The sequence below is a fragment of the Spermophilus citellus genome (assembly GCF_964194105.1).
Source record: "Spermophilus citellus genome assembly, chromosome: 14".
Taxonomy (NCBI): Eukaryota; Metazoa; Chordata; class Mammalia; order Rodentia; family Sciuridae; genus Spermophilus; species Spermophilus citellus.
This window is the reverse complement of record NC_138194.1, coordinates 39,849,950-40,119,716: the sequence shown is the minus strand read 5'-3', so window position 1 is coordinate 40,119,716 and position 269,767 is coordinate 39,849,950. Positions and strand designations below refer to the sequence as shown.

At 40.2% G+C, this 269,767-nt stretch overlaps 2 protein-coding genes across 5 annotated transcripts; one reads left to right on the top strand and one right to left on the bottom strand.

Annotated features, from left to right (window-relative positions):
• Positions 1-39,068: 39,068 nt before the first annotated feature.
• Positions 39,069-52,817, bottom strand: LOC308633487 (uncharacterized protein; the record flags this gene model as incomplete). The annotated part of the gene is made up of 3 exons (XM_081266356.1): positions 39,069-39,165; positions 49,539-49,614; positions 52,437-52,817. 2 exons carry the CDS (start codon positions 52,815-52,817, stop codon positions 49,561-49,563), a joined length of 435 nt encoding a protein of 144 aa, XP_081122482.1. The 3' UTR covers positions 39,069-39,165; positions 49,539-49,560.
• A 125-nt stretch (positions 52,818-52,942) lies between these two features.
• Positions 52,943-238,023, top strand: CHD7 (chromodomain helicase DNA binding protein 7). Of its 4 annotated transcripts, none has more exons than XM_081266458.1 (38): positions 52,943-53,288; positions 113,797-115,635; positions 155,383-155,813; positions 169,606-169,747; positions 175,154-175,291; positions 176,337-176,402; positions 182,219-182,274; positions 188,818-188,932; positions 192,254-192,337; positions 193,776-193,913; positions 194,010-194,131; positions 194,518-194,761; positions 195,937-196,113; positions 200,351-200,494; positions 201,643-201,898; positions 207,692-207,902; positions 208,406-208,601; positions 209,342-209,509; positions 209,625-209,804; positions 212,676-212,786; positions 212,876-213,081; positions 215,496-215,695; positions 215,881-216,040; positions 220,181-220,270; positions 220,740-220,843; positions 222,181-222,310; positions 222,700-222,772; positions 222,928-222,985; positions 223,677-223,905; positions 224,127-224,335; positions 224,457-225,128; positions 226,051-226,208; positions 227,579-227,806; positions 228,572-229,015; positions 232,497-232,718; positions 233,909-234,049; positions 234,275-234,379; positions 236,020-238,023. In XM_081266458.1, the coding sequence occupies exons 2-38, from the start codon at positions 113,971-113,973 to the stop codon at positions 236,935-236,937; spliced, it is 8,991 nt and encodes a 2,996-aa protein (XP_081122584.1). In that variant the 5' UTR covers positions 52,943-53,288; positions 113,797-113,970; the 3' UTR covers positions 236,938-238,023. The 4 variants fall into 4 exon arrangements, with proteins under 4 accessions (XP_081122584.1, XP_081122585.1, XP_081122582.1 ...); XM_081266459.1 differs by having other exon boundaries at positions 226,048-226,208; positions 233,942-234,049; XM_081266456.1 differs by having other exon boundaries at positions 226,048-226,208.
• The last annotated feature ends 31,744 nt before the right edge of the window (positions 238,024-269,767 follow it).

Here is a 269,767-nt window from a genome sequence, read left to right as displayed (position 1 = left end):
TATTCAAAACAAGATGATGGAATATATATATTTAAAAAACAAGGGTTGGAGATATAGCTTAGTGGTAAAAGAAGTAGGATTCAAAATATGTATATTTTTAAATTCTCACTAACAAATGAGTAATGGACTTGAATTATCACATCACAAAAAGGGAAATCCAAATCACCAATACATGAACCAGGTGTTCAACCTCAATAGTAATCAGGGAAATGTACATTCAATGACACAGCATCTGCGGGTTGGCAAAAAAGTAAAAGTGTGACAATATCAAGTGAAGGAATGTTGGCAAGGTTGTGAAGCAACAGAAATCCTCACCCACTACTAGAAGAACAAATAGTTGTAACCACTAGTTAGTAATTCCCGGCCTTGGGACATGCTCTAGAGAAACTTGTTCACACACGCATCAGGATACTGCTAACAGAATATTCACTGTCATATGTATCATAATGTGTTTCCATATGGGATGACACACAGCAATGAAATGAACTGCCCCACTCAGCAATATGGAGGAATTCTGCAAACAGTGAAAACATAACATGGAAAAGAAGACAGACCATATCATTTCATTAACCCTAAATAAGGAAATGATTATCACAGAAATCAGGAGACTGGTTACCCCTAGCAGGTAGGCGTTTTGTTTTGGAAGGGCATACAGAAGGCTTTTCTGGTACTAGCAATGGTGTTTCTTGACCTGAATGGGGGTTACATGGATTTTTGCTTTATATTGCTTTAAATTATACCTATGTGTTTTATGAACATTTTTCTTTTTTCTTTTTTTTTTTTTTTTTGTACTGGGGATTGAAAACAGGGATACTTTACCACTGAGCCACATGCCAGCCCCTTTTTAAATTATTGGTTTGGACAGGGTCTCACTAAGTTGCTGAGATCGGCCTTGAACTTGTAATTTTTCTGCCTCATCCTCTCAAGTCACTGGGAACGTGAGCATGCACAACCACCCCAGCTAAGATTTTATCTCCATTTGACAAAAACACTGACTTGTGAGTTGCCCCCAAACTGAAAGACAGAAGTTGGTCTCATCCCCTTGTTTTGAATTGAATTGTGTTCACCACCTCCTGCCAAAATCTATGTTGAAATCCTAACTTCTGAGTACCTCAGAATTTGATCATAGAAATAGAAATAGGATTGGGAGTGTGATGCACACCTATAATCCTACTGGCTCAGGAGGCTGAGACAGGAGGATCCTGAGTTCAAAGCCAGCCTCAGCAAAAGCAAGGCACTAAGCAACTCAGTGAGACCCTGTCTCTAAATAAGATACAAAATAGGGCTGGGATGTGGTTCAATCCCCAGTAGAAAGAAAGAAAGAAAGGGGGGGGAGTGAAGGAAGGAAGGAAGGAAAGAAGGAAGGAAGGAAGGAAGGAAGGAAGGAAGGAAGGAAGGAAGGAAGGAAGGAAGGGAAAGAAAGAGAAATAGAAATGGGATCACTATAGATACTGTTAAGAGGAGATCATACAGAATGAAGTAGGTAAGTCCCAGAACAAAGTGACTGATGTCTTTATAAGAAGATAATTAAGTGAAAACACAGAGACACAGGAGACGCCACATGAGACCAAGGCCAGGCTGATGTTCCTCATCTGTAAGACAAGGAGTACTGAAGATCACTGACCATGAGGAAAAGCTAGAATGAGTCAAGAAATGGTTTTCCTTCAGGTTTCAGAGGGAAAATGACCCTCCAACACCTTGACCTCTGCTTAGTGATCTCCAGAAGGATAAAAGAATAAATTTATGTTGTTTTTGGCCACACTGTTGTACTTAGTTATGGCAGGGGTAGCAAAGTCATACACCCCTTAGGCTCCACGAACAAAGCCATTTTTCTGATGGACTTTCTAGGCACCTTCCATGAAGGGCCATGTCAAAGCCAGTGGTTTATAGTTCAGTAATAGCTGCTTCGCTGCTTGGTGTATATAGAGCTTGTTCTGACGGAAGCAAAATTAATCTCTAGGGATATTATTTTTACATCTTCCTGCCTCATCAGAATTCAATTTACATACCAAAATGTCACTCCGATTATTAGTACATAAGAGATTTCATGAAAATCATAGTTACAACCCTTAGGACTTTTGTGATACAACATTAGAGACAGTTTTTGATGTTACTTGTGGCTGGAATTTGGTTTAAGTTAGAAGCAGGTGTCAGATGCACATGAATGTGATCTTAGGATGGTGATGATGACGATAATGAAAATGGGGAAATGACACAAATTCTAGAAATGATTTCAATCCTGTGGTGGAAATAAGTGAGTGACGACAAAGGACAGGGAGGCGTAAGCTGACTCAGAGGGGTGGTGCTTTGTGTTTGAGTACTAACCAGGTAGAGGAGTGGAGATGACTAGCCAGAGGGCCATGCAATCACTCAGGAGAAGGCCACTGCAGTCTTACATTTGACAATTAATTTGGCATTAAAATAGTCACATTAGAGTCCCCCGAAGGTAATGCTACTGCAGATGTCTCACATTTACAGAGGTGTGGTGAATGACCATAAGGCCAGGCTTGCTGTGTCTTTGCATGAGTGTGTGTGGATGAGTAGGGAGCTACACAGGTTTGCATCCTTCATTTTCTCTCTTTCCCTCCAGCATGTGGTGATTTATGTTAAAGCACTGATATTCAACATCCTCTGCAATTAGTATAATAAAAGCATTTATTAAGGATCGTGATCATAGATGTCAGGGGCTGTATTCAAAAACTTATCCATTCCTAGGATGTGCCCTGTGAAAATTTACAATCTAAGAGCAGCGTGAGTTGCTTTTGGAAGGACCGGCCCATACCAGTTGGGCGAGGTAGACAGGTGACTTGCACTGGAAGGTGAAAACACAGACGTTATTATGCAATGTAGGGCTGCATGTACATTTTCTAGAACTTCCAAAGTACCACACATTGGGTGGCCTAAATGGGGAAATTTATTATCTCATAGTTCTGGAGGCTGGAAGTCCAAGATTAAGGTTTTGATAAGACTGGTTCCTTCTAAATCCTCTTTCCTTGGCCTGTAGATGGCCACCTTGTCTATTATCTCTTCACATCATCATCCCCTTATATAGGTCTCGGTATCCAAATCTTCCCTGACTCCAGGACACCAGTCATATGGGACTAGGGCTCACCCTAATGATCCTATTTGAATTTGATTATGTTCCCAAAACTCTGTCTCCATCTGTTTGGCTAAGATCAAGTGTAGAACCCTGTCCAAAGGTCATCACAATCTCAGGACTTCAACAAATTTTTTGTGGGTGGGTGCATGCAATTCAGCCCACAGCAAATGTGGTTATGGGTTGTGGATTTTATAGCAAAAGAAAGGGAAACGTTGAGCTCTTTAATCAGCCCAATATATCTTTATAATAAAGTTGGGATCTGGGGAACATCTGATGACATGAGCAAGGTAGGTGTATAGATTTCTAAGGAACACTTCCTGAATGTTCCTTAGTTTCACCTAGTGAGACTAGAAAAAGCATGTGGAATAAACCCCCTTCCTAATTTTGCATATCTCACTATCTGATCAAGACTCATTTAAAAACCTGGGTCCTATGGGTGTCTCCTCTGGATTCCCTGATCTGAGAGCCACAAGTCATATGTCAGGCAGCATCACCCACGTGCTCAATGAAATTCCTGAAAGCACAGCATGTGCTGTAGTACCGAGGGTTCCTAATTCTTCCTGCCTCCCACGCCTTTCTCGACCTGAATGCTGCTTTCTTTCTTTCTTTTCAAACGGAGGTGAAATTCACATAACTTGAAATTAACTATTTAAAAGTGACAATCCGTGGCATGAGTACACTCATAATGCATGCAGCCACCACCTCTGTCTAGTTTGAAATTTCTTTCTTTACCCTCATAGGAGAGCTCAGTCCCTCACTTATTCTGCTCTACCCCTTCCACCCAGTTCCTAACCACCACTGTGCGTGTTCTCTCTTTGTGGATCGAATTGTTCTGAATGTTTCATATAAATGGATTCATGAGATGTGGGATCTTTTGTGTCTGGCTTCTTTCATTTCTTTTTTTTTTTCCTAAATTCAACACATAATAGTACATATTTATGGGATACATTGTGAGATTCAATACATGTGAACAACATGTAACCATCAGGTCAGAGAAATTGGTGGCTTCTTTCATTTCAAATGTTTTCAAGGTTCAACCAAATTGTGGCCTTTATGAGGACTTCAGTCCTTCTTGTGGCTGAATAATAGTCAATTTTATGGACAAACCACACCTTGCTTATCCATCCACAAGTGGATGGACTTGGATTCATGTTGGTAAGTACCATTGGCTAATGAGATAGATTTACATCTATCTCATTAGTCAATGGTACTTACAAACCTAGTTCCCATTTTTCTAAATTTAAATAACAAAAATGTTCCTTTAATATTTTATTTAAAATTAATTAAAGCAATATAAGCACATATTTTTTAAGAGGTGGATAGTATCGTGTGGCTTATAATAAAAAATAATTTTAAAAACCCAGCAGTACCTCTTGTCCCATCCCTCCCCACCTCATGATTCACTTCCCAGAGCTCTCAGTCCTGTTTCTTGCCTCCTCCTTTCCCAGTTTCTATAACACCTGGTCCAACACCAATGACCCTAAGACTCAACTTCCAGCTTCAGAGCAAGAAGTGACAGGTGGAACCCCGGCTGTGTAGGGCCATTGAAGGCCAGTCTCATGCTTCAGTTCACCTTCCCAGACTTCCCGAACAGCACTCCACTCTGCTAAAGTCATTACTGCTGGTGTTTCTCACACACTGCTATCTGCTATTCTCTTTGCCCTTACGAATTCGCACACTTCATTCCTTTGATGGCATTTATTGAGGTCTTAGAAAGGAGATAAATACATGTGTTCAATTCACCTTGTTTAACTGGAAATCCAGAAAAGTCCTTTTTAATAATAACCCGTCTTTCTTTTAACTTATTAAAATGCAATATTTTGTTGCAAAAAAAACAAACAAAAGGAGAAAGATTTAAAAACCACTCTCCAAGTTGGAGTTCCTCACAAAGTTGACACTTAGATGATTTAGGTGCAAGTGATTCTGGAGGAGAGAGAATCCCAGGAAGAACCGTGGGGTAGGGGATGAGAAAGAGGAGAAAGGAAATCTAAGGAAGGTGCTTTTACTATGATAAGAGTTACTGCCATAGCTACCTACGCTGATTCCACTGGGGACCATGTGATACCCTGGAATGACATGCCCCAGAGCATGGGCACCCTGGAACTCGGGTCTACTCTGTATACTGGTCAGAGATGCCCTTGAGCAGAGTGACCAGGAAACCATTGGTCTCATAAAGAAACTTTAGGTGGTGTCAGCATTTCTTCAAGGCTCATAATCCTACCACCCAGAGAAAATGGCTTCACATCTTGCTATACTATCATCTGTCAGTACTGGAGACTGGCTCCAGGCCTCCACAGATGTCAAGATAATTTGTAGATGCTCAAGTCTTTACATAAAATTGTGTCATATTTACATATAACCTATTTGTAGCCTCCTGTATACTTTAACTATCTCTAGGTTACTCATAATACCTGATACAATGTAAATGTTACATAAATTTAGTTGTTATATTTTATTGTTTAGGGAACAATGACAAGAAAAAGTCTGTAAACATTTAGTACAGACGCAATTTAATTTTTTTGTTTGTTTGTTTTGCAGTGCTGAAGATTAAACCTAGGACTTCATAAATGCTATGAAAGCACTCTACTAAGGAACCTCATCTCCAGCCATTTAAAGTATTTTTGATTCACAGTTAGTAGATTGACTCCAAAGGTGATTTTGCACATATATATATATATATATATATATATATATATATATATATACTTTTACCCAAATGAGAGGACATCTGAGCATCATTTTTATTTATTATATTGTAAAATCTACTAACATTGTTACATAATCCCCTTAGTTGTAAGACTGTGGAGTTGAGTCAAGGTTCTGGTTCAAATACCAGTTCTACCACTTATTAGCAAGAGATTGAACACCTCATCAGAATCCTCAGCTACAGAATGGAAGAAATAATTACCCTACCATGTAAGGATATTTGGAGAGTGAAGCGTGTTATTACAAATCAAATTCTTAGAAAATTGCTTGGCACAGTAAGTGCTGAATAAATGCTAGCTCTCTGTTATTTTGTAATTTTGATGACTGTACAGTATTTCATTTTGTGAGTGTGCCATATTTTAATCATTCCTTTCTATAGACTACATATGATTTGGGCAAAATAACCAATGCTTAGTTAACATGCTAACTCTTTAAACACATCAACAATTATTTCTTAGAAATATTTCCATTCTTAGAAATACAATATAAAGACTCAAAAAACTGAACACCAAAAAAAAAAAAAAATCAATTAATGGGCAAAGGAAGAAATGTTGAGAGCCACAGAAGAAATGTTGAGAGCCACAGCCAAGTTGGAATGGTCCCTGGCATTTTGCCAGAAGTAATGGTTGGGAGGCGAGCCATTAAGATGATGCTGGATTGATTCAATTGTATATTAGACCTTTACACCAGTAATAGGGTGGCTCTTGCTGCCTCAGGTGCCCGCTACTTTGGAGTTCCCGTTGAGTTCTCGCGGGGTTCTGAGAGTGAATGAGCTTGCAGCCCAGTGGAAGGAGTTCCGGTTGGTGTGTGGTGTTCCGGGGGCCATGTGGGTGGTGGTCGGGAGAGTTCCCGGGGAGTGTGCGTGAAATGCTGTTGGAGTTCAGGCAATAAAGTTTCCTGTTTGAAGATACAAGTACTTTGTGGCGGCTCGGTGATTTGTGCCCAGCCAGACTGCGGCAAAGAAATATGATTGGTCAACAAATATATAAAAAAGTGTTCAACATCTCTAGCAATTAGAGATTCCATCTCACTTCAGTCAGAATGGCAATTATTAAGGATACAAGTAACAAAATATTGATGAGGATGTGGAGAGAAAGGTACACTCATACGTTTCTAGTGGGACTGCAAATTGGTGCAACCACTCTGAAAAGCAGTAAGGAGATTCCTCAGAAAACTTGGAATGGAACCACCATTTGACCCAGTTATCCCATTCCTCGGCATATACCCAGAGGACTTAAAATCAGCATTCTACAGTGATGCAACCACATCAATGTTTATAGCAGCTCAATTCACAATAGCTAAGCTATGGAACCAAACTAGACCCTTCACCAGACGGATGTGTACAGAAAATATGGTATATATACACAATGGCATATTACTCAGCCTAAAGAAGAATGAAATTATGGCATGTGCCAGTACATGGATGGAACTAGAGACTATCATGCTAAGTGAAATGAGCCAATCCCAAAAACACAAAGACCAAATGTTCTCTCTGATATGTGGTTGCTAACACACAACAAAGGAAAAGGAGAATAGAAGTTCACTGGATTAGACAAAGGGGAATGAAGGGAGGGGAAAAGGGATGGGAATAGAAAGACAGTGGGAATAAATTGAATGTAACTCGACATCATGTACAACCACAGGAATGGAAGTTATACTCCATGTACATATAATATGTCAAAATACATTCTACTATCAGTATAACTAAAAAGAACAAATTAAAAAAAGAAAAAGAAATGGAACTCCAGCCTCATCAAGTATAGACATTGTTAAAAATTTTAAGTCTAATTTCCCTCCAGAAATGTGCCAAAATATAGTCCAATCAGACCTTGAGAGTGTTCCATTTCCCACCTCTGTTAGCTACTGTGGGGTTTTTATTTGAAAAAACATGTATTTGGCAACTTAATGAGCCCCCAAACTTGATAGGTTCACCTTTTGTTTCAATATTATTTAAAAAGCAGTTCATCCTTTCTTCACTACATTTAAATGCTTTAATTTCAGACTATTTCTAGGCATATTTAGACATGTTTGTGAAATTTTATATTTCTAAGCTACCATCACCTCTTGAGACCCTCAAAATTCTACTGGAATTTCTAAAAAATATTAAATATATAATTTAATTTTGGGAAAAGTTTTATTGTTGTAACATTAAATGTTCTTATCCAGGAACATGATATGCCTATCTATGCAGAAAGAACTTTGAAAAACTATTTAGAGATAATGACATTCATTCCAGAAACACTTCTGAGATTTTGTGGATTGGTTGGTTGTTTCTGTGTTGTGTGTGTGTGTGTGTGTGTGTGTATGCATGTGTGTGCACGTGTACGGGCGCATGAGCGCATGCATATTTGTGTGTGGTGCTGGGGACTGAATCCAGGGCCTCATGCATGCTAGGTAAGTGCTCTACCCCTGAGCTACCTCCCCAGTCCTTTTATATTTTTTATTTAGAGACAGGGTCTCACTAAGTTGCCCAGGCTGGCCTTGAACTTTTGATCCTCCTGCATCAGCCTCCTGAGAAGGTGTGTGACACCACACCCTGTGAACACTTCTGTTTTGAGGAACTCTCTTCAGTTTTCATAATCTAAAATTAGTTTTGATTCTAGTGTTTCATATTCAGTGCCTTTGAGGGAGGAAATGTCTGCCTTGTTTACTTTTTGTTTGACTAAATCTAAGACATTGTATAATTTCTGCAAACTTTCATTTTTGTCAGTTCTTACTGATTTTTATTTTTCAATTGCTTGTTTTCTCTGCATCTCTTAGTTCATTACTCTAAAAAATAGCCTTGCTCTTATTTAACTATTAAATGTCATCCAAAATAAACAGCAAGTATTCAATTCAGCATGCCTTTGATTCAATTCAATATAAATGAAATTCAGCAAATACTGAGCATTTTCCAGGTAAGTACAGTAAATCATACTAATGTGCTCTTTGATAATATGTGATATTCTTTCATATTCAGAATCAAAGCTTTGTAAAAGAATGACTGTCAGAGCCATTGTTTGTGGCTTAAGAAGCAAGTTTCCCACACTGAAATCTCCCCAACAGGCCAGCTCTTATTGACTTCTTTTAACCTTGTCCTCCAGACAAATTGCACTTGATTGATTCAATGGTGTGTTCTCTTGGCTCCTCAGATGCTGTGAAGATGTGTCCTTTGTGTAGGCTGCTCCGTGACACACCCAGGCAGGTACCTGCACCCTTCCTTCTACCTGTTTAGGTACTTCCACCCCCTCAGTCATTCGTCTGTCTGGGTGAGATTTCCTGTCCCCCTCTCTTCTAAGGGTTTCTAGCTGTGCCTATGGACTGTTTACTATACCATCATCTGAAACAAACAAAAAATTGGAAATAATTGAAGCCTACAAATAAGGACTTTTGAAAATAAATTTTTAATTGGTTCTGTAATTGACTAGCTATGTGATCTTGAACAAGTTACTGAACCTGTTTGTACATCCGTTTTCTTAATAAAGTGGTGATTCTTGTAGTACCTATTCAGTGGGGGTAGCTAGATGATTAAAGGGGGGTTAATATTTATAATGCATTAGAAGAGTAACTTCTCTACTGTAAGCAGTGTATGTCTCAATTAAGTAGAAACAGTAAAAAAAGGGGGGATAAATGATCTCATGATCTCTTGGTCAGTGCAGGCTGTTATATCAAAAATGTATCTTTTGGGGGAGGTACCAATGATTGAACTCAGGGGCACTCAACCACTGAGCCATATCCCCAGCCCTAGTTTGTATTTGTCCGCCAAAAAATGAATATTAAATAAGCCAGCAAGACAGGGTCTCATTGAGATGCTTAGCACCTCCCTTTTGCTGAGGCTGGCTTTGAACTCATGATCCTCCTGCCTCAGCCTCCCAAGCTGCTGGGATTACAGGTGTGCATCACCAGCCTGGTCAAAAATACATCTTAACAACAGACATTTCTTTCATCTGGGGACTGGGAAGTCCAAAATCAAGGTACCAATTGACTTGGTGTCTGGATATGGCTGCTTTCTCATCTGATTTTCATGGAGCCAAGAAAGAGATCTCTAATCTCCTTTTCTTCCAATAAGGACACCAGTCCCTTATTTGAGACTCCGTCCTCAAGACCTCACCTAAGCCTGATTATACCAAAGGCCCCACCTTCTAATACCATCCCAATGTGGGGAAGGGTTTCAACATGTGGATTTGGTGGGCAGAGGGCTGTTAAAGTAGATGTGAGTGTAAGGGGTCTATGGGAACCCTCTGTGTTGAGAATATTTTCAACACAATTTTGTTATAAACTCAAAACTTTAAAAACTAAAGTCTAGTTTTAAAAAACTAAGTGGTGATGAAACTTAACGGTTTTAGTTTTGTATTACAAGGTCAAATATGGATTGTCAAACTGACTAATTCATATCAAGAAAAAAATGCATATGACAAAATATTTTAAGACAAAATATGCTGCATTCAAAATTTGCACTAAGGGAAGAATATACTGGAAGAAAAATGTAAAGATTCAAAATATTATCATATGATCTTACTTTGATTTATCTATAGGAGTTGAAAACACAGAAGCTTGCTCTCAAAGCTATGTTTTGGCTATATCATAATTGACAAAACTTAGAATCAAACAAACATCTTCCAGTGGTGAATGGATAGACAAACTGTGGTACATCCATACTGTAAAATATTATTTAGCAATAAAATAAATGAGCCAGCAATCAAAAAGACATGGAGGAACCATAAATGTGTATTGTTAAGTGAAACAAGACGGTCTAAAAGGCTCCACACTGTGTGACTCTAACTGTAGGACATTCTAGAAAAGACAAAACTATCAAGATCAAAAAAGCAATGGTTACCAAGGGTTTAGGGGAGAAAGGGAAGGACCAACAGGTGGAGCACAGTGGATTTTTAGGGCAGTAAAACTATTCTGTATGGTACTAGAATTGGGAAAAATGTTATTTATGCATTTGTCAAAACCCACAGATGGGGAGCTGGGGATGTAGCTCAGTGGTAGAGCCCTTCCCTGGATGTATGAAGCCCTGGGTTCAATCTAAGCGCTATAAAAACAAGAAAACCCCACAGAACTACAACACCAAGAGTGAACCCTAAAGTCAATCATTAACTTGAGTTTATAATAATATATCAAGGGCTGGGGATGAGGCTCAAGCGGTAGCGCGCTCGCCTGGCATGCGTACGGCCCAGGTTCGATCCTCAGCACCACATACAAAATAAAGACGTTTTGTCCGCCAAAAAGTGAATATTAAAACTCTCTCTTTAAAAAAAATAATATATCAATATGTATTTATTATTTATAACAAATTATCACACTAATACAAGATATCCCCTATTATTGTAGGGTACAGAGGTAAAGAAGATAGGATATGGAAACTTTTCTATAAACCTGAAACTACTAAAAATAATAAAGCCTATCAATTTAAGAAATAATTTTAAAATAGTCTATTTTGGGGATGTACCGGGGATTGAACTCAGGGGCACTCAACCACTGAGCCACATCCCCAGCTCTTTGTTTTCTTTTATTTAGAGACAGTGTCTCAGTGAGTTGTTTAGCACCTTGCAGTTGTTTAGCCTTTGAACTGGCTTTGAACTCCTACCTCAGGGAGGTTACAGGCATGCGCCACTGCGCCTGGGAGTAGTCTACTTTTTCAAGTGAAAAGTTGAGGCTTATGCTTACCAACAGGTCTCTTGATAAGCGAGCTATGGGCATAGCCTCAGAAATTTATTGCAGCTCAATTGCTATTTTGGTTCAGAGGTACACCCAGATGCTTGAAAGATGGCAAGGAAAGATGGGAATTGTGCCAGTTCCTTTGCATAAAGAGAAACCCCATAAAAATATTAAATCAGGCTAGGGGTGTAGCTCAGTGCTAGAACATTTATCTAACGTGTGAAATCCTAAGTTCAAGCCCCAGCACCACACACACACACACACACACACACACACACACACATACATACACTTAAAACTGACTCAACTTTCTTTTTTTGGGGAGTGGGGTACTGGGGACTGAAGCCCCCAGGGGCACTTTAATCACTGAGCCACATCCCCAGTCCTTTTTATTTTTATTTTTATTTATTTTATTTTTATTTAGAGACTTATTAACACTAAGTTGCTTAGGGCCTTGTAAATTTGCTGAGGCTAGGGCTGGGGATGTGGCTCAAGCGATAGCGCGCTCGCCTGGCATGCGTGCGACCTGGGTTCAATCCTCAGCACCACATACCAACAAAGATGTTGTGTCCGCCGAGAACTAAAAAATAAATATTAACAATTCTCTCTCTCCTCTCTCACTCTTTCTTTAAAAAAAAAAAAAAAAGTTTAAAAAAAATTTGCTGAGGCTGACCTGGAATTTTTAAATTCTCCTGCCTCAGCCACCTGAGTTGCTGGGAACTCATACCTGGCTGTTGGCTTCTTAATAATTATCACCCTTTGCATTTTTACTCATGTTTGGACCAATTCTATTTTTGAACTGTTTCTGGAATACTGTTCAGACTCATTCAGGAAGACCTTTGACTGTCCCACCTCCATCATCTCTGACCAGTCCTGAACCAGGCAGGTAGACTGTTCTCAACTCATGTTCATCTTTGTATCTCACGTGCTTAAAGCAAACTCAGATAACTCTCGGTTCACTGAAGTGTCTTCTTCTTTCAGCTTGTGAGATTCTCCAGTTTGCTTAGCTGCCCTTTCAAGAAGGTATCCCAGGTTCAGATTTGGCCCTCACAGGATGTCAACTCCAGAGGGCAGGCTATGGGATTTTTGGTTTTGTTCTTCGGCACCTGAAACAATATCTCACTCATAGATGAAGCATTAAAAAAAAAAGACTCAGTAAATGAATAAATGGATGAACAAAGAAAGAAAAATATTTACATAAGTTTTTCCAACTGTATTTTTAATTTTTTTTCCAAGTTTTTTTTCCCCCAGACTGAGGATGTGGCTTAGTGGTAGACTGCTTGCTACCATATGTGAGGCCCCAGGTTCAATCCCCAGTACTGAAAGAAAAAAGTTATTTTTTTCCTAAGATTATGTCCTCCTACTTTTTAAAAACAGCTTTTCTCTAATAATAGTGATTGTCTTAGTGGGAAGAATATTTACTTACTTACTTCACTGTCATCCTTTGTACATTTTGGTATTAGCTATTCAACAAGGAATAAATAAAAATTAAAAATAAAATTTAAATAAAGTGATTCAATTATTTTATGGCATTTTTAAAATGTCTATAGCAAAATAAAAGCTAGAAGTTCTCAATCCTCTGTTAATATCCCTAAATTTATTGAATTTAGGGGTATTTCAACCAATAGCAAAATTTCCAAGTCCCAAAGCTCTGAATAGAGTACCTCACACATATTTGGCACACAAATATTTGATGAAAGAATGAACCACCTAATTAGTATGAAGGGCCTAGGGACTTTGAAACAATAAAAGCATCCCTCACACTGGGTGTGGTGGCACACACCTATGATCCCAGTGGCTTGGGAGGCTGAGGCAAGAGGATATTGAGTACAAAGCCAGCCTCAGCAACTTAGTGAGGCCTAAGCAACTCAGTGAGGCCCTGTCTCTAAATAAAATTCAAAAAAAGGGTAGGAATGTGGCTTAGTGGTTAAGTGCCCCTGAGTTCAATCCCCGGTCCAAAAAAAAAAAAAAAAAAAAAAAAAGTGCCCCTCACAACATTGTTGAGGACTCTTGTCATTTGTCATAGTATTCTAACCTCTCAATTGTTTTGCACTGCAACTGGGCTCCCCTTGCTATAATATTTTCTCTGGCCTACTCCCAGCACTGGGGATAGAACTTGGGGACATTTTACACCTGAGTTTTATCCCCTTCCCTTTTCTTATTTTTGTTTTGAGGCAAGGTCTCACTAAATTGCCCAGATTAGACTTAAACTTGGAATGCTCCTAAGGCAGCCTCCAGAGTGGCTGGGATTATAGACATGCACCCACATGAGGCTATTGTGATCTCATACTTCACCTGACTGTTGGCCTGGGTGCACACTTGGGGAGCACTTGGGCAGGTGTGGGTACAGACAGGAGAGGGTTGGAGAAACCTCCCCCACATCCTGGTGCCCATGGTGGTGAGTTACAAGTGGAGTTGTGTCTCCCTGGGTCAGTCTCTCAGGACTTATTCCAAACAGGTTCTAGGGCATAGAAACTGAACGGAAGTGGCTTTCCCCTGGAGTCATGAAGAGAGGGAGGGACTGTCCTAAATTGCAAGGGTTCTCTATGCTTCTGTGTCCTCCCTTTCTTCCCAACCTGGACCTCCTGGAGACCAGAAGTCGGGTATTTCTCTCCTCTGGGTCCCCAGATCTCACATGAGGCACAGCAGAGGACAAAATCTTGGGAGAATTTTGTATGAACAAGTACATTTGAGTTTTCACTAGTTTACTCAATTTTCCCAGAATTGGTCCAAACAAATGAGGGTTTACTATAAGGACATGAATGGGATTTTTGTTATGGACTGAATTGTGTCCTCCAAAAAGATTTGTTGAAGTCCCAGTCTCAAGTACCTCAGAATGTTACCTTACATGGAAACAAGGGCCTTGCAAGTGAGATCACATAGCAGGTGGGGGGGATGGGTATTGAGTGCTACTGACTTCCCCTTAAGAAGACAGCACGTGAAGAGGGACACAGTAAGAAATTATGGGACGATGGAGGCAGAGATTGAAGTGCCATCCTCACCAAGGATGGCCAGAAACTACAGTAGCTAAAACAAGGACAGCATCTCAGAGGGATCCACACTCTGTCTGTAACTGGATTTCAAATTCTAGCCTGCAGAACTGTGAGAGAACTAATTTCTGTGGTTGTGAGTCTCCATGTCTGTGGTACTTGATTATGGCAACTCTAGAAACTAACACAGATCCAAAATGGAACACCGACTGCATGATAATCTCCCATCTCAATTTTTTGTGTTTACTCTGAAGGTGATAATAAGTGTCAACTACACATATGGATGAAGTGGGTAAGGTACATGCTCCCACTCCCACCCTCCCAATCTTTCCACTGGAAACCTGCTAAAATGACATACATGATATACAAGGGAGTTCCCACTGCACCAGCTGTGGGGACCTCTGCTTGATCTTCAGTTTGGAGTCCAGGCTTCTCACACGGTGACGTGCATACCAGCCACAACCCTTGGTGCATACCAATCACCCCCATTAAGATAAGAGATTCAACATGTATGAATATTTAATAATGAATAACACTATTATATATAATTATAATGCACCAATTAAACAAAAGAATGGGGAAAAAATAGATTTGGATTCAGAGACTCCAGGTGCAGCCTGAGACTCCAGTCATGTGGTACTGTGGACATACCTGTCACAGAAAATCTTTTAGTTAATGCCACATCTAGTCCTGGGAAAACAGTGGGTTAATATAGAGGTGAATCTAGAGAAAGGACAAAGATTTCCCAGCAGAGTGTGGTGGTGCATGCCTGTAATCCCAGTGGCTGGGGAGGCTGAGGCAGGAAGATCACAAATTTGAAAGCAACCCCAGCGATTTAGCAAGGTCTTCAGCAACTTAGTGAAACCCTGTCTCAAGTAAAAAGTAAACTAAAACAACAACAACACAAAAACAAAAACAAAAAACAAAACTGGAGATATAGTTCAGTGGTAAAGCACCCCTGGGTTCAATTCCTAGTTAAAAAAAAAAAAAAAAGGTTTCCCAAGCATAGTATGAATCAGCGGATAGAATACTGTTAGCTTTAACAGTAGGAAAGAAGACCATGTCCCTTCACCAGGATTACTTGTTTACTTTTATTGGGAGAAAGGACAAGGATTTCCCAGCAGTTTACTGATGAAGAAGTGGTTAAAATACCCTGCACTACACAAAATTATAAGGATTTTGTTGTTAGTTCCACAGTTAATTACCTGCTCTGATCTCTCTCACTGGGATTATTTTCCCCCCTGTACTGGAGATTGAACCCAGGGGCACTTCACCACTGAGCTATATCCTCAGTCATTTCTATTTCATTTTGAGACAGAGTTTCACTAAATTGCTGAGTCTGGCCTGGTACTTGGACTCCTCCTGACTCTGCCTCCCAAGTTGTTGTTGGGTTGCTCTATGATTTTAGAGCTCTTCCTAAATCTAGATGATTTAGACATTCTGAACACTTAAGTATACTTCAATAAACTGAATGCTGTGGCACACACGTTTAATCACAGCAATTCAGGAGACCAAGGAAGGAGGATCAAAAGTTCAAGGCCTACCTCAGCAATTTAGCAAGATTCTGTTTCAAAATCAAGGGGCTGGGTTATAACTATTGGGAGCACACCCCTGGGTCCAATCCCCAGTGTCACTGTTTTAGTTAGTGTTTGCATCACTGTGACCAATTCACCTAACAAGCAAAATTAGAGGAGGAAAAGTTTATTTAGCCTCACAGTTTCAGAGATTCAGTCCATGGACAGTCAGCTTCATAACTCTGGGCCCAAAGTGAGGTAGAACATCATGGCAAAAGGTGTAGCAGAGGAAAGTACCTCAGGATTCACCAACAAGAAAGCATAGATAGTGTTCTGCCCAACAGGGACAAAATAGAAACCCCCAAAACAAACCCCCAGGGACCTACTTCCTTCGGGCCACACCCTACCTGTCTACAGTTACTACCTAGTTAAACCATATCAGTGGATTAATCCACTGATTAGGTTACAGCTTTCATCACCTAATCTTTTCACCTCTAAAAAGTCTTGCATTCCGTCTTACACGTGAGCTTTTAATAGGATACTTCAGATCTAAACCATAACAACCACAAAAAATAAATGCTATAATAATAATATTAAAATTAAATAATATTTTTAAAGAAAGCCCAACTTTTTAATTTGTCAAACATCTAATTATTAAAGCACAAAAAATTATTTTTGAAACATTTTAACCATCTTATTAGAGATGATGGTGGGGTGGAGTAAAATACAAACCAATGTTGCTTTTTTATATTAATATCTGAAAATGTGAAAAAATGGATTTCATCTGATTTACAGCAGCCCTGAGAATAGATGCATCAGATGCAGCAGCTCCTGCTGCTTTTAGGATACAGCATTCAGGTAACATAACCTTCCATCTACATCACCACAAGAAGTGACAGACACTGACATGGCTCCACACACTGGGAGTGTCTTTAACAGGGTCCTATAGTCCCCTCTGTGCTGACAACTCACTCCACACCCACACAAGTCATTGACTGCATCTCTGTGAATAAAACATTTTTATTTCTACCACATGATTTGACACTAAAAATTATTAAAAAGAACTTAAAACCAAAGCCATGACCAAAAAAAAGCTAATGTGTTGTGTGTGTATCATTTTATTCTTGGGACTAGTTTTATTATTTTTGGAACTGTTACAAGACTTCTGTTAAACATGTTGAATGTTAAGAGGAAACAGACTCTTGGCAAATATGGAAAGCCAATTACAGAAAACGCCCTGTTAGAGCTAGAGAGACATGAGAGAGGGACTGGGGGAAGCCGGTCCACCTCCCCTACCCCCACTTCCCAAAACACAGATAGTAGAATCACTGAGTAGAAAAATTCTACCATTCTTCCTTGTCTTTATTTTTCTATTTATAGAAAAAACAGTAAAATGATACTTCTCAACAAAATCTTATTATACAGTAGAGGACAGCATGGAATTACTTTTTTTCCCTCCTTTTTGGGGTACTGAAGAGTGGATCCTCGGCCTCAAACAATGCTAGGCAAGTGCTCTACCACTGAGCTACATCTCCAGCCCCGGAGTTTCTTGCCCAAAGGTAAGTCTGACATAGGGAGAAGTAATATTTCCAAAATAAATATATCAGACAATGATTATTTGATATACCAGAAAGAAAAATCCTTATCACTAATACAAAAATAAAAATAGCTGGGTGTGGTGGTGCATACATACAATCCCAGTGGCTTTGGAGGCTGAGGCAAGAGGATCACAAGTTCAAAGCCAGCCTCAGCTAAAGCAAGGCATTAAGCAACTCAGTGAGACCCTGTCTCTAAATAAAATACAAAATAGGGCTGGGGATGTGGCTCAGTGGTAAGTGCCCCTGAGTTTAATCCCCAGTTCAAGGGGTGGGGAGAAGGAAAAGGAGAAGAAAAAGAAGAAAGAAAATTACATTTTTAAGTGCTTGAATTATAAATACTAATTTATTGAACTCTTAGAAGCATATCTACTTATACAGTGTGGTAAAAGCATGCTGTCGTGTAAATACTTATTAGAGGATTGGAACAGAAGAAACTTTAATTTTCTATTGATTTTTGTAAAACTAGAAAGTGGATCTAGAAAAAGAATCAACAGAAGAAGCAAATCTGATTTATCTTTCAGCTATTCCTTCATGATGTTCTCCCATGAATGGGGCATCGTGCTCAGTACCAAAAATGTACATACATGTTAAGACAGGATTTCTGGCCTCAAGAAACTTCCCACTTTATCTTATTTTTCTTATTTATTTATAGAGTTATTTATTCATTTTGGTACTAGGAATTGAACCCAGGACACTTTCTCACTAAGCTACATCCCCAGACCATTTTTATTTTTGAGACAGGGTCTCACTAAAATGCTGATACTACTGGCCTGCCTGGTTGGAACTTTTAGTTTTACAGTGTGAAGTGCAATCAAATACAATATGGTAAAAGCAGAAAAGAGAACAAAATAATAACAATAACAAAATACAGTAACCCATGTGAAAGGTGCATTAGGAAGTCTACATGGAGCATTCTTGTTAGAAAGAGCCACATACGTGAGGTTCAGAGTGTGTTGGGGGATTCAAGAGAGCCACATGATGTATTAGGTAATGGGATGCCAAAGGGAAAGCCTGCATATTAATTTGGAGATATAGGCAGGAGACAGACCATGATAGATATCTGATCTGAGCACCATCTGAAGAGGAAAGAAAAGGTACAATCATTGTAAAAGATTTTTAAAATGTAGATTTTTAAAAGGCAAGGTACCCCAGGACCATGAACAATAGGGAGCCATCCCCACCCTTAGTTTGAGGGGCTAAAGACAAGACAGTATAATTGGTTGTGGGCTAGATCTAAGGGGACTGGACAACATGTTGGGCACCAAGAAATAAATATTTGTTAAGTATTGATACTTGGTAAGTAAAGCTATGTGACTGTGATTTTAAATATTTTTATACATTTGTAAGATGTTTGATAGCCACAAACTTACTGTGATTTGACTTACGATTTTTTCTTATTTTGTACTGGGGGATTGAACCCAGGGGTGCTGAACCACTGAGCCACATCCCAGCCCCATGTTTATTTTTTATTAGAGATAGGGTCTTGCTGATTTGCAAAGTGTCCCACTAGGTTACTGAGACCAGTTTTGAACTCTGGATCCTCTTGCCCCAGCTTCCGGGCCTCTGGGATTATTGACTTACATTTTTTTGACTTGACAGGGTAAAGATGTATTCCTATAAACAGTCTGTTTTTCAGTTTCACTACAATATTCAATCAATTGCATGAGATTTTTAACACTTTATTATAAAACAGGCTTTGTGTTAGATGATTTTGCCCAACTGTAGGCTGATGTAAGTTTCCTGAGCACGTTCAAGGAAGTCTACGCTAAGAATAGATTATGTGTATTCAAAGCAAATTCAACTTAACAATATTTTCATCTTACCACAGGGTTATGGGGACATGACCCCATCATGAGTCAAAGACCATCAGTAACTATATATCAAATGGAAAAAGCTTAATTTGGGGGGGATTTTTTGTTTTTGTTTTTTTGAGACATAACCATTAGCTAATGAGACCAGGTGGTTATATTTGGGCCTGGCACTTGGGGCACTTGGGGCACGTGGGGAGCTTAAACACTGAGCACAGCTGTGCCAATCACTCAGTAACAGTGTGACTTGGTGGATCAGGCTTGGCAGCTGCTGTCCTTTGCTCCATGCTGCATCAGGGGATTCCCTGCCAGTGTTTCAAGGGAGATGGAGTACCATTTGCTGGCCAAGAAGAGAGAGGTAAGTGCTAGCTATGGGTGTAAGGGGAGGGGAGAGGGGTGGAGACACTCCTTTTGTTTCTTTCAGGTCCCAGAACATCAAATCCTGTTAAGACAGGATTTCTGGCCTCAAGAAACTTCCCACTTTATCTTATTTTTCTTATTTATTTATAGAGTTATTTATTCATTTTGATACTGGGAATTGAACCAGATCTTTAATCACAAAAGTTAAACAGACTTAGCCAACTTGATTTCCAGTGATATTGAGCCTCAGAAATCACATGGATTGAGTTGCTAATGATTCCCTTCAGAATAATTTTATTTCTAACTTTTTAACTCTCCTTATGCCCTGTGAACATGCAACAACTTAGATTGATTTGAAAATGACTACTCTCTTTTTCTTCATCTTTCTCAGAGCTACAGATGGGCAGTATAATAGACACACACTATGGGAAAATGCCTTAAAAGATGGAGGGAAGCACCAGGGGCAGCGACTTGTTAGCCTTGATGGTCACTAGGGGTATGCCACTTAGCCAGAGGTATGAACTGAAGAAAGGAAGAAACAGGAACATCTCAAAGCGCAATTCTTTTTCTCAGCTTATGCTACTGAACTCCCCAAATTCCTGTCTTGAATCCTTTATCCTCCTCCTTTCTTCATCTGCTGAAGGACTGGATGACTCATAAGCACTCATCCAACAACTGAATGATGGAAGGAGTAAGTCAGATCCTCTTCTGGGGCTGACTCTTTAGGGTCGGTCACAAGCATGGCCAGTAGGTACAGCGATTCTATGAAGCAGCACATCCAAAAGAAGAGAAAAGAAAGGAAAGGAAACAGGTTAAACAGAGGGTGAGAATACTTACCATATGCCACTTTTGTGCCAAAGGTTTGTGTGCAAGAGGACAGGGAATGCCAATTTGAAGGGGTATTTTTATTAAAAATTGTAGGGATGCCAGATGTAGTGATACACTCAGGAGGCTGAATCAGGAGGACTGCAAGTTTGGAACCTATCTCAGCAATTCTGCACTCAGGAACTTAGTGAGACCCTGTCTCAAAAAAAAAAAAAAACAAAAAAAAACCCACAAAGAACTGGGAACATAGCTCAGTGGTAGAGTCCTTGCCTAGGATGTATATAACTCTGGGTTCAATAACCAGTATTTGTCACCTAAAACATAAATAAATGAAAGAGCTAACACCAAAAAATGCTTAAATAAGTAAATTGTCCAAAAGTTCCAATCAAAAATGTATTAACTGGTAGGTAGTATGGCTCAATGTTAAATTACATGCTAAGTAAATGCTAGGCCCTAAGTTTAGCCCCAGCACCAAAAAGAATAAGGAAAAAAAATAATCTCTAAATTGAAAAATAAGCCTCATACCTATAGGAATAAGACTGGATAGTGTTATTAAAATTACATATCGGGACTGGGGATATGGCTCAAGCGGTAACTCGATCGCCTGGCATGCGTGGGGCGCTGGGTTCTATCCTCAGCACCACATAAAAATAAAGATGCTGTGTCCACCGAAAACTGAAAAATAAATATTAAAAAATTCTCTTTCTTCTTCTTCTCTCTCTCTCTTTAAAAAAAAAAAAATCCACGTTTCTGAGCAGTCAGTATCTGTTATAGTTTAGATATTTGTCCCCCAAAAGCTCAGGTGTGAGACAATGCAAGAAAGCTTAGAGATGAAATGATTGGGTTATGAGAGCCTAAACCTAATCCACGCATTAATCCACTGATAGGGATTAACTGGGTGGTAACTGCAGGCAAGTAGAGTGTGGCTGAAGGAGGTGGGTCATTGGAGGCATGCCTTTGGGTGTATATTTTGTCAGTGGTGAGGGGAGTCCCTCCCTACCCTCATTGGTTGTCTATGGTCTGAGACCTCTGAAACCATGAGCCTTCAAATACACTTTTCTTTCTCTAATTGTTCTTGTCAGGTCTTTTGGTCACAGAAGTGAAAAACTGACTAAAACAGTATCTTAAGCCAGAATCACAACTGTATGTCCACCAACTTAAGGCCTTGGCAAGACACCTGACTAGAGTTGCAATTTCCACATCTTTAAGATGGGGTAATAATTATACCTGACTCCTAGAATTTTTGTGAAGATTAAAATTGGAAGAGCACTGGGCATAATCCAAGTGTTCCATAAACAGTATTCTGTATATAGATTTATTTATAGTTATATATGAATACCAAAGCAAAAATTCTAATTTGAGAAAGACTTGCTGGAAGTCTCATACTTACTCTGCAAGGTATTGTTATAGTGTGCATCACATTACCTAATGCTTGTATTTATTATAAACATCTTACTTTGATTTCACTCAGTTTAACCTTTAAATTTTAATCATTTATTCAATAACTTAAAAATAAAATCAGTTTAATCATAAAAAATTAACACTTTAAATGCTAGAAATTTAAATAAAATTAAATTTGCCTCACTTACACAACTATTTATGTTTCAATTCCAGGGAGATCTATAATATTTATGTCAATGATTTCTGCTTTTTAATTCCTATGTTGTGATTGGTGAGGGCAAAGAGCCCACAAAAATTGTCATTTGAGGAAGCTGTGATAATGTTTTACATCTTTCCTTGCATTTCTTCCCTTTCCCATACCTTAAAAAAGAGAGAAAGAGATCACACTGGTATAAATTTGAGGAAAGTCTGTAAGAAAAATTATTTAACACTAAATCTGGTTTAGTGGAAATCCCTCTAATAAGAAATGAGATCATGTCTCTTGCAATGAATCATGTCATTACATTTATTTTCTTTTCTGGATGCCTTCCTTCCTTCATTTGTTTGTCATTTCCAAGTCTTTATTCTTGTTGATTATTCAATTAAATGAAATCACTGAGGTTTTTTTTGAAGGCATAAAACTGAAGCTAATACAATAATGGTTTCCTATCCAGTTTTTAAAAAGCAAATATCAAGTTTGTTTTATTCCAAGTTCTCCATTTTCTATTTGTGCTTTGATTTCATGTGCATCTTCTCTCCTTTACCAGGGCTCCTCTTTCTCCCCCTCTCCCCCCCCCCCTTTTTTTTAGTACTGGGGAATGAACCCAAGGGCCCTTTACCACTGAGCCACATCCCCAGTCCTTTTTATTTTATTTTTTTATTTGTTCTAATCAGTTATACATGACAGCAGAATGCTCTTCAATTCATTGTACACAAATGGAGCACAATTTTTCTCTTCTCTGGCTGTACACGAATAGAGGCACACCATTCATGAAATCATACCTGTACCTAGGGTAATGATGTCAGTCTCCTTCCAACATCTGTCCTACACCCATGCTCCCTTCTGTCCCCACTCTTTGCCCAATCCAAAGTTCCTCCACTTATCCCATTCCCCCCACCATTATGGATTAGCATGTGCTTATCAGAGAAAACATTTGGCCTTTGGTTTTTTGGGATTGGCTTACTTCAATTAGCATGATATTCTCCAACTCCATTCATTTCAGTCCTTTTTTATTTTGAGACAGTGTCTGGCCAAGTTGCTGAGGCTGTCCTCAAACTTTTAATCCTCCAAATTCTCCTGTCTCAGCCTCCAGAATCGCTGCAATTAGAGTTGTGTGAGTTAAAAAAGCCTGGTGTGAGCTTTGATGCTGAAAACAAAAGAGAAAAAATTTATTCTTTATTATAATGTTCCCCTACCTAGAAAACTTTAGGATGAAAGAAAATCCTCTGCCCCACTAGTTTGATTGATCTTCACACATTTCTTTACTGTTTTAATTTTCCTTTACTCCAAAATTACACTCCAAAACATTTTATACAACCACACTTAAATAACTCCCATATATTTTCAAAAATAATTTGAGAACTGCAATCACCTCAAGGGCTCTTTAAAGCATCTCTCCCTTCCAAGACCTTGAGATATGATCCAATACATAGGATATATTACTATTTCAATCCTAGAATTAGAATGAGTATCTTAACAGTGGAAACAAACTTGGAAAGCTATTTAGCCTAGCGTCTTCATTTTACACTAAGACCCTGAAAGGCTGTGATGGATATTGACATAATTTTTTAATATGTAGTTACTCTTACCCAAATTTTACAAAAGACAGATGGATTATCCGTAGGTTCTAATTAAAGGACTCTTGAAGAAGCCATTTTTCTAAGTTGGTCCTTATCAATTCCCTTAATATCATTCATTTTAATTTAAAGGAAACCTTTCTAAAGTCAATGTCAAGTATAATGATTTCATTTCCTTGAAGACGATTTTGTTTGTAAATAGCACTTTATACTGTTCTTCAAATCTGTGATCTCCAAAGTTAACATTATCCCACTACGATGTTCCAACCATGGAAAGGACCGCGGGCTGAAGGACGGGACCGCGCAGGCCCCGCGCCCGGCACCCGTTTAGATCCGGGGAAGGGCGACCGCAGGGACAGAGGCGGCCGCGACCAGACAATGTCCTGCATTCACCAAGGCCTCGGCCAATCACAGGCCGGCACCTCCCGGCCCCGCGCGGCGCCACCGGCCACGGCCTGGCCAAGGAGAGCTTGGCCTTCGGCGGCCATCTGCGACCATCCCGGACAGGGGCGCCACGCGGGGAGGGCTTGGGCGGCGGGCGCCACGGCGTCCCCTCGGGGCAGGGGTCGCGCACCGAGGGCAGGACACATTGTCCCCTCCAGCTTGAACTCGGCGCTGTCCCTTTAAGACTATCCTCCTCCCGGGGCTGAGCAGAGCGTTGGCGGCCTCGCCGCAGGGGGCCGCGACATCCGGGCTACCAGGCTAGGGACAGTGATGGCCCTACGGTCAGCGCCTAGCGCCCGCGAAACACCCGGCTCGCCGCAGTTGAAGGGGCGCCTCCAGCCTAAAGAGGCCCTTCAGGGCACACGAGTCCCCAGCGTGGGGCTGGCCAGCTGCCGTCCCCACCCACCCGGGTTTCGCGGACGCTTATGCCCGGTGGCCAGAACCGGCACGCGGGTCACGGACCTCAGCCCGCGGCGCTGCGCAGCGCGCGCCCGCTTCAGGGCCGCCCCTCCTCCTGCGCGTGCCCAGGGGGGCGGGACGCCGTGGAGACAGCCAATCAGAAAAGGGCATCCAGGGACCGCCCCTAAAGTCCTCGCGGGGGGCGGTGCGGGAGGGAGAACTTCGTGGGGGGCAAAGCGGCAGGAGGCCGGTGGGAGAAGCCGGAGCGCTGTGGAGTTGTGCAGTTAGGCGCAGAGCCGGCCAGCTCCGACTCGGAAGCTGTGCGAGAGTGAAAGGGACGTGAACCGCGGGGAGGGTGACTGGCCGCGCGTGAGAACCCGCGCGGGCGGGCGGGCGGGAGGAGGCGGGAGTCGCCGGGAGCAGGTGGTGCGGCCGGAGGGGGCGGGGAGAGGGCGAGAAGTGGGGGGCGCTGGCACGTCCTGGAGATAGGAAAACCGGGAGTGGATGTACTGAGTTAATAAGCGAACCGCCAGAAGCTGTCAAAGCTTATTTATGCAGGACAGAGAATTTAGAGAAGTTGTGTGGAGTAAGATTTTCCTCCTTTCAGTGTTTTTTTTTTTTTAATGGCTGCATATTTTTAATAAGATATTTATTAAAGTTGCAAGTTGGTCACTTAACATTTTGTAATAAGGGTTAGAAGAAAGGAACAAAGGGCATTTTAAAAACAAATTTCTGTGATCCACTTTACTAAAAATGTACGAAATGATGTTTCCAGACATTTAGGTACATTGAGTTAATTTGTAGGTACCATAGCGGGTGTATTGGCTGGAAGATTACTGCCTACCCCTCTTCCAAAGTCTCATTTCCCCCACCTGCAGAATAAAAGCCATGAAATCCCCTACCTATCCCACAGCGCATTTTGAGACTCCGTGTATATTTAAAGAAAAAAAAATATAAGCACTGCCCCGCTGTATGGGGTAGTGATCCCAGGGGAGCTATCTGACACCCCCCCCCCCCACACACACACACACCTTTTCCTCTGTGCATGCTCGGGGTGGTCTCGTCCATTTCCAGAGAGTCATCTTGCTTCAGCACCTCTGTCCTGAAGTCCAGGCATATTTAACTTGGATGCCACAGAAATTTCAAAATCTACACGTTCTAAACGGAGTTCCGCACCTTCCCTCCAAACCTGGCGTTTTTCCCATCTCAGCAATGGCATCACTATAGCCCGGTCATCAGCCCCTCTCCCATCTCTTTACGCCCACAGATCCATTTTATGTTCGCACTTCTTGTCTGGTTGTCGCTCCTGCCAAGCTCTGACTACGCTAGTGCTAGCCACCTGTCTCCCACCTGGATTACCACAGTTACCTGCTCATTGCTCTCTCCGCCTTCACATTTCCCCTCCCCCAACCCGAAAGAGCAACTAGATAGATGCCTTATTTAATTTTAATCCATCGTGTTGCATTAGTTTCAGATCTTTTAAGGGCTCCCTTTTGCTCTCAGGAAAAGACCTTTCTCTTAAGGCCCCTCTAATGCTGTTTCCGCTTTCGTCTTTGGCTGTATCTTTTACCTTGGCCACTCCTCTCTCCTGTCCCCGTGTTCCAGTCAACCTGAACTGCTTTCAGTTCTCTCTACGTGAGAGTTCTCAAGCTGCTACCACTTCCCTGTCGCCTTAACCGATGTGCTGGCTCCCTTTCTTTCTCGAACCTCCTTCCCCACCCTGAGGGTTTATGCGCCCAAAGCAACCCTCCTCTACTGTGCACCCATATGTCTGTACCGCGGTGGCCTGTGGTCCTGCCTGGTGGCTATGTCCCATGTCAGCCTGTGGGGCAGGAGCTGCATCGAGCTCACCATTGTTACCATTCCTAGGATGGTTCAGGCAATACTTGATGGGAAACCAGCAACCCTTGTAGAATAATAGTGATGGAGACCAAATATAAGGAGTAGCCTTAGACATCTGATAGATACATTTTATTAATGTTGTTTTGTTTTTGTTTTGAATGTCTCCTCTCTTAGTTACAAGTTTCTTTGTGTGTTTTTTTTAAGATAAAAGTTTTGAATTAATTTGAAGTGTTTGTCACAATCAAGTGTTAATTTCTTAGCATTAATAGCATATGTTTTGTGAAATGAAATTCTGGAACGGTTGCTGACTGTTCAATGCACATAGGCAGAAATCTACATTTTAAGCTTGTACTCTGGAACTCTAACACTGAGTTGAAACTAATGCCCCAATAATGACTGAAGAAAGGAGTGGAAGAGAACAGTGCTAAGCTGAGAATTCTGGTTCCTTGTTGATTATATTCATTTTATAGACAATATGTTAAGAAATTGCCCTGGCTCTGGGGGATTGGGGGGCTCCCTCTCCCCCCCTCCCTCCCCCCCCTCTCATTTAAATCCTGGTACTCTTAGTATTTTTCCTTTGTTTATATGAGACGTCATTGTAAACAGTTGAAATTCTCATTTTTCTGTGCTCACTCCCAGCTAGCCATGCTGACATATGTACCTTTCGATCTCTAATATTTTTAAACTTGGCCCTACTATACACTTTCCAATAAAGTTAAACAAGTATTCTTTGTTAAGCAATGTAATATTTAGAAGGGAGGATAAGGGAATAAATCTTAACTACTGCAAATTGTTTCCCATCAGCCTTACTCTGAAGGAGATCCTTGTTTGTTTCCTCAGGGCTGTACAACTAGTTTGTTGATTTTGTTACACTTTGGTGGGAGGGAATAGAAATTAGTTTAAAAAAAAAAAAGGGAGGAGAGTTTGTTTATTAAGCACAGAATAAATGAGATACAAAAATCAAGCAACAATGTACTTTGAGCTAGAAAAAGATAAAGATAAATTAATTTGTTTCTATGCTTTTGTGCTATAATTAATATGATTTATATGTCCCCATTTGTTTAATGAAAACAATATTTAAAGCAGAAAAACTGTTCATTATGCTGTTCACTGTTTCTACAGAAAAATATTCCCTAAGTATGTATCTTATCTGTTTACAGGACATGCCAAGTGACTTATAAACAAACAATAAGACAAAAATAAATGCAGGAGAAATGGCTTCTCTTTTGGATGTAGGATTATATGATTTTGAGTTTAGAAAACGTTTTAGATATTCTAATTTGGTAAAAGTTCTACAAGTACAGTTTACTTACATTGTAGGTAACTGCATTTTCAACTCTTTAAAACCTCTTTTAAAATGTTATTTTCGGGGTGGGGTGTATTGGTTAGGGTTACTGGCCAAATTATATTTGTATGCATATATGAATATGTAACAACAAATCCTGTCAACTGTATTTTTAAAAATGGAAAGAAAAAAATGAAAAAAAGAAAATGTTATTTCCAAACTTGACAGGATGGTTAAGGATTTTTAAAAATGTTTGCAGTCAGACTTTTTAAAAGATACCTAACTTTAACAATGCAAGTACACTGGAAATACATTTTAGCTTTATTGAAACATACCATACCTTATTAGCTGACTACTTGAAAGAAATGTATATTTGAGAAAGGTCTAAGATGATGATTTTTAACAGAGATTTCAAGTTAATTGGGCATTGAAAATAATAGTAGAGATATGCAGAGTAATAACTAGAGCATAAGAGAGTGCGAAGAAAGAGGGAAGTGGAACTAAAAGACTCAGGTGTAAATCAGCTTTATACTTTCTACATGCTATGTCTGAGACGTAGTTTCCACATGTATAAATAGGGCAACTTTTGCAATCTCCACTGCCTCACAGTGCTGATGTTAGCATCTAATGAAGATAACATACCTTGTAAACCTTAAAACTCTGGACAAATAGTTACTGATAGTGTTATATACATTCCCTTTTGGACTGGGAGACATTTGGTTTTCATGGAAACAATAAAAATTATGTGTGTGTGTCTATCTATCTATATATATATAGATAATCATTGTATAATGATGTTTCAGTCAACAACAGACCACATACACAATGGTGGCCCCATAAGAGTATATTACAAGTGATGTTCTAGCCACCTTAGTTCATGTGAGCACTCACTATGAAGTTTGAACACTGACAAACTCATCTAACAATGTATTTTTCAGAATGTATCCATCATCAAGTGATTTATGAATGTATGTGTCACATTTAATACAAGCAGTATGAAAAATATTCAAAGGAGGAAATTAATTACCTTTTCACAAACTCCAGTTCTCTAAAGGGGACTCATGTGTTCTTGCATTTGCTTATGGATGATAACTGATACTAGAAACAATTCAGGTGCTCCGTTAAAAAAAAAATCATTGCAGTAATTTTTGTTATAAAATCTACAGTCTAAATTTTGTTGTGCTTTAAGTATTGTACAAGAGCAAGGGAATATTTGAGTGGGGGGAGGAAACTAATTGAATAAACAAAAATAAAGCAAATATTAAATGAATATTTAATAAATAGTTATTTGCTGCTATTGGCCCACAGTAAACTTAAAAGATAGATGTGTAGCAAAATGGCAATAAAAGTAATTCTTCTATTTTCCTTGACATCTTCCTACAAGTTGGAAATATTTGGCCAGCAGTTAATTATCCTAAGAGGTTTGGCTGAGAACTTATGTGCAGAATGCTATGGTGTGCTCTGTATGGGTGGTAAAATAAATATGTTTTTTTCTCAAGGAATCTACTCTCAATTTGTGGAAAACAAAACCTAAGCCCAAACACATTTGTAAGTGATCTTTGATTCTTTGCAGTTGCTTTTTTTTTTTTTCCTAGTTGCTTCTCTTTGCAGTGTTCTGACAAACCCTACCAGCAAGCAGTGAAGAGAAGCTTACACCCAAGCCCATCACTCTTACCTTCTGGCATTCCACCATTACAGTCTCATTCTTTTGGATCTTTAGTTTTCCATTTTCTAAAGTTGTCCCTTAAATGCAAATCTCTATAGGAAGGGTATAGAAGCTGACACCTAAATTCTTTTACCTGCTCAGCAGAGATTGTTATTACCCCATGCTGAGAGCAAGAAAAGGACCAAGATGGAGCAAAGGTGGAGATGCAGAAAACTCAATGAAGAAGTGAGGTGGCCTGAAGATGCTAACAACAAATCCTGTCAATTATGTGCAACTGTGGCCTGAAGATGCTAACAACAAATCCTGTCAATTATGTGTTTCTTAAAAATAGAAAGAAAAAAAAGAAAATGTTATTTCTCTCTTGGGAATAGTATCTCTAGCCAGTTTCTGTGCCATGTGCCCCTATGGCATTATGCCGAAGGGCTTCTGCTGTCTGTGGATTGACAGCATAGTAAATAATGGTTAAGTTGTTGCCTTCCAGGGTCTGTTCCGCCAATCCTGCCCATATTCCTAGCCTGTGGTAGAGTTCAGGTGAATTCAGAACTAATTTGTTGATAAATATGGGTATTAGAAGGAAAAGTAGCCTGAAAATCAGAAGACTTTAGTCCTCTGTGACCTCGAGTCATTCACACCTTCAACAGACTTCAATTTCCATGTTTGTACAAGGAGGAGGTGGATGACACTCTTCTCTGGGTTTCTTCCTTTCTTCTAACTCCCTGCCCTCCACAAGTGTGACTCTTGTTCACTGTAATTAAGTCTTTACCACAGGTGGCCAAAAACCTCATGGCCTTCAAACATGGAAAATAACCCAAATGTTCATCAATAGATGAATGGATAAACAAAATGTACTGTGCTCATACAATGAAATAGTATTCAGCCTTTAAAAGGATTGAGGTTCTGACATATGCTACAACATGGATGAACCTTGAGGGCATTACGTTAAGTGAAGCATGCCAGACACAAAAAGACAGACACTGTATTATCCTACTTGTATGAAGTACCTGAATGGGCAAAACCTAGAGAATGGAGATAGAATAAAGATTACCAGGAGTGGAGGAAGAGAGAATAGGGATTTGGTATTGAATGAATAGAGGGGTTTTATTTGAAGACAATGAAGTTCTGGAAATGGATAGGGGTGACAGTTGCACAACAATGTAAATATAATATTAAAGTCACCGACCTGGAAACTTAACAGAGCTAATGTGTCAAATGTTGTATTATGCATACTTTATTGCAGTAAAAATGTAAATAAGCCAGGTGCAGTGGCACATGCCTGTGATCCCAGCAATTCAGGAGCCTGAGGCAGGAGGATTGTAAGTTCAAAGCCATCATCAGCAACTCAGTGAGGCCCTAAGCAACTTAGCAAGACCCTGTCTCAAAATAAAAATTAAAAAAATAAATAAATAAAGGCCAGGAGCTGAGAATGTGGCTCAGTTGTTAAGACACCCTGGGTTTAGTCCCTGGTACAGAAAAGAAAAGAGAAGATGTTAAACAAACAAAGCTGGAAGCCCACAGTGGGATTCCTGCCATTTTGTGTGATCTGCATAATGCTTTCCATCTGATTTTCTGGGGAGCTGTTTGAAATTCACCTGGCCCCAGACTCTACCTGTAAGATAGGACCCCTCCATAGTGCTCTCCAGGGAAAGCTCCTCATTTTCCCTCCAATACACATTCCTGGCCCTGGTCCCCCAGCTCTCCTCAAGCAAAGCTCTGCTATGGCCCTCTGTCACCATCCAGGAGCTGTCATTCCAGTGCCAAGGAGCCTCTTCTCCCACTTTATTGGGGACATCACCTGGAACTGCCCCATTGCTGAAGAATATCTATGTGCAGTGTGTAACCACAGTTTCCCAGCCTTCTCACAATACCAATTTTATTATACCTGCTCTTGAACTTTATGGAGGCCCCATTCTCTCAGCATCTTCCCTTGTCCCTGCTCCATTCTGATACTTCGCCATTTGCCTTCCCCTTCTCCATCCAGCTGTCCTCTCTTGTGCATAAGCTCCTGAATGTTATCAGGGGGATCATACTATTGTGTGCACTGGACCAACTGCCCATTGCTTCATTGCCTGCCACCTAAAGTGAGGTTTATCAATCTTTCTACAAGTCACTTGGTGATTTTCACTCTCTTTAAGCCTCATCCTACAACATTTTAGGAGGCTACCAATGTCATTTAAGAAAGCACTATTTTGTCATTCTGCAGCATGTTTCTGCATGAACAGAAGAGCTATGCTCCCTCTGTTTCAAGTTTCTGCACCAGAAGATCCCATTGCCTGGAATGCTGATTCTCTCCTCTTTTTGATCTAGCAAACTTCTATGTGTTTTTCAGGTCTCAGCTGTGACCTGGTCCCCACCTCATGCTACAGGAAGGAGGAGGTATATACATTTGTAGCACATTCTGCTTATTCTATCAGAACGGTATTATAGTTTCCCCAGATGTGAGTCTCACAGGAGCAGGGACTGTGACTTATTCATTATGGAATCTTCAAAGTCTGACACAGCACCTGACACAGTAAATACTGGTTAAATAAGCCACTGAATATGCTTTTGAGAGGACATTGTACTGGGTGAAGTGGTGCAGGCCTGAAATCGCAGCAACTTGAGAGGCTGAGGCAGAAGGATCACAAGTCACGGCCAGCCTGGGAAATGAGGTAGGACCAGGTTTCATTATGAACGTGTTTGTGTGTGTGTGTGTATGTGTGTGTGAGAGAGAATATGTGTGTGAGCATATATGTGTATGTATATAAGTATACGTATATGTCTGGGGATATATAGCTCAGAGGTAGAATGCTCCTGGATTCAATTCCCAGTACCACACCTACACAAAAATAATAGCTCATTGGTACAACACTTACCCAGTATGGGCAAGGCCTTGGGTTCAGTCCTCAGGACTGGGTGAAGGGAAAAGATTATCATAGGTTGGTCTAACTGTTGATAATTTGATTTGTAATTCTTATTCTGAGACTTTATTGTATTCTTGCAAACATCAAGTCATTAACTTTTACGTTCTTTCCCTCCAATGAATAGCTGATTTTAATACTTAGTATATCAATGAGAATAAGATTTGTCTACATGTGACATAAAATCCTCAAATAATGTTAGTATAAGTAAGATAGAAGTTTTATCACAATCCTTTACAAGTTCAAGGACAGACAGTACAAGGATAGCCAGTGTGCTGATCTGGTATGTGTCTGCACTCAAATCTTACCCAATTCTCTTCCACTTTCATTTTCCCATCCTAAGGGTATGGCTTTGTGATCCAAGATGGAAGCTGGACTTGAATTCCAGGCAGGAGAATAAAGAAGGAGTGATAAGAGAAAGCTCCCCAAAAGCTTGCAACTAATGTCCTGCTTACATCCCACTGGACCTGCTTAACCACACCTTGCTGTGAAAGATACTTAGATATACAATTCTTATTTTGGGGTGACATGTACCCAGCTGAGAATTCTCTTCTATGAAAGAAGAGAAGCCATGGATATCGGGGGACAAAAAAAGAGGGACAGGCCATACTAGCATTTAAAAGGAGATATTTCTAAATAAGACAAAAATATAATCCAGATAAATCTATAATCTAGGTTTCTTCCCTTTTTTTTTTTTTCCTTTTTGTACAGGAGATTGAACCTAGGGGATCTCTATCACTGAGTTACATCCCAGTCCTTTTTAGTTTTTATTTGGGACACAGTCTTGCTAAGTTACCCAGGCTTTCCTCAAATCTGTGATCCTCCTGACTCAGCCTACTGAGTTGCTGGGATTAAAGGTGTGTGCAACCGTGCCTGGCTTGAATCTAGATCTCATTGTATTCTTCCTGACTCTTAATCTCCTTTTCCAGAGGTTTTGTCACTTAGACTCAGTAGTTTTTACAGCAACCTAGTTAATAAGTTTCCAGCCACACTCCCTACCCACCCAGCAGGTAATGTAAGAAACCAGCACTATGGCTTTGTCATTTGGGTGAGATTTGGAAGTGGAATGAAGGGGAATGGAGGTTAAGGGAATAAGTAGAAAGAAAGACTTAGTAATTACAAAAAGATTTTATATTTTAACACTTTTTATTATGACCCTGAGTCTCACTGGTTGGATTTTTCTTGTCTCGAGTTTTTCTCTTAACTTTCTAGGCAGTGTTGTTATCTCTGCAACTTTATCATGCATCTGCAGTTCCACCCCGGGCAGCTGGAGGGCTCTATGTCACCACCGGCCACAGGGTGCAGATTTCTTCACAGGTATTAGTTGATGCCAATCACCCAATCTCCTATCACCAAAGAGGAGGTGTCTTCAAAGGCCACAGAACAATCTCCACAACAGTACAGAGTGCAGACTGCCACCTACTCAGTTCTCTGACACTCCTGGGAGTCCAGCCTGTGCTCCGTAGACTTCTCTGCCTTACAACCAGCCTCTTTGTCCTTGTCATACTCAGTCACTAGCCCAAACATCAGCTCTGTGCTCACCTATTCTTTTACTCTCATTCCCATACTTCGTGCTTTTCCCTTCCCCATCTAATCATGGCTACCTCTAGGGTTGTACTTCCCTCCCAGTATCCCCACAGCATTCTCTTCCACAGTATCCCCAGAAATCCCAGTTCCTCTCTTGGCTTTGTTCTGTTTTGATTTGGCCAACCTCTTCCACTGTAAATTAACTTCTCTTAATTGTGTGCTCACTGCAAGTCCAGCCCCTGTCTCTTTCCCTTGGCTGAGGTTCCAATGCTCCTACCCCAGCATCATCCATTCCTCCTGCAGACTTACAAGAGCTTCTTTACTTTGAAAAAGGCTCCCTTGTCTTTGCTGCCTTATTCCTTTCATCACCAAATAAGGAAATCCACAATGTCTGCTGCTCCCATTGCTCCACCACCACTGCTAGCTTCACTCTTTGTCATCTGGTTGCATTCACCACATCTTTATGAAACTAACATGATGATGTCATCATTGACCTCCAAACGACCTAATCTGATGAAGGCATCAGATTCTGTGATTCTAACACTACACCATTGCCATTGCCCTTTTCTCCAAGTTTTCTCTTGCCTTCTGTCACACTGCTTACCCTGGTTCTGTACTTATCTCTTATGACCACTCTATTCAGTAATAAAACAACAATACTAATCATGAATGTTTAAGGAACACTTCTGTAATATCAGACAGAATATAAGGTGACTCATGTGCCTGATTTCATTTTACTCTCAGCATGAGAGTTATTTCTACAAGGGAGATGAAATTATTATCCCCCACTTTACAGATAAGGAAACTAAGACTTGGAGGTTTACACTTAGGTGATGTGCTCAAGATAAATAAAGCTGTTGCAGTCACAGCTATACTCAAACCCAAGGTTATTGAATTCCAAAGTAGTGATTTTTTTTTTTTGCCAATAAAGTGTATTGTTTCTAATCTGGGGGAACAAAAACCAACTCTTTACCACCCCCACCCCAATTTCACCTTAAATGTGAGACTTTCTCAGAACTCACTTCTGGTATTCCTAATCAGCTGTCTATAGGCATTTACTTTTACAGAGAAGAATTTGACATTCATGATGTGAACTCTCTCTCCTTTACTTTCCTTCACTTATTATAAAACATTTCAAACACACATGGAGCTGGCCATGTTAACGCACCCCTGTAATCCCAGTGACTGGGGAGGCTAAGGAAGGAGGATTACAGGTTCCAAGTGAGACCCTGTTTCAAAATAACAAAAATAAACAGGGATACAGGTATATCTCAGTTATAGACCTTAGGCTCTATATTCCTAGTGCCTCCAAAAAAGAAGGAAGTAAGGAAGGAAAGAAAGAAGTAGAAAAAATTGTGTGATGGCAACACCCCTCTCTGGTTACTGTTACACAGCACTGTAATCACCAATCTATGGCTGCTTTTGTCTATTTATACCCCCACCATTTTTCTTCACCCCTGCTAAATTATTTTGAAGCAAATCCCATCTGTTTATCTATAAATGTAGCCATGTGCAGCATAACAATGGGTCATTCAATGATGGTGGTCCTATAATATTTTAGTCAGCCTTTTTACTGCTGTGACCAAAAGAACTGACAAGAACAATTAGAGGAGCAAAGTTTATTTGGGGGACTCATGGTTTCAAATGTCGCAGTACATGGAGAGCCTGCTCAATTCCCTGGGGCTCTAGATGAAGCAAAACATCATGGTGGAAGAGTGTGGTGAAGGAAAGTGGTTCAGGCCATCACATCAGGAGAGAGAAAGGGGGAGAGAGAGAGAGAGAGAGAGAGAGAGAGAGAGAGAGAGAGAGAGAGAGAGCGCTCTTTCTTCAACAAGGGCAAAATATATTTCCCAAAGGCATACCCCGAGGGACCCAGCTTCTCCAGCCATACTCTACCCACCTACAGTTACCATCCAGTTAATCCCTATCAGTGAATTAATGTACTGCTAAGTTAAGGCTCTCATAACCCAATCATTTCACCTCTAAGCTTTCTTGCATTGTCTCAAACGTGAGATTTTTGGGGACCCATCGTATCTAAACTGCAACATCTGGATCTCTTGTCCGTATACTATCTCACATTCTGGATTATAACAGGCTGGGCATGATGGTGCATGCCTGTAATCCTAGTGGCTTGGGAGGCTGAGGCAGGAGAATTGCAAGTTAAAAGCCAGTCCTCAGCAAAAGTAAGGTGCTAAGCAACTTGGTGAGACCCTGTCTCTAAACAAAATACAAAATAGGGCTGGGTATGTGGCTCAGTGGCCGAGTGCCACTGATTTCAATTCCTGGTACCCACCCCCCAACAAAAAAGAGATTATAATGGAGCTGGAAAGCCCCTATTGCTTATTGATGTTGTAGCCATTCTAATGTCATGTCACAATGCATTACTTACATGTTTGTAGTGATACTGGTGGAAACAAATCTACTATGCTGCCTGTTGTATAAAAATAAAGCACCTACAATTACATATAGTACATAGTACTTGATAACAGATACCTGTTATTGGTTTACTTTTTTTTTTTTTTGTCATACTGGGGATTGAACCCAAGTTCATGAGTTACATCCTCAGTCCTTATTTTTAATTTTGAGACAAGATCTTGCTAAATTGTCCAGGCTGGCCTTGTACTTCCAATCCTCTTACCTCAGCCTACCAAGGAGCTGGGATTATGGGCACAGACCACTGCACCCTGCTTGTATTTACTTTTTTTATTGCTATTATAGAGTGTACCCTTCTTCTTACATATATTTACAAAGTTTACTGCAAAATAGTGTGCTTTGTGACACCACCAGAAGTCTCTTACATCTCTTGCTTATCCTGTCTTTTGATCCCACTAGAGGCTGTGTTGGGTGATTGAACTGAATGGTCTACCTCTGTGTAAGTGCCCACTGTGACAATCACATGATGAAAAAATTGCCTAATGGTGCACTTCTCTGAATGTATCCTCATGGACTTGATTGTATTTCGGTACATATCTTAAAATAAAAGGACTTCATTTAAAAACCTTCAACCCAAAACATTAATATGCCTAAAATTTAAAAATAATTTCTAATCTCAGCAAATATTCAATCAGATCAAATTTCCTGAATTGTCTTATAAATCTTTTTTTGAGCTGGTTATTCAGATTAAGATCCAAAGAGGGTCCATAAATCACTTTTGGTTAATATAGCTTTTTAAGTCTCATTTAATCTCTAGATTCTCTTTTTCATTTTTTCCTTTTTTTCTTGTTTTTGACTTGTTGAAAACACCAAATCTCTTGTCCTGTATACTATCTCACATTCTGGATTTTGCTGATTGAGTCCCCACAGTGTTTGTCATTAAGTAAGTTCATCTCCCCCTAGTATCCAGTAAACTGGTAGTTAAGTTCTAGGAACCTGATCTGATTTGAATTCATTTTTTTTGACAAGACAACTTCATAGGTAGTACCTATGGAAATAAAATAGGTCATTTCCATTAGAAATTTAATTTACACAGTTGGTATTCAGCTTGATCCTTTTATCTTTGGTTGACTTCTAGATTATTTTACTTATTTACTGCCATCATCTCAAAGACAACGTGTGTAAAAATAAGCTGTCCTCCTCTACCCCAAGACAAGTGACACCTCTATATCTGCTATCATTTATGTTGTATTTTTTAAATCACTTGGAAATCACATGGAAATCTCAGTTCTCAGAGTCATCTTCCATTCTTCCTCACTCACGCCCCCACCCCCACCCTGACAAACTCAGGCTCTGGCTATGTTTGCCAGGCTGGTGTTGAACTCACAGGCTCAAGTGATACTCCTTCCTCAGCCTCCTGAGTAGCTGGGACTATAGGGTGGTACCCCCAGGCCCAGCACTCCAATATTCAATCATGAAGACTGTCAGTTCTTCCTCTATAGAGTTTTAGCATCCTCTCCTTTAGATTCTCACATCCACTACCTTAGTATGGGCTCTAAAAGTCTTGTAGTAACCTCCCACTAGTCTGTCTTTCCTCAATTCCACTCCACAAACTGCCACTTGACAAATCATCTATGACATCCTGTGTCTTTTTTTATGTTACTTCCTTACCAAACTTTAATGGCTCCCTGTTACCCTGGAAGAAACTGTAAACTACTGAGAATAATTCAACACAATCTGGTCCCAATCTATGTTTCCAACTTGCATTTCCAGGGTTCTTGTTGCTCAGCATTAGATTTTTTTTTCCCCACAGTTAAAGAAATCAGTTTGAACGTGTTTGGACCAGTGTCATATCTGACACCCTATCTTAGTATTTAACATTGGAGAGTCAAATGAACCTTTCTATTCAAGTGTTGGAATAAGGCAAAGCTTCTCTCTGAGGATAATGCCGGATTTGTCTCAGGGACACTAGCGGGGAGGGAAAGTTGCCTGTCACCATGACAAAACTCTGGTTGCTAGCTTTCTTGACTTTCATGATAGGATGTTCACACTTCTACCCATTTGGTTCCTAAGTCATGTGAATTGCCACAAACCAGCAATGCAGAATGACAGCTACCTAGGCTATGCCCTCTTATCACCTGCTCTCTATCTCTCATTACAAACCAAATACACAAGCACACACAAAAAATCCCAGCTAAGAAATTTCTCTAATTGATATGATACTTACTCATGCTTCCAAGGACTTTGTTAAGATACCAGTGGGCATCCTGGAAAGACCTTCAACCAAGATGCCCTTGAGCATTACTGTTTGAGTCAGCTTTCTTGCTGCTGTGACTAAAAGGACCTGACCAGAACAACTGTAGAAGAGGAAAGGTCTATTTTAAGGCTCATAGTTTCAGGTCTTATACACAGAAGGGTGGCTCCATCCCTTGAGGCTCAATGGGAGGCTGAATATCATGGCAGAAGAGTGTGGCAGAGGGAAGTAGCTCACATTATGATCAGGAAGTGGAGAGAAAGGTCTCCATTTGCCAGATACAAATATATACCCAAAACTATGTCCCCAATTCCCATTTCTGCCAGCCACACCTCACCACTTCAATTACCACTCAATCCCTATCAGGGCATTAATTCACCGATTGGGTTAGAACTCTCACAATCCAATCATTTCTTCTCTGAACCTTCTTGCATTGTCTCTCGTGTGAGCTTTTGGGTGACACATCCAAACCATAACAATTATCCTGGCTTACACTGATACTGTCCTGTGCCACAAATCACTGTTTTCCATGTAAATTCCCACTGGGCACTTCCTTATGCAATTTGGTGATAGAAAGGTACTGAAGGTTCTAAAAAAGCTGGCATATAATCTTTCTTTCCATAGTAAAAGCTATGTACTTACAGTTTTCCTTTTCACTCTGGCTGTCAAGAAACTCAAATATGGGGCTGGGGCTGTGGTTCAGCAGTAGAGTGCTCGCCTAGCACATGTGAGGCCCTGGGTTCGATCCTCAGCACCACTTAAAAGTAAATAAATAAAATAAAAGTGTTGTGTCCAACTATAGCTAGAAAATAAAGTATTAAAGAGAACCTAACTTAAAAAAAAAAGAAACTCAAATATGATTGTGAGGCTCAATAACTGTCTAATTCTTTTGGTTAGAAGTTTATATTTTTCCCTAGGTTCAGTTTCTGTCTTTAATAAATATGTGTTTCTATCCCCCTTATATACTTTTTAATAGTCATTTGGGGATGAGTTGTATGTGCATTAAGTAAATAAAATACCATCACATTCCTCCACCCAGGCAAATGTCAGTTGATTACCTCATAAGACTCCTAGTTTGCATATTATGTATCTTCTAATTGGACTGGTGGCCTGCCCTGTGGGTGTTTTTTGTTTGTTTGCTTTTTGCTTTGTTTTGTTTTTGTACTAGAGATTGTCCCAAGTGTTCTTAACCACTGAGCTATGTCCCAAGCCCTTTTTACTTTTTATTTGTAGACAGGGTCTCACTGGGCTGCTTACAGCCTCACTAAGTTACTGAGGCCATCTTTGAACCTGTGATCCTCCTACCTCAGCCTCCTGAGCTGCTGGGGTTACAGGTGTGTGCCACTGTGCCTGATTTAATCTATGCTCTTGCTACTGCTCCCTGTCCTCCAAATCCTGCAATCCTCTAAAACTCATTCAAAGACCCTCTTTTTCTCCATGAACACCTTGCCTGCCCCTCTTTAGAGCAAACCTTGCATCCTTTGAGACTTTTGCATGCAGTTTGTCCACTATTCATTTGTCACTTATGAAACATTGTCTTTCATTGCTAGTTTTGTAGACATCTTTTTTTTTTAATTTGAAATTAATGGGCTGGGGATGTAACTAGCATTTGCAAGGACCTGAGTTCAATCTCCAACACACACACACACACACACACACACACACACACACACAGAAAAAGAAAAAGAAAGAAAAATTGAAAGTAATATGTGCACACAAAAAATTTAAACCGTACACAAGGGGATTCCTGGAAAAAACATTCTCTCATCCATGATCCCCTGCCCTTGAGGCAAATATTATTGTCAACTCATCATACATCCTTTTCAGACACAACCTGTGCATTTACAAATATGCAGCATACACGCATATATATGTAACAAATATGCATGCATATGTGTATGTACCTGTGAATTCTTTCTTTTTTTTGGATGACTATGAGCACACTGTTTACATTTGGTACAGTTTAGAGATTACAGAACATTAGCTCATAAATATCTCTTTCTTTCTAATACCTAAACAGTTTTTATTGAAAAGGTAAACCCACAATTTACTTGATTAGTTATACCACCATGGTCCACATCTCTGATTAAATACATTCTTTATGAAGAAATAGAGATAATATGTTAACATTTAGTATATTCCCCACAAATCCAGTAAAATGTCTTTTGCCTAGGAAAATATCAATAAATAACTGCTGGTAGATTGTTATCAGTAAATAACCAAGCATCAAGCACTTCTCCTTTATACTAACATTTAGTAATAGCTTGAGAAAGTCTTAAGGCATTCTCCAAGCAACCATGTGTGTGTTTTACTGAAATTCGCCATGTAAGAACAAATCTTTCTTATTATCTATAGCATGTTCTGGAAGCTTAATCTTGAGGCATTCAGCTCATGAAGAACAAGGACCAGGCCGAGGGCCCTAATGATAGTAGTGGCTTCTCCCTGAGGAGCATTAAGTCTCTCTGAGGTCCCAGGTCCAGAGACACAGAAAATTTAAACTGTACACAGGGAAGCTGGAGCACCCAGAGGACCTCTCCAAAGGCACAGCTCAGCAAGGCACGAGGAAGCTACCTCAGTTCTGCTTCCAAAAAGTGAGCCCTTCATCATACAGTGGGTAAAGGCACAAGGGGAGCTAATGTTGCAGGGAGAAGCTACAGCGCACCAGGACCTGGTTGGATGAGTCCTATTTTAAAAAGGCACGAGGCTGTACCCATGTTCATAGCAGCATTATGAACAAAACTTAAAAGGTGGAAACATTCCAAGTGTCCATGGACAGATGAATGAATAAACAAAGTGTGCTATATCCATACAATGGGATATGACCTAGCCTTAAAAGGGAAGGAAATTTTGACACATGCTACAACATGGATGGACCCTCACAGCATTATGCTGAGTCAAATAAACCAAGCACCAAAGGTCACATATTGCATGAATCCACTTCCATGAGGTACCTCTTACTCATACTCAAATGCATAGAGACAGGAGAACAGTGGCTGCCAGGGGGTGGGAAGAAGGGAAATGAGTAGTACTTTTAGTGGGTACAGTTTCTGTTTAGGATGATAATAAAGTTCTAGAGCTGAATGGTAGTGATGGTTGCACAATAATCTGAATGTACTTATGGTTTTGGAGTGAGGTGTCCCCCAAAATCTCAGGTTAGAAAATGCAGGAGTATTCTGAGGTAAAATGATTAGAGTTCTGTAACCTAATCAGTGGATTAATCCATTTGATGGATTAATGGTTTGAAAAGAATACTATACTGGATGATAATTGTAGACAGGTAGGTATGGCTGGAGGAAGTAGATCACTGGGAGCATGTCCTTTGGGATTATATATTTCGTTCCCAGCTTCTCTCTTCTCTCCTTTCCTCCCTCCCTCTTCTTCTTCCACCTTGGCCTCTCTCTCCTTCTCTTTCTGCCTCTCTCTTTCCTTCCTGGCTGCCCTGAGCTGAGTAGCTTTCCTCTTCCATGCCCTCCCACCATGATGTTCTGCTTCATCTCAGGCTCAGAGCAATGGAGTCAATGACCATGAACTGAACCTCTGAAACCATAGCCCAAAACAAACTTTTCCTCCTCTAAGTTGTTTTTGTTAGGTCTTTGGTCACAGCAACAAAAATCTGATTTACACAACCACTGACCTGTACACTTAAAAATGGTGCAAATGATTTATTTTATATTATATGTATTTTACAACAATAAAAATAGGCATGAGGCAAGGGAGACATACACCATAGAGTATGGTATTGTTTCCCTGAATTCAGTCAGTCCTGTTCTACTGCCTTGATTTTTTCCCATGTCTGAGTCCATATGTACTCTTTTATCCTCAGTGAGTCATGTCTGGCAATATTATATTTTCTTTTCCTGAGAGAGGTAATAAACCAAAAGGCTGTCAGTGAAACATGTGATACCGGACTTAATCAACTTTAGACCCAGGTGACTTAGGAGTGGCCCAAGGGCAATGGCTTGGGAGGGACCCACAACAATGGCTATGAAGATGGGAAGGGGCTGGAGGGAGGCTGGTTTGCAGCTCAGCATCAGGTCAGCTTCTGCCTTTTTGACCTCACGAAACACTACCACGTGAGCTGAGGTCACCAGCAGCATTATATACCGGGGAGGATCTCCAGAGAGGAGCTTAGAAAATGCTCTACTAAGATGTCTTGCTAGCTTTCTAAATGAAAAACCCCAGTATAGCAGCTCAGTCATATTATAAACACATTATAAACATATTAAAAAGTAATTACTTTTGGAGGAAGTTAACTATGTCAAAATACAAATTAAGATAAAATTAGGAATGTTTCCATTTTCAGATTCAAATGCACAGAATATTTTTCAACAAGATCGTTGCCTTTCTGTAGCTAACCATCCTGGCAGTGTGGCTGCCACATAAGTTCCCTGAGCATTTGTTGAGTGCCTGTGTATGCCAGGCATTGTGCTGGGTGCTGACACTAACCTGACCTCTCCAAAATCCATGTGGGTGTATATGACTGCCATATTTCAACATGAAGCAGTTAGATGGGGGAGCAGTCAGTGTTTCTACCAAGAGAAGGGATTCATCATAATTCCTTGCATAATTCTATAGTCAGTCTTATCCAGAGCTGCAACCTAAGGCAAGATCTGTGAGAATTGAGCTGCAGACTTGTCCATCAAGTGTGAGTTTTTCTCCTTTAAAGCAGCGGAACGTGTGAACAACTGGCTTCACAGTGGATCATTTGAAAGGCAAGCAGCCTTCTGGCAACTGTTAGATTCTAGCACTGATCAGAGGTTAGAAGTCCTGAGTTTGGATCTTTGTTATTCACGGCAGGGTGACTTTGGGCACCTCTCTGAGCCTCATCTTTCTCTCCTGTAAAATTAGGGTATGTGATCTGCAAAACCCAAATTGAATATTCTATCTACTGTGAATACTTTGACAAAGGAGGAAGAGGACTGGCACATGCTAGCAAAAATTATTGGCAAATATTGAAAGCAGAGGTAAATGTAGGAGTATCCTGAAGTCTGCCACATGAAATAAAGCAACCTTAAATTATGATCTATTCTCATTTTACATATCAAAGTACAACTTTGAGTTTGACATAGTTTGACATAGTTTGACCTAGAATTATCCAAGAGCTTGCAGTAATAACACTATGTTCCACTATATGACATTGGCATTACTGAGATCACCAGAGATAAAACAGCACCAAATCCTTGACCTGGAAAATATGGGGTATTGGGTATAATCTAACCAAATGAGCCAACAGGGAAGCTAAGTTATTTATTTGTCGTGGCCAACATAGCTGTTTTAAATTTTATTAAAAAAGGATTAGAGATGACTAGGCATATATGCATATATCATATGCATATTCACATATAATTTATGATCTATATTTAAATAAAGCACCCATGACTTGTGGGTGCTTCAAGATCACCCAAACTGATCTTGCCTGGCTCCTGGAGACTTCGCCTTGTCACTGGCTATGAATTCAGTGATCCTTCTGTGTCTCCAAAGAAGGGAATGAATTTCTTGCGTGGCTCTGGCAGTTTATAATGTGTACTACTTCTTCCAACGGGTCACCTCACTTTAGAAAGTTGTGTGTCAACCTGGTTCCACTCACAGTCTCAGCGCAGAATTTCAGGAGAATCTTTTCACTTTTTTTTTTTTTTGCAGTGTCTTTCCTCCCTATAGTGGCTACTCCAAAACTTAAAACATCTCCCTCATGTCTCCTGACCATGCATAAGCAATCCAGTCTCAGCAGGTGATTAACCATTGAATTGATAAGAAAAGGCAAAGCATTATCAGCAAATTTTCTTAATGTCTGCAATCTCTTTCTATTTCCACCTATAAACTTAATGCTATTTCATCTACCTTTTTCATTTGTTTTTCCTTTTTTTGCAGTACTGGGGATGGAACCCAAGGCCTTGAGCACATTAGGTAAATGCTCTACCACTGAGCTACATGTCCATCCTCCTCACCTCTTTTATTTTTGGTTTCTGAAAACCAAGTATCACTGCTTCCATCATCCCTGGTCTTGATCCCCTCACCCTCCTCTAAGCCTTATTTCCCTATCTAGTTGTCCCCTCACTAACACTCGTCCCTGTCTTTTACTCTTAAAGAATGCTTATCACCCTGTCTGATATTAAAATGACAATAACAGCAACCATCCCTTCTTCTATATGAGTTCTTTCTAGATACTACCCCATCTCTTTTCATTTCATAATCAAGCTTCTAGTAAGAGTCTGGAGTCTACACCGACTGCCCACAGATTTTCAACTCCATAAACTTCTCACCCTCCTCAATGTAGTTTGTACCTCAACACTTGAAAATGAAAAAGTTAAGAGTGACCAAATTCAGTGAGGACTTTTATACCATCCCTTTTTGATCTCTCTGTGACCTTGGACACAGTTGCACCTTCCCTTCTAGAGATTCTTCTGCCTTGAGGTCACATTTTTCCTTTCAGATGGATTTATGTGATTTTTCTTCAATGGCTTCTCTTTTGGTTTCCCTTTATTATTTTTCCCCACAGATTCCTTAGCATATATTTTCATGGATAAGTAATGCTCCTCAATGAATCAGTTTTTTGAGTGTGTGCTGTTCATTCTTTCTTTCTCTCTCCTTTTCTTTTTTCCTTCCTTTCTTTACCAGGGATTAAACCCAGAGGTGCTTAACCTCTGAGCCACATCCCCAGACATTTTTACTTTTATATTTTTTTATTAATTTTTTTTGTAGTTGTAGATGGACAGAATCCCTTTATTTTATTTGTTTATATTTATGTAGTGCTGGGATTGAACCCAGTGCCTCATGCATCCTGGGCAAGCGCTCTTAGACTCAACAGAGTCTAAGTTGCTTAGGGCTTTGCTAAGTTGCTGAGGCTAGCTTTGAACTTGCAATCATCCTGCCTCAGCCTCCCAAGTCACTGGGATTACAGGTGGGTGCCACCACATCCAGCTTCCCTGTTTTATTGATTGTAGGCTTGACCATGGAACTTTGGTCAATGGAAAACCAGTCTATCTGAAGAAAGCAGGTGCCTGCTAAGGGCTTGTGCATTGGGGTTTGCCTTTTTAGAGCACTTGCCAGAGGCTGGTATGTCATGAGGAAGATCAAAATATAGAACCAAATGGAAATAGAGAGAGAGAGAATTAAAGGTAGAGAAGAGAGAGATTCAACTACTTGGCTTTCCTAACTAAGCTCAACCTCCAACCAACCATCAGATGCATTTGTTGTTTTAAGCCACTAAATTTTGGGATGGTTCTATGAAATACAGTAATAAATAAATGAAAAATATTTTGCTTATCTTTTGGATTTCTTCTATTGCATGTTTCCCCAAGCAACCTCATCCATTCTAGTCATACTTCTTAATTCTTATACCCACATCTCAAGACCAGATCAATCTTTTACATTCACACCTCTTATTTAATGGGCACCCCCAGCTGAATGTTACATAACTGACCTCAATTCCCACAACAAGACCCTATGTTCTTTTGTAAATTGTTCCCATCTTTTTCTTTATCTTGGTAAGTGATGTAGCTAGCTACTCAGTCACTCACCACAGAAACTCAGAAGTGAATCTTCACCTCTCCCTGTCATTTACTTCCCAACATTAATATGCCACATCTTAAATATATGTCAGCTAAATATCTCTAACATCTTTTTAAAATCTCTATCATCTCATCATGCCAAATATAGACAATCATTGACGCCAACAGCTCTGATGTTTGGGCCACATACCCAATACATTTACATTTGCCCTGATCATTTTCCTGCTGAGTGTCTTTGCAAGGTTTTTCACAATGTACACAATAAGGTTAAAGTTCCTTAAATACTACAAACCTTTTCTGACCTGGCTCTATTATTCATTTCCCTCCCTTCCTTCCTTCCTTCCTTCCATGTGCTAGTCTAACTGAGTGAAATTACTTGCAGTGCTGACATTAGCCATTGGTTCCAGGCATATTTTAGCTGATTTTCTTGCCTGGTGATTGTCCTCATCCCTGGCCATCAAATACCAGCAAAGCTAGGTTTAAATGTTATATCCTCTGTGAAGACCCCCCTACCTATCTGAGCAGAAACAGAATTAGTTGTCCCTTCTTCTGAGCTATTACTAAACCACTATTGTGCACCTTTTGATTGCAATGACATGCTTAAACATTTGTCCTCTACTGTCCGATAGATTCATGGAGCTCCTCCAGGGCAGAATTTGCATTATTTTCATATTTGCAATGCCAGGCACAGTGTGTGATGCAGAATAAGTGTCCAATAACTATAGAATGAAGATTCCACTGTATTTTTTCCAGTTTAAATATTTTATCAAAGTATCTTATTATTACTTAAGTTAGCACTGCAGACTTCCATGTATTAGACTAGAAATGGATATGCTTAAGGGATTGCCCAATATTACATAGGATATGTTTGGTGACACCACGCCTGGAATACTGGATCTGGTAACTGAGTGTAAGGAGATGAAGATGTAATGTAAAATGGCTGAGTCCTTGTTGGTGGCAGTGCCACTTTGGACCCACTGCTCCCTGCACTCCTCAACTGCTCCTTCCAGACAATGTACTGCCCTCCTCTACCACAGGGAGGGGCACTTCTTCACTTCTGCCTACTCTTCCTCATCTGAGGACCAACCCCATGATAAGCATTTAGTGATGTTTGAGTCTGGGCAGCATAAAGAAGTTGGCAGTTGCTTTATATCTTCCCTTTTCTTGTCTTCAGAGATCTTCCTCACTTTTCTCCTTTTTTGGAGAGATCTGTATAAGTGCAGATCTGACTTGCTCTTGTCTTGCTAAACACTCTTCAGTGACTGTCCCTGACTTGTGGGATGAAGTTGAGAGCTCCCCTTAGCCCTTTCTATTCTCTAGTCTAATCTCCCCCCACCTCCCCAGTCCTGCCACTTGTACAGGTATTCATTGAGCACATTCTAAAGGGGAGGCTCTACAGTAACTAGTGGTGTTAAAAGTCCTTGCTCCAAGTAGCTCACAACCCAATGAGAAGATAGGACAACAATTCATTTTAGTCCAACATAAGCATGTAGTGATGGAGGATGGGCATCTCTGGGAGAACAAAGGAAGAATAGCCAACTCATCCTGGAAGTGGGGGCTGTTAGAGAACACTGGAGGAAAAGTGACTCAACTGCCATGTTCCATTCACAAGGGAACCACCTACAGTAACCTGAACTCATTAGGTTCTAGGACCACTGAACCACTTTGTTCTCTCTTGTGAGTCGTTCTCCCTATCCATGCTTTTCTCATGACCCTCCTTATTGTGATGAAGTTCTTTGCTTACTCAACACTGAGTCCAAGTCTTCTGCATTCTAGGAAGCCTGCTTTGCTATCCCAAGCAGCAAGAACCACTCTTTGATGGTTCTGGGGATTGAACCCAGGGCCTGTGCATGCTAGGCAATCACTGTACCAACTGAGCTATATCCCCAGCCCAGAATCACTCCTTTTTTCTTTCTTCTTCTTCTTTTCGTAAATGCTGCATGCACTATGAACTTCGTGAAGATAAGGAGCTTACCATGTCCCCAGTGGTAACAGAGAGTAGGGCACTTGCATTTTTCATAGCTGAGACAGCAGTGCACACCTGTAATACCAGAGACTTGGGAGGCTTAGGCAGGAGGATTGCAATTTCTAGACAAGTTTGGGCATCTTAGTGAGACCCTGTCTCGAAAATAAAATGAAAAAGGAGCTGGGGATGTAGCTCAGTGGTAGAGCATCCCTGGGTTCAATCTCACATAACTAACACACACACACTCTCTCTCTCTCCTCTCTCTCTCTCTCTCTCTCTCTCTCACACACACACACACACACACACATACAAGTTTGCTGGAAAAATGACTCAAACAGCTAAACTGGCTATCTTTGGGAGCCAACAATGGCTTAATTCTAGTCCTAATGGCTTTTGTTTACTGATATCTTGACCTTATCATCCTTGACAGTTGCCATCAAAGGCAACAGTATTCTGGGCTAATGGAGATGAAATGGGAATTTTATCTAACGATTTCAAACCAATATACTATCTGCTTACTTAACAGATACTGTGGACTTACTGCTAAACACTTCATACCACATATACCTGATAAATGAAAAAACACAGGAATGTACCTCAAGAAAAATTTCAGAAAAGAATCTTCAGAAAAATAATTGAACCAATTCATATTCATATGCTATCCACATTAAAAACCCAGGAGAGGGTTGGGGATGTAGTTCAATGGCAGAGTGCACAGCACATGCTTAACATGCTTAAAGCCCTAGGTTCAATTCCCAGTACTGCCAAAAACAAAGACATAAACAGCACCCTCCAAACAAAACAAAAACAAACCCAACAAAGAAATGAGTCTTTTCAGGGCCCTGTGCATGTGAGGCAAGAGCTCTAGCAGCTGAGCTATATCCCCAGCCCAAGAAATGAGTCTAAATACAGAGGAACAAAAGCCAGGTGCACTTGCATTGGTATAAGAGTGACTAAACAGTAACTTCAAAGCAGTATATCTAACAGAAAAAGGCTGTCATGTGGGAAGGCTGTAGTTTTAGATTATGTAATATAATGTATCTTTTTAAAAAAGAGTTTGACCAATTTTCTAACAAATACACCAGCACTTCCATTTCCAACTGGATGAGTCAGTTTCCTTCCTTCCTTCTTCCTCCCTCGCTTGCTCCCTCACTCCCTCCCTCCCTTCCTCCCTCAATCCCTTCAGGGGAAGAACCCAGGGCCTTGCACTTGCTCAGTTAAGTGCTCCATCACCGAGCAACACTCTGAGCTTATTTTATTGTATTTTGAAACAAGGTCTTGCTGAGTTGCCTAGGCTGGTCTCAAACTTGGCCACCCTCCTGCCTCAGCTTCCCAAGTTGCTGGGATTACATGAGTGCACCAGTGCACCTTGCTGTGTTCTTTCTTTTAGGGGGGAAAAATAAGCCATTATTGCAGTGATGTACCTTCAGATAATCCCAGCAAGTTGAGAGGCTGAGGCAGATAATTGAAAGTTCCAAGCCAGCCTCAGCAACTTAACGAGGCCCTGAGTAACTTAATATAAAAAGAGCTGTGGATGTGGTTCAGTAGTTAAGTGTTCAATTCTGTGTATGTGTGTTTTGAAAATTTGTTTCTGGTGTTTTCTTCAGCATTTATAACCCTCTACATATCTATATGTTTATTTTTGTTTCTACATACCTTCAATGGCAGTAGATCTTCATCATTTAAAGGCAAAATGTATTGTTTGGAGAGAGTCAAAGGCATTTGGCAAATTCTGAAGTAGAATAACAGTTTTTAGTGGAAAAAAAGAGATATGGCCTTAAAGAGTTATTTTCTATGACTTGCAAATGGATTTTGAGCACAATTTCAACAATGAGTTTCAAAATTGCATTCAAGTATGTCCTCAACACTGGAATTAGTGTAATTTATATTGTATTTTAAAGTTCAAAACACTTGGAAGAAGAGACAAATAGGACTTAAGTTTTAATAAACATCCTAGAAGTTAGGGTGTCTTTCAGTATGTGCAAATTATCTGCCTCCTTGTCCTATGCACCCCCCTCACCTGCCCAAGTATTACACTTTGATACATTATGGACAATTTTCCCAAGCAGAGACAAACATTTGTTTGTCTAAGCAGTAACACAGTGGAACAATAGGTCAGTTAGCATTACTCTGAGTTCTTAGAAGAGACTGCTTTCATTCATTTCATGGGGCCTAGATCTTTTTGTAATAGATCTCTGCTATTTTTCTTAACAGCTTTCTGTTGGTGCCCACTTCATCTATTAGCATTCCTCCTCCCAGGTCTCTAGTGCCTTCCTATTGACCTCTGGTTACTAATTCAGACCTGTCCTATCTTCCAGGGACTCAGACTCCAAAACTGCCTTTCCTTCTTATCAACAAATTGAAACTACCAATCCCTCCTAGACTGCACACTCTATGAGGGCAGGAAGTTTTTTGTTTTGTTCACAAGCACTTAAGACCATGCCTGGAACCTCTTAGGCAATCAATGTTGAATGAATGACTAAATCTTTAAAACTGTTAGTTTCAGTTAGGAGAAAAAGCAACCCAATGAGTGAATTTACACTCATCTGTGAATGACCCTTATCTGGCCCAAAGCTTGAGAATTCAAATTAGTCTCCTTGGGAAAACTTCAACAGTGAAGCAAAAGGAGAGAAAATGGTTCAGTTTCAAGAATGGGGGGATGGGGGAATGGGGTGGTGGGGTGGTGGGAGGTGGGACACTTCTGCCTAGGAGTTTGCCCCAGAGGGTTTTTTTTTTCTTTCTTTTTAAGCTTTTAAAGTGCTGCACCAGTACAAATTCTAAAAGCATAGACTTCATCCTGGCTCAGAACAAGGATCAGGAAAAGAAGAGAAAGTTAGAGATGAGCTGCAGGGGCTATTTTTTAACTTTGTATACTGGTTGTACTATTTTAGTATTTCTAGTCAAAAGGAAGTTTCCTAACATTCTAGTGACAACTACAAAGGGCAAAGAGACCTCCTCAGAGTCACTTAGTTCTATTTGTTGATCAGAAGTTAATTGAAATATAGCTTCACCATAGGCAGACGCCATGTTTCTTAGCTTGTAAATTGCCTTGAAATAGATGTATATCTGATATTGGGCTGGGATGTATTACAAAAGATAAGAAATACTTTCCTTTATGTCACACCATTTAAAAAAATGTACTTTAATATAATCAGGCATGAGTGATTTCTTTCTAAGCATTCTGTTCTTATTTCTCCCCCCCCCCACACACACACACTCCAAAGTACTCCCCATATGCTTTCATCAAGAGACAGAGACTTAATGGAAATGAAGAACTATGAATTGTGATTCTTGGTTTATAATATGAGGCTATAAAAAAGGTTGATTTTATTATCTTCAATTTTTTTGATGTCAGAATTCATTTTGTGGTGTTACTCTTCTTGTCTGTTAATTCCTGGATTAAAATGTTTATTTCTTGGGGCCAAGGTTGTGGCTCAGTGGTAGAGCACTTGCCTAGCATGTATGAGACATTGGGTTCAATCCGGGCACCACATAAAAATGAAAACAAATAAAATAAAGGTATTGTGTCCATATAAAACTAAAAAAAAATTTAAATGTTTCTTTTAAAACACAACTCAATTATATGGTCAAATAAAGCTAAAAGCAGTGCATCTTAGTAAACCACAATATAATGTAACGAATATTTATAAAATTGTTAACTACTATTAGGAAACAAATGTTTTAGTAATAAAGTTTAAGATAATCAAACTTAGTTAATCAAACTTAGTTAATGAATACTTGTAGTAGCCACACAACGAAATAGTTTTGATAAGTCTTTTGTCCAAACAGAAATACTATGAATCTAGGCTTAGCAATACAAGCAGTGTAACCAGCAAATACTGAATGAGATAAGTATATTTTACATAGTTTTGCATTTTCTCAGTTTATTTTGGACTCCAATAATAGCAACTTGCTTTATTCTATCATAGGATAATCAGTGGTTAATATAAATTCTTTCCTTAATTTCAAAATAAGTGTCATCTTTAACCTAATAAAATCATCTCAAAGTTTACAATTGTTGAGTTTATTAATTATTCTTGCTCAGTATTTTGCACATTGAAAGTGGTTAATATATGTTTGAAGATGTATTTCCTAAAAGGAAAATTAGTAAAACAAAAATTTCTCTAAGGTTAATATTCATTTTGTACTAGGAACAACAACAACAACAACAAACAGAACAAGAAGGTAGGATATTTAAGACTAGAAGATCATTTACAATTGCCAAATTGGCCACAGAATGATTAAAACATTCTAGTCCTGACACGTTTAATGATGGGCACACATCCTATTTCTTTGTTTCCTAACCATTGCGCTCTGTATCTTCTTTCTTTCTTTTTTGGTTTGGCATGGTAACAAAGTCAACAAAATCAACGGTATCTAGTTAAACTTTTTGATTTAGTAGTGGATTCGGCTGTCCTATCACCAAGGTGGTAGGAAAGCAATGTGGAGAAGCAGGAATGAATTATTTGAAATGGAATGTGTCCATTCCAAATAATTTCATGTGGGAAAATAATTTCAAGTTGAAGGATAATTACAGAAGAGACATCCAAACACCTTCAGCCGCCGCCGTCCGCGCAGCGTTGGAAACCTTTCGCTGTGGCCAAGAGGATCGCTGTCGGCTCGGAGCCTCCGCTTCCTGCCCCGGGGCGGCGCACCCTGACTCCGCGAAGGTGCTGCGCGGGGAAACGTGGCACCCTCTCCAGCCCGCGCCCGGGGCGCCGCCGCGGCCGTGCGCTCCAAGGAGCCCAGCGAGAAAGGCAGCGCGGAGACCGCGCACCCGCCAGTGGGGAGAACCGCCCGCAGCGCCGGCGCCCGCCCGGGGACGGGAAGTGGCGCCCAGCCCGCCCTTCGCAGCCCGCGGCCCCGCAGCCCCGCGCCGCCCCCTTTCTTTCGGCCTCTCCCTCGGCCTCCGCCACCCCGGCCGAATTCTTGCATAAATTATACCAGGCGCGCCTGACGTCAGGTGGCGGCGCGCGGGCGCGGGCGCGGCGCGGAGGGAGCCAGCGGCGGGCGCGCGCGGCCCCGCGGTCCCGAGCGCGCGCGGCGTGCGGGGCGCGCGCAGGCGCTGGCGTGCTGGGGCCGCGGCGGCGGCGGCGGCGGCGGCGGCAGCGGTGGCGGCGGCGGCGGCGGCGCGGGGGTTGAGCCGTGGTGGTGCGGACGCGCTCGTGCTCGGGAACTATCGGATTAAACTTGAATCGAGTGAAATTACACAAAGGAGCGCCGCGGAGGAGGCGGCCCGGGGACCCGGAGACCCTGAAACTCGCCAGAGCCCCGTTCGCCCCTGGTCAACTCCGCGCCCGTGGATTCAGCCCCCTGGCCGTGGCCGCCGAGCCAACTCCTGAGCCCGCTCTGCGTTTTGTTTTCCCCTCGGCACAGGGCAGCGGAGGAGCCCGACCGACCGACCCGGTGAGCGCGAGAGTTCGCCCGGCGCCCCCGGGAGGGGCGGCGGCGGCAGGAAATCGCTCCGGGCCGTGGCCGGGGCCGCGCGAGGAGTTGGGAGCGAGGAGTTGGGCGTGTGCGGGGCGAGGGGCGAGGGCGGGCGGGGGCCGGGGCCGGCGCAGGAGCGCAGCGCCGCCCGCTCCGTGTCGCCGGCGTCGCCGCCCGCGGGGCCCGAACTCGCGCCCGGAGCGCCGCCCGGCGCCCCAACTTTTGCCTGCGTCCGCAGGACTGGCGGCGGCGGGGGCGCGCGGTGCGGCCGAGGGTCACTTCCTCGCATGTAAATGGCTTTTTGTTGTGCTGCCGGCGTTGGGGGGGGACGGGGGACAGGAGGGAGCGTGTCTGCGCGCGGGGGAGCGCGAGCGCGTTTCCTCCCGCCGGCGCCGAGCACGAGTTGCCGGCTCCATTGGAGAGAAAAGGGAAGGAGGAAAAGTTGGGCTTCAACTCAAGTGCGAGCGAGCTATGGGCGCGCGGGCGCGGGGCGGCTGAGCGGCGGCGGCGGTGGCTCGGGGACGGCGGCGACCCCCGCCTCCCGCCCCCGCCCCCCGCTCCGGACCGACCACGCCGCGCTCGCCGGGAGCAGCGGCCGCACGGGCGCGAACAAAGTGCGTCCCTCCCGGCGCTGCGGCGCCAGCCCGCGAGGGGACGGCCACCGGGCGAGGTGGGTTGGCGGCGGGGAAAGTGCGCGGGGCGCCGCGTGGGGCGGGGGCGGCGCGAACACGCGGTGCGGGGGGCGTCCCGAGCCCAGTCGGTGCCAGCCGCGGGCGCGGAGTTGCGAGCCTGCAGCTCGGGGCTCCTAGGGCTACCCGTTGGCTCCCAAGTGCGCGAGGAGGAGAAGAAAGGGAGTCGGGCCGGGACCAGCGCGGGGAGGCGCGGCAAGGAGGGGACCCCACCTTGCCGAGCTGGCCGGGCCGGTGGTGGCGGCGGCGGCGACTGCATAATAGCGACTTTAACCCCCTAACGCAACTCGGGTCCTCCGCCCCCACCAACCCCCCAGCCTGCCGTGGATCAGCGCCGGGGTGGGGGTCACCAGGTGGCCCCCGAGTTGGCCCGGGTGCGCTCTGCCCCGCAGAGAGCCGCGGCTCGGAGCGTGAACGGGTGAGGTGGCTGGAGGCCAAGCGGTCAGCGGGGAGAGGAAGGAGGGCGGCGGGGGACGCGTTGTTTGTTTGGTTCGCACCAGGGACTGGGCTCGCCGGAGACGCGGGGCTCGGGCGGGGGCGCGGACACCGGGTGGGCTGCGGTGCGGGGCGGGCGCAGCGGCGCGGGGTAAGCGCGGCCGGGGTGGGGGGAGGTCGGTGGACACGGGGCGGGGGTTGGGGGGGTTGGTCAGGAGGCTCCGGGGAAGGAGCCGCCGGCCCCGAGCAGCCATCATTACCGAGCCGCCTTTCTCCGGATGGCACTGCCTCGAGTAGCCCCGCGCCGTGGGAGCGCACCCCAAACTCCCGGCCGGTCGCCCGCTTTGTGAGCGCCCCCATGGAGCGGACGGTGCGGGGAGTGCTCGGGCTAGGGTAGGACGGTTTTCCTGGAGGTCACTTTTAGAGACTGTTCACGCCTTGGTTTTAAACTAGTTTTTTTTCCCCCTCTTCTGAACAGACAATGGACAAAAGAAAAGTAGCAACCCACATGGAGAGTTTCCTTTTGAATTGCTAGAATTAGATACACTATCCAGCTTTCCACTTGCTAAGTATACTTTTTAGTTTCCCATTGTATATTATCTAGCAATCGATTTAAATAACTTATCTTAAAATTTACCTATCCTCTGGGCTTGATTTCTGGAATACATTATATATCTTAATTTAGTTTTAAAGGATTATATGAAGGCCCTGATTTTTATTTTCTAAAAAATTTAATTTAAGCTGTCTTTGCAGTGGACGACACCTTATTAAGGGGTTGAGTGTTATTTTCCCCCAATTCTTTCAGTAAGTGTGTGTGTGTGTGGGGGGGGAAGTACTCATCGTACATAATAATCAGTAGGGAAAAATACATCTCTTTATTTCCTCACAGATCTATTCTAACGGGGACAAAAAATCTTAGTGACTATGACCTTAGCAGCATGAGTACCTGATTTATCCTAGTTATAATTACATTTAGATTGCTGTAATGTCCAAGTACTGGGTAATTCCTATTTCAGAAATAACTTGAGCAGTGATTTTATGAAGTTGAATCCTTCCCCCAGCCCCCAGAGTACATCTGTCGCGCAGTGTTTTTGTCTTGCTGTTGCACAACAGAAGCCCTCCAGTCTTTACCCTAAAATGGCAGCTTTCATTTGACTGGGGCCCATTCATTGACAATGATAATAAAGAGGCTGAAAGCTAGATGCTTGGGGCACGGAGTAGGACTCGGGTTGCCTTTCTAGGTGATAAGGAGGAGACATTTTACGTCTTCCAGTTTTCTCGTGAAAAGTTTATTTTCCCTGAACAACTACTGCAGAAAAAAAGTTATAAAGTAAAATCGGAATTTGGAATTGGAAAAGGACCGGAGCAGCAAATTTCAGCAGCTATTTTTTTTTTTTTTAATGTTGTCCAGTAGTGGAAATACAGCATCCCCCCATTTTTAAAAAAATAATCTGATTAAGGAACATAATGGATTTTTGTCAGTCTTGTAACAGGTGAATTTCCTTAGCCCAACTCTCAGGAATTGGAATTCTTTTCTGGTGCTCTGTGCTTTATTATTTATAGTCTCAATATTTCCTATTTTTCTCACTGTACAAATTCTAAGTTGAAGTTTGATAAATTCTGCTGTAGGTTTATGGTTTCAATTTCGAATGAATTTCTAGATAAGGAAGGAATTATAACAAAACACTGCCATGGGAATCTAAACTCTAAATGAATTTATTCTTAAACTAGCTTTTTAAAAAAATTGCTTCCTTTTCTGTGTCTTGACATGGAAGGCAGAATAGAGAAACGATAAAGAGTGGTTGTATAGGTGGTGGTTAAAATCTCAAACACTTTTCTTTCTAGGAAACTAGCACTCTTCTTCCAAGTTGAAAATATGGAAGTCAAATTTAAAATAACATATGTAGTAACTTAGTTTTAAACAGTACCTGCATAGGTTTACCTGGACTTGGTCTAGTTTTTAATCATTTTTCAAAAACTTTTCCATAATAAGAATTTTCTAGGCTACCCATACCTTTATTCAGTTAAAACGAACCTCTGAGAAGTACATTAATAATACCGTGTATCAAGGAAATGTTACAATCTTTTCCTATTACAGATGCAAATTCAATAATTACATACTTTGAGTTTTTAAACAGGCCTAAAGAAAAAGATTATTTTCATCTGTGTACCTGCTGTGTAACCCATAAAAGCCATGTAAGTGCCAAATTTAGGGTGGTTTTTTCAAACCTAGGATTACAGCATTTTACTCCCTGTGCATGAGAAAGTTTGCTTGTCTCCAGTTACCAAGCATTTGGTTTATTTCCATTAGGCAAATATTGGCAAGCCTTCCATGTGTAAAACAAGGGATAAGAGCAGTACTTTCTCTCAGGGAGTTTATCATCTACTAAGAGAGAGATTTCTTTCTATGAGTAACTAAATACTTGTCTTTGACTTTTTAAGATTAACTTTAGAGGTACTAGTTACCGTTCATATCCTTCGTTATCCAAATACAGCCTTTGGGTTTGATAGCAAGCACCATGGCCTAGCAAACAGCATGAACATCTTATAACCATGTTCTATAAATAAGGCATTGCAAGAATAAAAATGTTTAGGGCTGAGCAAAGTGTTTGACTACAAAAAATGGCTCTTAAAACTTCATGTTTAGAAAGTGATTCGTTTTCAAAATTCAAGTAATTTTTATGTGCAAAACACATAGGCATATAAATGTATGTAGGTTGCTTAGCTAAATTCACTAGAAAGAATGGAGAAGGAATATTTTGGGTGATTTTTGAGATGATGTCAGGACCATATTGGCACTGTGTGACTCTAAATTGTCTTATTCAAATATGGACACATGAGTAGAAAAAGAGCTCTTCTTTTTATGTCATTCAAAAGTCAGAATTTAGCATTCTCCAATCTTAACAGTTTTCTAAAATCATCATAGCTTTGTTAGTTTGGGAGATAAATAATTCCTCTTTCTTGTGAAAACTTTGTGCTTCATTTTTTATTTTTTGTTTTTGGTACTGGGGCCTGAAATCAGGGGCCCTTTACCCCTCAGTTACATCCCCTTTTGAGTTTTTATTTTGAGACAGGGTCTTCTAAAATTGCTGAGGGTCTTGCCAAGTTGTTAAGGCTGGCCTGAAACTTGTCATCCTCCTGTCTCAGCCTCAGGACTCACTGGCATTACAGGTGTGCACCACTATGCTGGACTATTATTTAGTCTTGTAAAAAAAATCTTTTGACATTTAAAGAAATCATCAGTTTGATGATGTAAAAATATAAAAGAAATTGGGAGTAAACGATCACTTGGTTTTCTGCAAATATAAAATTGGAATGATTTGTTGCAGTTTGGGTCTCAGGTTGCAGTTATGGCTTAAGTTCAAAGCTGATTATGTAGTGGTTAAGAGAAGAAAAGTAATTAAAAACACTTCTTGCTCCTCTGTTTTACTTTTATCAATGTATTAGGAATTTTAAATGAAATCACATCTGTGTGGTAAAAAGGGTAAATAGAAATAGGAAATCATAATGATATTATCAAATAGAAATTCATTTTATAATTATTAGAGTCGTTGGATATTTAGAGCATGAGGACCTTAGAGAGCTAGTTGAACTTTCTCATTTTACAAATTAAGAAACTAGAGTCCAGAGAGATTAATTAAACAAACTGCCTCTGGCTGGTCACCCAGTTACTACAGAACCTGTCTTAGTCACAGTTGTCCTCTGGTGCCTAGCAAAGTGTCTTGTAGGAGAGCTGCTGGGTGTGTGTTTGTTGGAGACTGAGCTGGCTCTGGAAAAGACTCTGTCTTCATGTAAGAGTCAAAAGTACCTTCTGGCTTCTACAGCATATAAAAACATAGCTCTTAAAGGTGTTCTTAAAGCCAATAATAATTTACCTCTACTGGGTTTGAAGTTTTCTTTCTTTTCTTTTTTAAAACTATGATTATCCATCTAGAAAAATGCAATGATAATTATTTCAAGATTTGATTACTGTTTTCACTTTAGACGCATGTATTCATTACCATAACTAGATTTCTGTACATTTTTACCAGTGTCAGGCAACTTCAAACATAATTGTTTTCTCAGAGAAGCATTTCTTTGGGAGGGTCTGTCTTGCTTTTACTTTGAAAATTAAAAACATCTTTTTAAAAATTTTTTTTTTAAATAAAAAAGAGTAGTCAATTAATGAAGAAACATTAAACTTGGTAAAAGTCTGGTTGGTTCTCAGTCTCATTTGCTTATGCTAATGTGAAGTTGGAGATATTTTTTAAGTGGACCATTGAGCCTCACACTACCTGCATAGGCATCAGTCTTGGTTTTTGTGGCAAGTGATTCTGGACTTTGATTAGGTTTCCTGTTTAATCTATTTTCTTATTTATTGAGTCAACTATTGGGTACCTGCTACTTGGAAGATAGACTGTAATGAATTGGGAACGCAGTGGTGACATAAGAAAATATGGTAGACCTACCAAAAATAAATAAATAACTAAATAAAGCTGCTGCTGTGCAGTGGGTAATGGAAAGAGTGAAAGCTTTTGACTTTGGGATGCAACCGCATGCATGTGGTCTTAGCCCCAAGGAAGTGGCTTTAGCACTGCCACCCACGCAGCCGTGGAAGAAAGGGCAAGGGCATTCCAGGCAGTGCCAACTGACTTGAAGGAGGCTGCATGTTTGAGGCCTTCACAGAATTTCGAGATGAGTCCCGAGAGGCAGGCAGTATCCAGCTTGCACAGGGTTTACAGGGTATGGAATTTGGGATTTTTGAAGAACGCAGTTGGAGCTACTGGTATGTGTTAAGCAGATTTGACATGAGCAGAATGGTGTTTTGAAGAAGATTGAGTTGGTAGGCCGGTGGAGGAAGGAGAATAGGTTGTGGGTGGTATATTACCTGCTTTTGTTTTGATTCAAGGGATGGGGAAATAGCAAGAATTTGGACTAGATTGATGGCCATAGTGATGGAGAAAAATAGATTTGAGAAATATTTAGGAGTTTAAATCAATCTGGCTTGAGAATAGATGTGCTCTCGGGGAGAGACCACTCTTGGAGGTGTATGTTTTTTAGCATATTGCCTGCTTGTCTAGCTGGTGATACTATTTCAGGGAGGCAGGGAACACCTGACTGGGATCAGATTTGAAGAAGAAGAATCATGCATTCTTGATCTCTTGACTGAGCGCGCTGATAACTGATCATGATAACAGTTGTTTTAGTCATCTTTGCATTGTTAGTCCCATTCTGAAACTTTCCAGAAATAATCTGCTAGCTTCCCCCCAAAAGTTGTTAGTGTTTGGTGAGCCCACTAGGGATTGCTGGTGGGTTAGGGAAATGGGAGGGGGAGGAAGCCAGTGTTGCTTGCCTAATGTGTAGCACTTTGTAGGAGTTTGCTCATTGTAGGCTGAGCCTGGAATCCTGCATTAACCAGATCTTGACACATTACATTTTGTTCTCCTGTATCTTCTTTTCTGGAGGATGCTTTCTGTTGCTAGTTACATAGTGAGACAAGGCCCTTGGGCTTCTGGAGAGAGCTGGTGGGTACTGTGCTCTCAGGACTGAGCTGCTCTCTTGGAGTATGTTGTGTTTTATAAGTCAGTTACAGTCTATAAGTGCAGTAGAAATGAATATGTTATTTAAAAAATTGTGGAGAAAAAATAAAAGCCCTCTACACACCTGGTTTTTAGGTGAGAGTGTATAAACCAGTTTAATACGTAAATTATCTTCAAAGCCATTTTGTTGTTATAAAAAGTGGATTATACTGCATGATTTTTGGTGGATGAATAAATCCAGAAAAGCTTTTGAATATCAGACTTTAATATTACATGAGATAACAAATAATGAAAATTCTGAACACTAACCTTGAAACAAAAAAAAAAAGGTTCTTAGAATAAATGTTTGTATTTTTGTTCTGGCTAGCATAAAGGTAATCCTTTGTTGTTGTTGTTGTTATAAGTGAGATTTTGTTCTTGGTGTGCATACAGATGTTCTCCCTGAGACTCTGTCTTTGATTAGGGGTTGGTTTCAAAGGTGCTCTTGTTGCTACTGTGTATTCCTCCTAGGCCTTTCTGGTGGCCATTGACTTGTCTGGTCCACCAGAGTAACATCCTGTCTCCTTCAGATGGGCAAGATTGTGTGGCTTCATAGACTAATGTAGGGTTTAATTGGTTGTGGGGACATGACTCATGACTCTTGCCTTCACCTCTAGTGGTTTATTTATTTATTTATTTTTCTGAGGGTTGAACCCAGGAGTGCTTTAGCACTGAGCTACATCCCGGTTCTTTTTGTTTGAGACCGGGTCTCTCTCTGTTGCTGCGGCTGGCCTTGAGCTCACAGTCTTCCTTCCTCAGCCTCTTGAGTTGCTGGGATTACAGGTATATGCTGTGGTGATGGGCTCTACCTCTAGTGGTTTTGAATGATTTGAATAAATTTAAATTCAAGGTAAGTAAGCTTCCTGAGTGAAGAATAGCACAGAACCTTGGTGTGCTGATCTTGGCTTGAGATGGTCTTGTGCCACCTACTTATCCATAGTTTATTTCTAATTGTCTTTAACTTGTTGGCTTTAAATTTTCTATTTTCTGTTTGGTCCAGTCAGTGGTATGTTCTTGTAGTTTGAGAGAGCATTTTTATCTGAGGGGTGCAGGCTCTAAGTGGAAAAGTGCATACAGGTTCTTGTGATGTGGCTTTTATTGGAGGCATACAGGATACGTTTAGGGGGGCCTCCTCGCCTCCTGACTTCTGAACTGGCTGAGGCGGCAGCATAGGTCATGTAGCAGATTTGGATTTGAGTTTTCTACCACCTATTTCATCAGTGTGCAGGTGGGGCAAAGAACCACTGCTTTTGAGCAGGGACTGCAGGCAGCCAGGGTTTCCACACCCAGCATTTGCGTAGGGAATTAGACACATGTTAGTATTGATATGTCGCCTACTCTCCCTAGTCTCCTCAACTTGAAACAAATTTCCACACCGTGTTTGCAGTGTGTCTAATAAAGGGTATGTGATACTCTTCCTTGGTAATTAATTTTCCTCCTAGTTCTGCAGCAGGTTTGGGAGATTACCTTGACCTTTTAAAGAGTGCACTTTGTCCCCTTTTTATCCTTTTGAGAAGAAACCATAAACATTTTGAAATCTATTATTGATAGTTAAGACATAATTATAGATGTGCATATTATTTCAACACACCTAAAAACTATTAAACGTCTTTAATATTATACTAAGGAGGTAAATAGTGAGAAGTCCCTCGAAGAATTATAAGCATACTTTTAGTTTCCAATGCAAGCCTGCTGGTGAACTAAGTGAATAATAAAATCAGTTTGAGCACAGAAATACAATAAAAAGTAGTTCTTTGTTTGTGTTGTGATTTAAAGTGTAATGAAACTTAAATCTGGATCCTTAAAGTGAACTTTTGAAAAAGTCTCCGTTGCAGTATTTTATATTCTTGTGTACTTGACCTTGTTTGTGCTTGAAATTTTGCTTTGACCAATTGCAGGTGTATTGATCTTGTCAGAAAAATCATGCAGACTCATCCTGAGAATTTCAAAATCTTGATTAAATTCAGAAGCATACTTTTCCTCATGTGTTGGGGCAATGAAGTAAAATTATGTGGAAACAGTGAACTTTAAAATAACTGTTAATAACCATAATCACTAGTTGACAATTATTGAGCATTTTGAGTTGGTTAGGTATTACACTGAGTGGGTTTTTTTTTTTTTTGTAGTTGTAGATGGACAGAATGCCTTTATTTTATTTGTTTATTTTTATGTGGTGCTGAGGATCGAACCCAGTGCCTCACGCATGCTAGGCAAGCACTCTGCCTCTGAGCCACAACCCTGCTCCCTCCCAACTGGTGTTTTAATGGATCATTTATTTTATTCATCAGAACAACTCCAAGTACTAAGTAGAATTGTTATTCCCATTTTATAGATAAGGAGACTGAGAGGGCTGACGGGTTACATTGCCCAGGACTCTGCAACACTTGTAAGATGGGGAGGAGTGATTTGAATCCACATTGACCAGATTGTAGAATCTGTATGGGATAACCTTCATGATAACGTTGCCACCTAACCAACTCTGAAGCTTGCTTCAAATAAGCAAAAATACCAGCAACACACTGTAGTCATATATCATGCCCCTTTGCTCTCTCTGTCTTATCAAGCCAGATTGTTTTTGTTCATATTTCCTCTATGCCTTCTGCATTTGTGGGGCATCTTGGAACATCTTGGTACCTAAGATTGACCAAGATGTACATTTTTTCACCCTTAAGACTCTTCTTGGCCCGTGGAGATGTTCTTCTAGGGGACATATTTTGTGATAGCTGAGAACTTGAATTCTTACTTTAGACAAATCAGGGTATGAAAAATAAAAAAAAAACAGATATAAAGATACAGCTAGGTAGTTAGGGTCTGGTGAAGATGGGTGAGATACTCTTGAAGAAGCACTGGGCAGAGTATGTTTATGGAGCAGTTACTGTGTTTACTAGCTGATTTTAATCATTGAACCTTTCAAACTATGTGTCTTGCTTTTGTTTTTAATTTAAAAGTTCACCAAACCATAATTCCAAACTATGGTCACAAGAATTAGTAACCTGAAATAGCAATTAGTGACAATTTTCACTTTTCCTCAGGAGTAGACTTTTTAAAAAAAAATTTAATTAAAAACATTTTTTTTTTTTTTTTTTTTGTAGATGGACACAATACCTTTATTTTATTTGTTTTTATATGGTGCTGAGGATTGAACTCAGCCTAGGCAAGCACTCTACCACTGAGCCACAACCCCAGCCCAGGAGTAGACTTTTGAAAATTAATATTTACATGTACCTTTGTCCAGCAGAGCAACCAGGTGTTATTTACACAATCCTCTTGTTGATTACACAGACATGATTCAGGTATCTCTGGTCCTAAAACCTACAACTTTGAGGGAGCAGTTGTTCTTCTCTGCATTATGGCTGACTTTCCAATCACTCCTTCTTTCCTCTGAACATGGTGGGTAAGGTTATCCTGATCAATGAGTGGCATGGTATATTCATTCTATTTTGGAATATTAGAACTTTCTGATTCTCACCAGAGTCCGTACCCGCAGGGTGTTCTCAAAATCTGTAGGAGCTCCAGGTCCTTAGATCTCGGAATGCTTGGCTTAGTCCTTATTTCCCAACTTCCATTTACTGTGTAAGGAGGAGACAAGATGGGATCTAAACCCAGAGTAGGTTTGGGAATGGAGTCTGGGATATGAGTGGCAGTTAGAATGCGAGAAGGTTCCTGTCCTCAGGAAAGGGAAAAAGCTGGGATAACTTCCTGAGAATTACACTGTTAACCAGGCTGACACAGAAATGTAAGATGGCGTGTAGACAGTTCTCATTCTATTTTATTTTCACTTAAGAGTGACTCCAAGGGAATCATAAAGTAAATGGGATAAAATATAAATTATTGGTAAATGTGAATTTATGGGAGATCCTTGTACACTATTCCTCCAACTTTGAAATTGTATCAAAGTAAAAATAATTTTTTTTTTTAAAAAGAATTAGCTACAAGGAATTGATCTGAATAGCTGACATTTATGGAGAATGGACTTTGTGCAAGTTAGCATTTTGCTAAGCTATTTACATAAACTGTTTTCACTGAATCCTGGAGGAGGATTAGTCAAAACAGGGAGGTAGTAGGAGCAATAATTGCTATTTTACAGTTGATGAAATAGAATTTTAGAAATTGTTTAACAAATTTGCCCAAGATCACAAATTTTAATAGGTGGCAGTTGACTCAAATGAGGACAGGCCCATTTAACAACCTGTAGCATTAACTGCTCTGTAGAAATTGCTTTGAGTGGTCCCATCAAAATAACCTAGATCTAGAAGGGTAGGAAAAACATAGATCAAGATCGTACACACCTGTGCTTTTTAGGACAGCTCCTGGAGAGAAATTGAGAGGCTATTAACGGACTATAGTTAGTGAGGCCTCTTTTCCTCAGATGCCGTATCTTATCAGTTGAAAACATTTTCCACCTAAAAGACATATGCTCATTGCAAAACTTACAGTATTTTAGCTCTGCCTGCCTGCCTGCCTTCCTTCCTTCCTTCCTTCCTTCCTTCCTCTCTACCTCCTTCTTTTCTTTTCCTTCCTTCTGGGGATTGAACCCAGGGGCTCTTTACTGCTGAGCTACATTCCCAGGTCTTTTTATTTTTAGACAGAGTCTCACTAAGTTGGTGAAGTTGGCCTTGATCTTGTGATCCTTCTGCCTCAGCTTCCAGAATCTCTGGGATTATACACATCTGCCACTGCACCTGGCTCCCAACTCTGTTTTCATTGATCAATTCAAGACACAGCCAACATTCAAGTATTTAATTTATTACAGAATTGGTTTTCTCAAAGTTTCTCCCCAGTGTTTATCTAAGATTTAATTCACTTGGCCTTTTTTTTTCTCACTGCACAGGAGTAGAGTTGCCTACGTAGAAACCTGGGATGTGGCTTAGGTTCCCAATTACAGTTCTTGTTCCTTGTTTACACATTAACTTGTGTGAATATGCAGCCCCCATAAAATACAAACTGCTCTGCTAACCTTCAGAAAAAAGGCCATTTTTGACAATCACATGACTGTCAGTGAAGAACTGCATATGCAGTGGCCCCCGTAGATTTTATTGCCTAAGGGCTGGGGGTGTAGCTCTTGGTAGAGCACTTGCCTAACAGGTATGAGACCCTGGGTTCCATCCCTAGCACAACACACATGCCGAAATGTGTCCCTGTTGTTAGATGATCTGTTACTCTATTCATGTAGGTATAGAATTCAAACGTATAAATCAGTTAGATTCATTATATGTTCTGGGGGTTGATGTTCCTTTGCCAGGAAATTGGGGGGGAAAAAAAAAGAGATAGTCCCAAGTCCTAATGGTACTTTGCCTCATAGAAATAGTCTATGATGATGCATTTCTGTATTTTGTACATTTGTAGCTTTTTCCTTCATAATTAAATAAAGAGTTTAGCTTGAATACAATGAACTTGTATTTAAAATGTAAGTTTTGTTATTTTTGGTGCACTTGAAATTTCAGTGTTTGTTTCAGTTATGTTTTCAGATTTATATTTGTCACCAAAATTATCATTTTGAGCTTTCCAGTTTTCCTCCTTATTAAAACCACCACCACCACCACCAATCTGGGCTGCTGTATGAATCAGTTTATACAGAACCCCTTGCTAGTCTGGGCTTCCAAGAACCATTTCATTTAACTGCTAGGGTCCAGCAGGAAAAGGAAAGCTCTGTTTTATATGCTATCAGATGCATTAATAAGGACAGAATTGAACGAAATAGGTAATTTCTGACACCATTGAGAACACAGGTGGTGACACTGCTAGAGCTGAATTTGCTGTCTCGCAGGCCATGCTACCGTGTTCTAGCTGAAAAATTTGCATCTTAGCTGTTGTTTGACTGTCATCTTGGCATGGTAAAAGAAAGGTGATGGACAGTCTGCAGGATCCTCACAGAAACTCAGGCTGTCCAAGCAGAATGGTTGACAGTTAAGGACTCCCTGTCATTCTCCACAGCCAAGGATTTTCAGAACTCAGGAAAAAGCCAATATTTTTGGAATTATTCTTTATGGATCACTACCATGACAGTAACACTAACACCCTTATTGGGCATACCTGTAAAGTGACTTAAAAAAAATTTTTTTTTTAAAGTTTTTTTTAAGCTATAGATGGACACAATACCTTTATTTCATTTTTTATTTTTATGTGGTACTGAGGATCGAACCCAGTGCCTCATACAGGCTCTACCACTGAGTCACAACTGCAGCCCCTGTAAAGTGACTCTTAACCTGCTCTTTAAAAGACTGTTTGGAAGGGCTAGGAATGTGGCTCAGTGTTAAAGTGCTTGCCTGACTTGTAAGGCCCTGCATTTGATTACCAGCACTGAAAAAAAGAGACTACTTGGGTCAGCTATTGAGTATATTTAATGATTTGACTTGTTTCACTAACACTAGGTGAGGGGTGAGAAAATAGATCTTATTCAAGGCACTAAAGCAGTAATTCATACCTTTATAAAATTTACCTTTGTATCTCTTACTAAAAATGCAGTCTCCTCAACTGCACATCAGATTTGTTGAATTAAAATTTTATAGTTCATCCATCATCTGAATTTTTATCCAGGTGCTTTTTAGAGTGTATTTGGAATGTTGCAGGTAATGTTATTGTCATACATGTGAATGAGTGAAATGTAGCTATTTGGCAACAGTTATACAAGGTGAAGACTGACAATTGATTAAGGATTTTGAGAGTATTATCTTTAAAAATGACACTAAGGAGCTGGCACAGTGGCAGATGCCTATAATCCCAGAGACTTGTGAGGCTGAGGAAGGAGGATCATAGGTTTGAGGCCCAGCCTCAGGAACTTAATGAGACCCTGCTTCTAGGTTTGATCCCGAATGTCCCACCCTCCCTGCCCCCCTTCCCCCCAAAAAAAGGTGATATTAAGGGGATGAAGGATCACTTGCTTTGTATTTATTAAATTTTATTTTCATGTCTTCCATGGAGTGATTAGATCAGATCTTGCCACAGGTTAAGGCTAGGGGGAAGATCTGACTACAAAGGGAGGTTTTTCGGGGGTGGCAGCACTGTGCTATATCCTAATCATGGTTTTAGTTATATGAATGTATCTATTACGTGTTAAGGTCCATAAAACTATACACCCAGACCACACAATTTTGTTGCGTGCTGATTTTTAAAATATGAAACATTTAAAAACTGGAAAAAGGAAAAAACCCTGTTTCATGGGTAGTTATGGTTTGTGTGGTAGATGTATGTAAGGCTGATAGATTTGATAAGCAGCAGTGACTGTTGTGGGGCAACCCATATCAAGCTGGTGTTATTTCCAAGGGCATGTAATAACACTGAGGAGGAGAGTCATCTCAAAAGGTAGTTCAATGAGTGGGTTTGTTTGTCTTGTAGGACTTGTTAGCATAATTCTGTGTAAGACAGGATGCTAGTGGAGAAGGAACGCGCGCGCGTGCACACACACACACACACACACACACACACACAGCTCTTCTGGGAGGTCGTCCTCCCCTCTGCCAGTTAAGTTCTTACAAGTATCCAGCCTTCAAACTTGTGGTTCTGGATCTTGACCGGAGGCCTTCCTCTGATGCTGCCTGTATTCTCATTCCTGCTTTCTGAATACAGTCCAAAATTGGGGTTCTGCTCTTGGCCTTCTCTAGGGACTAATTTATGCCTGTAACTTCAGCTCTTGTTTCCATGTGAACAACTCCTAAAACTGTATTGTTTTGGGCATCACCCCCCAAATGCCTGTCCTTCCCAATCTGTCTAAAACTAAAGTCATCATAAGTCCCCTAATGAAAGCGAGAGACTGCACACCCAGCTCTTTCTCTTGAACCTGGACTCTGTATTCTGGCTGCCAGCACAAGCAGCTGCTGGGCTGGTGCAGACTCCGTCACTTCAGGGCATGCACGTCTCGCATCCTGTGTCCTTGTGCTCTCCCTGACACCTGTGGCTGTTAGATCATAGTCCCAGGCCTCCTTGCTCAGGCAGGAACAAGGCAGTGAACAGTATTTGGGAGAATATCCTCTTGTTTCCTTCCTGCTCCTCTGTGGAGAGGGTCCCCTGGACTGGTGTCTGTATCCTGGAGACTTTCCCCACCCCAGAAGGGTTGAAGCTCTTGCCATCAGCCCTCCTCAGGGTGCCTGCAGAGTAGTGGGGGTGGGGTGAGGGGTTGTTTCTGGCTCTGCCCCTCTGCAGGGTTTGTGGGGTGGCCTCCATGAGCTCCGATGTAAGTGCAGGCTTTCCATCTTAGTGTAAGGTGGCCCTGGTATTGTCAGTGACCTAGGTGCCAGCTCCTGCTTGTCCCCTCCCAGCTGGTTCAGAATGTGGGTGAAGGAGTGGAGTTGAATTACTGTGGCCCTGTTACCACATTCTGGGCATATCATGGGAGCATTGTTATCATTAGGTACTTAGGGAACACCAGGGGTTAATCCAGGGCTATTCTAGGTTATCATGTTAATGTCCAATATTATAATATTGTGTCAGAGAGAAAATTACTAAACTAGCATTGAAGACCTTCTGGGGAGGAGCAACTTGCTGAACTGAGCTGACTTAAGGACCCTCTGCAGAGTGAGATGTCAGCACCATGGACCTTTTTGGTGATACCCACATTTAGACATTTACTTGCCTTGCAAGCAGGATTTCAGGAATGTGTTTCAGAATACTGGGCTTCTCCAGGCCAATTCTAAGGACTTCAGTGAATACAAGGGTGTGGCCATTAAAGACAAGGAAAGAATTCAATAGTGTTTTCAGATTTCTATCTCTAAAGAACAAATGGCAGTTGTGAGGTTTCTAAAAATATCTTTTTGGCTTTTGGAAACATGGATGTGCCTGTTGAAAACTCATTAACCCCTTTCAAAGATAGATAAGAATTATGACTGCAAATCTTTGGGATGTCCCACTAATTTTTGTTATGACTTTACTGTTGGTGATGGTATGCTGGTGTAAAACCAAAGCCATGTTAATCTCTGTGGGAGATAATAAAAATGTTACCTCTAGTTAGGAAGTACCGGTTAACCCATATGACCACATGGATGGTAACAGTGCTGTAGGTAATTAAGTGCTAAAAGATGTGATGTGTGGTTAGTGTAGTCATAGTGGAGAAAAATCAGGAAGGTGTAGCTTGTCCTCTCCTTTGAGAGGATGGAGAAACTGAATGATAGTATGAACAGAATCCTAGAACATCAGCCAAAGACCCTGTAGGAAACAGACATCCAGCCCAGGACCACCTGCAGGAGCCAGGACTGTAACCTTCTGTCCCCCATGCCCTCATAGGGAGGGTGTCTTATCAGGAGCTGTGGCCCTCTGGAAGGGAACACAGCCACTGATACACCTCTGCCCACTCCTTCTTTCAACCTTCAGTGCAAGGGGCCTGCTGCCCAGGGCTCAGGGAGGATTGGAGTGGACCAGGGTTGGCCTACTGAAGGGCAGCAGGTTGGATAGGTAGGGAGGGTTGAGCTGTGGTGAAATTGGGAGTTCAGACTGGGTGAGACCCTGACTTGGGTTATGTGGAAGAAATGGAGATGAAAGGTTAGTTTGGCAACATGTGATGGATTGCAGTTGAAGAGAGACTAGAGGCAAAAAGTCAGAGGCTGTTGAAATAGCCCGGCCAGGAGGCAGTGAGCTCTGGTGAGGAGAGGGAAAATTGAGTGGGAAAGGAAGAGACACAGCCTTGTACCCTGGGGGGAAAGGACCCAGTCTATTCCAAGGTGTAGTCTGGAGTGGAGAATGGCTTAGAAAGCCTCTTTTCAGGAGAACTCAAGTTTGATATTCGAAACTTAAAATTTCATCCCCAAATGGAAAACATTTAAGTAGAACAAGAAATATAAAAACATTACATTAGAAAGGTTCTGAAATAATGCTACCTCACTGTTGAGATTCTGCAACTTGTAGGTAAAAAATAGGCAAAAATTTAACTTTTTGGTTTTTGTGATGCTGAGAGTTGAAGCAGGGCCTCATGCATGCTTGGCAAGCATGCTACCACTAAGCTATATAAAACCTCAACTTTAAAAGAAATTAAGTTAGGGTCTTAAAAAATGATGTTAAAACTATCCTCATGTAATCTTTGTTTTTATAAATATTCTCACAGCATGAGAAACAATGGCAGAATTCTATAGATTATTAATATTAGATTTTCAGAATTAAAATAGCACAGCGGTAATTTTTGGGACTATGTAAGAGTGCTGTACATATACACTTACAGATTAAAAGTTTCTCAGTCTATGGTAGCTTACCTTTCTTTTTGGTGTATATGCTCTAGCATTAGGATTAGCTGTCACCTAGGTTTTCTGCTCTGAATGACTAGTTTTTGTATATGTGAATCAATACAATTGCAGCCCACTAGAAAACCAGCAATGGATAGAAGTAGTGGATATAAGTGATGAATATAAGTAATGAATAGAAAGAAAACTTAATTGTCAGTAAACACAAAAATTTTCAAATTATGGGAGTACTAAAATAATGCAAATTAAAATGAGATAACTTTTTTTTTCTTCAAGTTGCAAAGCCTTAAAAAAGATTCTTCATGCTGTCAGACCTGCACCTTCATTGTTGTCCAAAGTTCAAAAAGTACAAACAGTTTGGAACAAAATGAAGATTGTATGCATAGAGATCTGGCCATCTAAGTTGTAGCAGTCATCTGTCCTAGAGAACAATCTGAAAGCTTAGCAACTGTTATGAGTAAGAACAGCAGTTTGAGACAATGAAAAATTGAGAATGGTTAAATTTATGCTCTGTTCTTATGTTAGACTATTATGCAGGCATTACATATCATGCTTTTGAAAAAAATATAAGCTTACAAGAGTAGAGAATCTAACAATATATTAACTATGGTCCTGATTTTGTATAAGTTAATTATAAGCATAGAAAAAGACTAGGAGAAATGCATCAATTTAAAAAGTGGTTAGTTTCAGGGATTGTCAGTTTCACTTAATTAAAAGCTGTGAGTTAACCAGATTTGTTTTGAATTCCTGCTCAACTACTAGCTCTATGTCTTGGACAAGTGACTTTTTAATGCTGTGATCATAGGCAAATTACTTAATTTATTGTAAGCTTCAGTTTCTTCACCTGTGCCATGGGAATGGTGATAACTTCGGTGCTTATGTGGGTTGATGCAATAATGCATCTAAAATATTGCACATACTGTTAATTGTATTATCAGACCTCAATATGTGTTCATTATTTGCATAATGAACATTTTTATTCAGTTTTAGTTTTTATTTTAGTGCTTCAACTTTTAATATTTTTTACTTTTTTTGGTACTAGGGATTGAACTCAAGGGTGCTTAACCACTGAGCCACATCCTCAGCCCTTTTTATGTTTTACTTTGAGACAGGGTCTTGATAAGTTGCTTAGGGCCTTGCTAAGTTGCTGAGGCTGGCCTTGAACCTGGGATCTTCCTGCTTTAGCCTCCCGAGTCACTGGAATTACAGGTGTGCACCATTGCACCTGGCTATATTTTTCAAATTTTAAGCTGAAGGGGGCTAATAAAATATGAGAAGCTATCTGACCATTGTGTCTTGAAGGACTCTGTTTTTCAGTATTTTTATACTGAAATTATTAAATTGCCCGTGTAGACGGGCAATTTTTTTAAACCCATTTTAATCCGTTGATACATCCGAAACAAATATTTGCAACTTTTGCCTGTTGGGGCTTTCTTTTTTGCTGGGTTGCTTGGCAATGTTTTTCCTATCCTAGAGAAATTTTATTCTGCAGTAAACTATATTTAAAAGAAACTGCCCTCCCTCCTCACCTCCTTTTTTTTTTTCTTTTCTGAAGTGAAATAAAACAATCATCTTTTAAAAATTTTCTATGGATGAAATCTGAATTTGGCTAGTTTGACTGCACATTCAGCACTCAGATTTCAGACCTATTTAGTGCTAGCTTCTGTACATCTCGCCTAATTGTTTAAATATGTGAGCATGATTTTGATATTTGGGAGGTGGAGGAGAAACCCCCTGAGACTTCTGCGCTTGAGTTAAAAGGCTTATTGTGTCTTGGCATGAGTTTATGTAGGTTAGTAGGAAGGCTTTGGCATCTGGAACTCTTTCACCTTGGAATTGTGTCTTTTTCGCAGAAGAAATACATTTGGGCGGCTTTCAGCCTGGAGTCTTTGAGGCCATGTTTTCTTCACAGGAGGGCAACAGCTTTGCACTCCTAATAAAATAGCTTCAAAGTTTTTCTCTCCAAGTTACTTTACGTTTAATTTATTCTCATTCTTTTTCGTATCATCTGTGGCAAACAGAGGAGGGTAAGAAAAGGAAAAACAGTGGCAAGTTGTTAGCATTGTCCCCTAAGTTAATTATCAATAAGTGGGTTAATAGTAACATAAAACTTAAAAGCCATAGAATCTAGAATATAAGCAACTGTATTTTATTATTGTTTGATTAAATGTAAGAGGGCATCAACTATAAGCCGTATCATATTCCTAATATATCAAAATGTGAGAAAAAATTATCTTAGAATTGCTATAGAAGTGAGTGGAAAGAAAGAAACACATACCCACCTGGGTATGTGGCTCAGGAAAGAGCGCTTGCCTAGCATGCGTACAAGGCTCTAGGTTTGATCCCCATTACCAACCAAACAAAACAACCTTGCTTACAATCACTTGCTTTGCAGTTTTCTTCACAGAACAAAAAGGAAACTCATTGGAATGTATCTAAAACTGGAGCTTAGGCCTCTAATCTTTAGTGAAAAGATGTCCCCCACTGTACGTCATACTGGATACCACCTCTTACCTTCTTCCTGACGTCATGCTCAGCACAGAGAGTACAGCACAGATGGATTCGTGAGTCAGGCATTTCGACATTACCCTGCTCGGATACTGGACTAATGTGAGCAGACAGTGGGCAACTTTTTATAGTGTTAATCTGCCAGACTGCTGTCAACACATTGACTACCATAAAACAGTGTCACCAAGACTGTTCCAGAAGAGTGATGCCAAAATCTATTAAAACTCACAGTAAAACGAGAAATGTAAAGCTAAGCTTGACAACAATCAAGTATTTCGGTATAGATTCTGAGTATTAGCACTAGGATCATATTGTATGTATGCAAAAGTAGAAAAAGGAATGGTTTCTGTTTGTAAGATGTTTAAAATCTAGTTAGTGATACAAAGCTAGGAATGGTCCTCTTCAGTTTTTTTATATCTTGCATAATTTTGAGAGCAGTTTGCATCAGTGTGAGGTGAATACAAAAAAGAATACAGGCTTAGTTTTCTGCAAACTCAGATGTAGACCCACTTAATGACTTCAGAGAGTCCTTGTCCACCAGTGATAAAGAATGCATTTTCAGATAAAATAATAGGAATTTAAATTTAAATTTCTTAAATAGAGGCTGGAAAAGGCAGTTTGGCATAAGCCTTAGAGATAGACTAACTAACTCTGGAGTTAGACTGCCTGGGTTAAAAGTTAGTTCCAACAGTTTGTACCCTTGGGACCTTGATCAAGTAGCCTGTGTTTCAGTTTCCTTGTCATAGACAGGATCACTAATAGTACCTTCCTCCATGCCTGGCAAAATGTCACACATTCATTAAACTGAGCTGTATTGATATTGTTATAGTCTACTTTCTTTCTTAGTGAAGAGAACATGCAACTGAGGTGTAAAGGTTTGCAAAACCTTGGTGTCTGTTGTTATGACTGTGGAGCTTTCAAATAAAGGTGGCAGATAGTACCTTTTAGACATTATAATGAGCACTGTGCACCTTGAGAGCAATAAGATAAAAACATCTTTGAAAGAAAAGTTTGAAAGTATGTTAACAGTTACTACCTATGGGATATTTTGCTGGCAGACTCTTCTAGATTTCCCCTTATGTCATGTGGTTAAATAGGGAGTGATTTCAGTGTGGCAATCTGGATTTAGGTTATAACAAAGTGTAGAAGCTGGGCTTTGCCCAACATAAGAAGGGCTTCTCTGCTTTAGTGCATGGATTTTTATATCTTAGATGATATAACCAAATATATTAATGTCACCAAAAATTATATGACCACCCAGAATAACTAAGACGATTTCAAAATTGCCAGACTTGGTATATTTTAACTGTTGTTTCTAGTCATCTAGGGTGAGTCCTGTTTTATTGCTTTTCACTTTTTGTTGTTGTTGTTGTTGTTGTTTTAGAGAGAGAGAATTTTTAACTTTTAGTTTTCGGCCGACACACATCTTTGTTGGTATGTGGTGCTGAGGATTGAACCCGGGCAGCACGCATGCCAGGGGAGCGCACTACCGCTTGAGCCACATCCCCAGCCCTGTTGTTGTTTTGAAAGCCTTGTGTGTCTTGTTTTGATGTAACCAGCTCTGTGCCTCCCCACTTGCTTTTCTATTCCTTCCCCGGAGCCTCTTTCTACTGGTGGATGGGAATGGGAAGGCACTAGAAATTAGAATAAGAAATGAAACAGGGTGGGGTTAAGGATCTTGCAGTTCAACTCCTCTTTCTACTCCTCCCTCCACTTACTTCAAGAGTTATCATTCTACTCTCTCAGTTTCATAATGGGTTAGATAAAACGTTTTTTTCCCCATTGATTATTGTTCTTGTTGTGGTAGCTTATTTCTATGGAAATACTTCAAATTCTAAACAGCTAAATTTCAAAAGATTAAAAGTAGAAATGAAACTAAATACTAAATTAATACTTGATGATTGCTTGCCCTAGACTCTTTATAGCCATATTGACAGCTTTTCACCTTCATTAAATTGTGTCTGGGACATTTGCAGAGGGCTTACTATCTTAGAGTAATTATAACTGCCAGTGACTGTTCTGGAGTAGGTACATGTTACCTAACTGGTTGTGGAGCTTGTCAGTTGACGCTCTGCAGAGGCTTGTACTGACCTTATGAAAACCAGGGTTCCATTTATATCTCAGTCCAAACTAGATAAAGACCCCATCAAACCCGGAGGAATCAGTACCACAGAATTAGGAGATTACTGCATATGGCCTGACATGATGATATGACGCCACATCAAGTGACTGCATAGCTGTAGAAACTTAAAAGGATTGCCAGCTTGGGCTCTGGCCAGGAGCCGGTTCAACCAATCCCGTGGAGTGTGAGTGGGAAGGTTTCAAAGGCTCCCTGTGCTGTTGCCATTGCTGTGGCCATTGCTGTAGCCACGGGAGGCAGTGTAACCCAACAGTTCAGAGCACAGGTTCTGGACTCAGAGCCTGGTTCTAATTTAGACTCCTCACTTCCCACGTGACCTTGGGAAAGCCACTTACATTCGGAAGAGGAGACCAGTGCCTGACGCATGCTTTCTAAGTGGAGTGACGGAGAAGATGACATGAGGACAGTGGCATCGCAGGTTTGGCAACTCTTGCAGTACTTTTCAGAAGTGGTGGGCTGATGTCACAGGTTAGAGCAGTCTGTTCATTTGGATTACGTCTTAGTTTTTGAGCTGAGCAGAGTTTTGTGAATAATGTCTGTTTCGGCTGGAAAATAATCTGATAGAAAATGAACACAGGATGTACCCCAATGTGAACTTTAGGCTATTCAGAATTTCTTGATAATCTAGTAACATATATGTAGCAGCATTTTGACCAAATCATCAGAATTTAGTTAAAATGGGAAAAAAGTCCTGATTAATACATCTTTACATAAACAACAGAAAAAGGTTAATCACTGCCCATGTGAGAGAACACATATAAAATGCCCATAAGTTCTATAGTCCTGAGTACTCAGGCAAGTACTAGGCAGTGGTCATTGGGATAGAAGAGGTTATACAGCTCAGGGCATCTGTCTTTTTCAGCCAGGAATTCATCTGTTGGAACAAAGTTTTAAAATTTCAGTATCTTTTTTATTTTTGAGGTACTGAGGATTGACCAAGGGATGCTTTAACCCACTGAGCTATATCTCCAGTCTTTTTGATTTTTTTTAAATTTTAAGACTGGGGTCTCACTGAGTTGCCCAGGCTGGCCTTGAACTTGTGGTCCTCCTGCCTCAGCCTCCCAAGTAACTAGGATTGTAGATGAGAACCACTGGACCCCGGGAACATCTCAGAATCTTATATTTGAGGACCATCACTTTTATTTCCCTTTAAAGTAGGTATAAGTCCCTTAAAGTTAAGTAGATTATTTTTCCCTCTTTTTGCCTTTTTTTTCTGTCATACTAGATGTTTACTTGGGAATGGTTGGATCTTCTTAAATTTGGTGGGGAGAGCTTTTCTCACCCAAAGATTTTATTGTGCCTTCTCCCCATGTAATCATTACAGTGTGGATTATTGTTGTATCATAGTTCTTTCTCTTGTGTTGCCGTCTAAGTAATGAGAATATTTTTTAATTTAATGATTCTCTCTTGGAGCAACTTTTTATCAGGCAATTACAAATTTTCTAAGTTTTATTTAGAAAGATGAGTTTGGGTGAGAAAAAAACTCTGCCGGTTTGATAGGTGATTGGCTTAGTAGCGACTCCATGTGCACTGAGGGAATATGTTAACCTTCCTGGAGAGTTGAAGAAGCCTATGCCCCCTCTTTCTTGGGGCCCATCACCATTGTTTCATGCTCAGGTTCTCTGTGGAGCATGTGTGTTTTTTTTTTTTTATATTTAATTTTTAGTTTTAGGTGGACATAATATCTTTATGTGGTGCTGAGGATCGAATCCAGTGCCTCACACATGCTACTACCACTTGAGCCACAATCCTAGCCCTGCATGTATGTCTTGATGAAGGGTGATTTTTCTGCCTGTGCCAGTCCTCATCTCTGGGTGTCATGCTCCCTGTGGAGTTGTTAGGGAGTGCAGGCTTGTGCTTTCTTCCCTGCAGGGAAAAATCTGGGCTATGAAATTAGTGACATCTAATACTGAATACCAGCTCCTCCACTCATGAGTATTATGGTTGGAGGAGATTTGCTTAGTTTGTTTGATTTCAATTTCCTCATTTACATTGTTTGGGCAGAAAATACATTAGGGTTAGTTGTGAGGATTGTCTGAGTAGTTGGGGTGTCCAGCGACAAGCTTGTGAGAAGGTGGAGATTGTGATTTTGATTGTAAAGGTAAAATCTTACACCAATCCTTTCCCTGTCAAAGCTTTTCAGTTGAGGAATATGCTCATGTTCCCAGGTATCTACAGCTTCATTCCCCTAGTGAATTTTGTCAGTTATCTGTTGCTGTGTAACAGACCATTCTGAAACCTAATGGCTTTAAACATCAGCCATCTACTTAGCTCACAGATTTGTGGGTCGGCAATTTGAACTGGTCTCCTTTGGACTACCTGCATTTTTAGGTTCAGCTGGTGGTTGATTAGCTAGGGGTGTGTGTGTGTGTGTGTGTGTGTGTGTGTGTGTGACCTACACACAGACACAAAGACACTGAACTGTTTGTTCCAATGGGTTGACCTAGGTTTGTTGACATGGTAGCAGGTGGGAGGGCAAACCCAGTGTTCACGCACTTTTTAATTCTGTTAGCCTGAAGTTGGCTGCTGTTTCTCTGTCCAGAGTAGGTCACATGGCCAGGCAGTGTGGCAGGGACTACTCCAGGGAGTTGTGAACATGTCAAGACCCTCATGGCAGCCATCTTTTATGGTGAATGTTCGTATCTCTCTGTCTCTGCCCCCATTTCTTTTGATTCTGACAAAATTTATATAACATAAAATTTACTGTCTTAACTGTTTTTAAGTATTTATCTCAGTAGTATTAAATACATTCATGGCATTCATCCATCACCACCATCTATCTCTATAATTCTTTTCAACTTGTAAAACTGACACTCTACCCGTTAAGTTATAGCACCCTTTCCCCTCCCATTGGTGTGCATGTCTTAATTCTTCCATAAAATGCCTTTGACCAGGGTTGACCTACAGGGGAACATGGTAGAATTCATTGCATTGTCTTCGTCTCATTGTTCCAGGTAGGTTTCATGGGTAGGAATCAAGAAGACAAGGACAGAAGGCTCCCCATTAACTTTTAGAGACCATTTTAAGGAAAATCCTTAATCCTATTTTAATAAAACATTTGTCAACTTAAAATAATCTGTACTCCACTCCTCACCAAGAAGGGGAGGAACACAAACTCATGATCCTTTGGTAACCGGGACCACAGAGCTCTCATTTTGTTTAGCTATATTCCTGTCTGTGATGATAAACCTTTACAATCAAAATCACAATCTCCACCTTCTTGATCCACCACCCTTTTCTGGAAGGGCCATCACACCAACAAACCGCTTTCCATGTGGTGTGGGCTAGGGCAGCTGCTTGTTCAGCCTGCCCTCTGTTCTTCTTCCCCATATTCAGCCAGTAGTCAGACCCAGGCTGCTGATCTGGGCGTCTCTGAAGTAGCTCACCGCTCCTGTCCCTTCCTGTGTCTGACTTTATTTGTCAGATTAATCTCAATTTGCCCATGTTTCAGCTCCTGGATATCATAAACTTTTACTTCATCTCTCAAGACCCTCTGCCCACATCCTGTCTCTGCTGTCCCAGTTCTCTGTCTCTTTCAGCATGGCCCAGCCCCACTTGTGCTGTTCTCAGACTTGTGCCCTGTCTTAGGATGCCCTGCCTTCCCACATACTCACCTTTTATTTTATTAAAGATTTTTTTCTTTTAAACCTGCTCATAGGAGAATTTATCTTTTTCAAACATTTCTTCAGTACAGATGTACTTGATCATGTGTTTTGATTTCATCCTTCCTAAGGTGTTGATAATAAAATGGTTTCATGTTTATTAATTGATCTAAGGAATAATTAGGAGTATTTGTGGGCTGGGTATTATGCTGAGTGCTAGGGGTGCAGAGGTGAATGAAAGTATGCCAGGCACCCAAGACAAGTGGGTCAGACGAATGTCAGCTAGGTAATCATGATCTCTGAAAAAGGACCACTGTAATATTTGTGTATGTGGGGGAAAAAGGAGCTGCATATAATGTGATGGAATATAGAGGCATTTGACTGTACTCTCGAGGATGGTGAGCTTGAGCTGCAGTGGCTACACTGGAGAGAATTGGTCTGTTTCCCAAGAGCACTGGGAAGCAGGCACCTTGGTTGAACCATGGGAGAGGGTGGGGAAATACTATTGTATAGTTCACTGAAAGGTGAGGGTGATTCCTTTCAGTGTGGTGGTTGTGGATATGGATGAAAGCAGGTGGGTCTGAGAAAGCTTAGCAGATAAAAATCAATAATTTTGTTGATGGATTGGATGTGTGAGCTGTGTGAGGAAGAAGGAATCCTGGTGACTCTTGGATTACTTGTAGCTGGGTGGCTGATGTTCATGGGGACACCCCTAGCCCTACAGTGCTTCTGCAAATTAACAGGAGGTGCCCTTTCTCCAGAACATGTGGCTTGTCTAGTGGAGTATTGGGTGGACATTGACATCTACTTCCTTACCCTAGTGGGTTGTGCAGCAAAGGGACTGTCTAGTCACACACCTACTGGAGCAGCCCTTGGTCAGCCACCAAGATGCAGGAGCTCACCAGCTTTCTTTCTCTCTTTTCCTTGAAGATATGTCTCCTTATAAAGAATCAAATTGCAGACACTTGAGTGTGTAAAAGCAAGTGGGAAGGATTCCATTGAAAGGTGAGCTGTAAAGGACCGTATAGGAAGAGGAGTGAGTGGCAATTGTGGCATAAAAGTCCTGAAAGGGAGAGAAGTGTGGAGTCCAGAAGTGGGCCTTAGCCTGGAAGATACAGCTGCTCTATGGTCACAGGAGGGCTGGAGGAATCGACGAGTGCATGTTATCCAACTGCAGAATAGAAAGTGAGATTACTTATTTGCTTTGTCCCTTCAATGAGAGTACACATTGATTGAGGACAAAGAGACATGTATGTATAAATATTCTTGTTTGTTTTTTTCACAGCACTAGTCTGGAAGTTACTAATTTATTGGGTTTCATTGAAAAATTGAAATTCCAATTAAAATTTCATTTTGATGAAAAATTTATTGAAAAGTTTGACTAGTTACTTGGCTGATAATGAAACTGCATTTAAAAGATAACTTACTCTTTATCAAGTTTGCAAAAATATTAAATGCTATAAACACGTGCCATACAAAATTATTTCTAACTTCTTGAATGTTACTGATTCAATTCATAATAAAGTAGCAAAAAACAAAAGTTATAGAGTAAAAATGGCAAACTTGTGCTAATTTTTGGTGCCTAGGCTTTTGGGAAATGCACACTACCCACTCATTGAGATTTTGAGATGAAGTGCAAAGATAATGGAAGAAGAAGCAGAAAAGGAGCCAAGCTGCATGGGAGAACAGCTCTTTACTTCACCCCTGTCCTCCTCAACAATATGTGCATTGCTGTTTCTTACCAGGCACTTTTAACACATGTTGGCAGCGTAATCCACATAGGAAAGGTGGTGTTTCACAGAAGGAGAAATATAGGCTTTCTCCAAGGTCACACATGCAGTTGAAGGAGGAGTATGCAGGCTCTAGGTCTCAGGGGGCTGAAGCAGTCAAGTGCTGTTCCACTTTGAGCATCCTGAGAGGAGGGAGTCTTTTTTATTTTTAAATTTCCTTCCTTCCTTCCTTCCTTCCTTCCTTCCTTCCTTCCTTCCTTCCTTCCTTCCACATGCACCCTCGTAATGCAGTTCTAAGTAACACAGACACACAGATGCTTTCACACTTATGATTGTGCGCATTTGATGCAAGTATTGTTGAGTGGTGCAGTAAGTTTCCTGATTAATATTTGGTGTATTGTACCAATACAAAAATATTTTAAAATGCTTAAAATTTAAATTTGGGGTTAAGATGGTAGAACCATTATGAATTGCTTAAGTTGGTAACATTCAGAAGTCTGTAGGAATAATTTCATTTGCACATTTTTCTAGTATTCTGTATTTTTGCATACTTGGTGAAACAGTGAGTTTTATGATACCAGGGAACACTTGTGTTTTATTACAAATTTGCACACATTAATAAAAATATTTTAAAGAATATGTTAAAATACTGACCAGTGATGAGGAAAGATGAAGGGAAGACCACTGGTTATGTAACTGCCTGTTACAGAACTTCTTGTTCTAGAGGATCTTTTTCTTGAATAGTCATAATGCCTATTAAGAGTCGTAGCAGATAAAATGATAAATTACTCAATAGCACAGCTATCTTCAGATTGCCAAGACAAAATTCTTGTGCTTTATCTGCAGTTTGGTGCTTTAACAAGTTTTAAATCCTTAAAGGAAAATATTTTGCCAGTTTTGTAAAGTCAATATGCTGAAAGTTAATTTTCCACATATGAAGAAAAGGGAAGTTCTTTGAAAATTCTAATCTACAGAGATCTTTAAATATATATATGAAGATTCTGTGTAGTTCTGAATTTGTGATATAAAATCTGATCAATGTTAGTATGATGCACCTTTTGATGCTGCCTGTGTGATTTTGGAACTTGTTTATTTCTGCATCCACAGAGGCTGGAATATGCAAATAGTAACAACACTGTATGTATTGATAGAGACTTTGAAAATATTGTGAGTTTGTACATCAGCAGCTTCCCCTGACTGGCAGCTCTGCTTTTCCCTGGGTGACTATTTGCTATTCCTGCTAGATTTGAAGATTATCGCTTACTGTCTTACCATTGACTTGTTCCCTATAAAACACCTTAGTATGTCTTTTAATGTGACAGATTTCTCACCTACCTGTTAATGGGTTGGATTAATGAAAAGAGTTTACAAGTTACCCTTCTATAAGAATCCGCTTTGAGGGATTTAATCGTAATTAGGAAGAATTGATTATCAGAATTGGATAGCTATTTTAGTAGTAATCACCAGCACGTACAGTGCATACAGATTTGAACCAGACATTGAGTGTAGCCCATCAGAACATCAGACTAGTTAAACGTTCATCACATCCAACCAGTTACAGTGTTGGGAGGGTTGGTGGAGGAGTTAGTTTTTGTGGGGGTTGGGTGTGGCGATGAGGTGCAGGGAGTACCTGTGCGGAAAGGAGTATAGTTTTGTGTTTAAGAAAAGGGAAGAATTGGGGTGAAGTTAGAAATGAGAGCGTTTTGAGTGAACCATACAGGGACGATGACTGCTGTGCACTGAGCGCTAGGTGTCCATAGTCAAAGCTTTCTCTGCAGCCGTGCCCCCAGCCTTCCAGGAACACAATATCCACTCCATCCCCGACTCTCTCTCCTTTGGCAGTCATCCATATCCAGAACCTTGACGAAGTTTGTAAATTGTTTCTCTCCAGCCTGTCCACCCTTCAGTGTCGACTGGACTATTGCAAAGGTGTCTTAGCTGCTCCAATTAGTGTCTCTCCTGCTCACATCTCAACGCACCACACTTCTGGACTTCAGCTCTGTGTTTTCCATGGAAAACCAAATGGACGGCTTCCGCCCGGCATGTAGGCCTTCTGTTTTTCCTGCTGACCTAGCTTTCTATCTGTGGTATCCCCTCTCTTTTAGCCATATTCCACAATCAGGCCTAACAGGGTTACCCTGGCTTCTGAGCACACTGGCTTTCCTCATCCATGCGCTGCTATTGTCTTGTTCTTTTCCAGGCCATTTTGCCCACCCACACCAGCATTGCTGGCTGAGATTCCGCTCATCTCAGGTTCTGTTTCAAATGCTCCCCTTTCTGCAGAATGATTTCTGATGCTTTTCAACTTTCACATCATCTTCCCTTTCGAGCTCTTTGTGGCACATGCCCCCTGCCCTTTGGGGGAGACTCATCACTCTGCCCTTGGGACTTCCTTCTGACCATAGCTTTTTTTTTTTTTTTTGCAGAGTCTCTATGATTTATCATATTTCATTATCCATAATCTGTTTTATTCTTTTAGGTTATAAGCTTTTTGATGGCAACCTAGGGCTATTTTAGTATTTTTTTATATTTATATTTTAGTTGTAGATGGACACGATACCTTTATTTTTATTTATTTATTTATTTTTATGTGGTGCTGAGGAATCCAACCCAGGGCCTTGCATGTGCTAGGTGAGCGCTCAACCACTGAGTAGTCACAGCCTCAACCCGTATTTTAGTATTTTTTTTAAATTCGAATTCTCCTGTTAAGAGTTAAAGTCAGAACTCTAAAATGGGTAGTTACATTGTAACATTTCCTAATAGTAAGCAAGGTGCTTTGTAGAGCTTGTTACATTTCTACTAATTTGATAAAATGGTGGATTCCTTAAGGAGGGAATCCTGTGTGTACAAGACTAGAACTCAGTGGAGGGCAGAAGTAGTTGGCGGAGATAAATATAGTGTAAAAAATCAACCAAAGCTTATTCATTTTATTTTTGTATCTGTAGCAGACAGCAAACCCAGGTTTTGGTTGAATTGAAAATTAAATAACAAAACTTTCACCTGAGAGTTTTTTATCTTGAAACTAAATTATAACATTGAATATGTCATTGTTACTTTGTTTCTTTATTTTTCTGACTACCTTGAATTCATCAAGAATTTCTTGTTCACTTTTTATGCCTAGCACCTAGCCCAGTGTCTGACACATCCTATGTACATTTACATTTTAAAATAGAAATTGAAAACTGTATTTAAGGGTGAAAGGAAACCTTAATTATACTTTACTTTTTATCTCAAAAAGAAAAGGTAACTATGAAAGATGATAGGGGGCTGGGGTTGTGTGGCTCAGTGGTAGAGCGTTCGCCTAGGGGCACTGGATTCGATCCTCAGCACCACATTAACAATAAAAAATAAATAAAGATATTGTGTCTACCTATAACTAAAAAATAAATATTAAAAAAGATGATACATATGTAAATTTGCTTGACCTCAGTAACTTTTTCACTATGAATATCCAAATAACATCTTGTATTTCTGAAATACATGCAATAAAAACTCCAGTTTATTCTTACCTCTACTAGCAGTAACAACAGAAAATGATATCTCTTCTCCCCTCAGCTCCCTTCCCTTCCTCTCCATTTTTCTGAAATTGGGATCTTGCTGTGTTTCCTAGGCTAGCCTTGAACTCCTTGGCTCAAAGCATCCTCCTGCCTCAGACTCTTGAGCAGCTGGGACTACAGGTGGGCATGACCACATCTGGCCATGAAAATTACATTCAAAGAGTGATTTTAGCTGGGCGCACACCTGTAATTCCACTGGCTCTGGAGGCTGAGGCAGGAGGATTGCAAGTTCAAAGCCAGTCTCAACAACTTAACAAGGCCCTATGCAACTCAATGAGACCCTGTCTCTAAATAAAACACAAAAAAGGACTGGGCATGTGGCTCAGTGATTCAGTGCACCTGGGTTCAATCCCTTTGTGGGGGTGGGGGAGACAATTTCACAGAAGATTTAAGAATGTTTTATAATACTTTCCATAAATCAGTGTATTTTTGATTTGTTATTAGTAATGTGATATTCATAAGTATGGGTTGCTGTGAATAATTTTGATTATTTTATAAATTTTAGATCTTGTTAACCTTGATAGTGTTGTTCATGATAGCTGTTCTTGGACTGATTACAAAATTCACTGCACTTTTTGGAAATGATGTTCCCAGTACTAGTTAGTTTCCCCTCCTCTTTTGTTACTGGCAATTGAGGCCACAGTACTTTACCACTGAGCTACATCCTTAGCCCTTTTTTTATTTTGAGACTTAGCTCTTGTTAAATTGCCCAGGCTGTCCTTGATTCTTCTGCCTCAGCCTCCTGAGTAGTTGGGATTACAGGAGTGCACCACAGAAGAGTCTTCTATGTATAACTTGCCTAGAGAAAAAGTTCTTTTCTATTCATAAAAAGGGAAGAGGTTCTTAAAGGAATTTAGATGTCAAAATACACTCTCAATTCATTATACTTCTTGTGTAGACTTTGCCTTGTAGAAATCTTTCTTTGTCTTGCTAATGGAGTTAGTCCCAGCAGTAGTATTCTTTTCCAGTCTCAAAACAGCACTCACCTTGGGCTTAGTAATGGCAGAGGACAGACACTGTGGCTGCTATGTGTACAGAGGAAGTGATTCATTCCAAATGTGCCTTTAGCTCTGTCTCTTTACCTTGTGGAAGATGAAGAGCTTTTCTTTCTTCTCTCTAGCAACGCTATTGAAGTTGGTAAATTACCTTCTGGTATACACTTAGTTGATTTTGTAATTTTTTAAAAAAATCAAGTTCTAATTTAGAAACTTGGTGTCTTTTGTGTTCTTTAGGACACAGATCCATTTTTATCTGCTTTCCGTGGCCTTTAGACATCACTTTAGAGATCATTTGCCATACCTAAATTCTTAACCTTTTGATAAGTTAAATGTGAATATTTATGTCATGAACAGTTAGCCTGAAATCTTTTGGATTTAAAAATGTTGCATTTTAAAAATATATATATATTAGTTGTAGTAGGACATAACTTTATTTATTTATTTTTCTATGTGGTGCTGAGAATCTAACCCAGTGCATCACACATGCTAAGCAAGTGTTCTGCCATTGAGCCACAAGCCCAGACCAAAATATTGCATTTTGAAGAGACTAGAACTCAATGTATACTTCAGAGAGTGGTGTGGTTGGAAGAGGTCAGCATCTAAACTTTATGGAGGAACACTCCAGCTGAGATGCTGATAGAGGGCTGTGATGTCCACTTCCAAGATTCCTGTTTAAAGTACATGTTGTATCCAGGCATGTGTCTGCATGAGCTCATGTGGGCAGGAAAGGATGCACAGGAAATTGTCAAGTTGTTTATCTTTGGAGAGTGGGGCTTGGCAGAAGAGGGGGGGAACACCCCCACAATCTCCCCCCACCCCAGTTTTTAGTCTTCTCTACTGTTGGAATTTTTTCCTTTGTCATATCATAGGCTACTTTTACATTGGGTGAAATAGACCAGTTGACATTTGGTGAACATGGGTGGTGATATCCCCAGGTTCCTTTCAATTCTGTTCCACTTATGAGCACCTCCAAAGTCTTGTGGCGCTCTTTAAAAAAACAAAAGGACAACAATACAGACAGACTGTCCAGCTTGGAGGAAAATGTAGACAGTGTAACCATTTTGAGTAATTGTATTTAGGGACTTTTACTAATACAGTTATGTAGAGTCCCACGTTGCAACTTTAAAGGAGGAGGTGTGGGGGAGAGTTAACTCTGGGGAAAGACTCCCTGGGGTCTGTGAGCTCCATTTCCTCAGGGACAAAATGAAGGGCTTATAATGGAGTCCAGAACAGTTCCAAGGCAAAGTATAGCAGCCTCATCAGGTACAGCTTGGCGGCCTAGTGACTTATAATGAGGGTGGCGTGTAATTAGAAATTGTCCCTGTCTTTTCTGAGTACTGATGAAAACCATGGCTCAGAGGTTAATTCAAATAATAATTAATATTGGTCTCTGTCAGTACAGGGTGGTAATGAAATCTTTCGTTATTTGATGACTTTGACTTTAAATGTTGAGCAAGGAGTGGAAATGGTGTTATTCCTCACACTAATTGTGGCGAAGCCCCGACCACTGAATGCAGTATGGTGAAGCATGCTATTTGGAAGGTGTCGAGTACAAAATTTCTTTAGCCTATAATTGCCTATGATAGAAACTATGACATCATTTAGAAATATTAGCATTCTTTTATTTCCTAAAGTGATAGCTTTTCAGAGTGAGATTAGGAAGCCCTGGTAACTGATCCTACTGTTGTGGCTGAGGAAGTGGTCGATAGTCCCTCACATGCCCCAGTTTGTGTGGTATATGTAGTATGCAGCATTAAATCTTCACAGATTACATATGTATATTAATCTAAAAACAAAAACCTTAAGTTACTGGTGGTCAGAGAACCAAGAATGTCCTTTTCAGCCTTGGAATTCAATGATTCTGTCAGTTGATGTACCACATTCGATGAACATTTTTTCATACATGGGCGTTACAAATGATGTAGAGGATACTACTTGATATAAGAGGGTTATTTGAAAACGCCTAGGTGTCTATTAACACAAATCAACTTCAGGTTTAGAAAGGCTACAAATGCCAAGTTTCAGTGTTTAACTAAAACAATTTTGGTGAAAGAAAGATATTTACACAGGACTAGTAAAAAATTACAAATGTTCTATGGAGTTACTTGCTTTAAAATTAGTTTTCTTTTCTGAATTGTTTGCTGATAGAATTACTACAACTTAATCTCCAAGGATGATGGTTGGTTTTATTCCAAGCAGTGTCATCTTTTATAAGAAAAGTAATAGCAAAAGAAGAGGAATTTATGCCTTCGAGGACTCTTAAGATGCTTGAGAAGCCTGACTAGTGGAACTTTGTGGCACACAAGTCACAGGATGTCAGGAGCAGCCCCTCACCAAGCCTGTCAGCCCAAGATGCCTCCTTTCACTCATGCTCTCCACCTGCTGCCCCCATGTTCTGTGTCATCTGGAGGCGAATCCCAGACAGCGTATTTTATTTTGAAATACTTCAGTAATTATCACTGAAAAAGGGAAAACATTCTTTCCCAATTAAATTGTTTGTGTAGACATTTTAAAGATTTTTTTTTTTTTAAAAATTGAAAGATGGTACTGTATTTGTGGAGAGATTTGTAAGCACGTTATCTTAGCTAGAATATCGGGGTTGGTGGGCAGCCTGTAAGGTGGTTAGAGTCAGTAGGTTGAATTTGGGTTCAGGAATAATCACAGAATGATGGGGTCAGACCGTGATTTCATTGACAGAAACAGTGTTCTAAGAAGTTGATGTCATGACACTTGGAGGCCACAGTCTTTGGGGAGGTGGGCAGAGTTGTGGAGCTGCTCTTCTGTGCTGTGGCCGAGTGGAGTAAACCAACGTAGATTCTAGGAGAAGTCAGTTGGGAAATGCATCACACTGTAATCAAAGTGACCTTCCCAAAAATCCATATCTTGTCACTTTGCTGCTTAGGGACTTTATGTGGGCTTTTCATTGCTCTCATTTAAATCAGTTGTGGCCTGGGTGGATCTGGTGCTTTTAGCTCCCAGGCACTCCTGGGGTAGGAGACAAAGCCCAGAGACTGCACAGGAGAGTGAACAGGGAATGAAGACCAGGAGCAGCTCAAGAGGAGGGTCTCTACAGTTAGATATGACCACAGGAATGGAGTGGGGGCTGTCCTCCCCAGACCTCCAGTAGCCCTCATTATCATGACACTCACCATGAACCACCAATTGCTGCCCACACCTGGGCCTCCCTGCCCTGGAATTGCCTGGTCTTATCAGCCCAGGAATCCCCTGGGGCTTATAAGCCACTTTCCAACAAGGTAGACACAGCCTGAAAACATGGTGGGGGTAGAAAGGAGAAGGAGAACAAGGACTTCCCACTGCCCCCAAACAGGACTTGGGCAGGTGAGGGACACATTGAGGTTAGGCCAACAGGAAGAAGTGTCACACCTCGTGTCACAGAGAGGAGGTGATTTCTGATGTTCTGCACCACCCGGCTCGTCCCAAGGGCGACACTGCTGTGCTTTGGAGGCCTTCTCATCTTTGGCCTCAGGCACTTTGCTAGCCAGTTCACTGTCTTGAGCCCTCCCCACCTGCCTTCCCTCCCTATCTGGTTCCTGCTCCTCCTCTGCTTCTGGTCATATAGCCTAACATGCCATAGCCTTAGTTAGGCCCTGGTCACCTGCCTCAGCAGGAAGTTCTGCTTTTGTAGCCCTCAGCCCACTTGTAATTAATTAGCATTCTGTGTCTGCCTGCAGGGAGATGGGATGGCATGGACAGAGAGGGTCTAGAGTGGCTTAGCGCTCCTCTGAGTGGTGCTCCACAAATGAATGGAAGACAGCAGGCTGGGAAGGGCAGTGGTGGAGCACTCAGGGTGCAGGTGGCTTGGTGGGGAGGGGCCGGAGGGAAGATTCTGCTGGCAGCCAGTCAGAAAGAGAAATATTCCATCCGAAACATTTGTTTTTTAAGTGGGTAGGATAGCTAATGCATGTCTCCTTTGATCAGTGAGAAATGTAACTGGAGAAAAAACTAGAGTTTTACAGGTCACATTAAAAAACAACAGCAGCAACATTGACATGATTTGCTTCCTGAGAGAGATCAGAGTGAAGAGCTGACAGCTTTGGGCTAAACTTTGGAGTGCATTTTTGATTAATAGGGATGGATGAACCATTGCTGTTTTTCCACTTGTATGTATCCCTCATGGAATCAGACGCCAGCTCAGCGAGGGAACATTCCAGCATACAGAGGGCCCTGCTATGTCTGGCTTCCATTTGGTCAAAGGAGCTTCCCCGCCTGGGGCAGCAGCTGAGCCCGTGTTAACAAGCTGGCTGGTATAAGCCAGCCTTCTGGAACACCCCAGGCCAGGATTTCTCCTTTTTCTGTATATGCTAACACTGTGCCTTAAAGTATAAAAAGAAAACAAACGCAGCCAGGTTATATAGGGGAAGAAGCCCTAGCCTTGAATTGGAAATCTGGGCTCCTCTTGTTTACAATGCCGCTGGACATATGGGCAAAACACCTATTACCTTCAGAGCCTACCTCGCAGAGCTTTGCGGTGTCAGTTGAGGTAGCTGGGATCAAAGGGCTTTCCAACACCATTGCCTTTCAGAGCCTTTGTGACACCAAGGTACCTGGAGCCTCGGAATCCTCCTTGACTCCTCTTTTTCTCGTGCGCTAAGTGGTTTGTTGTTGGTCCTGTTGACTGCCTCCAGAGTGTCTGCAGAGTCCAGCAACCCCTGTCTTCTACTGCCAATGGCCTTCTGGCTTCTTGTCTTGCCAGTCCTCTTTCAGTAGCTCCCCAACTGGTCTCTGTCTTTAGTCTCCTTCTGACCCAGCCGTGTAAGTTATCTGTCAGATCACGTCCTTCCTCTGCTGAAAACGTGTCCGTGGCCTACTTACTTCAGGTAAAACCTCAGTCATCACGGAAAAACTTTCTGCCCCAGCCTCCCTTCCAGGACTCTCTTGAAAAACCCTGCTTTTGGTCCTTGCTGGCCTTAGGATGCTCAGATGCAGGCCCACTTCTCTATCCTGCTGTTGCTTTGTCCTCCTTGAACACTGTCCTCTTATGGTTGGTCCTACTCCTCAGTGCCTCTTTCCTATGAGGCATCCCCTCACCACCCAGTTGAAGATCACACCCCTTCTTCCAAATTTCCAGACCTGCCTCCTGTTTTGAAGTTTTTTCTAGTGTACTGATCTTTTAATTATTTCCTTATATTTTCCTTATTTATTTGATTTGATTCTCTCCACCCTAGACTATAATTAAGCTTTATGAAAGATTTACTGTCTCTCATGTTTGCTGATTCATGCCCTGTGCCTAGAACAGTGTTTTACAGATGGGAGGTACCCAGTAAATATCGGTTGCTTAAAATATTGTAGAAGCTAATCATGGTAGTTGGAGGGGAAAAATGTCTTCAGTTCTGTTTTCTGTGGGACAAACCTTTTAGCATTACAGCTGGTGAAATTTTGTAAGTAAGATAGCAAATGTTATACTATAGAGGCTTTCAGGAATTGAAGACAGTTTTTCTTTTTGAGCTAGTCCTAATTACCAAATCAGAATCCCTCTTCCCCTTGTTTAGATTTAAATTTTTTTTTTTTTGGTCAGAGTAAAGCTTGAGTGATGATACCTTTTCCCTTAGGGCATGGCGTCAGGGCAGTGATATCAGTTCCTCCTGTTTACTGGTGAGCTAAGTTTGCTTGTTTGGTGAGGATGATTTCATTCTGTCTTGAAAAGAATTATTAGAATTCTGTTTATTAGTTTACTGTCAAGGTAGGTTTGCTAGCTTGAAAATTAAGGTAAGTGTGGTGTTGTGGTATTTTCATTTAGTTACCTGTTGACTGAACATTCATTAGTTGTTAGACTTGGCAATACCTTTATATAAGTCTTTCTGAGAGCCCAGTTATTATTTCAGAGTAGTTCCAGCGCTGCATGCTTTGCTTATGTAAAGAGAAGGCTAATATAATCTTGATATAGATGGGTCATGGTGGTGGCCACAGTACATAAAACCGCAGTCTCTTCACAGTTACTTTGCATTTGGTCAGCAGGTAGTTATGTAGTTAAATCTTATTGATGTAGATATTGGCAGGTGGGATAAGTTGAAACGTGTAATGTAACAAAAATCGATAGATTTAAGTTGGTGATAGGCTCATGGATGACTTGTCGCATCCTGGACTGACGTGTGAAGGATGAGTAGCACTGGTTGGTATTTACACGTCACTTGGCTTTGGTGATGACAGCCTTCTTCTTCTTTTTTTTTTTTTTTTTAAATTCCAATAAATCTGAATTATGATTTCAGATGAGTGAACTGAACATATTTTGTGAAGTTCCAAAACAGGAATATAGAAAATTTGGACACAGTTGATTTTGAATTTCTACAATTGTTGAGAAGTTCAGATAGGTCAGTTTTGTATCTTTAAGATATTTGGAGCTATATCACCAGTTGTAATGCTAATAGTTTGTCCCACAGAAATTTATTTAAAAAATTCATAATTTTTTTTTCCTAAAATTTCTCTGAAGGTGAAATATGTATTAATCTTGGACTGACACATTCTTATATTATTTAATATTGATTAAATATTCAAGGAGTTAGTCTGTTTTGCCAGTAAATTAATAGATCACCTCTTTGTACCTGGCACTTTGGGGGCTCTAGGAGAATAAAGGTTCACAAGCACATTACGTGCCCATCCTCAGGGGGCTCTTGCTTCTGCAGACTCTCCTCACAGCACATGGAGTGTGGATGTGTATGCATGAGTGGCAGAGGATGTATTCTGCGATTAGTCTACCGGCTGCCTCGTCCCCACAGGTGTTCCTGTTGCCTACCAGGAAACAAGCTTTGGAGATAACCATAGCTTAGCCAGAGTGACCAGCTAGCAGAACTTGGATGGAAGCCACATCTATTTGACATAGGACATCGATCTGATTATAAGTATGCTTATTTCAAAATGCTCAAGCCATGAAATGTGTGGAGTAGACACTGAAAGGTCCCACCCTTGATAAACTTACGTACATTATTCTTATACATATGCAACCTCTGCCCTGAATCTTATAGCTGATTTTTTTTTTCACACTGAGGCATAGCAAGTCTAGTTTCTTTTTAACTTGCTCAGTGACACCCTGTTCCATGTGATTTCATTTACCTGTCCACTTAAATGTTTATTTAGATCATTTTAGTCTTTTACACTTTAAAATAATCCAGCAGTTCATGATCAGCCTTTTAAACTCCTTTCTATGCACCTTGGGATAAATTCATAGAAAAACTCTATTACAGGGTCCCACATAATGTTCATCATGGCACATGTTCTGGACTGGCCCTAGAAAGGACTTCATGTTCCTTGGGTGGTATTGGGGTTGCCCATTGTTTCTGTACCCACTAACTCTGGATGTTAGCACCCTTTGCTAGTTTTGTAGGTACAATTATTTCATAACCTGTGAAGTTGAGTGTTGATCCACATGTGTTTCTGGCCTCTTGTGTTTTCTTAAAGCCTTTCTTCCACCACTGTGCCACACAGCCCCTAGCTCCTGTAATCAATCATTCTCTGTGACTGAATATCAGATATTCTAGTGGAGAGAAGTGGAGGTTTAAGATGCTGCCTTAAGGCAGTCTTGGGGACTGTTCCCTTGGCTGCCACTTGCTGGCGGTGGCTCTTGACAGGCTACTTAACCTTCAGGCTCTCATTTTCCATTTCTGTAATGGGAATAACAAGAGCTTAATGAACAAGTGTACCCAGGGCCTTAGCATAGGACCTAGCACACACATCAGTGTGTGGAAATGCCCAGTAACTGTCAGCCACTGTCATGTCAGTACCAGTGTGGGAAACTGCTTTCTCTCCTTCCTCTCTTCACTGTGAGTCCACCCAACTACTTTGGATCCTTCTCAGTGCTGGGATTCCTGCTGCTTTCCCAGGAGTATTTTTCTTCAGGTTGGTGTTAGGGACTTATGTGCAGCTGCCCTTCTTCTAGGTCAGATGTTGAAACCCTGAGGAATCCCCAATGTGACTGTATTTGGAGACATGGCCCTTAGGGAGGTTATTAAAGTTAGAGACGTAAGGATGGGTCCTCTTGCAGTAGAATTGGTGGCCTTAAAAGGTGAGGAAAAGAGTGCTTGCTAGCTTACAAAGAAGGCCATGTGGGCTCACAGTGAGATGTCTGCCTGTAAGCCAAGAGCAGAGGCCTCAGAATGAAACCTACTTTGCCCACACCTTGGCCTTAGTCAAGATCAAGTTTTTTTGATCTTCCTGCAAAGTGGTTGGGGTGGAGTGGGGGGACATTGCATTATTCTTGTACAAAAAGAAGAAAAAGTGATTCCTTAAGTATCCTAGTGGTAAACTACAAAGCAAAAGTAAGGTATCCCCTGTCTTTTTTTTCCTTCAGTGAATATAGCTTGGTCATCTGCTCTACTGGCCGCTGGGATTTTCTCTTTATTCATTTTTCTTTATTCCCTATTTTTAACTTCTCTTGGAAGCAAGTATTTTGGCTAAGAAGCCTGTCTCTGACTGGTTAATTGGGCTTTCCCTTTTTAATCATGTCTTAACTTTTTTGATTATTGTGGCAGTAGAAATCACTTGAGTTTTTTGCTGGGCATGGTGGTGCATGCCTGTAATCGCAGTGACTCAGGAGGCTGAAGAAGGAGGATCTCAAGTTCAAGGCCATGCTCAGCAACTTAATGAGACCCTAAGCATCAGCAAGACCCTGCCTCAAAATAAAAAAAGGGCTCCGGATGTAGTGCTGTGGCAAAGTACCCTTGGGTTTGATCCCCTGTACCAGACACATAACAGAAAGAAATTACTGATTTGATAGTTCTACTTCCAGATGTAAGCATGGCCATGCCGTTTATATTCAGAGTATTGGATTTTTAAAAAATCCCTGTTTTTGGTTTTGTTTTGCCATGCTTAAAATATTTTGTTGTAAAAATTACACATATGTATTTAAAATAAATTTATGTCATTTCCATATTTATGCATATAAAACTTAGGCATATTGCATTTTCTGCCAAAATGATGCTCTTCATTAGAATTATAGGTCTTAAATATGAAAGTCCAAGATGAGTTTATATTCTTATTGAGAACTCCAAAGAGCTCTTCTGTGTGGGGATTCTATTTACTGATATTTATTATGTTAGAAATTAAATCTGAGTTTAAAAATGTTTATTTCATTTATTCAAAAGTGACATTAAATCCATTACATGTTAACATAGACAGCTTTTTTCAAAACAATTTTTATATTAATATTTTTAATATTTTGATATTAATAACAATTTTAATATGAACAACATTTTAATATGAATTTTATCCATTTATAATTTTAAATATAAATTATTTAAATATTTTTATATTTAAATCAACTTGTTTTAAATAAAGTAACCATAAATACTTTTTGTAATAAATAGTTATTATTTTTCAAAATACAAGTTAAGTGAGAATAGATGACATTGCTTTATATTCTTGTATATCTCTTTAATACCTGGCTTGAGAAAACAGATTCTCATAGCTGCTTCTATATTCAGTCTATTGCAGTTTATTGTTTTGGTTAAAGAGCATGAAGCAAATCTGGCTTATGTGAACATATAATTGAAAAGAAAGTTGGCTTTTTTTTTTTTTTTTTTTTTTAATGCAGGGTCTTTCTATATTGCCCAGGTTAGTCTTGAAGTCCTAGGCTCAAGCAGTCTTCCTGTTTCAACCTTCCAGGTAGCTAGGACTATAAGTGTGCACCACCATGCCCAGCAGAAAAGAGTATTTGAATAGCTTTTTCAGATAATTTGATACTATGTTAAAACTCTACAAGATGCCTGGGCACAGTGGCGCATGCCTGTAATCCCAGCGACTTTAGAGGCTGAGGTAGGGGGATTGCAAATTCAAGGCCAGCTTCAGCAACACAGTGAGGCCCTAAGCAATTTACGGAGATCCTGTCTCAAAAACTAAAAAAGGGCTGTGGATGTAGCTCAGTGGTAAAGTGCCCCTGGATTAAATCCCCAGTACCAAAAAGCAAAAACAAAAACAAACCCCCAAACAAACAATCAAAAAAACTTAAAGAAGGAGTAGATTCTTAGAGGTTAGTTGCAATATGGAATCTGAAATCTCAGTATAATTTTTTTTTAAAAAATATTTTATTTACATTTTAGTTTTCGGCAGAGACAACATCTTTGTTTGTATGTGGTGCTGAGGATCGAACCCGGGCCACACCCATGCCAGGGGAGCATGCTACCGCTTGAGCCACATCCCCAGCCCCTCTCAGTGTAATTTTTGTGCTGGTTTCATTAAAATTCATTGGTTGATCTTGTACTTTGGATCTTTTATCCATTCATAGTTTAGTAATACCATCATTAGTTGTTTGGAAAATATAGGTTCAGTAAATTGTATAAATCTTTATTGACAGATTTCATTATACAATATTTAAAAAATTTGGAGAAGTCTTTAAGGAAGCATTAGAAAACTGTCAGGTTCATGATAGTAGATGTAGTTTTTCCAAAATTCTAATTTTCACTTGAATGCTCAGATTTTATCATTGGCAAACAAAACTGTCAATTGTTTTCCTTGAAGTGACAGATTATTTTGTTCATTTTTGAAATGCCTGCCAAATACTCAAGTCTGCATAACCATAGTTTGTCAGTCATTTTTCTTCCAAGTGAAAATGGTGTTCTTTGAAAAGAGGTTGTACCTCAGTCACGCAATCCACTTCTCAATCTGCTTTGAATCAAATGGTTTCTGACATTTAACCACCATCTAGACGGCTGCAAGCTTATAGGAGGGCAGAGCTCTTTGTGTCTAGAAGGGCTACTCAGGGGGAAGCAAGTACTCTACAGATACATAAAAGAAAGAATTCTCATAGCATAGTTGACTCAGTACACCAGAAATTATGTAAATGAATGTTATTTCTTCCAACACAGTGACCTTGGAGACAGGACACCACATTCAGTGATAACACCAATAGTTAGAACGTTGTTAGAATGCTACCTTATTTGGAATCACTTCAAGTTATGACTCTAAGCTTAGTCCAGAGGTTGTGTTTGGACGTTCCGTTTTAAAATTATTTGGCTTCAAATGCCTTTTTTTTTTTTTGTTAGCCTTTTTCCAATTGCATATAGATATAGTTATCTAGTCTGAGAGGACCCTGTTGCCTAACCAAACCATGTGGATACATTCTTTGCCAATTTAGGGTTTGTATTGCAGTTAGATCCGGCATGGTGTGGAGCAAGCACCGTTCTCAGAATTGGAATGGGCTCCTGTCCTTTGCTCTTCCTCTGGCTGGCTGGGTGACTTAACCTTGCCACTGTTTCTCTGTGAGGGCAAGTGTTGGTGTAGGTGTTGAGTCTTTTAACTCCCGTGTTCTGAGATTCACAGATTCTGGAGGCATGAAATCAGGATTCCCTTCACAATCTGGGAAGGTGGTCTGTTGGGGGCTTACCCTGTAGCTTTGTTCTTTCTGGCCAACCCTGGCTCTGGCCTAGCAAGGCAGTAGGTGTCCTGTGGTTGTGATTTTTCTTTTCTTTTTTCTTTTTTAAAATTCCTTTCCCCCAATCCTGGGAATTTATACCCAGGGCTCCATGCACGCTAGGTAAGCACTTTACCACTGAGCTGCACCTACAACCCCTGTGGTAGATTTTTTTTTTTTTTTAAATATATACTGGGGATTGAACTCAGAGGCACTTGACCACTAAGCCACATCCCCAACCCTGTTTTGGATTTTATTTAGAGACAGGGTTTCACTGAATTGCATAGGGCCTCACTAATTTGCTGAGGCTGGCTTTGAACTTGCCATCCTCCTGCCTCAGTTTCCCAAGCCCCTGGGATTACAGGTGTGTGCACCCAGCTGTGATTATGATTTTTAAAAGAAACGTTTGATTTCATTCTTTTTTCCTTGGTGCTGGGAGTTGAACCTGGGGTCTTGTGCATGCCTGTCAAGCACTTTACCACTGAGTTATGTCCCCAATCCTAGTGTTTGACTTAATACAGCACAAGAGTTCTGAACATGGCATTTGAGTTTCATAAATTGTCAACTCCTGTGGAGATACTTGCTGTGTTTGGGGTATGAAACTGGGAGCAAGGAAAGTTGGGTGACTAGGGTAAGGTTGGTGCAGAACAGGGAAAAGAACAACTGACGTTTTCTGACTGCTGTGTGCGAGGCATTCTGTTAACGGCTGCTTGTGGCAGTTGCATGAAGTCACTTTCCAAGCAGCCCTTCGAGGGAGGGGATGGAATGCTAGTTCTCATAGAGGAGACAGCTGCTTTAAGCTGCCTGAGGTGGAGTGTTTGCAGCTCCACAGCTGGTCTTCTCCAGGCTCTTCTAGGTGCTGCTCTTTTCTCCATTCCTCTCTAGCCATGAGACTTCGTTTTTCATTTTTCTCAATGACTATTTTAATCTCTTCTAAAGTGCTGAAGGGGTAGTACCATTGGACAATGTTATATCTTTGAGAAGTGGTGATTTCATGAATAAATTTTAACACTTATAAACTTTTGGTAACAGTCAATAAAATCTAAAGATGATAAAAAGCTGGTGTTAAATCATAGATTTGTGCTGAAATGGGGCTGGCCTAGTTCTCTTAGCTATGAAGACTGAGGGCCAATAAGCCTGGGACAAGTTCACAAAAAGGACAGGGCATTGCCAACCTGGCATTGATGTGCTTCCACTTTGCCTTTCCATATGGAGAGTTAAAAATTCAAATTTTGGTGGACTACTTACTGAAAACTTCAACAAGGTTGTTTGGGATCCTGCTTTAACACATGATAAGTACTGAGCATAAAAACCATCAGGAGCACCCATGGCCTGGGGACTTCTGAGAGCCACACTCTAGGGAGAGCCACACTCTAGGGAGAGCCACACTCTAGGGAGAGCCACACTCTAGGGAGAGCCACACTCTAGGGAGAGCCACACTCTAGGGAGCGGTTGAGAGCCTTGGTTCCCAAATCTTGCAACGAAAACTGCAGATTCCAGGAAACTGGAAACAAGCTGGATCCCAGACGTGGAGAAACACGCTGATGCTGGGTTGTCAGAGACAGAGATACTTTATAGGAATGTTCCGTGGATCTGTCCTGAGAGTTTGTGAAATTATAGAGATCGATATCTAGGATAGCTTAAGGATGGGATTTCTTTTTCTTTTTAAAAATTTTTTTAGACGTTGATGGACCTTTATTTTATTCACTTATTTATATGTGATGCTGCAAATCGAATCCAGTGCCTCACACATGCTAGGCAAGTGCTCTACCATTCAGCCACAACCCCAGCCCCTGGATGGAATTTCTTATAATTTCTCAATGAGAGTGTCTCTTCCATCTGTGTAGTCAGGAATTCTGAGAAAAATGTCTTAAGGTAAGCTGTCAGGACTAATCATTGTAGAGAAGAGAATTTTTGTGTATTTTTTGTATTATTAAGCGTATTTTGTTGGTAGGAATTTGAAGTAGTTAACTCATCCCTACAGCATCCCTGGTGATGACAGTTGACATTAAACTATTTGGTTATCAGAAAAGGAAAGTATGGAGGTTGCTTCTCATGCAAATATGTTCAGCAAATAAATGGGAAGTGGGAAAAAAATAGAATTCAGTTCTTTCATCAGTGTTACAGGATGTCCTGCACTTCCATTGTGAGCCCTTGACTTGGTTTTTTTTTTTTTTTTTTTTTTTTGTAGTTGTAGATGGACAGTGTGCCTTTATTTTATTTTATTATTTTTATGTGATGCTGAGGATCAAACCCAGTGCCTCACACATGCAGGCCTGCAGCCCCAGCTCTAGACTTGGTATTTTAATGGGAGAGTTGCTGTTGATGGCAGAGCTTGTGTTGTTGGTGACTGTGAGAGACTGTGTGCTGCCAGATCTGCTTAGCTTTCCCTCTTCTGAGAAAATGCTTCTACCTTAAGATCAACACTCTAAGGGCACCTCTGAGGCCTTGTTCCCAGAGGTGGTGCCAGCAGGTGGCCCAGTGCTGACTTCCTTTCTTGTAGGTGGGCTGGGGCAGAGGGGTTTTCTCTGATGCTTCTTCAAGGGATAAGAGGTAAAAGTGTTTTAGGGAATGAAAGTTTACTCGACATCAGAACTACACAATTTCTCTGTGAAAACCAGGTGCATTTACTTTTAGGGGAGGAGCAGTTCTTTAGAACTGCTGGTAGTTTTTTGGTAATTTTACATTTAAAATTGAAGCTTTGCTGAATTATTTATACAACATGTGCATTCAATGTATCTGTACAATCACTTTATCAATTATCTGTACTTTTTATCACTTAGAAGTGTACTGGGGAGTGAGATTAATCAAATTGTTTTATGTACATGTACAAATATGGCATATAATGAGTCCCCATATTATGTATCATTATTGTGCACCAGTATCCCATTCCTTGGTTTATACCAAAGGACTTAAAGTCAGCATGCTATAGTGATGCAGCCACATCAATGTTTATAGCAGCTCAATTCACAATAGCTAGACTATGGAACCAATCTAGGTGTCCTTCAATAGATGAATGGATAAAGAAAATGTTATATATGTATATATTTTTCCCCCCAATGGAATATTACTCAGTTTTAAAGAAGAGTGAAATTCTGACATTTGCCAGTAAATGATTGGATTTGGAGAATATCATGCTAAGCAAAATAAGCCAATCCCACAAAACCAAAGGCTGAATGTTTTCTGTAATATGTGGATGCTAATTCACAAGAAGGTGGGGGGCACTAGGGAAGAATAGCGCTACCTTAGATTACGTAGAGGAAAGTGATGGGAGGGAAGGAGAGGGGATTTGGGCATAGGAAAGATAGTAGTATGAAACAGACATTATTACTGTATGTATGTATATATGTGATTATATGACCAATATTTATTCTGCAACATGTACACTCAGAAAAATGAGAAATGATATCTCATCTATGTATCAAAGTGCATAAATTCATTCTACTGTCATGTATAACTAAAACAAAACAAAAAAAATTAAAAAAAATGTGAATTTCAGAAGAGGATAGCTATCATTAACACATATTTAATGGCGTAGCTAGTTAGCTTAGCATCTTAGAGTGGAGAGACTTTTCCTTTTCCCTTTAGCTGTCTTTCTACCTCTTTACTCTGCGGGTGGGAAACCAAGAGTCAGAAACTAAGTATCTGGGTCAAGGACATCTAGCTTGGTTGACTTATTTTGCATATTTAAAATCCTCAGGTTGAAGCAGAAACTGTTTGATCATCTGCACTGAGTGCTAATTATATACCAGGTACTATGTTAAGTGCTTTATATACACAATCTGATTTAGTTCTCAGAAATTAGAGGTATCTCTGCACACTACAGAAGAGCAGGTTGAGTTCCTTCATAGTCAGTCCCAGACCATCAGTGGGTTGACAGTGTTCTATGTCATTTTGTTGTTTATTTTCTCCTTAAAACAAATTCCCATGACTGCCACCTCCTTCCAACCTCACCAGACCTACAGTCCATACCCATCTTCCTGCTTTTCCCAGGGAAGAGACAGATTCTGCTGTTTCCGTCCTCCCTCTTCTAGCTCCTCCCTCTTCTGGGTCCACCTCTTCACAGACTCATTCCTTGTTTGGCCCCCTTCACTCTGTGCCCTTCTCACTCCTCTCCCTCTCTCTGCCTGTTTCATTAATATATTTTTGTATATCTTAATGAATGTGTTTTTAGTGCTTACTAAGTGTCAGGCAGTGTTTTGAGTGCTTTACAAATATTAATGCCCTTAATTATCCTAATACCTTCTGAAGTAAATATTGTCCTCATTTTAAACTGAGGAACAGAGGTCAAGAAACTTGCCCAGGACTGCATGGCTTGGGTTTGAGCCCAATCCCATTTCTTCACATTTGAGTAGGTGGATACTTGATCAGCTTTCTCTGCAGTCTTCACTGCTCCTCTTCACCCCTCACCATAGCATGAACTTCTGTTACCACAACTTTTTTGTAAATATTCTCTCTCTCTCTCTCTCTCTCTCTTTTGGTGGTAGTACTGGGGATTGAACCTAGGGCTCATACATGCTGGGCAAGTGCTCTACCTCTAAGCGATATCCCCAGCCCTTTAATGGAAAAAATATTTACATATATATAAAAATATAAGAGTGTGTGTGTGTGTGTGTATGTGTGTGTGTGTGTGTATACACATACACACACACACACACACACACACATACACACACACACACACACACACACACATATATTTTTTTTTTCCTAGACAGAATATAAGTTACCCAGACTGGCCTTGGACTTGCTATCCTCCTGCCCCGCCCCCTCCCCCCCACCCCCCATGGTTGGGATCACAGTCTGATGGATACTTGCCTATTTCTTCCTCTGTAACATTCAAACTTACTGAGAACTTCCATGTTAAGACTTTTCCTTGGAGTTTGTTTCTGTATTGCTGACTACTCTGCCTGCCTTGTAAGTGACGGAGTTCTTCAGAATCCTGTCCTTTTCTTTTGTCCTTCTAAACATGTTCTCAGGCTGATCTGTTCCACTCCCAGACTCTGCCTGCCTCCTGCGAATGGAGCAGAAAGAAGCAGCTGTATTTCCAGCTCAGTTTTCTCTCTTGAGCTCTTCACTTTATATTGTGGTGGCTGTGGGAGAGCCTTGTGTGGATTTTCTCTACACCTCTTTCCTATCCCAGGTGAATCCTGTGTCTTCTGTTTTCTTCACATTTCAGTGGCTGGTGTTACCATCTGCTCAGTTACCCACATCAGGGTCCTGGTTATCATCCTAGGTCCCCTTCATTCAGAAACCAGGCCAGAGGGTTGGTGGTTCTCTCTCAAGCATGTCCGTGGCTCCATCTTCTCTGGCCTGGCTCCCTGGGAGAGCCCTCTAATGGTCTTCCTGGCCCCAGCCTTGCACCACTCAGACCTCTCTCAGTCTGTGCTCCACATTTTGGTAATGGCAGTTCCTTCTGAAATGTGCATTCTAAAAACCTACCTTAAATTATTGGGAATGACTTTTCCATGAATTCAGGATGAATTATAGGGCCTTCATGGTCTGGCATCTGTTGAAGCCACACTGAGTCATTTGCAGACATCTGAGTATGTTTTATTTCTGTCGCCCTCAGGGAAGGGCTTTTATCCATCTGCTCGGCTCCTCTACCTGGCAATCTCCTACTTGCTCTTTGGGCTTAGCTTAGGTAGAGTCTTCTAGACCAGCACTGTCTGTGAATCATCATCATCATCATCATCTTTTTTGGTGCTGGGTATTAAACCCTGGGCCTCACAGATGCTCAGCATGAGCTCTAAACTGAACTCCGTTTCTATGAATTTTCTGTCCTGATGAAAATGTTCTGTGTTTGCTTTGCCCAGTTTGGTGGCACTGGCCACATATGACTGTTAATCACTTGACTGTAGCTAGTGTGACAAAGGAACTGAAGTTTTCAAATTTAATTTTAGTTGATTTGAATTTAACCAACCACAAGGGGATAATAGCTATTGTACTGGCCAGCACTGGACAGTTGAGGGACGCCTCTATGCTTGTTGGCATTCTGCTCTTTCTTTGACCAAATCTTACTTTCCTTATCACAAGAACAACAAAATAATTTATATTGCAGGGTTCAGAAAATCAATCTCTTTTTCTTTCTCTCTCAAACACACACACACACACACACCTTTCAAATTCAAGAACTCACAGTATATTTACAGGAAAATATAAAGATATTAAAGTGCATAATTTTTTTTGCTAAAAGAATTATTTTCATTGATCAAGAACCAGTTATTTTTAGCATTATTTATATGGTTCCTTGTTTTATGTGGGATTGTATCTGAAATGTTTAAACTGTAAACTGAAAACAATAATAATATAGTTTATGATATTTGATGTTGGATTATTAACAAAGATTGGTGGAACTTAAAATAGGTGAGAAAGCAGTTGTAGAGAACTTTAGACTTTTTGGAGAAAATGTGTTCAAATGTTATAAGCAATAAATAGCATTTAAGCATTAGTTTCTTGGGTGCATCAGAGTGTAGGTACAGGTAAAGCAGGGACAACAGATTTCTGGGCTCTTTGGCCCTGTTGGTGGGAAACACTCCAGGCCATGTTGCCCTGGAAGGCTTCTCTGAAGGCTAGAGCAAGTCATTGCATAGGCAGTGGGCCCCAAAGCGAGAAAGGTGAGAGGGTGTGCTGTTCTTTTGAATGGCACAGTATTAACTTAGAGATGGAAGATGTTTCAGTTCTGAGTCCCAATCCAAGTCCCCCTTCTCTCTTGTGTGAATAAGTCTTGAGCCAGAGCAGCTACTGTCTCTTCCATGTTTTTGTGGCTGAAATCTAACATTGAGATGTGCCAAGATGGCACATCGGTTCTGGCATTAGGAGTATAAAGTGATGCACATAAGGTCTTCTCGGTGTGCCCATGTTTCTGGGTACACTGGGCATGTTTATAGAAGTACAACAAGGGCATTGAAGTGGTTTGCAATGAAAAATATCAAAATATAGTCCATATTTACAGGTTAACTTTTCAAAAGTACATTGCTTATTCAAAGTAAAATAGGAAAATGGAAAGGAGTCTTCATAAGTAATAGAAAATTTTATATTCATTCTGTAAAAAAGAACATGATTCAGATAGGTCAGAATCTACTTACTACCCAGTTTGTATGCAGCCAGTTAACGTTATTCAGACACTGATGATTCAAGCAATCCCAAGTGTAGTACTTAGGAACTTTTACTGTAAGCAGTCTTGCTGCTGCAGGGTGGCAGAGGTCTAGTGCCTTGGGACCTTGGCAGCCAAAGTCATGCAGCTCCAGACAGGTGCCCACGCAGCTCGGGCTGCCTGTGAGTATGTATTTAAAGTAGGAAATTGAGATATGTGGTATGTCAGAATGGTTTTTGCTCCTTCTAGGTACAAGATACATAGTAGGTAATATTTTGTTTTCTGGAACAATTGAATTTATACATAGAATCTTTAAGACTTTTAGAAAATTTAGATATGTTAGTCATAGACACTGGTCTCTCAGTAGAGAGTGGTAAACTCTTATTTATGTTTTCCAGGAAAAATAGTGACTATTTTCAAGCTATCCCTGAGAAATGGGCATTAAGTAGAGGATGTAGTGTGTTTAGGGAAGCAATAGATAAGGGGGAGAAAACTTGAAAATAGGTAGGTATAATATGATGTAAATACTATGACCCATAAACTTATTTAGTTTCTAATCTGGATCATAATTTTATTAGCAAATGATAAATAGTAGTTCTATTTGTTAAAGTCGTAAAAATGGTGGGTGCAGTGGTCTGAGGCCTCAGTAAGCTCCATGTTTTAGTGTCTACGTGGTGTCTGGTTCTCTCTGTAATCTTTGATTAAACCAAGTACAAAATTCAATTATAAAGCTTCCTAGGTAGCCTTAAATTATTTTAATCATCCTCATTATGTGAAACAAATGTCACGACTGGTAGTAGCTCATTTCCTCACTTTACTTACCTTTTCTTATTGTAGTCTCTCTTACTTGCCAGCTTGAGGTATACTTAAAAATTAATCTATGATCAAAATGGACACAATGTAGAAATTTGTGATTTAGGTAGGGATTCTTTTAAAACCAATATAATATTAACCTGCAAGTCAGAACAACATCCTAATACCAAGACTCTTGTTCAAAATTCTGTATGAACTGTTAAAATTGGCTAGTCAAATGATTTTTTAGGGAAAATATGGGAGGCAGAATCCTGTCATTACAGTCAGCTTTCAGTGATATAGAACAGCATGGTTGTGCAGAAAATATTAAGAGACTTTGTTACAGAATGTATGTTTTTTTAAAAAATGAGATTTAGTTTATGAATTAATATACTTAGAATATTAAAAAAGATGTTTCACACAGTGAGTTTTCCCTGTAGTACCCTGCTTTTTGGGGAAAAGAAACCTGGAAGGTTGCTGTGGAACGAGGAGAGCAGCCTGTTTAAGGTTGAGCTTTGCTGTAAATGTAGGAAAATGGGGTGGGGATATAGCTCAGTTGGTAGACTGCTTGTCTTGCATGCACAAGGTCCTGGGTTCAAACCCCAGCACCACAAAAAAAAAAAAAAAAAAAGGAAAATGTAAAGTTAGATACAGAGTTTCTGGGTAAATCTTTTATGTTTACCATCTGCTACTGTGAATGAAAACATTTAATTTGGCCAAAAGATGGCCAAAAGATGTTATCAGGTGTGTTTCGTGTCAGGTGTGTGTTCAGCTGCATGAGATTGAGAGTTTTGATTATGGTGGCATCATAGAAACTATTGCATTTATGGTAAATGTGGATATGTAAAAAATGTTTTCTAATTATGTAAAATGTCAATGACATGAATAGTGGGTGTGAAACTGTTTACTATATACACTAGCCTCAATTCTATTGCTTTTGTCAGGTATAATTTATTTGAAACAGGAATTTAATATTGTCGTCACCGAATACATTTACTTTCTGAGATTTTGTGAATTTTCTAAAATATTTTCTCTAATATTCTTCCAAAGATCTTGTCAGCATTTCTTTACGGTTTGGTTTCCCTGTTACATTGCTTCCTTCTCTGATGTCAGTCTTGACTTTTCACAGTGACCGTGTTTTTCTCCTTTGTACTAGGTATGGAGCCTACCTGGCATTAGTCCTATGGGGCCTCCATCTTGCCCTTTGGCCCCTGCCCTTGGAGTCCTGTGACACTTGCCTGTCACTGTGCCCAAGTTTATTCTTAATGAATACAAATCCCTTCCTGTTACATAGACTTCACTCTTGCAGAGAATTAACGGATTCTTCAAAGTGTTGCTCCAGGATTTTTTTTTTTTCTTCCTACAAGGAGAAGAATGTTGGTAGTGTGTTTTGGAAATGGCTGTTTAACAGCACCCTTTCTATTCTTGCCTTACAAATCAGGCAGAGTTGAGTACATTTAAAAGTGGACTCAGCTCCCCCTGGAATATGAAAAAGATCCCTTTTCAGCTCTCTAGAACCTTTTTCAGTGTAAAAGAATCTAGGAAATTGCCAAATCAGGTAGTTAGTGACAATTGCAGAAAGTACAAAAAGCACACAAAGCCTGGTTCCTGCAAGAGCTGCTGGCTGTTTCTCAGCCCCTCAGTGTTCCTTGGTGTCCTCCAGTGGTTTATGTCAGCTTTCTAGGCTTCACAGGCCTGGACCCCTGGGCAGAGGGTGAGCATGGGGCAGCTCCTGCCTTCTCGTCCTTCCATTCCTCTCTCACTTGTTAGGCTTGACGTCACTCAGGTGTGTGTATCAAGTCAGTAGCTGGACGTCTAAACTGAGTAGGAAAACATTTTCTAATCCCAATTTTTAAAAATTAGGCTAACAGGCATGTGGTGTTATTGGTCTTTACATTCCAGCCAAGCTTTGTTTGTTTAAAATATTCTAGGATATTTTACAATATTAAGCAAGATACATAATAGCAATCTGCAAATTTTGTAAAGCTTACATTACTCTTCCATTAACTTGTATTATAAACATATTTGGTAGGTGAAATATACCTTTGAAAATTTTAATTTTTCCTGGTCCCAAGTAAATTACTCCAAAATTTTCATTTACTGATTTTTGGACCTGTCTCTTCATTTGCTTTCCCCTATCATCTCTATTAAAGTTAAAATTACTTAGGATAGCATTAAAAAGTTATGGGATGGATAATACTTAAAATGTGTCTAGATTTTATAGATAAAATGTGTCTATCTATATGCTTAGACATAGGGTGTGTGTGTGTGTGTGTGTGTGTGTGTGTGCGTGCACATGTGTATATGTGTATAGATATGTATTTGTCCTTATTTCTCTTCTGCCATAAAGTATTGAGGGTTTCTGGTGTTACTTCAGTATGTGCTGGTCTACTGTGTGGTCATATTAAGTTGTGTGTGGAATGAAGACCACGCTGGATGTATTTTCTAGGGTCTCTTTCTGGGCAGCAGGTCAGCTGTCACTGGGCTGGCTGCCTTCTCAGTGGGTTTAGTCTTTGAATTGCAAGGTGTAAAGGCCCTTTTCTGTAGTACATAATTTCTATGATTCTTGTGCTTTAGTGGCACAAGTTGGGTATGGCAATATGCATTTTTGACCATTTAAAAAAGAAGTTAAGGGGGCTGGGGATGTGGCTCAAGCGGTAGCGCGCTCGCCTGGTATGCGTGTGGCCCGGGTTCGATCCTCAGCGCCACATACAAACAAAGATGTTGTGTCCGCCGAGAACTAAAAAATAAAAAATATTAAAAAAATTCTCTCTCTCTCTCTCTCTCTCTCTCTCCCTCCCCTCTCTCACTCTCTCTTTAAAAAAAAAAAAAAAAAAGAAGTTAGGGCTGTGGGCATTTCAATATAAATTGTTAGCCTAGTGCTGTTTCCTAAGTTGCTTTGAAAGGAAACGTTAACCCCAGCACTATATGTAGAGGAAAAAAATCTTTATCTGAAAGGCAGTTTAGACTATCCAGACTCCTGAAAGTTATTTAGAAATAACTGAAAGATTTCTGCAAGAAACCTGTGAAATAGTATGTTATGTAACAGTATTAGATATTAATGTTAACTGCATTTTTTTTTTGTCTTGCAGAAATGATTGACAAACAGATGGGCATATCTTAAATGTAAACTGCCTTTAGGTATCCATTCTTTGTAAACCATGAGATTAAAATTTGTGTCTGAGGGTTATTGGTAATTCTTTGGATGAAGTTATTATTGTTTCTTTGTGAGGCACAAATGTCAAAACTACCTTTCTTTCTTTACATGTTATACTTTGTATTGCTTGCTTTGTAACGCGTGGGGGAGAGGTGTCCATTGTTGTTGATTATTCATTCTTGAGTGATCAGTCCACTGTGATGGTGGAGGAGCTCTGAGTCTGAGAGCAGATTTCCCAGACGTTCACATCCACAGATGTCACCTTGCATCCGTGTTAAGAAATGGCAGATCCTGGGGCAGGTGGTCTAAGATTCTCCAACTCTCATAGCTCCCAGGGATGCCAGTGGTGCTTCCAGGACTCGACCGCAAATGGCAAGGCTCTGTTCTCCTGGGAGAGAGGCAGGGAGACAAGTGAATGTGGCAGTGTGCCTGGTGCTTTTGTGTCTGGTGCCCCTGGTAGTGTGATAGTAATACCAGGGTGTGCTTCAGAACCACCCTGAGGAGAGAGGGTGAAGACAGGAGGCACCCCAGACAGGTGGAAGGGAGGGATCTGAGATGAAAGAGACCAAGCGCACAGTGGGGGGTGTAAGGAGACCAGAGACTGACTGTAGGGTGGAGGCAAGGAAGGCCCAAGAAAGCAAAGGGACAGGTGGTGAACTTCCAAGGTTGGCTGCAACCCATGGGGGCATTTCTGAATGTTTTGTGAGACAGACGGAAGGGAGTTTGGGAAATCTGAGAGTGAAAGTGTCCATTGGGACCTGGATGACAAAGTGCAGCCATGCTGGAGCATTTGGGCTGGATCCTGAAAGTTATGGGGTGTCCTTTAAGGGTTTTATTCCGGGCGAGGCCTGCTATAGTCTGTGTTTTGGAGGATCCTTCAGTCAGCACCAGTGTTGAGCCTGGACTTGGGAGAACCAGTTGGACTTACATTTTTTGGTCCTTCACTAAGCAATGAAGGCCTGACTCCACCACAGGTAGTGTGAGAGGGGAGGGTAAGGTAGACTCATGAGGTGTTTAGGAGAAAGAATCAGCAGGTTGGACAACAAGTTGAAAATGCAGAATGTCTGAAGGGCGTTTGCTAGAAGAGCAAGCTGCATGAGCATCGGCCACGGCCGGTCTGTTCAGTGTTGGACACCCAGCATGTTTAATGTTTTACCCAAAGGAGGCGCTCATTAAATACTTTGTAAGTGACCGATGACAGGAGGGATCTAGGACTATTTCCCATTGTTTGGCTAAGTCGAAAGGTGGATGGAGATCGAAAGGTGGATGGAGATACTGTGAACTGCTGTGTGGCGTGGACTGCTGACACAATGCACGGCACTCTGTACAACAGCAGTTCAGGGCGTATTTTTCCCTTCTAGAAATAGTGTTTGTTCAGTCCCCAGCACTATTTCTACCACCACCACCACAACAAAAATAATGTTCCTTTTCAACAAAATTAGCAAAATCAGAGGTTCCCCAGCGGTATAAATGAAAACCACCAATGCAATCATTATTACTTTTAATGGTTTTTAATAAAATTATTGTTTTTGTGGTACCTCATGATTGCTAAGCAAACACTTTTCCACTGGGCTGCATCCCGGCACCAGTTTTATTTTTAATATGGTGCTTGGCCTAACAGAGACCTTCTGAAGGACTTTACATCCTTCTAAATCTTATTTACTTTGTACAGTTAAGAATTATTCCTACCATAGTGAAAATTATTTATTAAGAAATAGAAATATATGTTGAGAGGTAGAGAAAGAGGAGTTTTTATCGGCTAAGAAGTGTACTTGACACAAAATACGACCCACGGGGAAAAAAACCCACACATTTCATCACAGGTGATGGGTAGGGACGTTTAAAAGAATACTGATCTGAACAGGAGAAAATATTTTTTTGTAAAAGAGGATTGCTACTCTTTGATATGGTCTTTGTCTAAAAATTTGACTTCTAGGAAGTATCGGGTTTTTCACAGGATTTTCTGCAATGATGGAAATGTTCCATATATGTGCTAACAAATAGGCGCCAACCACATGTGACTGTTGAGCACTTGAAATGTGGCTTGTGAGACTAAGAAACTGAATTTTAAACTTTATTTAGTTTAAATTAAATTAAATGACAACATGTGGCTTGTAGCTGCTGGCAGAGACAGCATGATTATAGTTTATGGGCAGTGCCCAGGCATATTTCTGAGGAGGAAAATGTGGTCTTGGTTAGAGGGTTCAGGAAGGGCATTGTGTGGTCCAGGAGGCCAATGGGGAATGGACTAGTGAGGAATTGATGTTCTCATGTTGGTAGCTTGGGAGAAACTTCCTGATTGTTTAACTGGGTGCTTGTCAGCTGGACAGTTGCATTCTTCCTGCTGGACTTTGCTTTTTCCTAAGTGACTTTCAGAGCCTGGGTGGAGGTGAGGCTGTCCACAGACGTCTTGATCCTCCAGGAAGAGCTTTCAGTTGGAACGGAAGCTCAGCAGCATGTGAGCCCTTTATCTTCCCTATGTCCACTGAATCGGCGTGTAGGTCCTTTCCCTCTCTCAAGGTGATTTGTCACCTTGATGGTAGAGAAGCACCCTCATGGTTGTGGTGACGGTGGTCATGTGTTGTTTTGCCAGCAGCTAGACACTCCCTTGAAAATTCTGGTACATGCTGCACCCCCATTCCCCCAGAATCACTGCCACACTTATGTTCTATACCTTAGGCTCTGGGGGTGGAGGGGAGAGATACAAAGAGGACAATTGAAAATCAAACTATGCACCGGCAAAATAATCTTCAGCATTTAATAGGCAGACATCTTATGACACCACACTTGCCAAATGTATTGGATTTTTTTTTTTAACGTTTCCTTGGGTTGACTTTTTGCATACACAATTAGATGAAAAGTGGTTGAGCTGTATGAAATATTTTGTAGTGAAAGGTGTTTTGTTTTCACCTGTTTCCTTGCTAGGTTTCCAGTTCACAGCTGTGATGTGAAAAGTTCTGTTTCACCGTGGTACTAAATTAAAACATCAGCTGTACAGATACCTTTGGACTGTGAGAATCTCAGAGTAGTTAGGAATTGTTTACATTTTGTTTAGGTCAAAAATTCACTTTATCAAATATATATTTATATCTAAGTTTACATATCAAATATATAAGCTGTTTAATAATAATAAATAGAATTAAACTTATATGCGAATAACAAATATATAGAATTTTTTTTTTTTTAATAACAAATCTTTCATTTGATCTCTTGTGTGCCGTTTGTTGATTTGGCTCTCCCTGTTTTTAATCCTGCTTATTCCTACTAATACTTACTTACCAGTAGCTTCAACTCAGTTCTAATATATGTAGTCATCATATCAGTGGAGTGTATTTGCCATATTTTATTTTCATAAAGGTTACATTTCTTTGAAAGGAAGCACTTGTGTTCAGTGATGGCAGCAAGTTGTTTTAGCTCATCTCTGTATAAAGGGGATTCAGGGTAGGCCCTTGCTATTTTATCCTACTAGTAAGCTTCCATTTCATCCATTTACTGCTTTTGTTCTGGGGAGTTGTTGGTCACTAAGGTATTTTGTACAAGATGTTTGGTCTTCTCAGTCTGTAAAAGTGCTTGGTGGTCTTTAGGTGAAGAGAGGTTTGGATCAGAAGGTCTCCAAGTGTTTGCCAGCTCTGAAGTGGCTGGGATTGGTGTCACCATGCACCTCTGCCGCATCAGTGATGCTCTTAGCCACGTTGCCTCATTGTGCCTCTTCCTCACCCCCAAACCTGTTCCCCGGTGACCTATCCTATAGTTCAGACGTCACGTTTCACAAGTGGAGTTAAGTGAAAACCATTAAATTTATTCTGCTCCTTTTGCGGGGGCAACTTTTAAAAGGTGGCTACTGGAAAATTAAAAATTACAGATAATAGCTGTTATTTTTGGTCCGTTGAACAGTGCTAATCTAGGCATAGAAAACACATCGAATGCAGAGAAGGGAGGAGCCTTCAAAAAGGAGTTTTAAGTATCTTTTATAGAAACACAGAATTATACATTGCAGCTGTGACTTGGGGAAGTGGTCATTCAAATGAAATCAAATAAAAAGAGGAGCAAAATAATTTAATTAGATTAGCTCAAATCAGAAATACGAACTGCAGCTACCAGATGGATTTCCTGGTTTAGCCGCCAGCTGGGTCTGGAGGTCAGAAAAGAGGCAGAAAGACACTGGTGGTGTCCAAAGTGTGAGTGATTCCTGACAACACTAGTCGCAAAACCACAGGTTTTGAACTTCTCTGCGGGGTCTCACCTGAGCGTGGTTGCAGTTGTGGGCGACATGTTTACTTGGTACCATGTGATGCTGGCCTATTTCAAGTCTTCACAGAGATGGTCTCTTAATGAGAGGAGTAAAGCTAAGTGAGGTCCAGTTGCTCTCAGACTCTGTCTTGATCCTCCCCACATCTGTAGGCAACTTCTTTACCACGTTCTGTTGAGCCTTAACTTGATAAAAAGTAAGCAGCAATTCTACCATGGCTTCTCTGAGCTGATTCTGCCTCTGCTACCTGCTCATTGGGCCTACAAGAGCTTGGCACTATAGAGCCAGGCCACCTAACTCCCTCTATCCCCCTACTGGAGTTGGTGGCTCCATCCAGTCACTGGCATTTCCTCCTGTGACACTTGATGGATCCCTTGTTTATCCCATGAAACAAGGCTTTCCAGGACATTTAAAAGTAGATGTTACTACTTTCCCTAAGCGAACGCGAAAGGTTGTTTTGATAAGTGGTTCGTCTCTGTGGCTGTGTTAAGCTATTATCAAGTCTATTCCAGGGTTTATTTTCATAAAAGTTAGAATGAACCTTGAATAAATGAAGGCTGACTACTCAAGCCTTTTAGGAGTAAATTCAATTTGTAAACATTTGTTGCATTTGGCATGGGATATTTTTATTGCTCTTGATTTTTGGAACCTGAGTAGCTGCACAGGAAAGCGGCCTGTTTCCAGCAACACTGCTTTCATGCACACCTGATTCTCGCCCGTTTGACCTCTGTATTTGGAGAAAGTAGATCAGAAAATTCATGGCAGTTAGCGGTGGAGTGACGAGACCTTTGACTTTAGTTGACAGCTGTCACCTGAAAACTGCAGACCTGGAGACCTACTCAGGTGTTCTGTCTGTAGTCCTGACAGTGAGCAGAAATGTTGTTTACATTGTCTGTAAGCAGAATTCTCCCCTTGTTAGGAATATGTTAGAATAAGATGGGCAGAGGTGGAATTTTTATCTGTCTCACTGGTAAGTCTGCAGTGGAGTTGGTCCGCCATTGTTCATTGCCCTACTCCTGTGGAAGCCTGTCAGTGGAGGTTATGACCGAGCCTGTTTTATAGCATCACTTTGGAAATTCTTCAACAACATACTGTTTTCCTCCTAAGTGGACCAATATCGCACAATGCTTAATGTGCTTAAAAGAGAAAAAAAAAATGAGTTGAATTCCAAAGATGTCTAAGATTTTAGGCATTTTTCTTACATGAATTAGTTCTTTCTTAGGTTTAGTTCTATTAACCCTCAACAAAAACATTTTCCTGTTTTGATTGTTGAAGTATTCTTTAAATTGGTTATTTTAATCTGACAGTAAATCTGTGAAGAGTTTGGATAAAATGCAGAGCATTTGGTAGTATGCACTGTGTGTTGGAAGCACATAGAATGCTGACGGATGTGCCTGTCCACTTTCCCACATGCCTGCCTTGTCCGAAAAGGGTTTAAGGGAGTGGTGAGGTTCTCATGGATATTTTGAACCTTGTTCTATTAAAATAAGTTTCAGTATTGACTAGTTTGGGGAGAGGGTCTTTGTTTCTACTAACAAGAGTAATCATCCTCTACAATGTGTCCATCCAGTTAAGAGTTTCCTTGAGTGGGCACATGGGGTCCTGGTCCATTACCAGAGCGTCGTGTGCCTGTGGGTGAAAAATGAGCCTGGTGATTGGATCCTTCTGCCATCAGCACAGATTGGGAACATGGTGGGCCCAGAGCCATGAGTGAAATTGGTCCTCTTGGAGAATGAAAGCTTTTCTTGTAGTCTCTTTCTGAATCTTGTGTATTCCTGCCATTAAACATAATGAAATTATGAATTTATTAATACTGTTCTCAAGCTTGCTTTTCAACATCGTTATGGGTACTTTCTTGTTCAGTGCCTCTGCTGCTGTTATATAGTTTTATATAGGCTGTAAATATCTAATTTGTGCAAAATGACTGATTTTGGTATTTGTATAATCCGCTAGTCAATTTAACTAAGTTGGGCTTTTCACAGCCCTCGGTGCTGCGGCCGCTCATCTGATTACACCGCTCAGGGGAATAAGGTTAAGGGCGGGCTGTTGGTAACCAGAGCATTTCCAGGGCTTTAGTTCAGCAGATGGGCTGCTTGGCTATATTCATACATCTGCTTGCCTGCTGTGGCAGCTGCTGCTGCTTCATGTTGTGTTCTTTTGTTCTGTTCCATCCAAGAATGGAACGCTAGGAAGTGTAGTGAATGGATTAATTTAAGGTTAAGGTTAGTGTTTTGCTTGCTTTCTAAGTAACCGATCATAATAATGCTTCTGGTAGAAGCTAATGAGTTTCTCTTAAAGTGAACTAGATTTATAAAATACAGCTCAGCGAGGGGGCTAGAATAGTATTGTTGATGGAAACCAAATTCAAATGTGTAAAATACTGTCAGTTTTTATTATTTGTTCCTAATTCTTTGTTTTCTTCCTTCTTCCTCCCCATCTCCCACTCCCTTCTAGGACCTATATCCAGACTTTGCCTGACACTGCAGGGTCCAAGAGAATTAAAGAAATATGGAATGACATGAAGAAGATTAGTTAAGGATTATAGGCTTTGAGGACAAACACCTCAGTGAAGTGAAGCACAGACAAGCTCCTGAGCTGTAGTTTGGAGGAGCCGTGTGTTGGAAGAAGATGGCGGATCCAGGAATGATGAGTCTTTTTGGCGAGGATGGGAATATCTTCAGCGAAGGCCTTGAAGGCCTTGGAGAATGTGGATACCCTGAAAATCCAGTAAATCCCATGGGTCAGCAAATGCCGATAGACCAAGGCTTTGCCTCTTTGCAGCCATCCCTTCATCATCCCTCCACTAATCAAAATCAAACAAAGTTGACCCATTTCGATCACTATAATCAGTACGAACAACAGAAGATGCATCTGATGGATCAGCCTAACAGAATGATGAGCAATGCCCCTGGGAACGGACTGGCCTCTCCGCACTCGCAGTATCACGCCCCTCCCGTTCCCCAGGTGCCCCATGGGGGCAGTGGCGGGGGTCAAATGGGAGTCTACCCTGGCATGCAGAACGAAAGGCACGGGCAATCTTTTGTGGACAGTGGCTCTATGTGGGGGCCCCGGGCTGTTCAGGTACCAGACCAGATACGAGCCCCCTACCAGCAGCAGCAGCCACAGCCACAGCCACCGCAGCCGGCTCCATCGGGGCCACCAGCGCAGGGCCACCCTCAGCACATGCAGCAGATGGGCAGCTATATGGCACGTGGGGATTTTTCCATGCAGCAGCATGGTCAGCCACAGCAGAGGATGAGCCAGTTTTCCCAAGGTCAAGAGGGCCTCAATCAGGGAAATCCTTTTATTGCCACCTCAGGACCTGGCCACTTGTCCCACGTGCCCCAACAGAGTCCCAGCATGGCACCTTCCTTGCGTCACTCGGTGCAGCAGTTCCATCACCACCCCCCTACTGCTCTCCATGGAGAATCCGTTGCCCACAGTCCCCGATTCTCCCCGAATCCTCCTCAACAAGGGGCTGTTAGACCACAAACCCTTAACTTTAGTTCTCGGAGCCAGACAGTCCCCTCTCCTACTATAAACAACTCAGGGCAGTATTCTCGATATCCTTACAGTAACCTAAATCAGGGATTAGTTAACAATACAGGGATGAATCAAAATTTAGGCCTTACAAATAATACTCCAATGAATCAGTCCGTACCAAGATACCCCAATGCTGTAGGATTCCCATCAAACAGTGGTCAAGGACTAATGCACCAGCAGCCCATCCACCCCAGTGGCTCACTTAACCAAATGAACACACAAACTATGCATCCTTCACAGCCTCAGGGAACTTATGCCTCTCCACCTCCCATGTCACCCATGAAAGCAATGAGTAACCCAGCAGGTACTCCTCCTCCGCAAGTCAGGCCTGGAAGTGCTGGGATACCAATGGAAGTTGGCAGTTATCCAAATATGCCCCACCCTCAACCGTCTCACCAGCCCCCTGGTGCCATGGGAATTGGACAGAGGAATATGGGCCCCAGAAACATGCAGCAGTCTCGTCCGTTTATGGGCATGTCCTCGGCACCGAGGGAGTTGACCGGGCACATGAGACCAAATGGTTGTCCTGGTGTTGGCCTTGCAGATCCACAAGCAATCCAGGAACGACTGATACCTGGCCAACAACATCCTGGTCAGCAGCCGTCTTTTCAGCAGTTGCCAACCTGTCCTCCTCTGCAGCCCCACCCGGGCTTGCACCACCAGTCTTCACCCCCACACCCTCATCACCAGCCTTGGGCACAGCTCCACCCATCACCCCAGAACACCCCGCAGAAAGTGCCTGTGCATCAGGTAAGGGGACGCAGAGGCCGCCTGCACTGCAGTGTAAAATTCAGCACGGTTAACTTGTCTAATAGAATTTCCTTTAAACTTCGTGAAAGGTTTTTCATTATGAGCTCCTTACTTTTTAATCTTGTAAGTTGCCTCAGAATCTCTCTTTTTTTCCCGTTGCTCTCTTTATTTACTCACTGTTTTGGCTTATGCACCTATTCATCTATTCAAGAATCCTCAGAACACCCCCATCTCAGGAATTGTGTCAGGATGCAGATGTGTAGGTATCAGACGAGTCCCTGCCTGTAAGGAGCTGAGTCCTTGCTAGCAGGGAGTTGGACAGTGCACCCAAGACAACTCTGAGACAAATGTTTTTGTCTTCCTTCTTTCTCTATTCTTTCTTGTTTTCTCTTCCTCTCCTTTTAAAAAATACCCTGAAACTTGGTTTCCAGCAAAATAGAAACTCGGTATCCAGCAAAATAGTTTCCCTCTTCTCTCCTTTCATACGATATTTTTCTTGGGAAGCTGCAAAATATGTACTTCTGTAATACTTATTTTACCAACTGTTGAATGTTGATATGAATTTAAATTTCAAACTGTAGGAAACCGCAGTAAACCATAATCCACAGAATTTGGCGTTAAAGAGATTTGGGTACCCAACACCGATGTAGGAGTTTTCTTTTTTTTTGTAAGCTGAGAATTTTGTTATCCTTCAGCATTCATGAGAGAGCACATTTAAATTTTAAGCTCTATTGTTAACAAAGACATCTTTCCATTATAATGTTTGGTGTTTGTGTCCTTGATTTATGTGAAAACAATATCTGTGTGTACAGGTTATTCTGAGTGCTATAAAAAAATATGTATTGGTTATCTAGAGATGCAACTGGTTTTTTGGTTACAGTAGTTGGTTTTAGAGCTGTAAAGGAATAGTGCTTGTTCTTCCTGATCTTAAAATAATTTGGGGGAAACAAAACCTGAATGTGAAAATATGAAACAGTAGAAGACCAAGCACGTTTATGTGACAAGTGTCCAGACAGAGGAAATGCCTGTGGATGAGGGTGCTTGGAATTTGGCTAGGATTTACTCTGAGAAAGTGGTCCTGGGGAAGACATTTTGGGTGGTTTTCCTAAGCCAGGCAATGGCAAGGCAAGCTTGCTGAATAGGCATGGGAAACAAACCTGGGCTTTAGGTCGAAAAGTGCAGGTCAGGGCCAGACTGTTGGGTTTTTGTGTTGTTTTAAGGAATTTGGACTAAATGGAGAGTCAGTGACAGTGATGAGACGCAGGGAAGATGGGGAAGCAACAGATGAAGTGTGAACTACTTGTCCAGGCTTGCAAGGACAGTTTGGATCAGATAGTGGGAGCAGAGGGGTTGAAGCAATGTGGAAGTAAAAGGGTTTGGTCAAGAAAGGAAGCCACTCAGGCATCAGGTGGAATTCACTCCAGGGACTCTGAAGCTTGGGCCTGGGCCGGACTATGGGAGTGGTGGTCTGGAAAGCTCCTGGGACCTCAGAATGTAGAGGCCTTCAGGGAAGTGGTCTACAGTGCTGGGCACCCTCTGTGAGTCCCAGGAGAGGTGTGAAGTCAGAAGGTTCTGTGCCCACACAGCTGACCTGGAGTGATGAGTGGTGTTCCCCTGTAGAACAGGATTCTGGGACCTGTTCTCCCAGTCTTGCCGACAAAGGAGGTGGGAAGGGGTGGGGCCCAAAGTGCAGAGTGAGGCCAGGGCGTGGGGGCCTCTAGGGCAGGAATGACTGTGACTTAGTGTCCAGTAATATTCTTTTTTTGCATTCTTTGGAAAGTGTCTTAATAAAGAAGGGATCTTTTTAGAGTACTGGTTTCTCAGTCTTTGTTCCAGCAGCTGGAGGAAGAGCCCAATTTGCAGGAGATGCCCTGTGATTGATTGTGGTCAAATCCCTGGATGGGCATTGTTGCTTTCCCCCATATTTCCTTTTAAGATACCTCTGTGTACACTTCAAAGGACATTAGTGACTGTGGCAATTGGGCGTCTGAGTGCCAGAGGCTTCATGCCTTGAGCTAGAGATTGGGAGACCTCAAGTGTGGCTACTCCTTCTGGTTGGTGTCTTTATTGACAAATTTTGGAACTTTTTTTTTTTTAAATATTTTTAGTTTAGTAGATGGACGCAATACCTTTATTTTATTTATTTATTTTTATGTGGTGCTGAGGATCCAACCCAGTGCCTCACACATGCTAGACAAGTACTCTACCACTCAGCCACAACCCCAGCCCCACATTTTGGGACTTTTGAAGGAATGTATGTAGTTTTCTTATAAGTACAGTTACATATTTGCTTTCTTATTTGTGCTTAACTTTGTATCCGCCTAAGATTTTGACACACCCAGTTTTGAAAACAACACTAGCGGGGGGCACAAAGTCTTGGGAAGAGCATAAAGTGAGCAAGGTATTTGAATCCCTCTTTCACCATGTAGTAGTAGCTTGGCAATCTTGGGCAAGTGATCTAATCTCTCTGAACCTCAGATTTTCATCAGTAAAACAGGAAAAATAGTGTCTATCCCAAAAGCACTTTGACATCAAGTGGGTCGATAGATATCAAGTGCCTTGTATAATGTCCATGATACCCTGTGGAGGTTTTAGTTACTCATCTCCAAAAACTCAGACCTTGTTTTATAATTGTCATTACCGACATAGGTACAATGTAAAATTAATTTTATTTTTAAGAAACAGTTAAATATTATGAAATATAGCCTTAGTTATAAAATAACTAAAAGTATGATTTGTACAAGAATCCTCTTCTCCTTCAGTTCATGTTACAAGGTGTGAGAAGGATAATGATATGGGTAATCCACAATGCTGTCACATAGCTGAAAAATCTCTCTCCCCCTTAAATGACTTCCTCTCTTTTGCCAAATATAACTGTCTAACTGTGCTTTGCTTTAGAACTATTAGATTTTTTTTTCCATTTTATATATTACAGAGTGGTGGTTCAAAAATTATGTTGGGTAGTAAGGAAGGTAACTAGCTTAGTTTGAAATAAGCATGCAGTTTAGCTTATTTTATATAGACTTGTTGACTATTGAATTTTACATTTTTAAAGAACAAGTTATGCTCTTTGTTTCATGCGTTCTGAATTGATATTTTCTAAATCATGTAACATCTAAGTTTCTTTAGAGAGAAACTCAACTTTATATTGAAAAGTTAAAGGAAAATATTTTTTAAAAAATTCACTGAACTAAAACATGCAAATTTGTACATTTTGGTCTATGGACATATCCTTTAACTAAAGCTCTTGACTTTTGATTATTTAGTAAGATTTACAGAGGAAAGGAAAATTCTAACTTATGTTTCTTTTACCTCATTAGAACAGTGGTTCTCAAATCTTTTTTTTATCTCAGACCTCCACATTCTTAAAAATGATTGGGAATTCCAAAGAACTTGTGTTTATGTGGGTTATATGTAAGAATGTCTATCTACTGTTGAAGATATTTAAACTGAGGAAAGTTAAAAATATTGGTTCCTTAATCATTTAAAAATAGACCAGGTTCCAGGAGTGTAGTTTAGTGGTAGAGTGTATTCTTAGCACATGTGAGGCCCTGGGTTGGATCGCCTTGATTTGATTATTTCTGAAGATTCATACACCTTTCTGGATAGAGGCATAATGAGATTAAGAGTAACATGGTTTAAGTACATGGCAGGGACCCCAAATTGGTATGTGATTATCTCTCTAGTGTTCGCTAGTGTTCACCATTGTTTAAAAGTTTTTAAAAAAAGTCACTTATTTCAATGTCAAAGGTAGTCATAGTTGTTTGAGTTTAATTCCTTGGTTTCAGGGAACATTGATCAAATGTTGAGGCTCTCTGTATGCCCTCACAGGGGGAAGAGAATGATCTTGCTGGCAAGGATATGCCATGAAAAGTGCACCGTAGAGACCAGCACTGGGTCACTGCAGTCTGTGAGGGGTTTTGGGGGGCAGTTGATGTTCTTGCTGAGATGTGCAGAATCCCAGTTGGGAAATGGATGAGTAACCGGGAGTTTGAGCCTTAGGCGCACACAGTGAGTGCAAAGATGAGAGCCCCATGGGCCTGCTGTGTCCCCTGTATACTGGAATGTGACACAGAGGTCTGGGAGAGAGAGAGAGCTACGTAGGCCTGGCCTTGTCCTTGGTGTGCTCTGGGAGATTTTCAGCATGGAAATGGTACCCTTGGGCGCTCTATATCACTCAGGAGTGTGCAGAGTGGAGAGGGGGTTGTAACAGGCATGGAGCATTTATCCATTCACCATGGACATGGATGCGAACAACACAGAAGAAAAGCAAGAATAGCTTTTTTTTTTTTTTAAATATTTTTTTTAGTTGTAGTTGGACACAATACCTTTATTTTATTTTTTTATCCATATGTAGTGCTGAGGATCGAACCCACACTGCACACATGCTACGTGAGCACTCTACTGCTGAGCCACAACCACAGCCCAAAGAATGGTTTTTGGTTCATTTGAAAAACTTATCCAAAAAAAGATGAATAAGTGGATTGATTATCCTTCAGGTCACAGGCAAGTTCATGAGTTTCGAATAAGTTGAACTGTGCAGTCTACACAGGTGTTGCTGTTGGTGGGTTGCTCTTTCAGAAAGTTTTTGTGGAATTTTTAGGGTCTGTAACTTTGTATTCTTAGAATAAGCATATTTTGGATATATTTGCATCCCTTTCCTTAATTTGATCCTGAAATACAGTCATCATAAAGTAGAACAGAAGTAGGAAAAAAGTTTGAGGGACCATAAGACATAAGATTGAGGAAATGGGTAATCATTTTCCCTTATGAGATTAAAAAAGATTTAGAAGTGGTGTTTTTTCAATTCTCTCTTTCCATGACATCTTTTGAACATTTTTTTTTTTTTATCCTGTCTGGGAAAATCTTTTCCTGTTAAATCTCAAGTGGAATCAATCCTTTACTGAAATTACTGGTAAATGGAGAATTTCAGATATGGGAGTAATTGGTAACACTAAGGTAAATCTGTGCAAAAAGATGGCCATACATCTCAAGCATCTTCAGTGCAAGTTATGATTAGAAATAGAAAAAAAAAAGTGTTTTTAATGGAGAAAGGTACCTACCAACACTACCTTTGACATTATACTTTCACGCTCTTAAAGAAATCTGAGGAAACTGGACATAGTGGTGCAGGCTTGTAATCCCAGTGACTCAGAAGGCTGAAACCAGCCTGGGCAACTTAGCAAGGCCCTGTCTCAAAAGAAAAAATAGAAAGGGCTGGGGATACCTCTGGAGGTTCTATTCCTAGCAGGGGGAAAAAAAAAGGCAGAGGAAGATGGAAAATAGAATATCTTGTCACCTAAGTGGCATTTCAGGGGCTTTTCCAAGTGTACCCAGAAGACAGGCACTCCAGCTGGACCTCATTGAAGCAGGTGGCCCTTCTGGTGCTCCCAGAAGGCAGAGGACCCCACTGTATTTCCCACATCCTGGTGGCCTGTGGTTCTCTCTTCCCGACCTTTGGTAAAGCAAGTCATTGACCTTTACTGCTGCTTGCTTGGCCCACTGTTTGCTTGCACCAGTATTGTTTTTCATGAAGGCTCTGAAGTTTTTCTTCTGACTACCTGAATATACTTAACAGAATGGCTTAATAAGTAACTGCTTGCATTTTTCCCTCAGAATAGCTGCTGGTTCATCCTAGAGATCAGAAATTCAGTGGGTTAAAGTAGAACATGCCAAATGTAGAGTTCAAGCAGAGGAAAATTTCTAGTCCATCAGCCTTCCTTTCACCCCATGGTCTGAAAGCAGGAGCCAGCTTCGTGGTAGCCTTGCCGATTAGGTAGTAACTTTTTTAAATTTTTGGGGTACTGGGTATTGAACCCTGGGTGCTTTACCACTGAATTACATCTCTACTTCTTTTTTCTTTCTTTCTTTTTCTTTTTTTGAGATGCTAAGGCAGGAAAATTACAAGTTCAAGGCCAGCCTTAAACTTGTAATTTTCCTGCCTTAGCTTCTTAGGTCACTGGGATTATAGGTGTGTGCCACCATGATGGGCCTAAATTGTAAAGAAGTATTATTTTCTGAGGTTATGAAAAGTGTTGTAGGTAATGAGAATTTAGTTTTACAGTTTTCTTTTGAAGCTGTGTATTGGGCCTCTGGCTAGGTATCCCAAGGAGGCAGTTGACTTTCTTAACTTTTAAAAGTCACATTTACATACTGCGTTTCTGTTTTGTATCTTGGTTGCCTTCATTTGACTACATTAAAGAAATTTTAATTTAGTGCTTGTTAGGTTGCAAGCACCATATTAAGGACAGTGATTGGCAGTATGGTGGAAGACGGAGGGAGGGGTGAGTGTGGAAGGGAGACAAAAACCTCCACTAGTAGGGTAGATGGAGAATTTTGTTATTTATAACATTTTGAGTATTTACTATGTTCCAGATCAGAGAGCTGCCACAAGTATAAGCCACATGTTAGTTAAGGTATTCTATGGGGCTGGGATTGTAGCTCAGTGGTAGAGCATTGCCTAGCATGTTCGAGGTACTGTGTTAAATTCTCAGCACCACATATAAATAAATAAATAAAATAAAGTTCCATTGACAACTAAAAAAAATATATATTAAAAAGATATTCTAGTAGCCACATTAAAAAAACCCAATAAAACTAATTTTAGTAATCATTATTAATCCAGTATATCACAGTTTTTTTTTAAATCTAGTTGTAATTGGGCACAATACTTTTATTTTATTTGTTTATTTTTTTTGTATGTGGTGCTGAGGTTTGATCCCAGCGCCTCGCATGTGCTAGGTGAGCACTCTATCACTGAGCCACAACCCCCCAGTACATCACAGTTGTTATTCCAATATATAATCATTGTAACAAGTGAGATATTTCACATAAGTATTTGAGATTGGTGTGTTTTACACGGTGTGGGGGTGAATATTATTTTGGGTGCTCAGTAGCTGTGTGTGGCTGATGACTGCCGTATTGAACAGCACGGTGCCAGACAGTGCCATGCTAGTTGCTTCAAAGGATTTTAAAAAAAAGTCATTATAAATTCATGAAAAATAATGCATTTTAAGTGGTTTAATCTGTGGCAGCCGTCTTCCAAGATATATGTTACCCACCTTTGGTAAGTATTAAAGTAGAATCACTGGTTATCATCAGTAAGGACAGTATTGGAGGTGTATGTGTGTAAAAGAGAGATCAGTATCATTTTATGAAAAGAAGTGAGATTTCATTTGTTTGGAGTCCCTAGTAAGCTGTTTAAGTTGTGTCTATCCTATAGGAAGAAGTAGCATTCTGAACATTTTAGTTCAGCGTTTTGTTGGATACACTCAGTAATTAAAATTACCCTCTCACCCCACAACAACCACCCTGGCAACTGAGAATTTCTCTTTGTTTCCAGAAGTACTGCTTGTTTCTTCATGAAATTGGTCCACAAGGGTAAGGGAGAAAGCCTTCATTTTAACTGTTATGTGTCCCCCACATTTTTCTTTGACTTTTTCTTCTCTGCTTTAGTTTTTTTTCTTTTTCTTACATTTCATCAATCATTGAGAAAGGTAGTACCTGCAGAATGATGATTCACTGGGCAGGTATTGGGAAGTGGGTTAGGGGCAGTTTGGGGGAGACCACTGCGAACTAACCTGGACAATTTTCCTTGGTCTTGTTATCCTGATGTTATGCTCCAATGTCTGTGGTTATAGCTGTAAATCAGTAGATAAGCTTTAAGTCACCACAGAGAAGTGGCCCTCATTTACCCTGTTGCTGAATGCAGCTCTTATCTGCAAAGGAAGTCAGTAGCAAACTTGTGCTTTGCCTTGCAAAACTTTAGTAGGTGATAGTGCATTGTTGTCATACCAGGATCGAGATTTTCTTCTTTTGTTTTTCTTCACTTAGTGTAAAAAATACAGGAGAACCTTCTAGGGACTATAGCATGCCACATAGGGGTGGTGGTAGTGGAGAATTGAAAGGAGTTGGTAAAAAACTAAGCAACTGGCACCATCTTAAAAAGTTGGTGTAGATACACTCATCATCCTGCTTGCTTTTTTGGCAGGCAGTTTCTAGGACAATGAAAGGTGATGGCCAGGTAAGGTATTTCTTTACCTCTTGTTTCAGTGTCTGAATTAGCCATCAGCTATTCAGATAGTTATTCAAAGGAAACATGCCTTTTCAATGCTTCCTAATGAAGAAAATGTTTCTGATCGATTTTAAAATGGGTTTGACCTGTTCTTCTCCACTGCTCACTGGGTTTAATTCTAAATAGTTCTGCACCTTAGACTTCAGGAGAATCCCAAGACTTTAGCCCTATCTTTGTAAAAGCAAAAATGGTTATTTTAAGATGTGAGCAAGAGTTACTAATCCCAAGAGCTTTTTTGTTTGGGCTGAGGGCTGAAGAGTTGTAGGCTCTCTAGGATTTGTAGGTGGGAATGTTGGGAAACTTTGTTTCTGAATGGCAGGTGTTCTCACTGGAGTTGTGTTGTGTCCTGCCTGCCTCCTCCTTGGCTGGCTGCAGTGGGGTTGCAGCACCAGCATAGGAATCCTACCCTCCTCCTCTTGGTGGACTGTGAAGTTTCTGGCTTCTTGCCAGTGGCTGCTTAGTGTAGAGGGTTAGGAGGTTGCAGGGTGTATTTCCCTGCTAGTTAGTAGGCAAGGAAATCGAGATCATCCTTTTTTTAACCATTTAAGTTATATCTTTAATATGCTCTTCAACGAAAGGGGTGTATATAGACTTAACATTCTTACTGAATAGAAGAATATTTTAATTTTTAGATGATATTTCTTTATAGACTCTTATGGCTTGAACATACTTTTATGGCCTGAACATTCCCATTAACTTTAAAAAAAACATAAAACTGTGGGGTTATTCAGAGTTATGATGTGTTTGTTTTCACTGTTAATTTTAAAAACGGTGCTAAATGTTAGCATGAAGAGACACTAAACTAATATCACTTTGGAGGTGGCCAGAAATGGGCAGTCAGGAACTAACCTGGAGAATTTAACGTTTCACCTTATTCTTGACATCTTAATAATGTTACTCTCCATCATCTGTTGTACCAACTGTAAATCCATAGATAATTTGTGAGTAACCTCAGGGAGAAAGGGAGCTGGGACAATAAGTATGTAGGATATGCTGACTTTGCTTTAAATTGCCCATTACTGAGCTGACTCCATTTTTGACTGCTCTCATACCAGAGACCTTTCCATGAAGGAGAGCTTTTGGAGTACATGGAGGCATACCCTGATTAAAGGAGAAAAGTCAGAGTTGTTTGGGAAAGTGTTTGATGATTGAGTGAAATGCCACGTTGTATTTCTTTTCCATCAGCTATTCCTGTGGTCCTCCCACCCCCTTCACTTACAATATGCATAATCTGAACAGTGGAACATGTTACAGGAGCACCATCATCTTTCCACTGGTGTAAGGTAACTGTGGCCTTCCTGTGCACGTCTCACACCCCTTGACCTCTCACTCAGCAGGTGTCCCTCTTACTTGGAAATGGTGGTAGAAGACTTAGCTCAAGAAAGGAAGCATTTTACAGTCTAATTTTGGAAAAGATCTGTCTTTAGAGCTGAGCTTAAAGCTTAGGGCATTAGTTTTTGCAAGAAAGTGAAAAATCAATATTGACATGTAAATAAGGTCTTTAGAAAAACAAACAAACAAAAAACCAGTTTAAAGACTTGCCATCATAAAATCACAAGATCAGTTTTAATAAACTTCTCACATTGGAGTATTGAATGATTTTAGATGCTGGAGTGGTATTTCATGTTAACTATAAATTTAATTCCAAGAATAGGAAAGTGGAAAGAGGTGTCAGTTTACTTCTTTCACTCAGTGTTTCCTGTGCCATTTCACACCCCCTACTACTCTGTCCGGTGGACACACACTGGGTGATGCTGCCAGGACTCTGCCCCTCACACCTGGCACAGGTTGGTGGGAGCAGGAGCCCAGAGCTATGAAGACCACAGCCTTCATGCTCACTGAGAGATCCATTTGCATGTGATTCTTCTAAATTTTTTGTTAAGTCATTTGAAATACTTACTTAACTTCCTTGAGCCTTAGTTTCCTGAGGATAATAATTATACCAATTGCGCAGGATTATTATGAGGCTTAAATGAGATAATGGCTGTAAAGTTTTTAGCACAGCATGTGGCATGTGATAAGTGCCCAATAAATGTTAAATACTTCTATTATAACTGCTGCTACTGTGGTTGTTGAAATGAGCTCTTGGAATGCTTTCTGTTTTCACATTTTACTCTTTCACCTTAAAGTGGAAAGACTTTCCCTTATTTTGTAAAACAGGACATTAACTATCAATGCCTTAAAAATAGATTTATCAGATTCTTTGAAAGCAAACCAAAATTCATCATTATTTGGGGGGGGGAAGCAAAATTACTATGACATTATTTTATTTCTTTTTAATTGAATCTCTAGGAAATGTGGTACTGTGTGTAAAATGCCAGCTACTTCCTCCGTGTTTAATTTCAATCAAGGTGAAAACCATCACTTAATTTTTAGAAACTTCAAGTGGCAGGTTAAGTTGACATCCTGGTTCATATTACTGGGGAGGTTTGTTGGTATTCCCTCCAGGACCCAAGAAGTTAACCTACTGAATGATCCATAGGTGTATGTATAGTTCAGTAGCACTAAGTCTATACTTAGTGAAATGTAAATTTAACGTTACAGAGGTCCTTAGTCAGAGACCCACTTCACCCCTTGGTTGTTACCAGCACCTTCCTGCTGGTTTTCCACAGCCCTGAGATACTCTACCTTTGTTTCGTGAATGGGTTCTGGCCACCCGAACACACAGTTGTGAATTCATCTGATGTGTGAAGGCTGTAGCACTTCAGATCTTTTTAATGCTTCTTTCTTCTAATCTGTTTCTTTTTCTTAAGTAACTTCACTTGCCTTAAAAGTGGGAAGGGCGTGAAAGAAAATAAAGAGGATTGTTGAGGTTTAATGTAGAGTTAAATTTTAAAAAGAATTGCTAGCAAGATGAACCCACATTTTCCAACTATGTGAAGTTTACATTTTTGGAGACAATTTTTATCCATCTCATAACAGAACTTTTTAAAGTTTACCATAGAGAGCTATAGAATTTTAGAGATAAAAGATTCATGTTAGCATTGAGCCTGGAATGCAGGAAGGAGAACAGTTATATCTCTTTTTTTTTGAATTTTTTAATATTTATTTTTTAGTTTTCGGTGGACACAACATCTTTATTTTATTTTTTATGTGGTGCTGAGGATCAAACCCAGTGCCCCACACATGCCAGGCAAGCGCGCTACCGCTTGAGCCACATCCCCAGCCCAAGAGCATTTATATCTTTGTTCCATTTTAAATATGGGGAACAGCCCTTTTGTTTATCATTAAACTTTATGTACTATAGTTTTTCAATGATTTAAATATTTTGTTTTCACATTTATTTTAAAATATTGTTCAAGAAAAATGAGATAGGAAGTAAATTGAAAGCTGTAATTGTATTATACCTATCAAATATAACGTGTTTACCAAATGTTATGTATGATGTTTGTATATATTTATTGAAGTGTAATCTATACAGTCTGTATAAAATTAAGTGTTCCCTTCATAATGTGAAAATAACTGTACATTGGTCACATATCCTGACTGTCATTGAGTTTAAAGTTTAGGAAAAAGAAAATATTTTAAATATGCTATGTAATGAATGAAATTTGCCAGAATGTGTCTAGTGTTTCCCAAGTTATTTTTTAAAAATAATTTTTAATTGTAGTTGGACACAATATCTTTTTTAAAATTTATTTTTATGTGGTGCTGAGGATCGAACCTAGTGCCTCACCTGGGCAAGGCAGGTGCTCTACCACTGAGCTACAGCCCCAGCCCCTCCCAAGTTATTTTTTAAAGAGAGTTTGCCTTGTACTTTTATATAGTGGTAATAATGAATTTTTATAGCAAATATATAACTTATCCCTGTGAACTTTCTGTCATGATGAAAATGTTCCAGATTTGCCCTGGCCAGTATGGTAGCTCCCAGCCACATATGACTGTTGATTCCTTGAAATGGGATTTAGCAAGACTGAAGAACTGAAAATTTAGTTTTATTTAGTTTAAATTTAACCATATGTGGCTAGTGACTTCTCTGTAAGACCACTCAAGTATAACCAAACAAGACAAATTACTTAAATTACCAGAAAATAAGATATGGAGCACAACTGAAACTAGGTAGGCGAGTTTTTTGTTGTGTGTAGCCGGTCTAAGCTTCGTGTTTCTCTTTTGACTCTTACCAGGTGGCCCTAGCAACAGTTTCCTTGTGTTTCTTTTGACCCTGCTAGGTAGTGATAGGATATAGTGGTAATGCTAGCACAACTCACTTTGTTATTTTTAGAATACATTTTTGCTGTGTGTTAACCAATTGTTAAACAGCATACTGTTAATGACACTTTCAAAAGTTATTTGTGGGAGGGGAAAAATCGTGCTTCACATTTTTATTCCGTTCTAAACAAACAAAAACAGCTATTAGCCCCCCAAATATCCTAGTGACATAACGTCATATAAAACATTCAAAGTGTCTGAGGTAGGCACACTCCACATTGTAGATAACATCCCCTAGGTTTTGATCTGTTAATTAGGTCATGGATAAAACCTCAGTTGGTAGAAAATAATGTTGTCAGTTCTTTAGGTCATTGAGTCTAACTTATTGGGAGTATGTATATTAGTGAAATGTTCAGTTTAAAATGCTTAATTATTTTATATTATGTAAATCTCTAATTATAAAAATTCTAAAGTAGCAATTTTGTGTTTAATTGTTGAAGAGAGGAGTCCTATTCTTTGGAAACCAGATTAATTATCTGTTAGGAAAGTTGAGTTCCTAACATTTGTTCTCATCTGGACAGAAATGTCCCCCTTTCTGCTGGCTTTGGATCCATAAACATGATTGTAGAGAGCCAGGCATAGTGGGATCCCAGCTGCTGAGGAGTCCGAGGCAGGAGTATCATGAGTTTTAAGGCCAGCTTGGGCCATTCAGCAGGACCCTGTCTCAAAATTAACAGAATGAATGAATGAATAAATAAATAAGTAAATAAATAAAAGATCTGGAAATATAGCTTGATGAAACAGTGGTTGACTGGCATGTGTAAGACCAGGTTCAATTTCCTATTTGGGGGTAGGGGAAGATAAACCTAGGATTTCCCTGGGAAAGGGATTCAGCCCTTTATTAGATCAAAATTCCAGAGCACCTGTTTAGTGGAATTTCTTGGGATGATGGAATGTTCTCTGTGGTATCTTAATTCAAAAACCTGTAGCTACTTGTGTTTAGGAGGCGCTCGAATTGGGAATGGTAAATCTGAGGACCTGAATTTTAAATCTAATTTTAACCAGCTAAAAAATAGCCACATTTAGCTAGTGACTACCACATTGGACTACTGTATTAATGTAATTCTAGAGTCCTAGTCTTCATTTTTTTTTTCCACTAAAAATTTCAAAAAAACTTTTTTTAAAAAAAATTCAGATTGTATCATTCTCTTTGAATTGTAAATTAGAAGTGTGGCTGGGATTGTAGCTCAGTAATAGAATGCTTGCCTTGCATGCAGGAGGCTTTGGGTTGGGTCCTCAGCATGGGGATTAGAATGTGTTTGTCTGAATGACAGTCATTTAACTAAGGCATTTGCTGCCTGGGTGAAGGAGGCATCACCTTCTTGGATATCTGTTATCCAGACTCTGCTTTGTTGCCCAGGGAAGAAGTTGGTGAAAACAGTTTTTTTTTTTTTTTTTTGGGTATTCTAGGACAATGCACTATAAGATCATTTGGGATGGGTAAAGAGCATTTTGATAAAAAGAAGTGATTGTGGAAAGGAAGATAGAAAAGGAGAAACAGCAGGAAACCAATGAATTTTAGTAGGCAGTTCAGGTCATTGTTAGGAAACTAGAAATGGTCCCTTAATGTATTCCTACCCTTTGGAAACTCTTGAGGGTTCTCCAGGGGTTGACTTACCTGGTTCAAAGACCAAAATCTCATTTCATATTGGTTCTTAGTATCTGCTGAACATTGGAGTCACCCACATGTTTTCTCAACAAAGTTGCATAAACTGCTGATGTGAGGCTTTTTCCTGGTCTGACGAAGAAGCTCATTAGGTGATTCTTATGTGCATCAGAGGCTCAGAAGGACTTCTGTAAAGCATGGCCAAGTTAGTTTGAGCCTGAAAACTTTCAGAGCAGGTTTTACCACTCACTGTCCATCTTGGTGGAAAGTCTTCACTAATTTTTCTATGGATTGTGGAGCAGGATAGCCAGCTAGTATGTTCAGTAAAATGAATAAGACAAAACTAGGTTCAGGTAACTGAACAAGTGGACTCACTGTGGAAAGACAGACAGCTGAATCCTGTATCTGCTGCTTCATTCTGTTGCAGTCTGTTTTTTTTGGTTGAAATATATGAAGAATGTAGGGTGTGTGTAGTGGTATACATGTGTTATAACCCCAGCTACTCAGGAGGCGAAGGCAGGAGAATGGCAAGTTTGAGTCCAGCATGGGTAATTTAGTGAGCATTGGTCTCATATTTAAAAATAATAAAAAAGGACGGGGATTGTAACTCAGTAGTAGAGAAACTGGGATCAATTCCCATATGAAGATGATCAGTCCACACATAGACATGTAGTTAAAAATAGAACTATTTTGATATCTTTCTAGGAAATATTCTTTGATATTACTCCAAAACTCAACAAGTGGTAGTTTATTAAATGTCAGTTGAAATGGGGGAGCTGGGGTCTGGGATCATAGCTCAGCTGGGATTGGGGTTATAGCTCAGTGGTAGAGCGCTTGTTTGGCATGTGTGAGGCATTGGGTTTGATCCTCAGCACCACATTAAAAAAAAAAAATGGGGCTGGGATATAGCTCAGTTGGTAGAGTGCTTGCCTTGCATGCACAAGGCCCTGGGTTCAATCCCCAGAAACACCCCCGCCAAAAAAAAAAAGTGGGAGCTGAGCTATGCTGGTTAACTTATTATACACTGCTACATTAGCATCTATTGGTCAGCTACTTAAATTTCAAAAAGCTCTTTTAACCATGCAAAATTTTGTAATATCATACATTATTTTGAAAATATGGGTTCATTGAATTATGTTGATCTTCCAAATTTCGTGTGTACAATATTTTTTAAAAAAACACCTTTGTTTATCACGGTCGTTTTTCAACATTCTGGTTTTTGATTGAAAGCTTGCATTTTAGCATTGGAAACAAATACTGTCAGTTTCTTCCCCTGAAATGACAGGCTCACTTTGTTTCAAGAAAGTTTCTGTCCAGTACCTGAGCTTGGATCACGTGGATTTGTCTTTCAGTTGCTCTTTCAAGTAAAAAGTAGTGTTCCCTGAAAAAGGCGGCCATTCAACTCTCAATGCCAGAAGGTCACTCAAGTGCTTCCCACGTTGGTGGCCTTGGTGCCTCGGGTGCAACAGAAATGCTTCACATCACTTCCCTTTTCCTCTCGGGATGGGAAAAGGGTCAGGGATAATACAAATCAATTTTTACTGCTTTATCAAGGACATTCTTAAGTGAGCTGACTCCCCCCCAACTTAATGTGAATTTGTGTCCATGAGAAGAATAATAATTACTAGTATGGTTTGCGCTTACTGCCTTGGCTGCATTTGTGCCATACCTGTAGGTACCAACACAGGCAGCAAAGGGCAGATGATATGATGTCTTGGTAAATTGTGAAGAAGAACTCTTTGTTATGGATGTCCTCAAAGAGTCCTGGGGTTCCTAAACACCCATTCAATATACTTTGAGGACTGCTAGTTTGAAAGGATATTCCAACAGCTTTCCTTAGAAAATTGAAAATCTTTTTTTTTTCCTGTTTTTTTGTTTGTTTGTTTGTTTTTTTCCCATAGGAAAAGTCCAACCAGTTGTTTGGGAGCCGACACTCCAAGCTCTGTCTGCAGCTGGAGAGAGTCTGGTGCCTGTGGGAGAAGGGAGCACATAGACTGGTTTTTAACCATTGAGCAACCTGTGACTTCTAACGCCCTTTGCTTCACTCTATTTATTATAGCCTTTTGGTGAGAGAGCATTTCTAGCGAACAGTGCACTTCAGACAGGGCCGGGTGCTGGGTAGCTGGAAAGCATTCCTGTGCACCGGTGAAACACTTCAGCCTTGCCCTCACTCATCCTGCTGCCCTAGGGAGGAAGTGCATGCCCACATCTCTGCTTATTAATAGGTGAAAAGGTTCTCTTTGTGAAAGTCATGTTTAACACATGATAAATTGTTTAAGCCATATTGTAAAAAAACAGGATAGTTGAGCTGGGTGTGGTGGTGCACGCCTGTAATCCCAGTGACTCAGGAGGTTGAGGCAGGAGGATCGCAGTTTCAAAGCCAGCCCCAGCAACTTAGCGAGGCCTTAAGCAACTCAGCAAGACCTCGTCTCAAAATAAAATATAAAAAAAGGGCTGGGGATGTGGCTCAGTGGTTAAGCATCCCTGGGTTCAATCCCCAGTACCAAAACAAAACAAAACAAAAACCAGGATAGTTAAGAAAGGAGGAGGGCGAGTTTTTAGTGAGTGCGTTGGCTCATTCAGTTCCTTCATCAGGTGTTTAGTGACCCTGGCCTGTGATAAATACTGATAATGTAATGCTAAATGATACCCTTTCTTGCCTTCAAGGGGCTCAGCTGTGGCTGCCACTGATTGGTAAGCATGTGTTCCCATTGTTGTATAGTAGACAGCTGGTTAAGTGTGACCATAGGGTTTGGTTTCGGGGTGAAGGGAGACTCTTCAATTTAGGTTTAGACAAGGCTTCCCAGAAGTTTTCAGGTTCAGAAATCCAGAGTTGATTAGGTTCTTTGGGGTTGACTGATTTATAAAGGTAGGAGGAGCTGATTCATACCTGAAGATGGCAGGGGCTGGTCCGTATTGGACATTAGCAGTATTTACAGTTTTCACCATCACCTTTTTCTGTTCTCAAAGTACTCCAGAACCCAGATTCATATTCAAACCTTGTATGTTGAGAAGACAGTAGGGGCAAAGGCCATTTAGGTTTCTGAAATTTGTTTAATTAGCACTTTCATTTCAGTCTCCTTTTAACTGTCACATAGCAGAGGTCTTGGTAGAGGAGAGAGCTTCTTTAATCCAGATATCCCCTAGACCTTGTTGGTTAGATGACTAAATTAATATCTTTTGGGTTGATGGCAGACTCTGCCCCTCCTGTAAATGCCTTCTTTTTAAAAGAGTTTTAAAATTTGTTTCAATAAGTTATACATATCAGTAGAATGCACTTTGATACATTGTATATAATGGAGTATAATTTCCCATTCTTCTGGTTGTGCAGGATGTAGAATACCATGCGTCATACAGTTTTATATGTACATAGGGTAATAATGTCTGATTCATTCTATCCTTCCTACCTCATTACCCCCTTCACTCCCCTCTACCTAATCTAAAATAACTCTGTTCTTCCTACACCCCCACCCCAACATTGTGAATTAGCATCCACTTATCAGAGAAAACATTCAGCCTTTGGCTTTTTGGGGATTGGCTTATTTCACTTAGCATGATATTCTCTAGCTCCATTCATTTACCAGAAATGCCATAATTACATTCTTATTTAAGGCTGAGTAATATTCCATCATATATGATGAAATATTATGGTATATATATGAGATGGATATGTATGTGTGTGTATGTGTGTGTATATATATGTATATATACACATATGCTCCCCATCATTTTTTAATCCATTCTTCTGTTGAAGGGCAACTAGGTTGGTTCTATAGTTTAGCTATTGTGAGTTGAGTTGCTTTGAACATTGATGTGTGTCTTACCAGGTATCACTGTAATATGCTGACATTTTACAATGCTGAAGGCATTGTAAATGCCTTCTTATACAACTCTTTGTTTATTTTTCTTGGGTACAACTGGCTGTTAATGTTTCCCAAACTCAGTTTAGGTACCTTTTTACCATTCCTAAGAATTGGTTGCTTTGTTAGATATTTTACTCATTTATTTTTATTAATTGAACAGCACACAAAACCCATTTTTTAACTGCCAAGAATTATTTTGGGTGTAACGTTGATCATAGAGCTGAGGTTTTAGGGAAGGGGACTATTTATCAACCAAATAAAATATATGTGTACGATTTCAAGTAGTGGTATGAGTTATGAAGACAGACAGGCTGAGTTAAGGGGGTAGAGAAGTTTGGAGGGTGATGATTTGGATAACTAGGTCAAGGGATGCTTCCTTGGAAAGTGTCAATGAGCAGAAAACCTGAATGAAGTAAATGTGGCAAGCCATGCACACTCCTGGAGAAGACCTTTGCCTGTGCAGAGGCCCTGAAGCTGGAAGGTGCTTGATGTGGAGGAGCATCCATGAGGTCAGTGTGCATAGAATGCAGACAGGGAGGAGGAATGTGCTTGGAGCTTTGGTTGGGGATAACTAGGGGTACAATTTGAATTTACTCTATGATGGAAAGTTATTGAAGAGTTTTGAGCTTGAGAGTGAAGTGATCCATTGTGTGTCTTACCAGGTTTTTGCTATTTTTATTTGTAAAGAATAGATAAAAAGGCAAATTAGCTGATCCAGGAGACAAACTGGGGGCTTGTACAATTGATCAGGAAGAATAAAGTGTGGACTAGAGTAGAATGGTGGTGTAGGAAGTGGTGGTGGTAGGCCAGATAGTCCAGGGTAGTGATGACCAGATGTGCTGATGGATTTGAAATAGGATTTGAGAGAATAAGAGAGACTCAAGATTTTGGCATGAGTGGACAGAAGATTGGGAAAACCGTAGGGGAAGCAGGTTAGGGCAGAAAAATCAAGTTTGGTTTAGACATGTTAATTCGGAGATGCTTGGTGGACTCAGGTGGAGATTTTAGATAGGCAGTTGGATATAGGAATTTAGAATTTAGGGGAAAGGTTGGGCTCGACGAAAGCATTCAGGAGTCCTCTTCTTATAGGTGGTATTTTCTGCCATGGGCCTGGATGAGATCATCAGAGCCTGTGGGTAGAGGAGCAGCATGAGGATGAGGTTCTAGTGCAGTCTACAGTTTATTCTTCTTGACTGGAAGATCCAGGAAAGGACAGTGAGAAGAGTAGTCAGGAAGGGAGAAGAACACAGGAGGTTGCATGTTCTGGAGCCCAAGGGAAGAGAGACTTTCCAGGAGGAAGTAATTGACCGCGTCAGATGCTACAGGCCCAGAAAGTGAGGACCAGATCTTACCAGTCTCTGTCTTCACGGTCGGCCTTTTCCATATTCTTCTGTGCTTCTCAACTGTATATTAGATCACTGACATTGTCATTTGTGGTTGAATTTTAGCAGCATTCTGAATCCACGGTTGTAGTTCACCGAGAGGTTCTTGCAACAGTACTTGGTCGTCTACCATGTACTACATTCCTACAAAATGAATTAGAACGGTCCTTATAAACTGGCCAGACCACTTGTGATTCCAGAAGAGAGTGCCTGTAAGGCTTGTAGTGTAATGCATAGTGCATTCAAACAGTGCCAGTTAGGTGGTGCCAAGACGGATATTAGAACCAAGACCTCTTGGCTTTCAGTTTCTACTTCTACTCCCCTTACTTCAGCAGGCATCTTCATGTATACGAAACCTGTCTTATAGCTTATGAAAATATTTAAGAGAGGTAGATCCATTTGGGAAAAAAAATCACTTCCAAGGTATTGCAGGAGAAATTTTTCAGACAAGATAAGAAATTAGCTTCCCATTGTTGGGGGCACAGATAGGATCTTCTTTCTATCAGAGTTTGTGCGTTTTCGTTGCCTCACTTTCCTATTCCTGATGCTACCGCTGACAGTGAAGAGCAAAGCAGGATGGTGGGCGCGTGTGCAGAGAGGGGGTCTTTGGTGTCGCTTGAATTAGTGAGATAGGCATTTGTTTTAAATCTCACATTTCATTTCTACAATAAACGTGAAGTTTGCAGTCCACTGAAATACATCATGTTTGCTTAGCAGTGAAATTATTTAGCCCTCCCCTGCCCCAAATCCTCAAGCAAACATTCTGATGCTTAAGGAAGACATGCTGTTTTGGTTGCTTTGAACCCCCTTGGTATGCTCGGCGTGTGCTCCTAGGGTATTGCTCATGCTGGTGGTTTTGTAACACTTCTACTCTACAACCTGTTTTTAACTTTGTAAACTAAAAATTTTCTCAAAATCTAGACATAGTTGGATAAAGTAGGTAAAAATCTTCAGAAGCCCTTGTCCAGTGCTAGTAGAGAAAGTCTGTCAGCTGGGCTAGTAGAGAGAGTCTGTCAGCTGGGCTAGTAGAGAAAGTCTGTCAGCTGGGCTAGTAGAGAAAGTCTGTCAGGGTGTCCTGGGAGAGAAGTGGCAAGGTCCTGGCTGTGCGGGTCACAGTCAGGAATAGGACTGCAGTCTCCCTGCCATTCCCTTCCAAGGCTATGGGGCAGGGCCCCGGCTCTGTTTTCAGTTAGACCATCATCAGACCTCTGAGTCCTTCATCTGTGCCATCTCTTCATGGGCCTCTGGTGTCTCCTTTCTGGGAAGGTTCTCTTAGAAAGTTCCTTCTTTAATTACAGCTGAACAAAGCCCCATTTTCCTCTAGCTCTTTGCCCTTTCTTTTTCTTTCTTGGTCATGGTGAATTGCTGTAGCTCAAAACGTTTTCATTCCAGAACCTTCAGCCCAGCGTACTCACCCCTAGTTAGAAGTCCCTTCCTCTGCAGACTCTTCTGCCCTGACTAAATGAGGGTTCAGGCAGTTCCTCCACCCCAGTCTGGGTTCTCTCTGTGTCATGATCATTGCTCATTTCATCTTTGATGGCAGCACACACAGTGTTGAAGAGCGAGTGGCCTTGGAGTCCTGGTGCTGACACTTAAGGAGCTGCGTGACTTAGGGTGAATTACAGGCTTCTCTGGGTCCCAATCCTCTCCCCTTCACAATGGGACTCATACTTGAACTTGTCTAATAGTGTTGTTAGGAAGAAAAAGTAACATGATGTGTGTAATGTGCTCAGACTTGTGCCTCGCACATGGTAAATTGTCTAAAAGTTATTGCCGCTATTCTGCCCCATCAGTACTATTATTACTGCTACCAGGACTGTGTTTTTGCCAGAATACTCTGTTGCCTCCATTATGTTTAAGTGGCCCAAGGTCAGGATCCCTGCCCAGCATCATCTTCATCGTATCCTCAGTGCATACACATGCATTTTTATAGGTACTCGTTGAATGTGCAGTGTGCTCACAGTGTGGGAGCAAAGAGGTGTCTTGGGCAGCTTGAGGGGAGAGAATGGTCCTTAGGTATGTCCTGCCCCTGGAGGAGATGTCTTCTGGGCTGAGCTGTACTGATGGCGGGAAGATAACCAGGATCAAGAATCATGTGATAGAAAACAGAGGACTCTGGGAAGGATGGTTGGAAAAGACAGGACTGCAGAGGTGAGGCCAGCAGAGAAACTGGGAGCTGTCCTGGGCACCGCTCAGTGGGAACAAAATAAGTCACACAAAAATGTCTAGTGACCACATGAAGAGAGTAAAAAGAAAGATGCAAAATGGATTGTAATATATTCTATTTAATGGAAAATGTATCCAAAATTTGCCTTTAACAGATAATATTTAATATCACTTCAGCAAATAATATTTAGTATAAAACATTGACAAGATATTTTACCTTTTTTTTTTTTTTTTGGTCCCAAGTCTGTGAGATCTGGTGTGATTATACATTTGTAGCACATGTCAGTTTGGGCTCATCATGTTCCGAGAGCTCAGCGGCTTCACGATATGGCTGCCACATCGGACAGCGTGGGCCTTAGTAAGACAATTGGAAAGTAATGGATCTTGTCTAGAGACACTGGCACTGTGGGTGGAGAGCGACCAAGGGCTTGAACTATACAGGATGATGGCTACTTTCTTGTGTGCTTACTGTGGGAGTGGTGGCCTTACTGTCAAATAGAATTCAGGAAATGAATATAGGATTCATTTTTGGTTTTGGGGATAGAGGGGCAGGAGATAAGCTGATGAGTTAAGTTTGAATTTTAGGTGGGATATGGGCTTCATGGATGTGGAGCTTAGACCTCAAGGGTTTTATGGTCCTAAGGCCTGGGAGGTAGAACTGGTACTTTGTAAACCTGGCATGGCCCTCTGTGCTGTCCCTCCCTCTCCTTCCCTTATTCTGACTTGGGGGCTCTCTTGGGCTTCAGGGAAAGGTAAATAATCACACCCTTCCCTGCCCACCCCCCTCCCCCCCAGGAGATGGGCTGTGGTCAGAGGAACAAGAGAAGCATCATGCGTCATAATTTTCAAACATGCCTTATCTTTCCATCCGAAGTGAAATGTTTCACAATTTCATGAGCCATTTCAATTTTAAGCTTTACTTTTAAATTATGTGAAATGGAATCAAGTCATTTTTTTCCTTAAAGTTGAAAAAAGTATTAATGATGTAGTTCAGCTATTACTAGAAGATATTGAACTTTTTTATTTTTGGAGTTGAAATTCTGAGAACTCTTCTAGGTTTCTTACTAGGTACTATTTCTGTTTGGCAGAATCTCTCTAGGAGTGTGATGAGTGACCATGATTTGCTCATAGTAGGGAGGCCACTTTGCTGCCTGTGTTGCTCATTGACTCTTAACCCTGCCCATCCATCCATCCATCCATCCATCCATCCATCCCATCAGTCAATCTTTTTATGCATTTACAATGTACCATTGTCTTTGCAAGGTCCCGGAGGTACAGAAATAAGCTGTTCTTTAAAAAACAATCCCAGTTACCACACAATGATGTAACTGCCATAAAGAAAGAGAAATGCGCACTTGTATGGGAGTAGATACGCAACTTAATTATTTGCAGGGCCCAGAATAAAGGTGACGCTTGAGCCAAGTAAAAGGGGTGATGAAGGAGAAATTTATACAGATATAGTACAGAGCACACTGCTTTCAGAGGATAGCAAATGTTGCAACATTGCCTTGGACTAGTCAGTAAAGCGTGCCTTCATTTACATTTGCATTTAGTCATTCAACCAAAGGTTTAAGGCACTGTTGCTGGGCACTGTGGCGGTGCAGCTGCTGTAAAGTGTAAATGCGTGAGGCACATGAGTGCCCTTTCCAAGAGAGCAGAGAGCATGTGAACAGCTGCCGTGCCCAGAACGAGGGTGGAGACGTGACATTCGCATTCACATTTGACGACAGAGAGAGACTTTGATATTCCACCCACAAACACTAAGCCTACAGAGTGTGTCAGTCCCTGCTTTAGGTGCTGGATATATGTACGTATATTATATAAAACAGGGAGCATAACACGCTGCTCTCTGTTGTCCTTCAGGGGCTCATGGTACAGAGGGCTAGAGATTTTCTAATCTGTGGTCAGGCAATGTGATAAATGTTCCTTGGCCTTGTGAAGGCACTTGACATCATCTGCAGAGATCAGGGAAGGCCTGAGGAAGAGGTTATATTGATGTTGAGTTTCAAAGATTGAGTAGGAATTAACTGGGAGGAGAGTGGGAGAGGATGTTCTAGGCATGAGGGATGATTTGTCCACAAGTACTAAAATGGGAAAGAGCAAATCGCCTCTGTGTGACTGCAGTCATTAGGCTTGGCAAGGTGCAGTATGTGCTAGGAGAGGCAGGACACAGCTTGGAAAGGTGGGCCCAGGGCAGGGCCTCAGCAACCAATTTGAGGGTTGCAGGGAATCCTCAGTGCATGTACAAAGCACTGGCAGTTTACATTTTAGGATGGGTACTTTGCTAAGATTCAGAGGTGCATTGTAGAAGACAAGCTTAGTGAAGAAGTCCTCCATTGGATTCCTGGATGAGAGAAGCAGATGGAGGAGTCAGGATTGCTGAGGGGACTTGGGAGGGAGGCAGGTGGTTGAGACCTATAGGGCTTATGGAAGGGAGGAAGAAGCTAGGTTTCTGTCTGGTTGGAGTGACTGGGTCCCAGTGGTGTCAACCAAGGCAGGAAAGTGGGGGTGGTTAGCAGAAGAAGGTGGTTTTGATTTCTAATGTGCTGATTTTCAGATGCCAAGAGGAAGGATTCAGTCTTTATATAGAAATAAGCACCTGGCTAGGTCACGTGGAAATAGAATCTTGAGGACTTAAAGCTTAAGGGGGAATGTAGACTGATTAGGGCAGGGCATGAGGGAAAATGGTCAGTGATAAGACATAACAGGGCAATATTATTGTTTCTTTTTTTTTTTCCTTTTTTGAAAAGTTTAAACACTCTAGAAAAGTCAAAGGGCTAATACAATGAACACCTGCAAATTTTTCACATAGAACTAACAACTGTTGACATTTTGTCACATTTGCTTTAACCCATTTCTTCCTAAAACCTCCTGAAGGAAACAAAGGAGGTAGCTGTGGAGATTTTCTAGTGAGGACCTCTGAGGGCAGATGCAGCTTGGGCAAAGGCACTGAGGTAGTAGGATGATTAGCTTGTGTTTGCTAATAAGCAAGGAATTGATATGGCTGGAGTGGAGAGAGAAAGGGGGACAATTAGAGGAGATTAAGAGCGAGGTGGTAGGAACTCATATTGTTTAAATAGGGCCTTGTAGGCCATGGGAAGGACTTTAGGTACTCCTGGGAATGAGAAGGGAAGGTATTGGAGATCTTTAAGAGATGTTATATGATCTGGTATATATATATATATATATATATATATATATATATATAATGTTTTTGTTCCAAGGATTAACCTCAGGGACACTTAACCGCTGAGCCACATTCCCAGCTCTTTTTTAATATTTTATTTTGAGACAGGGTCTCACTGAGATGCTTAGGGCTTTGCTAAGTTGCTGAGGCTGGCTTTGAACTCAAAATCCTCCTGCCTTAGGTCCCAAATCACTGGAATTATAGGTGTGAGCTACCACACCCAGCTGGTTTATGTTTTCAAAGGATCATTCAGACTTTGTAGCAGACAGACCCTGGTGGAGGCAAGGCTGGAAGCAAGTAGGTCAGCTGGAGGCTGCTGCAGTGGTCCAGGCAGGGTCTCCCATGGCTGGGACTCAGCAGTGAAGAGGCTGTTGGATGGGTATGCTCTGTTGTACCGAAGGTGGAGTTAACATCATTTTAAGTGAAAGGTCAAGGATGTTGCCAGCTATTTTTTTTTTTAAGAGAGAGAGAGAGAATATTTTAATATTTATTTTTTAGTTTTCGGCGGATACAACATCTTTGTTTGTATGTGGTGCTGAGGATCGAACCCAGGCCGCACGCTTGCCAGGCGCTTGAGCCACATCCCCAGCCCAGTTGCCAGCTATTTAACCTCTGCGGGTGGTCGAGTAGAGTGGCAGTTTGTTTCGAGTGCATTAAGATGGAGCTACTGGTCACCTAAACAGATGTATTGAGTAGACAGTTGGATAGGGAAGGCCAGAGTTAAAGGGAAAGGTCTGAGCTGGAGGAAGGGCTTTAGGAATTGCTAATGCGTTGGGGGGTAGGGTAGTATTTAATTCAGAGTTTGGTGCTGAGCAAGGGCAGAAGTGTAGATGTAGATGAGGTCCAAACCACAAAAATGACAGGCGGAGAAGGTCAGCCAGGAGGAATCTTCAGGGTAGGAGAGGGGGTCCTGGATGTCACATGAAGGAGAAAGAAATGTGCAGCTGTGTCAAGTGCTGGTGATAGGTGAGTTGAGACGAGAGGGACCGGGGACCCTTGGGAGTCACCTTGATGAGAGAGCCATTTTTGTGAAATATTAAGCTGGGTTAGAGCAAATTCAAGAGCAAAGTAGGAGAGGAAGTGAAGACGGTAAATATTGTCACTTTTTCAAGGACTCTTTTTTAAAGGGGAGCAGAAAATTGGGGCGAGAGCAAAAGGAAGACATGTCCAGGGATGCTCAGTAAATATTTGGCAAGTCAAGAAGGATATGCAGGTGGAAAGGAACTGGTCAGGCAGGAGGCAAATTCAAAAGAAGATTGGAAGATCAGTTTGGAGGAGATCGCAATTTAAATTTTTCCCCCCAGGCAGACTTCTTTAACAGGACTGCTTTAAAGAGTGTTGCTACAAGGGTGCGGTGTGTTGGGTTTGCCTTGGATTTGTTTCTTGGCTTCCAAGGCTCATGGCACCCTGGTGGTGAGTATCAGTGCTGCTGCAGCAGAGGCTCAGCTATGCAGGGAGGCATTGCTGGGAGGTATTCAGTGCCTGGAGGCTTCCCTGTCACATCTCTGAAGCCAGTATTTTTGTCCCCTGTTCGAGGTCTCACAAGACCTCTTCTGGTTGACACTTTCCTGGTCCACTGGCTCTTGTCCTGAGTCTCCCATGGAGCTCAGGAAGAATGGCTTCTGTGTTTTGTCCTCTTTGCCCTCCCTCCCTCCTCCCCTCCCTTGTTGCCTCTCTGTGGTTTATTTGTTATGGATCTAGGACTTCAGAGGTTCACAGCATGAATGAATTTTGTACACCTAAGCGTTATTATTCTGTGCTTAGTGAGCTGTTTAATAAATATTATTTTAAGACACATTATATCGAGCAGAGACTAAAATCACTTCAAGAAAACCTCAGATGTTAGTTAGGTGTCTGTGAAGTGAGATTGTGTATTATCGAATGTTCTGAAAGTTTTTTAATGTGGAAAGGAAATTGTATTTAAATGTTTCATTTAGATTTCTTATTCTGACATCTCTTATTTAACTTGGCTCTTCTAATCATAGGTTTTCATATCAGTTTTTCCTTCCTTCCTTCCTTCCTTCCTTCCTTCCTTCCTTCCTTCCTTCCTTCCTTCCTTCCTTCCTTTCTTTCTTTCTTTCTTTCTTTCTTCTTTCTTTCTTCTTTCTTTCGCTTTCCCTACTTTATTGGTTATCATTGGAGCAGGGCTGAATGCAGAGAGCCTCTGAGGGTCTCAGAGAAGTGACTTTATAGATAAGCTCATCCAGCTTATTCCAAGAAGCGGAATTTTAGGCATGTTGCGTTGATTGTTTTCTGGCTGTTGTGGTCAACAACCAAATCTCACGTGAAATCTCCCAAGTTCTTCCTTTTAACAACAGCTTATCTAAAAGGAGCTGCCAGCACATGGAGGGACATCCCCGAGGAGCAGTCTGCCGCTGTCTGTCTGGTGCTGATGTGCCTGGGTGGGGTGACTGCAGACCCCAGCAACTGCGAGGCCTTGGTGGCATTAGGGCCATCTGGGCCTCGGCTGCTCTGAGGCTGCCCCCATCTGTGCTGGTTTGGTCTTTCCTAGTTGGAGGTAAATCCATCTGTGTTTCCTGTTTGCCAGCTGTCCCTGGGGATGGTGGTGGTGGTCACAGATACAAAAGCCTGTAAGAATACTTTCCAATAGTTTCTATTTACAGTACTGCATTTTCTGTATTAGAAACTAAAGAGAAGAGGTCTAGGTTCTTGAACTAGAGAATTGGTTAGTGTTGGACTAGGTATTAGATGATTATTACATTGTAGAACTACCAAGCGTATTCTCACAATTTTGCATGGTAAATGTTAAAACTACCATGGGATGGGGAACCCTGGATCCCTTTGCTGATATTCATATGTAAATATTGCTACAATATTCCATCTTAATGTGAATATATACTTTCTTATTCATTTCCCCTGAATTGTACTTTAAATGAGAATATAAGAACCTAAGTGTCTGTATTTTAGACAGAAATGGAGTTATTCTGTTCGTAGTCATCTGAAGGTAATATATTTTCAAAGTAATGGTGAAGTTTTGATGTAAATAAGATAGAAACAGATTACTCAAATACAGATCCTTAGTGTCTCAGTAGCATTTTCAGTATTCACGTATTTTCAAATAGATACAAGTATCTAAAACCCTGAAGAAGGCTGGGGAATGGATGCAGTCCAGCTAAATCACACAGCTGTTTAAACTGAAGCAGCTTAGTTCAGAGGGTACCGCTGTTTTATAACCGTATTTAAAAATCTTGTTCCTCTTTTACTCCCTCAAACTGAGTTCAGAGATATAATGGATCCCATTATAGGTAAAAGGTCTGTGACTCAGCCATCGAGCTACTCAAACTCTTGGCTGTTTTAATTGCCACCATTAAAGCTTTAGTACTTTTATCTCATAAAAATAGATATCATTGATGTAAAATGTATGCCTATTGAAGATACATGTGTACCTCTGCCCTTATAGTTGGCTAATCACCCATTTGAGTCTGAAGTTAGTTAGGTTTTATGCAGATGGGAACATGGCATAGATCGAAAATTTGTTCTGGTTTAGTCATTTAATTAAGAAGAAATTCCAGTAGTAGTAAGGGCAACATCTAGCTAGAATACCTTCCGTGAAGAACCTATTTTTGTTTCGGTTTACATTTTTTTCTACACTTAATTGATGGAACAGTGGTGGATTTTTACCAGTCTTCTCTTGAACCCAAGAGGAGTGTTCTTTGATTGTAATACTATGATCAAGTCAAGGGAAAGACACACATTTCTGTCCCTATTTGACACATCTGTATACATTTATATGTGGTAATTGGAGGTGTATCTCTGCCTATCTTCTGGTGAATAATTGTAGACAAAAACACAAGCCCCGCAAAGGGGGAAATGTCAACATGTGAAGGAAAATCCAAGAACACACAACGTGAAGAGCTGCTTCTTGCTGGGCTTTCCCTTCCACTAGCTAGCATGTCACAGTCCTTCATTATTCACATAATTGTGCACAAGCAAGGTGAGAGGTCTCTTGAAGAGCTAAGAAATGAGTGCATCTCAGTGAAATTCAACTGCCAATCCATTCATGCACACATTTGTTTCTCTTTTGTAAAAATAGGGAATAATATGTTGGGTATTTCATTAGGGGTTATTCGGTTGTGTTGTTGCGGTTGTGGAATTCTATTCAGATAAGAGGGAAAAGTCTTTCTATAAAAGGGACTTGAATCCTAACCATTCTAAAACTAAAACCTACGCACACAAAACATTTCTGAGCTAATATACATAGCCGGGCTTCTCTTCTTGCCCAGCTGTGTAGATTCAATTATAATAATTTTCTCAGTTGCATAACATTGCTGTTTGTTTATTACTGCGTTATTAGTCAGTGAATGAACCTCCCTCTTTTTGACCCCTCAGCAGTGTTTATAAAATACTTAATTGCTTTGGTATCTTCTGTTTTGTGTGTAATTCCAGCTGGAAGGAGTCATGGGGACATAGTCCCCTTTTAAGTGTTAAACCGACTGTTTCTAATGTGCAGTAAACTTTCTTTTAAAATAAATATCAAGAGCCTTTAATATTGCTTATTGCACAGTTTCTTGAATTTTTTTTTTTTTTTAAATCAAAGAGGTTTTTCTTTAAAAATTTTCTCCTTGTGACAGTTTAAGTGGTACCTAACTAACGTCAATCTTGTTTGTGACAGCACTGGGCTCTTCTGTCTGAGTAGGTCCCTTCTGTGTTCAGTTGGTACCTTGCACCCTGCTCTCCTTGCCATGACTCTTCTTTCCCTTTGGAAGAACGTGAGCAGGGAGCTGCAGCAGTGAGGGTCGTGGTCACGAGTGGCTGATCAGGTGGGCTTTGAGCGAGGTTGCCTGGTTTGACTCCTCTCTCCTCTTATCCTTAAATTGTATCACCTCTTCCAGTACCTTGGTTTCCCCATTTGGAAACTGGGGACATCTGACAAGGTTCCTGTGAGTGTGAAACAGAGCTTGGCGCTGAAGTGCTCATGGGCGCCTCAGAAGCAGTGTCTTTACAGCAGTGGGAAACTGCCGTTCCTGTCTGTGGAAGCCCGACTATCTCACTAGGAAGGTGTGTGGGGGGGTACCTAGGTGAAAAGGTCAGAAAGCATTTCAAACAGAATTAAGAGGATTTAAAGTATGTGTTAATTTTAATGTGTGTTTGTGTATGACACCAGAAGCTTTGTGGCTAAAAGCAGTGTCTATTTCCTCTCTCTGTTTCAAGGGATCAGTCTGTGGGCATGTTTGGCTGGGTCTCCTGCTTAGAGTCTCATGAGGCCATAGTTGGGTGTCCTGGGGACTGTGTCCTCAGCCAGAGTCTTCACTGGAGAGAAATCTACTTCCAGATTCATTTGGGTTGTTGACAGAATTTACTTCCTGCACTGTGTGACTGGGGGCTCCAGTTCTGGATGGCTTTCACCCAAGGCCACCCTCAGCTGGTACAGGCTGCCTGCTGTTCCTGTGATTGCTGGCTTCCTCAAAACCTCTAATAGAGCATTCCACTCTCTTTAAGAAAAAGCCTCCCCTGAGTAAGTCCAGTGGGTCCCACCCAGGATAATCGCCCTTTTGAGTAACTCCAAAGCAGTGATCTGGGAACCTTGGTCAGACCCGGGAAATCCTTTCACCTCTTCATATTCTCTTTGCTTGAAGTCACAGTTCTCTTCACACTCCGAGAGATAATGGGGCCATCATAGAATTTTGCCTCCCACAAGATGTGAATACATTTTATAGAATCAAAGTAGTCTATCATTAAGCATTTATTGAATACTAAATTAGCTAGACTTTCAGTCTCTGAATCCTGGAGAACTTGCCTAGAGTGTGTAAATTAACTTTATCACTGAGTTCCTTATAAATTGATTGTTTTCCCTTTCAAAGGTTCCTCTATTTCCAGTTCTGCACACACTCCTGGCATTGTTCAATGTTACAGATGCACCGCTTGTCAGTCTTTGAAGTTTGGCTTTTTAAATCCATAGGAACACATTATTCCTAGTAAGTTGCTTTTAATATTGGCCTTTTAAAAGTAGTAGAAACCTAAATGCAAACTTGGTATAAATTACTTTTACAGAGAAAAATTATATAGTTTCACCCAATTTGCTGTTGAGTATACCAATGTTAGCAAAATACTGTGTTCAGTGTACAGTAAAAACTTCTTGAACTGAGTTAAATTCTTTTTAGTATGTAAGTTTGGCCCTTGCCTTTAGTGTCTTTGAATAGGATCTGTTCAGGCAAAGCATTCTAGCCAGCATACAAGCACTTTACCGAGCTTGGTCCTGGGTATGCTGGGTAGCAGCGTCAGGTATGCATGTCCACTGCCAAATTCACTGCCAACCTGAAGCAAACGAGACAAATCGTGTGAAGTGGGAGTCGTTTCTGTAGATTCTCATTCATCAGTAGTTATGGAGGTGAGCCCACTAAGGGAGGGACACTCTGCAAGGTAGCAAAGAAAGAATACAGAAGGGAGAGATCATAAAGTTCAGTGTGCTCAGCACTGGGAGCCGATCATCTTTGCCATTTTTACTTGTAGCAAGAAATGTCCAATAAAAGATAACACTTGATTTAATACCCTAAGGAGTTGAGAAATTCAGAGTAAGCGGGTGAAAGTGTGACTGTTTCAGATTCCCCTAATAGATTCATATTTTGGTTGGCATATAATACACTAGAGGCATCATCATACCCATGTTGCTGACCCTGCTTTTTCTCAAGGTGTCACACTTGTAGGAAAACAGGTGGGAACACCTACTGTGAACAGGGGCCACTCTTGTCTTGTGGAATGGGAGACCAAGAAATTATTCACCATTCCTGCCATAAGCTTTGGATTATGTTGTGTTTGTGGAGTATTTTTTTTTTTTTAACCTCCCTGCCTATGGATATAGTGACAGTTTCTGTTGATCCCTCTGCGTTTCTCTTCATTCTATCTAAACAATCTCAGATGCAGGAGATGTTCAAAATCAGGAGCAAACTTATTACTTGCATACCCTTTTTGGAAAACCGGCAAATGTAAAAACAGCACTCAAGTCTCATAGAAACAATTAAGCTAATTTTTCCAAGCACTTGCAAAGTGATGGAGACATATCAAAAGCATGTTCAATTTAACATTAGTTCACCATTGTGCCCTAGGGGTGCATGTGTAGATAGACAGGCTGTTTCAACCCTATGATCCCTAAATGCAAACCTACCACTTCATCTGGTGCTTATCCTAAGAAGTAACAATTGATTTCTTAAGAGACTGAAGAAAACAATTGGCTTAATGTCCTTGAAATACAATAGATTAAATAAAAAAGGTCATAAGCAGTTCTTTATAGGTGGTTTGTGGACAGTTTTTAGGGCAGGGAGAGGGCTTATCTATTTGTTTCTTAAAGACATGGAACAGTCAGTCCTTGGGACAACAAGGTAGGTCTCAGTATTGATTGAACTGAATTACAGTTCTATCAAACGGAGATTTTGAGAATCATACTAGATATGTTTGTCACCTGTGGAGCACAATGAGAATATCAGTTCTTGTCTACATTTTTAATCTTTGGGTGAAAAGCTAGGGATACTCTCCTCTGACCCTTTGAAGTTAAAAGTTCCTAATTTGTATTAAATTAAAAGCCATTGTAATCTGTAAACAGGAGTTCTGGTTTTTGAATGAAAAGCCTTTTGGGTTTTGAAGAAGGATAGCAAGCTATCACCTGGGCTTATGCTATGGCCACAATCAGACTTGGAAACCACTACAGCCACCCCTGCTGCTGTGGATCTCCACCGCGGGGTGCCCAGTCACATTTCAGAACTTCTCAGGGAAGGGTGGGTAAAGTGCCTGACCTTGTAGCTGCATCTCCTATATCAGAATTCTGGTTTAGTCATTTTCTGCCAGTGTAATTTTGGGTAGATTTATCTGAAAGTTTCAGTTTCCTCCTCTGTCAGGCAGTGCTACTATCGCTTCAGAGGGCTCTTCAAAGCACTGAAGAGAAGAGGTGTGTATCAGACATTTACTAGAGCTCATGGCATGGCGAGTTAACTGTGCAACAAATGGTTAAAAGAACATATCAGTGCAGTGCCCTGAGAGGGCTCCAGGACTTGGTGGGGTCTCTCGCCTCACACAAGGGTAGGTTACAGCACTCTCTTTCCATTGCCTGAGGAGGGCCTGGCTGGAGGTGGCCTCTTTGGCATAGTAGAATGGCTCAGGGGCCCATGGGCTGCCCCTTCCCTTCCAGGGCTACAGGGAGGCACCCAGTCCTGTGTGTAATACCTCATCACAATCATGCAGGTGGAGAAGATGCAGGTCAGGGGAGGTGACCACAGGGGTGGCAGCAGGTACAGAATGAAGAACTGTGTACAAACAGCATGTGTTCCTCCCCTGGAAGGAATGTGCCTGTCCAGGTGGAATTTGTCAGGCCTTTAGTTAAAGGCGTTAGCATTGGTGGACTTTCACTGCTGTATTATTCCCTTCAAACTGACTGGAGAAATACCACCGTGTAGTGTTTTACACGTCGAAAATGCTGTTTGACAGTTCCTATGGTATGGCTGCACTCCAAAATATGAAGAAAATGCTCAGTATTCTGTATCTGATGTGAAACTATTCAACGTTAAATTTGTTATGACTGCTTGTTTCATTATTTTCATTATTTTAGCTCTACTAATTCAAAATGTGTTTATAATCTAGATGCCATAAAAATGGCTCATGTTGATTTGTAGCTGTTTAAGATGTTGTTTGAACCAGGCACAGTGGCACACACCTATAATCCCAGAGCCTCTGGAGGCTGAGGCAGGAGGATCAAGAGTTCAAAGCCAGCCTCAGCAATGATGAGGGGCTAAGCAACTCAGTGAGACCCTGTCTATAAATAAATTACAAAATAGGACGGGAGATGTGGCTCAGTGGTCGAGAGCCTCTGAGTTCAATCCCAGCTACCAAAAAAAAAAAAAAAAAAAAAAAAAGTAGTTTGAAGGGTGAATCTGTGTTAAGCATAACTTAAAAATATAAGCAGAAAACCAAAGGTTTAGAAATGCCTTCAGATGATTTTTTTAAGTTAGATATTTTAGCAGTAACTTTCAAAAAAATTTCAATTCTGAAATTTAATGAATCTGAAAAGCACTCATATATTTTAGAACTCATTTAACTTGTTAATTCTCTTGACTGTGTATTAAAACAAATTGTGCAAGCCATTCTTATGATTACGCTAATATCCTATTCTATTCCTACCAGTGACTTAAATGGAGCATAAGAGAAACTGCCAATTCAGTGAGCTGCTTCAGTGCATTATATGTGAAATCATATTTGTTGGTGGAGTTGTGTGCTGTCTTTAAAAACCTTTGATAATCCCTGCTTTGAGACAGACATATACATACATACAATACATTTATTCCTGTCCCAGAGAAGGTAATGGCTTTGTCTTGCTTTAGGCTATAATAGTATTATCAGAAGTATATTTTGAAGAACATCTTTACTCAAGATATTGGAAAAACGGGATGGCATTGTTAAATACCTTTAGGACATGCTGTGTACCTTGGGATGAATATGATTTATCCAAAATTCTTGGGACCAGAAGTGTTTAGGATCTGGTTTATTATTATTTTTTGGGAAGGGATTTTGAATATTTGCATATACTGTCTTGGAGATGGGACCCACGTCTACACACAAAATTCATTTATGTTTTGTATGAATTTTAATATTATTTACATAGTATATGGCCTTTAATTTTTACATAATATCTTAAATAATTTTTTTTTCATGAAACAGTTTCAGGGTGTCAAATTTTCTACTTTTGATGTCCTGTCAATGCTCAGAAAGTTTCTAATTTTGGAGCATTTCAGATTTTGGATTTTTGTATTAGGAATGCTCAACCTGTGTCTTCAGTCCCCCTGCTTCCAGCCCTGAATCTTTCCTTTCACGTGACACCTTTGAATATCCTAAAGTTAAAACATATCCAGTAGTTCTTGACTTCTCTAACTAGTCATATGACCAACAAGCCTGATGTTGTTCATTTGTGTTTTGGTGTTTGTAAATGTATCCATTTTTTTTTTTAAAAAAAATACCTGTACTTTGTTTATTTAGTTTTTTTATGTGGTGCCGGGGATCGAACCCAGTGCCTCACACATGCTAGGCAAGTGCTCTATCACTGAGCCAGAACCCCAGCCCAAATGTTTCCATTTAACAAACATTTTTTTCTGGAAATTGATAAGGAGATGAGTAAAACTAGATGGCATTAAAAAATAAGCAAACAAAAAACCTTGAGCTTGAGGCCAACTTTTTTCATATTAAGTATAACCAAGAAGAAAATATTCTAGTCCCTGGTTGAATATTAAGGATATTTTTGAATGTATTATTCTATATCAGAGGTCTAAAGTCAAAAATTGTTTTAGTTGACAATTCAAATAAATGTCTGCTCATCTTGATTTACTCTCCCACAAAACATGTCTTAAAACCTTGCTTTATAATGTGTTTTATACCTCTGACCACTGAGTGTGAGGCATGATTTGATGTTCAGGCTGCTTCCATTGAGATGCACACTCTTGGTCAACACCTGACTACCTACTGTCCCAGCCAGGGCTGACTTCCTTCAGGAAGCCTCATTGGTCTCAGTCTGGTTAGGTGCTCTGTATTCCAACCCTTACCCCCACAGAAGGTGCTGTGGCTGCCTTGTTCCCTGTTGCATCCTCAAATATCTGTTGAATGAATAAACAAATTGGGCACCAGATATTTAGTGCATCTTATTTTTGTCAAAGTCCTTGTTACATCTCAGTAGCATATACTGGACCTTTGCTAAATTACTCTTTGAATTGTCTCACACTCCTGGCTGGAGATTGAGTTTTAGTTTTCATATCAGAATTCCTTTCTAAAGAGTATAGAGAGATCAAGAGCATGGAAATGCTGGACAAAGTTAAGAATGTCAACAACTAAAATGTGTCTCCAAAGCCATTTAAAAAACACCAACTAGAACATTTTGGTCTTAGATAACAAATTTAATATTTGTATTTTTATAAACCATTTAAACTACAGCTTGGCATGTTTAAAGCTTGAATTTCTTTTTACTAGGATCTTCAGTGACTTGCCATTTTTTTACTAGGATCGAATTTTCTCCGAGAGCTCATATGCATCCTTTTTTATGACTTCTCTTTAGCTTAATTTGCAGGAATGCATACCTCTTCTGAAGTATCACATCACTCTGGTCCAGTTGGTAGTATCTTCATTTTTAGAAATAATAATAATTACTATTATTATTATTGGTCCTGGAGATTGAACTGAGGGACACTCAACCACTAAGCCATACCCCCAGCCCTATTTTGTATTTTATTTAGAGACAGGGTCTCACTGAGTTGCTTAGTGCCTCACTGTTGCTGATGCTGGCTTTGAACTTGTGATCCTCCTGCCTCAGCCTCCCGAGCTGGTGGGATTATAGGCGTGCACCACCATACTAGGCGTAAACCATTATTTTGATGTTAGGATTGTTTGTGTGTAAATAAATTCATGCAAATAAGTACATGTTTTTCTGCAAATAAAATATTTATCCACAGATACTCTAGATTACTAAATATTCTGGATTTACAAAAATTATACATGTTGGAAGCATTGCATACTGTTAAGATTGCATGGCTCACCTCAACGTTAGTAACAGGTTGAGGCTTCAGGAGTATAATAATTAAGGGAAAATATGATTAAAAAAAAAAAACTCTCTTGAGTTTTTTGTTTGTTTGTGGTGCTGGGGATTGAACCCAGGGCCTTGTGTATTCGAGGCAAGCACTCTATCAGCTGAGCTATATCCCTAGACCAATAACATAGCTTTTCAGGCAGAAAATGTGGAAGAAAATCACACTTGAGATTAAAAGTTTCTCCTTCCACCCTCTCCTCCCCCCAGTAATGCTTCTAAGCATTTTGGGTCAGGTGTGCCTAAAACCAACAGAGGGATTACCCTCATTTCCCCTACCTCAGGTCTCCTTTGGTTTAATTTGCAACCTGTTCATTTTGCTGTTTTATAGAAGATCACTTTCCTGTGTGTTTTCTAATTTATGTGCTAAGAACAGTGGAGTTAAAGTAAAAACAATAATCCTTAGCTTATGGTAATCTTTTCAACAAAACACACACATCCAGAGTCACTTTTATTTGTTGTCTAAATACCAGTCATGCTGTTTAAATTCCAAAAGTTTATGGCACAATTATTATATATTCCATAATGTTTCAAAGGTTTGTGGAATTATAATTGAAAATATGTCATGCAGAAAGTCCTACAGTGTGTATTTAAAAATACCTTTGGTATCTGACCAAATGTATCCACATTTGGTCTCATAAATGCAAGGTTTTCGGAATGCCGTATATGGTAATATCAGATGTTAATGGCATTGATTACCTGTCAGGCAGTGGGAATTGATGGGAAAATGTCCGCTGTAAAATTAAATAGCATTAGTGAAGACGGCACCATGCATCTGGTGGGGGTGGTAGGGGACGTTGGGCCTGGGAGACTTTGTCAGGGTATTACTGGGAGCTCCAGGTTTTTTTTCCCCACATGATTAAGGCAGGCCATCTGTTCTTTGTTAAATGTTTACAAAAACAGCTTTTCTCTAAAAGATTTAAGGAGATGTAGGTCTGGTAAACACTATAATATTTCTGAGCACCTTTTTCACCCTATTTCAGATAGTACCAAAACATCATTCTGCTGCATATCAAACATGATTAATACTTTTTTTGTATTTAATCTTTACTTTTTTCCTCCTTATGGAAGATTAAATTCTTTTTTTTTTTTTACTGAGTTACTAATTTATGGCATCATTTATTTTTTAAAGAGGCATCTAAAATGATTTGTATGTAAAAGTGTATAGATAAATTTTCAGTCTTTCTGTGTTGTGTGTTATGTGTTTTTTCTAATTTGTAAATGTATGCTGGGGAATCTCTCATTAGAAGTTGGTGTTCTGTTATTGGAGTTGATGCCATGCAGATTGAAGAAGGTCACACATACCTGGTATAAATCTATCATTCTAAATTTTAATCATTGTTAAGATGATTAAAATTCTAAGAACAACTTTTTCTTCCATGACCTGAAAAATAGCTTCCCCTAAATAAGTTTGATTTCTATGTCTCTTGCAAAGAAGATATAGCTTTTTCTTTTTTAATATTAGGAAATAATATGTAATGATTAACTGGACTTAAGCTATTTAAATATAATAAAACAGTTAAATTACCTAATGGTCATGGATAGTGATTCAGTTGAAACTTCAGAGTGTTTCTGAGGGAAAAGTAAGGGACAGAGGGCTACTCCTGTGTGGTTCAGGTGTGTTACCCTTGTACAGAAGCTGCTCATATAGATTTACATAATGTACTTTCTCAAACTTCAACCTTGATTCTGTCCCTTCTGTTATGTTCTCAGCCTTTGTCAGGATCCTTCCTTCTCAATCATGGCCAAGAAAGGGCAGTATGTGTTTTAAGAGTTTTTAATACCATAAGCATTAGGAACAGACTTTGGAAGTCATCTCGTCCAAAGCCTTTGCTTCATAGATGAAGAAACTCAACTCCCAGATAGATAAAGTGATTTCCCCAGATAATACAGTTCATGGTGGGGACCAGTCTAGAATTTTACTTCCTCAACTCAAAGTTCTGGGCTCTTTCTCTTCTGCCAGTGTAGCTGGAGAATTGAAGAAAGGTATGTTGAGCGACCAAGGAGGGTTTTGGGGAGAATGTTGTAACTACTTGGTACGTAGGCAATGGTTTGATTTTTAGAGGGATTTCTGAGTCACTACTGTAGACATTGAGTGAAACCCGTGGAGCCTTCTCAGAAAGCTGCCTGTGATAAGATTTCAGGAAGAGATGGAAAGAGTTGGAAGAGCACTGAACTTAGCTGACATTTGAGTCTACACTTCCTATGTCCCTCATGTAGCCCCGGGGGTGGCTCCTTAGCCTCCTTGAACCCTTCCTTCCTGAAAGATGGGGATAAATTCTCATGTTTTTGTTGTTAACAGTCAAGTGAACTGACACACAGCATCTCAATTCTCATTGTCAGATAGATGTTTAATAAATATTGGGATCTGATTTTTATTGCCTGTATTTTCATGTTTGAGTCTAACATTCTCTTTGGACTATGGCAAGCCTTGGTGTACGTTGCACACTGCGTTAGTAGCCAGTCTCTGTGGAGTGGCCTGGGGCTCTCCTGTCTGGCCTGCTTTTGTAGGTTGTGTGGTGTCAGTTTCCATGTCAGTCTCAGTTCTGTCACTTACCATCTGTAATTCCTTGGACAAGTTACTTTATCTTAGAGTGTTACTGTCCTCATCTATAAAATTAGAAGGATCATCATATTTCTCTCTTAGGGCTGGTGCGGGAATTCAGTGGTATCATGGGTGCGAAGCACATGCTTGGCATGTAGTCAGATTGCTTATCTTACATTTCCTGTATGCCTGGAGAAGCACACGAGGAAGCCAAAAATATGAGTAACAACTGTAGATTTAACTTGTTGAGATGTAGATTTACTAGATGTCATCAGTCACTAGATAAATAATAACTTACCTCTGGTTCAGGTCATAAGCTGTGAAGGCTGTTTTATACAGGAGTCATTTGCTCTGATCTCAGCTGACCACTCAGCATCCCATCCCAACTATTGGCCTTTTCTGCTGTTCTAAAGACAGTCTCTGGGTATGTTCCTGGTGAATGCCAGGAATCTTCTGCAAGGCATATCAAAATAACTATTGAGTTCTCTCTTCCTCAGTGAAATTTCAAAATGCAAAGCTTTAAGAAATTAAGAGAAATATTGTTCACAGTCCATATCAGTATGAGAAATTTAGAACAAAATTATAAAGGTTTAGATATGGGCTTTAATTTGACATTTCTATGTCATTTAAATCAGAAATGACTTGCACTCTATAAGGTTTATGTGTTGTGTTTACACTCTGATTTTATACTTCATGATATCAGAATCTTTCAATGTTCACTATACTTGATCTCCTTAAAAATGGCTAAATTATATAGGTTTAATTTGAGTTCCCGTTCTCATAAAGAAAAAAGAACTCTGCTTAAACTTACTTTTGTGGTTTAGCTTTTGTTACTCTTTTGTAACACACCATTTCTCACACAAGTCTGTTTAAAAGAATAGTTAAGTGACAGTTTTTCTCTTCTTGTACTGAATTTTTCTTTTTATTATTAAATTGAAATTGTTTTACTTTCTTATTTAGGAGTATTCCTCTTGAGGAAGCATTTCTTTGTTTGATGAAAGAAAATTATAGATTCTTCTTCTGTAGAGTTGATCAAATGGGCATTACCTTGAGTATAGTTTCAGAAACATCAGCCACTTAATTTCAGTTCCTTTCCTCATTATGAAGAATGATAAACTAATTTCAATTCCCATTTGTGTCTCTCAGCATTCTCCATCGGAGCCCTTTCTAGAGAAACCAGTGCCGGATATGACTCAGGTTAGTGGGCCGAATGCTCAGCTAGTGAAGAGCGATGATTACCTGCCGTCCATAGAGCAGCAGCCACAGCAGAAGAAGAAGAAAAAGAAAAACAACCACATTGCTGCAGAGGATCCCAGTAAAAGTTTTGGTAAAGATGACTTCTCTGGTGGGGTTGATAACCAAGAACTAAGTAGGAACTCACTGGATGGGTCCCAAGAAGAAAAAAAGAAAAAGAAAAGGCCGAAGGCAAAAAAAGACCTGAAGGAACCGAAAGAACCCAAGGAGAAGAAAGAGCCCAAGGAACCCAAGACCCCGAAAGCCCCCAAGATTCCCAAAGAGCCAAAGGAAAAGAAAGCAAAAACTGCCACGCCAAAACCCAAATCCAGCAAAAAGTCAAGGTAGGCTGTGGGAAGAAACCACCCGCACAGATGGTCCAGAAAGGAGCAGCCGGCGGTGGTGGTGAATGAGTTGGGAGAAGGGGTGGGAGGGGCACATGCGTGTGTTCATCATTTTTGAGTGTCTTTCACTAACATTCAAATTAAAAAGAAAAGGTTTTTCATATATTCTGAGATTTAGGACTCAGTTCTTATGAACTGTTAATTTAGAGATCTTACTGGATAAATATTTAAAAATCAGCTTTTTCTATTTTTGGTGAGTTTGTCATTGAATGCACAGAAACCAAGTTAACAGCACAATCATTTGTAAGCATAGAGCAGCAATCTCATCTTCAGTGGCTATGTAGAACTGGATAGGAAGGATTACAGGAGAAGGCAAGGTCACTATGTCACTAAGCATTTCAACCCTGTTTCCCAGAATTTGAAACAGGAGAATTAATTTTCTTCACTTGGCGGAGTAAGCCTTACAGTGGCAGGTTGAAGTTGGAGTGGGCAGTGTGGGAGAAATCAAGTATCACTCATCCATGATATATGTATTCAAGAGTAGCATGAATTTTGGGTTTTGGAAAAGAACCTTCTTCAATCTGTGCTCCCCACCAACACTCTGACCCCCCAGAAGGCATATTTATTCAGTAAGAAAAGCTGAGAGGAGAAGACATTGAAGACTAATTTTTTTCATTTGTACTGAACATTTCTAACAACTGTTCTGAACCAGTTCCAAACATCTGAATCTATTTTTCAGAATATGGCTTATGTTAGAAAATATAGTTTCCAGATGGAAGTATGGTCAGACTTGGTTAATCTGAGCCTATTTGCAAGCTTCATTAGAAAACATGTTTCTCCCTCTGCCTGCATGTGCATGTACAAACACATGCAAGCACATATGCATGTGCACACATGCTTAACTCACCAGTTGCCTTGAGCTTTTTCAGATTGCTGGCCCATAAACCCTTTCACTTAAGGGCTGTGCTGTGTAGGTACACAGATACCAGTAGAGGAAATTAAGTTTGTAATGAGAAAGATTTTTTTTTTTTTTTTTTTTTTTTTTTTTTTTTTAGATGGAAAGCAAAAGAATGAACCTGGCTTTTCAGTTTTCTGTTGAAAATATCTAAACAACTCAAATACATTATACTGTGGGATGTCAAAAGTTTAAATCATAGTCCTTTAAAATTTTTGGTATTAATACCTTTCATTGTACCCACATAACTCAGTTATATTCAAGAACTCAAACTTGCCAATAATGAAATATTTGCACTTACTTTTGAGTTTTATTTGATGCTTCGACATCTGGTCTCTTAATTGAAAAGCATTACTTTTTTTCTTCTGATGAACATTCTTAAAAAAAAAAAAATTCTTCTAAACTCAGAACTCACTGCAAAATCTGTTGTCATTTGTTTGAGAAATATTTCATTCATGAATTGCCTAGTATTTTCAAGTACTATTTCAAGTGTTAGGGATATAATGGTGATCAAGGAAGACACAGTTGGAATTTCATTCTGACTTTATTAGATGATTTAAAAAATATGTAATTGCCTAAATCTAAGTACTATGCTTTTGATAGGAAGAAGCATGTGCTTGTTTCTCCCAAGGGGAAAAGAAATCAAAGCAAAAATCTTAAAAAAGAACTTATTCTTTTTTCTTACCAAAAAAAAAAAAAAAAAAAAGGAGTCTCTGTTCTAAGCTTTCTGAAGTTCATAAAATACATAACCAATATTAATTTTAGCATCAGGATATATCTGGCTTCAGTTCTCACTTCAGTTTTTAAAATTTCTGCACCTAATGGTAAACATTGATAAAAGAAAAGTGACAATATTGGAGAAATTGTCAAATATTTCCAAGTATATTTATATCCTTTCAAACTCTTCTGAGTCTATGTCAGATTAGTCTCATCTTTTAAAACTTTAGCAAACTCCTGTACAGAGCCAGGGGGCAGAATATTAAAAGATTGTATTTAACAATGAAACTGGTTAAGTTTCCCTAACACCTGTAAGCAACTGTTTGAAATGGGGGCATCAAATGTCACCAGTCCTGGCCATGCCATGCCTCCGTGGTACAGAGAGAGACCCTCTGTTTACCCCCACAGAGAAGCATTCGGGCCGGGCCTCCTGGGTGGGCCATCAGCTGTCACCCTGAAGCTTGGATCAGTCTGTGCAGGGCTTGGCACTACAGGACCTGAGTCAGGAGTATGTGCTAGAGCCATACACGTTTGGTAGGAAGAAGAGGATATGTTCTTTCCGAGGAAGAAAGTCTAGCTTTTTTCTTTCCCCCTGTTGCTTTTGACTAATTGTTGCAGTCAGTGTGTGCTATAGGCGACAGTTGTTTTTACCCCAAGTGGTAGGAAAATAGTTGAATGAGTCTGGAGATGTACAAGTGAAGGAGGGAGCTGATGTAATATGTTTCCGGAGACTAGAGAGGCCACACTGGGGGGACACCGGGGGTGTGGTGTCTCCACCATTGGCCCAGGGTAAACTCAGCACTTAGCTGCTGCTTGCTGGTTTACAACAAAGTCCTGCGAGGATGCTCCTGAGAGGCTTTCCTGTTGTTGATGGACTTTTAGGTTTGGCTGTTCAAACACATGGTAATTGGGTTGAGGTTTTAAGTAAATTAACAAACCAAAGCATTACTTTGTTGAACCACATTGTTTTTATTGGTCAGGTGAATCGAGGATGTTGAGTTGTGGTCTCCTTGTTTGGTTACATCTACGAGGAAACAGCATCCCCTGAATCAAGGGTGACTAGAATGCATACAACTACATGTAAATTCTGAATAGCATAGCAGAATAATTATGTAAATTGAATATGCAGTGATGAAGGTAATAGGGGGTTTGGGTTATGTTAGTGCTGGGGTTGAATTGCCATAGCAGTTTGCTTTTAAGCACTGGAATACAACAGAGGCAATTTTGTTTTGCAAAATGTTATGTGATACCAGTTATTTCCATCCTTGAATAAGTTAACTTGATGAATTTGTTTATACAGAAAATAATTTTCCTACAGAGGCCTGAAACAGAGGGAATAAACAGAAGTGAAATGAAAAATTTGGCTTAGTACGACTCACATCTCTCCTGGTAGCCCTGTGTGCCACATCATTGCTGTGGTTTCACAAACAAACACGCTGTGCTCTGCTGTCCTTTGAGTGGGCCGGGAAGAAGTAAGCTGCTGGTGGTCTGGTCCCCTCTGCATTGTGTCACTGGCAGGAAGAGAAGTTGGTCTGCGTCATCTGCATACCTCTGGTAGCAGAGGACTGGAGAGGGGGCTGTTGTCAGTGAGCGGACTTTCCTTGTGTCTTGGCAGCAGCCACCTCACTCCCTGGTATCCTGCCCTGTTCTGTAAAGTGGCAGAAGCTTGAATTTATGGCCATTCCCAGAGAACTGGACCTTTTGACAACCAAAAAATAATTATGTGTCTTTCCTATACAGGAGAATCTAAAAGAACCTTTCCAGAAGCTGTTAGGTAGAATGGTACCGAAGCAGTAACAATAACAAAAAAATCATATTGCATCTCAGGAAAAAGACATTGAAAACCTTGATGAGGAGAAAAAATGGGCCACACTCCTCTTTTCTAGTAGAACTGTATCTTTTTTTCCCTTTTCTCTTCTTAATTTAAATATATTTTTGTTTTCTGTCCGTATTTTCAGTGCTCTTCCCAGGTGTCCTTATAGCTTTCAAATATTGGCTGTTACTATTCAAAATAAAATCTAAGGCCTTTGTGGGCTGGAGGGATGCCATTTTGTGTATGGAAGAATTCATGGAGCTGAAATATGAGGATTGGCATTCTTCGTTTCAATGTGTTTTCTGTTGTGCATGCATGGGCTCTGAAATGAGAGGGAATTTAGAGGAAGTGCTTCCTTTGAATGACTCTTGAAGGATTTAGTGGTCCATTTAGCTATATAAAGATTCTTTGAATGTACAGAAAGAAGGGAACTTGGCCACAGATTGTGACTTGACTACTGAAGCCTAAGTTAAATGAAGCAATGTAGGATTGCTACTAATGCAGTTTCTAGGAACACATTTTGTTCCAGGCTCCATTCTTCACCCTCAAGGTTAAATTTAGTAGAAAACCAGTATGTTATTTTTCAATTAAGTGAAGACATTTTTTTTTTAAGCTGGAAAGTAAATGCATCAGTCTTATTTTTAAAAATCACACAAATGCCAAAAACATATAGGTGTGCTTTTTGTAAGCCACGCTGTAATTACCATCATAGTTATATTTATGTAGCAGCTTTCTTCTGAGGAACTTACTTTAAGATATTCTTTTCAAATTATGATCTAAGAGAGTATAGCGGTGTTTACCAAGAAATATTTATACACAATCAACAAGCCCAACAGTGGTATGTTTTGTTAAACTAATATATAGTTTATAGTATGGCCTTGTATCTGTAAAATTTCTCAATTAATATTAGAAATAAAAGCAAATCATGGAAGCCAAGTTACTTATCAGGTACATAGGTAATGCAATAAATTAAAACCATAGCTTTTCTTTTTTACCTTTCTTCTTGTTCTTTCTTTTACTCACGTGCAGTGATTTAGTCTTAACCCAAGATGTTGGACAGTTGAGCAGATATTGAATGTTTTGGCCACTGTACCTGTGGGAGAAGATATATATATATATATATATATATATATATATATATATATATATATATATATAGATATAGATATAGATATAGATATAGATATATATATATTTTGCAGCACAATTTTTTATTTCTCTGGTTGTACACGATGTGGCATTGCACCATATGTGCAGTCATACATGTACCTAGTTAAGATGAATATTTTTAAAGTGTGTGATCCTATGAACTTTTGAGCTCTTTCAGTATTGGCAAGGTACAAAGAAGAAAAGGTGCCCATGAGCATCATGTGGCTCTATCCATCAGCTTGTTCTGCTCAGTCTCTGGCTCATTAAATCTAAATTCCAAATTAGGGATGGGACCATGTATAACTAGTCCTGCTGTCTCCAAGCTTCTCTTTTTTATTTGACAAAGGGATGGCAAAAGGACAGAAAGATCATTTAAATCCCCAGTTCTCCTTTCCTTTGGGATAACCCCCTAAGGTCTTTCCATTGTCCTATCCATTGCCCTAACCCATGTGTCCCCCTTCTTGTCTCTGATACATCTTATATCAGCAAAATGAGCAGGGTGGGGGAATCATCAGCCACTTTTTAGCATAGATCTTGGTATCTTTGACAATATGTTGTTCACTTTATATTGACTTGGAGAGAGGATGCCCAATAGCACTGACCCTAAAAGCAAGTTCAACTCACTCATGCCCTGTACTAGATGCAGGAATGGACTGCCTGGGCCTGCTGGAAGTGCATAACTGCCCCTCTAGTGGTCTATGGTGGACTTCGAAGCAGACCTGCCTGCTACGCGCATTGATTCATGTGGAAGAGAATGATGTAGCTCCCACTTCCAGCTCTTACTGCACCCACCACATGAAAGTTCAGAGGTGTCCACAGCAACTGCAGGGTGTTAAAGAGGAGATTTTCTTGAGACACATAGCCTTGAAATCTTTCTGGAGTAGAATTTGATGGTGGAGCACATATTGCCACAGGAGATGTACTTGTGATCTTAGGGTTGGCGGAGATAAAGAGTAGAAGGAGTCATGGGTTGATTTTTATTTTTTAATTTAAAAAATGTGTGTTATGTGAAAATTCTTTAGAAGACTATGGAATTCTGTACAAATGTGAATTGTCTCCTAATATATAAAGATCTTTTGGCTGGTTGTCTTCTGCCTAGAGAAAGCCCCAATAGACAAATTGCCCCTTGAGTCCCTCTATGCTTATGCAAAAGCCAGTGAACAGAGCATGTGTCACCCAAAAGACCAGCCCTCAATGTGGCCACCTCTGTGTAGAACTCTTGTAGCTTAGTGTTAAAATGTTAAAAAGGGAAATGGGCACATGGATTAAGGGGAAGAAAACGACATTATTTTTTTTTCCTTTTTAATTGTTAGAAGATAATACCCTATCTTTGGTGTTATAGATTCCTGGGATTTTTTGTTCTGTCATTGCTGGATAAAAAAAGGTAGATTTTGCTATGAATTTTGTCCCAAATACTGTTTTCTGTAAAGGCTTTGTCATTTCTTGTTCATCACAAAATTTAGATAAGATAAATACTTTATGCAAAAGCAAAGTTGCTTTGTTCTAGGTTGGAGGTTTATAAAGTTATAGTTGGAGTTAAACAGTGTCAGGTTAAAAAGGAGAGGGAATTTCTGGAAGAGATAAAAATTAAAGTAAGTTGGAAAATTTTTTAAAAAAGTACCCTAAAACTTACATTAGAATACTAATTTTATGTGTATCCCTGAATTCTGTAGAAGCAATATAATTGCAAGGGAGTTTGGCTTCTCCAGTTAAGGGGATGGTGGTATTTCCTCCTTTGTAGCTTTACCGTTGGATCTACCTAATTCTCATCCTACCTACACACCTGATTGAAATGTGGGTGGGTAGTATGTCTCTGTTGTATTAGTCACCCTGGCATATCAGAGAAGATAATTATGAATTTAGGGAGTGGTATTCTGATTGTCAGAGTTAACCCTCACTTGTCTCTCTTCCAGAGTTATGAGAATGCTATCCATAAATAAAAGTGACATTTTAGAACATGACACATGTAGTCAAATATGTGCCTTATGGTTTGGCACCTGAAAGAGTCTACTAGAAAAGGTCATTGAAGGGCATTCCTTTGCTTCAGGTCATAATATTTAGTTTGTTTCATTCTTTATGTTGTATTATTGGGCCAGATGATACCACATAGCCATGGTAGTCAATGTCTATGTGGAGCTTCTGTAATCGGATACCATATTAGTTAACTGGACTTCTTGTCCGCATTCCTCTGGCAGATCTTAATTCAATCCACAAAATGTGATAACTTGTAGATTTTCAAGGTTAATTCTTGACTGCATGACAAAAGTCTGTTTTTTCTTTACAGTATATTAATATTAGAAATGGATTCCACTTTTTGAGAGTTCTTTTTGTACTACATTTATTATTTCTAAGAATTATCCTTTAGAAAATAGTCAACACTGTAGCTACTCCTAAAGACAGGGTTCTGGTATAAATTGGAAAACTGAAATTTACCTGGGGATGGTGCCAAGTAGCACATGTCCACCAGGAAAGCTTTCAGAGGCCTGAAGGATACCACAGAAGGGCAGGCCAGCTCTGGACTCCCACTGCCAGGATTCAAAGGTGGCTCTCAAGCCCTGCAGGTTCTGGCTGCAGTCCTAGGACTGCTACTGTTGCAAGTTGGATTGTAAAACGCAAAAGCGAGGTGTGTTGGGTTTGAAATACATACTTTAAATGAAAGTGAATTAGGCTCCTGGATCTTTTCTCATCTTCTTTGCTTACTTCCCTAACAATTTTGCATAGTTATGGTAGTAAGGGAGTACTTTTTTCTATAATGGCTACGTAAGGCAACAATTCATTAGACTAGTTGTCTTATAGGTGTTTCATTTAGTGACTTTCACAGAACTTAAGTCTGTTCATGATTTATCATTGAAATCATATGTTGTTATTAATGAGAAAAACGGACCCACCTCCCCCAACACCTCTGCCTTGTCTGTTTTGAATGAAAGTTGTACGAAGACTTTGTGGGTGGAGTTTGAGAGTCAGGGTGCTGAGATAAATCTACTTGGAGTGAAACGGGTGTATGCCAGACTGGGCCACTCAGATCACCAGAGGTGAATGAGGTTGCCTGTTGCAGAATGGCAGGTACCTGGCAGTCTAAAGGGCACTCTTGGGGCCTTCACCAAAGAAGTGCTGCTTGTTTGGGTGTGAAGGTGTTGGTCTTTGAATTGACTGTCTGCCACTCGGTTTGTTTTGTATCTTTTCTCATTAGTTAATTCTTTTCTCTATAGTTTATCATATTCTAGTTTTAGTTATAGGACTTTATTTAAATTTTTCATTTTGTGGGCTTAATTTTATATGATGCACCACATTTTATGCTGTTTTAATTGATCTTTTAAAACTTTTGTGGGGGGTGAGGTACTGAGGATTGAACTCAGGGACACTCGACCACTGAGCCACATTCTCAGCCCTATTTGGTATTTTATTTAGAAACAGGGTCTCATAGTTGCTTAGAGCTTCACTTTTTTTTTTTTTTTTAAACTGAGGCTGGCTTTAAACTCATGATTCTCCTGTTTCAGCATCCAGAGCCACTGGAAATACAGGTGTGCACTACCGCACCCGGAGATCTTTTAAGACTTTTTGTACCTTTTTTTGATTTTACTTTTATCTTTTAATTTTGATTTTCATTATTTACAAAGCTTAGCAAATAGGTAGGGCTTACAGGAAATCTGTGCTCTTAAAGAGTCCGGGTGCTTTTCCCTACCAACCTTGAGCCTTTGACCCTGGTGGCTGCTTGTGTACTTTTATTATGGCAGCCCAGCTGTGTTATGGGGTGGTATCTTGTACAGCAAATGCCTCTCTTCTTATTCCTTGGGCTCACTTTTTGTTAAAACTTTTCTTAGGGCTGGGTTGTGGCTCAGTGGTAGTGCACCTGCCCAGGACAGGTGAGGCACTGGGTTCAATCCTCAGCACCTCATGAAAACAAATAAACGACAACAAATAAATAAAGGTTGAATTTTTAAAAAGTTTTCTTAGCCTGTGAAGCATAAGATTATGCCTCAGTACCTTTGCTCTTCTCCTAAAAGATGATAGCATATCATTTTGGAGAAATTTGAGTCTCTAAATATGAACCTGATTAATTTTCCTGACCCTGGGTCTCAAGGTTGATTTTCCCCAATGTGATGAGACTCTATATTGACCTATTCCATCTGAAGGGCCCACTGGATTGAAAACTCCCTCATTGCCCAGATGTCTTTAGTAACTGACCATGCTCTTCTCATCACATTTGGTTCCACAATATGGCTCCTTTTCAAATTTTCTGTTGAGGACATAGATCCATAGACTAACACTAATCAAGGTTTAACTGCATTCTGTTTTTTTTATAAATCAGGGCAGCTTCCTGGCTCTTCAGCCCTTTGTAGAAAACCTTATGTAGAAAGCACATATTCTTTTAGAGCAAAAGGAACTAGTTATCTATGCTGCCTTTTATTCCAGATGAATCCATCTAACCCCATCTTGGGAACTAGCACCCAGCTGTCCTTATGGATGCATACCATCTTAAGCTTGGTATGCAAATCCTTCCATAAGGGTAGGTTACCTTTCTGTCCATGTGACAGACGCTGCTCTCTGAATACAGTTTGTGTTCTCCTAATGCTTGCTGCTGAGAGTTCTTATCAAGGATTTGTATGCCTTGATGGAATTGGGGGTAATCAGAACTATGAAGCTTTGTCACTTAGCGGTGAACCCTGAGCACATCTGCCTACCTGCCTGCCAGGATGACTCCAGCCTCATAATGAAATGTGAAGGTAAGGCTGTTGGAGAATAGTGGGCCTTCAGGCCTCCAGCCCAATCCTAGGAAATGATGTCCCTTCCAAGTTTATAGGGGTTTGTCTAGCTTGAAAAGCGGACAACTCAGTACTTCAGAGTCTGGCTTTATGAGTGGATGGCTCTGAATCAGAGCATCTTTCCTCATGAGTGGATGACTGTATCTCAGTCTCTAGGTTCACGGGTGGACGGCTCTGCATTTTGTTCACATCAAAATGATAGGAAAAGAAGGAACTTCGTGAGTTGGAAGGTGGAGTTTGAGAATAATATTCCTTTCTTTTGGCTTTGAAAAACTGCTGCATTCCCCTTATTTTGCTATTACTTTAGCCCCTTTTATCTGAGCTTCGTAGGTATCTCATCATAAAGAGAGAAGCTGTGTGGGGCATTTTATTTTGTTTTAATGACTTAATAAGGAAATCACTGAAGAATAATGCCTGCACAGTAAAGGCTATGTAGTGTACTTGTTTACTGTTATTGCTATTTCTTGTACTATCTAATTAAGTGGAGAACTTACATATCTGAGCAGGCACTCGGTATTCGATGAACAGGACAGTTCCTCTCTGGATCTTACAGGATAGTTGACAATGAACATAAGCAGAGTGCTTTGAGTTTAATACATTAGAGTCTTGACAACAGATTTTGTGTATTGTAAATACTCCATGTATGGGGTATAGCATGTGGTGTGCAGGTAGATTCAAGTCCAGAAAATGCTTCTTGAAATGACTGGTGTGTAATCCAAGTTTTGCAGGTGAGTAGACTGGAACACACGTGGAGGTAGGAGAGGAGATGTGTATTTTAGGAATGGTTCTGTATGCCTGGAGAGTAAGGGGTAAGAGACTAGCCTATGAAAATAAAGGCAGTGTTCAGTTGTAAAAATCGCAGAGGCCATTGCACACTAGTACTGAGAATCTCTGTTGTGATATGTAGGGGACTGTATTTAAGCAGAATGATCCAGTCAGAGTTTCATTTCAGCCAGTCAATCTGGTGACTTTTAGAGATGGATTTGTGAGTGGTGGTGGGTGGTATTACTATGAGGCTAAGCTGGGAATGCAGAAGGTAGAGCAGGTTCAGGAGAGGCAGATATGATTTCTTCAGGACTGGTGCCATTCAGGGCTAGATTTTTGACAATTTCCACATTGTCAAAAACATGCCCCATTTTTCTTGTGATCCCACTCAGAGGTTGCTGTATGGCAGCCAGCTGTGGCTCAGCCCTGGGAGTAGACATCACTGAAGCTGTTGGAGGCACATGAGGTTCTGTGTCTGTGCTTGACAGCTCAGTGGCCTCATCCTCAGCATTTCAGTGTTGGTTTAATGGAATATTGTTTTATTAACAATATTCTCAACCTGCAACTGAAAGAGCCGCCCTCTTTGTACATTCAAGCTTCTATAATAATTTGGAGAAGAATGTATATTTTGGCCCTGACATTACAAAAGACCAATTTTGAAGCTTAATATATTTAAATAATGACTCTGAATATGGACTGTCTTTTTTCTACCAGTCGGATGCTGTGTAGCCCTTCACATGGCTCATAAGGGTGATAAGGTAGAGAGAAGCTGTAGTCTTTTGGTGGAGAATGGCAGCTGTCTGGATTAAAGCAGTGGTAGTGGGCTTGGGGAAGGGCAGTCTGTGGTTCTCTTTGCTTGTTCGTTCTTTTACCTGGAGATTAGGAAATTTATGATGCTTAGATAAAGTTATCCTCAGTGCAAGTGGGGTCCTATCTATAAGTTCCTGCAGTTGATTTGGCCCAGGTGGGTCTCAGCCACAGTGAATCCTTCTCAGATGTGGCTGGTTGTCTTCCAGATGTGAGTAAATGTTAACCATCTGTGCCCGGTGCTACTTGAGCTTTTTCCCACTATCTCATTTAAACCACATAACAAAGATGGAGGAAGAAACAATTATTAACTTTGTTTTATACATCAGGAAACTGTGGCTCAGGAACACTTGGTTGAAAACTCACATTGGCTTATTGCAAAATAGTAACAAAGGCAGTTTAGCATAAATAACAGTTTTGTTCTGGATTGTAATGTGTTTGGGTGTATACTGAAGATTTTGTAGCCTTTTGATGTTTTAGGGTGTTGATTTGTATGTCGAGGCATGGAAATGCTCTTTCTGAACACTAATGGTGCAAGGCCTAATGAGTCTGCAGTCTTTGAATAATCAGATCTGGGGTAAGTGCTTCCCTTGGCCGCAGGCTTTTTGTCTAAGCACTTGGAGAGGTCCTTCCTGACTTTCAGCCATCTTGGAAGTTCCATATAGTTCATTCTTGGGAAGGGCAGATGGAAAATCATTAGCACTTCTCTCCTCCAGCAAATAGATGTTTCCTCAAACCTGGGCTCTGGGCAGCTTCCAGACAGTAAGCCTTTTGCTCCTGTAGGACAGTGCAGGCAGGGCCCGGCAACCCCACTGTGTGTACTTCGCCCTGGTAGAGAGAGGTCACCGTGGAAACTAGCTGCCAGCTCACTTTACCTGGCTGTGGTTCAACTCTTTGACAGGCCTACCTCTGATTTAAACAAATTTGAGAAATATGTAAAGTTTTGGAAGCAGTTTTGCACTGATTTGATAAAAGAAACCACAAAACACTGCAGCGCAGGTGTTGAGAATGTTTGAAAGCTGATTGAGGGAAGCAGATGGCTTTAGTCAGTGGCATCCAGCCAAAAGAGCAGGTGCTGGTCATGTGACCGCTGGTTACCAGGGTAATCTGATTGCTCTTGGCGTGCAGATGAAAGGAAAGGGGCCCAGTGTTCAGCTGTAGTATTGTATAATTTGTGGCAGTTAGAGCGGAAATAAATGCTGGAAATGGAGCCTCATAGTAGGGGAGACTTCTGTCCATGTGTAGCGTAAACACTAGGACAGTTGGATGAGGAACTGTTGTATGGATTTTTTTTTAATTTAAAAAATATTATGCTTTCTGCAGATCTTTTGGTGACTTAAAGTTTTAAGGACATTGCCTTTTTTTTTTTTTTTTTAATAAAATGAACTCTTAAGCTAACTGCTGTTTGCTGCAATCCTTAATTGTTTTAAGTTATCTCTTATGTGGCTATGTACTATGCTAAAATGTTAACAAAATAAAAATAAGCTGAGTATTTAAAAATGACTAGTTTAAGATGATCAAATCATTAGTCGAGAAACACATTTTAGGTATGTGCTGGATGCATTTTTATATTAATAATACTTTTGAAATATTTTGCATGAGACATGCTTTACTCAAATAAGAGCTTGTAGATCCCTTGGCTTCTTCCTTTTGTAGAGGCTGAGGTTAAAAACATGATGTTTAATGCATACTGTCAGCACACTATTCTGGAAATTTACGAACTTCAATAAAGAAATTTAGTTTTTTTAAAAATATATCTTTTATTTTTAGAATTAATGGTGGTTTGAGAATCCTTAGAAATAGTAAAACAATTATTATGACGTTGAATTATTTTCAGTGTTGCATACTAAATGATAATCTGTAGAAAATCTTGGAGCTGGTTTGGAAATTGAAAGTAGCATCAAATGTACATTCAAACCAAAGGTCCATAAGGGATCTAGAGGTGAAGATAAAATTTAAAAAAAACATTTTTTCTTAGAGTTTATTTATGTATCTTTCTCATGTAACATTCAAATCCTATTAATGTTTGTCAGCAACATACTTTGGAACATGTGCTTTAATTATTGGGGTCGATTTGCTGTGTTTTTTTGTGTGTTTCAGAGACACAGCTTTTGAAAAAAACACGAATCGTGGGATGAGATTGTAGTTCAGTGGTAGAGGGCTTGCCTAGTATACAGAGGCTCTGGATCTAATTCCTAGCACCATAGAATAAAGGATAAGATTATCTCAAAAATGCTTAGTATAAAAATAAAACTTACTAAAAACACAGCATTAAGTAAAATTGCATGTTTCAGGAGATTGCTATGTTTTTATCCATAAAATTTCATAAATTAGATAGAAATGTAACTGGGTGGTATAAAAGTACACTTAGGTAGTACTGGTCAAAAAAGGACTTAACTAGGAGTATGTAAAACTACCTGAAAGAGACAAGGAGATATGTTGTATTTTCTTTGACAGTTAAAAACAAAAGTGTTTTATGCTTTAAAAACTTGATAACAAAACTACGTTTTAGTCTGATTGTTTATTACAGCCTCGTGTATTGACAGGCATTTGGAACAAATGAACTATTATACAGTGTGGTGTGAGGGATTTTTGCATGCAGTTTTACCTTAATTAGGTCAGAAACTTGCTAAAGGTTATCAGTGAGATTTACTGTAAAAATTTATTTGAGAGTGCCATTCAGCTGTTACGGGCCAACATGCATTGACTTATCACTTGCCGTCGATCCTTTCGGGATGTTGGGTGTGGGCCATGGAAGGTCATGGGACATGCAGGAGAATTGCATTAAGAAATGAACACTGAGTGATCTGCTTTGAATTCTAGTAATAAGAAACCTGATTCAGAAGCCAGTGCTTTGAAGAAAAAGGTCAACAAGGGAAAAACAGAAGGTTCTGAAAATTCAGACTTAGACAAAACGCCCCCGCCATCTCCTCCTCCTGAGGAAGACGAAGATCCAGGTGTTCAGGTAATACCATTATGCTGTCCCTGAGCCTCTGTGATTTAGCGTGGTAACTTTAGCCACGTATGAAGTACGCTAGCCCTCCCCAGCTTTGTTACAGAGGTGCTTGTCAGATGTCTTTATTGTTGTGTGGAACATTATATCCATAGTGATGAGAGCTGGGGGTCAACACGAGAAAGAACTCCTGACCAGAGCTGTTGCATTTTGCCATCTTTGGCTTCATAATAAGCATCCTTTATTGCTGTAGATTTATATCTTGACGTGTGTGTGTGTGTGTGTGTTAACACTGGTTCATTTACAGCTTCATTCAGATTTTTAAATTTTGTTGAACCTTGGTTGCTTATTTGTTTGTTTATTGGTGCTGGGGATTGAACCCAGGGCCTCACACATGCTCGGCTATCACTCTACCACTGTGCTATATCCCCAGCCCCTGCCCCTTTTTATTTTGCAGAATAAAAAACCAAGGTATAATTTGTAGCTTGTCTGAAGGTTTCTGACATCCGATGGTCAGAGATGAGATATATTTGTATAGTACTAAACTTTCTTTGAACAAGTGATTTTCCAAATGGCAGTTCTACAGACTTGCCCAGTGATAGAGTCTCTCGACTTGGGGAGAGTTTTGTAGGAATGAATTAAAAAGCTAGCCCTGAAAAAAACATTAGGAATTTGGGTTCCTCTGTATAAAGCACGCTGCCTTCGCTGATTGGACTGAGAGGGCTTCCTACACGTGACAGTTAAAAATTATTTCCTTGTTAGGTTCCCTGGAAGCATGCCAGTCTGGCCCTCTGGGATGGCTGGCAATGTGACTTGTGTGAATGACATCTGAGTTATCAGGGAGCGGTTACTGAGGATTCCCACTGGAGTGGGAAGCCAGCCCCGAGGAGCTGAGTGGACTTCCTCTTATCATTTAGTGCACACTCAGAACTTTCACCTGCATCCCTACCAATTAGAAGCAAAATATTCAAAATATGTAGCTCTATTCTAAAGAATTTCAGGACTGTTTATGCCTATGTTGTGTGGTGTGTTTATAGGGTGTGTTTTTTTGTTGAGTGTATCTCCTTAATAGTTGTAATTGTGGCCTAAGCTAAGCACCCAGAAGAGAGAGAAATGGAGAGAGAATGTGTATGGATGTTTTGTGGTATGGGTTTATTATGTGATTTCGTTTTATTATGTCAGAGGGAAGATACCAGGAAGGTAAGTAGATACCTTTTTTTTTTTTAATTGCTTAAAGAGTTTTTATGAAAAGTATTTTAGTGATTTTTTAATTTTATTTTTATTCTCAAGGCTGTTTTTTCCTGCTTTGTATTTGCTAGGACCTCTGTGACAGTAGTAATCGGACAACATTAAGAAGATTTATTCATACAATTCAAGGAAATTCTGTTTTTCTTTAAAAAATATTGTTGCCATTTTGAAACAGTCTGTTTGTATTAATTCAGACTTGGATTTCATAAAATACTAGTTTGGGGTTTATTTTCCTTCCTCATTTCAGTTACACAAAAATAATAATCAATTGAAACGAACTTCAGTGCTTGCTTTCTGATTGGCTACAGTGCATAACTGTTTCAGGTTCAAGAGCTAATATACGCAGCCACATGAAGAGATCTGACTCTTGAAGGCTGTGCTTACCTGGTGTCTGTCACACAGGAAGTGATGTTGACTGCTTTATTTATTTTCTTCCTGTGACACGTGTATGAAGAATCTAAAGTTAATTCTCGATTTTTAAAAGTAAATTTCATGAAAATTTTAACTAATGTATAATTGTTCACAAGGCATTAAAACAGATCATAGAAACATTTAAATCTTCTATTCAGTATACCTGTTTAAACTGTCTGTTCTAAAGCAATCCAAGTTTAAAAAGTTGATATATTATTTTAATATCAACTCAAATTTTGAGTTAAGGTTTAAGTACAAATCTTACATTTCATTTAGATTCACAAAAATCTTTCAGATAATAGTTTAACAGACCATGATAGAAACATGTTACATAATTAACAATTTTAATCTTATATTAGGAAATTATAAAAGGGACCTTGAAACCCCAAATAAATGACCTTAAGATCAGTTATTATGAACACCATGGTGCATCCATGTAATCCTGGCGACTTGGGGGCCTGAGGCAGAATTGCAGATTTGAGGCTAACCTCAGCAACTTAGCAAGACCCTCAGCAACCTAGTGCTATAATAATAAAAAGGACTGGGAATGTAGCTCAGTGGTAAAATTCCCCTGAGTTCTATCCCCAATGCCACAAAAAAGTGGGGTGGGGGGGGGAGGAGAAAAAAGGGAAGATCAATTATTACATAGAAAGAAACCATGTCACATTTAAAAATTTCAGAAAATTGACTTCTAATTGTATTTTGGTTTTTTTTTTAATAGCACTTAAGAAGTGACTTTGTAGCTACTTACAATTAATTTAAATTGATCACTATTACAGTTTTATATCACAAAGTTGACATGGAAGAACTTACATTATAAAAATTATATTCACCAATACATACATTTCTTTCTTTTTTAAAAAAGAGCTCCCTGTCTTATTGCAGTGGAACTTCTTTTTTAAAAAAATAATCAGAGTGGGATTAAATGTGAAGTAGGTTTGTCTTAGACCCTGTCCAACCTTATTCAGTTACTTATGCTGGAAGAATACTATGACAGTGTGGCCTCAAGCATGGAAACCTGTTAAAACATTACAGACGGATCATTAGTAGTACAGCCCTCCTTACAGTAATGGTATAAAGATGGAAATATAAATTAATCCATTTCAATTTAGTTAAACTGATATATCAGATGAAATACAGACATTATGCTAAGTTTCACAAAATTAAAACATTGTTCTTCATAATAGCCTTTTATGTCTTAAAGAGATTGACAGTCCAGAAGTAAGGGATGGTAAATTGGGCCTGAGAGCAGGAGTAAGTAGGTCAGCTTTGGAAAGAGAGAAGGGAAGCTTTACAAGGTAACTGGGACATTTTTCTTTGGAAAGCTCGAACTGATTAATGATGGCTTTAAACCTACTAATTGCATTTCACAAGGCTTTGAATAAATTCCCTTATGTGTCTTCGCAGCATTTGTATGGGGTAGTTACTATCATTAACCCCATTCTACAGACCAGGAAACTGAGATCCACAAAATTACTCATCCAAGGCCACGTTAGAGTTAGGGCCAGTTCAATAAGGAACACTGAGCTCTAGGGCTCAGGAGATCAAACAAACTGTCTCCTGTGATGTGGGAAAGGGTCCATGAGGCAGAACCTCCACAGGTTTCTGTGAAAGCTCCACAGTATCGACTATTCCGGGAAACACAGAAGATCTGTTCTTGGAGAGGAAGATTCCTGGAGAAAGCTCTGGTCCAAGTCACTATTCCCTTTGGTCGAGGCCACTAGAAAGTCTGTTAGTAAAACCTTACCCACATGGTCTCACGAAAACTGCTTTGTACCTCTGCTGCCATGAGTGTGTAGAGCTGGGAGGTGCCAGTCTTATCCATTTGATACTTACGTTACACTAAGCTGGCATTGTAAACTGTTTCAAATCCATTTCCAAGAGCAGGGAGAGCACAAACTTGATAAGGTTAAGTCAGTCGTGCGGTGGGATCATAGTGGTACGTGATGGATATTTTGCCTCTTTCTGCCTTACTGTCCCAACTTTAAAATTCATGAGGCTCTTTAAAAGTCTTAGTGTCAACTTAGTTTCTAGGTTGTAATATTATTGTGTTCATTAGCAGTTTAAAACTTGGATATGCTTTGCTTTGGTTTTTTGGGGTTTGGTTTTTCTGTGTGCACCATCCTGGGCTTTGAACTTGGGTCCTTGCAAAAACTGCTGAGCTATATCCCCACCCCAACATGTGTCATTTTTAATCTTAGATTTTTTTTCCACATATACTTATTAATGAAAAACTTTTTTCTCACCATTTTTAACTTATAAAACACTATTTGTAGCTGGGCATAGTGACTTAGGAGGCTGAGTCAGGAGGATTGCAAGTTTTGATTGCCAGCCTCAGCAATTTAGCAAAACCTTCAGCGATTTAGTAAGACTGTGTCTCAAAATAAAACAAAAAAGATTGGGGATGTAGCTCCCTGCGTTCAGTCCTTAGTACCAAAACAAATAAACAACAATAACAAGAAAATATTCTCATTAAAAGTGGATATAGAATGATTTTGACAAAAAAGTGCAAAAAAGATTTACAAATTTTCCTTTTTAGGAAAAGTAAAATTACTTTTTATGGTCATTCATTATGGATTTGCCATTCAACCCTTTATCTCTTCAAAAATTTTCAGAATGTTTCTTTTAGGACCAAAATTAAAATGTAAACTTCCCCCTGGTCCATTTACTTCTTTCTTCAGAATTAATACCTACTAACAATTGTGTTTTGGGGTTTTGTTTTTTGTTTTTGTTTTGGTGGTTGTATTGAAAGCATATACATAATTCATTTTTTAGCGAACATTTATTGAGGCATAGAGATGCACATTTATTGAGGCATAGAGATGTATTCCCTTTGTTTTGGAGTTTATTGATGATCCACATACCCAAATAGATAAACATCTTTAAAATTTATCTTAAATAGAAACATAAACTTCTTATTGTTGTGTAGCTTGTTTTAACTTTAACTTAACAATTTATCTTGCAGATATTCCCAAGATAAGTTTTGTAGCTTTTTGGAAGGGTTGGCATATTTTAAAAATGAGTAGATATTACCATGGTGTTCTGCAAAAGCTGAGCTGGGTTGTTTTGACCACAGGAGTATGAGACTACTCATTTTGCCAATGATTGGTAATAGCTAACAGTCAATACAATGTTTTAAATTTTAACCAAGGTGAAAAATTAATTTAAAAGATTCAGATTACTTACTCTTAGTCCATTGTGAATTTTGCCACTCAACCTTTCATCTCTTCAAAAAGTTCAGATTATTTCTTTTAGGACCAAAATGAAAATGCAAAAAGTTTTTATTTAAATGGCTTTCTGAGATATATCTTGGAGTACCTTGGATAATAGTATAACAGTATATGAATAGAACTTCGTAATTTTCAGAGTATTCTCTAACACGTTCACTTTTTTGTATAAAACATTTTTAGTCACACAAAAGTAGAGAAAATAGTGTAATGAACCCATAGGACCCATTTCCCAGCTCCAGTGTGGCTATCACTTTGGATGAACAAACAAGATTTGTTACTTCCGTTTTTTCCTGTTGAAGGGCATGGACATGGGAGTGGCTGAAGGACAGGTGTCCCAGGACTTCAGATCCCCCCCTTCCCCCATTTCTCTTATACTTACTGCCACAATGATCTTTTTGCTTGACTTAGAGGAGTTATTGGTTTTTCTTTACTATTTTTTTTTAAAGTAATGTATCTTACCATTCTGAGCCATATTAAAGAACATCCATGATTGCTTTTTAAAACCCTCTTTGTTGGGGTTTTGTTTTAGAAGAGACGGTCTAGCAGGCAGGTGAAGAGAAAGCGATACACTGAAGACTTGGAGTTCAAGATTTCTGATGAGGAGGCAGATGATGCAGATGCTGCTGGGAGAGACTCCCCCTCCAACACTTCACAGTCAGAGCAGCAGGTCAGCAGCCAGATTTGTGTGACTTGAATCTGCATGTTACAAGATGGACTGCACATTTTATAGCTGGAATCAGAGAAGTTCTGTGGAAGCATCGGACTTTCAGCAGGGGAACATTCATCTAATGTTGGCTAATGTGTTATGGGAAATTAGTTGTTTAGCAGTGTCTTTTAAAAAGCTCTGTTCACTGAAATTTATTTTTATACAAGCCTGTGATATGTAATTTGACACAATTTTGGAGAATTAATGGTCTATGTTGAGGAAGAATCAGCTAGAATATGAGGCGGCTGAATTTACCTCTGAGAATTCAGTGCTGTGGCTTCTGGGACTTTAATAAACCACTTGAGCTCGTCTCCTGCTGTTCGGCACTGTAAGAACCCCTTTATGAAATTACCGCCTTGTAGTACCCAGCAGGGCACGCTTTATTCTCTGTGCAATGTAAATGATGGATAAAATAGTTAGTATAAAATATGGATAGTAATGTAGGATTGATTATTTTAAAGACTTTTTAAAAAAGTAATGCTCTTTTCTTACTGTTACTGTACTTTAGTTAACAAACTGCTGGTAGCCATTGAAAAGTATATTAAATGCAGTTTTATGTTTTACTTATTTGGTAATCCGTGCTATGTTAAGTTGTTGTACGAGGTTTTATGTGACCTCCATAGATAAAAGCTGCCTACGATAACAGAATGATGAGTATATTTACCCCATGGGTATAGATGAAGAAAAGTTATATTTTTGACTGCTATCATGCAGAGATTATTTTCTCTTGGCAGCTGGAGTTTCTGAATGCTCTCTGGCTTGTGGAACCCATGCTAGTCCATGTAATTAAGCCACATAATCATGAAGTAACAAGCACAGCTCTTCCTTTTTCCTTTCTGTAGGGTGAAATTTTTGTTCTTTTCAGTCATATTTTCCACTGGTAACTTTCTACTATGGTTTAAAGGGTAGGGAGGTAGTGGCAAAGGGGAACAAATGATTTCTTATTTTTGTATTAAAGGATAAAATGTTTTCCATTTGAATTGATTCACGCCTCTTTATGTTTTAGGAATCTGTTGATGCAGAAGGCCCAGTGGTAGAGAAAATCATGAGTAGTCGTTCTGTGAAAAAGCAGGTAAGCACCATTTGAAATGGCGAAAATCTATGGAGTGTGCATTACTATTGTAGGATTGTTTTATAATTCTCTTTTAAGATTCCACTATTGTAAAACAAAAATTCTGGCGGTATTTTCTAAACCTGTCTCATTTACTAGGATAGTAGAAATCATCGTGTTAGTCAACATCAAATACATCCAGTTTATTATGCCATTCATAGTAGGCAAGAAAGTCTCCCAGGAAATGTATAGGACTTCCAGAGTTACATGCTGCCCTTTTCATAAGAATTAGTCATATGAATTATAGACCTGTATTCACCTCTCATCTGTCTTTCGAAGGTCCTCCACCCATCCCAGCCCCGCCCCCCCCACCCTCATGGTGGAATGGAAGTTCTCTTATCATTTTGACAAGAAGGTGTTTTCTCATTCGTTTTACAACATTTTTTTTTTTAAATATACAATTGAATATATACAATAGTATACAAATATACTATTCAAAATATCTGTTGTCAGTGGACTGTTTTGAGTACAGTTTTCTAAGTTACTCACAGTTCATGTTGGTGTGCAAAGGTGAGCTCTACATACTTGTCATTAGCTGGATTATCTTGTCTTTTAGGGATAAATATACTCTTGAAGGAAGAATTCTAGTGACACTGTATTTTCTTTTACAGATGGAAATTCCTTGTTTCCTCCCAGCTACTTCTCTTCTTGCCCAATTTGGGAAAGTGTTTGACTTGTTTTGAATAATGATTTAGACATCTAGTTTGCATTTACATGGTCCAACATGGAATTTTCAGTCTCTCTAGAAAGTGGTCCCCTTTAGATATGGGGTCTGTTCCTCACCTTAAATTTGTCAAGTCCACAGGTCTTTATTGCTTTCAAGGCAGGTGGAATTACAACTTTACTTTTGACATATGAAATAAACATGTTTTCTTCTTAGTAAAATGTGAAGTATAACGTCCCAGTAAAAAAGACGATTAACAGAGTAATTATGGGAATTAAAGTGAGATCCCAGGCTTATTAAATAGGAAATCTTTGCTATTCAAACACCTCCATCAAGACATCCTTGAAAATGACATTACACCAAAAATAAACAACTCTGTGCCTTCATTTCAATACTGTTTACTTTTTTATTGTGTGGTTCAAGGTATGGATTTTTATCAGCCTATACAATTCCAGTTCATATGAAAATAATGAGGATCAAGAAACTGAGATATTTTTACATTGTGTTTAGGGTGGGTGTATGGATGGCTTAACTGGTGCCTCTTTGTAAGATTTCTGTCCCGATGAATTAAACAATAAAATCTCAACCAAATTTCCCACCTGTTAAAGCAGAAATGAGCACTGTTTAACTCATTAGAAAGGTTGCATTTTTGTCCTGCTAATGACTCCCGAACTGTTAATTGGTGAATTGTAGATATATGGTGAAATTTAAATACTTGACATGCTTTAAAGAATAATCCCCTTCATGGAACTGGAGTGACTTGTTTGAGTAAATAGCCTGTCGTTTGGGTGGGATATACTAATTTTCATTCAATTGATAGTACTTCAGCAGGCATACTCAGCAGGTTTAGGGGTTGCAAATTATAATTAGCTCTATTATTCAGAGCTGCTTAGGCTATGTATTATGTAGGACACTGCTTTTTTCTTTCTGTTTTGCCCACTTTAGGGCTTTCTCTCCTCCTCCCACCTCCACCCCCCTGCCCCCAAGCACCCTTTAAAGGCAGGTTCTCCAGGTTTAGGAATAGGTATTATTACTATTTATCAATGGCCATGGGACATTAAAAATCATTTTAACTGTAAATGAGGACAAAGCATTTATTGATTTGGTGTATTTGAGGATAGAGAAAATTAGTGGAAAAAATTCCTCTGGAAGGTTCAGTATTCATTGAAGTTTGATTTAAAGTAAGAAAGAGAAGTGGCACTCATTGAATTGTTTTTCTATTACTGGCATTTCTTTAAGGGCAATAAAAATCCATTAGAAAATATTAAACATTAACAGGTACTAACTTTTAAAACTGCCAGCGTTCTCAGAGTGGTTACTTCAGTTATCAGCTTTAAAAACACTGGGGTTGGTGTGGCGGGGGAGAACTAACAAAAGGAAATTTGAGATTTTTCTATGGATTCTAGCTGTGCCTGCTGGTCTGTTTCCTATTACCATGAATAATGTAAGAATTGGCTGTGAGAAGGTATCTTTCTGTCTCCCTGCAGCACTGTGGAAACTAGCCGTGAGCTCATGGAGTCTGTCCTGTGGAGTGCTAACACACAGTGGGGACTGTGGTTCTCAAAGTCAAGTCATCCTCATGGCTGTGGCCTAAGGATGACAATCTATTGTGGTGGAGTTGTGCATATTCACAAAGCTCAGACAGCAGACCCTCCCTACTTCAGCACCAGGTGTGAAGTGGGCCTGGCCTAGTCATTGATGTGTTGCTCTAAACACAAATTAACATCATGTGGCCTAGTGGAAGGGCTATAGTTTGAATTCTGAGTTAGGTAAAGAGAGGTGTGTGTGTGTGTGTGTGTGTGTGTGTGTGTGTGTGTGAGAGAGAGAGAGAGAAAGAGAAATAGATTGTGGATTGTATAAAAAATAATTCTTTTGTTTTCCACATTTAGTCATAGTCCTTTCTGCTATGAGTCTTCTGTCTTTGGAGAAAAATTCAAAAATTTTTTTGGATCAGAATGTCAAAAACAACATTAAGTCAAATTCGGACTGCATTTTATGCAATTCTTTATTTGACTTTATATACATGCTCTATTTGCTTCCTAAAAACTTATTTTAAATTTCAGTGATTGGTTTTAATTCTCCCTAATTGAACCCAGCAGAATTTTAAAAAATATATAGAGAGTATAAAGTTAAGGCAGGACTCTTAATCTCATTCATTATCATGTTCTTATTTTCTCCCTAAGTGGTATGTCTATTAGCGTATGCAATAGGTTGGGCTATAAGTAGGAAGGGATTCAGGCCCATGCTTTATTGTTATCTTTGTTTAAGTACTTTTTCATTCTTTTAAGCATTGTTTAACAAAAATTTTCTCCCTCTCTCTCTCTCTCTCTCTCTCTCTCTCTCTCTCTCTCTCGGCACTGTGATTTAGCTTGGTCCCCTGTGACTACTTCAGTTAGTAATAGAATGCTTAGGAATGGTCATTCATATTTTTCAGGCCATAAGACTATCATTTGCTAGATGGCTAGTTCAAATACAAGTGGCCAGAGCAGTTATTTTATTGCCTGATCAAGGGTTCTGGTTCATATGAATAATGGGACAAAAGTGGTTTAATATATCTGGAGCTTTCAATTTCATGTGAATAATAAAGTCTATTTTCATAGACTAGACAACGTTTCTCAGAAATACTCTATTGAGCACATGAAATTACTTAGAGTACTCTCAAATTTAGTTGTAGCTGTCCAAAAAATAAATATGAGTGCTATATGTGTGTAACTAGTGCTTCGATCCTGTTATTTATGGGGTAAGAACATTATAGAGTATCTTCTGAAAATTGGGGTGTTAGAGGCCAAAGTGTCTGCTATTTAGTGACTAATTGAAATGATGTTCCTGAGGACTCATGAATTCACACGCTTTTGTTAATTGTTTTACTAGCAAAGCAAAAGAGGTCAACATGATCATATTTATATAAAAGGAAAAGCTGAAAAATAGCTCTATTTATAGTTCTGGGCAAGAAGGTGGTTATCCTACATGTGCAGTCAGTTAAAGAAAACAGTATTACATTTGGAGACATCCAAAAGATATTGGCCCTAGGGCAATGGTGTGCCAGCTCCAGGTGCTGCTAAATGAGGTCTCGGAACCAAGTCACTTCTTCCCAGACAGCTCCAAACCCTCTTGCTAGGTATCTTCACAGCAGGTTCCCAGGGGAATAGTAGATCATGACAAGAAAATGGGTAGTAATGAGAGTTGGGGACAGATGGTTGTTAAGAGTCAGAGCTTTCTGGGAACAAAACTGGGATAGAATGAAAACTATCTCGGCTGTTCAAGATCTGATCCTGTGTGTTTTGGTGCCCACTTAGAATTATGGGACAGTGAAACCATTTCAAATAAGATAGAAAGGACAAGATGGAAGAGAAGGCCAGAAAGAGGGAAATCAGAGGAAATAATAGAGCATAGAAATGATAAATCTTGATCACTACCTAAAAGAAGTGTAAGTTGGTGGCGAGAATCCAGAATTGAAAGAGATTGGCATCAAGAGATATTATGAGCTCCATTCTGGGTTTGAATTTTAGGACACGCTGACAGGCATCAAAAGATCTAGTCTCTTCCTTGCTTCCCAATTTTCTCTGGTTGTCTACCATCTCACCTTTGCCTTTTTACTGGAATTTCTAATTCTGCATAAAGATAGAAATCAAATGGGGAAATATTAGGGCTAGAAAAAAGTGAGGTGTGTCCTGAAGAGATTGTTACTTGAATCAACTAGAATTTATCAGTTAATTGCAGGTCTTTGTGGTTTCTTTACCTATTTTATTTTTTATTTTCATTTTGGGTAACTGAAAGTCTACAGCATAGGTGTGGTATACGGAATACGTTGGTTTAAAAAGTTGCTTTATAGTTATGACCTTTTAAAGACTCATCAGGGTACAACCAGATGTTAATAGGTGTTGACCACATTTCTGAATATAATCTTTTTATTGGTGATCTCTAGACAGGTGAAAACTTCAAAATGCAGGTTTAACTGATAACAGGTGAAAGTTTCAAAGAAGAGTTTTAAGTTCATAGTAGTGTGAAATTATAAATTGAGGAGAATTGTCATCCCTTTGAATTCCAGTGTGTTTTCCTGGAGTCTTTTCTGCTTCATTTGTCCTCTGCCATGTTCCTACTTGCCATAATTTTTTTAGAACTATCTATGAGCCAGCATAGCACTCACAAAGTGACCCTCAAGACAGGCTTGGGGCATCTTGTACAAGTGCAAAAGCATTCATGAAACATCTGTAAGGGGTGTTTATGTTTTATATTTCTGCTTTATTTGATCAAATGTTCCAGAAGAAAATTACATATTATGACTTGTTTAACAGCCTAAAACTAAAAAGAAAGAGAGGGGCTGGGGGCAGAGATGTCTAAAATACCATGTAAACGTTGTCTGCTGCATATGCAACAGCAGGTAGGATCAAGGAGATGTTATAGATAATCTTGCCACTGAAAACTCTCAATTTGGCTGACATGTATCACAATTTTAACCCTACCTAAATGTAGTATTTGGAGTGTTAATTTTATTTGGCTGCTATGTATGTGAGACATCTTGTCTGAGACATTTAATTGTACCATTGAGTAAAACTAGAACTATGAATAGTGATGCACTGAAATTACTTGCATTAGAACAAGGTTTAGTTTTATATGGTTTCTTGTTTAGAGTTATTAACTATATGGAGGAATAAATGTCTTTTAAATATTTTAAAACATTACAAAACCCACAATGTAAAGTTGCCATGAGGCAGCCAAAAATAATACATATGGCATTCAGGAGAGCAGTTGCTAATTGGCTGCTGCCTGAGAAAATGGTACACTTGGCGTCTACTTAACACTGTGGGTTTGGCAGAAAGCCAGCTTTGGGGTCAGGTTGTTGTGAATGAAGCTGCATGTGGTTAGGGAGGAGTTAAAATGATTCATGTCTTAGAAGCTCAAGCACGTCAAGTAGAGTAGCGTGCATGGGCCTGAGCTCCTCAGTCCTCATCGCACGGGGTTCCTACAGCTTACAGCGTGTGCATCTTTCCAAGAAGGTCCTGTGCTGCTCTTCTCGGGCCAATTTTTTGCTCATGTGGGAATAAATCATTACTTTGGAAGTATTTGAGTATACTGTTTTAAGTATGTGCCTGGAACTTTTCTTTTGTTGCAGAAGGAATCTGGAGAGGAGGTAGAAGTTGAAGAGTTTTATGTGAAATACAAAAACTTGTAAGTAAAAAAAAAAAATTTTTTTTCTATTAAAGGGGGGGAGGATATATTTTCATAGTACCAAACAACTTGTTTTTTTTTTTAATTGTGAGGTAGGAAACATGGTCATTTCCTACTAATTTTTGTATCTTTGATATTTTATGAATTTAATTCTTCTGAAAAAAATGTATAATTGGTGTAAAAGTTGACTAACTTTGTTTTATACATATAAGTATATATATATATATATATATATATATATATATATATGTATGTATGTATAGCCAAGAAGTTCTTTTTAGACAAAATAAAAACTTCTAAGACGATAGAGAAATAACTAAATAGAGCAGTAATTGCCTATCCTCCGAGAATGAATTTTACTCTCCAGGGCTGCTCTCCTTCCCTTCATCAGTGCATGGGATGCCGGGCACTTGAGACGAGAACTCTGCTATCAGACGAAGGCTCTAGAAAATCATGACATCACTCAGCCTTTAAAATGCAGTGAGCTATGGTTTTATCTGGGTTTGTTTCTATTATTTGTTTAGTGGACTTGAATTGCATAACTTTTAAAAATCTGAATGGAGAAACACAGCGAGCCGTCCTCATGGATTCTGTGTTGTAGACGTAGGCAGTGCACCGGGTCCAAACACGCATTGTCGTGAGCCTGCCTAATTCTAAGGATCAGTCCTTATCCTGTTGAAGAGCAACGAGGCCATAAAGACAAAAACAGTCATTGATAGCGTAAACATTTACTTTATCCTTTTTAAGACAAAGAACAAAAGCACCATTTAAATTGTAGGGTTTTTAAAGAGAGGGTTTTATGAGTTGTTGGGAAAATAGCCTCAGAAAAATTTACCCTGCCTCAGAAAACGAAAGCCTCAGGCACCCTGGTTTTCCTAATTCTCCCTTGTTCTAGTTGGCACCATGTTAATAAACGGATGCCCTTCAGAAGAAGTTGCAAGCAAAACCTTTTACCAAGTAAAAAGATGAAGATGTCTCTGTCAGTTTTTTCTCGAGAGTTCCATGCGATACATAGTCTAGCAGTAAAATGCTCAGTAAATGTTAGCTGTTGTCATCATTTTGTCCTCAGAGCATGATGAGTTTACACATGTGGAAATTATGCGTAGGCCATGATTTTCTGTGGCTGAATCCTTAAGGAGAGAAGTCAAGATAGGTGAGGAGGAGGTAAACCAGAGGTAAGGGCTCCCTTGTGGATGTAGAAACAAAGTCAACATGAGAACAGAGTTTAAGTATTGGTTATCGAAAAATAACACCATTAGACAGGCATCCAAATCATAGCGACCCTGGGCCCTGAGGTGCCTCCGTTCATTTGAGCCTGTTAGTGATTCTAGAGAAGGGCACAGGTACTGCTACCAGGCCAGGAGAGGTGAGTCCTCAGTAACTTGAGTTGAGGCAAAGGGAGTTCTAAAATGAGTTTTCCTCCCTACTATTGTTAAGTTATCAGGGAAGTTAGAGTTTCTATAAAACTAACAGTTTTATCAGTCTCTTTAGCCATAATTTCAGATTTATAGGAAAATTGTAAAGATGGAAAGAATTGTTTTTCTTTTTGAAATGCGTACATATCTAAAAGTACTTTGAGACTATTAAATAGTATAATGGCTGCTAAGTGGTGGTTTACTCATTCCATCATTCTTTCTAGATTTATTAGTTGGGTCTCTGCTGTTAAGAAGACTTTTACCACCTTGCCCATTTGTTAATTTATAGCTGTGTACACGTGAGGATTCTCATTATAATAAATGGATTATATATTTTTTTACTGTTATGGTATTATTTACTTTATTCATAACTCCTCTGTCCTTATGCCTTGTATGCATCTTTCTTTGAGCACTGGCGACAGAGAATGTTCCAGGCTTACCCTGTGGCTTCCCTTTTCCGTCCTGCTCCAAGGAACGTTGATATTGTTTTGATGAGGGCCTTTCCAAAATGAGATTTGGACTTTGCTGTGCTCATTGCTACTGAGGAGCCATGGATATTCGGCCCTATCAGTGGATAGGCTGGAACAGTGAATATCTCTCTGCTTCAGTTCATAGGGATCCTCATTCTTTGTTACAGTTACATAGTACTTCACTGTATGGTTGTACCACAACTGTTCAATCAGTTTTCTATTATGTGAGCACATAAATGGCTTGTGATATTTTATAATTACCGATAATGCTACAACATGTATTCTCATGCATGCCTATACATATTTTCAAATTGTTGAAGACACAGCTTTTGGATAAAATTCCTACCAATGGAATTGCTAAATCAAAAGGCAAATATGTGTGTAGTTTGAGAGATCCTGCCAGATTTCCTTCTATGAGTACTATGTTTGTTTGTATTCCTGTCAGTAGTAGATGTGAACACCTATTTTCTCACAGCCTTCCAAATATAGTGTATTGTACTTAATTATTGTGAGAGATTGCATTTCAGAAAGTTTTAGTCAGCATTTTCTCTTATTGTGAATAAGAATATCTTTTCATAAACTTAATGGCCATGTTTACATCGTCACTTGTCTGTGTATGTGTGTATGTCTTTTGCTCATTTTTTGTTGTGCTTCCTTCAATTTTTAAGTGTTTTATATTAGTACTTTATTTAGGTTGTGGGTGCTCTGTCTTTTCTGTTTCTGTTGCCTTCTGACTTGATTTATGATATTTATTGAGCTATAAATTTTTAAAAAATGTATTATAGCTCAATGTTTTTTATCTTACTGTATCTGACTTTTGTGTTACAGCTAGAAACCCTTCTCTATACCCATGTTAAAAGAAGAATTAGCCCATGTTTTTCTCTAGTACTCGAATGGTTTCATTTTCTCTGTTTCAGTGCATGATTCGTTTCGTATACTCTTGTGTATGATATAAGACACGACTGTAATTTTATCCATTTCCAAATACAGTCATACATCGCCTAACTACAGGGATACATTCTGAGAAACATATCATTAGTTAATTTACTCATTGTGTGAATACCATAGAGCACACATACAAACACGGAACACATCAGTCATCCTGCGTGGCCTCTTCATGTAGCCAAGAGACATGGTGAAGATGAGCTATATGAGGCTGCTGCCAGGGTAACATGGCATAGTTTTGTAAACTTTTCGAAGTAGAAGGAGTTCACTATGAAATGATGATTAAAGAATAGTCTACTAAATACATAAGACAATAACACAGTTGCTTATTATGAGTATTATGAATGGTGCGTAATTGTGTATACTATACTACTGCGTGACAGGTAATGCAGTAGGTTTGCTCACACCAGCATCACCACAAACACAAGTATGTGTTGTGCTACGACATTAAAACATCCACAGCATCAATAGGCAGTTGAAAATATTCAACTCCATTATAAACTTATGAGACCACTATTTTATGTGGTCTGTCATTGACCAAAACAAATATAGCATATGACTATTTTTCTAATGCTGTTATTAAAAAGTCTGCCTTTGACACAGTGATTTGAGATGCAGTCTTCATGAAGTACTAACCTTGTGTGTTTATTAGGGCCTATAGCTGTACTTTATTCCTTTGATCTGTGTCTGTGTTCATGAGCCAGAATCACACTTATTCACAGAGGCTTTATAGTGTATTTTATTACCTGGTGGATCTAGTTTTCCCCTGTAGTGTCTCCTTTTGAATGTTTTCTTGGATATTCTTGCATCTTTATTTTTATATAGAAAGTCTTGTATCAACTTTCGTAGTCCATGAAAATACTTGTTTTTATTTATATTGTATTAACTTTACAAATGTATGATTTAGGATGTTGAGTTATGCTACATAAAAACAGGCTGTCTTTCCAGTTCAGTGATAATTTCATATTTTTAAGGTGTGCCTTTAAATATTTCCTTGTATGAATTGTGTGCATTTCTTATTAAATTTCTTGCTAAGTACTTCATCTCTGTTGGTATTATAAAAGAGGTTTTCATGAGCATCATATCTTCTTGCTGATTATTGTCTGTGTGATTGAAAGCTATTTATTGACTTCTGAATGTTAATTTTATATCCTGATGTATTACTGAATTATTTTGTTTTATTCTTTAGATCAGTTTTCTAATTGATTCTCTAGGGTTTTCCAGGTACATGATCATATAATCTGCAAGCAGAGACGGTGTTACTTATTATTTTCGAGTTATTGTGCCGTTTATGGTTTTGGTATATTCGATGCCCAGTAGAGGTAGTAGGTGTCCAAACCTTGTTTCTATTCTTTGTGGTAACGCCTGTGTTGTTTCTAAAATTATTAAAATGTGGCTTTAGGACTAAAATCTCTGTATGTTTAAGTATGTTATGAAGTACCTATTGATTCCTGTTTTCTTGAGTTTTAAAAAGTCCTTTATGGATATGAATTTTTGTCAAAACGTTTGCAATATCAGTGGGAATAATTATGTGATTTTTTTCTCAGACCCATTATTGTTGTGTATTTTTTAAGAGTCCCTTATATTGAACCAGCCTTGCATTCCTGGAGCATATCCTTCTTGGTCGTGATGCATGCTTTTTTTTTTGGTTGGCTCCACTGCTGAACTACATCTCCAGGCCAATATATTCTTTTCTTAATTTGTAGAAACATGTTTGCTAATATTCTATGTAGAACTTTGCCCTAATATGTAGAAGAGTTATGGTCTTTTTTCCTCTTTTTTTTTTTTTTTTTGGTACTGTCTTTATTAGCATTAGATATAAATATTGTTGCTCTTGTTTCATTAAGAAAAATTATGTTTTGAAATGAACTCAAAACTATATTATTTGTAGGGTCTGGTTCAGATACTTTCTTATTAGTTTTATGGTATTTTGCGTAGAGTTTTACTCCTTTGTAATATTTTCCTTAGTATTTCAGATGAAATTACTATTACTATTCCATCAGTAAGATTTTTTTTCCTCGTTTGCCTTAATTCTGTACTCAGACATGGCAGCCAACCTTGGACACTGTTTCTTTTCCTTCCTCTTCTTCCTTATTGAGCCTCTAGAGTGGATTATCATCAGGGGTTAGAAAGCAGAGTCACTGACTAGAACGATCAGCACAGTTACAAGCAGTAGAGCATGGCTGGACCCCTTGTGTCAGGGCCTGTGTCCTATTGGGGAAGGGGAAGACTGGTGGTGCCTTGCTTGCATTTTTCCCCGTATCCAGGACAGGAATACTGATTACACATGTGCCTTTTCAGTCAAATTACTAGAAGACTAGAGTAGGTTATTTTATATTTGTTTCTGACTATGACAGCATTATTTAACTATTTTTTGAAATAAGAATGCCTCAAAGTAGAAAATAAGGTACATATGATGTTACTACTCAGAAATAATTATTATTAACATTCTGATACATGTTCATTTGATCTATTTTCTAAGGGTTTTTTAAAAAATATTTTTTAGTTGTTGATGGACCTTTATTTTATTTATTTATATGCAGTGCTGAGAATCAAACACAGTGCCTCATAATGCGAGGCAAGCACTCCACCACTGAACTACAACCCCAGCTCCTATAGAGGGTTTATATTAAATCGTATCTATATAATGCAATGTACTTAAGATCCTTTTTTTCCTTTAGTCAGTTATAGAAGGACTAAATCAGTCCTACTTTTGAAAATGTGTATTAGACATTGTATAAATATCAATTTTGTCGTTTTTTGTATCACAAGAATTTTCCATATTACTAACCATTTTAAAGGATTTTATAATGACTGCGTAATTTCTAAGTTGCAGTGCCTTGATTCTGGAAGAGGTGTACATTCAAGCACTGCCTTTCTTTTTAATGTCATCATCAGAAAGAGAAATGAGACAGGAGAGGCTATTGCTGGGCAGGGAGAAAATGACAGTGCAAAAGACTACTGAAATATCCAACAGAAGAATGTGGGAGGTACCAAAAAAACATTGACTTTGTGCCTGGGAGTCGCAGGAAGGAAAAGAGAGTTGAGTGTGTTCGTGTTCAGGTTAGGGAAGGCAGAAAAGTGCTCTCAGGATGGCGAGTTTGAAGTGGGTGGGACTTGCCCATTGCAAGCGTGTACCTTGGTGAGTGAAAGTTCACCAGAGAAGTTGTTTCAGCTCCTGGAAGAGCACAGACTGGGAGACAGGAACTGAGTGGGTGTATGGACCATGGGTGAGGGTGCAGAGGGTGGTCCTCTCTTCCTGGTTGCTCTAGAAACTCTAGGTCAGGTTCATCTTGGGGGCAGGCATGATAGGCCTTGTGTGAGTCATGGGCACACAACACCTCTTCTTTTCTCAATAATATAAGGCTCAAAGCATAAATGCACAATTAAGGCCTCCATGTAGTGCTAATTGTTTTATACTGAAGTGTAATTCAATCACTTATGAAAAAAAAGCTGTTTGATAGGCCTTTTTCTGCTTTGGGTTTTTTTTTTTTTTTTTTTTTTCATTTGTATGGAGTAAGAGAGCTGGAGGCTTGGGACAGAGGCTGAATTCTAGGCACTGTTATTGTTTCTGTGTTACTCCAGTTACTGAATGTCGCTGAGCATCCCTATAAGTAATTGAGGTTATTTTGTTAATGATCTGTTGATTTTTTTGAATGTTAGAAGACATATCAAAGGATTATTTTCTACATGTTATTATTTTGTTCTTTCAGCTCTTATCTTCATTGTCAATGGGCATCAGTAGAAGATCTGGAAAAAGATAAGAGAATTCAGCAAAAGATTAAACGATTTAAGGCAAAACAGGGCCAGAACAAATTCCTTTCAGAGGTATGAGATTCCTGGCTAATTTTCTAAAGTATTTGCTTTATTAAAATAGTCTGAATTTTGTATTTAGTTCAGCAACGTATTAAGAAAAACTAGTTTGCTTCATTTGGTGCTCTTACTTGCATATTGGTTACTGGTTATTGCTAAAAATTTTGTAAACAGGAAATTTCTCATTCTTCCTGTTGCTTAGTCTAGAAGATACTGGTCCTTAAGATATTATGTGGAAATAGAGGTGATGGTATGATTAAAAGCTTGTAATGAAAATGCAGTTAGTAGTTGATGAGAAAAGTAAGTATAGACAGAAATTCTGTTGAGAGTTAGCAGGTTAAAAAAAAAAAAACAACAACAAAAAAACAACTCTACAGTCAATATGGAGTACAAGTTCCAGGATATAAAAATTTAACTTCTGTTGGGAGAAGTATATGGAAAATTTCTTCTGTTCAAGTCAGTGCTCATTTTCACAAACGATGTGCCATGATGTAGGAGTTGGAGTGGTGTCTTTGTCTATGCCCCTGTATCCTAGGTTGTCAGTTATGGAAAATGGCAATGCCTACAGCAGGGGAGAAAACCTGCCTGTACAAGAAGTGCTAGGTTATTTCTTCCCAACATAATCAATTGCGCATATATATATATATTTTTTTTTTTCACAAGCTGCTTACTGGGGTGTGTGGACTTTTTGATCACTAGTTTGGTTTTACTTATAAGCTTCAAATAGATGAAAAAAAAAAAAACTCTTTAACATTGAAAGATTAAGATTTACTGATTTCTTCATTCCCCTCCTTATAAAAGAATTAACTGAATGTAAACTAAAGAAGGATGAAAATTGATGCAAAACAATACCTGGCTTAACATCCTTCCTTGCACTGCCAGCCCCTTTGTGGAGACGAGAAGTGTGAGAAGAGCATTTAGTATTTTGATGTCACAAAATCCTTCCAATCTCAGGTGACCAGTCTCTGCTCTCCCGGGAACCTGATATCTGTGATCCCAGCCAGTGAACAGTTAAGTCTGTATGGAGATCTGACTGGTGCTCTCCCCCAGACCCACTTCTGGACCACCAGCTGTGTGACTTGAGGACCCAGCCTGTTAGCCAGTGTAGTAGTTTGCACTGAGTGACATCGAGTTACTTGAATATGACTCAGTTCTTACATGTCAGAGAATATTAAGATGATTTCTTTTTTGAAAGGGCGATTTTGAGGAAATATTATAAGGTTCTGTTTTTCATGCCCTTCGTAGAGAAACTAAAGTTAAATTTTTGTGACATGAGGTGAGTTGAAATTATTAGCCTCCCTCCAGAAAGATGCCATATGTTCTACTGACCTTTTCTGAAGGTCTGTGGGAGGAAAAGGGGGAAAAGCACAATGGCAGCTTTCCTCCATCCTTAAATCCTGGTCCTGTTTATTAAATTTATTGGATCTCTGTTTCCTGTAGTCATATGATGTCTGTAGGGATCTGTGCCTGGCCCTAGCTACACAGACTGTCTGAACCTGTCGCCTCTGTGAGTTGAATATACCATGACTAGAAAACATTATCTTGCTGGTAAACTGGCAACCAGAAATTTTAAGTTCTGTCCTGAATGAGAGTTTTCAGAGAATAACAACATAACTCACCCCTGCTTTTACACACACACACACAACCTACCTGTTTGTTTTATCCCATAAGGGATCATAGCTTCCAGTATTCCAAGGCTCTCCTACTTTCCATTTTCAGTTGTAGTTTCTTTTACATTCTTTTTTTTTTTTAACCATACGATTTATTTATGTATTTTTTTTAGTCATACATGACAGCAGAATGTATTTTGACATATAATACCTACATGGAATGTACATACATCAATCATATTGTCTATTCTATTCTGCTGCCCTTCCTATCCCCCTCTTTTACATGCTTTATTGCATGTTGGGCTTCCTTAGAAGTCTGCTACACCTGAAGTCTGTTTCAGCAGATTGTTTAGACTAGAGATTTCATCGCATGCATGATGACATAGATTACTCACTTAATGAGCAGAGATGTAGGAAAAGTTCAATTTAGCACTGAGTATGAAAACTTATGTTGAAGAACAAGTTGTCTTAAAGAGAGCTCTTGCCATCAAAACCTGCTTTGTGGAACATTTTAGGGTTCACGAATCATGCATACATATTGTTTCTCTCAATCTAGGAGATTTTGAGAAAGCCAGTGCATGAGTACGTTAACACTCTAACTGGACATTTCATTGCCGTGTGTTTCATTACTGTTCACCCATGTGAAAAAACCTGACACAGAGCACATTCTTGTATTTTTGCTTTTTGGTTCATAAGTCACAATTCAAAGGACCCAACTGGGTGTTTTAAATGGGTTTGGTAACTCAGAGAATGTTCATTCTCCTTGACAGAGTAACTGATAGCTTGTCTTTTCAACTTGCAATTCAGGGGACACCAATGGTGTCCAAGTGACTTCTAATATGTCTTTTGTTAAGTATTTTAACAAAGCTGTATTATTAACCTGTAGCAACATATAATGAGTATCTTTTGCTTTATAACTCAGATATGAAAACTTATTTGACCCTGGCTGCTTTTAAGTATGAATTGGTCTATAACTTCCTTTTGAGCCACATTCTATTCTTTCACATGAGATGACTTTGTGAACACTCAGTTTTACTTTAGTTTTGTAAAAATTGTTGAAATAGTGGCTAAATGACTCAATTATTTATACCTCGTTTCTTTATCCTGAATTCTTTTACTCACTCTATATTCAGTACAAATAAATCATTCACACATTTAAGATTAATGACAAGACTGTTATTCTAAATGAGGTACTAATATTGATTGGCAAAGACTACCAAACCTCATAAACTTTTTCATGCTAAAAAAGGAAATCCATTGGTTTCAGTGTTTATAGCTTTTGAATAACATTCTGTAAATGATACTGTAGAGCACCAGGCAACTCAAGTAGTGATGAGACTTCTGTAGCACTTACTGTGCATGGCTCTGATTCTTTATTGCGAACTGTAGTTTCAAGAATGCTAAATGCATTGCATGCCATAAGCCTTTTGGATTGCTCATTAGCGAATTGTAATTTCACACTTCATTTAAAATATTCTTAAACATTCTCTCACAGTAAAAGATTTCACACAGTAATTAAAAGACTCTGTTAACAAAGTCTAAGAAGTCTGATTTCCTCATGGGGAGTGATTTTGCTAAATTGTAGTTTTTCAATTAATATAATAGAATTTGCCAAATATAAATTTTGTATCACTATAATCCAAAATATTATTGCCTTGTGAAAAGTGAAACACCGTTTCCTCTCAGGAAATAAACATTTAATTTTTTTTTTTCCCCTTTGGTGCAGATTGAGGATGAGCTTTTTAATCCAGATTATGTGGAGGTTGACCGAATAATGGACTTTGCACGTAGCACAGATGACCGGGGAGAGGTAATAGGAGATCATTTGTATGTATTACAGAATGGTGGTTCAGGCAGCTCGCGTGTTCAGAGATGAGAGGAACTTAGGCCTATTCTTGATCATGATACATGTGGTCTAAATTTAATTGGAATTTAATGATTTATTATTAGTTTTATGACATAATAATACTAAATATGTTTTTTGTTTAGTCTGGAGCTTTTTTAAAAAAATCAATTTTCAATCTGAACTACATTGACATTTTTCACAATTCTAGAATATGATCAATAAAGACCTCAATGTGTTTTAGTGTGCATCCATCATGTAGCACAAAGTTCCTTTATGTAGTCAAGAGTACGATTATAGCAGGATTCGGTTTAATGTTATTTTAGCATTGGATTTCCTTAATGAAGTATAAACTTCATTTAATGAAGTACACAGAGGCTAATAGAAAGTACTTCTTTTCATGAGATCCCAGACCTGGCACTTTATGTTGCTTTGCAAACTCTATGAGGTTGTCAAGAACATTTGATAGGGACATAAGAATAAAAACAGTTCAAGTGACTTCTGAGCATGTGTCTTGGTGACAGTGTGGTGACCTACCATGAGTTCTGTCATTCCTGGCTGCTTCAAGTAAATTGAGTTTTATGTTTTAAGTGTTTAGAGATCTTGCTTATCTAGAGAGACTTGTCAAGGGACTCCCATTTTATTCCAAACTCTAGATAGTGGAATTCCATGATGTTTCAAAGACTATAACAATATCTTTATTTTTCTAATTTTACTTAGTTATATTTTTAAAATTTTATTTCAAACCTTGTTTGCATTGTACAGCAAATATTTTTAACATCAGCCAGGTCAGTGTACCTTGCTCTTGAAATGAAGGTCAACAAACCAAAGTGTTTTCTAGAAGAAAGACAAAGAGGAAATCCTACTGGTTTGCATTACCCAAAATATTTTGCCCTCCAATCTTGTAGAGCTCAAATATAGTATTTTTAAAATGTGGTTGTATACAAACAGCATCTCTTTCTCCAAGGAAAAGGCAGATATCCTAATAAATCTGCCTATTTTTCATTCTTTAAGAAACTAGCCAGTTATATAAACATAAGTATGCCAGTGATCTTACTTGAGAAGCCTGAATCATACTCTTAATGATTTGCACAGGGGAAAAGAAAGACTCAGCTTTAGCTTCTTGGTGTTTACTAGCTATTCCTGTATACTTTTTGACTTTTGAACATTGCCAATGATTTAGATTAAAAGTTAATTTTGTTCTGATAATGCCCCATAACTCTGTTTCCAGTTTAGACTGGAGGCAAGTATTTAGTAGTGGGTATAGTTTTAAGGCATCTGTCAATTTGGTGTTCCTGACACTGCGGTAGTATCTGTTGATAGATGAAATAGAGCACATGTTTTTCCTTATTATATTATATTTGGTCAAGTGAATTCAATTTTGGTTTATTTAAACCTGGCCCAGCCTGTGACTCATTATCTGGTGAAGTGGTGCTCACTTCCCTATGAAGACAGCACGTGGGAGCTGAGGCAGGACATAGATCAAGCCAAGATCGAAGAGTTTGAGAAACTCATGTCCAGGGAGCCGGAAACAGAGCGTGTGGTAAGAATTGGCTCATGGTAGAGGATTTAATTTGAAAATAGCATAGTGGTGTGGTCTTCAAGAAACCACTAATGGGATTTACTATATTTGAAACAGGAGCGACCTCCTGCTGATGATTGGAAGAAATCGGAGAGTTCCAGGGAGTATAAAAACAATAACAAACTCAGGGAATACCAGTTGGAGGGAGTGAACTGGCTGCTTTTCAATTGGTACAACATGTATGTACGACACGTTTGTCTTTACTTTTAGAAAATATTGTGGCTCTTTATAGTTATTGGAAAAAGTAATCAAAAAGAATGTAAATAATATTTAACTCTAATGAAAAGTTTTTAAGAAGCAAGCATTGGTAACAGTTTTAATATTTATTTAACAAATGTTAATACAGAGATTGACAGAAGTATGTAGAAGCAATTTTTATTTCTCAGATAATTTTGTTTGAGATTCTATTTTGTTGACTCTAAAAAAAAAATCTAAATCCATATGGTTAGGCATTTGTGAGTAATATGTGTGTGTGTGTGTGTGTGTGTGTGTGTATGTGTATAAAAGACAGCAGTACCTAATATCTGTAGTCACTAAACTTTCTTATTTTACTTCCTTCCCAAAGGCGAAACTGCATTTTAGCAGATGAAATGGGTTTGGGAAAAACTATCCAGTCCATTACATTTCTCTATGAGATATATTTGAAAGGAATCCATGGCCCTTTTTTAGTAATTGCCCCATTGTCCACGATCCCCAACTGGGAAAGGGAATTCCGAACCTGGACAGAGTTGAACGTGGTTGTGTATCATGGGAGTCAAGCTAGTCGTCGGACCATTCAGTTGTATGAAATGTACTTCAAAGATCCCCAGGTAAAACTTCACAGGTTGTGTTCCTTGTGCTTATTACATGCATTTTAAGGTGTTGAAAGTTTCGGCTTAAAAAGTCACTTTCGGTGACTTGAGGGAAGGTCTCAGTTTTTGCTAAATTGGGAAAATGGCTTGAGATTTCTTGCCCAGTTAGTGTGTATTATCTTTCTACAGTGTCAATGACCTTATTTTTATAGCTTTTTTTTTTCATTTTGATTATTTAAATATAATAAAATATCTGTTTTACCTAGATGATCACTGAAAATCATATAATGTATTACTATGTTAGCTTTATTTTGTATTCCTAAGACAAAACTAAACAAAAATGATATTAAATGTGAATAGAAGAATATTTTATAATACTATTGCTACAATTGAAAAATATTAAGCATTGCAAAAATCCAAATATACACCAGAGGAGGAATTTATATTTCGGCTTTTAGTACCAAGTGCTATAATTTTTGTTATTCTCAGTGCCTGTTTATAAAATTAACAGTGAAACATTATGAATGATGTGATAAGGATCATATTTGTTAAAACAGTTTTAAACTGTAAGTAATAAATGGAAGTTCATTCTGTAATTGAAAACAAAAGTTGTTTTATATGTATGTTTGTTTCTATTTTTATACCTGAAATCTGACATATAATTACATAATTTTAAATGAGAAAAATATTGAAATCTATATTTGTATTTATCTTGAGATTTGGAAAGTTCTATCCTAAGTGAATGTTGTTTTTTTAATTTCAAATGTCTTAGCATTTTATAGGAAGTGTTAAAAGAATAAAATGAGTTGCAAAAGTAAAACAAAACAAAACAAAACCGTTTTACAAGTTTCAAAAGTTGGTATAGCACCCAGTCCCTTTGGCCTTTCACTGTTTAGAGTCTGTAGGGTGTCGGTAGACGGGGTGCATTTACTGGTACTTTACTGCATGTGATCTAGAAGGGACTTGTATCTGAAATACAATGATAGTTTTCTAATTACTTTTTAAAAGGAAAGATTTTAAAACTTTGTTTTTTTCATAACACCTTAAAGCCTTCAAAATAACTTTTCAAACAGAATACCTGAAATGAAGATGGGTCCAAAGAGACACATACTTCTATTTTATGCTATGTATTCATCCTAAAATGATCAGTGTTGTCATTAGTGCTAAATAATGATTCTGAGTTTTTCTTGTAGGGTCGAGTGATAAAGGGGTCCTATAAGTTTCATGCCATCATCACTACATTTGAGATGATTTTGACTGATTGTCCTGAGCTGAGGAATATTCCATGGCGCTGTGTGGTTATTGATGAAGCCCACAGGCTGAAGAATAGGAACTGCAAGCTCTTGGAGGGACTCAAGATGATGGACCTGGTCAGTGATCATACTGGTGATACCATTGAATCTGAATAGAATTTTTTCTGACTTGGTAGTTGCACTGCTCTGAATATGACTTAATGCCTCTCTTCATAGGCTATCTTCAAAGCCTGTGCAATATCATGATGCATTCTGAATTCTCCATTCTCAAAAACTGTTACTGCCTTCCTAACTCTTAAATTGTATGCTGGTGTTTTAAAACAGTAGTATCCTAGCGGAGCTGAGTCAGGATATTTTCAATGATGTGAGTTTAAAGTATTTGCTTTAACCCTTTTGTTCACAAAGTCATCTGTTTCCTTAGCTGTTAGACCAAGCTTCATTTCAGGGGTAATAATTCAGTTACATTCCAGGATCCCTAGGTTTTGCCCTACCAGGGCCAGCTGGACTTGAGGATTCTAGTTCTTAGGAAGTTGGCTATGATATCTGGTGTTGGTTCAGTTTGCAAAGATGCATGAAAGTTTGGGGTGTTATAAGACCTCAAGTTTGACCTGAAGTTTTATGCCACATCTATCCCATACCCTTCTAGCTTTCTCTGTGATTAACTTTCCTGGGAGTTTTCTCAGTAGGAATATCGTGGAACCACATATTGTAGGATAGTAGAATTTGGTTGATTTGTCATGCTCTGTGGCTGTGTGTGATGTTCTAGCAGAAATTGCTACTTGACCTATTATCTTTGGACGACATTTCACTCCATAGTTTTACAAATTGGTTATGATCATTTGTTTTTATTTTTAATGTACAATATGACGACAATGCTGTTGTCATTTAGGATGTCTTGGGTGATTTGATGAGCTCCAAGAAAGTAAAAAAATAAAATAAATAAAATTAAAAATCCCTTTAATGCTGACTTCTATAAATTTGATCTCTAGCTAATTGTGAATTGGAGATGGGAAGGACTATTTTGTATGTTCATAGCTATACTTTTTTTTTTTTAACTAAATACTGGTATTACTGCAAAGAACACCTAAAAGCTTTCTGTTGCGGCTTCTTTGAAGAAGCTCCTTTTATTCTTAAATTAGGGGGATTGGATTAGCCTACTATTCTTTTAATTAAAAACAGGCAAAATCGAGTTTTGTTTAAAGGAAGACATCTGACTGTTATATTATTTAGGGTAGAATTTCTCATTTTTATCCCTAATGAACTGTTACAGACACTGTCCTAAGTCTTATGCAAAGCAATTTAGTATTATTTGGTGGCCAATCCACAAGACAAGTTGAGAGAGCACTTAGAAACAGGGAATAGTCTTGAAGACATGTGGTGTACTCATGGAAGGAGAAACCCCATGGCTCTCTTTGGCCTTTCAGCATTAGTGAAGGTACACGTTTATGCTCATAGTGGTGATCCACTAGAGGCTTATAGACCATTTCCTGAAGTCCTACATAGTCATCTGACAGTTTGTCAATTGTGTTCTATTACTAGTCTTGTGTTCCCATATAGTAGATTCTTACTGCAAAATAGTTTAACTAATTTGTACTCATCAGTAAAGAACTATCAACATCAGACAGTGCGATTGTCTTTGAAACACTTTGAAGAATTTTCTGTTACTTATATTAATATTTCATTAGTGGATTGGGATCTATTATCTAAATAATTTTCTGTTACATCACAGTGTTCCTTAAACCTTTTCCATAATGACATACATATAAAAATGATAATATCTGTATGCCACACTGGGGTAGACAGAGAAGGCTGCCCACTACCACAGGAGACCAGTCTTGCTGGCCAGACCAAGTACTCAGAGTACCTGTAACTCATCTCTGGCTAACTGACTAGGGAGCACCATTTATCAAATGAACAAATAATAATAATAATAATTATTATTATTATTATTATTATTATTATTTTGTGGTGTTGGAGATTAAACTCAGGGCTTTGTGCATATAAGGCAAGCACTCTACCAACTGAGCTGTATCCCCAACCCTCAAAATATTATTTTCTTTTTACAATTAGGATTTGTTTTTTTAAATCTCAGAAGAGATGTTTTTAAGATGGAAGATGGACGTTATTGGTCAGAGACGTAATATAATTGTATTCGTGTGCTCTGAACAGCTCATTGCTTGGTATTTAAATCATTACTTAAAATAAGTATCATTAGAACTTACCCACTTATCACTCTTCATGTTTCTTTTCCTGGAATAAGTCACAGTCAAAACAGTGGGTAGTAATTGTACCCAATTCCAGTGCAGGTCTTAGGGAACTGCTGCTACCTGAGCTGTACTGAGTTAGATGAAAATGTCCTTGGTAGGGTGATCCCTAGGTTATTCTCAGGAAATGAAGACCACTGAGTGTCTTCCCTTCTCCTGAGAAAAGGAACTGTTTGTGGAGATGATATGTGGAGGGACAGTCACCATCTTCTCAGTTCTCCATTGGAGCTCTGGGAAAGCAAAACTGACCCCTTGTCCCTTCTTGACAAGGAGAAGCCAGGGAGGTTGTAGTCGTTCTTCATGGATTCTGTTTTCTTGTCATTTTGTTGCTAGGAGGTCCCACACAAATTTAAGGGTCTGGTGAAATGAAACTAAATGTGTGTCACGCCATCAGAACTAAAAAGAATGGTAATATTTGCAGGACAAAAGCATATCTGCTGGCATAGTTGAGCTTGGAGGTGGTATGGTTGATAGCCTGAGTCTCTCAGAGGACACCTGTTATACTGTTGTAGTAATCCCATATTTTAAAATTTGTTATCCACTTTCAAACTGAAACCTAGTTTTATTCCATTACTCATATATAACTGTACAAAAGGGTTGTAAAGATCATGTTGGTGATTACTCGGTGTATTTGCCTGTTAAGCAGTCATTGAAGTGAAGCAGCACCAAAAAGGACCTCCTTTCCCTTATACAAGTACATTTATTTTGAAATTAGTGAATTAAAATCACTCATTTTAAAGGATTTGATTAAATATTTAGAATTTAACTCAGCAATAAAAGATATTAAAAAACTGGAGAAGATATAATATGATACCTCTCTCCCTTTCCCCCGCCCCCTTACTTTCTCTCTCTCTCTCTCTGTATAATAATGTTTTCCAAAGTACTTTTAAAAAAAATTATTTCATAGGGTCATTCAGAACTTGGCCATATCAGCCATTATGGCCCATGTAACTCCACTAGTATGGTTATTAATTAGAAACGCTTGAACTGATTTGCAGACTCTTTACTCTTAATGATTCAAGACTCTGAAGGTGATATTGGCATATGCATCTTTGATCAATCACATCTATTTGGAGGGGAGAAAAGGAGGGGAAAATATATGAAGTGCTTCCCCTCACTTTCACAGAGCCTCATTGACAAATAAGACATGATAGTTATGAAGAAAAATTAAATGTATTCTTCTTTTATCTCATTCAACTAGTATTTACTGAGCGTAAGGTATGTTTGACAACTAAGTCTACTCAGATTCCAAGTTAAGTCAGAATATTGATTTTGTAACTACTAGAAGATTAGTTGTGCTATACACCAAATGTAGGAAATAATAAGATAATAATATACACCCAGGTAGGAAATAATAAGACTCTTAAGATTTATAAACTTATTACTCTTAAGACTGATTGTTTTAAAACAGCTTCTTTGTCTCATAGTACAAAAAGAAAGCTGGAAAAAGTTCATAAACAGGGAGAATTAATTAAAGAAATACCTAACTTGGTTCAAAGAGACGAAAGTTAGAAATAGCATTTGATTTTTTTTTTTTCAAATGATTGTGGTATTTAAGACCAAGATGACCTCTTTGCCAGTTGGAAATTTTTGCAGAACAAAATAGTTTTTCATATGCTGTTGCATTTAGAAGAACTTCTTTTGTCTCTGAAGTGAGTCATGCAGGAAGCAGATGGAAAGATGAGAGCACTGTTGATGTGGAGAACAGAAAGAAGCGTGAACGCCTTCTCTTGGCCTAGGGAATTCAGGGGAAAACTTAACTTTGGTCGAGAAAAAACACTGAGACTTAGGGGATTTAGAAAGCCATCCTACTAAAATATTGACCTAATAACCTCCAGAAGAAACAAAAGGACACTGAAGGAGCCTGTAGAGCTCTAGAGAGCACCCCGCACATGTCCACTCATCTGAAGCAGGAGCCGTATCCTTCCCAAGTCTCCGTCTTTATGCCTCATTTCTGTACTTGGTGTAGGGTGGGTGCTGAATTGCCACTGACAAACAGAAGCAGAGAAATGGAGACCTGGGGAAAGCATTCATCCTAAGAAGTCCGTTTGGTTGCAGTGTGGTCAGTTGCTTTTCTTGTGTTACCATAGGAACACAAAGTGCTGCTGACGGGGACCCCACTACAGAACACTGTGGAAGAGCTCTTTAGCTTGCTGCATTTCTTGGAACCAAGTCGCTTCCCTTCAGAAACCACCTTTATGCAAGAATTTGGTGATCTAAAAACAGAAGAGCAGGTACTTATCCCTTCAAGTTTTTCTCTCAGTCATCAGAATTGATGATTAACTCATGAAATGGAAAAGTGCTTAAGTATTTAAAAATGTAAGTTATGTTACAGTTTGTTCCCTTGGACCTTCCAAGTCATCATTATGAAGGTTTTTTGGTTTGTTCATTTGTCCGTTCACCCTCATGGAGGGCTATTGAGTTTTGTACAGAGGTTACATAGCTGTTGAGGTAATTTTCAGAGGTTTCTCTGCTATTCATATTGGTGGTTTTGCTCTGCATACTCCTGGGATAGTGGTAGAAGCCCCTGAAGTTGGTGGAGCTATCTGCCTGCTGAAGTTTTGGTTTCCACTCTTATTTCTGAAGCATGTATACCTGGCCACATTGTATGTTTCTTCAAGTCCAGATACTTTCATTTTACTAGCCCACAAGATTTCTAGGAGAAGTAAATCAGGTATTGTGTGTGAAAAGCAAGCACATGGATACTTTTGTATATACACCCTAAGAGTTATGCGGGTATCACTTGCTATGTTTCATGTGCCATCTTTAAAATAAATGTGGAGATAGGTTGAAATCTTGGTCTTTATGTACCCCTTCTTCTGTTCACTAAAACTTCTTAGCTTAGTTTAGAGTGGCGTCTGTTTTGTTTTGCTTTTCTAAGGTTAAAACTGTGTGTTGTGCTGTGTCCTCTTGCCAATCAGCAGAAAAGAGAACCAGGCAGAGACATTTCTCGCCTGCTCATTGAGGCTCCTTGTTCTTGTTCTTTAGCTCTTTCTACAGAGAAAAAGAACAGAAGTATAGCACTCTGTGACATGGTTTCTTTCCTGTTCCTCACCATCCCTTTGGCTTAAGACAAAAAGAAGGGAAAGCTAAATGAATAAAGTTCTTTCTTTATTTCTTCTCCACTGCTATATACTATTTTCCAAGCCCTTCTGGGTATTCAGAACTCTTGGGTAGGTGAAGCAGTGCATTTGACATAGAATTTTCCAACCCTTCTCAGATTTCTTTTATGAAAGCTAAAAGATTAGCTCCTTTATACCCTTATTAGACTTTGAAAAGTGAAAATGGATAGTAAATAAATGAGCTGTTCCTAATTTTTCATAGCATATGTTTAATATGAAGCAAAACTTGATACCAGTATTTACCTAAGGTCCTTTTTTAGGTGCAAAAACTTCAGGCTATTCTAAAGCCAATGATGTTGAGACGTCTCAAAGAGGATGTAGAAAAGAACTTGGCCCCCAAAGAAGAAACTATTATTGAAGTTGAGCTAACAAACATTCAGAAGAAATATTACCGAGCCATCCTTGAGAAGAATTTTACATTTCTTTCCAAAGGTGGTGGACAAGCTAACGTACCTAACCTTTTAAACACTATGATGGAATTACGGAAGTGCTGCAATCATCCGTACCTAATCAATGGTAAGCCTGCCTGCGTGTGAACTTCACTTGAAGGACTGTAGAGGCTCCAGAGGTCCCTTTCGTCCCCAGATCAAGGCTTTTGTGGTGTGCAGTTGGTGCTGCCCTGACCACTTGTGTGAGCTTCTCCACCTTCCTCTTCTCTGAGATGCCTCCCTCTGTGGTGCTGAAGATGCATGCCAGGTGCCCCTGTGGTCCTGGGAGCATGTTCTCACCTTGTCTCCTTCCTCCTTCCTCCTTTGACCTTTAAAGGGAAGCATTTGTGCTCCCTGGCTAGAAATCATCAGAAATGCTAGCTAAAGACAGATTAGCCCCGGTTGAGGTTTTCTTGGTGAATGTGTGTTTAAATCAGAGGTGCTAAAGAGGAACTCCAGTGGTGTGGGCCAACAGCTCTCAGCTGTTGAAGACCTTTGCTAAAGCCCTCATATTCCTCACAGTCTGGAGGCCTTCAGCACCTGTTCCCTGAGAATAAGAGATGGTCGCAAAGCCCTGGCCACGGTTCATCCCTGTGACCGATGGACCGTATATGGCCCTGCTCTTCTCTTCATAAAACCCATCGTATTACTTAACACATGGGGACTGAACCTCTCTTCTATGCTTTCAGGAAACATTAAGGGGTGCGTGTTTCATGGCTGTGGGAGCACCTGCCTCAAGGAGCCTGCAGGTATATTGAGGGATTGAGATTAGGAAAGCCGTTAGTTGTCATTTGAGACAAGCCTTAAGGGTAGAAGGTATTTTTGCTAGGCTGGATTAGAGAAAAAAATGACGTTCAGATGGAAGTTATAACACGAGCAAAAAGATGGAGGCATTGAACACAAAGGGGAAATTGCCCAAAGTGTAAGGCACATGTGTGAACAGTGGGGCCAGACACTTGGACACCACGGGATTGACACCACGGGATTGACACCACGGGATTGACACCACGGGGCCCTGTGACCTCAGATACTGGGCTTTGGCCAATGTGTTGGCAGGGGAACCACTGCTGGTGTTTGAGCTGAGCAGTGATAAGGTACATGACTCAGGATGAGGAGTTGGGCAACAGTGTAAAAAGAATGGGATAGGAAGCAGGCGAGCAGACAGATCAGCTCCGAGGCGGTGGCTGCCGTCTGGGCAGGAGGTGATATGCATTAAAGATGGCGACTCGAGGCTGATTTAAGGGTTCTTGTGCACAGTTACAATCGGCCTGCAGTGCAGTTAGGGGCCTTCCAGGGAAGAAGGAGCAAAGCCTACTCTGTCTTTATCACAGTCCACAAGGTTCTAGAACAGCTGATTTAAAGAGTTCCTAATCTTTCCCCCTTTCACAATGTACCCTGGATCCAGAAGTTTCTGTTATCATAGGACAAAAAGTGGTCTGTCCCTGAAGCTGGGCACAGTGACGCAAGCCTGTGATCTCAGCAGCTTGGGAAGCGGAGGCAGGAGGATTTCGAGTTCAAAGCCAGCCTCAGAAAAAAAAAAAAAAAAAACAGGCACTGAGCAACTCAGACTCTGTCTCTCAATAAAATACAAAGTAGGGCTGGGGATGTGGCTTGGGGGTCCAGTGCCCCGAGTTCAATCCCCGGTATTCCCCCCGCCCAAAAAAAAAAGTGGTCTGTCCCTGGAAGATGGGCTCAGAGCAAGGACCTTGAGGTCATTTATTGCTTTCATGTGACATCAGTGAATTTCTTTTTAAAAGTTAATATTTGTAGCTTCGTCTTCTAAAGAGAGTGTTGTTTGTGATGATTATATGTTTAATATACCAGCCTTCTAATCACAGTGTGTTTAGGCACTTGTATGGCCATTATGGTGCACGTTAACCAGCCCATTGTTGAGTTGGGGCTTAGGCCAAATCATGGTGTTATTTGAAAATACGTATGTGCACACAGCATATTTCACAAAAAGTAGATGAGGAGGAGAAAATGAATGATAAAAGCCTCCAAGCGGGGAGAAGAGAAAAGGATATACTAACAGCAAGACTGGAATGCCGCCAGCAGAGTGGATGTGAAGAGAGAAACGTCAGTGACACCAGATAGAGGTCCCTGAGCCACTAAGTCCACCCTGTTAGATCACATGTAATGACATGCATTGAGCATTCCTGGGTGGCTTCCTCCGACCCACAGCTGGTGGGGATCTTCCCTGGGCTGCTTGCTCTTCAGTGTTACCTGATTCAGGACGCTAGTTTCCCAGGAGCCTCCTAGGGCTTCTTGAGGCTTGGATTTTAAGGCATTTGTTCTGATTGGTCATTCCTTGAGGTTAGCTCTTCTGTCCTTACCACAAGTTATGAAATATCTGTTACATATGTGTCTTTATGTCTTTATTTTTTGGGAAATTGTAATTTTTAAAAAATATAGATATACCCCTAAGCATACAGCTTTCCCGATAACTCATGGAGACAGTTGGCGTCTCACAGAGGTTGCTCCAGGGCCTGTGCTGTTCATTCTTACCCACCATCTGGAGATGGCACCCTGTCACAGAGCCATCTCTGGACACTATTGAACACTGGAAGGAAATATGAAGCTGAAATTGGTATGAGTTATGGCAGAGTAAAGCTGCCTGTCAAACTAAACTTTAGTTCCATTCAGCACAACCTTTCTGCACTTGTGAAAAATAGAAGCAACAGTGTGCACAAGGTGAAAGCAGTAACCTACCCAGGAGGCAGAGAATCTACAGGGATTGTAGAATGCAAAGTACGTAAGAAATCCTTTTAATGGACTTAATAGTTTTACTTAAGCACTTGAAACAGTGTCCAGCACACTATAAGCACCAGCAAGTGTTGCTACTTGTTTTTCTTGCTAAAAGTTAAGCAGGTAACTCGGTAACAAATGAGGTCACTCTTACCAGCCCAACCTTTATTTGAATGAAATTTTCAACTTCAGATTTCCTAATGTAAGAGTCAGAATAATGTTGAAAAACATATCCAAGAGTCCCCTGATGGACAGAGGTAACTTAGGAATAATTGGTTTTTATTAGCCAGGTGCAATGGTATACATCTGTAAGTTCTGCTGCTCTGGAGGCTGAGGGAGAAGGGCAAATTGGAGGCCAGCCTTGGCAATTTAGTGAGATCTTCAGCAACTTAGCGAGACCCTTCCTCATCTCAAAATGAAAAAAATAAAAAGGATTGGGGTTGTAGCTCAGTGGCAGAGCATTCCTTTTCCATCCCCAATCTGCCGAATAAATAAATAAACAAACAGAGTTGGTGGCTGTCACGGTTGGAAGTAGGGAGAATACAGAAAATAGGAAACAGAAATAAAATAAAAACAGGACTTACCCAATGGAATGAGTTTTAGAGAAACAATAGTAGTTTTTTTTCCAATGTAATCTTCAGTAACAAAATATTTTCCTGTCCATAGCTAATATAACTAGATGATATTACTGTCACTGCCCTGATAGTGACCATCTGCTGAAGTGAAAAGACTTCAGGTTGGAAGTGAGTACATCCTTGCTACAAGTTGCCTTTAATAACACATGTCCTTGTAAATGTAGTACCAGCCGTACTTCAATTTAGGGCAGAGCCAACTAAGTGTTTTGACTTATCATTACACATTTCCAGTTAATTTCCTGAATGATGTGTACCTATTACCAGGGTAAATCTTTAATTGGTAGTTTTGAAAACGTGGGTGTGACACCAAAAGGTAGAAATTGCCCTCCTCCCTAATATTTACCCCATACCTTCTTTCACAAGAGCACCATACAGAAAATGTTTGCTGACATTACTTGTTAGTATAATCTAGCTACTACTTGAATACTCTAAATTCATAACAAAGAGCTGAATTGATAATTTAGCAGTAGGTTTTGTTGGGTAAGAAAGTACAGTTTTCTGTCCTGTTCTAGATGAGCAGTTGTTGGTAGCATTGAAAAGGCAGATTTTTTTTTTTTCATCTCTGAATAAGTTTAATATTAAAAATGATATTTCTGTTAAAATTTGAGTTTTTATTTCATTAAAATGATTATCTCATTTTTTGGAAAAATATTTATTAATCATAAACTTGCTTTAAATTATTAAAACATCATCTTTTATTTTGATTATGGATTTAGTTTCATATGGATAAAAAATACTTAATCTGCCATTTCTACATTGTAAAATTCTCACATCATTCAAAAGTACAAATTTGAAGATCTAATGTAATGTGTAAACTTAAATGTATTTCCCACCTCTTAAGCACCTCTACCTCCCAAATCTAGAACCCGGGTTTATAAATTCATGTTTTGAAAAACATTGTTTAACTACTTTGGCAAACGTTTTTGCTAATTCTCTTAAATAGCTTTTTTTTTTTTTTTTTTCCTTAGTGAAAACCCTTTGCTCTTTTTCTATACTTATAGAAAAAATCAGAATATTAGCTTTATTCACTGAAGAAGGCCTGGGGGGCTAATAATGTCGAAGGAGCTGGTATTTTCTGCCAGTCCCTTTTGTGAGAAGGTGGCTTTGTGGAAGGCCCTGGTGCTTGGTCAAGGCCCTAAGTGACTTTAACTTTCTCAGTGAATTCTTTGTTGATTCACGATAAAACACACCATCTTTATTCACATGACCATGTCCTTAAGGTAAGTTCCACAGGCACCGTTAAAATGCAAAGCAGCTTGCTGTTTTGTTCCATCTTGCGCTTCTTGCAAAAGTGCCACCTGAGTTGCTGTGATGGCCTGTGTGTCCCGACCTTTAAACCCTTTTGAGGTTTATGTAGCCCTGTCTTGTGTTTACTTAGTTCACATGTTTGAAGCCAGTGATAGGAAGTGTAGTTTAAAGTTTCTAGCACAGTTTGAGCTGGGGATGGATCCCATTAGATGCATGCATTTGGTGTATTTTCTGAAGAACAGGTGAGCACATCTCCACCGTATGGAGGGCTGAGCATGTTGCTGTGCCCTGGTAGCCTGAGGCACAGACTGCCAGCCAGTGCTGCCCAATTCCAATTCCAGCCACCTAAGAAGTTGCTGCTTCCTGAATAAACAGGGGAGGGGGGTCAGGAGAGGAAGTGGTGGGGCCTCTTCCTTAGGAAGGAGCCATTTTCTTGAAACTTCTAATTCCCTGAAGTCTTTGAACAAGCAAAAAGTCCATGTGGAGCTATGAGCAAAAAGAGAGTTAAACATGAAAATCTTGAATTAAGAAAGTCTTGTATTAAATACTTAAAGGTTGTTTCAGTGTTTTTTTAGCTTTAAAAGGTTTGGGTCATTCAAGATGGGATTTTTGCATTTTAGGAGATTGTCAGGTGGTAATGGACATGGAGGGAGATTAAGAGATTAGAATAGTAGATGTGTGCTCTGGTTTAAAAAAAAAAAAAAAAAAAAAAATCCCTGAAGAGTATCCAGAAACTGAGCTTCCCTTTCTGTCATCCTTATGTTAATATTAATATGCCATTATAGACTCAAAGAATGGCCCTCACACTTCGCTAGGACTCCATCCTTTTGTTTCTTAGAACAGATTTTGTTGTTTGTGTTTATATTCAGCTAGTAAACAGTTCTTCATTTCTTTAGCAATTTAGGTTCCAAATTTTCTGTAGGTATCTGGCCCTTGGCTTGTTTCTACCACTTCTGCCTTGACAGTCTGTTGTTGAGATTCAGTTTTTACACACAGCAAACATTTGTTTGTTGGAAAATGTGGGGTTTTTTCCCCCTAAATGCCTCAATGTGTTGTGCTTAAAACTTTGATCCCTTTTGTACCACCGTGGTTTTGTGTAGACCCAACTTTGAGTAAGTGGATGGATTCTTGTTGACAAACAAAAGTGTGGTATTCTGGTTCCTACAGTTTGCGGTAGGTTTTGAAGGCAAATTCATTGTTTTTAGCAATAAAAACCTTTTACAGTATTCACTTATGCTGTCCAATCTCTGCAGGTGCTGAAGAGAAAATTTTGGAAGAGTTTAAAGAAACACACAATGCAGAGTCTCCAGATTTTCAGCTCCAGGCAATGATCCAGGCTGCTGGCAAGCTAGTGCTGATTGACAAGCTGCTGCCAAAACTGAAGGCTGGTGGCCACAGGGTGCTTATCTTTTCCCAGATGGTGCGCTGCTTGGACATACTGGAAGACTACCTCATTCAGAGACGGTGAGGGCCACCGTGTCAGAATAACAAAGAGGAAAGAAAAAATTGCCCTACACGGGCTCCAAGTGGTTCACCTAGAAGTGACATTTATGATAAAAGAGGGTATAATGGGAAAAATATGTGACATCTCCTCCTCAAAACTAATTGTACATCAGTTTATTTTCTATGATGATACAGGCAGACACTACATACTTCTGTGGGCAGTTTTTCCTCCATGGCTTTCATTTGACTAGAGAATAGTTCTTAAAATTGAAATTGTTTGTTATCTTACTGTTAAAAGGGTCAGCTATTTTTAGAGTTTAGCTGTGTCACTGATGAGGAAGTAAAAAACAATCTTTGAGCTTTGAGCCAGCTATTAAAAAAAAATGCTGGCTCTGAAATTATTTCTGTTAAATTAGATTGTTCTATTAGTGTTTAGTCCATGTTTTGATACTTACTTAACAATTAAAAAGGAGCACCTTTGTTGTAGCCATTTGTCAAGCTCCTCATTAATATTTTTTTTTCAGGTACCCATATGAAAGGATCGATGGCCGAGTAAGAGGTAACCTCCGCCAGGCAGCTATTGACAGATTCTCCAAACCTGATTCCGATAGGTTTGTTTTCCTCCTGTGTACGAGGGCAGGAGGGCTAGGCATTAATCTCACTGCTGCTGATACCTGCATCATCTTCGATTCAGACTGGAATCCCCAAAATGACCTCCAGGTAAACACACAAGGAAATCTTACCGATGCCTTTAAAAAAAAAAGAAAATTAAAGTTGAGGGAAATCAAGTAATAATAAATGTATTAATAATGTGTGAAGAAATTTCTTAGGTTGTTAATCTGCTTCCAAATGGCTACTTTAATTATTAGAACTTGTTTTTATTTGATAGCTGTCTTAATTTGGGTTACTGAAACAAAAATGCCATAAATTGAGCAGTTTAAACAATAAAAATGTATTTCTCAAAATTTATGGAGGTTGGAAGTCTGAGTTAGTATGCCAGCAGGGTTGTGTTCTCAGTAAAGAAATTGCCTGGTTAACACATAGCCAAAGAGAGCAAACTCGTTGTCCGGACTCTTCTCCCTCCCAACCCCATCCCCATACTGGGGATTGAACCCCAGGGGCACTCTACCACCTATCTATGTCTCTAGCCCTTTTTATTTTATTTTGAGACAGGGCTTTACTAATTTGCCTAGGCTGGCCTCAAACTTAGCGATCCTCCTGCCTCAGCCTCCCAAGTAGCTGGGATTGCAGATGTGTGCCATCACACTTGGATTTTTCTGGCCTCTTTTATCCAAGCACTGATCTCATTCATGAAGGCTCCACCCTCAAGACAAAATTACCTCCCTAAGTCTTCATCTCTTAAGTTCCTTCACTTTGGAATAGTGGTTTTAACATGAATTTGGGGGGGAACACAAACACTTGATGCATCGCAATAGCCATTAATTTTCTTTTTCTTCCAGGCTCAAGCTAGGTGTCATAGAATAGGACAAAGCAAATCTGTGAAAATCTACAGGTTAATTACAAGAAATTCCTATGAAAGGGAAATGTTCGACAAGGCTAGTTTGAAGCTTGGTCTGGATAAAGCCGTGCTGCAGTCTATGAGTGGAAGAGAAAATGCTACTAATGGGGTAAACTAAGACTTGCCCAAATCATTCATTTACTCTGTTTTTTTCCTAGCTAATAGTAAGAAATTATTCTGTACTAGATTATTTTTCCAACATTTTAAATATTTCTGTAAAACAGGTACAACAGCTTTCCAAGAAAGAAATAGAGGATCTTCTACGAAAAGGGGCTTATGGTGCACTCATGGATGAGGAAGATGAAGGGTCTAAGTTCTGTGAAGAAGACATCGACCAAATTCTCCTACGGCGAACCCACACTATCACCATTGAGTCTGAAGGAAAAGGTTCCACATTTGCTAAGGTGTGAATCTGTCTGAAGAGGCCAGGTTTTCTCTAACAGCATGATAGAGTACATGTAAGAGCATCCTGTGAAAGTGCTCACCAGCTGCAAACCAACCTTTATGTTATGAATTAGCAAAATTATTAGTTATCTCCCTAGGGAGTCCCTGCCACAAAACATTTTGGGTCCTCTTCCGTGTATATGGTACCAGTGGCCCCCTTTATCTATGTTCTTAACCCCATCCTCCCCCAGAGCCTGATTTCTGAAATAGCCTATAAGAATGACCAAGTCATTCCTGTTTTTAAAAGATCTTTCATCTGTTTTCCCCTGTAGCTACAGCAACTCTATAACTCTTTTCATAATTCAGATCCACCCAGTGTAGTCCACACCAGCTTTCTCCACTGCCTGCTTCCCACTTAGTTTCACTCCCTATCCTGCCCTCCTCCTGCCTGTCAGAACTGCTCTGGCCAAGGCCGCATTGAGCACCCAGCCACCCACCTGAGAGCCCCTTCAGAGGTTCCCCCTGCATTTCATTCCAGCCATCCACACCAGGAACCACTCTACATTTTTATCAACTTTATTGAAGTGTACATTACTTACCATAAAATTGGCTATGTAATTCAGCATCTTTACCATATTACAGAATTGTGCAACCTTCAGCTCAGTCTAAGTTCAAATATTCCCTTCACCCCAGAAAGATCCTCTTGCTTGTTTTGTAGTTACTCCCTAACCCTCTTCCTGCTCCTCCTCTGCAGTCCCTGGAGACTAGTGATGTACTTTTCTTTCTGTATTAGATTTACCTACTGAGACATGCAATACATGATCTTCTGTGTCTGGCTTCATTCACTTGAAATAACATTTTTGAGGTTCATCTATGTTGTAAGCATATATCATTAATTTGTCCCTTTAAATTGCTGGACAATATTCTGTTACCTGAGTATACCATTTTTTATCAGTTGATAGTGGACATTTGAGTTGTTTCTACTTTAGGGTTTTATGAATAATGTCATTGTAAACATTTGTATACTGTTTTTTTGTGTGGACATATGTGAGTGGAATTGCTGGGTCATATGTCTCAAATTTAACTCTTCAAGGAACTACTAGACTTTTTGCTAACAAAATTATGCCATGTTCCCCTCCCACCAGCAGTATATTTGAATTCCATTTTCTTCACAGCCTGACCAGTACTTTAGATGATTTGATTTTTAGTTACAGACAACCAGTGGGTGTGATGTGGTCTCCCACTCTGCATTTTCTTATATTTGTTAGTCATTTATAGTCTTTGGAGAAATGCTTGTTCTTTTTTTTTTTTTTGAGGAATTAGTCTTTTTATTACTGAGTTTTATAACTTCTCCATATATTCTAGACAAAGGTTTAATAGTAGATTACAGATATTCTCTCCTAGTTTTTTTCTTAATGTGTGTGTACTTTTAAAAAAAAAATCCAGTTTCCGTTTTTTTTGTTTGTTTGTTTGTTTGTTTTTTCCTTTTATCGCTTGTGTTTTTAGCGTGTTGTCTAGCCCACAAAGATTCATTCCTAAGTTTCCTCTTACAGGTTTTACATTTTTAGCTCTGTCAGGTCTGCAGTCTCTTATGGGCTGAGCTTTGTGTGTGGTGTGAGGTCGGGCTCCAGCTGCTCGGTATGCCCAGGATTCCCTTTCTACCTGTTCCAGTCTGCAACGGCTCTTCTCTGGGTTCTGTGACACAGCCCCTTCTCTTTTACATCTTTCAGCCTCTTAAAAGAGGTTTTTTTTTTTTTTCTTGTTTTTTTTTTTTTTATTGGTTGTTCACAACATTACAAAGCTCTTGACATATCATACTTCATACATTAGATTTAAGTGGGTTATGAACCCCCAATTTTACCCCAAATGCAGATTGCAGAATCACGTCGGTTAAAAGAGGTTTTTAACCTCAGTCGTCACAGGCACTATATAGGCAAAAACCAAACTCATCACCCCTGTTCCTCCACACCTTAAAAGACACACATACTCATACACACACCCACACACCTGTCTGCCTGCCTGAGTAACGCCATTCAGGTGACAGAGTTGAATACTTATTTTTTTTTTCCTTCTTCCTGGCTTCCTCCTCCTTTTTCATGCTTCATATTTACCCAGAGTTTCCATTAAATTTTGCCTTTTAAAGAATGGTTTTCTAGACAGCTTCTTTTTTCTTCATTTTAATGGTATCTGTTTTCTGACTTCCTTATTTCTTCTCTGAACAACTACAGCAGCCTTTTCTACTCTCCTGCTGAGACACTGGTATGATCTATCACTGACTCTGGACATGATGGTGTCCATCTTTAGAGGACTCCTTATTTTCAAATTGCTTACTTCTCCCTGAGGAAGGAATTCTGACTCTATTAACAGCTCACACAGGGCCCTGCTTGATCTGGCTTCTGTCTCTGTCATCAACTTGCCCTTGGGCTGCTCTTTTCTGAGTACCCACATCCCCTTTCCTCTCCTCTGTACCTTTGCATATGTTCTGCCAAAAAATATTTTCAATGCTGTCCTGTTTCATGAATGTTTTAAAGTATGGCTCAAGTATCATCCTTCCAGGAGACCCCTTGCTTCTCAGTTCCCTGAAATGGCCTGCCAGAGTAAGTGACCCTCCTCTTTGTGTTACCTGCACCTACACATACCTCGGTTCCCTGTCACTTTTCATGCTGAGGTGTGCACCTTTGTTTCCTGGTCTGTCTGGGCCTCTGCACAGTGAGCTAGGTTGCCTGAGGAGGCTCTCATCCCAGGTCCATTCACTGTAGTGTCTGGCACACGTGGAGAAGCATACACACATACTTGAGTGAATGAATAAACAAAATCTGCCTTGCATTCTAACCATGAGAAAAGCATTTCAAAGTAATGCATTTTTTTTTTCATTTTTCTCCCCCTTTTAGGCCAGTTTTGTTGCATCTGGAAATAGGACAGATATTTCTTTGGATGATCCAAATTTCTGGCAAAAGTGGGCTAAGAAGGCTGAATTGGACATTGATGCCTTAAACGGGAGGGTGAGTGAGAAATCCCATTCAGATGTCGGTCTGATGTAACCCAAGGGTCGCTGTTTCAGAAGTTTCAAGTGTATCTGCTCTTTTGTCAGAACAACCTGGTTATCGACACTCCAAGAGTGAGAAAACAGACCAGGCTGTACAGCGCAGTGAAGGAGGACGAGCTGATGGAGTTCTCAGACTTGGAAAGTGATTCAGAAGAAAAGCCTTGTGCAAAACCACGGCGACCCCAGGATAAGTCACAGGGCTATGCCAGGAGCGAGTGTTTCCGAGTTGAGAAGAATCTGCTCGTCTATGGGTAAGGTGGACTCACTACGTAAAGTGGAATTTTGTTCTGACAGTAGTTAGAATTCCCAGATGGTATCGGAAGACGATTTGTGTTTGGATCTGTGTGACTTCCCCCTTGTGAATCAAATGAAAGCTTCTATAGTAACTCAGCACAGCCTAAGGGGTCACTTGGTTAAAGTGATCACGTCATTCAGATCCTCCTGGATGTGGAAAGGTCTCTAAAAGTAAAGTCCATATTCTCACTTGTTCATCTTTGTCTTTCTGCTCACAAGTGGTCCTGCCCTTGCACAGTCTCCCCATTTTTCTCAAAACATTCTTCCAAAACATGAGTGGTCATTTGACTTTTGTGAATGTGTTGTGTTTCTCCTGCTGGACTTCAGACTCCTCAAAGGCTGGATCCACCTCTAAAACATCTCTGAATTGCTGTGCCATCCCACAGGGTACTTTGTATGACAGGGTGCTACAAAATACCTGAATCAGTAAATGAGAGATTGTGGGACTGTAGGCAGACTCCATTAAAATAAAACTGCCACCAAGGCAGTCTTTTTGCCAACCTGATGAGATCCTATCTGCAGTGATTTCTTCCAGTGGATCACAGTTAGTTCAGAATAGGTACAAACGTGTGTTTGCATGGCATACAGAACTCTCTAGCTGGCCTTGTCTGCCCTGTTGGTTCTTGCCCACCGGCAACCCAAGCCTCTGTTCAGACAGACCACTTCATCTTTTTCTTTGCACAGGCTGTTCCCACTGCCAAGAGCAACTCCCCATTCAGTGATTTGTGAATGAAGGCTTGTTTATGGAATATGTGAATTTCAGCAAAAGCCCATCCTGTTTCTCAACAGCTTTGCCACTGATACTCATTATCTATGCAAGTCCAAGATCCTCTTTCGCTCGTTCTTATGTGGGAGGCTCTCCCCACCTAAGCCCTTTGTGACATGCACCTGCTTCCTCATTTCAACTAATGATCAGAGTCTAGGACATTCTTGGAAACCCTAGGAATGGAACATGTTAATAACTCCCAGTGTTGAGAAGGATGCCCAGGGCATGTTGTCTCTGTCAAGCCTGCCCTTCTCCCATAGTTATCACTCTTCTTGGAACACCTGCTGTGGCCTGGGCACTGGGCTAGGGTGGTCTCAGACTCATTTATACAGTGTGACCAAGATTGGCATAGCTCAAGGCAGGCAAGTGGGTGAGCAGAAATGGCAGTATACTGTGCTGCTGTATCAGTTATCACTTGGCTGATGGAGCACAGAAGCACAGCACCTTACCTGTAAGACACAACTCAGGTATCATCCCCCCACTTCTGGGGTAGAAGTCAAAGAAGGAATTGCACAGAATAGGTACAGTCTGTGAACAGGTAGACATCATTAATCAGCCAGGGTAAGAGGGAGTGTCGGAGTTTGTGTAGGGAGAAGAGAGCAGCATGTCCAAAGGCGTGGAGTTGAGACTGGCCTTGTGTTTGGAAGAACTGATAGGAGCCAGAGAGGACCAGAGAGTGGTAAGAAACCAGACCAGGGAGAAAGGCAGGGCATGGGAAAAGGGACACATACTGCTCCCTGCAGCTAAGACGAAGCCCTCCCTATGACACAGCCACCAGCTAGTTATCTTCAAAGGCAGCGGAGGACTGTTTGCACCATAAGCACTGCCCTAGCTTGTCTGCTGTTACAGTGGGTAAGGGGTGGGAGGGTGGGTCTTGGGCAGCATCTGCCTTTTCCTTCACCCATGCTCTTTGCTGTCTGGTCACACCCACAATTCCCAAAGGGTAGCATAGGAGTGCAGCCTGGGACTGTGACACAGTGCATGGTCAGGGTCAGCAGGGTGTTACTTGTTTGCCTTTACCTGTAGACTTTTCTCCCACCCTTTCCACGTAAGGACCTGTGTACGAGTGTTCTTGTCCTCGGGAGTCACTACTCCCTGTTTCAAAAGGGATCGCAAAGCCTTTCACAGTCCTGCACCAGTTATTGGAGTGTGTCCCTTTGTGGTGGATTGGGTCAGCTCAACTCCTCAGCATTGCATTCTTTTGGGGGGTAGTCACAGCTACCTTGAATCACCTTTCATCTCAAATGGTTGGTCAGCATCCAAACACATAAACCATAGCAGAAGGAAGCAGCACATACAATTTCTGGGCCTCCTGGATTACATTCATGTCCTGAAAATGCCTGCCACTGGCCTGCTTCTGCCTTGAAAATCCAGTTTTGGTCCTGAGGGTGGTAGTTCAACTCCTGCACTTATGAGCAATGAACTCCTGGCCCACTCTGAAAGGGGGTGTGCTTAACTTTTGTACCCTGGGTTGCTTTCCTATCACCTAATAGAAAACATTACAGTTTTGACCAGAATATCCCAACACTGGTACCTGACTATTAAGGTACAACTTCAGATCTGTAGTTAGAGGCACCATCCGCATGCAAGCTATTTGCTTTACAGTTGGGGCAGGTGGACAGACATCCTTTCCCACGGACGCTACAAACGTCAACTCACGGAGCAAGATGTAGAAACCATTTGCCGAACCATCCTGGTGTACTGTCTCCACCATTATAAAGGGGACGAGAATATCAAAAGCTTCATCTGGGATCTGATCACACCCACGGCTGATGGCCAGACTCGAGCCTTGGTCAATCATTCTGGTAGGTCTGTTGTATGCCTTTCATGTGGTGACATTCACTGGAAACTTTGTGACACACCCTGATAAAGAGATACGACACAGACCCTTTGTTTTCCTCTTTACAATATCTGCTTCTGACACTGTAACTTGGAGTGTCAAAGGCTTCAGTGCTGCTGCTGCTGCTCAGGATGATGATGCTTCTTTCAGGTCTCTCAGCCCCAGTGCCCAGGGGAAGGAAGGGGAAGAAGGTGAAAGCTCAGAGCACACAGCCGGTGGTGCAGGATGCTGACTGGCTGGCCAGCTGCAACCCGGACACACTGTTCCAGGAGGACAGCTACAAGAAGCACCTGAAGCACCACTGCAACAAGTACGTGTTTGGGGTGCAGGGCTCGGCTGCTGCTTGTTCTGTAAGACATATGGTGTTAGAACCATGACACTCGGTGGGTGCTGCCTTTGTACAACCTCCCCATTTTTCTTGAAACATGCTGCCAAGTCCTCAAAGAGCATATCTTCAGGTGATTGATCGCTTCTTATATGGTTTAAAAAAAAAAAAAAAAACATAATGTGACATTTACTGTTCCAACTATTTGTACGGAAGCAACGTATTGACATTAATTGTATTCACAGTGCTGTGTACTTGTCACCACTGTCTGTACCCCAGACTTTCTCATCGCCCCCAATAGGAACCCTGTGTTAAATAGTGACTGCCCTCCCACCAGCCCTTGGTAACCACTATTCACTTAAGTTCATTGTAGGCATCTCGTAAGTGAATCGTACAATACTTGTCCTGTGTTGGACTTGTTTCACTTAGCATAACGTTTTCACAGTCCCTTTGTGTTGCAGTGTATATCAGAATTTCATCCCTTTTGATGGCTGAATATTACCCCGTTGTAAATGTGTCACATTTTGTTGATCCATTCATCCATTTGTGGGTACTTGGGTTGTTCCTACCTTTATCTGTTGTGAACAGTGTCTCTATGAACATTGCACATGACTGATTTTTTTTTTTTTTTAAGCCAGTGTGGTAGAGAATTGTGGTTAGCTTTATACAACCCCACCCTGCTTCCATAGTGGTCTGGCAAGTTTACATGTTATTTTTGCTTTAATAATATCTCAGTTGCCGGGTCTTATGAGTTTAGAATCATATTCTTTACCTTTATTTCCAGAAATTCAAAGATAATTGGAGAATATTGAATCTGTATTGATTTTATTTCTTAGAACTCTGTTGATTGTGTACACATTAAACTAACATGTTACTTCCTTATTCTCAGTATACATTTTTCAGTATCAATAATATAGACAGCGGTGGTACTGAACAGCTTGACCAGTCCTCAGTTTTGTGTGGCCTTGAGCAAGAACTTGCTCCACGTCTTCAGTACTCACTTCCTGAGAGTCAGATAGAGCTGGCATCAAGATCTCTGTTGGATGAGGCAGAATATAAACAAACACATATTTTTGTTTTAAAAAGACAAAAGTCTGAGCACATGATGCTGGCAGTATGTCAAGTGCTTTAGGTATAAATTATCTGTTTAAATTCTCTAAGGTAGAAATGGTGGGTTTTGTTTTTTTTTTTTTTTTTTTTTTTTAAATTTTGAGATAGGGCCTTTTTATATTTGCCCACACTGGCCTCAAACTCCAAGGCTCAAGTGATCCTCATGCCTCAGCCTTCCAGGAAGCTGGGACTACAGGTGCTGCCTACCACACCTGACAGGAGTGCTGTTTTAACCCCATTTAACTAAAGAAACCGAAACTCAAGTTGAATAACTATTTGAAGTCCTTTGACCAGTTAAGGGTGGAGAAGACGTGGGCAGCACCCTTGTTCTCACCACCAAGGTCATCTGCCCACCTCATCTCAGAAGTCCAACCACCACCTCTTTGGGATTCCTGTGAGGCTCCCAGGAGTCTTCAAAACCACTCCCTCAATCCATTTGATGTCACAGAAACTTGCAGAAACTTGTTACTGCAGTGGCGTGGTAGTTCTCTCGCAATATTTCTACCCCACTTAGAGCTGTTAGAAAACTTTGTATGTCCTTGTGGTTCATATCAACTTTGGGTCAGTAGCCTTTTGAGTTCTGGATTCAAACAAAGGAAGTGAAGTGGTTTAGTGTGGGAACCATGGCTCCTGTTCCCGGATGTCAGTGTGGTGGTAGTGGTTTTTAATTTCCATTTTACTGTCAGTAACAGGCTTCCATGGTGCAAGCTCCCTAATTAGGGCATGAGAAGTAAACAGGAGCTCTTCAGATCTTTCCATTCAGTCTCAGAAGGCAGTTGATGCCATCCAGTTCATCTCTGAGATGAAATGAGCGGTCCCCTTGCCCTTTCCCAGTAGATCATGCCTTGAGGTTAGATCTTGACAGATCTAAAGTGAGCAAATGTAGATGTTAACATGGGAAAAAAGAGACCCAATAGAAGGACATCTTAGAAAATAACTGGCCACTTCACAAGTTTCAAGGGCATGAGACACCAAAACAGGATTAAAGGAGATGGCGGGGACAGAAGAGTTTCGTGCCATGCTTTGTCCTGGGCTGAGGGCTGGTCCAGAAACAGTCACTAGTGGGACAGCTGAAGGAATGTGGATAAGGCCTGAGGATTGGGTAACAGTAGTGTCTGTCTGCCTCAGAGAGCACCCACCTCTTCAGATCAGGGGCCATGTCCTGGCTATCCTCTTGCCTGTCCTTAGCCAGCGAGCACTGTGCACTCCACAGGGCACTCAGCTCAGCAGCGGTATTGGTTTGAATTTTCTCCTCTCGAAGAAAGGTGACATTCACAGTTAGTTCATGAAAGTCTCCCTAGAGCTAAAACTGCTCCCAAAGTGGAAATCTTTGACTTTTACCAGACGGAAGAGAAACCATTAAGTTCCCTTGCCCTGTATCAAATTTTGCTGTGAATTGTGAAGAGTCTAGCCAAAGCTGGAGGGTATTTCCTTTGGAACTACCCTTTCTGAGCATCCTGAATCATAAGCAGAAGCGGCCCTGCAAATTCTTCTCTACCCAGAAGAGAAACAAGGTCCAGCCACGGGGTCTTGGGCTGTCACTTTGCCTTCATTGGTTCAGTGTGAGACAGCCCATGTGTAATCTTAGGAGTTAATAAAAGAAAATTTTAAAAATTAAAAGATGTTAGCCAAAATGATGGCTTGTCTTGGAATATATTCATATTTTTACAACCTCAAACTTAGTCCATCCAGAGCCTCATTGGCCATGAGTAGAACCACGGTGAGAAGGAAGGCAGGCTGGTGTGTTTCCTAATATCTATTTCTGTCTGATCAGGAATAGTCTGTTTTGGTGATACTACCCCTAGTTGTCATGTCCTGAGAGACAGTGTGATGTGATAGTCAGAAGACCGAGTTCTGAGTGTTCCATGTTCAAGGTGACTCTGTGACCTTGGAGATACCACTTGTCTTCTGTTACCAACAGTTTTTGTGTTTATAAAATGGAAATTGTAACCTGCCCCACTTCATCATAGGGTTATTGTGAAGAGCAAATGAGCCAGTATATGTAAATGCGATACATTGGTTGTAAAGTGTTAGGCAAGTATGTAATGGGATTATTCAACTAGGGAAATGGCACCCTGTGTAATTGCCCACCACCAAGAAGGTGGTCTTCAGGTTTCAATCAAGAATGCACACCAGGGGTTATCCAGCAGGGGATGTTTCATTCAGAGAAGATGGAGGTCCTTGAGATATATCAGGTGGACTTAATTGAAAGAATTATATTTTAGCAATTGAGGAAATCTAAGGAGGGTTAACTGTCTGGTTCCTTGCTAATTGCAGGGATTTTAAAATAAAGTTTCCTTGAAAATGACTAAAACTGTCGATTAACTGGATGCATTTTACCTTGTAATTTTTTTTCCCCTAAGCTACAACATGGGTTCCCAGGTAATATAATCTAGAAGGAGTAAAACAAGGTTTAGTGTTCCTTGAGAAGAACAAGGACCCACCTCCTACCCCACCCCCATCACCATCTTCCTTTCTCGGAAGCAAAGTTGTATAATCTGAAAAACCTGACATTCCATATTGAGGGTTTATTGTAAGGTAGTAAAACCAGATTTTATATCTCGTTTATTCCTACAACTTCTGATGTGCTTCCAAAAATGGTATTAAGGCAGCAGCTGAGGAAATTTTATGAGATAATGAAGCAGAACAGTTACTGAAAGCCATCTGCTCAGTTGTTTACAAACTTCCTTCAATACTTCAGAGGCAATGGTAGGGTACGTGTCTAAACTTCACAAGCTGCACTAGGTAGAACTAAATGAAGTGCGCCTGGGCTGGGCTGAGCTCGGTCCCTCTCTGTGCAGTGTGAGCGGTTGCCAGGCAGGCCTGTTGGAAGCCAGCAGAAAGCACCACACAGAGGTGATTATGTGCCACCATCTGTCACGCTTCAAGCCTACCATACAGCATGGCTAATCAGCCTTGGCAGGATGATGGATGAACAGCAGCAGCTGCCAAAAGCCACTGTTGGCAAACAGTCCTGAAGTTAAGAACTTTTTCCCCCTCTGTCTTCCTCTCCAGGGTCCTGCTGCGTGTCCGCATGCTGTACTACCTAAGACAAGAAGTTATAGGAGACCAGGCAGATAAGATCCTAGAGGGTGCCGACTCAAGGTTGGTGCAAGCGCACGTTTGTTCTGCACCTCTCTGAGGTAATCCAGGTAGTCGAAAAATATCACGGGTTCTGTCTCAGAATCTTCACGAACCTTCAGTAGCTCAACCTCCTTTTCCGCATCTTGAATGCAGTGTTTGTCCTCTGAGCTTGGGGATGTGATGAGAATGAGGAAATGGCTGTGTGTGTGTGTGTGTCCATGTTTGTGTAAAAAGAAGGTCTGAACTAAATGACTGGTATTCTGAGATGACCTTAAATTGGGGTACCAAGTGTTCATTTCTGGTTATGGTGAAGGACAACTCACCTATGCCCTATCCTTCACCTTTGGTGGATGCTCCTTACCACGATGAGATGTTTCTTGTGGGAGGGGGGCACCCGAGTGTGTGGTCTCATAGTCACTACTTGGAATTAGAATTCTTTTTTTAATACTAGTATTTCTTTTAAATACCTTTTAAATGGCTGTCTTTCTAGTGAAGCAGATGTGTGGATCCCTGAACCTTTCCATGCAGAAGTTCCTACAGATTGGTGGGATAAGGAAGCAGATAAATCCCTCTTAATTGGAGTGTTCAAACATGGTAAGTGACGTTTCTGTTTGATACATCTCCACAGAATGAATTTGTCTTTATTTAGAACTCTGCATATTCTCTTCCAAAGTCATAATATTAATGAGGATAGTTCCAGAGGACTCTTGACGTCTACCGTTTTTCTGTACTAAAAATCTAATATGAGCTGTAAATATCAGATGCTGTTTTTGAATGTTTGTTGAGCATTTGAGAAGAAAACATTTCTTTCTTGGCTGTAAATAAAACCCAAACCATATTTGTTTTAATAATAGCCAAGTTGTACTATAGCTCTCCCTAAACTTTGCTTCCAGCACGGCTTCCCTTGCTAACTCTGCCAACCAGTGTCAAAGTGGACGGTGGGCTTAACCTCTGCTATTAATCTGTACAAGTGCCTCCTGGGCTTTGTTCCAAGCAATATTTCACAAATGTCAGTGCTGAGAACTCGTGGCTCCCCTGAGTGGGATGCAGCCTTGTTAACTTTGAAAGGCTGGGGATGCAGAACTGGCATGATATATACAGTGAGCGATTCCTGATTATAATCCCAATTCTCTGGAGGTCGCAGAGGTATTCTCAGCAGCCCAGCCTGACTAAAGGGGAGAATGATGGCTTATAAAACCTTTCATGATTACAGTTTGGCTTGCGGCTCTACAGCAGTTAGGAGCGGTGTGTTGTAGTACACATCCTAATTGAATTGTGCTGTTCTGCCTATGTACTGCAGCCGCGTTTTGTGAGCTCAGCCTCAAAATCATTTTCCCGCAGTGCACTGTTGGGATCTGCCATTTTCCATCTAGTCAACTTGGGCAGTCAAAAAGCAAATTGCAGTTTGAAAACCATAGAGGGAACAGTGTCATCTTACTGACATGCATCATCCTAAACCTAATAAGACAGGTTCGCTGGCCTTACGTATACGGGGATTTTTCAGCCAGCCGTGCAAGTTCCTGCAGGACTGAAGCTATTCACAAGGAGGTTGGGGGTAGACTTGGAGTACCCCTGCAGAGGTCATGAAGGAACATTATGAAGCCTTTTAAATGTCAAGCAAAATTAGATCTCGGGAAAAATAGGGCCAGAAATCCTCCCAGGCATCCTGCAGTTATTTTGAACCTGTTTTTCTATTTGTATTTGTGGTGATTCTGATAATGTCCCTGAAGTGTAACTTGGGCCCCCAAAGCTTCCTCAGAAGGAGCAGTCTATAGAATATAGCTCTCCTAAAACAAGGTCTGTTCGGCCAAAGATGGTCATCTTCCCTGAGAAACAAACTTGTGTGTTGTGGTGGTGCTGTGATTTTGACAGTGACGGGGCCTTTCTTTGTTTCTGTGTGCATCCTCTGTGGGCTGGTGGGCATGACACAGGCTATGAGAAGTACAATTCTATGCGAGCTGACCCCGCACTGTGCTTTCTGGAACGAGTTGGTATGCCCGATGCCAAGGCCATCGCCGCCGAGCAAAGAGGAACAGACATGCTAGCAGATGGCGGTGACGGGTAAGAAGGACATTTTAAAATTTTAATAAACTTTATGTCAGTTTCTTATTTACCAGCAGGGTTCAGTTCTTAATACTACGCTACACACTGTATTGTGTCTGATTTGAACGTCAGCAGTGTTTACCAGTACGTTCCATTTGTATATCATAATGATATGATATACAAAATATTAAAACAAAATACAACATCTAGATAATCGGAAACTTTTCTGTCTTTTCCAAGTAGCATCTCCACCCCAACCCTGCCATGCCTGCATGTTTTAAATACTGATAGACCTGCTTTTGTTGTCAAACACAGAATTAAAAGTACCATTAGCCAGATTGTTACTCTTGCCCGCCCACCCCCCGACTTATTGGTGTGATTTAAACTTTTTTTTTTTTTTAACACAGTGGAGAATTTGATAGAGAAGATGAAGACCCAGAATATAAACCAACCAGAACACCATTCAAAGATGAAATAGATGTAAGAACTTGAGTATATTGGCTTTCACAGTGCCATTAAAATATTATATGCCCATATAAGACTTGTTAAACTTTATAGATAATTACCTTTTCTTTAAAAGATAAAGCAAAATGAAACCCCAAATTAAAGTAACTGTTTCTTACTTTGCTTTCAAGGAATTTGCAAATTCTCCTCCAGAGGATAAGGAAGAACCCATGGAAATGCACACCGCAAGTAAGGCCCCAGAAAAACTCTTGACAGCCACTGTTCATGTTGCAGGGCCTCAAGCCACACTACTATGGTGGTGTCTTAAAATGTCATTTCATCCAAGCTGACCCACCTCTTTGTGAATATTTTTTAGTTTTTATTTATGGTTGAGTTTTCCCTCACATTGACTTTCTTTATGATAGAGGTTTATATATATATATATATATATATATATATATATGATTGATTTATATTCATACTGATCAGTGAAAAATTTTAAGCGTCTTTAAAAAAAAGTCTCTTGGGAGTAGGACATTGGCTAAGTATTAATCTGAAATATTGCCAGTTTGTTTAGAATATTGACTTTGTACTTAATGTAAAATCATTAGGCAACAACCATGCGATTATCTGTTATGTTCAAGGTTGTTATAGTAAGTCCCTTACAGGATGGATCCTTATCATGTAGTTCATAATGTAAAGTATGTTTCTTTGTGTAAGACTGACAAACTTGTTTTTCAATTCCCTTAGAAGTTGAAAAAGAAGTAGTTTATAAGTTCTATACTTGTATTATTATTTATATTTTTAAAACAAGGGCACTGAGATGTCCTTTCCCACGCTGTTGTTTCAATGTTAATGAGTCATTTTTTTTTGTTGGAAAATCCTGTGTGTTGCAAGATTGCGGTAGCACATCTCAAAAACATCTTTCCCACTTCCCCAGGCAAGCACAGTGAGAGCAGTGCTGAGTTAGGCCAACTTTACTGGCCTAACACCTCAACCCTGACTACGCGTCTGCGCCGGCTCATTACTGCCTATCAGCGCAGCTATAAACGGCAACAAATGAGGCAAGAGGCCCTAATGAAGACTGACCGGCGCAGACGGCGGCCTCGGGAGGAAGTGAGAGCATTAGAGGCGGAAAGGGAAGCTATTATATCTGAGAAACGGCAAAAGTGAGTTTCTTTAAGGTCTCAGTGCATTCAAGTCAAGTCCCAGTGCATTCCCTACCCGCTGCCCTTTCAGCCCCACCAGAGACAGTGGTCACATCAGAGCTGTGCCCAGCACAGAAAGGATCTCCAACCCCAAATAAGTGCCATGGGTAGGGTCTGGGGGAAGAGGGGAAGAAACAAATGGTGTCTTTTTCCCCAGTGTGATGGTGTCTTCTTCCCCACAGGTGGACAAGGAGAGAAGAGGCTGATTTTTACCGCGTGGTATCCACCTTTGGGGTTATTTTTGACCCTGTGAAACAGCAGTTTGACTGGAACCAGTTCCGAGCCTTTGCCAGACTTGACAAAAAGTCTGACGAGAGTTTGGAGAAATACTTCAGCTGCTTTGTGGCCATGTGTAGGCGGGTGTGTCGAATGCCTGCCAAGCCAGATGATGGTAGGTACACTTAGTAGCAGCATTCGGTACTAGGTGACCAGTGTGGTGAGAAATAAGGAAGTGTATGGTTTACCATGTGCTCAGGGATTTCCAAGTAAACACAAGTGCTTCCGTGTTGCAGAGCCGCCTGACCTCGCCTCCCTGATTGAGCCCATCACGGAGGAGCGAGCCTCTAGAACTCTGTACCGCATTGAGCTGCTGCGGAAGATCCGTGAGCAGGTCCTGCATCACCCGCAGCTAGGGGAGAGGCTGAAGCTCTGCCAACCCAGCCTGGATCTTCCCGAGTGGTGGGAGTGCGGAAAGCATGACCGGGACCTGCTGGTGGGCGCTGCTAAGCATGGGGTCAGTCGCACAGACTACCACATCCTCAACGACCCTGAGCTGTCCTTCTTGGATGCACATAAAAACTTTGCTCAAAACCGAGGGGCAGGTAACGTCTCTTCCTTGAACGCACTGGCAGTGGGCTTTGGCCAGACTCCTCCAGTCGTCCCGTCAGCTCATGGTCACGAGGACAAGGCAGCAGAGCAGGCTGAAGGCAAAGTGGAGGAGTCTGAGAACCTGGCGGCCAAAGAGAAGTCAGAGGTGAAGGAAGAAGACGACGAAGCCGAGGGTGGGGGCAAGGACAGTGCACAGGGCTGTGAAGCCGAGGCCAGCTCCATCAAGAGAGAGCTAAAAGGGGCAGAGGGCAGCGCAGACCCTGGGTCCAAGTCTGTCTCGGAGAAAGGTTCTGAAGAAGATGAAGAAGAAAAGCTGGAGGATGACGACAAGTCAGAGGAGTCTTCCCAGCCTGAAGGTAACTCCTGATAGCTGAGCTCTGTGCCGACTCACAGCACCTTACTTGGGCTCGCTCAGTCTGTCGCCCCGCCCCACCAGCACTGGGTTTTTCCTTCTCTAGAGAGTAATTAGTGTCCATTTTCTTCTGCAAAGAGGTGATTTCAGCCATGATTCAATGTCTTCTTCTTGCTGCTTTACGGCACACAAACATTAGAAGAGTTGTGTGCATTTACTAGCTGCTAGTTGAAGGAGAGAGGATAGCTTCATGGTTGAGTGTATAAAGTATCCTGTGTGATATTAATTTGAACAAATGTCAGGGAAGAGAGTCATTAAATGTTATTAATTGTTTTATTTTATTTATTTATTTGGTACCAGAGATTGAACCCAAGGGTGCTCAACCACCGAATCACATCCTCAGCCCCCTTTTTAAAATGTTTTGAGACACGGTCTTGCTAAGGTGCTTAGGACCTCACTAAGTTAAGTTGCTAAGGCTGGCTTTGAACTTGGGATCCTCCTGCCTCAAGTTGCAGTTAGCTGTGGCTGGCACAAAGTAGAAATAAGGCACCACCTTGGGCCATAGCTCGAACCTTCAGCATCAGTTCAAAGCTTGGCCTTGTTCTTGTGCAGAAGAGCAGAGGCTCTTGGGTCACAGACAGGGTTTAACTTCCAGTCTTCTCTGAGATTTAGTTGTACAAGGCAACACCAGTAGTGATGAAACCTCTGTAAGCCTCTGCTTCCTCACCTATGAGATGGAAACAGCACCCTTGACATCAGAAGGTCATGCAAGAGTTATACAAGGCCCAGGGCCATTAGAGATGTATAGTAACTACTCAATAAAATGGGCCTGATTGGTATTCCCATTTTTAACTGTGTCATTTCTAAACTTCAGTTTCAGTGATATTCTGGTTGTGAGTAATGCACATGAACTCATTTCTCAGCAGGAGCTGTCTCCAGAGGGAAGAATTTTGATGAAGAAAGCAATGCTTCTATGAGCACTGCTAGGGATGAAACCCGAGATGGATTCTACATGGAGGATGGAGATCCTTCAGTAGCTCAGCTCCTTCACGAAAGAACATTTGCCTTCTCATTTTGGCCTAAGGTTGGCAAGTTTTCTTTTTGCTATTTTGTTGACTGAAAAAGAGCAAGGTAGAGGAAATCTTTCTAGTTTGATTTCCACCACCCCCCCCTTCCAAATTTTAAGGTAAGCTTTGACACAATGTGTGAAGACTGGGTTTTTCTTACGTTTTTAGAGAATGATGTGAAAAAGCCGAAAGAAAAAGATCTATAGAACACTTTATAAGAAAAGGGACCCAGAAGAAAAATAATAAGAAACAGAACTATTCATATCTTTGGTTCCTTGGGCCATTTTAGGTCAGTTACACAAGTTGTCCAGTAGAATCTTGTTGTCCAGTGGATTCTTGTTTCAGTGAATTCATCTTGAAAGTGTATGTGGCCCATTTGCTCCAATACATCATGAGATCATTCCAAATGTTATCTGTAACAAGACACAAATGGAAATTACATTTTCAGCTAAACAGCATAATTTTATAAGTCCCTGTGTCATTTGGGTCTGTTTCTTAGAGTGGGGAAATCATTATCCTAATCACCATAACAGCACTATCTGGTTTAAAACAAGCAACCCCCAAACAGGCTTTAGTTGGCTCATCCCCAGGCAGGTCTTCACAGTGTTAATGTTGCTTCACAGGTGAAATTTTTGACAGTAGTATCAAGATTTTTTTTTTGTATTTTGAACCCCTCTCTATATCCTTTCAGTACCCACCTTATGCTAATCTCCCTTATTGAGTATTGTAGGGAGTTTTTCAGATCAAAGATTTATAGTAGCAGGCACTTTTAATCTATGGAAACTTGGTTTAAGAGCTGTAATTAGAAAATTTTAATGTGCACGCTTCAATGAAATTTGAAGCGATAATAGGTGGGGAATGCAAATTGACATTCCTAGGTTGGTGCCCATTTCATAATGCTGAACTTTATTAATAGTGACGCTAATGATGTCCCCCTTCCTGGGACACACTGCGATCTAGCCTGTGAATCTGCTGGGCCACTGCGTGGAGATGCTGAGTGCAGTGTCCCATTGTCATCCACCACGGTCCCCCAGCCGGTCTAGGGGGAGTTTGAGAGTTCACTGGGAAACTATGAGGCTGTTTTGAAGGTGGCAGTTATTTGATGTTTTCTGCAGTTTCGTGTTCATGGTTGGAAAACAGTCAGCTTTCTTTATTGGAGCCACCTAGGACTCCTCATCAGAACAAAGCCATTTTGGTGGATTCTGTGTATTTACTTTCTTGTTTGGTTTTCTTACTTTGTTCTCCCCACCCCACCCCCCACACACATAAACGCACACAATTGACTTTTAAACATTTTATGCTCTTTAACATCTTGATGGATATATTTATCTAGTAATTTTAACCAGGTCTTTGTTACAATTTCATGTGACTTTTCTTCTCCCTCCAGGATAGAGTAATGATAAACCGATTAGACAACATCTGTGAAGCAGTGTTGAAAGGCAAATGGCCAGTAAATAGGCGCCAGATGTTTGATTTCCAGGGCCTCATCCCTGGCTACACACCCACCACTGTGGACAGTCCCTTGCAGAAGAGGAGCTTTGCCGAGCTCTCCATGGTCGGGCAGGCCAGCATTAGTGGGAGTGAGGATATCACCACTTCCCCTCAGTTATCAAAGGTAAGTTAGAGAGGTTTATGTTTTTAGTTTAAAGGAAAGAAGAATGCAAAAAAATTTTCTTTTATTTCTTTGTTTTTTTGTACTATGGATCAGATCTGGGGCTGTTACCACTGAGCAACATCCCCAGCCCTCTTTTATTTGTTATTTTGGGACAGGGCCTTGCTGAGTTGCCCAGGCTGAGCTTAAACCTCCTGCCTCAGCCTCCTGAGTTGTTGGAATTCCAGGTGTGCACCATTAGGCCTCGCTTCCAAATCTTAATGTGGTTTGGGAGTTTGTGTTTTGCTTGTCGTCCTTGGTTTTTTGTTTTGTTGTTGTGGTTTTTAATTTTTTCTTTTAGTTTTGATGGGTAGAGTACATTTATTTTATTTGACTTTATTTTTTTGTGGTGCCAGGGATCGAACCCAGTGCCTCACATGCTAGGCCAGCGCTCTACCACTAAGCCACAACCCCCCACACACACACCCACACCCCTCCGCCCCCCGTCCTACTTGTTTTTGACACAGGGTCTCACTATGTGGCCCAGAGTGACCCCAAGTCCCTGGGCTTAAGTGATCCTCCTGCCTGAGCCTCCTGAGTAGCTGGGTCACAGGTGTGTGCCACTCTGCTAACTGTTTCAGTTTAGAAATAAGGTGGTTGCTTATTTCCTCCGTTCTGGTCCCTAGTCATGAATGTTTAATTTCCTAAGCTTCTTATTTCTACTGCCAGTCTCTATAGCAGATACAGTTTGGCTCATTGCAGCTCTTTTCTGTTGGACATTTTCAATAGGAAGATGCCCTCAACCTCTCGGTCCCTCGCCAGCGGCGGCGGCGAAGAAGAAAAATTGAAATTGAGGCTGAAAGAGCTGCCAAGAGGCGAAATCTCATGGAGATGGTTGCCCAGCTGCGGGAGTCTCAGGTGGTCTCAGAAAATGGACAAGAAAAAGTTGTAGATTTATCAAAGGCCTCAAGAGAGGCAACAAGTTCTACCTCAAATTTTTCATCTCTTACTTCTAAGTTTATCTTGCCTAACGTCTCGACACCCATGTCCGATGCCTTTAAGACTCAAATGGAACTGCTCCAAGCAGGCCTTTCGCGCACACCCACAAGGCATCTGCTTAATGGCTCCCTAGTGGATGGAGAGCCTCCCATGAAGAGGAGGCGGGGCAGGAGGAAAAACGTGGAGGGCCTTGATCTGCTTTTCATGAGCCACAAACGGACGTCCTTGAGTGCAGTAAGTTGGGGAATTGGCTTCCACTGTGTGTGCCCACCTTGATGGCCAGGGGCCCTGCTGACAACGCTGGCTGTGTGCTTCTCAGTGATGTAGTGGGACAGCTGGCTTCTTCTACCAGAGAAACAGAATTAGAATGAAGAGTCATGGTTCAGAGCTGGAAGATTGTGTTGATCATTGACACAGATCACTCAGCCTAAACCAAGTGTAGTTTGAATATTTATTCTTCCCAAGGTTCTGACGTATCGATTGTTCTTGGAAGGATAGCCCAGTACAAAAACAAGTTTTTCTGAGCCCAGGATTGTTATCTCTGAATTCTTGAGGTGGAAAAAAGCTTGTCTTTTAAAAAATATTGATGTTTAGGGCCTGGCATCTATTAGATTAGTTTAAACGTTTAGTTTCAGGCTTAAGATTTATGTTCATGTGTAAAGCCAGTGATTGCAAATGCACCCACCTCCATGACTGGATGTTTTAAAAATCTTTTGCTAGTTTACATTTGAATGAAATGTATGGGCCGATGGATTTTTGACTGTTGTTTTTCAATTTGCAGGAAATTAATGCATTATGATCAAAGTAATTCTCTTCCTTTATTTGCTTCAACCATGCCACCCAAAAATGTGGCATCTGATTCACCAATACAAAGGTTTTACCCCAAAGAACTCCTATTACTTGTGCTGTCTTCCTGAAAGGTTAATTAGCATTCAATGTCCTTAGTCTATTGATTGAAACTCCAGTCAATGAAGCAACATTGGACCCAGGCCTCTATGACCCCCTTTCCATGGGAAGTGGGATAGTTTGGGAAACACAAAAATTTAAGATTAAGAGAAGATGGCTGTTTAACATGTTTCTCCTTATTACATCCCTATTATTATTTGTTGAATTTTATATTTCCTAAATCTAGAGAAAGTTCAAGAAAATTGGTAAATAATAATAACTTTTTCTTTCCTTTTTTTTTTGGTACTAAGAATTGAACCCAAGGGGCCCTTAACCACTGAGCCGCATCCCTAGCCCTTTTTATTTTTTATTTTGAGACAGGATCTCACTAAGTTGCTGAGGCCAAATCAAACCTGTTATCCTCCTGCCTCAGCTTCCTGAGTCACTGGGATTACAGGCATGTGCCACCACACGTGGCATACTTTTTATTTTTTTAATAAGTTAGGAAAAGGCCTGGTTGAGAAATGATGAAATAGCATTCACTGCAATGTTTGCCCCTTGGTGTGACCTAAAACAGAAGTATACAGGAGGTTAAGGGTACACTCTCAAAATCATTTACTACTTGTAATAATGGATATAGTTGTTGATTATTCAGTTACTCTTAGAATCTTGGGCAAATACACTTTGCAATGGGTCAGCTATGACTTAACGTGTGTTCCACATTTAGAATGCATTTCTAGGGTGTGGAAGCCAGGCAAAGTTGTCCCACTGATGGTTATCCTTCCTGCGTGAGACTACCTAGCACTTTGTTACTTTTTTGACAGAAAAGATTTCTTCTCCATACACACGAGCACAATGGAGAGTTTCTACGGTTCGACACCTCTTTTCATTTCCTATCGAGTTTTGTATTTGTACCATAAGGCCTACTTATCTGGGGACCAGGTGTAAGGAATTAATAGTGCAGTGCAGGTGCTATTTTCCTGTTGTGAAGACCTACCTGGAAATAAACTCGAGGCTGACTTTATTCACTTCACTTACCTTAGGCCATCTCAAAGAATTTGTTGATTTTTTTTTCTTTTTCTGAAGTCACATTTAGCAGTCTGGCTCAAGCCTCAGAAAACCCCTAATAGATTTTAGGGGAGTGTACTTTGAAGGCTTTTTTTTAATTGCCAAATTTTGGAATTGGTGGGGGAGTTCCCCATTTGATGTCATAGGGTTGATGTGAATGCAAATAAAATACAAGAAAAAATGCTGATTGATCTATAAACAATGAGTGGGAAGAAATGTAAAAGTCAGCACTTTGGAGCAGAATGAACCCTAAAATCTTACATTAGTCAACACTCTAACTGGAGACTGTTTCCTGCTGCCATGATAAGTCAGGGTCTCTCCAGAAAAATTGTAGAAGCAGGGCTTGTTTTTTGTGACAGGCATTGAGATTCAAAGAGTAAGGTCTTGCTGTTACTGGTGCTTGCACTCTCACAATTGGGGTTAGGATGACAGATAAGTACAGGTGGAGCATCCCTAATTCACAAATCCAGAATGCTCAAAAATCTGAAACTTTCAACCAACATGACACTACAAGTAGAAAATTCCACATCTGACCTCACATGAAAGGTCACAGTCAAAATGTAGATCCCCTAAGAATATTGCAGAAAACTACCTTTACGCTCTGTGTATAAAGATTATATAAAACATAAATGAATTGCATGTTTAGACTTGAAGGCTATCCCGGATATATTTCATTAGGTATAAGCAAATATTCCAAAATCTAAAAAATATCCAAAATCTGAAACACTTCCTGGTTCCAAGCATTTCAAAGAGAGGCTCAACTTGTAATATGTGTGTCATGACCAAGGTGTGCCCCAGGTACATTTCGAGTCCAAAGGAAGACTGGGAGTGGAAGGAGGAGGATATGGGCGGAGTGCATGGGCGGGAGGTGGAGGGAGATCCAGGAGGAAATTTTTCCAGAGATGGTCATATTTTCATTAAGTTTTGAAGATCACGTAGGAGCCAGAGGTATGGAGCAAGAGAGAGCCTCAGTGTCTGATGAACTGGAAGTTACTGGCTGGGAAACTTGGTGAGGAGGCAGACTTCAGCGGAGAGAAGCTTGGAGATAAGGCAGGTGCAGATTGTGGAGGGCCTGGGTTGCCATGCTGAGGAAATTGGACTACCCTGAAAGCAAGGGATCCAGTTGTCACAGTGGTTTAAGTAAGGGAGCATTAAATATCGAACCAAAGTGGTATTTTGGGAAACTCATTCCACTGTAGCAGTGGGGAGATTGAATTGAAGTGGGCTGGGACTAGAATCAGACCGTTTAGGAAAGTTGGAAGACCATGGTGGGAAAAGATGAAGCTGTGGGAGTAGAGAAATGGGGGTCTGGAGGTTGAGAGAATAGAGTTTAAGGACCAGTAACTGGATGCTGGCTTCTGTTAGGGTTGTTCTTTCCAGTATTGCCACATACCTCCCACAAAATATCACTCCACCAACAAAACTATACCTTGAACAGATGCTTCTCAGCCCACCTTTTGTGCCTGTTGAGCTCAGACCCCGTTGCCCACATTGTGTTCTAGTGGCTTGCCTAGCATTTCAAAGCATGGAGCCATGACGGACTTGGAATTTTCTGCCTAATTACTAATTCTACATTGTGAAGAATGATACAAAGCATCGTGTTCTAATTTAATAGTCATTCCAAAACCGGCATTGTTTCAAGGAACTTTTCTTTCCCCCTCTTTGAAAGATCCATTAAGGCTAAGAGTGTTTTCTTGGGATAGGACATTGTCAGGATCTCTGTCTTCGTCTGAGAATTCAGATCATTGTCGACTTTCTGCAGGAGGATGCTGAGGTGACCAAAGCTTTTGAAGAAGATATAGAAACTCCACCAATAAGAAACATTCCTTCTCCCGGACAGCTGGACCCAGACACGCGGATCCCTGTTATCAATCTGGAAGATGGGACAAGGCTGGTGGGGGAAGATGCTCCTAAAAATAAGGATTTAGTTGAATGGCTGAAGCTGCACCCTACTTACACTGTTGACATGCCAAGTTACGTACCAGTAAGTATTATGGAGTTTAGAATTGGCAGGAACCTTGTCGGGCCAGGTCTCCTCATTCCCATCCAACATGGAAATCCCTGGTGACAGGTCCCTCTGCCTTTTGCTTGAATGCATCCTCTTTGAACCTTCCCCAGTTTCTTGTCATTGTGTCTCTTAAATTAGAAAAACTAGCTACAGGTTCTGTCCTCCTGAAGTACGTTCTTAGAGTTCCTTGTAGATGTTCATTATTCATTTTTACACTTCTCCCACATAAGAGACATGATTTCTTCAGCTGGTCTTCCCGTAGCGTGCTTCCCAGGTGGACTCATTGTTGGGGTAACAGTCTCAGATGCACTTTAGGGGGTTTCAGACAAGGTTTAACCATTTCAGAGATTTGACCAGTTAATTTGGCTCGAGATTTTTTTTTTTTTTTTTTTTTTTTAACCACTGAGCTGCTTCCCCAACTTGTTTTATTTATCAAGACCAGGTTTCACTAAGTTGCCGAGGACCTCATTAAGTTGCTAAGGCTGGCCTTAAGATCCTTCTGTCTCAGCCTCCCGAGTTGCTAGGATTACAGATACATGCCACCAGGCCCTGATGGCCATAGATTTTATTGACTAATATCAAGCAATAGGTGGTTAATATCTCCAGACAATTGGTTACAAACCCTTTGCTAGCTGGCAACACAAATCTTTTATTTCCTATACTTATGTGATTGGTGTTTTTAAAAATATAAAGTGTTCTGGGTCTTGGTTTCGGATTGTTGTTGTTGTTGTTGTTGTTAGTTTAGGCCAGCGCAGTTCTTGCTGTTAAAGACCTCCTCACTGCCCCACCCTTATCACATCATCAATACACAAGATTCAGGAACAAAAATCTCACGTTGTCTCTGTGTTCAAGTTGCTGACTAGAAATCAGTGAAGGGACTATAGAAAGCTGTTTTGTTGTTTAAATACCATAAATTAGTTAAACTTTTGAACAAAACCTTTAAAGAAGTTATTGATTGAGCAGATTCTTAGCTTATATGTTTGCTTAGTTCTTGATAGTCCAGGGCCTGGGGTTCCTTTTAAAGAACAGTATAGCCTATGAATGCTTCAAATGGTTCTTGAAACCTCCATAAGACTTGAAAATGACTTGACTCTTCTCTTTGGCATTTGTATAAGAAAGAGTTGGTGCTAAAAACAGTTTTACTGAATGCATTTTTTCTTTTGCAGAAGAACACAGATGTGCTGTTTTCCTCGTTTCAGAAACCGAAACAGAAACGACATCGATGTCGAAATCCTAATAAATTGGATATAAACACTTTGACAGGAGAAGAAAGGGTGCCTGTTGTCAATAAGCGAAATGGGAAGAAGGTAAAGGTTGGAAAAGGGACTTGATCGCCAAGATTTTTTTTTCTTTTTTTTTTTAAAACCCCGAAAGAAGTGTCTTTTCCTGCCATTGTTTGTAAGGAGGAAGAATTCCATTTCTCCTAGAGTATGTGTATGCCTGTGTATACAGGTGGGGCAGGAAGAAGAATTGAGGGGAGTTGGGAGGGAAGACTTTGGGGTTTTTAATCCTTCCTAAAATGCCTTTCCCAGATGGGTGGAGCTATGGCACCTCCAATGAAGGATCTACCCAGGTGGCTAGAAGAAAATCCTGAATTTGCAGTTGCTCCAGACTGGACCGATATAGTTAAGCAGTCTGTAAGTACAAACTCTGCATCTCTTTTTAGAATGGTATCCACATACAACTGTGTTCCTTTATCTTCCATTGGCCATTGATTATTTAGCTGTAACTTATTCTTATCTTAAAAGAACGGACATAGTACATGATTTTACTATTTCATTAACACATCATCATTTCTTACATCAATACCTCATTAATCTGAAGTGAATTGGCTGTGGTTTAAAAGGCTTGTGTAGAAACACATTCACAGTCTTGGAGGTGGACTTGCTCCTGGTAAGCCTATTGAACAGCTCCTCTATACAGTGGAGTTTGTGCTGGTTGAGTTCATTAAGAGTATTAATTGTGATTTCCAATTTTAAAATTACTGGTTAATGACATGGACTGTTTTATATATGTTTGGATTATACAATATAATTGACTATTTCCTGCTGGTGTGTTCCATCAGTTGTGACATGCATCACTGTCATGAACTGCCACTATGGTCAGGATAGATTCCCTCCCGCCGGTCTCCTTGTGCTGCCCTCTCCCCGACCCAAGCTCCTAACTATTACTGTCCTGTCTCCGTACCCTAGAGTTCTATCTTGTTGAGAAGGTAAAATGAAAATATAAAGTCTGAAACCTTCTGAGATGACTTCTTCTGCTTATTATATTATTCATCTAAGGGGTTCTGTGTCTTAAAAGTTGGTTCTGTTCCATTATTGAATAGTACATTGCTTGGATATACCTCCACATGTTAGTCCAGCATCCACAGAAGGACCTCTGAGTGGACTTCAGGTTTTTGAAATTTAAAATGGAGCTGCTACAAACATTTGTATACAGGTTTTGTTGTAAACATGACTTTTATTTCTCTAGGATGGACACTAACATGTAATCTGAGTTAATTCAATTTTCCATCTTTTTCAATTACTTTTTTCCTATTATTTCATTTTTTAAATATCCAAAAGAAAAGATTATCATGTGTATAAAAACCCTATAATGGGGCTGGGGATGTGGCTCAAGCGGTAGCGCGCTCGCCTGGCATGCGTGCGGCCCGGGTTCGATCCTCAGCACCACATACCAACAAAGATGTTGTGTCCGCCGAGAACTAAAAAATAAATATTAAAAATTCTCTCTCTCTCTCTCTCTCTCTCTCTCTCTCTCTCTCTCTCTCTCTCCTCTCTCTCCTCTCTCTCTCTCTCTCTTTAAAAAAAAAAAACCCTATAATGTATATAACTTTCATTATTTGATAAATTTTCTCCCATAGTCGTTTTTTTAATTGAAAGCTATTTAATTTGCACATGAAAATTATCCACATTGAAGGGGTACAGCGTGGTGGTGTGGTGGTATGGTGTGTATATGCGTCACATACTGTCACCAGTCATCGGCCGCTTTTTGATGACTTAGTTCTTGCATGACAGAAGTAGCTGACGTGACATTTACCTTGGTGATAGAGTAGCCTTGGACAATTTTTCTGCAATTCAGCAAGCTGGCATGATGATAAACGAACACACAACTTTTTCTTTCCTAAGTTTTACCATTGAGCTTTTAGAATGGGAATGATGGCTGACATATTTCCCTTTAGAACATCCCTTCCAGTTATCACAGGTGCCCACAGTGAAATCAAGTTTTCTTCTGCAACCTCTGAAGCCATTGTTTGCCTTTGCCATTGTTCCTTTAGGGTTTTGTTCCCGAGTCCATGTTTGACCGCCTTCTCACTGGACCTGTGGTGAGGGGAGAAGGAGCAAGCAGAAGAGGAAGAAGGCCCAAGAGCGAAATCGCCCGAGCAGCTGCAGCCGCTGCTGCTGTCGCCTCCACGTCAGGGATCAACCCCTTGTTGGTGAACAGCCTGTTTGCTGGGATGGACCTGACGAGCCTGCAGAACCTCCAGAATCTCCAGTCCCTCCAGCTGGCGGGTCTCATGGGCTTCCCTCCAGGACTGGCGACAGCTGCCACCGCCGGAGGCGACGCTAAGAACCCTGCTGCCGTGCTGCCCCTGATGCTGCCAGGAATGGCAGGCCTGCCCAATGTGTTCGGACTGGGCGGGCTGCTGAACAGCCCTCTCTCAGCTGCTACTGGAAACACCACTACTGCTTCTAGTCAAGGAGAACCGGAAGACGGCACTTCAAAAGGAGAAGAGAAAGGAAAGGAGAACGAAGACGAGAACAAAGACTCTGAGAAAAGCACAGATGCTGTTTCAGCTACTGACTCTGCGAATGGATCTGTTGGTGCTGCTACTGCCCCGGCCGGATTGCCCTCTAACCCGCTAGCCTTCAACCCTTTCCTCCTGTCCACCATGGCCCCAGGCCTCTTCTACCCATCCATGTTTCTACCTCCAGGACTGGGGGGATTGACGCTGCCTGGGTTCCCAGCATTGGCCGGACTCCAGAATGCCGTGGGTTCCAGTGAAGAAAAGGCTGCTGACAAGGCCGAGGGAGGCCCCTTTAAGGATGCAGAGAACCTGGAAGGCAGCGATGCGGAGGAGAGCCTGGACAAGACTGCGGAGTCCTCCGTCCTCGAAGACGAGACAGCACAGGGTGAAGAGCTCGACTCGCTCGATGGGGGGGACGAGATAGAAAACAATGAAAATGATGAATAACCAGTACCAGTTCCAGTTAAAGTGTTTAAAACTTTTGACAAGTGGTAGTCCTACTGTTTACACTCACAGTTAATGTTCATACCTAGTTTTATAAGCTGTTCTGTAACATAGTGTAGCAAAAGAAAAAAAAAGAAAAAAAAAAGTCCAAGTCATGTTATACAGGTGTGTCAAAAGGTATCTTGGTCATTAAGTATTGTGCAGTGCATTATTTATTATCCCTAGGAGAGATGAAATTTGAGAGGTGATCATGTCTTTTTAAGGAAACTTACATAATGCTCTGCTTTTTTTTTCTTTTGGTACCATTGGTATTATAATAAAGAGCAATTTGTAACTGAGTGGCACTAATGGAAGGAAGTGCTGCTCAAAGGAAGTATGAAGTTATATATTTAATTTTTTAATTTTAACTTTTAAATTTTTTTTTTTTTTTTTTTTTTTGCTGTGAAGGTCAAGATGAAATTTACCATACATATCATACTTGCTCATTCGTTTCCCTTTTGGACTGTACGGGGGTTCCCATGTTGCGCATACACACACATCCACACACTCTGACAATCTCCACGCTAGTGTGAACGCCTCTGTCCCGAGGCGCAGCAATAATAAGGCAGCTGTTGAATGTGAAGGGTCCCTTTGGAAAATTAACCTACTGGGAGGGTTCTTGCCAGATAGAACTACAGTTCCATTGTCTCGTGGTCTTGTAATGCACTGGTATAAACAAAATAAATAGAAAAATAAATAAAGAGTGAGAGAAGTGAGAATCAGGTACCTTTTTTAAATTAAAGGACTTTGTTACTTTAGCCACAAAGCTAAAACAGCATTACCTCAGCTCTAAACTAGCCTTGAAGTTTACAGACATGACTTTGTAAATGTATTGTTTTTCTTTGTTGTGATGTCCTTTTATTTTTCCTTTGAAAACTGCTATCATGTAAGATAAAATGTAAATTGCTGCCAACTGTAGTAATGATGCTTTTAATAAAAGTGACCCATGATATGCAGAGATGTAATTATAGAATGTAGTATGTAGGGAAACTGGTGTTCACTCTATTTTTTGTATTCGCAATAGATGCAAATACAGCATTCTGGCTTTTGTACAGTTTCTTGATATATCCTCCTATACCAGATTAGCTATTAGTAATACCCTAAACTGTTTGTCTTTGAGACTAGATGGGAAGGAAAACCTTGAATTACCTTCACTCAGTTCTATGCCGGATATCTCAACAGAAAAAGCACACAAAATCCTCCTCCTACTCTTCCCCCAAAGGGCATCTGAGACGGAGAATACTTAAAAATGTGTGCAGCGTGTGATAATGTGGTACACCGAAGAACAAAAGGGCAAAGGAAAAAAGGAGGCTTTAATAGGCACAATATCTAGGTCATTTATCCTTGGATAATGGGTAGAAAAACACAATGCCATAGTGTCAGCAAGGGACACAAAGGCGCTCTGGAGTCCTGCAGACCAGAGCTTGATGCCAGAAACCAGTGTGTGGAAAAACCCATGTGGCATTAAAACGGAACCACTTCAGCACACGTATACACACACACAGAGTCTAAAGAGCCCTTGGTTTGCAGACCCCTTTATGACCTTTGATATTTGAAGTAAAATATAAATTGAGACCTACCATTTTCACCTTTATGTCACCTGAGCAAACAAAGCAATATTTCCATCCAGCCTAAAAGAAGAGGAAATGTAGGTGAAATTGATTTGTTCGTGTTGCCCCCTGCCCGCCCTTTGTCCCCTCCCCTTCCTCCTCCGCCCTGGTATACACACAGGCCATCCCCCACCCAACGTGTGATAAGACAGCGTGTGTAAATTCCTTTTTAGACATGGGATTCAGTTCATTTGCATCTAGTACGATTATCTCTTGAACTTTAATGGGCAGTGCGCATTGGAAGGAAGTGCCTTAGCATATCTTCTGACCTGGAATTCACTGGACAAGGAATGTAAGACCAGCTCTGCACCAAGTACAGGGAATTGAAGTATTTAAATAACTGAAAGAGTAGGGAGAATGTGTTGAATGCATTATGAAGTCTTTTCCCACGATTCTATATGTATTGGAAATTATCCGGTGAGCTTCCATAAATAGAGAAGGCAATATGACTGTCCCCACAACATCAAATGTTAAGAGCAATGATGATGAGCCTCAAAGGAAGGTATCAGTTGTTTGCAGCCAGCAGGAACCCTGAGTTGCTAAGTCAAAGCCCACTCTGTTCACAGTTCACCTGTTGACATGATTTTAAACTCATTCAGATTTGCACATCGATGAAGTGCATTTTTCCATTCCAGTGGAATTCTTGATAACTAGATTTTTAGTCTAAGAACTATTTTCAATTCAGTCTGATAGTAACCAGTGTACACTTAGTGTGAGCGAAGTAGCCAGGTGCTGAGAGCTGTCCCAGGCATTGCTGCCTGTCTCTGAGGGAGATACTGCTCTTCACGAGGAAGCTGGCAAGGCATGGGGAGTGCGGCCAACTGGCCAACGTGCAAGTGCAGGAGCAAGGTGTGGACCAGGTAGTCTTGACTTCAGAGACTATGCACACCCTCCTAAAGCACAGCGCTTCTTAGGTCTTGAAAGAAAATCATTTTCTAGTGATGATCTGAAGTGTTTGATATTCCTGTATTTTTACGTCTCCCTGCTCCTTGAATAATAGATGAATGTTGTGAACTCTGGCAAAGTAAACTTGAGTCCCAATTAGCTCATTTACATTTGGATTTGTTTTGCCCTACAAAGATTTATATCATATAAAGAAATCAAGTCTTTAAAAAAAAAAAAAAGCTTAACCCAAATGAATCACAGAACTTGTCAATTGAAAACCTGGTATTTAAACCCAGATTGGCTTAAGTCCAAAGCCCAAGCTCTTAGCTACTGTGCTAGCATGTTCAACATTCACTGGCAAACGTATATGGGGTGCCTTGTGCTAGATGCTATGCTGGAAATTAAAATGAATGAAATGAAAACAGACCAATCCCTGCTGTCATGTAACATATTCCAGTAGGAAGAGGTGGCTGATGGATTATTATACTATTAAATAAGGTAATAGGTGGTAAGGAAGCATGACGCTGTGGAGAGAGAACTCGGCTCACAGCTGAGAAGCAGTAGGCAGATGAAGATCTGATTGGAAAATGTTCCAGGCAAAGGGAAGAGTATTTGGAATTGGCAACAAACTTGGAATAAGCATTGGGAAGCAGGAGCCCCCTATCGCACAGGTCCTGGAAGGCCTTGGTGGGAGGGTTGGTGTTCTTCTATGCACTAAATTAAGTTCTTGGTTTTATGGAGGGAAGTGATACGATCGTGTGTGTTTTTAAAAGTTCAGTGCAGCAGCAATTGCAAAAATAAGGACTTGTAAAAGGGAGTCAGGAATTCCAACTGAGAGACTGCTGTAGCAGCCTTTGATCTAGGTAGTTGGTGGTGACAAAATTGGAAAGCAGTGGATGGATTCCAGATATATTTTTAAAGAGGTAGAGCCTCCTATTTAACTCTTTGGTGAATACATTCAATTAATTCAGGACTAGTACTACTAAAAGCACCTGAAAAACCAACAGATAAAGAACGTCCACTGTGCCTTTTTAAAAAATAATGCTGAGACTCGTGTTATGAGAATAGAATAAGAATACTGAGAACAAATTTTTTCCTTCATGTCCTGTTAATTTTTGATTCAATGAAAAATATTTGTTAATTGTCTTGGGGAAGAGATTTTAGAAGTTACTTCTGAAATCTCTTTAGAAGTGACTTCTGACAGGTAGAGTGGGTGAGAATGTCTGAGCATGCCCAAGTGATGTGTGTGCAGTGAACATCTCTGTCTCTCAAGCCATCCATAAATTTAAATTAGGACACAAAACAACATAAACGACTTCTTACTAACAAGCACTTAAAACTTGGGATCGCTCTTACTCAGTCAACATGGCTCTCTAATGAGCAGTTTTATGTATTTTCTCAGCACAGGTAAGATTTACCACAGTTTTATAGGATGTCTTACAGTAAAGTAGACTCCATTTGGCAAAAAAAAAAAAAAAAAGATAAATTACCTGCTGAAATTTCATCTAATGTAAGACTCCTTCAGTGACAAGCATTTCATCACTGAATTTTTTTGGTGGAGGAGTCATCCAACTTGGGGAATTTCCTGGTTAGGATGAGAATGGTCCCTTTTCGAGGTATTTTGGAATCTGTAAGTCGCTATCCAGTACCACATACAATCAGCCTCCAGTGGATCTCTGTGGGTCTATAGGTCTTATTTTGTATCTTCCAATGTACAGTTGAATTTTAATTTAGATCTCCATAATCAATTGTTTACCATATAATTTAAAAGAAATGGAAGAACAGGGAGTGACTAAATTTCAAATATCGAAATTTTTCATCACTTGAGCAAAGATGGCAGAATTTGTATCCACATGTTCACAGATGTGTCTTTTAGGTGTGGCAGTGCCTTTTCATAATAGCATCCTTCCTATGAGCCTTCCTTCTTTACAGTCTTCCCTGGGTTCTAAGAGAAATATGTCATGGTGAACTTTTGTAGCTCAAGGAAAGCACAATAGATTTCCAGTGTATAACAAATAGAACCTCCAGGTCAAAATATTGTTTAGGAATTGATCTAGGTGGCTTCCTCCTTTGTCCTTTCCCAACCAGTCTCTGCATTTTGGTCTGAAAGCTCAAAACTACCGAGGAGAGGAACTTGATTTTTTTCTGTGACAGGAGCCAGGTCCTGTGGTGACTTCATATGCTTTGCAACCCCAAACTGGCTCATCATTGTCAGCCTTGGTTGAAGAAGCTTCCACTTGGGTGTAGGTTGGATGACTAAAACTTAAGCAGGCTGAACATGTAATAGTTTTCCAGAGTGTACAAAGCATTGGAGAATTGAAGCCCCCTCCTGTTAACATGTTTCCCCATGCTTCCTTGGGAGCCAGGAAGCTCCCGTTGTAGAATTCAGCATTTTTGTCAATAGGCACTTGTGAGTTAATCTATGCCACACCCCATTGAGTTAGATCCATGTCCTTGCCACCACCCCTTTACCTGCGGAGTCAGATCATTTGCCCAAGGCCAAGTGCTAAGACAAGTGTGGTGGCCAAAATGAGAATTTAGACTTCTCCAGTGGGAGCCATGGCTAGCTGTGGACCATCTGTCTCAAGTAGAAAGCTGCCATTAACAATCCAACCTACAATCTTAAAAGTACAAAAACCTAAAACGAATCTGGCTACAAAGTCTTAATAACCACTGAGGGTAGGATCTGAAGAATACATGAGAAGTTTCCAGAATTTTATGGTACAAAGGTGACTAGTAAAGGATGACTAAAAGACATTCAAGTTTAAAATACATGTATATTCAACTAGAGAAACAGTAAAATGATATAAACGTGTGTGTACATATGTATACACACAGAAACAGATGACTAAACGGTTACAAGCATGCTATCTGTGCACACTGATATGGCCTATGCAACTGACAGTCTAAATGTTTTTGCATGTTATTGCATATTCTCTAGGATTTCTGGATAGAAATATGGCTTCTTTGTCTCTGGCTACCTTGGAAGTGAAGGGCCCTAATAGGCAGCCCCAGCTTGTAGAAGTGGAGATGACAAAGTGTGGAACCTGTGGTTCCTGTGAGGACAGAAAATAGCTAGCCCCAGTGGAACTGGTGTTGCTTCGATCAGTCCCCACCCACAGGGCTTTTCTGGGCTATTGTAGCTCTCATGACAGATTTGCATATCTGTAGCTGCAGAGCTAGTGTTCCCTCACTAGGCTCTGGGGGCCCTGCAAGGCAACTCCATGGTCCTTTCCATCTTATTGTGAGAGTCTCTGGAAAATGAGAGGCAGCCATTGTGTCTGACTGCAGAGCCATTGTTCTTCCCCAGATGAAGCTGCCCTGTTTCTCAGCTCCGGGTCTGCTCCTTCAGCCATAGCTAGCTTCTGAGGAGCAGCTGGACTGACTCAGAATAGCCCACAGGGTTATGTAAAACCATTTTAAAATCTCCCTTTCCCCCTCACTCTTAAAACTGTAAAGTTACAAACAACACCTGTCCCATTTTGTGCAGAACTTCTGTGTTCTGAGGATAAAATAGTAACATGGCCATGACAACCCAAGGTAAGGTTCTGAGCTTGGCCCTTCAGCCCCCAGCCCCACTTAGAGAAAAGAATCCACTGGCCATTAGAATACATGGCAGTGAGGGATAAATACAATTAAAGCGGAAGAGGACGCTTTACATTTCAACCAAAAAGCTATCTTATTGATGCGTGTGCACGTATTGATTGTTTATTTCCAATAAGCCTCATTGTTGCAAAATATGAATATTGTTTATAATATCATGGAGCGGGGGGAGCGTTTTGTTTTTATGTTGGTTTTTAATGTGATTTTCATCACATTAAGAAAGCAAAGCCACAGTTGCCTTCCAGAGGTGGGAGGGGACTAGGAGATACTGGCGTTTTGGACTACATGCAAGAAGAAATGCAACTTTGAGAATCAGTACTTTCTCTCGCATTTAGAGCTTCAATGACTAAATGACTAAACACTCATCTCCAGTTGAAATGATTCCAACATGCTTATCAGAAAGCTTCTCCAAAGCAGTTTACAATCTTGCTTTGTAGTATGGTATAGCCTTAAAAACTAAAGACAAAGAGTAGACTTGATTACAATGACATGCTGTTGGACTCGTCCCTGCAGATTTAAAATGCGTGTGGATGTGGCATATTTATCTTCATGGATGAGACAGCACTTGATGCCTCTCCCTGCCCTCAGGGAGATACTGAAATCTACCAGAACTTGAAGGTTTAGGCAGACTTACTGTTTCAGTAGCTGTTACAGGTACAAATTATCCTAGCCAGTTGATTGTCAGTTATGGCTAAATGTGTTGAATAATTAAGTAAGAAGATACCGAAACCAGAGATCCAGGGAGAGGACCTGTGACTTGATCAGTTGTCCTCAGCTCCCTGTAATTGTAGCTTCCTCACCTAACCTCATCCAGAAGGGACAGCTTAAATTAATCTTGTTTTGCTCTAAAGACAGACCATCTAGGCTTCTAAATTTCTTCAAAAAATTAAAAACAGTTGAAGCACTTCAGTTAAACGACCCACATATTAACCTCTCCTGCGTTAACATGCTCATATCTCACTTCTCTTAAAGGTGCCACCAATGGTGACCTAAAAATGGTGGCAGCTGGGCTGGGGATGTGGCTCAGTGATAAAGTGCCTACCTGACATACATGAAGTCCTAGGTTCAATCTGCAACACCTCAGCACCACAAAAAAGAGAAGCGGATGGGGGTGTGTATGGGGGTGGTGGTGGATGGGGTGGGGATGGTGGCAGCCATGGCCAGAGAATGGCATCCCTGCCACCAGTGTCCTCATGCTGATTTCCTTCTGGACCTGGACACTCAATTGATAGGTTAGTGCAGCTTTATGCAGCTTGCTTTCTTTCTTTGAGCTTCCTACATTAAGCCTCTTAAGAACAAATGTCATGGAGTCTTTTTGCAAATTAATTAAGGATACTTTTTTCACAGCTTGTTATACTAGACAAACAGAAAAGCAATAGGCATCATTCTTGTCCTTAAGCAGCAATCAACTGCCAAATATTTAATGTGAAATTGGAGGGTGAATTGGGAAGGAGAGGATGTGGTCAAGCTCCTTGGTCCCAAGGGCCTTCCCATGTTCCTGAGGTAGTTAATACAAATCACACACATCAAATGTTCTAGAACATTCATACACACATTTTCTCAACTGATACTTGTCACTTTGAAATAGGCAAGTTAGTTGGAACTTTAAAGATATTAAGATTCAGTGACATACAGTGAGCCATTGGCTTAGCTGGATCTTGCAGGCAGGTTTGTGGACACTAAACCACATAATGTGGTTTTTCTTCCATGTTGCAACACCAACCAGATAGCTCCTACCACACACAGTGAGAGAAGAGATTTGGGTCCATTTCTGAGCCTCAATTTTCTCATTTGTACACTTGACTTAATAATAATTGTCAGGCCTTCTTTGTAGTGTTGTATAAGGATTAGAAATAGGGAATATGTAAAGTCCTTGGCATGTGGCACTGAATTAGCCCTCAATAAAGCATAACTTGGCAATGAACCCAAGGGTGCTTAACCACTAAGCCACATCCCCACCCTTTCTTTTATTTTATTTAGAGACAGGGCCTCGCTGAGTTGCTTGGGGCCTTGCTAAGTTGCTGAGGCTGACTTTGAACTCATGATCCTCCTGCTTCAGCCTCCTCAAGCCACTGGGATGACAGGCATGTACCACCATGCCTGGCCATCATCATCCCTTGAGGAGTTCTAAAGAAGTGGCATAGAAGAATGCTGTGTAAAAGACACTGAATCAGTGGGGCCAGGTGTTCTGGACTGTAAGGAATGTTCTACAGGAATAGAGCTGGTGTCCATCCTGAAACACAGGCAGTTCTCAGCTGAGAGAGCAACATAGACTTGAGCCTGGAGGAGGGAGCCAGGGCTGGGTGTGAGGCATCTAGAATGCAGGTTCTCAATCAAAACTAACACTGGGGCCTCCTGCACATTCCTACTTGAATATGAATTTTTTAAACAAGCTTCACAAAATATATTCTTGCTCCCTCTAATACACTTTGATATTTTCTGTTGTGTTTTATTTCATTAAAATAAATAAGCTGGTGCAGTGGCACACACCTCCTAGCAACTTGGGAGGCTGAGGCAGGAAGATTGCAAGTTCAAAGCCAGCCTCAGCAACTTAGTGATACCCTAAGTAACTTTGCAAGACCTTGTCTCAAAAATAAATAAAAAGGACTGGGGATGTGGCTCACTGACTCAGCACCCCTGAGTTCAATCTTCGGTACCTCAAATAAATAAATACTCCCCTCTAACTTGATTTATAATCCAAAATGTTTGGTAGCCTACACTTTGAAAAATCCGGCTTTAAAACCAGGGTTCTTTCCCTAAGTCCACAGAGGGATTTGTAACAGAGGCTCCAAATTGCCTAAACTTGGAGGCATAATTATGTCTGTGTTTGTGTTTCTCTTGAAAGAGGATCCCTGCGTTGACTTTGATTCTCAAAGGGTTTTTGACCCCTCTCTGATAGGGGAGTAAGAAAATAAGGTGGCAAAGCCCTATGAGGTTATGGGGCTTCACTTTCAGTGCCATTTTAGAAATGGAAAACTGATGAAGGACTAGACCCTGAAGAAGAAAATCCAGTTAAATTGTGTTCCCCCCAAATATCTCTGTGCCAAGGACCCTCCTCTCCATGTGTGACAAAGCCAGCAGTGCAGACTGTCCTTGTCCCCTGCACACAGTGGGGGTGTCAGTGTATGAGGGCCTGCTCTAAAGGCTGATGACATCATGCTTAGAGCTCCTCAGCAGACTGGTACAGAGTAAACACTCACAATGTCAACTATTGTGCTTACTGTCCCTACGGGTGGCAGTACCATGGGGAATGCTGTCCCCATTGTATCTATCCAATGCTTATGTGTGTAAATGTGTTTGTTTTGGGTGGAATGAATTATTTCCCTCATTCATAGAGGCCGAGAGAAAATCGGGGCAATCGAATACACCTCTCGGCCTCTCCTCTAGTCCTCACACAAAGCTAGAAGACAGAAAGGAGTCGTTTCCTCCCTGTCTGGCTTCTGGAAGCTGGCCACGGGACCAGAATGGCATCCCTGCCAAGCTAACGCGGTTCCCGGACGCCCAGGGTGTGCCCGCCCCTGCCAGATGGCAGACAGCGCCCACGGTCGCCACTCCCTCCGCCCCAGCACGCCCAGGGCCCCGCACTCCTGTTCCTACTCGCCCTTCAGTATAAAAATCACATCAAAACAAAACAAAATAGGCCCTGGAGAGCTGCTTTCAGCTTTCCCTCCTGATGAGGAGGAAGCCGAGGTGAAAAGCAAAAAGACCTTTCTGCATAGAGTGCTTATCATTTCTCCCTTCTTGATTAAAAAGTTCAACATCTTATTTGCAGCCTCACTGTTCAGCCCTGAATGTTAGGACCCCAAGCTGCAGTGTCACCGTGGGGGGGGGGGGGGGGCTGTGGTCAGCAGACACAGCTGACTCGAACCTGAATTGGAGACCAGTGGGCTATGGGGCCCAGTTCTAGGGCCCAGGAGAGACAGGACATGGGTCCCAGAGGTTGACTTCCAGGAACCCTCTCTCTTTCCCAAAGCTCAGTTTAAAAAGGCACAGGCAGCTACAAAGAGTTTGCTAGTTTTAACAGCTCTCACCTGGCAAAGAAAGATTTAAACACCTACAGGGACCAGACCTATTGGTTTCTAATCAGGCGTCTTTATGGGCAGCTTTCCACCAGAAAAAAGGCATCCCATTCATTAAGGGCTGAAGTATGTCCCCACCCCATTTATATGTTGAAGTCCCAACTTCCAGTATCTTTGAACGTGACTGCATTTGAAGATAGGGTTCTAAAGAGATAATTGAGGTAAAATGAGGTCCTGTGGGCGTGCCTAATCCAATCCAACTGGTGTATTTGTAAGAGACCGGGACACCAAGGCACAGAGAGAAGATAAAAGTTCTATAAGCCAAGGAGCCAGGCCTTGGAAGACACCAACCCTATAGATGCCCTGACCTTGGACTTCCTGACTCCAGAACTGTGAGAAAATACCTTTTTGTTGTTTAAGCCACCCAGTCCATACTACTTTTGTTATGGCAGCCCTCTCAAAGGAGGCAACTATCTTATGAGTTCACATTACTATTCCAATTTACAAGCCTAGCCAACCACATCAAAAAGGAGAAAGTATGAAATCACCATGTGAAGTAGAAAGCAATCTAGTGTTGTGGTTAGGAGGAGAGAGGCAGGTTGAAGCCGGTCCAGTTCAATCCTGCTTAGCCAATTTCAGGTTTTGTGCCTTGGACAAGCGACTTCACCTGTCTGGATGTTTCCTTAGATGTGAAGTTGGAACAGTGACGATGGTGGAGGTGGTGGTGATCTTAATAGACCATTTCATGAGACTTCAGTGAGAATTCTACCAGGTCCGGACATCAAGCATTAAGCACTGAACTCATGCCTGGTAAGCAGCATTCGTCTGATTATTTCATTATTATTGTGAACCTGAGATGGGGGCCCAGAACTTGGACCTTCTCTCCACTCTCCTGCAGCAAAAGACTTGCAGACCCTTTCAGTGCTAATGTTTAATTTTTCTAATGTTAACATAATGAACCATATTTTGCAGGGAGTAGTGGGACATCTTCGTGAGTTGTAAGATGCATAACATGTTTGGAGGCTTCTCTATGAGTTCATGTTTGACAAACCCAGGCAATCAATTGTGGATGCCTTTAAGGAATGTCTTTCCAAATAAATCCCTTAAAAAAAAGAAAAGAAAAAAAGCTGTACCCTTGGCTTCTGTAGGTATTCTCTCTCATACACACACACACACACACACACACACACACACACACACGGGAAGAAATGAGCAAACTTCTACTTTCAAGTAGTGCAAAGTGATGCAGTAAATCTGTTTAGGTATCATCATGTTTGACTTTAAGAAAATGGCTGAGCTATGGGCAAGGTAATTCAAGAAGATATAAATGGCTGCATTATAATACGCAGACACCTATTTTAAGCATGATCTATGTTTTTGAGAAAATTCATTACAATAAGTCTTACAATACCAACCTCTTCAATGAATTTTTCATGTCTGCATACCAAGATATATATAAAACGATCGTAATCATGTACCTTTGGGGCAATGCTGAGCGCCAGCTGTTTCAGGGATGATTTATAGGTTGCCATGCTCAAGGTTAATAATCAGGAGAAACAGGTTACAGTATGCAATGTATTTATGTCAGGTTAGAAGTTCAGTTAGTGGAGATAGCATGTTATAAGGAAGCACACACTTCTAATTATTTTCTAACTCCCTCCCTACATCTACAATAAACGAAAAATAAATGATGTTTTACATAGGGAAACCTCTCTGCTAAGCATACCTTCAGTTACTCTTGGCTTTATTTAAAGGAAAACTACAGCTAGGAATTAGTTGTTAGTTCTACATATGAAAACACAGCTTGAGGGTTCTTAAACATCTGTGCAATGGGCCTATGTAGAGGGTGTGATGGAGCTTTATAAACATTGTGGTGATTATGCCCTTATTGAATTGCAGCTTTTTTTTCTGCTAACAGAATGTCTAACAGGATTTTCAGAGACCGTGGCATATGTAATCCACAAATCAGTCTCCCAGAGTGCTAAAATATAACTTGTCTCCCTTTGACAGTAACATGATTGCATCAGTTTTATAAAAGTCTCAAAATTCTTCCCTTTTTAAATTAAGGCAAAATTCTATCTTATTGACCTAGGAAATGTTTTTCTATAATAAAGATAATTTTAGAAGCAATTTTTTTTCTGCAGAAGCCTTTTGTTTATCATCATTGTCTTTATGAATCTCTGTCCTGTTTTCTTTCTTTCTTTCTTTCTTTCTTTCTTTCTTTCTTTCTTTCTTTATTTTTTTACCCCAGGTCTAGACCTGCAGCTCCCACCCACCCAGCCCACCCTGAAGACTGTTTTTTTTTTCTTTTTATTTATTTTTTAGTTTTAGGTGGACACATATCTTTATTTTATTTTTATGAGGATCAAACCCAGCACCTCAGGCATGCGAGGCAAGTGCTCTACCACTTGAGCCACAACCCCACAACCCCAAAGACTGTTTTCTAATGTGATTATTACATATATATGTGTATGTTCAAAATGAGCATTATTTGTGTGTGTATATTTTAATTATCTAAGTGGTATGTTACATATCTCATTTTACTTTTTTATCTTCTCTGAATTTATCTTATTTTTAACAGCTTTATTGAAGTATAAATTGGCACATGACGCTGACATATTCAGATAAGTTTTGACACCTGTGAAACCATTGAGACAATCAAGATAATAATAACTTACTAATTTGTTGTTTAATTGACCATACTTTTGCTGTTGTTAACTAGATTCTTGATTCTGGTCCATTGATCTATTTGTCTTTATTGATGCCAATAATAACCACACTGTCTTGATTACTGAAGCTTTATAACAAAATATGAAGTCAAGTTATAAAAGTACCCCATCTATATTCTTCTCTTTTAGTTATTTTATCTATTCTATTTCCTTATATTTCACATATTTTTTAGAATCAATTTGTTAATTTCTACCAACACACACACACACACACACACACACACACACACACACACATACACACACACACACACACACACACTGAGGGGTTTTTTTTTTTTTTTTTTTTTTTTTGGTATTGGGGATTTGACTGAGATTATATTGTATCTAAGTGTCCATTGGGGCAGAAGGATATCTTGACAATATTGAGTTTTCTAATCCATGAACACACTATACTTTTAAAACTTTTTTTCTGATAACATTGAAAATGTTAAGGTTAATTTATGTATGTATATATTAACTACATTGCTTTTTAACTCTTTCATAAGATCAGCCTATATTACTTTCCTAATCTTATTGTAACATTATTACCACCTTTTACAAAATGTTTTATTAGTGTATCATAGTTATGCATAATAGTGGGGTGCATTCTGACATAATCATACATGCATGGAATACACTTTGCTCTATTTCAGTCCCTGGCACTTCCTCATTTCCTTCCCTTCTTCCCTCTCTCTTCCTTCCTTTACTTTATATTCTTCCTTCTGTTTGTTTATTTATTGTTTTAAAAATGGTGGTTTATAGATCAATATAAAGGTGGAATTCACTGGGGTATATTTATATGTGCATGGTTTGGTCAATTTCATTTCACAATTCCTCCCTTTTAGCATCCTTCTTCCCTCTCCCTCAAATCCCTTCCTTTACTCTACTGATTCTCCTTACAATTTAGTAGGACCCTCCCCTACCCCTTTTCCATTATTTTGCTATAGCTTCTGCATATGAGAGAAAACATTGAACCCTTGACTTTCTAAGTCTGGCCTATTTCACTTAGCATGATGTTCTACAATTTCATCCATTTATCAGCAAATGTCATAATTTCATTCCTCTTCATGGATGAGTAAAATTCCACTGTGTGTGTGTGTGTGTATCAGTCACATTTTCTTTACCCATTTATCTATAGATGTATACCTGGGCTGGTTCCATAATGTTGCTTTTGAAATTATTCAAGGCTTAATGCCTTAGACAACACAAATGTAGTGTCCTACGGTTCTGGAGGACAGATGTCTGAAATCAGTTTCTTTGGGCTAAAGTCTGAGTATCACTAGACACAATAGTATATGCTTGTAATCCTAGTGACTTGGGAGACTGAGGCAGGAAGATTGTGAGTTCGAGGCCAGCCTCAGCAATTTAGAGACCTCCAACAATTCAGCAAGACCCTGTCTTAAAATAAAATGTCCTGGGGATGTAGCTCAGTGCTAAAGTGTTTCTGAGTTCAATCTCTAGTATCAAAAAAAATTATTATTATTGTTATTAATTAACTAATTTAATTAGATTAAGTTCAGGTCTCAACAAAACTGGTCCTTCTAGAAGAAGAAGAAAATCAGCTTGCAGTAGCTGCTTGTATTCTTTTATTTGGGGGGCTGGGGTACTGGAGATTGAACTCAAGGGCACTTGACCACTAATCCACATCTCTAGCTCATTTCTGTATTTTATTTAGAGACAGGGTCTCACTGAGTTGCTTAGCACCTCGCTGTTGCTGAGACTGGCTTTGAACTTGTGATCTTCATACCTCAGCCTCCTAAGCCACTGGGATTACAGGCATGCACCACCACGCCCAGCTTGCTTGTATTCTTTGACTGTGGTCCCTTTCTATTTTCCTTATCACACTTCCTTCTCCTCTGATTTCTTCTGGCTCCCTCTTATAAAGACTGTTGTGATTCTGTCAGGCCCACCCGGATAATTCAGTGTAGCCTTCCTATCTCAAAATCCTTAACTATTGCATCTGCAAAATTGCTTTCGACAAATAAAGAAAACATATACAGTTTCTGGGGATCAGAACAGGGTAAAGTTGGAGGCCATTTTTCAGCCTACCATAGGGGATATGAATCCACCACATTTAGGTACCCACTTTCCCAGTGATCAGTCCCAAGTTGGCCTTTACTTTCTGATACTAAAAGAAGGCTGCAAAGAGCAGCCTCATTTATGTCCTCGTATGGACTCCTCATGTACAAATTTCTTTAGGAGTTGCAGGATCATTGACATGAACAGACAGTTAGCATGGTGGGGTGTAACTGATTGTTCTTCAAAAAGGTTGTGGCAGTCTGCAGTCCAGCGACTTACAGAAATTGCAGAAATGCTCTGTCTGGACCTCTTCATCAACATTTGCCCTTGTTTATCTTTTTAATCCGTGCCAGATGTAAAATTATAGTTTCATTTTGCTCTTCTTTAATTACCAATGAGTTTGGGTATCTTGTCATGCTGTAAGCTTTCTTATTTTTGTTGTGGTAAAGGGCCTGTTGAACCCCTTTGCCCATGTTTCTACTGGGATTACCTTTCTCTCAGAGATTTGATTTTACTTGGAAAGTCTTCTACCTTCTGTCAGAAAGGTCTTGGCTAGGATGTAGCTCAATGGCAGAGACTTTGTCCTGTGTGTGGAAGGCGCTGGATTCAATCTCCAGCACTGCAAAAAGAAAAAGAAAAGAAAAAAATGTCTTATGCAACTTCTTTTTTTCTTTTTTATTTATTTATTTATTTTTATTGGTTGTTCACAACATTACAAAGCTCTTGACATATCATATTTCATACATTAGATTGAAGTGGGTTATGAACCCCCAATTTTACCCCAAATGCAGATTGCAGAATCACGTCGGTTACACATCCACAATTTTACATAATGCCCTATTAGTAGTTGTTGTATTCTGCTACCTTTCCTATCCTATACTATCCCCCCTCCCCTCCCCTCCCATCTTCTCTCTCTACCCCATCTACTGTAATTCATTTCTCTCCTTGTTTATTTTCCCATTCCCCTCACAACCTCTTATATGTAATTTTGTATAGCAATGAGGGTCTCCCTTCATTTCCATGCAATTTCCCTTTTCTCTCCCTTTCCCTCCCATCTCATGTCTCTATTTAATGTTACTCTTTTCTTCCTACTCTTCCTCCCTGCTCTGTTCATAGTTGCTCTCATTATATCAAAGAAGACATTTGGTATTTGTTTTTTAGGGATTGGCTAGTTTCACTAAGCATAATCTGCTCTAGTGCCATCCATTTCCCTGCAAATTCTATGATTTTGTCATTTTTTATTGCTGCATAGTACTCCATTGTGTATAGATGCCACATTTTTTTTTATCCATTCATCTATTGAAGGGCATCTGGGTTGTTTTTTTCTTTTTTAACTTCATAATTTTATCTTTCATGCATAGGATCTTATCTATCTGGTGTCAAATTTGTGCTATTACATACAGTTGCCATATTATTTTTCTCCCTAGAGTGAGCTAGTTTTTCCATTACCAGCTACTAAAAATTTTGCTCATTCTCTATTCATTAGTATTGCTACCATTATCATATACTGAGTTCCTCTCCCTTCCTCTCTTTCTCTCTGTGTGTAATATTCCCCTAGTTTCTCTGTTTTTGCACCAATATCATATCTTTTTATTATTATTACTATGATATGTTTTATTATCTAGTGTGGAAAATCCTCTCAACTATTTTAAAGAGGGATTTAGATGTTTTATTCCTCTATATTCTTGGTAATATAAATATGGGTGGCTCAAAAATTTGATTACTAATCATATTGTGATTGCATTGAAACTGTGGATTTATTTAGAAACATTGACATACTTAAACTGTTAAGTATATATCCATCTAAGCATAAAATGTCTTCCCATTTTTCAGAACATCTTCTGTATTCATCAAGTTTTGATTTTATCCACAGAAGACTTTAGGATTATTGGCCAATTCATACATGCTTTGTAGATTTTGTGGCTACTAGGAATGAAGATCCTTATTATTTTTTTTTAATTTCTTCTTGGGCATTTTCTGAAGTAAAGAATTGCTTATAATTTTAATAGGTTGATCACGCTGAAAATGGTGTTTAATTTTTTTTAACTTTTAATTTTTATTTATTTATTTTTGTGGTGCTGGGGATCAAACCCAGGGCCCTATACGAGCTAGGCAAGCACCTTACCACTGAACTCCATAAAACCCAAATAATAACTAGCCCTGCATAATTTTATGTATTTTTCTGTAATATTCACATCAATTGAGAAAAATGTTATTGATCCTTTATATGCATTTCATGCAGATTATCTTGTTTAATCCCCATGAAAGCTACATGATATGGATGTAATTTTATTCCTAGTTTATAGATGAAAAAGTAGGCTTGGAAATGTCAAATAACTTGCCTGAGATCCATAACTAGACAGTGCCAGAGAAAGAACTCAAATTATGAACTCTCTAGTACATAGATCTGTGTGCTTATTAATTGCCTATCCATTACCTTAGGGATGGGCAGTTTTCTTACCTTCGTCTTACAGCGATAGATTTAACAGTACAGCCCAAGGTGGCAGAGTTCTTAGTTACAAGTTATAGACACCAAATCTGGCTTTTTTAAGGAGTAAGAGAAAACTTAACAGAATGCACCAACCCAGATTCCAAGAAGATTGCAGTTCTATGAACACCCCTGGAATTCTCTTGGGACTTCCTCCATGTTCCTCTCTGTCCTACGATGGAGCAGTAACTCTATTGTCTCTTGATGTCAAGATCAACTGCTTCAGTGAAAACCTATCCTATACCCTCACTCACACGTGTGTTTATGTATGTATGTATGTATGTATTTATTTATTTATTTATCTATCTCTTCACTCAATGGCAGGAGGGCCCTGAAACACCCAGATGTGAGTTTCAGGTTTAAATACAATGGAATTATTGCTGTCTAGCCTGGTTGAAGCATTTTTTCCCTTATGTAGTCAGACCTCAAAACAAAGCCCAGAGCTTATGCAAGACAATTGTAAATGGTCATGAGGCTACACCATTCCCATGACCACACTTTGTCTCTAGAAAAACATCACATATTGATTGCTGATTCAGCACATTCTGTATACTCCAAACTGTTAGGTCGAATGGCATGAACTTGCTATTTCGTAGGTCAAAAAAATGGTTGTATACTGACAATATCATTTGGTTCAAGGTAGTTTTTTTTTTTTTTCTATTTTCACTGTTGTGAGGACTGTGACTTCATTCAGTTACTGATCTGTAAGGACAGCTGCTTCTAAGAAATGGGCTGTATGGTAAGATTGGTGAAACCCATGGGCATCAGACCATTGTCAGTCTTCTTACTCTTTGAAGTAAGTGCTTTGGTGGGAAGCCATTTTATGAATGTGAAATGCCACTGTGATCAATAAGGCATTTGTTACGACCATGTGGGCCAGGAAAGAAGCTCGTTAGGAAGGAAAGCAAATGCAATCCAAGTTCACAGTACAAGTTTCTTCCAGTGAGAACAAATTGCTACATCTTTGATTTTGGACAGGATCTGATGGAATCAACCAGCTACCAGGAGGCAGGCTGCTTCTCTAGAGTATGGTGCCATACTGACCCTTAGAGTTCTTTTCTGCAGCAGATGAGTTGGATACTCAGCCAGGTGAGGGTATGTCCATAGTTTTGAGCCTGTGCATAGATTTTCTTCATTTCTCCACAACCAATTATCTCACAAACCTTTTGAGTGAGCTTTAGTTTGCTGGGATAGTGACTAACTGATATCCAGACAGTAGATCATCATCTCCATTTTATTGAAGAGAACCTCTTCCACCAAATGGACTTTTGGTAAGTGTTACATGACTGCTATGATTTGCATCAGAAACATTCCCCAAAGCTCATGTGTTGAAAGCTTAGTCCCCAGTGCAGCAGTGTTCAGAATCAGGGCCTTTGGAAGGTGAGTGGATCATAAGAGGTGTGACCTCATCAATGGATCTACCCATTTATGGGTTCATAATTTAATGGACTAATAAGATATACCTTATTCTTGTATAACTTTATCAAAATGGATTCTAGTGTCATATATGACTAAGAAGAACAAATAAAATAAGATTTGAAAAATAAATAAATAATTTAATGGGCTAGTGGGGTTCTATTGGAGGTGGGACTTAGCTGCAGGAAGTAGGTCACTGGAGTAGTCACAGCCTCTTTCTCTTTCTCTCTCTCTTTGCTTCTCATCCATCCTCTGCTCCCCACCATGACGTTCTGCATCACCACAGACCAAAAACAATGAACCAAGTGACCACAGACTAAAACCATGAACCCAAACAAACCTTTTCTCCTTTAAGTTGATTGCTCTCAGGTACTGTTTTTTATAGCAATGGAAAGCAGACCAAAATAATGACCTCTGGGTGCCTATTCTCAGAGGTCAATCCATATTCCTTCCCTAGTATCATCAAATGATAAACCTTTCTCTTTCCTTATTACTTACCATATGGTCAAACAATCAACCACCATCCATATAGCCTGACCTCAGCTCTCATCTCCTAGGTAAAATATAAAATGAAAACAACCAGTTAAAGTTGAATTGGGGGCTGAGGATGTAGCTCAGTGGTAAAGCACTTGCTTAGCATACACAAGGCCCGGGGGTATATCCCCAACCTCAAAAAAAAAAAAGTTTATACTAGTAATATTTCCTTTCTATTATAGCATCCTTCAAGGTCACCCCCAAGTTGGTAGCTCTTTAATAGTCTGTCTCCAGTTAGCATCTTTATATTGTGAAAGTTATATATGCACTAATCATTTTTTTTCACTTTCCATCAAATGATGAAGAAGATTCCCCAGGAGGCTTACATGTATGTTGAAGGAAGTGTCATAATATAGAAGAAGGGTGCAGACTGGGCATGTAAGCCATCTGCTCATACTATTTTCTTATGTCTTTAGAACTCGTTAAGCCTGAAAGATGGGTGCTTCTGGGAATGCCTGAATTTATGGCCAGGCAGATGAGATAAAACCTGCTTCATGATGCACCGTTCAGGTTCACCTGGTGTTCTATGATTAGATTTTCAACATCCATCAGAGTCCAGTAGCAATCCCTTTTCAAAGAAAAAGAATTATTGCCAACAGCATGTGGCTTTGCCCCTAAAACCTAGAGGCCTGAGCTGTGATACCATGTGGAACCTGGCAGTAGTAACACAGAGTAACCTCTTCTGCTACATACACTTGGGGTCCCATTGGATTCACTGTCTTAAAATCCAAACAGAAGAGAAGAGCTGTTTCTACTGCACACTTGTACACTTGGAGACTAGTGAGGCCTTACTTAAAGCCAGCAGGCTTTCTAGTTAACCTGGGACATATAATATATGTTGCCACCAAACTCTAAAAAGATTCACAAAGTATTGTGCTTCTGTCTTAGGGTCTGCAAGATGTAACAAATTGTTCTTTACTTTTGAGAAGATATGCCTTCATACTGCTGTGGTCTTTCCAGAAATTGTACTGATGTGGCCTGCTTTAGGTTGGATCTAAAATGTACCCCCAAAGTCCATATGTTTAAAGGCTTGGTCCCTAGCCTGTAGTGCAGTTGGAAGGTAGTGGAACTTTTAAGGGGTGGGGCCTAGTGGGAGGTCTTCAGGTCCTTGGTGGTGTTCCCTTGAAGGCAACTGTGGGAGTCTAGTCTTTTTCTTCCCTGGTATTACTTTCCATTCTTAAGGTGAAGAGTTTTGCTCCACGCACGCTGCTGCCATCACGCATTACCTCACCATAGGCCCTAAAGCAATGGACCAACCAATTATGAAACTGAAGCCTCCAAAACTGTGGACCCAAATAAACCTTTTCTCTTTATAAGTTGTTTTATTTCAGGTTTTATTGTAGTGGCAGAAAGTTAACACATGGTCTTTGTTTTAATGGAATATACCTCATATTTTTGGTTTATATATATATATATATATATATTACCAAGGTATCTGTGGTACCTGCTAGTTCCTTCTCTCCAAGTCCTATCACAATGTAATAGGCCAGTGTAATATCTTTGGGGAAAATGAGATGGTCAGTGGTCTTTAGACATGGAGCCCTGAAGCAAAATCATGAAGAGATACTGGTGCCCAGCCAGGCAAAAACAAATTTCTTATGATGCTTTCTCCTAATTTGAATGGAGGAAAAAGCATTTTTGAGGCCAGAACCTGCATAGGAAGTATTTGGAATTGAACTGGTTTATTTCAATAATGAGAAACCACATTGCGCGCAGTAGTGGGAATTAGAACAAGAATGTTATTAATCTTATAATAATCCATTGTCCTTCTTTCTCAAACACCCATCCATTCTCTGCATCAGGTCTGTTGTCTGTAACCACTTCTGGCTACAGTTCCTTTAGCAATGAGCAACTTTAGTCAGAAGCAAGATAAACTGGTTTTGGCTGACAAATGTACTATCTATATAGTACAACTTTGAAGTCTTTGGTAAAAGGACTTAGCCTTGCAATTCCCTCAGAGAACATAGAACAGTTTTTAATATACTATTTGCTAGAAATAGTACATTTCAGGGACTTTTATTCAATTTTTCAACCATAGTAGCCTTTACCTCTAAATGTTAGCCAAACCTAGGATTCTAACTATTCAAATGAAACACATAGTAACTGAGGGAGAGGGGGCAGAGGGAGGTTCAGAATTCACTGAATCTACTGAAAGGAACTTTGGTCAAAATTCTATTCCTTACCTCCTTCTCCCAAAGCTCCCTCTTTGTGACTAGAGTACTGTAGTTGTGATCCTGGTTGACAAGATTTGATGTTTTCTAAGGCTACCAGTAACCCACCCTACAAAAAATGGCAATCAGCGTGCTATACAATGAAAATTTGGCCCTCACCTAACCCATGCATTTCTCAATGCTTTGATGAAGGGAGTATCTTCCCGGGGCCCTCTTTGGAAACATGGCAAGGTTTAAAAAAATGCATTCTACTCATTAACTCATGACAAATCTGCTTTCAACATTTATTTCTCTACAACCCCCAAGTCTTTGTATTCCTTCAACTGCATTTTATCAACAAATGTCTGGCATCTCAATCTCATTCAACAGGGACTATCAATGAGTGCAGATTTCAGTCAAATAAACAAACAAACAACTAAAACTGCTCCCAGCTGCTTGAGCTGGCTCCATGAATCCAGACTCTCTGGAAAATCTGCCTACATCAATTAAATTCAGTTCAGTCTACAAGTGTATACTTGCCACCTCAGTGTGGCACTTCAGATTACATCCCCATATGTGTTTGTCAGATTTTTGCTAAAATAAATTACTGATTGGGTGTGCAAGTCTTTCCCATTCAGATCTGGTGTTACACTTGACCTTTCAGAACATTCTGGGGCGTGACCCTAGTTGTAGAGCTTATTAGAGGTCTACAAGAGTTGTGAGTGTGGTGTGTGAATACATTTTGACTTAGGCAAAGTAGTTGTAGAGAGTCTTCCACAAGACAGCAATGTCCTTGTCAGAAAAGGGAGAATGTTTATCCTTGGCGTTCAGGTAAGACTAGGGAGAACCACAGATCCTCCACCACTCAGACTTCACTGGGTCTCCCAAGTCCCCATTCCAATTTTTAGTCTGTTATTCTTTCCTGATCAATGCCCTATATTTTATTTGAAAGATAGAGTAAGAGTGAATTCAGTGGCCTGCAAGATTCAACTTGGATTTTGGTTCTGGACTTCCTTAGAAGGCTATGGTTGCAAGAAAAAAGAATTTAACAGTTCCAAGTTTAATGACTCTGCTTTTCACGAAGAATTGATGTATTTGAACTTTCTTTAAGTTGTCCATCATGGTAGAAATACCTTCCCCACTCTTGTCTTGAATTCCTCAGGTCCTTCACACCACCGTTGGCTGAGGCCATGTGTCACCCTGAAGCCTGCCATGAGGGAATGGGCATTTCATTTGTAGCACGGCAGGTCATGATGAGCCAATTGCCATCATGCCATAAGACCTGTCAGAGTCACATCCTTGTGTTTTTATTCCCCCCCCCCCCCGCCATCAGCCCCAAAGAGCCCTGATAACCAATCCCAGATTTCCCTCATTACTGTGAGGTCTGTTTCCTATAACCACTTCTGGTTCCAATTTCTCCATCTGTGAGCATTCTTGGTTGTAAGCAGAAGAAATTTATTATAGTTGATTTAAGCATAAAACAAATTTATTTTAAAAATATATCATGAATCTCATAGAATTTCTAGGAGGCTAAGAGAACACGGAATAACATTCCCAAATTACATCACTAAATTTATACCATCAAGACCGGTGGCTCTCCTCCTACACCTCACCCCACTGGCTCAAGTCATGAGACACAGGAATCAGGACTTTTGAATTTGTTCTTCCAGGGACATGATTTGCTATAACTGTCATTGTACCAAGAAACTTCTTGGGGTTCTCACATCTTTGTGCCACTCCTGTGTGCCTCATGCAGGGCACATGTGTTCTTTGGTCCCACTACCTTTTAACATCACTGCATTGGGGACTAGAGTCATGCCTTTGCCCTAGCCATTAGGGAGACCAGGAAAGGAAAGACCTGATGTTTTCATCTCTTTTAAGGAAACTCATGAGGAAAAGTACTTTCTAAACCCAGGAAGGAGATTGTATTAATTCCCTATTGCTATAACAAAATACATGAAGCTGTGGAACTTATAAAGAACAGAAGTTTATTTAGCTCACAGTTTGGAAGTCTGAAAATCCCACACAGCTTGGGGCTGACTCTTGTGAAGAACTCCTGGCTACAACACAACATGGAGGATGGCTTTCCAGCAGGGTTTCTTGAAAGATGAAGAGATGACATGGCAAGACAGGAAGCCAAACATGAGGAGCGGTTAGGCTCATTTTTCAATAACAACCCTCTCTCAAGAATTTACCGAGCTCCCATAAAAACGACATCAATTCACTTCATGGCCTTGTTGACCTAAGTACTCTCTACCAGGCCCTTCCTCTTAGAGGTCCCACCATCTCTTTAACATCACTGCATTGGGGACTAGACTTCCAACACACGATCCCTTAAAAGATGAACCCTATCTCAAACCACAGTACGAATAGTCCAAAAGTTTTGTAAATGTTTACTACAACGTGTTCACATGGTGCATCAAAAGCTGAGTTCAAGAGATTCTCACTGAGTACCTATTGTGTGTCCTGGAGACACATAAATGAATAACATAAAGTCCCTAAAATTATGGAGTTTAGAGTCTAGTGTGAGAAATTTAAGTAATTATGAAATAATGCAAAATATGCTTAGTAGCAATGTTTATAAAGGCTATGTTAGCACAGAAGAGGGAATCATTAATTCTGACTGGGATAACTGTGGAAAACTTAAAGAAGGGATGATATTTGCTTCAGGACCAGAGGACTAAGTAACGGCTGATTGAAGAGAAGGGAGAGTTGGGGATGGGATGGGGCAGGTAGAGAGATCTTTCCAGAGTGTAAAATTTATTAAACTTGATGGAATATTCAAGAAACTTTAAATAGTCAAAGTTAGTAGGATAGATCAATCTAAAAAGAGAAGGTTGGGTATAGATTTAGAGGTCTTGAAAGCTAAATTCGATGTTTATCCTCTAAAGAGAGCTGGTAAAGACTTTTAAGCAAGAAAAAAAGAAAGAGGGAAAAAACCATGAAACTTCTGCTTCAGAAAGAGAATTTGAGAAGATGATTCTAACTGGGAATCGGGTCAGAAGTAAGAAATGGCTGTGATAATGGATGGGGTTTGTCTGAGAGTCCTTTAGAGGCACAACTGATGAGGATTGGTCATAAAATAGATATGAGATATAAATGAAGGAGAAGAATTTAAAATAACCCTAGTGTTTCTGGTTTGAATTTCCAAGCTGGCTATTTAGCTTTTGACTGATACAGGAATAAGAGATGGGGTAAATGAGAAAACCTGTTGGGTTTTGGAATTTCTGAGCTTAGGGCATTTGAAGGCATTTGGGCTGGAAGGTTGGGCCTAGAAACAGAAGAGAGATTCATCCTGGAAATACAGATTTGGGTTTCATAGGCACATAGGTTTTTATAGCTGACCTGAGAGCCAATGTGGTTGGCTAGGGAAAGCAGAGGAAGATTGATAAGAACAGATTGATTCCCAGGATCTTCAGTGCTTAGTTTTTAAATGGGAAAGGACTGGAGAAGGGTATGGGGAATAAGAGGAAAATTGGGAGAGAGAAGGATTTTAGAATTAAAAGAGAGCATCAGTAAAGAATAATGAGAAGGTGTGTGCCCAAAAAAGTCAAGCAGGGTGAGGGCCAAATTTGCCCACTGTGTTAGACCATTGAGGGCACGTGGACTCCCATTTTGATAATTCAGTGGAACTCTAGCAGCAGTACCCAGACTTCCAGGAATCTTCCAGGGGCAAAAGGGGAGTGAAGAAGGGGAGAACATTACTGCATAAATAATAGCTGAGCAAAACTCAGAATCAGGATGTAGTAGTCTCCCCTTATTGCAGGAGGTAAATTCCAAGACCTCTTGGATGCCTGAAATTGAAGCTTGCACCAGACCCTATAATTCAATGTCCTTTCCATCTTCATTGAGTACTTACCACACAACTTTTGCAGATTGAGGTATCCTTCTTTACAGTTTCAGGTAGAAGATTCGTTTCTAACATAGATCTTAGCAACCTCAGCCTACAATTGTTTTTCTTCCCTTAGACAGTCAAAACCTTTCATCTTTTCACTTAAAGGAAGCACTTTATGGTTTCTTTTTTTCTGTTGTTTGAGCTCATTATTAAGTGAAATAAAGGTTCAGCACAAGCAAGGCAATACTTGATTGCTGATCTGAGAACCAGGAAGGATCAGTGACTAAAGGTAGGTAGCATGTACAGTGTAGATATGCTGGACAAAGGATGACTCACACTCTGGGCCAAATGGAGCAAGATTTCATCACCCTGCTCAGAACAGGATGCAATTTTAAATTGAGGAGTTGTTTATTTCTGGAATTTTCCATTTAATATTTTCAGATCATGGTTGACCACAGGTAGCTGAAACCAAAGAAAGCGAAACTGCCTATAAGTGGGAAATGTGTCTGACTCTAGATCTGTCTAGGATCGCCACAATGAGTTCCTGGCACATGGTCCCAGCTAGACAATATTTAGATGTGAAAATATTTACAATATTTACACATGAAAAAAAAATGGGTCCTGCCATGAATTGGGTTTGGACTCCAAGTTAAAGAAAGTTGAACATGTGTCTTTACTGTTGTTTGCCTAAGGGAATTCAAAATTGATTAATGTGCATCAAAAATCTCCAAGATCCAAAAATGACATGAATTCTCTTTCTTTCTTTTTTTTTTTTTTTTTTTTTTTTTTTTTTTGGTGGTGCTGGGAATTGAACCCAGGGCCTTGTGCATGCCAGGCAAGCACTCTACTGACTGAGCTATATCCCCAGCCCCCATGATATGAATTCTCTAGAACCCATTTGTACCTTGATAGTGAATCCAGTTCTTGAGATTGGTATTCAAATGCACACACATGGAGAACTGTAACCTTATCTTACCCACTATGCTGAGTTGCTCCCATAGAGGGTTAAAGAACAGACTCAGCATCCTGGGCAGGAGGGGAGACTCATCCAACTTCTGAAAAGCCTCAGAGACTTCAGCATTAGCTGACTGGCTGTATTTCTCCCATTCAAAAATGCCTCCTTTGTTTCTATTTTAATATTTCTGAAATCAGGATAGACTTTAGAATTCATATATTTAATATGGTTTCCCCCCTAATGCCCCATAGCTGTTGTTAAACCAATATTTACTAACAACACAGTACTAATTGCTGCTGGCAATCTTAGCATGTAGGAATGATAAAATTAGTAAGAGAAAGTTTGAGGAGCAACAGGATATTTGCATAGCCTCAGAAGAGCTCATGTCCTTCTTCACTGTTTTAGTCAGTTTTTCTCTGCTGTGACTGAAGAACACGGCCAGCACAATTATACAGGAGGAAGAATTTTTCTGAGGGCTCACGGTTTCAGAGGTCTTAGTCCATAGAAGGCTGGCTCCCTTTCTCGGGGCTCAAGTTGAGGCTGAACATCATGGAGGAGTGTGTGGCAAAGAGAAGCAGCACCCATCGTGGTGATCAAGAAGCAGAGAGACTCCACTCTCCAGATACAAATATATACCCAAAGCCACGCCCCAATTCCCACCCCCTCCATCAACACCCTCCCACTTCACTTACTAACTTAGTTAATCCCCATTAGGGGATGAATTCACTGATTGGGTTAAGATTCTCACAACCCAATAATTTTTCCTCTGAATGGTCTTGCATTGTCTCTCACATGAGATTTTGGGGGACACCTCACACCCAAACCATGACATTCCTCATTTTAAAAAATAACTTATAGAAATAAAACAATAATGTTACTTTAAAGAAAACTGGCAGATGCCACCTTAAGCAAGGGATCAAGGTTAACCTCCCCAGCCTCACCAGTCATAATACTTTTTGAGCTACATTCCCATTTTTTATTTTGAGACTTGAGTCTTGCTAAGTTTCTTAGGGTCTCTTAAGTTTCTTAGGTTCTCTCTCAGTTGCTGAAGCTGGCCTCAAACTTCAGTCCTCCTTCCCCAACCTCCCCAGTCGCTGGGATTACAGGCGTGTGCCATGGCACCTGGCTCTATAATCCTCCTTGAGAGCATGATACATCGTATCTCGTAGTATAAAGCACTGAGAAGGTCACATCGCCTCTAGTGTCCTTCCTGATTATGCATAACCTCTGACTAGTCACAAAGCCAAATGAAGGGACATTCTACATAATGCCTCACCAGTACTCTTCAAAAGTGCTGATGTCATGAAAGACAAGGAAAGAATGAAGAACAGTCACAGATCAGAGGAAGCCATGCAGCCAGGACAGCTCAATGCAATGTAGGGTCCTGGAGTGTAGCCCAGAACAGAAAAAGGACATTCGTTAGCAACAAACAAAAAACAAAACAGTGAAATCCAAATGAAAGTCTGCATTTTGTCTATTAGAATCATTCTAAGGGAATTTCTCAATTTTATACATATATTGTGGTCATGGAAGGAATTAATGAACTGATGCTGTAGGAGGCATACAGGAAAGCTTTGGATTATTTTAATCTCTTATCTCTACATCCAAAATTATATCCAAGTGAAAAACTAAAACCAGGAAACAATGTTGTGCCCTCCAACTGACGGCACCTTTCAATGTAAGGGAAGCACTGTTTTCTCTCTTCTGTAGCTGTTGCCTTTTGCTGGGATACTTACATTCAGGATACCAGATACAGTGGCAAGGGGAAGGACATTACCAGAGGGAGGAGGGAGAGAGAAGCAGGCAGCATTCAGCGGGGGAAAAGATTTTTAAGCAGGTCTTCAGGATGCTTTAAATTCTTCCCCCAAATGATTGCTTTTGGAACTGGCTTTGGAGATCATGTTTTATGGTTCTGGGATTAGAATGAAGAACAACTCCTGGAAAAGAAACCAGGTTTGGGCATCACATTTTCCTTCTGATGACAGCACCATCCCATAGAAATTTCTGCAGGTCAGGTGCAATGGCACACTCCCAATGGTTTGGGAAGCTAAGGCAGAAGGATTGCAAGCTCAAACCCAGCCTCAGCAGTGTAGTGAGACCCTGGACAACTTAGTAAAATCCTGTCTCAAATAAATAAATAAATAAATAAGGGCTTGGGATATGGCTCAGTGGTAAATTACCCCTGAGTTAAAATGCTGGTGCCAAAAATAAATAAATAATAAATTAAATTATGGTTAAAGAGAGACTTAAGTACTGGATTACAGAAAAATAAATTTTTAAAAAATTTATTTATTCTAATTTGTTATACATGACAGAATGTGATTCAATTTATAGTACACATATAGAGCACAATCTTTTATGTCTCTGGTTGTACATAAATTAGAGTCACACCATTTATGTCTTCATACATATACTTAGGGTAATGATGTCCATCTCATTCCACCCACCATCTTTCCTACTCCTATGCCCCCTCCCCCCACCTCACTAAAGTTCCTCCATTCCCCCCATGCTCCTCCTCACATCCCCATCATGGATCACCATCCGCATATCAGAGGACACATTCAGCATTTGGTTTTTGGGGATTGGCTTTCTTCACTTAGCATAATATTCTCCAACTCTATCCATTTACATGAAAATACCATGATTTTATTCTCTTTTAATGCTGAGTAATATTCCACTGTGTATATATACCACAATTTCTTTACCCATTCATCTATTGAAGGACATCTAGGTTGGTTCCACAGTTTAGCTAATGTGAATTGTGCTGCTATAAGCATTGATGTGGCTGTATCACTGTAGTATGCTGTTTTTAAGTCCTTTGGGTGTAGACCAAGGAGTTGGATAGCTGGTCAAATGGTGGCTCCATTCCAAGTTTTCCAAGGAATTTCCACACTGTTTTCCAGATTGGTTACACCAATTTGCAGCAATCTATGAGTGTGCCTTTCCCCCCACATCCTTGCCAACACTTATTGTTGTTTGTATTCTTAATAGCTGCCATTCTGACTGGAGTGAGATGAAATCGTAGAGTAGTTTTGATTTGCATTTCTCTAATAGCTAGAGATGTTGAACATTTGTTCATGTATTTATTGGTTGATTCTGGGAAGTGTCTGTTTAGTTCCTTGGCCCATTTAATTGTTGGGTTGTTTGTTTTTTTGGTCTTTTTGAGTTCTTTATATAACCTAGAGATGAGTGCTCTATCTGATGTGCGTGTGGTAGAAATTTGCTCCCATTCTGTAGGCTCTCTCTTCACCTCACTGATTGTTTCTTTTGCTGAGAAAAAACTTAGAAAAATAAATTTCAAAACAATACCAATGATCTATGGATACACCCTACTTTGCTCCTTCCTACCTCTCACTATGGAGCCTCATCAAAATACCCCAGATGCATGTTGGAAGAACAATTCCTCTCTCTCTCTCTCTGTTTGTGATGGAGATTGAACCTAAGACTTATGCATCCTATGTTTGTGCTCTACCACAAAGCTACACCCCTTGGCCCCACCATTAAGCAGGAGGTGGGAGGCGGGTACTAGGGATAGAACCCAGGGGTGCTCTACCTTCCAGCTGCATCCTCATCCCTTTTTATTGTTCTGCTAAGATGCCCAGGCTGGCCTTGAACTTGCAATCCTCCTGCCTCAGCCTCCTGAATAGGTGGGATTACAGGTTTGTACCATCAAATCCAGCTCTCAACAGTTTTTTAAAATAAAAACAAATGGCAAAGCTGCTGTCTTTGGGCCACATGATCTGTCTTCTGGCCCCAAGGTAGGAACAGAGCTGAAATAATAAATCCTCTTAGAGGATCCAGAATCAATGACACCAGAGAGCTTTCTCATAAATTGTGTCTCCATTACTCTGAGTATATTCACAATGGAGGACTCTAAATAAGATGAAGGACAGGCTAATTCGTTTTATAAACATCACTTTAAATCTTTTCATGTACCTGAGCCATGAAATTGATTATGACTGTGATAAAATGGAAATGTTTAAAATTGCAGTGAATATTACCAGAGCCTACTTTCTGAAATGGTTTACTTTCTAAAAGATGAGTAGATGATTTCATAATTTAAATCTCCTTTTGTGAACCATGTGGAGACTAACCACAGTTAACTAGCTACTCTGCAGTAAACATATTCAGCAGAAAATATATGTGATATTCTTTTCATCAAAGGATGTCTCTTTATTCTTCTAAAATAAGAATCAGTTCCCCAATGGTGTCTGCTTGGAGAAAACCCATCCTTTAATAGAAATATAAAATTGCAAATGCTAGAAGCCGCTTCTCAACAAGTTGTATGTGATGCAGCCTGTTGCAGAGATATTTCTAATGTTTTCTTTCTGGTGTGGATTTGGGGTCCTTGAAAAGGCTTGTTTCTTACAACCACTTCCTGGATTGTAAAGACACAAACCACCACCTGATTATTGAGGACATTCCAAGAAGTTTCACATCTCAAGCTGCTTCATTTGAATCAGAGCCTGCTTCTGCGAAAATTAAAATTCCCTTATTGACATCAAATGCCTCTTTTTTGTTTTGCTCAAGGTCTTTCCTAAGTGAGACCCTGAAGCCTATGGTAACTGACAAATCTAGTAGTGAATTAATTTTTGCTGACTGTAAACACATACAAGATCAAAGTGACATCCTAAGCATTCTATACAGCCTTGGGATGCCCAGAGGAGAATGTTGCTTATCAATAATCTATACACATAGAAGTTATCACAGGCACTGCATAAATAATTAAGGATGGGAGAGAGTACCCCAGAAGCAACTAATATTTACTGCACATTTTCTCTTACCCATTGTCTCATAATCCCCATGACCAATCTCTGAGATATATAGAATTATTATCTCCATCATTGGTAATTCAGGGAAGTCGAGGCAAGGAGAGTGAAATAACATGCCCCAGGATATACAACTACCTGTTGAGAAGAATAAGGATTTGAAACAAGCTTTATCTGACTCAGTCCCTGAATCATTATAATAGTTGTCTCTAGGCTGGGCAGGGAGGCACATGCCTGTAATCCCAGCATCTCGAGAGGCTGAGGCAGAAGAATTGCAGCCTGGGCAACTCGGCAAGAAACCATCTCAAAATAAAAAAGGTCTGAAGATCTAGCTCAGTGGTAGAGCACCCCTGGGTGAAGTTCATGGGGGTGACACCCAAATATCAACCACCAGGCACATCCATTTGAGAAGTAATGCACGTTCGGATTGTCTTTCCCCCAGCACATTAGGAGAGGCTAAAGGAAGCCTTGTTAGAAAGTAAACTTTGTGGTAATTCTAAAACAGTGTTTTGAATATGTCCAAGAGTAAGAGTTCAGCAACACAAAGATTGTGACTGTCAGTGATAAAACCAACACCTGTACCATTTCCTCCATGGCGACAGCTGACCTTATGGAGGGAGCATTTGTGAGATCTCTGCCCAGGGAAAACAGGGTAGTTAAAACCAGCCACCATCACAACATCACAGCAAGAAGTCAAAGTGTTTTGTCCTCAAGCGGCTGAAGAGTCACTTTAAAAGGAAACTCAATTTAGTTAGCACCCGCGATCCATGCTAACCCCAGAAAGGATAAAGACTTGACATGACTGAGGGGATCTAGAAAAAGTCGAAAACATAGAGTGGAGTGGGCAGTATGGGGATGAGAGAGAGAGATTTGCAATAGGGAGTGATGGTCATTCAAGTCAAATATTCAATCAACTGGAGCCACATCTGCCATCTGGCAGAATTAAGGGGGAGGGACAATCAATAGAGCCAAGAAACATTGTTGACAGATCAGAAATAATCTGTCACCAGGCATGGAACCATATTACCCATTGGTTCTGGGTCTCTTTCCACCTCTTTCCCAAAGAGAGCCAACTTTGTGTGTGTGTGTGGGGGGGTGTACCGGGGACCCCCTAGGGATGTACCTTAGTGGTTAAGTTCTTTGCTCCTCTGCTGTTGTCCCTCCTTAAATGCCTCCCATTCCTGTTCCCTGGAAGTATGTCTAATTGGGCCCATCAGTGTCCAGTACAGCAGGTCTCCTATGAAACAAGGTGGTTATGGGAAGCCATCCCAAAGCCACCAAGATGTCTACAGATTGTCTGCTTCAGGTCCGCTCCCTTTGCCTGGGAAAATCAAGCAGGATGATAGAGCCATGAGCTGTGTAGTAAGTCAAGAGATCTATGTGGAGGTACAGCCTTTTCCTACTTGGCTCAAAGTACAATAATCAGAGCTTAATGGTGGAAAGAAGATCTTTTATATTTTTCATAAAGGATGTATATCATTTAAATCTAAACTCACATTAACTGAAAGAGATCTTTTTTGATTTTTTAAAATTTGTTTTAATTAGTTATACATGACAGTAGAATGCATTTATGCACTTTGATATGATACATCATATAGATGAAATATAATTTATCATTTTTCTGAGTGTACATGTTGCAGAATCATATTGGTCATGTAGTCACATATATACATACGTTAACAGTGTCAGTTTCATTCTACTATCTTTCCTATCCCTGCATCCCCTCTCCTCCCCTCCCATCACTTCCCTCTACCTAATGTAAGGTAACACTATTCCTCCCTAGGCCCTCTCCCCACTTCC

Bases quoted from the DNA above. Each gene is read 5' to 3' on its own strand.
- CHD7 (XM_081266456.1), top strand. From the start codon at position 113,971: ATGGCGGATCCAGGAATGATGAGTCTTTTTGGCGAGGATGGGAATATC. The intron at 227,807-228,571 runs GTAAGTTAGAGA...CATTTTCAATAG, and splicing joins CTTCCCCTCAGTTATCAAAG to GAAGATGCCCTCAACCTCTC. The intron at 229,016-232,496 runs GTAAGTTGGGGA...GACTTTCTGCAG, and splicing joins AACGGACGTCCTTGAGTGCA to GAGGATGCTGAGGTGACCAA.